Below are 288,358 nucleotides of genomic sequence, written 5' to 3' on the forward strand. Positions count from 1 at the left end.
TACGCTGAGTTGTTCTAACATGTTCATGTTACATAATGTACTCAAATAATACGTTTCAAAAGATAAAGGTCCCATAGAAATAATTGAACGAACTGCTTATTGATGTGGAGTCAACACACTGAGGGATTAATTCGGATACTTAAACAAGAGAGGATGTGTTCAAGTCTGTTGATGGGCCGATGATTTCGATGTTAGGTCCTTTTAAACAACAAACATCATCATCATCATCATCGGTCTGCTGAAAAAGCTTACAGGTCGAATGTGTTCAAAAGATACATATCTTCCTGCAGACAGTTTGATCTGTCTGGATTTTCAACGCTGTTGGTGAATAGGGGTTGGGAAGTAATGAGATAATACTAAATCACTCAATTTAAACACTCACCCAGATAATAAATATTGTCATTTCAGTCCTGTCCGGTTTTATTATCACACCTCTCTGTCGCCACGAAAGGGTCAATCTAATTACACTCTGTTTCTTCCCTTGTAATGATGCTCAGGAATTTTCCTGACAGAGAGTGCATTTACAGAAGCGTATTTTATGTGCTACAGACATGTGAAGTTCACTCGTTTTTACTATAGCTTAGTTGTAACGTTGGAAAGGTAATATCGATGGCCTGAATAAATTATAGCCCCTGCACTTACATGGTTAATTTAATTTCGTGTGGCTATTTCTAGCCGAGTGCAGCTCTTGTAAGGCAGACCCTCCGATGAGGGTGGGCGGCATCTGCCATGTGTAGGTAACTGCGTGTTATTGTGGTGGAGGATAGTGTTATGTGTGGTGTGTGAGTTGCAGGGATGGTGGGGAAAGCACAAACACCCAGCCTCCGGGCCATTGGAATTAAACAATGAAGGTTAAAAATACCCGACCCGGCCGGGAATAGAACCCGGGACCCTCTGAACCGAAGGCCAGTACGCTGACCATTCAGCCAACGAGTCGGACACTTACATGGTGTGAAAATGGGAAACAACGGAATAGCATCTTCAGTGATGACGACGGTTGGATTCGAACCTATCGTCTCCCCTAATGTAAATGTAAGCTCTCAGCAACCCAAACTGTGTAGCCATACCGCTCGGCCTCTTTCACAAGCGGTTTGCGAGGTCACCCGACACACGGCTACCATCTTAGAGAGCGAATTTTCACGGTACTGGCAGTGCAGCTGTAAGCCTGCATTTGGGCGATGGTTAGTTCAAACTCCATGGTTTTCCTTCCCTAACCTGACCCTTTCTTATGCAATCGTCGCCGAAACTATGAAGCTGGTGCGGCTTTATACCTCTAGAAAAAGGAAATACAACAAGCCTACATGAGCCGGAAATAAGGACCCTAAAATAATATTAAGGCGTACTTTCTCAAAAAATATCCGTAATTTCATTATTGTTTCATTTCTCAGATCATGATATTACTATCTCTCTCTCTCTCTCTCTCTCTCTCTCTCTCTCTCTCTCTCTCTTTCTCTCTCTTCAAGAAGCTGAAATAAAACAGATTTTGTTCCTGCTGAATGTTGCAATGTGACATTCTATTAAGGTCTCTTTATGTATTATTGGTATTTATGGTCTTATTCTTGCTTGTGTGACAGATTTTCTTTTAACATAACATGTGATACTCTATGCACAACTCAAGATAATTAGAGAACATGAGACATTCGGAATTTTCAACATCTGCTGAATCATTTATCGATAAAATGAACAATAGTGGTCTTAAATTTAAATTTTGAAGTGCACCTCAATTAACATTGAATACAAAATATTTGGTATGATGGTAGGTGAAAAAGTGGCTTTTGTTATGTACACATGAGGAGATGATGTGTATCTTAAGTGTGCCAAGTTCCAATCCGGAAAGGTTTCTGAGAAGTACACAGTGATCAATCATGTCAAACGCATTTTTGCAATCCATGTAAATCACGTTAACAGATTTATGGCTGTTTAAAGCATTAGGCACATCTTTTACGATATTTGACGGGTTAGCGACAGCTGACATACCAGGGTAGAATCCAAGTTGATAGGGTGATATCTTTTAAAGTGATTAAAAATTTGGAAATAAACGATTGTTTCTAAGAATTTTACAAAATACGTACTATGGAAATAGGTCTGTAATTTTGTACATCACCATGATCTCCGGTTTTATATATCGAACACGATCTCGATGTTTTCCAAATTTCTCGGAACACACATGTATCTAATATAAGATACAGTATGTAACATATTGGTTGCATTAAGATATTTGATCATCCTTTTTGAGCCTACTATGTAAGGAGGCATCCCTTTTGCCCCTCTCGACTTTATATATTTAAGTTTATTTAATGCTTGAATATTTTTTTCGTCTATATGAGTTACTGGAAGTGAAGAGTTTGATTTCGTGAGAGTTTATACCACATTATTACCCCACGAACTCTTGCTTACATAAACCTGAGTGAAATATGTGGCAAAACCATCGGCTATTTCCCTAGTGCTTAGCAAAAGTACACCGTTTAATGTCATAACCCCCCGGGGATTGATCTGTTTTTCCGTGTATTTTGAACGAAATTCCAAAATGATGATGGGTATGTACTAATAAGGTCTTCGGAATTTCTTTTGATCGTTTTATATTCACTTTCTGTCAATGATTTTTTAAATATCATTTCTTTAAATATGTTCTTATTGTATTATTCATATCGTCACTTCACCGGTAAAAGGTTGTTATCCACAATGCTCTTCCTATCGATTATTCTCCTTAAGACTGGTCAAGCCTCCCAGCTACATATGGTTATGCAGTCCATCAGAACAAATTTTGTTGTGTTCATTTTCCTATGCCCATGTGTAAAGGAAAATTAACCTTACTGTACCGTACTATACGAATGTACGCTTGCATTACGCATTTACGCACTCCTATTGTATAATGTATGTTAGGTTCATTTTCGGTTACTCGTCGGCATAGGAAAACGAACACAACGGACATTGTTTTGATGGGCTGCATAACTTATCCATATGTGGCTGGAAGGCGTGACCAGTCTTAAGGAGAATAATCGATAGGAAGAGCTTTGTGGATTACAACCTTTTACCGGTGAAGCGACGATATGTTTTCGATAATATTCCTTTAATTTTATGGTTTCAATAATTTTCTTCGTAAACCGAGATTGGTATGCCTTTCCGTTTCTTATTTTTTTGGAACAGTCTCATCCATTATCTATATTGTAACCAGGTAGACGTTAGAAGTACTACTTACAGAAGGACTTGTAGAAATTATGAATACTTGGTTTATATTATTCATCTGTCCGAAATAGCACTGAAACTCTTCTTAAACGCAGCCCTCATTTCTTTCTTCCTCGATTTTCTCAGTTCTATCAAGATGTCCATATGAACATCAAAGCTGAACAATAGCACTGCTCTTTGTTATCTTCTTAGTTTTGCTATGCAGAATACCAGAAAGTCGTGAGTGAATCCATACGTAACTTGGTATACCATTACTATGCAGCCGGAAACATAATCATGAACTTTCATATTGCAAATCACTTGTTTTCAGAAATAACACTATCCTGTCTTCGATTCTCATGGTGTTTCCAAACTAATGGTTGTTTCTTGCAACTGGTAGTTCGGGAACTGTAGCCTATAAAGTTTTAATTCCGTATTCTCACATGAGAAAACTATTTCATACTCTGTGTTCATACATTCTTGTTCAGTAGTACGTTTAACCTGCGGTTGTTTTCATGAGGATGTCTTCGGCAGCATGCTTTAGAATTTCTGGTGAGTCATCAGATGGTAATTAACAGCTCACATCTGAGCTATCGCCAGATTCATCCAAAAATAGATCATGCAAGAAGATACGTTTTTGTTGTTGTTGATTCAGTTATAATGAAGAGTGGTAGGGATCTTCGGTCACCTACTCCGTGTTATTATGAGGTCATTTATGGAAATAAAGTTATTACCTCGGCAATTAACTAGAGAGACTGTGGAAAATCGGAAGTACAGTAAAAGGCAGTCGATCTGTTCATCGTAAGTGGTGGAATTAGAACATCTGCACTCCGAACGTTGGAGCTTCCCTCACTGGCAATGGAATTTGAAGGTAATCTATAGAATAACAAACTAAGGAACAGCGAACTCCATTACATCCAACAATGACCGGTCAGTTATTATTATAACTAATATATATGGGAGTACGCCCCATAATAGTCTCATATTTTATGAGTGGCGTATCTTTCTCTAAAGTAAGATATTCGCTGTGTGGTATTGGGAGCGGCCTTACCGTGGCATAAAGGCGTGCTTGGTTCACCTGGAAGGACGTGGGTTTGGGTCTTCGTCTGGAAGTAATGGAATTCAGGAAGAAGGAAGGGTACATAGCCCAGGAGTTCAATCTGCCTACGCCATAAATAGCATATTAATTTCTGGAGTCAGGGGCAGCCGGGCATGGAGCTAACTACTCTATCCCACTTACGTCTAGTACCGAGGTTACAAATAATTGGATCCTTTACCTTGCACTCCTACAAGGGCCCTCATGGCCTGTACGGAGATAACATGTTCAATAACGATGCTGTAAGTTCTTTCTTAAATTATCTGTACGCTTAGGATCCCTGGGATTTTTATACGCGCTGATCGTACGAAGCAGTAACGTGTGCAGAATATATGAGTATGGAGGTGATGACAGTTACCACTTCGGTAATGTACCAGCGCTTTTCAGTAGAAAACCACGCGCGGAAAGAGACAAGAACTGAATAAAAAAGGAGGAATGGTATCAGACACAATCCGTTAGCTGGAGCTACTGGTCCTCTGGCGTTCACAACCTTCATTAGCTTATACACAAAAACGAAGGGCAAGAGAGGTATCATTGTTACTGGCGATGGTATGCCGAGGACACACTAAGGCACAGCGTGTTTCTCTGTGCTTGGATAATTTATCTACTTTTAATCAAATGTGGTTAATATTGAGTAAACTGCATGGCTGTTATCGCATGGGAGGTGCATGTCTTGAAGTGATTAATTTATTTAGGTTCCCTGCTCAGTGTTATTGTGTACTTCAGTGATAGTTTCGAGATGATAATTGTGATTTTATGATGCTAAACTTCGAGTTCATTGGCCCATAAAACCGATTTTCGATTAAAACGTTTGGCAGTCCAGATATCTCTGACACGACTTACTGGATTTATTTCAGAGAAGTGTAATTGTCTGGTTTCACGGTAGTGGGGCCACAGTTGCTGGTTATTCAGATGTTCCTTCTTCAGCTTAATCCAGATATTCTCCGGGTTCGTTTTAGATTGCGAGGTGGTGGCATGTGTTTTAAGACTGTATGTTCTTTCTGACGTCACGTTATTTTTCAGGTGACATTTCCAACCATGGATCGATTCGATTGCTTGATATTTAGACAACAATATTAATTCAATTTATTTTCAATGTCTTAAAGCTCGGCGTAGTGGTCCTCTGGGTTCATGACGTGTGGAAAGAGACATTTTCACAGACAATAACTTCCTAATTAGGTTAAGTGAAGTAAATGCTTCGCGAAGTGTTAGGAATATTTAATTAGTCCGTTCCACAAGTAGTAACTCTAAAATACCATCCTGTCTACTTTGTACCTTGGTAATCATTAATCAAATTACAAGTAAGAATCATTTAAACCTTTATGTCATCGTGCATTCATATTTGATTATAATTTCTTTTGTGGATAATTTGTGTTCTAGTATAGCTGTGTTCTCATTTTATGGTGGTTCTTCTGCACTCTCCCACAATACCACGTAGTCTTCCCATTGACTTACCGTCATAGTCTGTATCAATAGACTGATATAACTGGTAGAGTCAGAAATCGAACACTTTTCTGTGAGAATTACCATCTCTGACAGGTAATTTACTTTCTGGAACATGTTATAATTGGAGTCTAATTTAGCATTTATGCATCCGAAGTCTTTAGCGTTATGTGTAATACTGATCTCCATTTCGAAGTTAATATTTGTTTTGTGATCAATACTTCTGCTGTCAGCATAATGTGTTCGGTAGTCCTCCTGAAGACATGTAAAATGTATGCGTCAGTTTAGTTTTGAGACGCAATGATATAGCGAAATATTACATAGTCTCAGTACATTGCTTTCCTAGTTCATTCCTCGCTTTTAACAATGCCTTTTATTAACTATTGTCTATTCCGTTATATGCTGATTAACTGGAAGACCATATGGGGATTTGGCAGAGATTATTTCTTTCTGTTGGAAAATATAATTCTGTCAGTTATTGACTCTCAGATATTTCTTCTATACATTTCAGCATTTTTACCTTTATACTATATTTGGACGCAGTATGTATCCTACTTACCCCGAATATACTGTATATTAGAAATACTTTCTAAAGTTAAATCTGAAATTTTGAATAGATATTGATCAATATTTCCGTCTGCACATGTCCTCTCGTTAATATGAGTCGATTTTGGCATTAAATCCTAGTGTGAACGATGACATCTGATGCACTTTCTAACGAAGTAGAATGCGAACAACCGTAAGTACAGAATCGAACTGAGTACGTTGACGCATTTCATAGGCCTACTTGAATGTGATACCTACCGTTTTTAGAAAGATTCTTTAACTGATTACTGAGGTGGTAATAAGGTGTAAGTGGCTCGCTCTTGGAGCTAATGATAGAGGAACTGTATAATATCTGCTATGACTATGTAGTCTAGATAATATGCTCTAAGTGTGGTGTGTATTGGATGACTGTACTCGTAGCTACTGTTAAGTGTAGGATGCCCAAAGATGGAGACAGCGAGGAGCCATCGAAGTGAGTACTAGATTCCGGCCTCCTGATCGCCTATACATGATAGATGAGGCCTTACACTCAAGGACGGAGAGTTAATCTTGCTCCGGACATTTGTGTAGGCTACGTTAATTGTGTGCGCTGTTTTCTCAAGGCCGGGAAATAATTTGAGAACAGTTAACCTCCATTTTTAATTGCATTTGCTGTAAGAAAGATGAATCTCTGCGGGTCATTATGGGCAGCTATCTGTATTATGATATCGCTCAAACTTATTGATTTACACGTAGCTGAACTACATGCCTCTGTAATTAGAGTTTAGCGAGGTGAGTCCCTGGGATGTCATACTGCAGTTTGTCTTGAGGCAAGACTGGGTATCAAAGCCTACACGATATAAAAAACTAGTCTCAATCAGATTTTTAACATGAAGTAATTTTGAAAGATGTCAGCCTAACGACACTTTCTGACTTGCCTGGAAGTACACTGTTCTTAGTGAGTACTCACCCAATTAATGGAATATGTAGCCTACAATTTATATCAACAAATAATTAGTAGAAATGTAGCGTTTAATATATCCATTTGTTGTCTGCGAAGTCCTAGTTCGATTCATTGGCTGAATGGTCAGCGTCAAGGTATTTGGTTCAGAGGGTCGCGGGTTCGATTCTCGGCAGGGTCTGATATTTTAATCGCATCCCGTTAATTATTCTGGCTCGGAGACAGGGTGTTTGAGTATGCCCCAACTCTTTCCTATTCATATTCAGACAACACACCACACTACTAACCACCATAGAAATAGGAATTTCGTCGCCATACTACCTAACTGTGTCGGTGCGACGTAAAGCAAATAGCAAAAAGTAATAATAATAGGGATTGCATTCCTCCAAAGGGTTGGCGTCAGGAAGCGCATCCGGCCGTAAAAGAAAACCAGATCCGCATATGCGACACAGTTTTCAGCCGTGACCCCACAGGAGTGGGGAAAAAGAGGCAGAAGAAGTTGCCTGCCATGTCTTCAGCCCGGAGGCTGTTTGGATGCTCAGATAGCAAACACCGTTGCTGGTGCTATAAAGGAGCACATATGGCTTGATTAGGAGTGAGTTAGTTTGCCGTTGATTTCGTTACTGGGATAGAAAGTGCTATTGCAGCATGACAGGCCCTAACAAATTAAAACTTTCATAAGTAGCAGTCGTGCTCCGAATGTCATTACCAGCACCAACCATACCATACTGCCACAGTCAAAAATGGTACTGAGATTTCAGTGGACGTGACATTTTGCACTAGGGTGTGGCAAGATGAAAATGAAAACCTACAACCTGTTTTCCAGTCATGGACCGGTTCAGGGATGTAATGAATGAATCAGATATAGCGATGGCTTACTTCTAAAACCTCGTATCTCCACATGCACTTCATATCTATTTCTTCCTTAAGACTGGTCACGGCCTCTTGCCACATATGGATGTACAGTCCATCAGCACAATTTTCGTTGTGTTCATTTTCCTATGGGAGTGTATAAAGGAAAATGAACCTTAAATACATTGAAATGTAGGAGTGCTTAAATTCGCCATGAAAACAACATCCCTACGATACAGTGTGGTAAGGTCCATTTTCCTTTACACTTTAGCATAGGAAAATGAACACTACGAAAAAGGTTCTGATGGATTGCATATAAATATGTGGCTGGGAGGCGTAACCAATCTTAAGGAATATAATGGGTAGGAAGAACATTGTAACATACGAGGTTTTAGAAGTAAGGCGACGATAGGCTATTAGTACGATGGGGTCTCCACTCCCAAAGTGATTTAGTAATGACTGATATATGCTATGAAATGAGAATGGAGAGTGTTGCTGGAATGAAAGATGACAGAGAAAACCGGAGTACTCGGAGAAATACCTGTCCCGCCTCCACTTTGTCCAGCACAAATCTCACATATAGTGACCGGGATATGAACCACGGTATCCAGCGGTGAGAGACCGGCGCGCTGCCGTCTGAGCCATGGAGGCTTCCTATTACAAGATACAGATGCAAAAATACTGCATCCATCAAGAAATAGCAGTATGAGGGTCATTTATTGTAGGAGAAGAACAATACGTTGTCATCAGCTACGAAGAGGCTACACATTCAATAGTACGGGTTTCGTCTGACATTTTGTGTAATTTTGCTTTTTGTTGTAGTGCTATATAGTGACCCTTGCCTCCGCAGAGAATGATGCCTTTCCGGGGTTAAACGTGAGTAAGTATTCTGTGATAAGTGACAATTTTACTAAGGACATTTATAGAAAATCACTGTGATCTGGGTTCCTCGGCCTCTCATGGCATTTGCTGTGACTACGGGAGTGCCTGAATTTGTCTCCCTTAGTTTTAAAGAGAATTTGCATAGGTTATTTGAAGGTAACCGAACATTTTGAGTATTGCATTAAAAGGAGTTTTAAGCCAACTGGGGAATATTCAATATTCGACCAGTCGCTGGGAGAAACCGCAATTTTGTAATATATACCGAACGATTTGAGTACGGGTCGTGTAGCAGTTAGCTTATATTCGGCATATAGTGGCTTCGAGCCCCATGGCCGTTCTCAGTGTTTTCAGAGTTTCACACTATGGAATTGCCGGATCTTTCCAGTCCTGGCCTTCTCTTTTCTCACCGTCACCGAAAACCTTAGACAGGTAACAAAATATATATAGGGTTTTGCAAGAAAATATCATGGATTTTCAACCGGGGAATATCTGGCATGTCGTGGCTCCTATGCCAAAACCGCGAAGGTGACAATGCCCATCCTGTCCATTATATCCCTTAAGACTGACTACCTTCCAGCCACGTATTTATATGCAGACAATCAGAACAAATTTCGTTGAGTTAATTTTCCTATGTTACAGCGTAAAGGAAAATTAATCTTACTGTACCGTACTGTAGGAATGTATTTTCACATGACATATTTACCCGCTAATAGAGTATGATCTATTTAAGGTTAATTTTCCTTTACAAGCCAGCATAGGAAAGTGTACTCAACGCAATATTTTCTGATGGACTGTATATCAATATGTGGCTGGAGACGTGACCTGTCCTGAGGGAAATAATGGACAGGAAACGCATTGTCACATTCGCAGTTTTGGCATAGGAGCGATGATATCTAGTCTTAGTCGTTTTTATTCCTATTCCTAAATAATGTCTCTGTACAAAATGTGAATGACTGGCTGCGTGGCTGATGTGGTTAAACGCATGTCTCCTGTACCCAAGATTTTAGGGTACACCTGGGTAATATTTTTAAGATTACTCAAGAGAGAAATAAATTAAATTTCGTGGCAAGTAACGAGTCACATTTTAGGGTGAAATTTCGACAATGTGTCTCCTCATAGGATCGATCTGATGCGATTAACACATGTACAACGAAAAGTGCGTTCATTTGCACAGCAGCTTAGCGTGGGTTTCTGTCCAGACGTCACAGGTTCGAAACTTGGTAGTCCTAGTTCGGACATTTCACCTGAAAATGCAGGTGTCGCCAGGAAGGGTAACTGGCCTTATACCTCCAGCCGAAACCTGAAATGAACCCTGGTAGCATTAGCGGTGCTAGAAAGCTGGGTAAGAAAGGACATATTTTAATATTGCAAGGTGAGTTTTTCTTCTTAAATAACTGTTAAGCCCTTGTTATCGCTGTATACATTTCTGGGAGGTATTTTAAGAAAATTATTAGCCTGTATTTAAAACTGATAGATGAGATTTTATCATCGTAGCAAATATAAGGTCTACATATGAAGAATTTATTCCAGTGTAAATAATGTGTTCCTACCTTCCCCACTTTTTACTTTTATTGACGAGAAAAAATGTCCCTTCAATCTGCTCCATAATGCTCAGAAGTCTGGTTGATTGTGAGGGAAAATAAACAGTTCCTTGAGAACCTTTCATGGAAAGTGGACCAAGTGATATGAACTGCAGTCCTGGGCGTGCCCACTGTAACTGCTTGGGATTAGGAATGAATTTCCTTCAACGGGAAATAAATTGAATACTCGACAATGTAGTAATGTGTTACTTTGTAATTCCACCTCGTATATTACCGGCTGTCCCGACCATACGGTTATATAAAATACTCTTCAGAGGTTTCTCGTAATTAATTGACAATGAGTGTTTTACTATTTATGGGCCATACTTAACTGGAATAGCTTAGAATGTAGCCGTCATGGACTCATACGTTAGGTTACTTCTAAATGAGGATAATATCTATGCGCAAAGAGCCTTATGATAGAACTTGTTAGAGTAATGATGGAGGCATTATCGTATCACCCGTGATGTCAACACTGGTGACAATGAAATAAATAGCTGTAGCAGCATTTCTGGTGCAGCAGTCCAAGAACCAGTAGGCTTGACGCCTGCGTATTTCAAATCAGGTTTTCAGGAAGTGTTCGTGGACTGTGGTCTGGGATTTCAACTACATAATACGTAGGCGAGTTGAGTGAGGCAAGATTGCTTTCTAATGCTTCACCAATACATGTTGAGAGTGAAGTCCCAGATAACGCTAAGCAGTATGCTGAGCTGCAGTTCAGTTTCTCGTAACCCCAGTCTCTCCAGTCATTGTAATATATTCCAAGTCCACACCTTGTTTCAGCTAAACAGAAGGAAACCAAGACAGGCTGTCGCATTCGCTCAGATTGATATAATCCTGCATTTCATTTGAAACTTTATCTTTCCCAGTCTAGTTCTTTTGTCCGATTGTTATTCTATTTCTATTACATTTACGGGATTTGCCTGCAATGAACTACTGTGCTTTCATATAAATTTGTAAATAATAATAATAATAATAATAATAATAATAATAATAATAATAATAATACAAAACCTGTTTTCAGCTATGTGGTAGCTGATGGAGCCCCAATAATCACTGAGATACACGAAAGTATGCTGGGAACGGCTTAGCTCGTAGACTGCAATTCCCAAACCAACGCGATACCTCTCAACCTGTGTTGCCAGAACTCTACTAGTAAAAGAACACCTGAAAAATGGTATGTCGGACCGATAACCTAGATGTTAGGCCTCTTTAAAGAACAAACATCATCACCAAAATGGTACCTCAACGCCATATCGATGGCTTACTTCTAAAACCTCTTATGTCCCAATGCTCTTTCTACCCTTTATATTCCTTAAGACTGGTCACGCCACCCAGCCACACATTTGTATGCAGTCCATCAGAATAATTTTCGTTGTGTTCATTTTCCTTTGCTGCACTGTAAAGGAAAATAGACCTTACCATACCGTATTGTAGGGATGTTGTTTGCAAGCGAATTTACGCACTCCGTAAGTATAATATATTGAAGGTTCATTTTCCTTTACATGCAACCATAGGAAAATTAACACAACGAAAATTATTCTAATTGGCAGAATATCCACATGTGGCTGGGATACGTGATCGGTCTTAAGGAATATAATGTATAGGAAGAGCTTTGAGACACACGAGGTTTTAGAACTAAGCCATCGATATATCGCTTGTAAAATATACCAAAAAACACACGAATTACGAACTTACATTGAAGGACAAAAACTGAAAACACACTGTGTGCACTTACTAGCGACACTATAACGAAAAAGTAAATTACTTAGAAGAAAAGAGATTGAGTCTAATGACTCAGATACGAATATTATGGCCTATAGAGGTAATGGTAACACTCCACCAATTTCCGCGTTAAAGGAGTACTCCAGTGTTGTATCACTGGCACTGTCGCTAACTCACAAACAGGTGACCGAATTTTCTACGAAGTTTCCAACTACACATTCACTCTACCACGTCGCACGTCTCTCCAACACAGAACAAACGACTTCTCTTCTGCCATTATTGAAGCCTCGTGAATGACACAATAATAGACAGCGTTGTGCAATCTTATTACGCAATTCTCAGGCAAATCATTAATTAATATAAAATCAAACTAGTTCATTTTCTCGAGGCAATCCGATGTTCTTTTGGACCTAAACTCATACAGACAGTATAGTACGAATGCATTTGCTGCACCAGCATGGCGTACAAACGTTATTAGACCCCCCCCTCCTTCTTTCAATGAAAATTATCATGAAATGATCTACCCAGCCTTTTCCCTGGGCATAGGTCGTACTGAGCGAAGGTTCATCTTCATCAAACGTACCCACTCAGAGATATAGTTAAAGCACATATTGGAAGTTAGGAAAAGTGTTGGCACCAGATTCCGAGATCCTGCCCATAGGTGAACATATAAGATATATGGAACCAGCTTGGAATCACCGTGTCGGTGTTTCTACCCTTAACGGATAGACAGCGCCAACGTCTCTTTTAAGAAGTTACAATGTTTATAGGGAAGCTGCTGCCGAAGCATGCCATTCACTTCTGGAAAGATGAAACGTACTACTGTTTTTTTAATATGCTATTTTGTTGGCTTACTTCTAAAATCTCGTATGTTACAATGTTCTTCCTACCCATTATGTTCCTTAAGACCGGTCACGCCTCCCAGCTACATTTTCACACGCAATCCATCAGAACCTATTTCGTAGTGCTTATTTTCCTGTGCGGATGTGTAAAGGAAAATGGACCTTAGCATACCGTATTGTAGGGATGTTGTTTTCATGGCGATTTTAAGCATTCCTACAGTTTAATGTATTTAAGGTTCATTTTAATTTACACGTTGGCATAGGAAAATGAGTACAACGAAAATTGTTCTGATGGACTGCACATCCATATGTGGCTGGGAGGCGCGACCAGTCTTAAGGAAGAAAATGAATAGGAACTGCATTGGGAGATACGAGGTGTTAGAAGTAAGGCATCGATTTGTTAGGGGCGTCGATCTAGAAAGATATTTTACCCCTTACTACTGGGTTACTCGAAAACAATGTATTTTGGAATCCAGAGAGAGATTATCACAGATAATCTGTCCCATTTCTTCATTGTCTAGTAAAAATTTTACATTAAGTCACCGGTCCGGTACGCAGTGGACAAAGTCGATGTCTGACTTCAAGATGCTGGGCTCAGTCTTAGTCCCGGGGTATTTGAAGGTGCTCAAACATGTCAGTCTCGTGTTGGTAGATTTATTAATAAGTTAGACAACTCATGAGGGACACAAGTCTGGCATCTTGCCGTCTTCCGAAAACGTGAAAATAGTTAGTGGAACCTAACAAATAGCATTATACTATTAATTGTGGAGGCCATCGAATTTTTTTCTTCGACTCGGTGATAATAGGCATTCGAGGCCTGGGATTTTAACACACACACTTTCCCCCGCCCCACAAGTTAGTTCGTTACCATGATGACATTACATTACTTCCAAGTCAATGATGTTCGTCGTTGGTGGACTTGTCAACGAAAATCTAAATTAAAGTCTCCATCACTCTCACGATAAAAATGTATCAGTCATAAAAGGATTGGCAATCGGATCTTCTGCGTGTATCGTTATATATATACTGTTCATGTAGAACTAATACTTCTGGAGATTTGTGAAAAATGTAATAATCGCAAATATCTTCGTTATCATTCCTCGTACGGTATAATAATTTCGTGCGGCTATTTCCAGCCCGGTGCAGCCCTTGTAAGGCAGATCCTCCGATGAGGCAGGGCGGCATCTGCCATGTGTAGGTAACTGCGTGTTATTGTGGTGGAGGATAGTGTTATATGTGGTGTTTGAGGTGCAGGGATGTTGGGGAGAGCACAAACACCCAGACCCCGAGACAATGCAATTAACCAATGAAGGTTAAAATCCCCGACCCGTCGGGAAACCGAACCCGGGATCCTCTGAACCGAAGGCCAGTACGCTGACTATTCAGCCAACGAGTCGGACCTTCGTATGGTAAACAGGCATAACACACATAAAAGGCTAGAAATTATACTCTGCACAAATTTGGATACAGCAGACATTAAGGGAGAAATGTGGCATTTTCTGTTTATTCACCTTGATGATAACTCACCAGCCCCTTCAGTACCCTTAGTTTTCAGGATGTGTATGATCCATAGGAAAGGCAGAATAGTAACTCCCCAGCTCTCTCTGGAAAAATTCAGAGGGGCTACACCAGTCAGTGAGCTGACTTCCCCGGACTGCGCGTCATGGAGACATCCACTCACTATCCGCCGTGGGACAGACAATACATTCGAGTAACTTTTCCATTGCGATAAAAATGTCTTATTCCTGGAAGATCAGAATTTACTGTTCCTCCTCTTCGTCACCAAGCTTTAGTAGGATTAGCATACGAACGGTAGGACGCCGTAAATAAGTAAAAGAATGCAATATCGTGAGCACTTCCATAATTATTCGTTGTAGAATCAAACTGTACGTGAAAAGGAGCGGAAATTTTATTTCCTTAAACTTTTGTTATGTAGCATTTATTGATAGGACTGATATTAATTTAGATACTCGAGAATTTGTGTTTTAAAATATGCTTTACAACGCACCGACACAAACAGGTCTTATGGTGACTATGGGATAGGAAAGAGTCTAGCGAATGTAACTCACGCGCCCCACCTACTCATATCCTTAGGTATTAGATGGGCATCAAGTAACGTCATTTTATTTTTATTATTTCAGTTTTCTCATTGGCACTGTTCTTACTACTAATTAAAATTGAATTTAGGTACCAATAAATTAATGCATTTTAAAATTTCTCCGTTAAGAAGCATTCATTCCAATTTTCTTGTATTTACCACAGATATCGAAGCGTACGAATGACTGAGCATCTGACTGATTCAACCCCTATTAATTGATTCACTGATTATTCGGTATTAGGAGAAAGGTGAAGCTATACTGCTACCGGCCCTAAATAGCAGGACCGCTCAGTGAGTCTCATTTGAAATTATGTTGTAGTTAGAAGCTATTACATGCCGTCAGTATTCATGAATGTTAGTAATCTCATAATAACGTTTTGCATATATTTCCTCGGACAACAAACATACTAAACTCTAAACAATCATTTGAAAATAATCATTCTTCTTTTACCGGAAATGACACGCTACTTTCTGCAATATTTTTACGTTTCCATAGAAAAGAAGGTCTACTTCACTAGTGACTCTTGAAACATTTTACTGTCTACAGCACATAAGGGTCAGAAGAACGGCGTTTATTCTTTAAAACATAAATACAGAGCACTCGTCAGGCCAACGATCTGGAGCAAGCGATCTGTCTCATTCCCTATATTTCTTTCGCGCCTTGTTTCTTTCCTTTCTTTCGTGTAACCCTGAACGACTGGTGAGTTCCTACTTTTTCCTCCTTTTGCTCGCCTTACGAGACTGCTTCTGCTTGTAAATAGCTGATTAAAGCAAGGCAAGGTTAACTTCTGCTCTGCCCTGTGGCTCTTCGGGGCAAATTCCACCCTCAGTTTGTCTTAAACCTGCTATAGAACGATTGCTTCCGATAGCCCACTCCGCTACTGACTTCTCCTTTGTAGCTAGACTTCTCGTGTTCAGCTCTCCGTGTACAATTAAGTTGTTATTCGCTGGAACTTTAAAGACTGAATCCTGCATAATAAGCTTTGTAATCTGCGATATCTGAGACTTTGGGCTATAGAACCTGAAAGATTCTACAGAAGAGTGAAAGTAATAATAGGACTGAAAACGAAAATCTACAGCCTGTTTGCAGCCATTCGACCGGGTAGGGAATGGAGTGAATGAAGGAAGCCGCCATCTAGCGGCGAGGATAAGAACTATGCGAAGCCTGTCGCGCTCCTCGGAGGCAATGGTTAATGATTGACAGATTCAAATGAATGAACTGATATTGGAAGTTGTTGCTGGAATGAAATGTGACAGGGAAAACCGGGCTACCCGGATAAGAACTGTCCCTCCTCCACTCTGCCCAGCAAAAATCTCACATGGAGCGACCGGGATTTGAACCATAGAACACAGCCTTGAGACGCCGGCACGCTGCTGCCTGAGTCACGGAAGTTCGCTTATAATAGGAGTAGACACTGAAAATCTATGTAGCTCAATATTGAACCAATAGTTCTTCGTTGTTGCGGGAACAATGCCGCTTATCTGACAATGCTCTTCCTGCTCATTATTTTCCTTAAGACTGGTCACGCTTCCCAGCCATGTATGGATATGCAGTCCATCAGAACAATTTTCGCTGTCTTCATCTTCCTATGCCTGTGTGTAAAGGAAAATGAATCTTACCGATCCGTGCTTTAGAAAATTATGTTTCCATGTCGTTCATCTTCTTCTTCTTTATTTGATTACCCTCCAGTGTCGGTTTTTGCCTCGGACTCAGCCAGGGATCTCACCTCTACCGCCTCAAGGGCAGTGTCCTGGAGCTTCAGACTCTGGGTCGGGAATACAATTGGGGAGGATGAACAGTACCTCGCCCAGGCGGCCTCACCTGCTATACTGAACAGGGGCCTTACGGGGGAATGGGAAGATTGGAAGGGATAGACGAGGAGGAGGGAAGGGAGCGGCTGTCGCCGTAAGTTAGGTACCATCCCGGCATTTGCCTGGAGGAGAAGTGGGAAACCACGGAAAACCACTTCCAGGACGGCTGAGGTGGGAATGGAACCCACCTCTACTCAGTTGACCTCCAGAGGCTGAGTGAACCCCGTTCCAGCCCTCGTACCACTCTTCAAATTTTGTGGCAGAGCCGGGAATCGAACCCGGGCCTCCGGGGGTAGCAGGTAATCACACCAACCACTACACCAGAGGGGTGGACATTTACACATTCGTACAGTATTTAAGGTTCATTTTCCTTTACACATTAACATAAGGACACGAATACAATATTATTATTCTTATGGACAGCATATCCATATGTGGCTAAGAGGAGCGACCAGTCTTAACCCTATACTGCATGCATTATTTTTCGTTTTCGTTTGATGAAGAAAATTTCAAGTTTTAATATTCAACTTACGTTCACGTTCAGTGTTTCAGATATACCAGCAAATCTTAACTGGGGCTAATAGCTTAACACTCGTATGTGATGTGGTTTGCCATAATAGGGTATATATACGATTTCCACGATTGTACGCTAAGCTTGACGACATGGCACCCACAGCCATTCGTTTGGATACTCTAGTACCGCTATCCAGCCGCTTGGAGCGCTTCACCGGACTGCCTGCCAGCGCGAGCCCCGGCTCGCTCGCCGCCAGCTACACCGAGGGTCGACCGGCAACGGCCGCCATCTTGGAATTTACAGCGCGGTCCGATCTTCTGGATACCGTCCTGGAGCCACCATTCTGCGGTCCCGCATATTCACACCAGTCACCCAGCGCAAGCCAACGACACCAGAATCAGCTGGCAGCCTGCCTGCCACTGTGCGGGCAAACGCAAATTGTCGGGTTGTCCCGCCTAACCAGCACAGCAGCCCAGTAGCCTAAATTCAGAAAGAGCAACTCCAAAAGAGCAAAATATGTCTTACGGCTACTTGGTCTACCTTCCGCTGGTCTGGGTGGCATACCTAACGTCCACCGCGGGATTACCGCCACCTGGCTGGTAGTTAGGTGTCACTTCAGCGCCAGGCGGCGGCCCCAGGCCCCCCATAATTTTTCAAGTCGATTAGCGGCCAACATATCTTGCATACGTAGCTGGGTTCGTTAGCCGGTCCCACTGTGAGACTCGCCGAAACCTAACGGTGTCAACATAACCTTGTCTCACAGTGGTAAGCCGCTGCGCGGTTCCTTGTGTCCACGCTCAGGCGTGTTTGACACCCCCCCCCCCTTACAACCACTGTTATTTTTACCAATTGGGATATGGCTGTAATATTGCGCAGGTATTCGTGAGGTTCCGCCCCACACCTTTCATACACGCCTCCTGACCTCGGCAGGAGTCACACCTTTATGTTTTCTACTAAATTGTACTCAAAATGACCAAAGTTGGTCCGAAAGTTTCGGTTAACGTTTCAATTAAGGGTAAGCCCGGGCCAGAAATGAGGGCCACAACTCGCCATACGATAAATGAGAGCAGGTCATCAGCGACCCCTTCTCCCTCTAGTGCAGCGATGACATCATCAATCCGGCAAAACCGCCGCACCTCGCCGGCCAACTCAAACCCCGAACGCGACAGCCCCGAGAGCCCTGATGCCTCGCCGAATCCACCTACTGACCCACCAAGTGAAGACGCCGGCTTCATACTAGTGGAAAATAAGAAGAAGAACGACGGTACGAGCTCCCCACCTCCTACCCCTATCAAGCTCACGACTACCCGTGAACCAATCACTACCAGAAACAGATTTTCCCTGTTTAACTCCCCCTCAATAGACACTCCTTCCTACACTAACCTGAAAGTCCGCAAACCCGCCTCCGCCATCTCTGCCACCTCTGCCACTCCCAAGTCCACTGCCAACCCATTAATGTCAAGCGTCACTGCTCAACCCTCAACCTCAGCCACTCCTGCCATCCCCGGGGGCTCGTCCCCTGCCACGGCAGCTGCTGCCCAGCCTCAGCCTAGGCGCATCGACATTCCGCCTGTCTACATCAGGAATGTGAAAGATGTGAACAACCTCATCACTCTTCTACGAGAGAATGAGATAGATTATAGGATGAAAGTTCTTCACGACGGGGTGCGAGTTGACACGCGCACTAGAGAGGACTACCTGCTACTGACGGAACTAGTAAAACACTACCAAGCTGAGTTCCACACTCGTCCTCTCCTGGAGAAACGTTTCAGGAAGGTAGTTATTAGAGGGCTGCACTCCACCAACGTGACAGAGGATATCAAGGCCGAACTAACAGAGCTAGGCTACGTGATATCTTCTGTAGTTCAACTGACGTCCTACAGAACTAAACAGAAAATGCCGCTGTTCCTCGTCACGTACGACGGAACCAACGCGCAGGAGAACTCCATATTTGAAAACAAGCATATCCAAGGTATAGCTGTAAAGATGGAACGTTTCCGGGGAACCCAAGGCCCCGTTCAGTGTTTCAGATGTCAGCGGTTCGGTCATGGCACGTCAGGTTGCCACTGTTTAATCAGATGTGTGATCTGTGGCCAAAACCACCGGACAGGAGAATGCCCCGGGAAAGACGACAGGGAACAGCGGCCGACCTGCGCCAATTGCGGCGAGTCGCACACAGCCAACTTCAGAGGCTGTAGTGTGTACCGCCGCATTATAAAATCAAGCTACCAACGTCTTCCTGGCAACAAGAGACGAGAAGCGGCACCTATTGACCCACAGCGACAGGCCTGGAGAAGGGATGACGTCACCTACTCACAGAGCATGGGATCGAACCCCGCACCCAGCTCCTCTACCTCCACTGCAATATTCTCCACCACAGAATTCTCCTCCCTCCCCTCTACCTCTACCGCCACCCCCTCCCCCTCCCCGTCTGAGGGGGGTTTCATAGACATCCTTAAACTCCTATCTGACCCTACAATCAAGCCACTCTTCTCCCTCCTACACTCCACTCTTCTTCGACTCAAAGCCGCGACTTCCAAGTCAGAACAAATGGAAGTCATAATGAGTGCAGCCCTCCAATGGTTCAGCAATGGCCCGTAGACTGAACACGAGACCCCAGCAGTTAAGGATCCTTTATTGGAATGCGGACTCGATCCTTGGAAAAATGACTGAATTAAGTCAGATTGCCAAGGAGATGTGTTTAGATCTCATCCTCATCGGGGAAACTAAACTCAAACCTGTAAACCGGATCTTCCTTCCAGACTATTCTCTCTACCGTAACGATCGCCCCGGTGATCGTGACGGTCGGGGAACAGCTATCTTCATTAAAAATAACTTAGTTCATACCCGCATACCCACCCCAGCCGACCTTCGTACCCTAGAAGCCACCCTCGTTGAGGTTGAGACCAGTAAAGGACCCCTAACCGTTGCCTCGTGTTACCTACCGCCCAATGTAGAGTTTTTCCCGGCCGACCTCGACTCAGTAATTAATGGACGTCCTAGAACCATCCTACCTGGGGACTTCAATGCGAAGAATCCTAGATGGAAGAGCCGGGTTCTTAACGACCGTGGGAAGAAGCTTGCCAGCTACTTGGACAGACATCAGTTACTCTCCCACCCACCCGATAAACCCACCCACTACCATTACTCCGGCCTACGTCCTGACACAATAGACTTCGCTATCTCCCGTAACCTCAATATGTACCCTAACCTCTATACCCAAGACCCACTAGACTCCGATCATTGCCCCGTCCTACTCACCCTAGACGCCACGCCCCTTTCCGACCCCCCCCCCCCCCCTCATCCCACTACATAGAAGGAAAATTGACTGGCAGCTTTTCCGCACCACACTCTCAGAGAACATCACAGGCAATCCCAGCATTCGCTCTTCGGAAGACATAGACGTCCAAGCTGAACTAATTGCTACAGCTATTAGGAATGCAGCTGAAACTTCCTCCGTGGGACCGAAGACCAGACCCCCGCTACGGCGCCCGCTCCCCTCTGCAGTACTCCAGCTTCTGAAGCTCAAGAATAGAGTTAGGAAGCTGTGGCACGTCACCAGGGACCCCAATATGAAGATCTTATGGAACAGACATCGGCGAAACATTAGAGTACTAATGGAACACCACCGCCGAGCTGCATTCCAGTCGAGGTTGGCCGAGTTAAGCTCTACGGATGGCTCCATTTATCGTATGGCACGTAAATTTACAGGTGAAAGGACAGGCATACCCCCACTGCACGGACAACGTGGAGTGGCCCACTCAGACAAAGACAAGGCAGTGGCATTCGCAGACACGTTCGAATCTACGTGTTCTCCGAATGAGGAGCCAGCAGACGAAGACTTTATAGATGAGGTCGAGGACAGCCTCCTCGAACATGACGATAATGACCTTCCTAGGGACTTCAAATTTGTTTCAACCAGAGAGGTGGTACGTCACATCCAGCGCCTGAAAAACAGAAAAACCCCCGGCCTGGATGGGATTTCATCTACCTTCCTTAAGAATCTCCCTAAGAAGGCCATTACTTTTCTGACTAAACTTTTCAACGCAATATTTCGCTTCGCTCACTTCCCAGCCTGCTGGAAAGTGGCTAAGGTTATAATGCTGAGAAAAGCAACAGCTAACCCGACGTTCCCACAGAACTACAGACCTATCAGCCTGCTCTCAGTTATCTCCAAACTGTTTGAGGCTATTCTCCTCTCCCGCCTACAGACTGTAATAGACGACCTCAATATAGAACCGAACGAGCAGTTCGGCTTTAGGAAAGGCCACTGCACCACCCACCAACTACTACGACTGACTGAGGACATTACGAAAAACTTTAACGACAACAGGTACACAGGAGTCTGTTTTCTTGACGTCGCTAGGGCATTCGACAAGGTCTGGCATGACGGACTAGTATACAAGCTAAGAACCCTTGGTTTCCCTGGGTATCTCACAGCATTAGTCGCAAGTTACCTCAGCGACCGTAGCTTCCAAATCTCCGTAAACAAGGAGCTATCGACAGCACGCCCCATCACAGCCGGAGTACCGCAGGGTGGGGTAATTTCCCCGGTGCTTTTCAAAATCTATACCTCCGACATGCCAAAACCTGCGAATGTCAATCTATATTTATATGCTGACGATACAGCTCTGTCCGCGGTCTCATGGCAGGCCCCGAGAGTCGAACACCACCTTCAGACAGCGCTGATCACTATCGAGCCCTGGCTCGAGAAGTGGCGCATCAAAATGAATGTAGGCAAATGTCAGGCTACGCTCTTCACGAAGAGACGCGGCAGACTGGCGGGTGGTCTGAACTTCTTTGGTGAGGTTATCAGATGGTCCGACAGCGCCAAGTACCTGGGGGTCACCCTAGACCGCGGACTGACCTACCGTCAGCATGTAACTAACATTTCAGGCTCCGCCCATGCAAGGGTATCAAAATTATTCCCTCTGATCTATGCTGAAAACAGCCTCACACCACAAAACAGGCTCGTCCTGTACACGACGATGGTTAGGCCGCTACTCGAGTATGCCTGTCCTATATGAGGCGTGGCCGCCGATTGCCACCTGAGTAGGCTGCAGTCCGTTCAGAACCGGGCCCTGCGGCTTATTACGGGTTGCGATCGGTATACACGTATCACCCACTTCCACGACCTGTGTCAGATAGACACTGTTAGGGTGAGAGTGATAAACCTAGCTAAGACAATTTACAGGAGGGCCCCACTAAGTGGTAACCCTCTTATTCACAATCTAGGCTCCTATGATACTCGCGGCCTCAAACACAAGAGACCGCTGGTACTCGTAACGTAAACTTCTCCGCGCACCTAGCGCATTTTACTTTCTCCTCTACGTGCCTAGCGCCACTACTGTACAACTCACTACGTAACACAGCGCTCACGCGCCCGGCCATACTCTGGCCAAAGATTGTCTAGATTCTCACCCTAACCCCATTCACCAGCAATGTTACAGCCATGGGATCAAATATTAATGACATAGCGCTCAAGACCGGTATCGGTCGACGGGCATCGAACATGGGGATGGCATGGCACGCTAAGCTTTCAACATTGGCCATGGGTACGTATTGCAAAGTGCAAGTATACTTGCACGACCGTAGGTCGGTAATGTCTTTGAGGTTGAGCCAGAGGTACTCCTGAAGCCTGTGGTAATGTGATGGGGAGGGCCCATGTAAAATAAACGGTGGTTGGTACGCGTGGACGTTGACGGGTTGGATGGAGTACCTTTGGTTGTAGGGCTGTTTTGTCATATCGATGGCTTACTTCTAAAACCTCGTATGTCCCAATGCTCTTTCTACCCATTATATTCCCTAAGACTGGTCACGCCTCCCAGCCACACATTTATATGCTGTTCATCAAAATGATTTTCGTTGTGTTCATTTTCCTTTGCTGACGTAAAAGGAAAATAGACCTTATCATACCGTATTGTAGGGATGTTGTTTGCAAGCGAATTTACGCACTCGGACAGTATAATGTATTTAAGGTTCATTTTCCTTTACATATTACCATAGGAAAATGAACACAACGAAAATTGTTCTGATGGGCTGCTGGAAGGCGTGATCTGTCTTAAGGGATATAATGTGTAGGCAGAACATTGAGGCAGTGCAGTGCGATATCCTTCACGAGAAAAATGCAAGTTAATGTATTCAATTATAATGTAGGGAATCAAGAAGTGAAGCGTGTTAATAAAATTAACGATCTTGGTATTATTTTTAGTAATCAAAATGGACTGTCTTTCAATGAGCATGTGTTAAATATCGTTAACAAGGCATTTAAAACGTTAGGCTTCCTCAAAAGAAATTGCAAGAGTTTTAAATCTGTTGTCCCATTGAAAACCCTGTATTTTTCGCTTATACGATCTAGTCTAGAGTACTGCTCTGAAGTGTGGATCCCCTCACAGCAATACTTAGTTAATGCCTTAGAGCGAGTACAGATCAGATTCTCAAAATGGATTAGTAAAAAGTGTTTGGGTATCAAGCTGCCATCGACAGAGTATGATTTGTTTTGTACAAATATGTGTATTGAGTCGCTTAGGACTAGGCGCAGGTATGTCAACGCACGTCTCATACACAAATGTATCGGTAATTTCCTTGACTGTCCCAATTTACTCCAGTTGCTACCAATTCATGTTCCTTCCCGCAATACCCGACAGGCTGTCACCTTTCACTTACCCAGGTGCAGAACGGAATCACACAGGAACTCTTGGTTTATGCAGGCCCTAAGATCCCTGAACGAAATTAGCGGGATAGTGGATATATTTCACTCGTCAGCTAGTGAAATTCGCAGACATCTTATGGACACTTCATAGACAGAGTGTTCCTTGTATCTTGTTCTGCCCATTTAGTAACTGAAAGTTATACTTCCTTCCTTCGGTCATTTCAAAACATGTCTTTTATCCTTCGTAATGTGTTTTGTAAATATGTATATATTATATATTGCTTATTTATATTTAGTGGTAGTAGTAAGTTCTGTTAATATTGTTATTATTTGAATGTATTATATCATCTGTAATTGGAGAATCAATAACTCTGTTGATGATAAATAAACAAATCAAATCAAATCAAATCAAATCATATGTTATGTAAAAAACAAGGCAGCACTGGTATATGTGTTTGATTGACTGTACAGTTGAAGCTGTGCCATGCAACTACCTTTGTGTACAATGTGCAGGTGAAAATTTGTATGTTGCGTAACGGCAACAGTATGCAGTAGAGGGAATGGATACGAAGAGCATTGTCAGATATGGTGTACTGTTTCCTCTGCGACGTTTTGCTCTCTGGTATCCTCTCGGCAGTCAGGACGCACGGTTATGAAACGTGGTCCGTTAAAAAGATTTGACGACATTAAGTATGGTTCTGAAGTGAACTCAGAATTTGGGATCATCATATCCTCTTTCGTCACCCCTTGACCGAGACATCTCTGTCCTGCAACGTGCTTCATCGAACAAATCCATTCCTTTTAACTAGCTGAAGACAAATCTTGGTAAACGCGTTATAGTCTGCAATAAGGAAACGAGATAAGGCATTCGCATTCGGGTACAGAACACAATTAGGCCCGTTTTATACCAACAAACACAGTCCAAAGGAGTAATTTTAAGGTTACATCGTCGCTCCTATGCCAACACCACGAATGTGACAATACTCTTCCAATTCACTATATCCGTTAGGACTGGTCACCCTCTCAGCCACATATTGATATACAGTCCATCAGAACAATTTTCGTTGAGTTTGAGTTCATTTTCCTATGCACGTGTGTAAAGGAAAATGAACATTAGTGTACCGTACTGTAGGAATGTATGTTTGCATGACATATTTTCCTACTCCTAGAGTATGATGTATTTTAGGTTGACAAGGACAATCATCGTTAAGAGACTTGTTCACAAAAATCCACCATTCCTAAAGAAAGCGAAGTCACCAATGAAACTAAAATGACTGAGATTTATAAACATATAAAATACTTATGTGTTTTTAAGTCTTTCCATACATATACTGGTGTCGTGGGAAAACATGTATAAGAAACAAAATAAAATTCCTTTCCGAATTTGATTGTAGCGTAACTGCTATGGAGAGGGTTTAGCAGTACCTCCGGTCAAACTTCGAGATGTGTAGAGAGTAGGTGATTTCTTTACCGCCAGCAAGGAATACTACCTGGTCCATTCGCCTCAAATTGATGTCCAGGCTGCCAGATATGTTGAAGACGATTATGACAGAGGTAGTGGAGTAGATATCGTCACTGCACCGGCAAAACCTCATATCCCACAATGCTCTTCCTATCCACTATTCTCCTTAAGACTGGTCACGCCTCCCAGCCACATATGGATATGCAGTCCATCAGAACTAATTTCGTTGTGTTTCTTTCCCTATGCTGACGGATAAACGACAATGAACATTAAATGCATTATGCTGTAGGACTGCGTAAATACGTTATTCAAATATACATTCCTACAGCGCTGTACAGTAAAGTTCAATTTCGTTTACACACTGGCATACAAAAATGAACACAACGAAAATTGTTCTGATGAACTGCATATCCACATGTGGCTGGGAGACGCGACCAGTTCTAAGGAGAATGATGGATAGGAAGGGTACTCTGGGATACGATGTTTTGCGTGTGCAACTACGATATGGTCAGTGAGTAGTGAAATGTTAAAAATAACTGTGATAATTCTTCTAGCGGAATAGGCGTCATGATTTAAGAAGTCCCACATAAAACTTCAGGTATTTGTTGATCATTCATTTTGTATTATGTGGATACTGACTTATTTAAATCAACTGGCCTACATTTCTCAGTTTCATGATTTACCTTTCTGGCAGTTATTCGCAAAAGCTGCCATACTGTTTCAGGACTTGGCTCTAAACTCCGTCTTCTCTAACAAGTAATAGTGAGTCGTGGGGACTAGTAGAAACATAACAACATTCACTAAGACACAACGGAAATTCCAAGACGTGGAGAAATATTTTGTTGAATACCGAACCTTTTTCGCTTCCCCAAATTGTTTGTTATTCAAACTGCGGCTATACTTGTAAAAAGGGTCTCATTTCTACCATCGAAGTCGAGTGGTTAAGTCCAATTAATGAACTATTTCCCCTTGCTCCAGCACTCTCCCGTCTTTACATCGCGCTCGCCAGAGCTAAGACTTTTGTTCGTTTTTTTAAACAAATTGGTATTATGCACATTTCTGTACACACATACATGCATACACATTTTTCTATAGAGTCTTCTGCGTTTACCGTTCAGTCTGCGATCTTAAGTGAATCAACTACGTGAATCCAATTGCTACTGTCTATGACCTCTTGTACTTCAGGTCATCTTGCCTCAAAGTAATGAATCACCATGTTTAATCATCATCAGTTTCACCTCCTCTGCTTCTCCTAGTTTCTGTAAATAGTTCTCCTTCATTCCGTATTATCCTACATTATCTTCGTATTACCGTACCATAGAATTTGTTTCACATACACAACTCTATACAATGCGTTCATTTCTTAAAGTAATTTTTCTCCTCCCATTACGAATATTCTCATGTCAGTTTCCCAGCCTCTTACTAGGATTAATTATTCTATATCTGCTAGCTCGAGCACATCCTCAATCCAATCAGCCTTTCCTACCATACAACAGGACTTTTTTCAGGTTGCTTTAGGTCGCACCGACACAGCATTATGGCAACGGTGGGATAGAAAAGGGCTAGGAGTAGGAAGGAAGCGGCCGTGGCCTTAATTTAGTTACAGCCTCAGCGTTTGCCTGATGCTAAAATGGGAAACCACGGATAATCATCTTCTGGGCTGCCGACAGTGGGGTTCGAACTCACTATCAATCGAATTTAAGCTCACAGCTGCGCACCCCTAATCGCATGGCCTACTCGCTTGGTCCGTGCGATAGAGTCGGCATATAAACAAAGCAAAGCAAGATCATTTCGACTGCAAACTGACCTCCTTCTTATAAAATACACTGATGGCAACAGTGAATTCACTGAATTAGATTTGCTGCTCTTGGATTCGACATCTCTCAAAGCACTGAAAATGAATGAAAATGCACATTGTAAGTTCGCTGCTTGAAATGGTAAAGCTGTTTCTATTCCACCGGACTGAGTGGCTCAGACGGTTGAGGAGCTGGCTTTTGTCCCCAACGTGGTAGATTCAGTCCTGGCTCACTCTAATGGTAATTGAAGGTGCTTAAATACGTCAGTCTCGCGTCGGTAGATTTATAGCAATTAAAATAACTCCTGCGGGACTAAATTCTGGCATCGTCGCGTCTCCGAAAACCCTAAATCGATGGCTTACTTCTAAAACCTCGTATGTCCCAATGCTCTTCCTATACATTACATTCCATAAGACAGGTCACGACTCCCAGCCACATGTGGATATTCAGCCCATCAGAGCAATTTTCGTTGTGTTCGTTTTCCTATGTTTGTATTTAAAGGAAAATGGACCTTAAATGCATTATACTGTCGCTTGCAAACAATATCCCTACAATACGGTATGATAAGGTCTATTTTCCTTTACACACTAGCAAAGGAAAATGAAGACAACGAAAATTATTCTGATGGACTGCATATAAATGAATGGCTGGGTGACGTGACCATTATTAAGAATATAATGGGTAGGAAGTGCAATGGGACATACGAGGTTTTAGATGTAAGCCATCGAAGTAGTTAGTGTGGCAGTAAACACAATCACATTATTATCTCTGTTTCAATTTCAAATTCCGTACCAGGCATTCGATCCTCGCAAGTTTCTTCCTGATCGAATCAGCTTTAGACTTTAAAATACTGTTTTTGTAATACAGTATACTCACTGCATTTCTATTCGTGTTCCAAGCTACTGAACTGGGAATTCTTCGATAGTCTGCTACAAAGATCATGCCAATGGCATAAATTGTATTGTATATTAATATTTTAATCAGCAAAACTCCACTCTACTATGTTATACTTATCAGTATATAATACACTGATTGTTATCTTCAGTGAAGGTCTTTATGGAAAGGAGCTGTGATGATTGAGAACGCAGAGGAGGTAAAGGAATTGACCATTAAAAAAATGGAGATAGGATGAGTGCGTTGGATGAGCCAATTAATGGTGTATGAACACACTTTCTAGAACTGTGTGTCGGCCTTCCCTCTCCTGTGGTGCATAGGGTCATGGTGGACAGTTTTAAGATGTTGAAGGGACTTGGGAAGTGAGGACCCTTGAATTGAGAACGTGTTTCTGCATCTTAATGTATTACTACAGGACGAGGAAATACTGCTAGAACGTTCATTCGCTAATGATGAATCATGGATGTCCTTGTACCAGGAGTCTCACTGAGATCTGGTCCGTGCTTCGTTGTCAAAAGGAGAGAAGGTGGTGCTATATAAAAATGAAAGAATACCTATCGTCGTTGCGCCTGTGGAAACCGCTTTGAGAAACATTTCGGCTTAGAACTTTGGATGGTAAGGTTCTTTAAAGTTCAATGGTGTGTGAACAATGTCGAATAATTCTCTCTCTTCGTTACACATGTGCAGCGGGTCAGTATTTCTCCCACAATAGTATCACAGAACTGTTTTCGTAGGAGTAACGGCGATATCCTGAACATGACTGGATTTGAAGGACTCATTTTGAAGCTTCGTTTCTAAGTAAAAATGTGTGTCACACTAAGTGTGCAGGAAGCAGTGTTGCCAACAGTGTAATAAGACTACCCATAAAAGGCTGTTTGAGCACCACCAGAAACTACTAGCCACACCTCCTTCTCCCCTTCTTTAGCTTTGTTGAGTTACGAAAACACTACATCAAAAGGAAAATTAAGTATATACTTTTAGTTAAATTTTTTGAAATATTTTTCATGGTAAGCTTACCTAACCGGGCGAGTTGGCCATGTGGTTAGGGGCGCGCAGCTGTGAGCTTGTATCCGGGAGATAGTGGGTTCGAATCACACTGTCTGCAACTAGCCCCGAAGGTTGTTTCCCATGGTTTCCTCTTTTCACACCAGGCAAATGCTGGGGCTATGGCTTAATTAAGGACTTGACCACTTCCTTCCCACTCCTAGCCCTTCCCTATCCCGTCGTTGCCTTAAGACCTATCTCCGTCGGTGCAACGTAAAGCAAACTGTGAAAAAAATCTAATAATGCGTGATCATTGATATGTTTTCCAAACACACCTATGGAAGCCACAGGGGAAGATGATGTCTGCTATGTTTTCACAGTCCCTAATTTTGTTATAATAGTTCGTTTGGTAACTCATAAGGCACCCTTGATTGTTTCTTCTCAGTCCTGCCCGAATCGATAAGGACAAATTTATAAATTCGGATCTCATTCGCCTTTTGGCTTTAGTTTTAATTATGTTCAACAGATTAACATTTCCCTCCAATTCCGCATTTGACCTTGGCAATACTAGGCGTGGCAGTTCAAACGTTGCCAGCTCCTAAAATGGATTGTGTTACTTGCATCGCAGAATTTCATCACTTTACACAAGAAATTGGAGGTGTCCATGGCTTGAGACCATTTTACAAACGACATGATTTTCAATCGATAAATTAATCTCTGAGTTGGCGTCAAGGTTAAGTGATTCAAGAAGAGAAATCAGTGACGCCATAAAAAGCTTAAGTACATTCGACACTTGAATAAGAGACTCTTTACTATGATAGAAAGATTCACTGAAGTGTTCCTTGCTTCCTTATTTTTTGGGAATGCGCTACATGTAAGCTCAGCCTATAGTTCACGTTTTCCCCGGTTCACCTTTTGATGGCATCACGACTGTAAAAGTCAAGACCTTAGATGATGATGATGTTTGTTGTTTAAAGCGACCTAACATCTAGGTGTTCGTGCCCAAAGCAAGAACTTTAGTTGGAACTATTATATTATTATTATCTCCATCATACTGCATAAAACTTTAATTGAAAAACCCACCAATGTATTCCTCGACATAAGCATGAAAAAGACTAGAATTCATACCGCCCACCGTGAGTTAATATTTACCCATTGACGAAGAGTAAAATAACCTGGATTTAGTGGGAAAACCACTGTGTTGCCAATAATGGAAGAAAGTTCTTAGCTGAGAAGGTAACCCAAGAAAAGTATATGGACGGCTTACTTCTAAAAACTCGTATCTCCCAATACTCTACCTATCCAATATTTTCCTTAAGAGTGGTCACGCCTCCCAGCCACAAATGGATATATAGCCCATCAGAACAATTTTCGTTGTGTTCATTTTCCTATACTAACGTGTAAATGAAGATGGACCTTAAATACATTATATTGTGGGAATGTGTAAATTTGCGATGCAAACAATATCCTTACAACACGGTGTGGTAAGGTCCATTTTCCTTTACAGACCAGCATAGGAAATGAACACAACGAAAATTATTCTGATGGACTGCATATTTGTATGTGGCTGGGAGGCGTGACCAGTCTTAAGGAATATAATGGGAAGAAAGAGCATTGGGACTTACGAGGTTTTAGAAGTAAGCCGTTAATATTTTTCCATTATAAGGTCAGGAGGCGCTCAACGCCATCTAAAGGCAATTTCCCAGTTAGTTCTAGGTTTCACAAACCCGCCCGTTAGATTTGTATTAGTTCTCGTTAATTGAAGAGGAGTGGAGTGCGCTTCAGATACTGGAATCAGTTTTACGAAGCATTTGGTGTTGCCTGTGAAAGAATAAAGCGAATGTGGGTTCATGGATATTACAGTATAACTTACGGTCAGATAGGAACTTGAAAGTTTTATCTATGACAATATGGATGTATTGTAATTTTCCATGTTTCTATACAGATAAAATAAAAATGAAGGCTCATTTCACGAAACGGCGTTATACATTATTAGCCTATAACTTCAGGGTAGTATTCGAGACTTATGGCTATGAGGATATCCAAGCATCCTAGAATAAATCAACAACAACAAAAATCAAAATTGATTGCTTTTATTGTTAAAATAAGACTTAAGTCTTTATCTTCTCATACCGGTGAAATCGATCGAAGAGGAAAATAATTAATACCAGTGCTTAACATTTTTAAATCTGATGAATAATGTCTGAAACATTAAAGTGGACAAACCGGTCCGTGTCATGTCGGTGGATGAGGTAAAAGAAATGAGAAATCCTTAAGGCCATTAATCGTCAAGAAAAAGCGCGTACCTCTTAATGAAATTCTGGCTAGAAACGGCAATAACCGTATGAATGTTGTTGATAAGCGCTTTTAATGGTAAACGTCCTGCATCTTGTATTAATTATGATGGCTTATTCGATCAGCACAGTCCAAATGAGGTTGTATCGTCGACCTCCACAGAATATATTCAGTAATATAGTTGAAAATCTTCCAGAACATCAGTAAATCGGCTCCTGTAGTAGTAAGAAAATAAAATTACTTACATACATACATACATGCATACATACATGCGGTACCCTTGGCCTGTTTCCGAGGGTACAATAAATAAATACATACATACATACATAAATGAAATGTCGTATGGCTTTTAGTGCCGGGATATCCCAGGACGGGTTCGGCTCGACAGGTGCAAGTCTTTCTACTTGACTCCCGTAGGCGACCTGCGCGTCGTGATGGGGATGAAATGATGATGAAGACAACACATACACCCAGCCCCAATGCTATTGGAATTAACCAATTAAGGTTAAAATCCCCGACCCGGTCAGGAATCGAACCCGGCACCCTCTGAACCGAAGGCCAGTACGCTGACCGTTCAGCCAACGAGTCGGACTATACATACATACATACATACATACATACATACATACATACATACATACATAGGCCTACATATCGATGGCTTACTTCTAAAACCTCGTATATCCCAACGCACTTCCTATACATTATATTCCTTAAGACAGGTCACGCCTCCCAGCCAGATGTGGATATTCAGCCCATCAGAACAATTTTCGTTGTGTTCACTTTCCTATGTTTACGAGTAAAGGAAACGAACCTTAAATACATTATACTGTCGGCGTGCGTAAACTCACTTGCAAACAACATCCCTACAATTCGGTATGGTAAGGTCTATTTTCCTTTACACGGTAGCAAAGGAAAATGAACACAACGAAAATTATTCTGATGGACTGCATATTCGTACGTGGCTGGGAGGCGTGACCAGTCTTAAGGAATATAATCTGTAGGAAGAGCATTGGGTCATACGACGTTTTAGAAGAAAGCCATCGTAATGCTAGGGTTTCCGCCTTAACGAAGGCTTCCTTTCCTTTCATGTGTCGGTGCGACTGAAAATCAGTAATGTACACATTAATATTATAATTATTACTTCCTTCCTTTCTTTCTTGCGAACCGGCCAAACTTAGGACCACGCCAATACCACTTCACTTCCTTCTAATCATCCTTTCGTCCCTCCTCTTTCTCCACAGTGCCTTCATTCTTTCAGAATGTTGCGCTCTTCTCTTTTCAGTCCATATTCCCTCTCTGCGCTCCTCCTTTTCTTCAACCAGAACTTTTATGTTGGAAAGTCTTTTCCTGAATTGGTCGCTAGCACGACATTCTTCATCTGCAATTCCTAACTATTGAGTTCTTCCTTCATCTGCTTGGCATATCCCCCCTGGCTCTTCAAGTAGTATATTTTATTAAAAATTCGTTTATTTATCCATGCTGGATCCTTTCTGACCATGTGTCCATAGAATCGCAGCAGTCTTTTCCATATTGTTGTTTCCAGGTCTTCTGTTCTTTTGTATATCTCCTTATTTGATCGTAATCCGTAGTTTCCCTCTACCACCCTTTGGCTGTAAATCCTCCTCAATATTCTCCTTTCAATCTTTAGTAGTTTTTCCAGGTTCGTTAGTGTTGCTGTTTCCACCCCATTATTACTAATATTATTAATTATATTATTCCCTTCACTGTTCAGTCTGCAATCTTCTCCACAGTCTTCTATTATTGCGTTATTTTCCCAGGTAACCTTTCCGCCTCACTGACCCGATCACCGAAGCAGGTTTATATGCACTTTTTCATACGTACTAGTCCATTTATCTCCTCATTCCGAGTACCCTACTGCTATTGTCCCCCCTCCCCTTCCCTCATTTTACTAGTAATTATTCACGCAACTTTCATATCAGTTACTTCCAACATATGCATACGATATCTTGAGTCCACTTAGCTTTCTTTCCCGTAAAGCAAAGTCTGTATCAATACCACGTAAAGATGATTTCATCTAGGTTCTAATTTCTCAGCAAGAGTATGTTTATAGAAGATTAAGAAAAGAATCGTAAATGTTGTGTTGAAAATGTTGGAGTATAGAGTACAGTTACTTAACAGATTTTCAATATAGACCAGACCTCCTGACGCTGGGCATTCTCTCCCGCGATCGCCCACCGCTGAAAGCGCGCGGACAGGCAGGCGATGAACGCAGCGTATGCTATTCAACCAAAGTGACGTTGTGGTCACGTCACAGACAATGAAGGTTGGGCGAAGTTCTCCCAGTCACTCTCCATCACTGCGGTAATACCGGAGTTTGAAATGAAGGCAGAAAATAATAAACGAATGAGGGCAGAAATCCACACATTTCTCAATTTAGGTTGTAAGAAATAAGTTATTTAGGTTCAATGCAGTTTATGCATTTTGACCATATACAATAAGTAGTTAGGCCTACAACCTCAAAATATTTGTACAATGTACGTAATGAATTACAATTTTCACTACTACGTTGTAAAAGGTGCTTTAGAAACCTTTCTAATATAATACGGAGTTGAGGTTGATAGGCTGTGGCGTGTAGTTATTTGGGATTAAGTTATCTTTAGTCACCAAAAATGCAATTATGCTTTCCGTAAATAACATCAGTTAGGTTACTTGTTTGTGTACATCTATCCGGTAGATGCATGTATTTCTTTGTTCTACTTTAATCTTGGATAATAAATACATATCGACGGCTTACTTCTAAAACCTCGTATCTCCCAATGCTCTTCCTATCCAATATTTTCCTTAAGAGTGGTCACGCCTCCCAGCCACAAGTGGATATGCAGCTCATCAGAACAATTTTCGTTGTGTTCATTTTCCTATGCTAACGTGTAAAGGAAAATGGACCTTAAACACATTATACTGTAGGAATGTGTAAATTTGCCATGCGAACAATATCCCTACAACACGGTATGATAAGGTCCATTTTCCTTTACACATGAGCATAGGAAAATGAACACAACGAGAATTAGTCTGATGGACTGCATATACGTATGTGGCTGTGAGGTGTGACCAGTCTTAAGGAATATAATGGGTAGGAGAAGCATTGGGACTTCAGAGGTTTTAGAAGTAAGCCATCGATATGTCTTCCCTCGCGATGAAACTCCCTCGCCATTTAGAGGATAGCTATTATCATCGGACGTCTGTCCGACTCGTTGGCTGAACGGTCAGCGTACTGGCCTTCGGTTCAGAGGGTCCCGGGTTCGATTCCCGGCCGGGTAGGGGATTTTAACCTTAATTGGTTGATTCCAGTGGCCCGGGGGCTAGGTGTACGTGTTGTCTTCATCATCATTTCATCCTTATCACGACGCGCAGGTCGCCTACAGGAGTCAAATAGAAAGACCTGCACCTGGCGAGCCGAACCCGTCCTGAGATATCCCGGCACTAAAAGCCATACGACATTTCATTTCATCGGACGTCTGATAAGTTTTAATCACTATTTTCGGAAATACAGTGAACGGAGTAAGTCACACAACACTAGAAAACTGTGAAAAATCAAATATAAAACTTGTTAAATTATGTAATATATCACCTTTTGTTGAATAAATAACAAGAATTTTACTTTCAAATATATGAATACTGTCATTGGCATCTAAGTAATTGTAAATTATAGCTTGTACGCTTAAACCCCATACCTACGTTTGTAGATTGTAACAGAGAACTTATAAGATGTCAGTTCTTTCAAATGAATAAATATAAGAAAATAAGACTAAATTGCTACATCAAGCGCAGCATAAATCATATCAATGGCTTACTTCTAAAACCTCGTATGTCCCAATGCCCTTTCTACCCATTATATTCCTGAAGACTGGTCACGCCTCCCAGCCACACATTTATATGCAGTCCATCAGAATGATTTTCGTTGTGTTCATTTTCCTTTGCTGATGTGTAAAGGAAAATAGACCTTACCATACCGTATTGTAGGGATGTTGTTTGCAAGCGAATTTACTCACTCCGACAGTATAATGTATTTAAGGTTCATTTTCCTTTACATAAAACCATAGGCTTACTTCTGTAACCTCGTATCTCCCAATGCTCTTCCTATCCAATATTTTCCTTAAGAGTGGTCACGCCTCCCAGCCACAAGTGGATATGCAGCTCATCAGAACAATTTTCGTTGTGTTCATTTTCCTATGCTAACGTGTAAAGGAAAATGGACCTTAAACACATTATACTGTAGGAATGTGTAAATTTGCCATGCGAACAATATCCCTACAACACGGTATGATAAGGTCATTTTCCTTTACATAAAACCATAGGAAAATGAACACAACGAAAATTGTTCGGATGGGCTGATTATCCACATGTGGCTGGGAGGCGTGATCGGTCTTAAGGGATATAATGTATAGGCAGAACATTGAGACATACAGGTTTCAGAAGTAAGCCATCGATATCGGAATATCTTGAAAAGATCGATTTTCTTGCGATTATAGCGTTTTATTTTCAATACCGTACTCCACCAGCATTCTGCTGAGTAGCGGAGGAGCGCTTCGTAATTACAGTCGAACTTCACTGTGCCCTTCCTGCAAAATGTGTCCGCTGTCCCCCTTCACTGCGACGTATCGTCGGCTTACTTCTAAAACCTCGTATCTCCCAATGCTCTTCCTATCATTATTTTTCTTAAGAGTGGCCACGACTCCCAGCCACATATGAATATGCAGTCCTTCAGAACAATTTTCATTGAGTTAATTTTCCTATGCGCGTGTGTAAAGTAAAATGAACCTTAAATACACCATACTCTAGGAGCGGGTGAATATGTCATCCAACCATACATTCCTACATTACTATACAGTAAGGTTCAGTTTCCTTTGCAAACGCGCATAGGAAAATTAATTCAACGAAATTTGTTCTGATGGACTGTATATCAACGTGTGACTGGGAGACGTGACCAGTCTTAAGGGAAATAATGGATAGGATGTACATTGTCACATTCGTGGTTTTGGCGTCGGAGCGACGAAATATTTAACTGTAAATATAGAGAAGTATACTTCTTCCAGGCCTTATCCCAATTCACTGGAATCAGCAGAGGTATGCGAAGGGATGCATCCACTAATGCGTGTTTCTGTAATTATTGATAATGTGATGGGTTGTATTTATATTAAGATAGTTTTATTAAGACGGCCACATATACCCAGTCCTCCAGACAAGGGAAATTAATCATACACAGTTAAAAATCCCCGACTCATTCGGGAAATGGGGGCCCTCTAAACCGATTGCCAGAACGCTGATTATTAAGCTAAGATGATGGACACTCTGAAGTACACATATGGAAAATACTGAACATATGTTAGTTATGCAATTTCATCGTCCCCATTCTGCTGTTTATGCGCAGCAGAGTGAGTGCCTAACTCTCGAAAGAAGATCCGTCTCTGTATGTTGTGTCTGCCCGAGTTACATTCACACCATGCGGAAATACTGAAACATTATCTATGTTCTTTACTTTACGAAGGTAAAATAACCTTGTATGAAATTTTGTTAGCTGTAGATGATAAAATGTGTTAGTAGGGTCCTTTTTCGGGAAACTTCAGGTATTAGCTACGGTGGTGGAAATTAAAGACATCATTAAGTAAGGTAGATATAGGAAAGGGAGTTATGGGCTTACTGTGTTATCTTGTCTGGGATAACTCACTACTGATCACAAATGTGAACTATCTGCATATGATTTTGATTTATCTCAGTTCTATTTCTCACACTGTGCTATAACCCTGAGTGACTGCAGATCGTAAGTACTAGAAATTATCTACCTCCTCCAGTTTTGTGATAGTCACACCTATTATATTTCTTCACAAAAGATAGAAATCACCTTAGCCTCTAAATTCTGATTCTCTAATCATACTCGCTGCATTACAAAATTTATGATAAAAATAAATAAATAAATAAGGGGTTCCTAAATCCCCTACGACGTATTTTACTCACTTCCATTTTGGTCATGTTTCACTTTTAGACAGACTATGCACATCAACGCATTTTATGGTATCGATTAACGTGACTGGAGCTTTGTACAGCAAGGCTTGTAACCATTATATATTCTGAAAATGTATGATGAAAGGGCCCATAATTTATCAAAGACTAATAATTACCAATCTTTAGTACTTCTATTTGTGCATGCATAAACGCTTACTGTATTTTGACAGGATGTCAGAAATGTTCTCAAAATATGGCCTGCATTGGAATGGGCTACCAGACTAATTGAAGCGTCCATCAGATAGGACAGCGCGTAGTACACGAATCGGTTGTTAGCAATTTTCCTGCCAACTTCTACATTATAACCCGCAAGGGCACATACGTTCATATATAATGATGTCTAGCTGATAAATTACCCCATTTCATTATGCTTTTCTGATTGTACGGAACACTATAATACCACTACTTACCTTAGTTTCCAGCGGTGTAACGGAATTCGTAACTGAGTTTTGGAAGTTATGTTAAAGACACCGAGTCGGGGATAAGTTTTCAATATGATAGAAATTGCATCTTCTGGCGGAGTGAAAGAACCTTGGAGCGTTTTGAGAATTTGGATGCGGTCGTGGGAGTGAATGGTGTTGGAAATGTGGTATGACCCAATTTTAAGGCCGAATTTTCGTCCTATCCCTACGTGCTGGGATATATTCACTATTGCGTGTCTCTGTTGTGTTTGGCAGTGTGGTGTGTTGTGTGTAAATACATATTAATAAGAACACAAACATCCAGTCCCCGATTCATAGGAATTGCGCAGGCGAAGCTGAATTCCAGACTTGGCAGGGAATCGAACCCGGAACCCTCTGAACCGAAGGCTTCAATGCTGAAAATCCGGCCAGTGAACCGAAAAAAACGGTATTCAGATTATCCCAGATATTTCTAGGGTCGCTAGGGTCACGCGGGCTCATTATGTCTTCGACCAAATGTTTAACGTCGGATGCCCTTACCGATGCCACATGATTTACCAGTAGAAAGTTCCGACCCAGGATCAACCGTGATTCACACTTCGGCCGCCTTTCCAATATCGTAAGGAAACGACTAAGATCTCTATGGCAGATACCGTCTTGCAATCACTTTAAAGAAAAAAGAAAAGCACAAAAAATTATTTCAACCTAATTCTTATCAGTTTTCCTCATACAGCTCATTGCAAACCATTTCATCCGCGTTAAAGGTGCTATGGAAATGGTCTTATATTTATTAGAAAACCCTGTCTCAAATATCTGTTAGGCCTATGTGCCCCTCCGAAATAGTAACCAGGTTCCAAGGATACTTAATGCTGATCTTCGATCGTAAAAACCATATTGAACGCCTTAATAGTGGCACTTCCTGTCAGCCATGGCTGTAACTTTAAGCAGTACTCCTCTGCTTACGAAGTAATATTTTGTGCACTTTTTTATTGCCTAGCTCTTCCTGTATTCTTGTTAATGTTATTTCGATTAGTTCGTCACACGAACCTGACCTACTGAGTACCGAATACCGTTCTACTGAACCAATGAAAGCTCATCATTTAAAAGTAAGTACATATCAACGGATAAGGGAAGAGACCGACTTCAGTAGCACTTTTTTAAGAACAAACCAGATACACATTCCCAGCTCCACGTTATATAACTTGTTTACAAAAAGAAAAAGAACCAAGGTAAAGGAGCATTCCTTGGTGCAAGATTTCGCAGCAGCGAGGCCAGCATTGTGGCAAAGTTAAGCCGCTGTGATCAACGGAGCGTTTTCTGGAAGATTTACTGCTTAGGGATTTATTTATTTCTCTTTAATGCTTTAAATGCCTGACTAAAGTTAATCCAGCAAATAGACCTAGGCTCATGATTGAAGAGCATGAATTCTTCAATTTGTTGATTTATCTTAAGAACATGGGAAACTGCAGTAATCCTGTACCACAAAATTGAATTCTTTATTATAAACTATGTTACTGTGGTGGGGTTCTTTGAGTGGCAATTCGTGATTAATTGAGGAATACGATATTATCCATAAGATAGTCACATCGATTAAGATGTGTGACGTTACTGTCAACATCGCGCATTTGCCATTACAGCAAATCGCATCTGTTTTTCGCCGATCTAATTAACTCTTCATATCTTGTGACCCCCCCCCCCCTATACTATTCATCGCGTCCACATAGCTTATTTCCTTCTGGGATGTCTTTTGCCTCTCTACCGGACAATTTTTCCCTCCATGGCATTCAGGAGGAAATTGTTATACAGTATCGTATAGTTTGGCCAATGATATGCGTATTGCTGGTATATGTTTGATACATTCTAGAGAAATGTATGCGATGGCTTACTTCTAAAACATCGTATTTCCCAATGCACTTCTTTTCCATTTTCTTCCTTAAGGCTGGTCACGCCTCACAGCCACATATGCATGTACAGTCCATCAGAACAATTTCCGTTGTACTCATTTTCCTATGCTGATGTGTAAAGGAAAATGAACCTTAAATACATTAAACTCTAGGAATGCTTAAATTCGCCATGAGAACAACATCCCTACTATACGGTATGGTAAGGTCCATTTTCCTTTACACGTCTGCACAGGAAAATAAGCACTACTAAAAAGGTTCTGATGGATTGCATATAAACATATGACAGGGAGGCGTGACCAGTCTTAAGGAAGATTTTGGGTAGGAAGAACATTGTAACATACGAGGTTTTAGAAGTTAGCCGACGATATGTTTGAATATTATGCGTGTTATTACCTTTTTGCTGTTAGTTTAACTTCGCACCAACTCAGATTTATTTCTAGCGACGATGGGACAGTACTGGGATGGAAGCAACCATATTATTAATTAAGATACAGCCTCGGCATTTGTATGGTGTAACATAGGAAACTACGGAAAACCATATTCTGGGCTGTCGATAGTGGGATTCGAACCCACCATATTTCGAATAGAGGCTCACAGCTGCACAGCCTGTACCGCGAAGTCAACTCCTTCGGTATTAGGTAGGCCCTACATGTTTCAATGAGATGTAAACTTGTACTGTGTTCTATTCTACACAATATCGCCTCTCCTATGCCAAAACCACGAATTATACAATGCTCTTCCTATTCATTATTTCCCATAAGATTGGTAACGCCTCCCATTCGTATATTGATACGCAGTCCATCAGAACAATTTTCGTTGTGTTCATTTTCCTATGCTGAAGTATAACGGAAAATTAACGTTAAATGCTTTATACTCTAGGAGTGCGTAAATATGTCATATAAACATGCATTCCTACAGTAGGATACGGTAAGTTTCATTTTCTTTTACACCATTGCATAGGAAAATTAAAACAACGAAAGTTGTTCTAATGGATTGTATATCCGTATGTGGCTGGGATGAGTGGCCAGTCTTAATTAAGGGAAGTAAAGGATAGGAAGAGCATTATCATATTCGTGGTTTTGGCTCCGGGGTGGCAATTTAATATCACATGAGACTGACCCCGAACTTCAGGAATGGCACTTGATTCTTTGCCAAGATGAATAACGCTAAAATAAAATATGTACAACCTGTTTTCTAGTCATTGACCGGGCCAGGGATGGAACGAATGAAGCCCCATCTTGCGGCGTGGATAGGAATCGTGCCGGCTGCCGAAGCCTGCCGCACTCCTCTGAGGCAATGATTAAAGATTGACAGATGAAATTAAATGATATTAGAGAGCGTTGATGGAATGAAAGATGACAGGGAAAACCGCAGTACCCGAAGAAAACCCTGTCCTGCCTCCGCTTTGTCCAGCACAAATCTGACATTGAGTGACCGGGATTTGAACCACGGAACCCAGCGGTGACACGCCGACGCGCTGCCGCCTGAGCCACGGAGGCTTAAATAACGCTAAAATAATAGCTTCAAACTGAGTAATATTTCAATATGTGAATTGCATATCGATGGCTTTCTTTAAAAACCTCGTAAGTCCGAATAATCTTCCTATCCATTATATTCCTTAAGACTGGTCACGCCTCCCAGTCCCATATTTATATGCAGTCCAAAAGAATAATCTTCGTTATGGTCATTTTCCTCTACCAATCTGTAAAGGAAAATTAACCTTAAATACATTATACTATAGGACTGTGTAAATTCGCCGTGCAATCAACATCCCTACAATACGGTACAGTAAGGTCCATTTTCCTTTAGACAATGGCAAAGGAAAATGAACACAGCGAAAATTATTCTGATGGACTGCATACAAATATATGACCGGGAGGCGTGACCAGTCTTAAGGAATATAATCGGTAGGAAGAACATTTGGACATACGAGGTTTTAAAAGAAAGCCATCGATATCCTTGAATGGTATGTAATCTTCTGTCAGGCATTACACTCTACGTTTGTAATTGCGGTTGAATTTTACATAATAAGCCATCTTCTTCAAATAAGGATGATTATTGTAATGATTTACACACAATGACACGCATATAAATGGTACTACCAGTCCCAGAAAGGCGAAATCAGCATGTTTTGAAAAGTGGAAGGACAAGTAAATGTAGACGACCAGTAACATACTGTCAGGTACAGGTCTGTCTCATGTTTCATAGTCAGAGGGAGAATATTTGATTCAAATCTGAAGACACGGGGATAACTAACGTTAAGGAAATGCTATTGAAACTTAGTAGTAGAACGACTACTCTAATTGAAAGGAATTCAAGAATCTCAAATACCACCCGTCGAAATATGAATTAATATACATTTAATGGAAGTGAAATCTGATTCTAAAACGGATTCACCAAAATCAAACAAAAATACTTTCTAAAGGCCTGAGTTATTACTGAAGCAGTGTGATTACCTAATAAATTACTGACGAATGAAACACAATGTCACTGATAGCTTTGAAAGCACCGCACAATATCTATTTTGCATGCACAAATCTTCTTCTTTTCCTGCCGCTTTTTCCCACACCTGTGGGGTCGCGGGTGCGAACTGCGTCGCACATGTGGATTTGGCTCTGCTTTACGGCCGGATGCCCTTCCTGACACCAACCCTCTATGGAGGGATGTAAGCACTATTGCGTGTTTCTGTGATGGTTGGTAGTGTAGTGTGTTGTCTGAATATGATGAGGAGAGTGTTGAGACGGACATATACACCCAGTCCCCGAGCCAGAAGAATTAATCAGAAGCGATTAAAATCCCCGACCCGGCCGGGAATCGAACTCGGGACCCTCTGAACCGAAGGCCAGTACGCTGACCATTCAGCCAACGAGTCGGACATTTTGCATGCACAAATATTGGCTGGTAATTGAAAACGAGCGAAATGTAAGTTTCAGGAAAGCTGCAAAGAACACAAACTGTTTTCAGATAGCAGCAAGACTAAGATGCAGAAGTTCCTTTTAGCAGCATCTCACATTCCTTGCTTTTATTTTTCACGTTTTTTTATGGACAGCCGGATCCCGGAGGGGAAGACATTATTCCAAATGTTCACCATTGCTCTTCTCCCTGACCTTTTTCACAAATTTTGAGGTTGGCACTATGTCTGGATTGAGCCCAGTTTTAGACCGGATGCCTACCTTCACAACAATCCTATATGGAGAGATGTGTTCGCTATATTATCGATACTACAAAAATGTCGATACTGAAATATCGAATATCGAAAGAAGACTTTCCAAATTTACTCATATCGATCATATAACAATATCTCTACACGATACAGGAAGATATTGATGAGAAAATCCGCACGTGGTGTTACGGTATGTGCTTAAGGTGTACAATGTTGTATTAAATTAGACCATTATACAGCAGCAAAATAATGGATAGGAGGATCATTGTCAGATACGATGTACTGGATTGACATTGTCGATTTTATATAATTGAGTGTTACTTTGTACACTACAACTGGAGGCTGCAAAGAAACATCAAAACAAAGCCTTCAAAGGAAACGAACATCTTCTTGGCAGAGGATCATCGTTTTAGACCAGATTTACGAGAAGACACGGGCCAATAACTTTTAGTGAATTATTATATTATCCCTATCCATATATAACATACATTTCATCATAGAAATTAATTATTCTCAGAGCAGGCAGTTTTCCGGTCTAGGAAGATAACAATAAAGCCGAAATGCTAATCACACGACATCTCATAATCTGCAGGCCTTCGGGATGAGCAGCGGTCGCTTGTTAGGCCATGGCCCTTCGGGACTGTTGCGCCAAGAGTTTTTACTCTACGCAGTTTACAGTAACTTTATTAAGGCTGATAAAACATGTAGACCCTACGGCAAATTATTTGACAAATTTCATTTAAATAAGGTGTTCGGTAAACACGGAAGGACATGTCAAAATGTGGGAAAATTTAAGAAACAAGATTCCCACTTCTGAAGGTGCACGAGGCCCTGATGTTCACTCAACCTACACCAAAAATGAATACCAGGTAAATTCCTGGGGCAAAGGCGCCCAGGCGTAGAGCTGACCACTCTACCCCATCAAGTGCTGAGGTTACGGATAGTGAAAGTCTTTGCCATCCACCCCCAATAGGGCCTTTATGGCTTGTACGGATAAGATTTCGGTTTGATTTTATTGGTTCTTTACGTGAATGGTCTACTTTGTAGTTCGATTCAGGGGGATCCAGGTTCGATTTTTGAAAAGATAATTCCTCTGGCGCGGAAAATAGGTGTTTCTTGTCATATTAATACACGCCACTTATTTTTCTATGGTAGGGCCATATCGACCTCTGGAAGTGGAAATCTCGTTTCTTAAATTTTACGACTTCCTGACGGGGATTCGAACCCACGTCCTTCCGGGCGAACCAAGCACGCCTTTACCGCCTCGGCCAGGCAGCCACTTTTCCGACAAAAGAGTAGCGTTAAAATAATGTTGCAAAGTTTGGGCTAGGAAGAATTGGGAGAAAGGAGACCAGCTGCTCGACTAAGTGGTATGTTCCGAGCTGTCAGTGGAGAGATGGCGTGGAATAACATTACTAGACGAATAAGTCTGAGTGGTGTTTTGAAAGTAGGAAAGATCACAATATGAAGATAAAGTTGGAATTCAAGAGGACAAATAGGGGCAAATATTCATTTGTAGGAAGGGGAGTTAGGGATTAGAATAACTTACTAAGGGAGATGTTCAATAAATTTCCATTTCTTTGCAATCATTTAAGAAAAGGTAAGGAAATCAACAAATAGGAAGTCAGCCATCTGGCCGACTGCCTTCAATGTAGATTAGTTCATGATTGTTACGCAGTGCACTATCACCCACCGGTGAATCTTGCCATTTGGACTGATTAGCTCAGATAGTAGAGCGCTGGCTTTCTTCTCACAAGTCGGCGGGTTCGACACCGGCTTTGTCCGGTGAAATTTGATGGTGCTCAAATACCGTAGTCTCGTGCCTGTGGGTTTACCGGCCGGGAAAGTAACTCCTTAAATACAAACTACTGGTACCCACATTGTCCCCGAAAAAATATAATAATAATAATAATAATAATAATAATAATAATAATAATAATAATAATAATAATAATAATAATAATAATAATAATAATAATAATAATTGAAATGTGCAAGAATTATTACACTAATTAGTGGATGAACTGACACAAGGTTATTCGTAACGTATTGATAAAAGCTACGTTAGGAATAATATGTTCGATGCTTTTGCACATACGAATAATAGAAGTTTTGGTCATTCAGACTTTTGGAATAGTCTGTAGTAGAAAAAACTATAGAGAGAAACTTGAGAAATTAAGATTAGACTCTATATTTAATGATGAAAATGAAATCAAATGGCGTATGCCTTTTAGTGCCGGGAGATCCCAGGACGGGTTCGGGTCGCCAGGTGCAGGTCTTTTGATTTAACTGCCGTAGGCGACCTGCGCCTCGTGATGAGGATGAAATAATGATGAAGACAACACATACACCCAGCCCCCCTGCGAGGGAAATTAACCAATGATTGTCAAAATTCCCGACCCTGCCAGGAATTGAACCCGGGTCTCCTGTGACCAAAGGCCAGCACGCTAACCATTTAGCCATGGAGCCGGACATATTTAATGGTGTGGAAGGTGAACAGATCCCATGTATAGTTTCAACCATAGGTATGTGAAGATGCACGTGGACGAAATGATAGAAGGCATATAATTCTATAAATAATTGAGCGTACGTTTGTGTGAAATAATTGTTGATATTTATAAGAAAAATGGTATCACCTCGATAAGATATAGTGGAAATAAACGATAACCGTTTTACTGATACGCTTCAAATTAATTTCGATTTGACGCTTACATCATTTATATGAGCCGACGTTTCGAAACATCATTCCGTTATAGAAGTGAACTCTGCCTTCAAAATAGAAACGATCTATACTAAGGAGAACGAAAAGCACTACCGAGATAGGTTCTGTGAATTATGAATCTCTAGAGATATAAGGATTCCAACTGCTTTCAAGACACTCTACATTCAGTCCCATAACTTGATATTATCTACGTAATATTTAGGCATTCTATTTTACTGTTAATAAGTAGTACGTGTTAACGATCCTGTATTGGAGAAAACCACAACTTAAGAATGTTAGAGTTAATCTTCTTTTTCCTGCTCCTTCTCTCTCCTTGCTTGTCAGTGAGACCGACACATTTTATTTCTCTAGCTGTAGCTTTATCGTCGTTTTGTACACTCAAGTTTTATTTTTATGCCTGTCACTTTATCGTCCTTAAGTGCAAGCTGATGGCAGGTATCAATCACACCTCTATTAATTTTAATGTCTTCTGCATTGCAAGTTAATTGTTTCATGCAAGGGACGCTGTATATCAGCAACTTGTTTCAAGATTGTAAGGTTAATTTGCATAACTATTTTCATTTAGATTTTCTTACCTGAATCGTATTTAATGCTATTCCTTTAAAGTCTCTTGACTTAAAAATCTTAATTTCCTAAGGTTATGTTACTTTAGCACACTGTTTCCTTTTCATATAGTACTAAATCATCTCATATCTCATCGGCATTCTCCTTGCGGTTGTCTTGCTTTTAGAAATTAGAACAACACAATAACGCCCATTTCTTTGTTGTTTATTTCTAATAAAGCATGTCTATGATTCTGTGTTACTGTGCTATCAATTTAGGACAGAGATTAACCATTAAATCACTTCAGGAGCAAAGGAGGTTTACTCGACACCTTAACGTATTTCGTGTGTGGAAAGGAACCGCCTGGATTATAGCGTTCTCTTTGAACATGTGCATGATTGTAATTAGTTGGAGTTTACGGGCCAACTATTGCAGTTGCATCTACTATTACAGATATCCCGCTTTGGCAGTGCAGATATTGGTGCACATTGTCAAATATGATATCGGAAGAGGCCGGCAATTCGAACCCATTTTAAAACTTAATGCACGATATGATGCACTTGTTGGCTTAGTGGTTATTTCTCTATAAAAATCAAACGCACACTCTTCATCATATCTGAGGCGTTGCCGAACTCCGACACCCCGGAAGTGCCGAAAACAGATATTCAGTTTACCGCCTTGCACACCGCAATAAGTGGTGTGATTTTGAAACACCTTGTATAATACATTATTAACATATTGACTGTGAGTTTTGCTCAATAAATGCCTCTTTCAGATGATTTCCTATTTAAACTGTGAGTTGTTAGCCTTAATCCTTTAACGGCTTGAGAGGAATCAAGAACAGCATATCGTCGGCTTACTTATAAAACCTCGTATGCTACAATGTTCTTCCTACCCATTATGTTCCTTAAGACCGGTCACGCCTCCCAGCCACATATTTATATGCAATCCATCAGAACCTTTTTCGTAGTGTTCATTTTCCTGTGCAGACGTGTAAAGGAAAATGGACCTTACCATACCGTATTGTAGGGATGTTGTTTTCATGGCGAATTTAAGCATTCCTAGAGTTTACTGTATTTAAGGTTCATTTTCCTTTACAGGCAAGCATAGGAAAATGAGCACAACGAAAATTGTTCTGATGGACGCTACATCCATATGTGGCTGGGAGGCGTGTCCAGTCTTAAGGAAGAAAATTGTTAGGAAGTGCATTGGGAGATACGAGGATTTAGAAGTAAGCCATCGATATACGGTATGTACGGTACGGTTGTGCACATCTCATATTTACGTGGCATGACAAGTTCGTAGTGCTGCTTGCATTATGGTAGTTGGTAAGAGGTTTACAGACAGTCACACACGCTTGCACAAACCTAGTACTGAGCGTGTGTACTAGGAAGTCGCAGGCTACGATTTAGTAGGCATGCGGAGTTTCAGGCATGGCATGAAAGAAGTCTGGCACTGCTTGAATTATTTCCACGAATACAAGCAAGACGTCGTATAAGTTGAAGCGTATGTAGTGATCGTTTGCGTTCAAATTCAACTTGAGCTACAACTGCATATACAAATGAGCTATTTGCATACGTTATTGCGTTTTTTAATTTCTTTAATCCGAATCCATTGATATCTGTAGGCAATATACTGGCCTGGAAAATGAAGTCTAAGGTATATTCTGATCGGAATAAGTAATATTTTGTCTACGATTTTCTGATAGAGAAGCTCAGGAAGGTTGATCCCGAGGTGAATAAGGATACGGTGGCAAAGAAAATTAACTCACTTTGAACTGGGTTTAGGGAAGAACAAATTAAAATGAAAGATTCTCTGAGATCGGGAACTGCGGCTGATGAAGTTTATCATCCCACCGATTGTACATTGTTGGACTCTTAATTTTGGCAGATCAAGGAACCGCAACACCTCGTTTACTGGTTTTTGCGGTTTCCGTAACACATAACATTTGGCGACGCTCTTTGTAGGACCCAACCAGACTTTGGGCCGATGAGGTTGGTGGTTGGTCATTATTATTTTACGAGGAAGTAGCCTACAACTAAAAGACCGTCGTCTGTTACCAAAAGAATCACAGGGAAAATATGAGGCCCGCTACTACGAACCTGAAGGTAAAGAAAAGCTAAGGGCGTGAAAAAGAAAGACACACTAGGCCTTCCAAATGTAATACAATCGTGGTCGGAAGAGAGCAAGAATTAACCAAGGGAGGTCAGAAAGGAAAGATGGATGTGAGGAGACTGGTAAAAGTAAGTTGCAACTAAGGGATCCATGGTCGCTAACACATCTTCCCACGTTGAGAGCCGCTTACGACAGGCAAGGGATGCAGTGGATGTACTCTACCTCTCCCACCCGCAGGAGGTTTCGGGCTGATTACCTGCAGGCAGTTCTTCACAAATTACTCTGCATATTTATGGAATAAGTGGAGCCTCCGTGGCTCAGACGGCAGCGCGTCGGCCTCTCACCGCTGGATACCGTGGTTCAAATCCCGGTGACTCCATGTGAGATTTGTGCTGGACAAAGCGGAGGCGGGACAGGTTTTTCTCCGGGTACTCCGGTTTTCCCTGTCATCTTTCATTCCAGCAACTCTCTCCATTATCATTTCATAGCATTTATCATTCATTAATAAATCACCTTGGGAGTGGCGACCCCATTGTAATAACAGCCTATATATGTTTCATTCATTACATCCCTGACCCGGTCAATGACTGGAAAACAGGTTGTAGATTTTCATTTTTCATTTATGGAATAAATACTCGTAGGGCCTGAAAAGAAATAGCAGCCAAGAACTTTAAAACTTCATACTTCCTTGGAGTGGCTAAGAAACGGAGTGTTAGGGTCAGTCTTTCGTGTGGAGTAATTACTGGTCTCTTCACTGTATCGGACTTTCAGATCCGAGGATTTCTCCGATTAAATAAGGTTCTCCATTCATCCTCAATAAATTAAACCAGCTGTCCGATTTTAACCTGAGTTCACTCAGTAAGTTATTTTGCGCACCGGGCGAGTTGGCTTTGCGCGTATAGGCGCGCGGCTGTGAGCTTGCATCCCGGAGATCGTGGGTTCGAATCTCACTGTCGGCAGCCCTGAAGATGGTTTTCCGTGTTTTCCCATTTTCACACCAGGCGAATGCTAGGGCTGTACCTTAATTAAGACCACGGCCGCTTCCTTCCAACTCCTAGGCCTTTCCTATCCCATCATCGCCGTAAGACCTATCTGTATCGGTGCGACGTAAAGCCCCTAGCTAAAAACGTTCTTTTGCGAGAAATATTTTTTCTTTTGGCATCCACTCCTCCATCCATTTCTTTCCTGAAGGTGTTTGTCTTCTTTTCTTCTTCTTTGGGAACATGTTCCCTCAAGTTTGCCAACAGAGCTGTGGAGAAATACTCGCTTCGCGATCCGTCTTGCTTGAGACTTACGTTCGCTCTTGCAAATTAGATCGTTCCTCCGACTTTTAAAATATTCTGGGCAGAAATTATTGAAAGGTGTGTCATCGACAGGTAAAGATTACGTCAAAGAAATGAAGAGAATTTCGCTATAGCTTTCGAATATTTGTGCAGAGAACATTGCAGTGATTTTACACATTTCTTCTTATGCTAAGTGTGATTTACAGAGGGCAAAGAAAAGGACATTGTAATAAATGAAGAACATAATACTGCAACTAGATAATGAGTGATATTTGTGATCTGCTTATTGTTTTACTGTTGTATGTTAAATGTGAGATATAAATGTAAAAAGGTCTTTTATTTTTCTTAAATCGTCTAGTAAGACGTAGCGAGGTACTTGTTCCTCCTTCCCACTTGTATCCCTGACCCAAAGACTCACGCTGCAGGGCACTGCCATTGAGGCGACAGAGGTGGGATCGCCCGATGAGTCTGAGAGAAGAAACAACCCTGGAGGGTAAACAGGTTATAAAAATAAAGTAATTTCGTCACTCCTATGCCAAGACCAGGAATGTGACAATGCTTTCCTATCCATTATTTCCGTTAAGACTGGTCACCCCTCCCAGCCACATATTGATATGCAGTCCATCAGCACAATTTTAGTTGAGTTCATTTTCCTATGCGTGTGTATGGAGGGAAGCGAACTTTAGTGTTCGGTACTGTAGGAATGTACGTTTGCATGACATATTTACCCACTGCTAGTGTATGATGTATTTAAAGCACATTTTCCTTTGCAGACGCACATAGGAATATGAACTCATCGAAGATTGTTCTTTTTTTGCTTGTGGCCTTACGTCGCACCGGCACAGATAGGTCTTATGGCGACGATGGAATAGGAAAGACCTAGCAGTTGGAAGGAAGCGGCCGTGGTCTTAATTCAGGTACAGCCCCAGAATTTGCCTGGTGTGAAAATGGGAAACTACGGAAAACCATCTTCAGAGCTACCGACAGTGGGATTCGAACCCACTATCTCCCGGATGCAAACTCACAGCCGCGCGCCTCTAATTGCACGGCCAACTCGCTCGGTGAAGAAGAAGAAGAAGAAGAAGAAGAAGATTGTTCTGATGGACTGCATATCCATATGTGGCTGGGAGGCGTGACCACTTTTAAGGAACATAATACCATAGATTCGAAGAGCAAGGCCACATTCGTGGTTTTGGCATAGGAGTGACAATATGTGAAATACGCCCTTGAATTGCACTCTCTAGTATTATAGAAATTATGATTGAACAACATTATGTTGAGTGATGTAGGAAATATAGTTTCATATATCATCCTCATAACAATGAATGTTGTTCCAAGTACTCCAGTATTATCCAATTAAATGTTGCAAAAGCACAAATTACATTGCATTTGTAAAAATCTTCATTGTTGGTTTATAACTCAAGTGAGTTACATTTACAAGATTGTAGGATCTCAGGGTTGAGCGCAGTTATGATAGAGAACTTTTACCATTCACTGCAAATTCATCAATATGCATTCTTCTCCTGAATGAGAGATTAGGTTCCCGCGCTTCGGAAACTGTCCCGAAAGATAAAACAACAATAGGATATAATTTGGAAGAGGAAAATTACCTTGACTTCACGTTTTCTAAAATTTTGAATAAATGCTGTTTGATTTTGATAGCTATGGACCGTTTCAATTCAATACTTGTCTCTCCTTCTGTTATACCTTAGGTTCTTAAGTTGGCTGGGAAATAACTTTTGATACGGGGAAAGTATCGGTCACTAATTTTCCGTTGGGCTCTGACATGTATACTACATTTGTAAACAATAATTTTTCGAATTACATTAGTGGGAAGAGGTGGGTACTGAGACAGACAGACAGACAGATAGGGAAACAGACGGACAGCACCACACTAATAAGCTGCTAGCGTAGCGAAGACTTCACCAGTCCGCCGCTTGTATTAACCCATGACACAGGCTCATAAAATGCTTACAACCACGGCTTGTCTCTTACACATGTATATGCTCTCATCTAGAATACTCACTTTTAGCTAACATCTACAGTAAATTTATCTTTGAACGTTTTTTCACTATTAAAGAAACTTATCCTCTTCCTACCAGAATTCAAACCAGTTTTCAGAGAATTATTACCACATAAATCTTGGTAGAGTGTGAAGAACTTTGATATCAGGACGTACACTAGAGGATAAATTCTTTATCTTCCACAGATATTCGACGTTAGGTCTTGTTACGTTCAACATAAAAATGTTTCAGTGTGACAATAGTTTATTATTACTATTATTATCGGGGCTTTTTGTTTCTTTGTGATTTGTAGTAACAATTGAGATCCTTAATAATCCGAATCATAGCTTTTATTTCAACTAAGTCGAAATAATTTAAAACTAAGACCAACAATTCATTTTACACCTGTAAGTATTCTATTTACCAATTATTGACGATTCTTTAAGTAGCTCTATCACATCTCATTTCAGCCTTCATGCCATATCCTAACTGGTGGAATTACTCGTTCTGCGCGCCGTTTGTTTTACTGAAACTCGCTGCCGGCCATCAGTTTACATGTTGTACCGAACATGTTATGCCTAGATATTTCACTCAAATATTCGGCTTTCCACTGAATGAATTCGCCAGTTGGTGTTATTAAAATATGGCTTGAGCCTACTCCAGTTGTAATATACATGGTTTCCTACACTCTGATATATAAGCTGCGCTTGTCTGTGCTGTATATTAAATACGAAAGTGAGGAGAAAATGCACCACTCTCCCCCGTGACGGCTACATGGTGAGGAAGGACTACCCAGTCAGTAAATTCACTTTCCATAGGAAATTAAATAATGGATATTAACATTTTTAAACCAGCAGAACAAAACAAGATGCAGGGTTGCCAACTGCTCCATCACAAAATTTGGTTTGCCCTCAAAAATGCAGAGAAAGCCGCAGGTGTGTAAGTTCCTAATTGGCACAAAGATGAACCAGCACAGCAGCCCATGATCTATGAGCGCTACGGAATTGTATTTAACCAACAACTCTCACAGCAGCCCGCGACCCATCGCTCCAAAAGGGCGCCCATTTTCCTGCTTTTATACCTTTATTTCTAGCCACTAGCGGTTGAAATTTTCAAGAAAGGTTTCTTAAGTGTTGCTTGTTATTTAAGAATAAACTGCAAATCACGCTCATGAATTTAGTGGTTCTAAAAATATCGTTTTGAGTTAGTGAGAGGTATTTGTAATTTATATGTAGGCCTAGTGTGTAGCACCAGGTTAATTGACATATCGTAGCTTCTATGCCAAAATCACCAATGTGAAAATGCTTTTCCTATCCATTATTTCCCTTAAGACTGAACTCACCTGCTAGCCACATATTGATATACAGTCGATCAGAACAATTTTCGTTGAGTTTATTTTCCTATGCATGTGTGTAGAGGAACATTAACCTTACTGTGGGAATGTATGATTGCATGAATTAGACAATTAATTCTCCGAAAACCGTAAAAGAATCTAGTGGGACGTAAAGACAGGAGATCAATTAATTTGCTTAATACTGGTCATACCTCCTAACCACATATACAGTCCATCAGAACAATTTTCGTTGTGTTCATTTTCCTATTCTTACATGCAAACGAAAATAAACCTTACCGTACCGTACTGTATGAATGTACGTTTATGCACTCCTACAATTGAATGAATTTAATGCTTTCCTAAGGTTATGTGTAAAATGTATCTTAAATACATCACACTGTAGGAGTGGTAAAATACGTCATGTAAACATAAATATATTCCTACAACACGGTATGATAAGTTTTATTTTCTTTCACTAAAATATAAGGGGACAGGAATAGTAATAATAATAATAATAATAATAATAATAATAATAATAATAGTAATAATAATAATAATAATAATAATAATAATAATAATAATAATAATAATAATAATAATAATAATAAAATACAAGAGCAAATCCTTAGACCAGGATTTTAATCCCTATGCATGTTGTTTCTACGTACGGAAGCCTCTGTCATTAACCCTCAAATACGGAACTTGCCACAACATTAGTGCAATTTTGTTTGAGTGATACGCAGACAACCTCACAAGCTCTAAATATGTCTTTTGTACACACCGGAATTAGTAAGAATGTAAATTAGTATCCTGGCGCCGAGGTAATGCAGCTCTTTTCAGGAACACCTCCAACGGAGCTACATGTGCCCCCCTGCCATTTTTAAATCTCTGGCAATACCGGGAATCGAACCCAGACCTCCGAGGACGGCGGGCAATAGCGCTAACCGTTACGCTACGGAGGCGAACACCGGAAGTAGTTGCTATTCCGCTGTCTGTTGTGATTAAGATTCTCACATTCTACGACTTCCTATGAGGACATGCCATGCTTGGTGTGGTAAGTGTATCCGACTTGAAGCATTCCTGGCTTAATAAGATTCTCTATTTGTCAGTTATAAAGAATTCAGCTCACATCTTGTTTGTGGAGCACGCGTTCAGTTCCTCGGAGACAAGTAGGAAGACATGTTCTTTTGGCAAGCTCTTGGAATAATTGGTGTCTAGGAAACAACCGTTCCAACTAAAGGCATTGCAATCTATGTAGCCAACTGGCGAAGAGCTCTAACTTTACTAAATGATAATGAGTTTAATCTGTCAAACGTACACATTTATCATAAAGTCGCAGCGCGAACAGTAGCGCGTATCTGACAATGCTCTTCCTATCCATTATTCTCCTTAAGAATGGTCACGCCTCCCTGTCACACATGGATGTGCAGTCCATCGGAACAATTTTCGTTGTGTTCGTTTTCCGATGCCGGTTTGCACAGGAAAATGAACCTTAAATATATTATACTGTAGAAGTGCGTAAAAACGTCATGCAAACACAAACATAAAGCAGGATTTCATTATGAAAAGTTCCAAATTTCAAATTCCTAGCTGTTTAGATAGAAATAAACACGAATGATTCCAAATATTGAGTGCGACTTGATAGAATCTGGTCTTTTAAGAACGAAACGTGTCATTCTTTGTTCAATAGTGTGTTTCGTTTACAGGTATGTTATAGTGTAATGTTCATATTGAACTTGTGTGTTCGACAGACGTTTTAAGTTACATTTAACTGAGTGGACACTGGAAAGTATGGCTTTACTCCTGACAAACTCCACACTTTCTACACCAGGCAAATACTGTTATGAAGGCCACGGCCCTTCTTTCCTAGTCTTTGCCTTTTCCTTCTTTATTCTTATCGTTGCCGAAAATTTATCTTAATTAACGAGACGAAAATCCGCAAACAAAAGAAGTCCTATACACATACAACCTACAGTGTAGTGTCATTATTATGTTTACTTACATGATAGTAAATATAATTAATAGAATCCCTCCCGATAGTACTAGCTGACATTCATCTGACAGTCCGGTTAATTTATTCTGATATGGATGTAGTCTACGTGACCTAATTATCCCAAGAAAAAATTAAATATATCGGTTGCCAAGAACTGTAGTCATGTTGACATTTAAGAGAGTGTTCCTTGTGTCAGGCTCAAGAAGTCCCTTATATAATATACTGAAAATCGAAATCGGGGTTAGCTGTAATTCAGGGTAGGAAGAAAGGAATAAAAGGAATGTTATTTTAAACTGTAACTTCCCGTTTATTTCAGATCAATCATTTCAATTTGGCAGCAGGTGACCTACAGGATCCCGTTGGACTATCCTTTATCCCGGAATCGTCTCAACATTATAAATAAAAAGTATACACATAAATAATTTGAGTAATAAATATCGTCGCTGTAAAAACAAAATCTCGTATCGCACAATGCTCTTCATATCAATTATCCTCCTTAAGAATGGGCAAGCCTCCTAGCCACACAAAGATACCGATGGCTTTCTTTTAAAACCTCGTATGTCCAAATGTTCTTCCTACCCATTATATTCCTTAAGACTGGTCACGCCTCCCGGTCATATATTTGTATACAGTCCATCAGAATAATTTTCGCTGTCTTCATTTTCCTTTGCCATTGTCTAAAGGAAAATGGACCTTACCGTACCGTATTGTAGGGATGTTGATTGCACGGCGAATTTACACACTCCTACAGTATAATATTCATTTTCTTTTACAGATTGGCAGAGGAAAATGACCATAACGAAGATTATTCTTTTGGACTGCATATAAACATGGGACTGGGAGGCGTGACCAGTCTTAAGGAATATAATGGCTAGGAAGATTATTCGGTCTTACGAGGTTTTTAAAGGAAGCCATCGATATGCAGTCCATCAGAACAATATTCGTTCCTATGCTAGCGTGTGAACCAAAATGAACCTTACTGTAAGTGCATTATACTGTAGGAGTGAGTAGATATTTCATCAAAACATACATTCCTACAGTGCGATACAATCAGGTTCATTGTCCTTTACGAGTTGAGATACCGGCAGGAAAATGAACACAACGAACATTGTTCTGATGGACTGTATATCCATGTGTTGCTGGGAGGCGTGACGAGTCTTAAGGAAAATAATGGGTAGGAAGAGCACTGTGGGATATGATTTATTGCCCGTACAGCGACGATATGTTTCAAGGTACACAGCTTTTGATTGTGATTCACTCCTAAAATTTGAAGTTAAGCAGTGTCCTCGGCATTGTTTAAAAATCGCCTGTTAAACAACGTTTCTAGACAGTGTCCAAGTTATGAATAACGTCTTTGCAATGCAGCGGCCATAATAATAGAAGAGAATTGGTTACCTAGGAGAATAATGGACTCGGTCATGAAGGGTAAGGGAAGTAGGGGGAGACTAAGACGACTATATTTAAACTTTGTTTCTAATGATCCAAGAATAAGAGGTATGGAACTAAACGAGGCCACAGAGCTGGTTATAAATAGAAGATTGTAAAGGCGTTTAGTAAATTCACAGAGGCTTGCAGACCGAATACTGAAAGGCATAACGGTCTACAGTGCGCTATAATGAAGATGTGAATGTTTATGTATATATGTAATATTATTAGGCCTACTTGTTCAATTCTTCTTCTTCTTCTTCTTCTTCTTCTTCTTCTTCTTCTTCTAACACATTTTTATAATCCGTAGGGCGGCTTTATTTAACATTAGGCTTCCTGTGGAGGTACATTCAACGTCTGCCAGTGTAAGTGTTAAAAATAATGGAGAGTGGAACTAATTCCCTCACTTTTCGTAATCTTCCAGCACACATTTACACGGTATTCACTGATTAGATCACTATCCTGGATAACACCATTAATATAAATAATGTATTAAGATATAACGAAAAGATTTATGAGGATGTTACGTTTCCATGTTGACTTTCCATACCTGCTTAACATTTCCTTTAAAGTTAATTCTCCGACAAAATACTTCGCATAAATATAAGAAATGTTCGTCTGTATCAAATAAATCCACTTCATTAGTTCTTAGTTTATAAAGGTGAGCTTTGTGGGCCCCATCTTGGTTAGGAGGGTGGGGTCTTGCTTCTCGACGCATGTGCAGTGGCCCGGATGTTAATACTTACGGCGGGAGGAACGCCAGACGCCTTGCGTCTGCGCCGCGATGCAAATACCCAACCTTGGTGCAGTTCGATTGGCTAGATGTGGAAACGTCAGTTCCATTAATGATCTGAAAGGATGCGCACTTAAAATGGTGGACACATTTAATGTCAAAAGTGAAATCCTGGTGCTTCACTCTTTTTAGTACAGAATTAAATCCCTACCATATTTTGAGTTATAGCAGAAAGGGGGGGCCTTTCCCATTGTCATAAAACACTAGCAACCGGAATGGCTATTATATATGAGATTCCCTTCGCTACATTAAATAGTAGGTGACGTTTCAGGAAATACAAGCATACTTCCAGTAATTTCATGCTTTATTACATCCATATACTGTATAATTATTCTGATACATTGGTTATTACTATAAACGACCTTCGCTTTTAAGATATGTATTGGTGTCAGTAGTTTTCCCTGATAAGGGATCCTAAAGTGCCAATTATTTTACGGGCATGAATCTCTTGCTTTTAAGCGCTATTAAACACTAACCGAGGTTTGCCCGAATTCGACACCAGAAGGCTGTGGTAAGGTAAGGGTTATTCTGCCCGAAGGCAGGTCCGAACCTCCGCAGAGGCGTTACTGAGCCGGAGTTTATGTGCGGTAGGGTGGCCAGTTCCTTTCCGCTCCTCCATTCCCTTACCCCTCCCACCAACAGCGCGTGGCAACCCATCCAACTCCTGACCACGCCCAATGTTGCTTAACTTCGGAGATCTCACGGGATCCGGTGTTTCAACACGGCTATGGCCGTTGGCAGAAGTCTGTGAACAGACGGTAAATCACATAAGCAACTTGACTACCCATTCAAACCAAACCAAACCAACCAGACTCCATTGCACAACAGCCCCGATGGGCCATGGCCAACCATGCGACAGCTGCCTAGCCCCAACGCCTGCAGATTTCGAGATATGGTGTGGTAGGCATAACGAATCCTCTCGGTCTATATTCTGGGCTTTCTAGACCGGGGCCGCTATGACTTCGTCAGATTTTAATTTCGTGTGGCTATTTCTAGCCGAGTGCAGCCCTTGTAAGGCAGACCCTCCAATGAGGGTGGGCGGCATCTGCCATGTGTAGGTAACTGCGTGTTATTGTGGTGGAGGTTAGTGTTATGTGTGGTGTGTGAGTTGCAGGGATGTTGGGGACAGCACAATCATCCAGCCCCCGGGCCATTGGAATTAACCAATGAAGGTTAAAATCCCCGACCCGGCCGGGAATCGAACCCGGGACCCCCTGAACCGAAGGCCAGTACGCTGACCATTCAGCCAACGAGTCGGACACTTCTTCAGATGGCTCCTTAATTGTAATTAAGTAGGCTGAGCGGACCTTAACCAAGCCCTCAGATCCACGTAAATATCCCTATCCTGGCCGGGAATCGAAGCTCTGTCCGGCAAGGTAGCCAACCATCTGTGATAAATTTAAAACGGATCGAAATAATTACGTGTCTTCGTATTGGAACTTTTTTTTTTGAATTAGTACAGAAACCTGGGAAAGGTTTTGTTGTCCAAGAACAGAATTTTTTTAAAATATATAGGATCTGGTTGAACGCACATTGTCACAGGACCAGGGCGGGTAGTATAAAAGTAGAGTGATAGTTACCAAACATAAGTTGTTAATGTCGAGATGTACTACACTTGCATGAGAAAAATAGAAACTAAAGCTACATGAGCAGCGGTTTAAAAGGAAATATATAAATATATATGTACATAGCCTATCATAGCACGCTCGTTACTATCATACATCGATATGCAGTAGTTGTTATAATTCCCATACACGGAGAACCGAAAATAGCTGCAGAAAAGGTGACAACAACGACGACGACAATTAATGTATAATTTTGATGAGTACGACAGTGTCTTGGCTAAGTTGTCTTTAAGAATATCGATGGCTTTCTTTTAAAACCTCGTATGTCCAAATGTTCTTCCTACCCATTATATTCCTTAAGACTGTCACGCCTCCAGGTCATATATTCGTATGCAGTCCATCGGAATAATTTTCGCTGTGTTCATTTTGCTTTGCAAAAGTCTATAGGAAAATGGACCTTACCGTACAGTATTGTAGGGATGTTGATTGCGTGGCAAATTTACATACTCCTACAGTATAATGTATTTAAGGTACATTTTCCTTTACAATATGCCAGAGGAAAATGACCATAACGAAAATTATTATTTTGGACTGCATATAAATATGAGACTGGGAGGCGTGACCAGTCTTAAGGAATATAATGGATAGGAAGAATATTCGGACTTACGAGTTTTTTAAAGAAAGCCATCGATATTTAAATGGAGAGACACGTACCAATAGATTTCTTTTATGTTATATTGCACCCTCTCAAGACAACGTTTGTCACTTCGATATATCTTTAGACTAATAACAGTTCAAGGAATGGTGAACACGAGTTATTAACGTTATTGGTTTTACGTCCCGATAACTACTTTACCAGTTTTTGGATGAGTCGTGATGCACGAAATTTGTTCCACACGATTTCCTTTACTTGTTAAATCTACCGAGAAGTGGCTGATGTATTTGGACACCTTCGGGTACCATCGGACTAAGCCGGGATCGAAGCTGTCAACTTGAGCTCGAAAGATCAACGCTGAAACGTCTGACCCACTTAGTCTGGCTATTAATATTATTATTATTAGTCGTAGTATTCACTGTATGCTAATTAAGCCAGCGCCGATTTCGATTCGCGGGCTAGGTCAGGGATTTCTTTTACCCGTATCTGAGTGCTCCTTCGATATCTGCTCAGCATACGCGAGAAAATTGAGTTGCTACCTGGCAGTGAGATAGCGGCCTTGGTCTAGAAAGCTAAGAATAAGGGCCAAGAGGATTCGTCGCGCTCACCTCTTAATCTGCAGGCCTTCGAGCTGTACACAGGTCGCTTGGTAGGTGAAAGCCAACCAGGGCTGTAGCGCCACGAGTTTCGGTTTTCGTAAGATTTTCTATTGGTTTTACGTCGTACTGACGCAGGGAGGTCTTAAGGTGACGATGGGGTACTACAGGGCTAGGATAGGGAACAAAGTGACAGTTATCTTAATTATGGCACAGCCGCAGAATTTGCCTGTTATTAGAAAAGTGAAACATGAGGAAATCATCTGTAGGGCTACCGAGAGTCGGATTCGAACCGACCATCTTCCGAGTGCAAGCATACAGCTACGTGATGGAAACCACGTTAGCCTACTCGCTTGGTGTATGCTAATTAGGAGGCAACCGGGCGGTTAGAAGCGCCCAGCTGTGAGCTCGCATACGGGAGATACTGGGTTCGAGCCCCACTGTCGGCAGACCTGAAGATGGTTTTCCGTGGTTTCCCATTTTCACACCAGGCAAATGCTGGAGCTGTACCTTAATTGAGGCCACGGCCGCTTCCTTCCCATTCCTAGGCCTTTCCTGTCCCATCGTCGCCATAAGACCTATCTGTGTCGGTGCGACGTAAAGCAAATAGCAAATAACGAAATTAAGAGGCAAGCTGGGTACTATGATTTTAATTTGTAGAGACTAGGGTAATGTGGTCATCAGTCTCATTATTATGATGAGTGTGAAATCTGTGCGATAACTTGTGAATCCATATTCCGTTTCCTGGAAGGTATTATTTCATTTTATTTTATTCGTACCGTAGTTTGTCTCAGAATGGTATTTGCGATGAGAATGATAATATAATTTTTTTCGTGTGTCTGAGATGTTAACAGACGGATGAAATTATCAGAACAGAGACTGAAATTTATCATAACTCTAGATTGATCCACATTGTTCTCCATTTTCTTCAACGTAGGTGGATAGAGGCGTACTCTGATGAATAACAATTATTAAAAAATAATGTCCATGAACTTTCAAAGATATTGGCCATGTTTCCATAGATAACATAGACGTATATTGTTCCCTCAGAAAATTAATAACAACAAAGGACCAGCCTTCGAATCCACAAGAGGGTTAAATAACCATACACATGAGTAAATATTGTACTAACCCCTCACCTATTTCAAAATGAAAAGTTGTAAAACTAAATCTATTTAACTACAATTCGATACACCGAAAGCAGCAAACGTCGACGATAATTATGGAAATATTACTTTTCAGTTGAATGGAAAAGAGTATATTAATCTTCTGAATTGAAATGAGAGAGGAGAGCAATATTGTTATAACAATATTCCTTTCATTTTCTAGGCCAAGTACTACCAGAACGAGGTGCAGTTAGATGAAGAACTTCTTGAACCACTGGCTGCATCTTCTTTACCAAACTACGGAAAAGGACCCAACTCATCGCTCATAGTACGTGTAATCATATCCCAAACTCATTCTGACTGTATCAATAAAACTAATAGGGGAAGAATATGGTTTGAAGTACATATCCTTATATAATATTACACATCGTCGGCTTACTTCTAAAACCTCGTATGTTACAACGTTCTTCCTACCCGTTATGTGCCTTAAGACCGGTCACTCCTCCCAGCCACATTTTCATATGCAATCCATCAGAACCTATTTCGTAGTGCTTATTTTCCTGTGCAGACGTGTAAAGGAAAATGGACCTTACCATACCGTGTTGTAGGGATGTTGTTTTCATGGCGAATTTAAGCATTCCTACAGTTTAATGTATTTAAGGTTCATTTTCCTTTACAGGCAAGCATAGGAAAATGAGCACAACGAAAATTGTTCTGATGGACTGTACATCCATATGTGGCTGGGAGGCGTGACCAGTCTTAAGGAAGAAAATGAATAGGAAGTGCATTGGGAGATACGAGGTTTTAGAAGTAAGCCATCGACATGTAGTTTCAATTTCTGATATGTTATCACTTAACAGAAAATACTTATTCATTCTTAGGATTCATAATTTCTCTCACCGCAAATCTTCAACCTCATGCGTTCTCAAATTTTACATTATAACGGTATGCAGAGATAGGTATGCATCAAGGTAGAAAAACACACTAAATAATACATTATTAATAAGTTCAAATAATAATAATAATAATAATTATACTACTACTACTGCTGCTAATAATAATAATAATAATAATAATAATAATAATAATAATAATAATAATAATAATAACAATAAACCATTAAACTCATGTCCAGTAATTTTCTTCCATTTCCATTTTAAGGTATCTTTGACGATACATCATATTTCAGTAACGTAAAGCAGATAATGATAAAGTTATATGTAAAATACAAGAGGCAAATTAAACACTCTTTTCTTCAAGATTACACAAAATTATAATATACCTTTTTCAGAACGTTATATAGGGAACTATTTTCTTTATACTAACACTGTGTATCGTATTTGTTCTCACAGTACTTTATTTTCAGTGCGAGCACAAACAATGCAATTATTAAATTGTGCGTCCTGAGAAGCATAGTACCGAAGATTAATATATTATTGAGGACATGCCGAAGAGATAGAATGAGAGAGAAAGAAAGAGAGTGAGAGAGATTATGAGTGGAAGGGGCAGAAGGGGAAAATAATATATAGCTAGAAAAAAAGGTTGTTTGGTGGTGGTGCTTTGTTTCGATCGGTATCAAACTAATCTAGTAAGTAGTGGTTTCTGGTTTCGGAGAATGAAAAGAAACTCTAACAAAAACTAGGTGTTGTAATAACAAGTTGATAATGTAAGATTTCCATAGCTACTAGCAGCTTGTAGATCATAAAAGTGTTGGCATCCTGCACATTTTTGCGCTTCATATTACACAGATCGTGCTTCATCTGCTGAATTATAATGGGTTAGGAGAGGAAGATGGAGATTAACTTGTCATCGTGCTTATCTTGATAAAAGGATTCACGCGAGTGCAGTGTGCCATCTTACCGAATATCTATTTGCTTTTTTCAAATTAATGCTTCATTCGAAAATCAGGCTTGAACTACTGAACTCCTGCTAATGCCACTTGCCCCAAATGCAGTGATTCCATCTAAACCTTAGAATTCACAAATAAAAATTGTTTACAAATGTTTTAACGTCACGTCAGTCCCAATAGGTCTTTTGGTGACGATGGGATAGGAAAGGGCTAGGACTAGGAAGAAAGCAACCATGGCCTTAACTATGGTTCAGCCCTGGCATTCTCCTGGTGTTAATATGAGAAACCACCTTCCGGTCTCTTTACGGTGGGGACTGAACCCAGCATTTCCCGAATTTAATCTTAATGATACGCGATGCTAACTACTTAGTGGGAGAGAAATAATGCAATTCCACTCAGTTGTAAATGTATGATTTTAGAAGGCAGATTTCTGTAAAAATAGACATATCATCACTGCTATACCATAATTGCGAATGTGACAATGGTCCTCGTATCCACTATTTCCCTCATGACTAATCACACCCCCCAGTAACATATTGATACGCAGACCATCAGAATATTTTTCGTTGAGTTTATATTCCTATGCGCGCATGTAAAGGAAAATGAACCTTAAATACATCATATTCTGGAGTGGGTAAATTTGTCAAGCAAACATACATTCCTAGAGTACAGTAAGGTTCATTTCCCTTTACTTACACGCATAAAAAATGAACTAAAATTCGTCGCTACTCGGGGAACAGGTCGTATTTCCCAGTGCTCTTCCTAACCATTATTCTCTTTAAGACTGGTCACGCCTCCCAGCTTCATATAGATATTTAGTCCATGAGAACAATATTCGTTGTGTTCATTTACCTGCACTTACATGCATAGGAAAGTGAACTTTACCGTACCGCACTCTAGGAATATATTTACGCATACCTACAGTATAAAGTTCTTAAGGTTCATTTTGCTTTACAGACGAGCATACGAAAATGAACACAACGAAAATTGCTCTGATGGACTGCATAACCGTAAATGGCTGGGGGACCTGATTAGTCTTAAGGGATATAATGGATAGGAAGGGAATTGTCATATTCGCGGTTTTGGTATAGCTCTGACGATATGTTACACACACGTGAACTGCCTCGGTGGATTAGTAGTAGTCTCCGACTCACTATCTCTATACCATGGGCTTGATCCCTATTGAGCTAGCCGATTTTTACAGGGCAGTCAAAATATTGGTACTCCATATCATTGTCGACTTGTAAAAGATCACTTCATTTCATCTATCATTCATTAACCATTGTTCAAGAGGCTTCGGCAGCCGGCACAGTTCCTATCCTCGCCGCTAGATGGGGGCTTCATTCATTCCATTCCTGACCCGGTCGAATGACTGAAAACAGGCTGTGGACTTTCATATTCATTTACCCGCCCCTAGAGTATGATGTCGCCGCTCCTAGGCCAAAACCACGAATGTGACAATTATTTCCCTTAAGACTGGTCACACCTCTCAGCCACATATTGATATTCAGTCTACCAAAACAAATTTCGGTGAGTTCATTTTCCTATTCTAATGTGTAAAGAAATATGAACCTTGCTGTACCGTGCTGTAGGAATGTATGTTTGCATGACATACTTACCCGCTCCTACAGTAAGATGTATTTAAAGCTATTTTTCCTTTGTACACGCTGCTAAGAGAAAAAGTCTATGTACAAACAGACCCCTTGATGACATACGCCTTAGAAATTATCTGGTAACACCTATCGAAGGATAAACTATCTACACCAGAAGGAGTGAAGGCCGTGTATCTTAAAAAAGTTTTCTGCCTGGCAAGAAACGCTCCTCCGAGAAAAACTTACGAGCTAATAAAACAACCGTTCTGTATAGAAGAACTGTGATTAGAAGTACCATCGCTTTCTACGACACGTTATCAAGGTTTACATCAAGAACTGCAGGATAAAAAAGCGAATATATGAATAGATTTTTTACCAAACAGACAGCACGATGACGTCAGAATGGGTGAATTCTGACTACGAGCTGCGGCGTACCACAACAACGCGCTTTTTATTAAATGTTCATTAAACCATTGAAAAGGGCAGGCAAAACAATGGGACCACGACAGGCAAAACAATGGGACCACGACAGGCAAAACAATGGGACTACGACAGGCAAAACAATGAGACCACGACAGGCAAAACAATGGGACCACGACAGGCAAAACAATGGGACCACGACAGGCAAAACAATGGGACCACGACAGGCAAAACAATGGGACCACGACAGGCAAAACAATGGGACTACGACAGGAATATCAAGACGAGTTATCTGACCTATTCATAATGAATTCTTAGGAGCGGCACGAGTCCTCTAGTAGCAATAATAAAATAGTAATAATAATAATTTTAACTGTTTTTTCACCGTACAGGTATGGAGACACATGGAGGAGTGGAAGGTAGAAGTTTACACGGTTCGTAACTTTTGCACTAAGTGGGATAGAGCCGTTAGCTTTATGCCCGGCCTCATTTGCTTCCAGCAATTGAAGTGGTACTCATTGTTGGTGTAGGCTGAGTGAACTCCAGGGCCACGTGCACGTCCAAAACTGAAAATCCGTTTCTTAAATATTTCGACATATCGACGAGGAAGCGATCGAACTCACGTCCTTCCGGATGATCCCAGCACGCCTTTACCGTCTCCGCCAGGCATCCCCCGTTAATTTATTTATATTTACCATTCCTTGAACTGTTACTAGTCTTAAGATACATTTGTGTAACGTTCTTTCTATTGCTATAGCCTACTTCTTAATGGGCGACAGGTGTCGTAATTTGGTCTCATAAGAGTTGTTTAAAAGGCTGGTTGACAAGGACACAGAGCTGTCGGGTTTATGGAGCCTGAGTATCGCGGAGGATTGAACACAGAGTCTTTGGGAACAGAAGGACAATGACTAACCGACTCTATCATTGAGGCCGTCCCACTATTCTCAAGCGGTAGATCTCTGTGGTACGTATTTTATTAACAGTCCTGTATCTAGCAAAATAATGGCCATTTACCTACTTTCCTATGAACCTCAGAATTCTGGTAATCGGATTACCACTCAATCATCCGGTGACAGATTTAGAAACAGCAGGGAGCTTGGGTGACAAAGTTTACTTAAAAAGTAAAATGTCTCATAAAAACGAACTTACATGAATCTGAATTATTATTTTTTATGCTGGCCCCACGGTCTTTGAGTAGAGAACCTACCTCTTACCTGGTCGCTTGGATCGTATCCCAGCCAGCTCAAGAATTTTACCTGGATCAAAGTCCTGGTTCAACGTCCACTCAGCCTACGTGAAAAAACTTTGTGGACCTTCTGTATCTGACGGTAAGATAGAGGCCCCGGTCTAGAAAGCCAAGTATAACGGCCGAGAGGATTCGTCGTGCTGACCACGCGTCACCTAGGAATCTGCAGGCATTCGGGCTGAGCAGTGGTCACTTGGTAGCTCAAGGCCCATCAGGGCTGTAGTGCCATGGAATTTTAATATCCTTTTAATTTGCTTGGAGAAAAATGAGACTTATTTGATTCCCGATAATAGTTGTGTCGTACAATTAGTGACTTAGTGCTGAGCACTTTTCACGTAGTTCAATTTGTTGTTGGCTCTAGAACCCTTCTCAACATACTGCAGTTTAGTTGTGGCAGCATGGTTAGCTAAGTCTCTTCCTTCGCGAGTTGGAAAGGGAAACAGCCGTTCTAATCTCGGCTTGTCGTGTTCCACTTGTCCTACGCAGACCTGGAGGCCCCACGTGCATAACCCCGGCCCTGACTTGCGAGCTCTAAGGGAATCAAGACACAGACGTGCTGACCCCTGGGATCCGAGCAACTTTCACTTCGCTAAATTGTGCTATTTGAAGCCGTGTAACATCACAAAAGGCAGACAATTCCTGTGGATTGTTGCTACATAATAGCGTGGGATGTGTCGTAACTCGACACCATGGGCCCTTTTCAGCTCATGCCACAAGTGGCCTCTTGCTTGCGTTAGCTTAACCTCCTAGATTATCGTACTATCGGCATTAGAAGTTTTGCAGTATGCCATTAAAATATTACGGTATCTCATTCCTTGAAAATACTATGGTGACATTTACCTTGATTGAGAAACAGTACTATACACGATGGTTGGAATATTCATAATGAAATCCTTGAGGTGTTGAAACCTTGTGGGCTACACAGTCTTATGTTCAATCTGAAGGTGAACTTCCATCACGATGTTGGAGGTATGTATGATAGCAAATTTGAACACTTTTGCTTTACTAGAACTACGTTCATCTACACAATCCATGAACTCCACAGGTCATAGCATGGCATTTAGGTGCACGATCAGAGAAAAAAAAACTCGGTACTCACTGCCAATGTACAATGGTAGTAAAATACCACGCGAAAGTTGCCTATGACGCACGCTGTTAAAAGCGAGTGAATCGACCATTAATCGTGTTGAAAGACATGACTATAATAATAATAATAATAATAATAATAATAATAATAATAATAATAATAATAATAATCATAATAATAATAATAATAATAATAATAATAATCATAATAATAATAATAACAGACCTCAGTGACACAGATAGTATACCGATAGCTGTCTGTTTCAAGATACCGAATTTCATCCCGACCTGGGTCGGTGTTTTTCTGAGGATGTTTCAAGTAAAAATGTGAGGAGCTTATATAGGGAATTCATAAAAGAATCGATAATGATTATTGCTATTTTAAAGGATGAAATATTGGCTCATCGTTCTTTACAAAGAAAGGACATAAATAATGGTTTGAGTGTTAGAATGTGGTACCTTCAATTCGGGCTCAAATCTCAATGTAGGTTTCTTACCTGAACAACAGGTGTATACAGGTATATTACCTGTCACAGAGACTGGTTCCTTGGTTAAATGGTAAGCGTAGTGGCTTTCGGTTCAGAAGAAGCCGGGTTCGATTCCCGGGCTTGTCGGCGGTTTTAATTTTAAAGGTTAATTCCCTTGGCTCGAGGGACTGAACTTTTGTGTGTGTGGTGTCTCCAACATCACTGCAACTCACACATCAGACACAGCAATATCCTCCACCACAATAACATGCAGTTTCCTGTATACGGTAGATGCAACACACACGCGTCAGTGGGTCTGACTTACAAGGGTTGCACTAGGCTAGCAATAGCCATACGAAAATATGTACCTATCATAGAGACCTTAGTAACGCTTCCTAATCCTTTCCTCTGGTTACGTACAAATACACACACACACACCAGTAGAGGCAATGAAGTCATTCCGGTCATTAGACAACATCGTATGCACTTAGAAGGACGCATGAGACTGTTTATCATGATGTTTCAATATGTAAAATGTAGCCGCAACAGTTAAATGTTATCTGAATGTAGAGTCATCCTTTGTGCAGATTTTGGAATTTCCCTCACAGCCTATGGCACAATATAGAGCACATTCTATCCACAGGCCCATTCTGTATTAGTAGCCGCAGTCAGTAAGGCTAACGAAAGAAAATTTTGAGTAGGCTACTGGTGAAGTGACAGTAGTCTAGTCACCTGGTTCACAATCCTAGTGTTCCGGGTTCGAATCTCAGTGACTATGGATTGATTTTCAATATTATCAGAGCCTTGAATCACTGGCCAAGTCCGAAAATGGGCGTGGATACTCTGCGATCCAACGACACACGTAGGAATGTGACTTTGGAAAATGGTGTAATGAGCAGTAACACTACACTTGCGATAGCAATGATAGCAATGATAATCAGAGTAAAGATAGGCTACGTTGCACCACTCAGACAGGTTCTTCGGTAGCGCTATAATTGGAAATGACTAGGACTAGGAGGTAAATGACTATTGCCTCAATTAACAACAACAATAATAATACCGAGTGTGTTTGCCGTGCGGTTAGGCCCGCAAACCTCTGAAATTGCATTCGGGAAATGGTGGGTTCGAATTAGACCATCGGCAGCCCTGAATGTGTTTTCGCATGGTTTCCCATTTTCACACCAGCCAAATGCTGGGGCGGTGCCTTAACTAAGACCAAGACCGCCACCTTCCCAATGCTAGTACTTTTCCATCCTTGCGTTGGGGAAAACCATAGATATATTAGTGATACGTTAAAGGACTAGTAAAAAATATGGAATTAGTTTTACGTCGTACTAAACTACCTGCGTGGTTTACGCAGACTATGAGACACCGGGATTTTCTTCCACATTAGATATTTTACGTGCTGTTCAATTTAACGACACGAGGCTGGCTTGTTTGAGTACCATCAAGTACCACGGAGCTGAACCAGGATTGAACTCGGTCTAAAAATGCCAGCCTGGCGTGGCCTTTAATCAGGCGCAACTCCAGCATTTGCCTGGCATGAGAATGGTGAAATCACAGAAAATAGTCTTGAAGGCAACCAATGGTGAGTTTCGAACCCACCATCTCCCAAATTCAAGTTGAATGGCTTGAAAGGCACAGGAAACTCGTGGGTGAACACGCATTGTCTGGGATTTGAACTGAGGCCTTCTTAGTGAGAAGCCAGTGACAATGTCACTGTGCTATCACGCCTCCGTGATGAATGATGTCTATGGACATGTAGTGGTCTGTATTTATTCGGAGTATCCTCCTACTGGAATCTGCTAGGGCTCGGTCAACGTGATGAAGAATGCTTTCATTTTGTGGTCAATTAGCAAAGTGCTGTCTTGGTGACTTTATCAGTACTCTAATTAGCAGGGCTGTTGAGAGAACGGGGTGCTCTACCCCACCTGCACACGCGTGTATAATAACATGATTACTGATCATGGTGATAAATCAGAGAGCGTGTGCTTGCGTGTACGTGATACGGTAAGAAAACCGAGCTTTCACGCTATAAATCACCTCCTCCTAGAATCTCCACCCTTGTATACTACCGCTCCTTCCAAGGTGGGATCACACTGTGTGCGGAAAGTTATGGATCGCATTGATACAAGATGGATGACTTGGAGGACATCAGGCTTTGTTACGTACCATCTTTGATAAAAGTCGCTGATCTCATCTAATCTCATGTCGGAAACGAGGCAACGTAAACGTAGACTCGGCAGTCCAGCAGTGTATTTCGATGGCTTACTTCTAAAACCTCGTATGTCTCAAAGTGTCCCTGTACATTATTTCCCTTAAGACCGATCACGCCTCCCAATCACATGTGGATATTCAGTCCATCAGAATAATTTTCGTTATGTTAATTTTCCTATGGTCATATGTAAAGAAAAATGTACCTTTAAAACATCATACTGTCGGAGTGCCTACATTCCCTTGCAAACAACATCCCTACAATACGGTATGATAAGGTCTATTTTCCTTTACACGTTAGCAAAGGAAACTGAACACAACGAAAATTATACTGATGGACTGCATATAAATATGTGGCCGGGAGGCGTGTCCAGTCTTAAGGAATATAAGGGACAGGAAGAGCATTGGGACATACGAGGTTTTAGACGTAAGCCATCGAATTGTATAGCTTGTACAGTTGACCAGACAGGCAAACACGTCTAGTTGTAGGTTCAATATGTTGATATTATGTGATCGGGCTACACATGAAACACAAGGCACGTGTACGCTAAGAAGTAACAGTAGACCTACTGCTGGCAGGAGGCTGACGTTGGGTGTTATGGCCTATTCGAGAACTATTCGACTGACTTATTAAGGATCTCACCATCCACTATCATTGTTGAACTTGTGCGCACTGTGTTAAACGGTGCATTATGGTCTCGTGTCTTGTACACTGCGCATATTGGACTGTCTATCATACGGATAGGCCACGAAGAATTTTGTAGTTTGTTGGGGTCAATTCAAGGTTTGCCATATCTATGGCATACTTCTAAAACCTCGTATCTCCCAATGCTCTTCTTGTCCATTATTTTCCTTAAGAGGGATCACGCCTCTCAGCCACATATGGATATGCAGCCCATCAGAACAATTTTCGTTTTGTTCATTTTCCCATGCTATAGGTGTATAGGAAAATGGAACTGCACGACTGTGTAAATTCGCCATGTAAACAATATCCCTACAATACGGTATAATAAGGTCCATTTTCCTTTACACACCAGCATAGGAAAATTAACACAAGGAAAATTAATCTGTTGGATTGCATATTCGTATGTGGCTGGGAGGCGTGACCAGTCTTAAGGAATATAATTGGTAGAAAGAGCACTGGGACATACAATGTTTTAGAAGTAAAAAAGCAAAAGCAAAGCAAAGTCACCTTCTTACAGGCCATGAAGGCCCTCGGAGGAGTGGAAGGTAAAGGCTTCCACCATTGTTAACCTCGGCACGTAATGGGGTAGAGTGGTTAGCTCTACGCCCGGCCGCCTTTGCCCCCAGGAATTAACCTGGTAATCAGTTTTGGTGTAGGCTGGGTGAACCTCAGGGCCATATGCACCTCCGGAAGTGGAAATCTCGTTTCTTAAATCTTACGAATTCCTGACGGGGATTCGAACCCACGTCCTTCTGGGCGAACCGAGCACGCCTCTACCGCCTCGGCCAGGCAGCCCCTTGTTTTAGAAGTAAGCCATCGATATACTGTACCAATGTTCGCGTACTCTATCAGGAAGGACTTTATTATTAATGCTCTTCATGTCCCGATTCCTTTTCGCCACAAGTGCAGTCTTAATGATTCGTGGTGCCATGTAATTATTACGTTGTATGAAGGTAGAGATATATTTCGAAGTTGTCCTAGTAGTTATTATATCAGGAAGAAGGTGGCTAAGTTCCAATTTTAGAATTCATACATGGGGAGCTAGATGATATACGTCATACTATGATGGAAAGTTTCAATTTTATTGTAGATTGGACCGATGTTGTAGGAACTGTTGAGAGTTCGGATGGTTTAGGCTTTCAATGTCATTATGTTTCTATTTAGGAAAAGGGATTTCGCATGAGTGCTAACATTAATAATACCAAAACCACCAAGTGACTTAGGTAGGGTGAACGACTTGTGTGGCATTCTTAAAAGTGAGCCTTGTCAGAGAAACCAATCTGTTGCTTGTGCAAGCCTGATGCATATCATGCGGGGAGTAGGAAAAATTTAGCTTAAGCAACATAGAGTATCTTGCTCACGATGAACACGTTGACATATCGTTCCTGTTCGGCCAAATGGTTATATCCGACAATGCTTTTCCCATGTTCCTGGAACCATTCCCGTGGGAGCGATGTGGCGGCGCGTTATCATCTTGAAACACCGCGAAACCGTCTGGGCGCTGGAAGGCCAAAAATGGATGCAGATGGTCTCCGAGGAGCTCAACATACCGCGTACAATTCAAAGTCTCTTCCAGAACAACTAGGGGGCCCATTCCATACCAGGAAAATGCACCCAAGACCATAACAGAGACACCAGCGCCCTGGACCACACCTTCGAGGCAGGCGTGATCCATCGCATCATGTGGTCTGCGCCATACACGGTGCCTCCCAACGGCATGGTGCAGTTGAAATCGTGATTCGTCCGACCATATCACGTTACACTATTTTTCCAGTGTCCATCCCTGGTGACTGGCGACAAATGCGCTTCGTTGTGCCCGATGACGTTGGTTTAACAGTGGCACCCGTGTGCGGCGCCAGCTCCCATACCCCATAGAACCCATGTTCCTACGGATTGTCTACTGGGAGACGTGTCTAGCACGGCCTGTGTTGAACTGAGCCGTGATTTGTTGTACGGTTGCCCGTCTGTCACTATTGACAATCCGTCTCAGATGTCGCCGGGCATGGTAATCGAGGGTGGCTGGACGGCCGGTCGTTAGTCTGTTGTGGACGGTGACACCCGCATTCAACCATTCACGATACATCCTGGACACGGTTGATTGTATGAAGCCGAATTCCCGCACCACTTCCGAAATCACACTTCCCATCCGTCGGACACCGTCCAACATACCCCGTTCGAACGGTGTCAGCTCACGACGACGTTCCATGTTACACCTGTCACATGCACAGCCACTGCTCACAAGGTCTCCTATACAACTGCCGCTGGCACAGGGGGCGTGTGGTGCGCAGACAACACACCTGCCCATCAGTGCTCCGCTATCACATGACATTTGCTCAGTCAGTGTACATTAAACCAACGTAACAAGCTTATTAATGAAATTTGATGGTTAGTTTAGTTTTCGACATTATTTTGAACCGAAAATCTATCAGGCTATCATATCTCACATCCATTGACATACCCATTTAGGATTTCAGAGTCCGATTAGTCATATAAATAGTAATAGTAATAGTAATAATAATAATAATAATTATAATAATAATAATAATAATAATAATAATAATAATAATAATAATAAAAAGAATAAGCGCATGTGTTACAGTTTCTTTCATTTCATTTTCATATGGTGCCTGAATTGATTCAATGAGTTTGGGCACAATATACGTTCTCCTGTCCACTTGTGTTATTCAGCCTGTCACATAACGTACAATAGTAAGCAAACTAGTAGAGATCATGTAAGTGAAAGACTCCTGTACTGCTCTCTTCTAAGTTCTGTACGACATTCTCTCCTTTTCCAAATTTCCTGCATACCATTGTTTCGGACTGAGATGGTGTGCTGTAATTTGCACTCTTCATTGCTTCTCCATTTAATGGTACACAAGAGGATACGTAAATTTTCTTTAGTAAATGGTGCATTTTAGAAGCTGCCTTTGCACGTCAGGTCCTCCGTGTGATTTTGTTTACAGGTGCCAGTCATTCGATTATTCTATGTTGTGTTGAAGTGTATGTAGATCCCGGTGAGTGTGCAGGTTGCATGAAAATGACTGTAACTAATTGACTCAGTGACTGGCAATTTTGTAAATATTCCTGCGCGCGTGTCCGGTAAGATTTAAGCAAGCTGCTTGTGCAAAAGAAACTGTTCTCCATATTATCTATAGACCGGAATGGCCAGGTATAAATATTTAATTGTCAGAGAGATCCGCCCTATGACGAACGGTTGTTCGTAGTCATTCCAGTTTAATCAGAAACCAATATATCGTCGGTGAAGGAACGAAACCTCGTATGTAACAATGCTCTTCCTATCCATTATATTGTTTCCTAAGACTGGTCACGCCTCCCAACCACATATGGATATACAGTACATCAGAGCAATATTCGTTGTGTTCATTTTTCTATGCAACACCGTAAGGGAAAATGAACTTTAAGTACAGTATATTGCAGGAGAGAGTAAATTCGTTGCACAAACGTATATTTCTACAGTGCGGTACGATAAGTTTCACTTCCCTTAAACGTAATCATAGGGAAATTAACACAACGAAAATTGTTCTGATCGACTGCCTGGGAGGCTCGACCAGTCCCAAGGGTAATTATGAATGGGTGACAGTAAACATAGCAAATCGGACATCTTTGCATTTACGACCTGCACAAATGTCATAATATGGTTAAATAATAGAAATCGCGAGTGCACACTCTTAATGACCTAATCTGTTAATGAAGCGTCTGTGAAACATAAACTGGATATTGCGACCGTGATAATACGACCGCATAGGCTGTAATCCATACTCACTGTACCGCGGTACAGTATATCATATACGATAAGAACAAGCCGAATGCTACGTTGCGCAAGTCGTACATGTAAAAGGTTCGAGGTTTATTTTTCCACCGTCTCTTAATGTACGTAAAGTGTACCCTTTTATGAGTATTTTCAGTGATTGAAAGTGTAAATGGCCCTACGAATGGCCGACATATAATCAGGGTCGGATGAAGAAGGGATAGATTGTGGTGAGAGATCAAGTTGCAATAACAATGTATACAGTTAGCAAATCGAAAGCTTTCTTTAAAACCTCGTATGACACAAGGATCTTCGTATCAATTATATCCCTTAAGACTGGTCACGCCTCCCAGCCACCAATTCATATGCAGTCCATCAAAATAGTTTTCGTTGTGCTCATTTTCCTATGCTATCTTGTAAAGGAATGTGGACCTTACCGTGGCGTATTGTAGGGATGTTGCTTGCATGGTGACTTTATGCACTCGTACAATATAATGTATTTAAGGTTTATGTCCTTTGCACATGAGCATAGGAAAATGAATATAATTAAAATCATTCTAATGGATTGCATATTAATATGTAGCTGGGAATCGTGATCAGTCTTAAGGAATAAACTGGGTAGGAAGGGCATAGGGTCATACGAGGTTTGAAAAGAAAGCCATCGAAATGCCCATTTTAATAATAGTTGGAAATATTTGGAAATATTTTGTGCTAAATTATTAAAAAAACATGTTTTGTCTTGTAGTACCACATATCAATAAAGCTATTGTTAAAATATAAGGACCTACTTGTTTTATGCACATCTGGGCACGCCGTTGAATGGATACTCCAGTGTGCTGTAGCATATAGCCGATGTTACTGATCTGCAGGTTTCGAAGATGAAGTGTCGAAGGTGCTCGGCATTCGTTGGCTCCTGGGTGTAACCTGTTTGTTTCCAATGCAACCACAGGAAGAAATCTAATGACGTAAAATCCGGAGACCAAGGGACAGATCCTACTGTTCCTACCCATTTTGTTGGATGTGCCTCATTCAGATGGTGACAGACGGTTAACGTCCTATACGGTGTAGCTCCATTCTTTTGAAACCACTTCGTTAAATATTCTCCACTTAGCTCCTCTTTAATCAGGAGTGGGAGTTCATGGCATAGAAAGTGCTGGTAAGGTGCGCTTGTTAAATGGACCCCAAAGAAATACGGTCTAATAAGATTATCACCCAAGATTCCACACCATACACTTACTCCCCATTGCTCTCAAGAGGCTGCCTGCGACTCCCAGAGGGGATTGCCAACACTCCAATAGTGCATTTTACCTGAAATTCATTCTAGTCATAATTACGCTATAAAGTAAAGGGCAGACAAATAAGCAAGTAAACGCTCATTTAAATATCGTGGAACGATAAAATGGGATACGTAACCTCAGTAATCTTAATTTTGAGCCAAGAATTAGTGATAATGCAGAGTGATATTCCTTAAGTTATTCGAAATTAATTTTTTTAGAATTCATAATTCTCCATGTTCAACGGTTTTTATCTCATTGCTTTCCAATTTTATACACCTGTGTGTTCGTATAATATTCATAGCAGTGCCCATTTTAATAATAGTTTGAAATGTTTGGAAACATTTTGTGCTAAATTATAAAAAATAACATTTTTTGTCATGTAGTGCCACATATCAATAAAGCTATTGTTAAAATACCAGGACAGCACTGAAAACAGATACAATACTACACAATCTTCCTTTGGCTTCTCTCATCTACGTAAATATCAAAATAATCAACAAAAACTATGCACCATGGAAATTTTGAAAATGGCTCAGCCTGCTTTTTGTGTTTAAAGCCGCGCTAAAATGTTCAGTTGGCAGAAATGCTGGCCTTGTAGGCTCAATTGGTGAGTTTTATCCCAGTTTAGTGCTCAAACACGTCAACCTCGCATCGGTAGATATATCGTAAAGAAAATTAAAGCCTGACGGATAAATTGTGGCAACTCGGCATAATAAAAATACGTATCATAATAATGTTTTGTTAATCAGAGCCCTATTTGAACATTAAAATTTCGCACTTAAAAGCAGCGGATTATCCCTTTGTTTGTCTAAGCCCTGTCCACACTTTGTGCCGGCCGAATTAATGTGATGGTTTTAGTGGTACTATTTATATAAGTTCAGATATTTCCTCAGCTAAGTCTTCAGTGTTGTAGTACAGTATACGTCCAAGCATTAGATATCGTGGGCATGTTTCCTGTCTTCTCTATTCAGTCACTTCTGTTATCAGGGAGGCCTTGTGATGAACCGTAGGCAGTTTGTGTTTAGGCAATTTATTATCTTGTATCTAAGCAGAGCAAAATAAGTCTCGTATTGCTCGATATAATTCGCAATTATAAATCTCGTATCTCTTGTCCCACGTCACTTATATCACAACCATCATGATGACAGCGCAGAATTTTAACTACAAGTTCCTTCGTAAGTTTGCCCCCACTACGACCAACCACGCCGTATGGAATGCTGCATGTAGCGTGCCCACGCATCTCGCTATGCAAATGACATTATTGCATCTCCATATACGGGAAATCTCATAAATATGAATAACGCTGTTTACGCTTGAGGATGAACCTGGGCTATTCACAGAGGAGTACTAACCAGTTCAGTTTGTTGGGTATCTGAACAAGAACCTTGTCTCTGTTATCAGTAATATGATATCACTAGATCGCATACATAAGGTATAAACTTGGTTTGATTTTTGTAATAAATTGATAAATCAATTAGCACTGCTCTTAAGGAAGCGTATTCTGTGAACAGGACCTTGCATAATGGTAGAAATTTTCTGTCCTATCTATTTATGAAATTTGAGTCTCAACTTGATATATTAGTTTCCCACCCAGTCAGTGCAGGTTTGAATCCCTGATACGTTAAGATGTTATGAATAATTCAAGTCCTGATAAGGATAAGAGTGTGCAAGCAAACATAACGTCGGCTTACATCTAAAACCTCGTATGTTACAATGTTCTTCCTACCCCTTATATTCCTTTAGACTGGTCACGCCTCCCAGTCACATATTTATATGCAATCCATCAAAACCTTTTTCGTAGTGTTCATTTTCCTATGCTAGCGTGTAAAGGAAAATGGACCTTACCACAACGTATTGTAGGGATGTTGTTTTCGTGGCGAATTTAAGCACTCCTACAGTTTAATGTATTTAAGGTAGATTTTCCTTTACACACTATCATAGGAAGATGAACACAACGAAAATTGTTCTGATGGATTGTACATCCATATGTGGCTGGAAGGTGCGACCAGTCTTAAGGAAGAAAATGGATAGGAAGTGCATTGAGAGATACGAGGTTTAAGAAGTAAGCCATCGATAAGTTTAAATTCTAAGGAACAATACTACTACTGCTACTACTACTGCTACTTATAATTTTATTCGGATTATCACTTCGTCGCTCCTATGCCAAAACCGCGAATGTGACAATACTCTTCCTATCCATTATTTCTCTCAGGACTGGTCACGCCTCCCTGCCGCGTATAATACAAATATGCAGTCCATCAGAACAAATCTCGTTGAGTTCATTTTCCTATGCGCGTGTTTAAAGGAAAATGGACCTTAGTGTACCGTTCTGTAGGAATGTATGTTTGCATTACATATCGATGGCTTACTTCTAAAACCTCGTATCTCTCAATGCACTTCCTATCCATTTTCTTCCTTAAGACTGGTCACGCCTCCCATCCATGTACAGATGTACAGTCCATCAGAACAACTTTCGTTGTGCTCATTTTCCTATGCTGACCTGTAAAGGAAAATGAACCTTAAATACATTAAACTGTAGGAGTGCTTAAATTCGCCATGAAAACAACATCCCTACAATACGGTATGGTAAGGTCCAATTTCCTTTGGACATCTGCACAGAAAAATAAGCACTACGAAAAATGTCCTGATGGATTGCATTTAAATATGTGGCTGGGAGGCATGACCAGTCTTAAGGGGCATAATGGGTAGGAAGAATATTGTAAGATACGAGGTTTTAGAAGTAAGCCGACGATATTTACCCACTCCTAGAGTTTGATGCGCAAAGGGAAATGAACAGAACGAAAATTCTTCTGAGGGCCTTACTCTCTCCCACCAAGACACCGTTAAAGATGTATACACTTTTATGACATTTGACCAAAAGAGAAATCGACGGCTTACTTCTAAAACCTCGTATCTCTCAATGCTCCTCCTATCCATTATTTTCCTTAAGAGTGGTCACGCCTCCCAGCCACAAATGGATATGCAGCCCATCAGAACAATTTTCGTTGTGTTAATTTTCCTATGCTAACGTGTAAAGGAAAATGGACCTTAAATACATTATAATGTAGGAATGTGTAAATTTGCCATGCGAACAATATCCCTACAATACGGTATAATAAGTTCCATTTTCCTTTACACATCAGCAGAGGAAAATGAACACAACGAAAATTATTCTGACGGACTGCATATTCGTATGTAGCTGGGGGGCGTGACCAGTCTTAAGGAATATAATAGGTAGAAAGAACATTGAGACATACGAGGTTTTAGAATTAAGCCATCGAAATGTTCTTGGCCTCAGGAGGTTAATCGAAATATGGATAGGAACGGTATTCATGGTTTTGGCATAGGAGCGAAGACTTGCAACTTTTTTATGTAGGAGATTAACGAGATGTACCGTATTACTCATACTTAGTGTCGAATTATTTTGTGATCGTAGTACAGGAAAGTTATATGCGTAGCACTGAACAAGGAAATAAGGGCGTTAACCATGTAACTGCCAGATTCAGTTTTAAAAAGTGTAATCGAGTTCATTTACAATACGGTTCTTTAAAGTGACAGTAAGTAAATTGCAATAACAATTGAAAGATGAAGGGCTTTAAGCTAATGAAGTGCTTGCACTTTGAGATATCATCCTTCATTTTAAATTGAAGTTTTTGTCATCTACCCACTCATTCAACTTTATACCCTTGTTCTTAACTGTGTTGCACTTCAAGCCTTCAGTCTCGCAATTATGCACACTAAAACTAAATGAACTTTTAAATCTCTGATGATTGATGGCTGCTTAAATACATTTTTATTGACTTAAAACCTTTTGCTTTTTTCTTATTCTTCTTTACTACTATTGCCTTCTTCCCTGTTCATTTTAACACCTCGACACTATGAGTGATGGAGTCAAGACCCCATACCTCAAAAAGCTCAGCTCGGGAGCTGCCGCTTACCTTCATCAGAATACAAGCTAGTGTAATTAATTATTGTAATTGCACACGATTCTGAAAATAATACTTAAACAACTTACATTACCATTTAAATAAATTCTGGAATTAGACGAAGGGAACTGTACCTTTCACTGATATAATCACGAGATAAAACAAGGTATACAACAATGCTTATACCAACATTTCATGCAAAAATTCAGAGTGTGAACGAATTTTTTATCCTTATAAAGTGTGAGTTATTTCACCGTACATCCATCACATTATAAAAGCTCTAAATATAATTATGGGTTGAAGACCGTTGCACTCCATCCGTCATCATATCATCCGTAGTACATACCTATAAGCAAGATTGATACAGTAATTAAGTTCATATAAGGCGATAAGGCTGGATCTTGTTCGGAGGGGGGAAGAGAACACTCGTTAACGCTGATAAATTGTTCACTAGCTGCGATATATGGGCAGGCAAGGATACTTTCGTATTAACCCATGATGGACTTAGAAGAATCTTTCCTATACAGTTCTCACAGGATAATATTGTGCATTAGTTTCAGTTAAGAATGAAAAGTATACTACGTTGAAGTTCACATAAATTTTAGATTAGGTGGACAGTAAATGAAACTGTGAGAAGTGAATTTATATATCGTCCCTGTTCTGCCAAAACGGCAAATGTAACAATGCTCTTCCTATCCCATTATTTCCCTTAAGACTGGTCAGAAATAGTCTCTCTTAATGGAATTTTCTATTATTGGAGGAAATAAGGGATACCGAATGTGATCTAGCCATATAAAATGTGATTAAGTGACTCGATCATGTAGACAGAGGGGTTAGTTTTACCCTCCACAACATCAAAATAGCGGGCCTGTAAGACATTTTATTACCAACCTAAATCGCTGTCTCTATACGGACTACATGTTCAGCACGCGTGTGCACTCTATTATGTACCAAACCCGCCCCAACACCCTGAAATATAAGTAGAATGTGGTCGTGAAAACTACACTTTTTTACTAATGCAGGTGCTGAAGAAAAAGAATACGAGCATGGACATCGGTTATGGTCGCGCACTTGTGCGCGTGCATCCGGGAGATAGTGGGTTCGAAACCCAGTGTCAGCAGCCTTGAAGATGGATTTCCGTGGTTTCCCACTTTCACACCAGGCAAATGCTTGAGCTGTACCTTAATTAAGGCCATGGCCGCTTCCATTCAACTCCTAGACCTTTCCTGTCCCATCGTCGCCATAAGACCAACCTGCGATATACTTTTCTCAGAAACAATTCAACCCATATGATCGTTGTGTGCATCCATGGGGTTTGCATCTACTTTGGAGGTGAATCATATTTTGTTAATAATTAACGTTAAGTCTGATAAAATATTAAAACCCAGGAACCTTACTTTAATATTATCTCTCCTGTGTCAAAATCGCGAATGTGACAATGCTCATCCTATCCATTATTTCCTTTAAGATTGGTCACGCATCTAACCCACATATTGATATGCAGTCCATCAGAACAATAATTTTCGTTGAGTTCATTTTTCTATTCGGTGGTTTAAAGGAAAATGAACCTTAAACACATCTTACTGTAGGAGTGGGTAAATACGTCGTGCAAACACACAGTCCTACAGTACGGTACAGTACGGTTCATTTTCCTTTACACGTCCGCATAGGAAAATGAACTCAACGAACATTTTTGTGATGGACTGCATGTCAACATAATGCTTGGGAGGCGTGACCAGTCCTAGGGGAAATAATGGATAGGAAGACCACTGTCACATTCGCCGATTTGGCATAGGACCAACGATATACGCTCATTCCTTTAGTGAGGGACAGTAAAAGTTTACTTCCGCATCTTGTATTGAAGATATTGTGGAGATTAAAAAATATATCGTCGTCCGACTCGTTGGCTGAATGGTCAGCGTACTGGCCTTCGGTTCAGAGGGTCCCGGGTTCGATTCCCGGCCGGGTCGGGGATTTTAATCGCTTCTGATTAATTCTTCTGGCTCGGGGACTGGGTGTACATGTCCGTCCCAACACTCTCCTCATCATATTCAGACAACACACTACACTACCAACCACCACAGAAACACGCAATAGTGCTTACATCCCTCCATAGAGGGTTGGCGTCAGGAAGGGCATCCGGCCGTAAAAACAGGGCCAAATCCACATGTGCGACGCAGTTCGCACCCGCGACCCCACAGGTGTGGGAAAAAGCGGCAGGAAAAGAAGAAGAAAGAAGAATCGTCGCTTAACCGGTAAAACGTTGGATCCCACAATACTCTTCCTATCCATTATTCTCCTTAAGACTGGTCACGCCTCCCAGCCACATATGGATACGCAGTCCACCAGAACAATGTCCGTTGTGTTCGTTTTCCTATGTCAACCGTTAAACGAAAATGAACCTTACATGCATTGTACACTAGGAGTGCGTAGATACGTAATGCAAACGTACATTCCTACAGTACGGTACTGTAAGGTTCATTTTCCTTTACACATGGGCATAGGAAAATGAACACAACAAAATCTGTTCTGATGGACTGCATATCCATACGTGCCTAGGAGGCGTGACCAGTCTTAAGGAGAATAATTGATAGGAAGTGCTTTGTGGAACACAACCTTTTACCAGTCGAGCGACGATATTCAAATTGTAACCAAGTCTTTTTTTTACTATTCTTTTTACCTCGCACCGACACACGGAGGTCTTATGGTAACGATGGAATACAAAATGGTTATAAGTGGAAAGGAAAGCGACCGTGACCTTAATTAAGATGCAGCCCCAGCATTTAACTGGTGAAAAGTAGGGAAACCACAGAAAACCATGTTAAGGGGTGCCGATATTAGGGTTCGAACCCACTATCTCCTTAACGCCAGCTGGCAGCTACGTGGACGAATCACGCAGCCACTTGCTCGGTAATTACGAAATGTAAAATATTATCTCGACGGCTTACTTCTAAACCCTCGTATCTCCCAACTTTCTTCCTTTCCATTATTTTCTTACGAGTGGTCAAGCCTCCCGGCCACAAATGGATATGCTGCCCATCAGAACATTTTCACTGTGTTCATTTTCCTATCATAATTTGTAAAGGAAAATGTTCCTTAAATATATTATGGTGTAGGAATATGTAAATTTGCCATGCGAACAATATCCCTACAATACGGTATGATAAGGTACATTTTTCTTTACACATCATGAACCCAACGAAAATTATTCTGATGGACTGTATATTCGTATGTGGGTGGGAGGCGTGACCAGTCTTAAGGAATATAATGATTAGAAAGAGCATTGGGACATACGAGGTTTTAGAAGTAAGCCATCGATCTATTGTTACGGCACCTTTCCCGCTCCACTTCTTTAGCAACCATTCTTTGTTACACGAAAACATTGCCGATTAAGGCCAACTATACCAATTTTTTCTTCATTCTTCAATGCAAAATCTTACAATCAAACCGATTCTCTTTTTAAACCAAATATGTTAATTCCTAAGTGTGCAAATGTCGCAGCTTGTTCTATAATATGTTACGTAATATACAAGTTGCTACTGTCTTATTAGTAATTCCGTTGGGTCAAGTTAAAGAACTCACAACCTATTTAGAAGTATGCCTAATTAAATTTCAACCATTAGTCTGATCCCGTACACCGGATTACGAAAATCTCTTCCGTTTATGGAAATGTCTCGTTGAGGCCAAGAGTTAACGAAGACATTCTCATAAGTTTCAAAATTTGTGAATATCTCCTTCAGCATTTTGTGAAAATGTTGATAGTTTCAGGAATGTTAGTCGCTTATCCACATTTCCTTGATAAATTGCTTAGTATGTACTTGGACAAGCTGTGATATTGTACTCCTTGAATTATGTGAGCCACATTAAAAATTCGAAAATCTACTCCACACTATTTGAAAACAACGTAACAGTTAGTACAGTGCCTCCTTAATTACTTAAAGCGTTCTGCTTAAAGTAACTACATGTATCTGCATATATTCTGACGGGACCCCGAGTCCTCAATTCTTTCCACGGAATTTCGTTTGTAAATAAATGATTTAAAAAATTATTTTCCAAGTTACTTCCTCCTTCGTATCCTTTTACATCCAAATGTTCGAAAGTGCGAGCGTATATCATACACCAACACGTTGTTGGGGAAACAATACTGCGTATCTAACAATGCTCTTCCTATCCATTATTTTCGTTACGTCCGGCTCCATAGTTAAATGATTAGCGTGCTGGCCTTTGGTCACAGAGATCCCGGGTTCGATTCCCGGCAGGGTCAGGAATTTTAACCATCGTTGGTTAATTTCGCTGGCACGGGGGCTGGGTGAATGTGTCGTCTTCATCATCATTTCATCTTCATCACGAAGCGCAGGTCACCTATGGGAGTCAAATCAAAAAACCTGCACCTGGCGAGCCGAACATGTCCTCGGACACTCCCGGCACTAAACGCCATTCGCCATTTCCTTTTACTTTCGTTACGTCTGGTCACGCCTCCCAGCTAATCATGGATATGCTGTCTATCAGAAATATTTTCGTTGTGTTCATTTACCTGTACTTACGTGTGGAGAAAAATGAACCTTACCGTACCGTAGGAATTTATGTTTGCATAACGTATTTACACACACACCTGCAGTATAATGTATTTAAGGATCATTTTCCTTTACAATGCGGCATAGGAAATTGGACAAAACGAAAATTCTTCTGACAGAATACACAGCCATATGTTCCGGGAGCCGGGACCAGGATTAAGCAAAATAATTTATAGGAAGAGTTGTCACATAAGCGGTAGTGTTTCCGCAGCAACGAACAGCATTTCACTAGATCCGTTTTTCTGCTGTTGGAGGTATAGTAGAGAAACAACATTAATATTTAAAAAAAGATATTAGTCGCTCCTATGCCGAAACCGCGAATGTGACAATGCTCTTCCTATTGCTTATTTCCCAGCCAAATGTCGATTCGCAGTCCATCAGAAAAAGTTTCGTTGAGCTCCTTTCCCTACGCGCATGTGTAAAGGAAAGTGAACCTTACTCTACCGTGCTCTAGCAATTTATATTTGCACGACAAATTTACACATTCCTACAGTGCGATATAGTTAAGGTTCATTTTCCTTTAAACCAACGCCTAAAAATATGAACTCAACGGAAATTTTCCTGACGGACTGCATATGAATATGTGGCTTGGATGTGTGACCAGTCTTCCGATAGGAAGAACATTGTCACATTCGCGGTGTTGGTACAGGAACGACGATATATATTCTTATACCTGTATTTCTACTCCCCTAATCTCAACTCTGATGAACGTCTATCTCACAATTTCTACATTAGATTTCGGTCACAATCTGCACTCATGTTATTACACAGAGGCAATTACACTTGAAGACCATTCTTTAAAAATGTAGAATATTTCCCCTGAAGTATTTCTTGACGCAAGTGTTGGTCCGAAATTTTTTCTCCTCTTAAAAAGAAATCGTTTTCGTTAATTATACACAGCGAGTTGCGTGCATCAAACAGTTGCAGTTTTTCCCCTCTTACTTTGTCATGCGAACAAATTGTTGTGCTTAGCGCAAAAACGGAATTTAAATCCAATGGTAAAGCAGCGGTATTTTGTTTGTTGGTACTGTAGCTACTGAAGTTACCCAATAACAGCACAGTTAATATTTAGGAAAGGGAAAAGGAAATTACGATAAACAGTAGCAAATTCGCTAGACTTCTTAAATAAGCTTTAATTTTAAATCCAATGGCTTCAGAAATTGATTGTCAGTTTGTTTCAAATGTGGTAATAGCGCGAGTTGGGAACTCCCATTCCATATTATCGAATTTTCATAGAAAAATGTTGTATTTTCCCAAACTCCTGATAGATATATAAAATTGTGTATAATTTCGATTCGTTCTTGGATGTCATTAACATCACATTAACTTAGATAGGTTTGCAGCGACGATGAGATAGAAAATGGCTAGGATAGGGAAGGAAGCAGCTATGTCCGAATTAAGGTACAGCCCTAACATTTGCCTGGGGTAAAATTGGAAGATCTCGGGAAACCATGTTCAGTTTGGCGAAGGTGGGATTTGAAGTCACCGTCTTCCGATTGTAAGCTTACGGCTACGCGGCCCCTAGCACTTAGCCAACTCGCACTACATTATTATTATTATTATTATTATTATTATTATTATTATTATACGAATAATAACCTACCTATCGGCTATTCATAGAATTACTTGAATTTTTTAATAGGGTACGAAAATTTGGAGTTGTCATGAAAGAAATTCAGACTTGATACTCGAAGTTCATGTGTAATATTGATCGCAGTAATGTTATTGGCTTTACGTCCCACTAACTACTTTTACGGTTTTCGAACACGCCGATGTGCCGATATTTAGTCGCGCAGGAGTTCTTTTACGTGCCAGTAAATCTAACGACATGAGGCTGTCGTATTTCAGCACCTTGAAAAACCACCGGACTGAGCCAGGATCTAGCCTGCCAAGTTGGAGTCAGAAGGCCAGCGCCTCAACCGTCTGAGCTACTCAACCCGGCTGATCTCAGTACAGCTGCCTCTCGTATCACGCTGGCTAGGACCTTTGACAGTTTAAGCTACTGATCTTATTAGAACAAGCTCAGAATACATACGAATTGGCGAAGAATAGCTCAGATTGACTCTTTCACGATTTTATTTTATTTTGGAAACTTCTTGAATGTATTAAATACAGATTCAAAACTGATTGGTAATTCCCGTTCCAATGCATTGTCTGGAAACGCGTTGTTATGATTGTCGCATAATTTGTCTCTCTGTCTAAGAATGTTGAATATTGCAATAATAATAATAATAATAATAATAATAATAATAATAATAATAATAATAATAATAATAATAATAATAATAATAATTGTGTTGTTTGAGTGACTCAAATATTAGAACGCTGAACCCTGGGGGGGGGGGGTTTGCTCTCGGTTCTGTCTGGTGGTATTTGAATGTGCTAAAAAACGCCAGGTACATGTCGGTAGATTTGCCAGCACGTAAAATAATTTCAATGGGATAAGGTATCACAGAGCCATAATCTCCGTAGAGGTTATGAAGGGTGAATGGAATTCCTAATATTAACGTGTCGTCCTCATTATCACAAATGCCTATGGCAATAACCATTCTGATACCAAGAAAACCACGAAAATCATCTGCAGAGCTATCGACGGTGGAACACGAACTTACCATCACCCGAATGCAAGCTCGCGGCTAGGCTGAGTATCAATTCATTTTTGTCGAATAAATAATCATGCAGATGGCGCACTACATGAAGTGCCGAATGGACTATATCCTCCCCTACGTCTGCAGGTTTAGAAGCAGCGATCTTGGGATAGAGAGACAACATATCGATGGCTTACTTCTAAAACCTCGTATCTCCCAATGCACTTCTTATCCATTTTCTTCCTTAAGGCTGGTCACGCCTCCCAGCCACATATGTATGTACAGTCCATCAGAACAATTTTCGTTGTACTCATTTTCCTATGCTGACGTGTAAAGGAAAATGAGCCTTAAATACATTAAACTGTAGGAATGCCTAAATTCGCCATGAGAACAACATCCCTACTATACGGTGTGGTAAGTTCCATTTACCTTTTCACGTCTGCACAGGAAAATAAGCACTACGAAAAAGGTTCTGATGGATTGCATATAAATATGTGCCAGGGAGGCGTGACCAGTCTTAAGGAACATAATGGGTAAGACGAACATTGTAACATACGAGGTTTCAGAAGTAAGCCGACGATATTAACATATATTCCTACTTTTTTTTTTTACTGCAGTGTCACAGTGTCTCTGACAATAACATGTTTGATACCAAGATTTCCCTGGTGTGCTGTACGCTTCTTCCCTCCAATGTAACCCGAACAGGAAGGCCAAACGAAGACGGTTTTACGAGTGTAATGCTTGGTGAGACGTGGGGGCACATACTCGTGGAAATGCAAATTGCGATCACCTGAAATGACCCAGAGAGTGCGGGTGATTTGATGTTTTAATGTTTTTGAAATCCTTGCTTGTGCTTATATGGAAGAGCATCCAGTAAGGCCATGCGTCATCCCTACACTTTGCGCTCTGACTCAGAGCGTAGTTAAGTTGCGAAAAATGCCGAATGCCGCAAACATTATTCCGCTATGTCTTACTACTTCTTTGTTTCTGAGTCTGTTGACTTAAATGTGGATAATCTGAATGTAGCCTAGCCAGGAAAATGTAAGTTTTAACTTAGCAATCCCCACACACCGGTCGAGATTCCTGCTGCCACGCGATTGGCATATCATGGCTTACTTCTAAAACCTCGTATGTCCCAATGCTCTTTATACCCATTATATTCCTTAAGACTGGTCACGTCTCCTAGCCACACATTTATATGCAGTCCATCAGAATGATTTTCGTTGTGTTCATTTTCCTTTGCTAGTGTGTAAAGGAAAATATACCTTATCATACCGTATTGTAGGGATGTTGTCTGCAAGTGAATTTAGGCACTCCGACAGTGTAATTTATTTAAGGTTCATTTTCCTTTACAGGTGACCATAGGAAAATGAACACTACGAAAATTGTTCTGATGGGCTGATTATCCACATGTGGCTGCGAGGCGTGATCGGTCTTAAGGGATATAATGTATAGGCAGAACATTGAGACATACGAGGTTTTAGAAGTAAGCCATCGATATATTGTACATACACACGCCAGTGCTAATAACCCTTGTAGTGAGAAGGGGTCTCTTGCCTCGTGAGGACAACGGAGAAGTTTACCTGTTACTTTTCAAACGTGCTTGTTTTAATATCATTCCTTCCTGTCTTCAAGAAAGGACAGTGAGACGAAGACATTTCTGAATAATAATAATAATAATAATAATAATAATAATAATAATAATAATAATAATAATAATAATAATAATAATAATATTGTCTTTAAGTTTCATTTTCCTTTACCTGAAGTGCATTATACTGTCTGAGTGCAAAAATAAATTCCTACAGTACAGTACGGTATGGTTCATTTTCCTTTACACTCCAGCACAGAAAAGTTAATACAGCTAAAATTGTTCTGATGGGCTGCGTATCCATATGTGGCTGGGCGACGTGGCCAGTCTTAAGGAAAATAACATATATTAAGGGCATTGTCAGATACGTGGTATTGGTTCTCAGCAGACGATTTACGTGATTTCTAAGATCCTAGTTGGTGATCTGCAAGTGCCTTACTACTTGATGTGGTGACGGTGGTGATAGTAGCAGCAGTAATCACCCCTGTCAAACAAGGATACAGCCCCTCATTTGGTTCTGAGGTGACTACAAAACTACCTGTATGTGGCGTGATGTGACATTCCATATCTCTTCATCATTATGAGCTGTATCGTGAGATTCATCGTCATAAATCCCGGCAGGGATTTGAGATAGAATCCCCTATATTCAGCACTAGATACGAATAAGAGAGCACTTCAATTACTTGACAAAATAAAGCCATCCACATAGAGTCCACGAAAGCCCTTGTAAGTGTGGAAGGTAAAGGCTTCCATTATCCGCAACCTCGACAGTAAATGGGATATACTGGTCAGCTCTACGTCCCCTCCCCACCTCCCACCAGAAATTACCCTGGTCCTCATTTGTCTTGTAGGTTGAGTGAACCTCAGGGCCATGTGCCCCTCCTGAAGTAAAAATCCCGTTTCTAAAGTTTTCAACTTCTCGACGGAGAATTGAACCCACGTCCTTCAGGTTTAACCGAGCACGCCTTTGCAAGCTTGGCTAGGCAGCACCTGAATAGAGATAAGATGACCCATTCAGACTTAGTGTTGCTTTATCAGAGAATCTTAAATGTGGAGACCGAGACTAGAGTAGTATTAATACTGTTATTGACTTTACGTCCCACTTAACTACACTTACGGAATTTACACTGATGTTTCACGACCCATATTAACATAATGATAAACATGTCTATACTTACGGTTTTCGCTGACGCCAAGGCTCCAAAATTTTGTCTCTCAGGAATTATTTTGCCTGTCAGTAAATCTACCAATACAAGGCTGGTGTAGGCCTATATGAAGACATTCACACACTACAGGAATAAGTCAGGATCGAATCCGACAACTTGAACTCAGAAGGCTATGCTTTACCATCTGAGCCACTCGGCCCGGCGAGACCAGAAGAGAATCAAATATATGATACTAATTAATGTCTCGTTTCATAATAACTTTACGTAAGTGGTAATTTATGATTACGCCATCCCCCATAGCGTAGAGGTGGACCGTAGGCTGGAACGGGGTTCACTCACGCTCGTGAGTCGAAGTGATGATGATGATGATGATGATGATGATGCTTGTTGCTTAAAGTGGCCTAACATCTAGGTCAAGCCCAAGTGAGGAGCCTGCTTTTATGAGAGGTAGCGGCCTGGTAATGGCAGCTAAGCTGTATGATTGAGGATGTTATCACGATGACCAAGCGGAACTTCAAAATTTGCAGACCACCTGGTTGAGCAGTGGCCTTCTTTGCAGGTTAAAGCTATTTATGGCCAGTTGTGTCATAGGTTTGTTGCTTTTTGTTAGTTTTTAAATTCAGGGTAACAAATAAACATTTAATAATATTATTAGTTTTACGTACCACCGACTACTTTTCGACTGTTTTCGGAGACGCTGAGGTGCCGGAATGTCTTCCTGCAGGATTTACTTTATGTGCCAGTACATCTACTGAGACGAGGCTGATATATTTGTACACCTTTCAGTAACACCGGACTGAGGCAGGATCGAATCTGACTGGGGTCAGAAGGCCAGTGCCTCAACCGTCTGAGCCACTCAGCCCGGCAGGTATATATTAATATGTTTGTTCATTTGTACCCATCTTATATGTTATAAATATACCTCGGATCTTTAAGTGTTAAAGTTTGTATTTTAGGTGTGCAAAAATAGGTTCTAAAATTGTATTTTCGCCAGCTTCAATTTTACGTATTTTAATAGGCACCCATCTATTAAAATACCACTTTTAACTGATAATAAGTACTTAGGGGGAAGTATAAAATAAATTTCACTGACCTCTTTCCTACAAACGTCACAGAATATAATTTTATCATCCGAAGTGAGGTGGGGAAACTCCTGTAATCTTTTAATTAAAAACGACATGGAAGCTGACAGAGCAGTTTCTAAGGTCTCCGGAGATTATGGGTTGAACAGTATTTTTGAACAGAATTTTGATTACGTTTGAACAGTATTTCAAGATTATACTGTTCAAGATACTGAAAACGAGTCGGCAAATATTTTAGTTTCTCGGAATAAATCATAAGAATCCTTAATCATTTAGGGATAAGAATACGAATTATAGGAAGGTAGGCAAATGTAGGTTCTAACGTCAATTTAGGCAATTTTAGGCACCGTTTATAACCTTATAAATATATGAAACGAGTAAATAAAACTTCATTTTAATTTCTTTCTTAAGGGGGTATAGTATAAATAGACCGAAATCGATTGTTGCTTCTTGGAAATTTCAAGAATTATGTTTAAAATTGTACACTGTTTATGGCATCCTGTACATAGCAATAGGATCCACAGCCTTACGTAGAATTCGAACAACAGAAACACGACTTTTCGCTCCGAAATTCTACATTAATATCCGGGATTCAATCTGTAGTCAATTAGGTAATAATCCGGTATCGATTGTTCTCAGATATCTCGTGTCCCACATAAGCATGGTTGTTTATTTACTATCTTCGATCTCTTTACTTGCTTTGTGCAGGGTCTCATAAATATCTTTACATACCTGTAAAATATCCGGCTCCATGGCTAAATGGTTAGTGTTCTGGCCTTTGATTACAGGGGACCCGGGTTCGATTCCCGGCAGGGTCGGGAATTTTAACCATAATTGGTTAATTCCGCTGGCACGGGGACTGGGTGCATGTGTCATCTTCATCATCATTTCTCCCTCATCGCGACGCGCGGGCCGCCTACGGACGTCAAATGAAAAGACCTGCATCTGGCGAGCCGAACGTGTCCTCGGACACTCCCGGCACTAGAAGCTATACGCCATTTCATTTCATTTTAGCGGCAAAACTACGTATTCCACAATGCCATTCCAATCGATCATTCTCCTTAAGACTGGTCACGTTTCCCAGCCACAATTAGTCCACCAGAACAACTTGCATTTGTGTTCATTTTCGTATGCCGATGTGTAAAGGAAATCGAACATTACTGTACCGCGCTGTAGGAATGTATATTTGAATGACGTAGGCTATTTACGAAGTCCTACAGTATGATGCATTTAAGGTTCATTTTCGTTTATCCGCTAGCATAGGAAAACGAACACAACGAAAATTGTTCTGATGGACTGCATGTGTATATGTGGCTGGGAGGCGTGACCAGTCTTAAAGAGAATAATGGATAGGAAGAGCATTGTGCGATATGAGGTTTTGTCGGAGCAGAGACGATGTATCACGTTATCGATCTAGCGCTTTTTCCACAGCATTTCTTCGACAAAAATCCTAATTCGACAATAGCTAGTTTTTATGTCTAACTTATTATTCTTTGGGGGGGATTGTTGACCTCACGTCAGCTCCCAAGGGAAAGGATCAGGGGAATTTGGATTGATATTATGTACCCTATGGTTTGAGAAGCCAGTTTTAGTCATTGTAAGGTAGCAATTTCTGATAATATTATTTTTCCAGTGTATACCATATCGGCTAAGAACGTGTCTAATATAATTGAAATTCTGAAGATTTTTTCTCATATTTTCGATAACATTTGTCCAGTACATGTTCTCGTAATAATAAGTAGCTTTCCTCAATCGGAGGAATAGAGCTTCATAAGCATGCAGTATGAAATATTTGCTAATAGATAAACCAACATGATGGATACCCCTTTCCGCGTACTTTGATTTTGTACTACAGGCAGCTCTCACCAACGTTATGGAGCAGAATGTGAACCAGCCTGGGGCATGCCAAGACCTGCAGTCCACGTAGAAAGTTTTCATCTACTTGGCTATGGTCAATATAAGTTAGTTTGTTCAACCGGTCCTGGCTTGCTTTATCAGGAATCTAAGTAGGCCAAGAGAAGGCGAAGGCGGCAATGAACAGTTCATAATTAAATAATTAGTGTGGCCACCTTGCCTTCTCGTTAGGGTCTAAAAGCCGTGATTATTAAAGTGCGTTTTTGTAATTAGGAGATCATATTCAACAGTACGATTGAACCTCTTACATGCGAACTGTACATTTGGATATTCGTTCGTTTTACTTCTGCGCAAGAAAGAATTGCTGTAAAACAAATTAGCTTCTGTCGTTATGTGACCTTCCAGTTTACATCTGTGACAATTGGGTAGAACTGCATAAGGTCAATTTTACTTATTTTTAGGTTAATATGAATAGCAATAGCAGTCCTTTTGATCCAGTACTGAGTAAAACTTAGTAACTCCTAGCGCAATTTTTTCGTAAGATATCAGGTATAAAGTACGCAAGTAGCCTAGTACTAATGCAACAGTTTGATGTAGTATAGAAACCATGCAGTCCCATTTATGTTACCTGCCACAGTCAGCATTTACATTCATTTGTTTTCAACCTTGTAAATACGTATACTTACGTGTTTTACTCAGTGCCTACATATATAAATTTCTATTCACTTTGCATCATGAATCTTTAATTGGAATTATATGAATGTCCAACGCTCTCTGCAGTAAAGTTGTTTTGAGACTTAAGCACTTTTGTATAACATCCATAGATATGTCGTCACTGTTCGGGCAAAAGGATATATCTCCAAGAGCAATTCCTATCCATTATTTTCCTTAAGGCTGGTCACGCCTCCCAGCCACATACGGATATTTAGTCCACAAAAACAATATTTGATGTGTTCATTTTCATATGCTTACGTATAAAGGAAAATGATCCTTACCATACCGCACTCTAGAAAGGTATGTGTGCATGACAAATTTACGCTTTCCTACAGTATAATTTACTTAAAGTTCAATTTCCTTTATACTTCAGCACACGAAAATGAACACAACGAAAATTGTTCTGATGGACTGCATATCCAATGTGGCTGGGAGGCGTGAGCAGTCTTACGGAAAATACTGGATAGGAAGATCATTGTGATATACAAGATTTTGCCCGAACAGCGACGATATTTTTTCGATATAGTCGACAGAATATCAAGAGGTTTTATATATCGTTGCCGGGTGAGCAAAATATCGTATCCCAAAATGCTCGTCCTATCCATTAATTTCCTTATGACTGGCCACGCCTCCCAGCCACTTACGGGTATGCAGCTCATCAGAACAATTTACGTTATGTTCATTTTCCTATGATAATGTGTAAAGGAAATTGTACTTTAATTGACCTATATATTACTGTATGAATGCGTAAATACGTCATGCAAGCATACATCCCTACAGTAAGTTACGGTAAAGTTCATTTCTCTTTACACCATCGCATAGGAAAATGAACACGATGAAATTTGTTCTGATGGTCTGCACATCCATATGTGGCTGAGACGCGTGACCTGACTTATAGTAGATAATGGAGAGAAAGAGCTTTGTGGGACAGGTTGTTTTGTTCGCTCAGTGGCGAGATTGTTGCTTAAGAAACAATACCCCGTGCATGGCAATTATCATCCTATCCAATATTTACCTGGTCACGCCTCGAAGCCACATATGGATTTGCAGTCCATCAGAAGAAATTTCGTTGTTTTCATTTGCCTATGACGACGTGTAAAGGAAAATGAACCTTTCCGTATCGTGCTGTAGGAATAAATGTTTGCATGACATAATTACACATTCCTACAGTAGAATATATTTAAGGTTCATTTTCCTTTATACCCAAGCATAGAAAACTAATGAATACAGAGAATTTTTTTCTGATGTACTGCATGTCCATATGTGGCTGGTGGGGGGCGTGACTGGTCTTGAGAAAAATAATGAATAAGTTATGAAGAGCATTGTCAGATACGTGGTATTGTTTCTTGAGCAACGGTATATCGTATAACCAATATCGCGTACATTTTATATTGGAGAGAATATCGTAACTTAGGACTGTAGAAGACTTGAGATCAGGTGTGGGATGTATTGTAGGTCTTGATGCACCTTTCGAGGTGTAAGGAATGCATTTGTTTCAAATTATAACTCATTCTTAATCATTCTTTATAAAAAATCCAGTAGGCCGATCCGGGATTTTACTTTAATGTTAAGTTTATAATATTCAGATTTAGTTCGGTTTTTCTGGCGTTTTTGGCAACATTTGAAGGATGGGATATAACTAAAAATATCAGTAGTTTCTTTAGTCTGAATTACAACTTCAGTTGAGAAGGAGTTGCGCATTAAACCAAAGATAGTGCAAAAAATAAAATACAAGATTTTCGTCCAGTAATGCAATTATTCTGTACCTATATAATGATGACATATTTTCATTACAAGAAGTGTACTTACTTTTTTACTTACTTACTTACTAGATGTGTTAATGAATGCCATACCCGAGGACCGTTATATTCATTCGCTTGATCCTCTCCACAACTGCCACTAATAGGATCAAATTGCTATGGCATTATGGAATCTTGTTGGAATATATTATGTAAATTTTTATAATAAACCCAATGGCCGGTTTATCGTTTTAAGAATGTATACCATGAACCAGATCATTGTCGGACATTGTGCTTAAGTAATCAAGCGAATAAGCTGTGTATCAAGGAGGTTAATCGACATAAAATGCAGAACTGTCTTCAAAATATAGCTTATTTTGGTTACTTTGCACTTTCCATGCCCTGGTAGTTAACTAAGATACGCTCATATATCAAGAATGATGAATTAACGTATTATTTGTATTAGGAGGTGCGTTACATTAGACGTTTACAAGAGATTCTGAAGTGAAGCATAGAGTAGAAGCAACTTTATACCTTTTCAGTCTGTCGAAAGGAATCATCATAACACTATACATTTTCTTTAAAAATACAGTTACGCTATAATGTTATATGTGATATAATTAGTGTTTTCTACAAACTGAAAAGCTTAAAAGTTACATTAACTGAGTCGACAAAGGAAAGTATGGCTTCCTTCTTTACAAAGCATACAGTAGATTCAATTTTGGGTGTCTTTGTTGGAGCGGCTCGGCATCCAGCCTTATATCCAAAAATATAAACAGAAAGATCGATCATTACATCGATGGAACATGATCGGGTACTGCTGTGTATATGATGTAATTACTGAATAAGCTGACACAATTCAACCAAGGAGCATTTGCTTTGCATTGACATTAAATTCTTGGGACTTCAGTCCAGTTCCGTGGCTGCTTTTGGTCACAGTGGTCCCCGGTTCGATTTCCGGCAGGGTCGGGAATTTTAACCATAATTGGTTAAATCCGCTGGCTCGGGGGATGGGTGTATTTGTCGTCTTCATCACCATTTCATCCTCATCATCATCATCATCAAGACGCGCAGGTCGCCTACGGGTGTCTTGTCCTCGGACATTCCCGTCATTAAAAGCCTTACACTATTTCTTAGGAATTCAGAATGTGATAATCCCATAAATGAGCGAGGACAGAGAAATAATTATTAGAGAACGTGGGATAGTAATAACAGAATTTGGTTGCATCTGATAATTAGTTTCGAATGGGAAGTAAATGATGCATACCACATCGCCTAAAATTTATAGAGAAAGTAAAGTCATGATTTCATTATGTCGTCGGCTTACTTCTAAAACCTCGTATGTTACAATGTTATTCCTACCCATCATGTTCCTTAAGACTGGTCACGCCTCCCAGCCACATATTTATATGCAATCCATCAGAACCTTTTTCGTAGTGTTCATTTTCTTGTGCGGACGTGTAAAGGAAAATGGACCTTACCATACCGTATTGTAGGGATGTTGTTTTCATGGCGAATTTAAGCATTCCTACAGTTTAATGTATTTAAGGTTCATTTTCCTTTACACTTCGGCATAGGAAAATGAGCACAACGAAAATTGTTCTGATGGACTCTACATCCATATGTGGCTGGGAGGCGTGACCAGTCTTAAGGAAGAAAATAGTTGGGAAGTGCATTGGGAGATACGAGGTTTTAGAAGTAAGTCATCGATGTCTTTTTTGTATTACATGCGAGAAAATTAGATGTTTTCCTTCCTTTACTGAAAAATATTTAAACGTGTATTGTCGAATTTACTCCATAAAATATTGGACGTTTTACGAGGTACTGAATTGGACAACCTGTACGATCTATGTCAAATATAAACTAAAGTAGAAAAATGGCATCTGGGGAACTGTAAACGCAGAGAAGGAATAACCATAACAGAGTGGGGGTGGCGGAAGCAGATATAAATGGATATAACAGGGAGGAAATTAATCATAGTGACCAGGTAGCTGCGGATATTACGAGCAGTTAGGTGATCGACAGTGTCATCATTCTAAGAGGACTGCCATTGCTCGTTCTGAAAATATCATTAGCGTGAAAAAATGTGATTTCTCTCAAAGTATACACGGAAAGCAGTCGTTGCAGGTAGCTTTTATTCAGAAATAATTCTCAGCCTCAGTATCTCTAGGTGAGGAATATCGAGCTAGTTCACGCTGTTACGTACGTGAACTTTGATTTTTACGTTTCCAATCTGATGATTTGTTCCGTATGTTGAAAAATTTGAATTAGAATAACTAGTTAGTTAAAATATACGGTAAAAATTTCCTAGCTACTCGTGACATTAAATCTAGAAATATATTTGGTTAATTTCAGCAGTTTCATAAACTTTGCCCGTGATGGTGGTATGCATCTCTTCTCATAAAGTTATCAGTGTTCTGAAATACACTTTTTTATATTATTGCCTAGCATAGATATTGATAGAAAATGGTTCCTTTTTATTTCCGAAATTTCACGTAAATTTACTGATACTCAAGGAAATGCAGTTATATACATCAAAATTGACACACCTTTTAAAACCCCGATATCAATGAAACTGGAAGATGGAAAACATTCGCATATCGCAATAAGGACTTTTTACAAGAGACACACATAAGCTTGCAATGAAATCGTCGCTTAAGAAAAATACCGCGTACCTGACAATCGTCACCGCGGAAACAGTACCGCTTATATGACAATGATTTCCTATCGAATATTTTCATTACGACTGGTCACGTTTTCCAGCCACACATGCATACGAAGACCATCAGAATAATGTTCGTTGTGTTCATTCTGCTATGCTATCGTGTAAAGCAAAAGGAACCTTAAATATGTCATACTATAGGAGTGTGTAAATGCGCCATTCGACCATACATTTCTACAGTACGGTACGCTAAGTTTAATTTTCCTGTACACGTAAGCATAGGATATTGAGCACAATGAAAATTGTCCTGATATACTGCCTATTCACATGTGAATATCCGGCGTGAAAGGAAATAATGGATGGATAGAAAGGGCATTGTTGGATACGTGGTCTTGTTCCTTTAGCGACGCAATGGTCTTCCTATCCATTATTTGGATTTGTAGTCATCAGAACAATTTTCGTTGTGTTCAATTTCTTACGCTTACGTGTAAAGCAAAATAAGCCTTACCGTATCGTACTGTAGGAATGTATGTGTGCATGACGCATTAACACATTCCTACCGTATAATAATATTTAAGGTTCATTTTCCTATACACGTCAGCACAGGATAAAGAAAACAACGAAGTTGTTCTGATGGACTACATATCCATATGTGGCTGCGCAGGCGTAACCTATCTTAAGGAAGATAAGATATAGGACGAGTGAAGTCTAGGAATGGGAAGGAAAACCACGGAAAACCATCTTCAGGGCGGCCGACTGTGGGGCTCGAACCCACTATCTCCCGGATGCGTAGATGTTTTTAAGCCGAAGCCGACTAAACTCGGTATTTATTTTCTCACTTCTCTAAGGTACTTTTGCTTTCCACAGAGGAGAAGCACTTAATTCCAGGGCTATAGCTGAGAAAATTTATTTTCGTGTACTCACCTTTAATGGCTGATTTAGAGACATAATTATGATAAAACAAAATTAAAAATCATATTATTTCGCAGGGTGGTCCCCTTCCTCCAGCTACTATTACTACTAACATATTTTCATTCCTCCCCTGGAGGGGGAGGCGAGCATCTTAGACGGTGACGCCGTCTCTCAGCCCGGGAGATTTTTTATGGTGAAGGAGATGTGCGGAGGAGGTGAGGGGGTTGGCGGCCGTGGCCTATACTAGGAACTGTCCGGGCTACAATGTGCTGGCGAGTAGAGAGACTCCCTCTGACTAACGTTTAAGGAGGTTTAGAGGTGCTGGTTGAGAATGGATGACGTGCCATTCCTCGGCTTAATAGCCAGCCAGCATTGAGGCCTTCGGTTCATGGGGCCCGGGTTCGCGGAAAGTGGTAGAACAAAATAGAAGTAGTTGGGAATGAATGATCTACAAGATACTTTTTCAGCTACAGAAAGTGTAACAAATGCCTGTGCTGCTTGCCTTGGGATGGGCTTTCCTAATCCCTTCTTACAAGACTATGTCGATCATGTCGGATAGCAACATTCAAGTAGTGTTAACGTTTACAAAATTTGGAACTACGGGTTTCTATTCCCTTCCACTCACCCATCAGCTTGAAAGGAATAGCAGAAAGAGTCCCGCTTCACGCTAAACACAGTATAAAGTACTGCATGATCTTGGTCCATACTCTTTAGCCTCCGTGTCTCTAGAAAAACTGGAAAAGACAATTTCTAACTTTTCGGTTTGCATACAATCTAATTGAATCAACTGGAAAATCTGGTTTCCTTGCTTGTAGTTTAAGAGACTTTCAACGATTATCGTCAATCAGGAAAGTGACTTGATAGCGGTGATGAATGAAATCAGTCCTCGTGAACACTCGAAATTATGGTTAAGCAATAATAAACATTCTTGAGGTTTATGATCACGTTGGATATGTACGACTATCTCCTATTTTATAAAAGGTCTTACGAAAATTTCATTTTCCAGTTTACTAGCTAAGTCATCAGAGCTGTAATAATAAACTCATATGGGGGCTGCCTAACCGAGGCGGTAAATGTGTGTTACTTTCTCCAGAGATGATGGGGGTTCTATTCCCCGTTAGGAAGTCGAAACATTTATAAACGAGATTTCCGCTTATGGATGGGTACAAAACCTGAGGTTCTCTTAGCCTACACCGAAAATGAGTGTCAGGTTAGTTACTAGGTCGTAAAGACAGCCGGGCATAGAACGAACTACTCTATTGCACTTAGTGCCGGGGTTACGGTTAGCGGAAACCTTACCCTTATAAGGACCTTCGTGGGCTTCTCCGAAAGGGGTTTGTTTTGCATTTGTTTTATCTATAATATGTATACTAATACATTCTAACTGAGTCCATACATAATACTGCATTTATTATTGGCGACGTTGCAATACGTTGCAAAACGTTTAAGAAATTTGACATTAGATCATATAAAGGTTAAGATGACAACTATTTATAGACTTGTTTATGGACGATATTGATTAACTTTGTTAATTTGGAGGAGGTGACTTACGCTGTGTGCGTGCCTGTCTTTACAGCTCTAGTCAAAATGAACTACAGACTCAATGCTGAGTTTCTCTCGAAGGTAATTTTCTTACTGCAATACGTAGGTGCGTTGAACGTTGGAACCCCTAACCTTGGATGTGGAAGGCCAGTGCCGTACTTCAAGAACTGGAGAGATTTCGAGGAAAGCGGAAGAAACTTTCGACTGGCAAACGAGAAGCGAGCACGTGATCCTGCGACCTCCACTGGTACAAGTTACTGTTATAGCATTACCTTCTCGCGACCTCGTGACCCAGCTACGCTAATTATCGTGATCAGGAAAGACCTCGCGCCATTGTTGACACCTACATGATGTTACGAAGATGATAGTTATCGCACCTTCTACTTGTCTCTTAGTGCAGATAATTTTTCTGCATTGGATACATTTGACGCTGTTACTTAAAGACTAGTCTTTTCCTGTCTCTTCCCATCTAAATCTCCAATTCTCAACAAAACTTTTAACATGATTTCGATCGTACGGCGCAAGACGTATATATTACAAAAAATGTCAGTTTCTTGAAACACCAAATCCCGCGAGACCTCGGAACTTTGACAACATTAGGCACATTAACTATCTGGACAGGTAGCTGACGTGTTGTTGGCTAGAGGAGGAGAAGAAGCAGGATGAAAGAGGCCATTCCGATTTTAAGTAAGTTCCGGTTCAGGATGCCTTATCAGTGGCCCTTGCTCTAACTGGGGGCTGAAACTAGGTCACCAGAGTCTAGGTTCGGTTACTGCAGATATATTGCAGCAGAAAACTCTCTCTCTTACATAGTTAACAACGACGTTTCGGTTTAATGTAATATTCCCTGCAGAATTGCCAAAGATGCGGAAAAGAAACAACTGTGAAATCTAATCCCTTTATGTAAGGGATTTCTTCCTGACGAGTTACGTGTCGGAACCTTAAACTGCTTTTTATTTTTTTCCTGTTCTACGTCACACCGACACAGAGAGTTCTTACGGCGACGGTGGAATAGAATAGGACTGGGAATTGGAAGGAAATAACCGTGGTTTTAATTGAGGTAGACCTATAACCCCAGCAATTGCTTGGTGAGAAAATTGGAAACCATGGAAAACAATCTTCAGGGCTGCTGACGTGGGGGTTTAGAAACCACTATCTGTCTTAAAATTCTGCCAGCGTTATATTTGCTTGCGTGCTATAAACTTGTCCTGTGAAGTTCTTTTACAGAAAAAATCCGGTTCATCTTCCAAATTAACGTATACTTTAAATTAGTTAGTGAAATAGCGTTATATTATCTCAACCTTAATAAATTCAAAACTAGGTTAGAAATTAACTCGATGCATATCGTCGCTGAGAGATTAATACCGCGTATCTGACAATGTCTTTCCTATCTATTATTTCCCCTAAGACTGGTCACTGCCCCCAGTCACATATGCATACGCGATCCATCAAAACAATTTTCGATTTATTCAGTTTCCTATGCTCACATATAAAAGAAAGTGAACCTTAATTACTTCATACTGTAGGCATCCCTACCTACATACATACATTCCTGAAATAAGGTACGGTAAAGTTAATACATCGCTGTTCGAGCAAAAGGTTATATCTCACAACGCTCTTCCCAGCATTTATTTGCTTAAGACTAGTCACGCCTCCAAGCCACATATCGACGGCTTACTTCTAAAACCTCGTAACCTATCTCTCAATGCTCTTCTTATCCAATATTTTCCTTAAGAGTGGTCACACCTCCCAGCCACAAATGGATATGCAGCCCATCAGAACAATTTTCGTTGTGATCATTTTCCTATGCTGTCGTGTAAAGGAAAATGGACCTTAAATACATCATATTGTAGGAATGTGTAAATTTGCCATGCGAACAATAACATTACATCACGGTATGATAAGGTCAATTTTTCTTTACACGCAGGCATAGGAAAATGAACACAACGAAAATTATTCTGATGGACTTCATATTCGTATGTAGCTGGAAGGCGTGACCAGTCTTAAGGAATATAAAGGGTAGAAAGAGCATTGGGACATACGAGGTTTTAGAAGTAAGCCATCGTTTTGCAAATTTAGTTACTCCCCAGAGTAAGTTAATAATAATAATAATAATAATAATAATAATAATAATAATAATAATAATAATAATAATATTGCGTCAACTATCGCGAGCGAGTATTTGAATCTGACGCCATTTGCATCAATTTCGTAGTTTACTCTAATAGATGGCGGAGTTCAGCGAATCTCCATTGGGCAATCTATACCTGAGTTTTAATTGATTTTGTCGGGCAAACACCAAATGAGTCACCACAGATCTTATACATACTGATATCGTACAAATAGACGTTTCCCATCCTTCAAAAATCCGAACACCCCTGGCGAGTTTGAACCCGTGGTCTTGGGATCCATAGACCGACAATCTACCACCGATCCTCTGAAGGAGCTATAATGTAGAGACTAGAGTGTCTTGTCCGGGGAGGCACAAGTCTCCGCAATTCGCTCATCCAAATATAGAAATGAGTACCGTGTTAATTAAAGGGGAGAGAGGTGAGTGGACGTCACGAACAATGGAAACTATTACCTTCAAATTCTCTACAGGCCATGATGGCCTGTACTGAGATTCTTTCTCATCTCAAATTATGTGTAAGCATTACATTTTGCTCGAACGTTCTCTGTACTTCACCTTTGGTATTTTATATTTCCTAGAAGTCATATGTACGATTAGTCATTACATTAGCGTCATCAATTCATTTTATGAGGGGAATTTGGATTGGCTATTATTACCTTTTAAAGTCAAAGCGGATACAGAACACACAGGGAAGGGCTTCAAATGACAGATGACATCACGTCTGGGCCGCGGATTCAGTCTAACGAGGTCTATGTGCCTGTGATCGATTCAATCGAAATAGCGGTCGCATGCAATGAGGTTGAGTCAAATGAATGAGCAAGCCATTGTATTCATATATCAAGATTGCAACCAGGAACTAAACCTACATTTCATAAGAGGCATGTGTATTCGGCGAGTTGAAAACCAGTTAACTTGTTCTCTTGTTCAAACACCAAGCATAATTAATCTTAGATAATTATTCCATATGCGGCCAAGATAATTTTTATTTGTGATTTTCAATATATTTGCTTTGTTAGTATGTCAGTTCATGGAAAAATGTTGATTTAATAATTCTTTCTTGTTTTTAACATAAATGGTGCTGTAGACTAACAATCATGTCTACAATTCTAATTTTTCAAAAAAATCCTTTAATGGCAATATTTTATAACAAATAAAGCCAAACGGATTTTGTATATTTTGATGATGATGCTTGTTGTTTTAAGGGGCCTAACATCGACGGTCATCGGTCGTTTGTGTATTTTGGGACGGTGAAGTAGGAGAAGGAGACTTACAGTTTCATGTTTCATTGATATCGTAATCATAGCCACAGAATGTCCCGTTTTACCAGGAATCTTTTCGTTTCAAACTACCCGTCATGCATTGGACGGGATTCCAATCGAGACCACATTGGTGTGAACTTGGTAACCATATGATTTTGCTATCATGAAATGAATTCTAGTGGTTAATGTCCCTAATGTCCCTATTTGTAAGATGTTGGAGTTTGATACAGTTTTCCAGAGACAAGACGATGGAAAAATTTCATAATGACATAACGGACAAAACTTAACAAGGAATCCACTGTAAAATGACAGAGACGGAGGTATGATTGGAAATCAATTACTATGCAAAGAGAATATAGCCATAAAACTAGGAATATATAAAATGAGGTTGGAATACAAGAACTTATGCCCCGAGCAGCTTAGTGAAAGCAGATCTCTATGTTCTAGTAATTTATGGATGTGGAGTGTGTTATTATTTACAGAGTATGGCATATTTTATTTGTTTTACCTGTTTGTAAGGTGCAGTTACATGAATATATGTATCATTACTCTCGAAGTTGATGTAAGAAGAACGTTGCATATATCAGTGGACAACAGCAGTAAATCAGTTCCACGTAACTAGTCTCAGACCATTCGATATCTGCCTGAAGGTTATTCTGTTCTGTTCTCCTGATATACATTTCGAGTTAGCAGTTCGTATATAATTGTTCAAGAGACAGTTTCTTAACTGCATGATGGCTTCTAACGTGCCCACGTTTCAAGTAACAGTAATATTTATTGCTTTCTCATTTAGTTCCTGATCAGAACGGGAGGTGTAATATTTGCTCCGTGCCGTATAATGTAATATCTCAGTTTTCTTCTCCTAGAAATAAGGAGGTCAGAGTGTTTTGCCAGTGGCATTTGTCTTTGACGCTAACCGGTCCAGAGCCACTCTGTCACTACATTTTTGCGTGGAACTGTGAGGGACTGGCCGGAAACGAATAATACACCAAATCAACTTTGCATTTTAGATTATTGTTGCCTTAAAAATATACCGAGGTGACGAAATTTTGCCGCGGGAGAAGTTCAGGGATGTGCGAATAAATCTATTTAAAGCAGTCACATTTAAGCCGACTGGCAGCTTGGTATACTAGATCAGCACTTGCCCAAATGTGTCATATAGAATATATTCCAAACATATAATTGTTAATTCGACTATGTACTCCATCGCTTCTCACTGATATCAGTGTTATTCAAAGGAACTGTTAGAAATATCGTTCAGTAACTTGATCCATTTTCGGAAACATTAATTACAGTTCATGAGGCAATTAAAATAGCATATGTCCAACGAAAAATGGGAGTATTGGTTAAAGAAAGGAACAGTTGCGCCTTGAAAAGCTAATTACTTTAATAGCATGGGTATTGTCTGCATTAAGAACCATGCACTGTGAAAAGGAATTGAAACGAAAATGAATCTAAATATGATCTGACAGCTTATCAAAACCAGACTGGCGACATCAGACGCAAAGGAAATCTTATCTTCTTCTTCTTATTGTTATTATTTTATTTTACGCCGGGCTGAGTGGCTCAGACGGTTGAGGCGCTGGCTTTCTGACCCCAACTTGGCAGGTTCGATCCTGCCTCAGTCCGGTGGTATTTGAAGGTGCTCAAATACGTCAACCTCGTGTCGGTAGATTTACTGGCACGTAAAAGAACTCCTGCGGGACTAAATTCCGGCACCACGGCGTCTCCGAAAACCGTAAAAGAGTAGTTAGTGGGACGTAAAGCAAATAATATTATTAATTTTATTTTACGTCGCACCGACACGAGTTTAAGGTACAAAGTCAGTTATTATGGTAATGGTATTGAAGAGTATATTTATTGGGACTCAGAACAAGGTAATCTTCGAGATGATGTAATAAGGTACAATCAAAGCATTTTCCGTGAAGTGAAAGTTAGAAACGTTTGAAAGGAACTTAAACTTAACTCATGGTAGTTGTCTGCATTCTCTGTAGTTCTACTTAGAATCCTTGGGATTTTGGCTTCATGACTTGTATCTTACACCACACAGTTATGAAGCAAGGTCATTCCAAGGCTGGTAGAAATCGCGATGAGTTTTTCTGTTTTATCCACTTTTGATAGAGCGAAGTTCTAAGCAACGATGAAGGAGAGGAGGTCGCTCCCCGGAGAGTTTGGAAGGCCCATTCTTAATATGTCCGTCAGATTCGGTTACAATGAGTGGTGAACCTTGGGTTGTAAGTATCACACAGTATTTCATTAAAGGTTATCGTATATAGCCTCACTCAGTCTCTCTCTCTCTCTCTCTCTCTCTCTGTTACATTTGAACAGTCGCCTTCTGCAGTGGAGGCCCACAGAGCCGTCCACTGTGAAAAAGAATTAAAACAAAAATAAATCTAAATTTGATGGAGCTTAGCCTTGTACATCTGACAGCTTATCAAAACCAGACTGGTGACATAGAAGCCAAGGAAATCTTATACCTGCCCACGCAGGTTGTTGCGAGGAGATCCAACGGTCCAGCGGTAAGAGAACCTACCACGGATGCTATCGGACAGATCCAGCATTACTCTTTCAACCTTCTGATATTTTACTCCTTGGTAACTTATTAACTAAATTGAAGCATAATTGTATTGATTCGTTTCCAGGCCATTTTTCTTGAGTAATGTGTGTTAATCGTTCTTTAAGGGACGTCGAATACTTACGCAAATACTTGGTCAGATTACTCGTCTTCGGTTCAGAGGGCCCCGAGTTTGAATCTCAGCTGGACAGGGGGATTTTATCTACGTGCGGTTAATGTCCTGGGTGTTTGTTTCGTCTTAATACACTTCCTTTCATACTACCAACTACTAAAGGAACACAATAGTGAATACATCCCTCCAAACAGGGTTAGATTCAGGAAGGGTGCTATGAGCTAAATCCACAACTATTGTCAACACAAATAAATTTCAGAAAAAAAAGGCAGGAAGAAGCAAGATGAACGTTGAATTATTATTCCTGCTAGTACAGTATATTATACTGGTCGGAATCCCTATTATAGTGGTGTCTGCAGTAGTGGCAGTATCCGTAATCATATCGGATTCCGATAGAAATATCTGAATTCGAAGGAGGCTAGTGGACAGATTATAGATTAACCTGTACTCAAAACAGAAGTCGAAATAGGCTACTCAGTTTTGGGTTAATGACTTTCCCATTGCGCATTTCCTATGACCCCTAAATGCGAACTGCCAATATCGATTCCCATAGAAAAAGTTCAGTATATTGTTGATAGTGGAAAGAATTAAATCGTATATAGTGACATCACATCTATTCTTTGGATGTCAACCATCTAAAAGAAGATTAAAATCCGAGAAGTGGTACCTAACGACTTCAAAGCCTTAGAAGTTGTCTAAAGGAACTACTCGAATAACCATGTGGAAAGAAGAAACATAATATCTATCAGATTGCGTGGAACCAAAAGAATTTCTGCCTTCTGACACCAAGGGAGATTGATGATGTGTAAGTCCCTGAAAAAAATTACATGTTGAAGTTGAATGTTCAAGGACAAACTTAGCATAAGTGGCACTTTCCTATCAACACAGTCTTTTGGTGATTGTGGTGAACTCCAGACGTCCAAACATCTCTTCCACTTCACCTTGTGTTCTTCCAGCCGCACGATTGACCTTAGTAATTAATATTAGCCACAATAAATGCTCTTGAGATGGCTAAGTTCTGGTTAAGCACTGCATGACAATCGGCAATGGTAAAGTGCATACAATTTGCTCAATACTATTAATTTAATAATTTATACAGTTAATTTTGTAATATAGTATACTTCCTGCGTCAATTATGAAATATCCTGACTCAGTTATGATTTTTGAGCTCAAAAGCCTCCATTCATCAAATTTCTCTGATAGATAATATCGTCCTGTTCGGGCAAAAGGTCATATCTCAAAATGCTCTTCCTATCCATTATTTTCCTCCCACGCCTTCCACACACATATGGATGTGCAATCCATCAGAACAATTTTCATTGTGTTTATTTTCGTATGCGGCGTGTAAACGAAAATGAATCTTAAGTACATTATACTGTAACAGTGCGTAAATAAGTCGTACAATGAAACATTCCTTTTTTTTTTTGTTTTTTGCTAGTTGCTTTACGTCGCTCCGACACAGATAGGTCATATGGCGACGATGGGACAGGGAAGGGCTAGGAGTGGGAAGGAAGCGGCTGTGGCCTTATTTAATCTACAGCCCCAGCATTTGCCTGGTGTGAAAATGGGGAAACCACGGAAAACCATTTTCAGGGCTGCCGACAGTGGGGTTCGAACCTACTATCTCCCGAATACTGGATACTGGCCGCACTTAAGCGACTGCAGCTATCGAGCTCGGTATGAAATATTTTAGCTTAGAACTTTGGCCGGTAAGGTTCTGTCGTCTAAGGTGCAATATTGTGTGAATGTTGTCAAGGCATTCTCGCTCTTCGTAAGGTATGTGCTGCGGGTCAGTATATCTCCAAAAATATTGTCACATAGGAGGTTTTGTCCCGGCAACGACCTTATATTGTTTATATTCAAAAGAAGAAGTACTTTAATTTCGGCAAACACAAGTTTGACTTGTACTTTCTTCTTCCGTAGCATTTCGAAGCATCGGAATAATGTGAAAGTTTTCTCCTGGTAGAGGAGTAGACTTTCACGACCTGCGAATTAATCACTAGAGTGTACTTTCGAGTTGATGGTTCCTGTTGAATTCCCATTCAGAAGATTGGACCACTTACACCGAAGATGTCACTGCAATATTTGGACAATACGAGAGTAAATATTAATAGACAGACACGATTTAACGAGTTTACCTGTTGTAATTATACGTCCTTAAAGAGAGCAATAGATTATCCTCAACGTGAAACAGGAAGCAGAATGCTAAGGTGACTATTCCTCTCAGTAATCAACCAGGTGCACTTAACAGTATTTTAAACAAGTACGTCGTAAATAACTGTTGAAGTGACCTACGGACACCGGTCAGATTGTCATTCCGTGGAATTTTAATGACCTTAATCACTTTTTAAAACACTTTTAAGAATGGTAAATCCATGTTAATTTGATTGTAGTAGCTCGAATTGACGACTATTCACGTCACGGCTAATGCTCTAGTAAGCTTTGAAAATTATCATACAACCTTGCATGGCACTTCAACATAGTTTGTGTGTTGACGAAAATTAATATGTATAAATATATCATTTATATAACTTTCGTGGATGACAGCACTGAGAAAGGAGATGAGGCCAAGGGCAACTAGAGATTGATCAATCCTAGGCACATTGTGCCCCCGTAGTGTTTTCCACGACGTTATTCCCAATATGTAGCCGATAAATGAAACCTATTTCATCAAGAGCTTAAGAAACTCAAAATTATGTTCCAATCACACCACTACATTAGTCGGCGTCAACTCAAATCCTAAGCGGCCCCTATGGTGTTATATCGGAAATCAACTGAAGAACTTGGGAAAATATCCTTCCTCGTGCAATCACTTCGACTCTTTCCGCTCTCAATCACGGCTCTCGTCCATAACCTCTAGGGAAATGTAAGCGGCGTTTATACATACTATATAACAAAAAAGGACCACAAGGACTTGAGTTTTCTCCGAGTATTGCAACTACCTTGAGTTTAGTTTCCCTTTAAGTATAATTATATTATATAATAGAACATAGAATAAATTATTATTATTAGTAGTAGTAGTAAAAAAATTAAATGGCGTATGGCTTTTAGTGCCGGGAGTGTCCGAGGATAAGTTCGACGCGCCGGGTGCAGGTCTTATGATTCGACACCCGTAGGCGACCTGCGCGTCGTGATGAGGATGAAAAGATGATGAAGACGGAACCTACACCCAGCCCCCGTGTCAGCGAAATTAACCAATTATGGTTAAAATTCCCGATCCCGCCGGGAATCGAACCCGGGACTCCTGTGACCAAATGCCAGCACGCTAACCATTTAGCTATGGAGCCGGACTTAGTAGTAGTAACAAGGTTCTTCAAATGGACCATGCCATATATCTCTCGATCTAGATGCCCATGATAAATATGGGAAGAATGTACGGAATTCCATTATGGCTTCTTCTTGGCTCCTTTCCCAATTACTTGAGTAGATCTGGTCCAGTATTACGGTCACATGCCCTTTCTCACGCTAAGCCACATGGAGGTATATATTCACTACTTTATGTTTCAGTGGTGGTTGGTAGTGTGTTGTGTTGTGTTGTGTTGTGTTGTGTTGTGTAGTGTTGTGTTGTGTTGTGTTGTGTTGTGTGGATATGAAGTGATGTGTTCAAAGGCTAACATAAACCCTCAGTTCAGAGCCACAGAGTGAGATGGCCGCGCGAATAGGTTCGAGCAAATGTGACCTTGCATTCGGGAGATTGTGGGTTCGAATACTATTGTCGGCAGCGCTGAATTAAGGCCATGGTCACTACCTATCCAATCCTTGCCCTTCACCAACCTTACGACGCCGAAATCCTTCTATGTGTTAGTGTGAACTTCAACAAGCAGCAAAAAGAAGTCTCCGCGCTAGATGAATTGCATATCGATGGCTTACTTCTAAAACCTCGTATCTCCCAATGCACTTCTTATCCATTTTCTTCCTTAAGGATGGTCACGCCTCCCAGCCACATATGCATGTACAGTCCATCAGAACAATATCCCTTGTACTCATTTTTCTATGCTGACGTGTAAAGGAAAATGAATCTTAAACACATTAAACTGTAGGAATGTTTAAATTCGCCATGAGAACAACATCCCTACTATACGGTATGGTAAGGTCCATTTTCCTTTACACGTCTGCACAGGAAAATAAGCACTACGAAAAAGGTTCTGATGGATTGCATATACATATGTGACAGGGAGGCGTGACCAGTCTTAAGGAACAGAATGGGTAGGAAGAACATTGTAACATACAAGGTTTTAGAAGTAAGCCGACGATATACGCAATTAAAATCTCGGCCGGAGCAGGAATTGAACCAGAGACCCTCTTAACTGAAGGTCGCGACGCTGACTTTTAAGACAAGGAGAAGGAGATACTATATTAATCCCGTTAAACAATCAAACACTACAATTGTTTTCCACGGTTTCCCATTATCTCATCAGTCAGATGTCAAAGGCTGCTGTCATTACCTTTCCAGTCCTAGCACTTTCATACCCCAAGGTCGTCAAAATCCTATTAGTGTTGGTGCTGCGCTAAATAACTAGCAAAAATGTATTTCTCTTTCCATTACAATACACGGTCCTCATATCTCTAAGGCAGGATAATTTTCACCATGCAACTTTTATTTGCAAACTATATCCATGATTATCATATCGTCGTTTAAGAAACAATACCGCTTATTATTTAATTTTTAATTATTATTAACAAATACATCGCAATTGGGAAATATCCCGGTTGCAATGATCACTTAACGTAGTGTGATAATAAACTAAAAATATAATTACCCAGCAGCAACAACAACAAAGTTACAAAAAGCAATTAAATGGAAATAAAATACTACAAGTAGTATTACTAGTTTTACATTCTAAATCCAGCATCATCATATGCAAATTCACACACAACTTAAGTACACTGACTGACAGAGCAAATGCAACACCAAGAAGGAGTGGTTCGAAAGGGATGAAAGTTGGGGAAAAAACAGAGACGGCACGGACGAATAATTGATGTTTATTTCAAACCGATATGCAGGTTACACAATGCGCACGGTATCGACTCAGTAGGATGTAGGACCACCGCGAGCGGCGATGCACGCAGAAACACGTCGAGGTACAGAGTCAATAAGAGTGCGGATGGTGTCCTGAGGGATGGTTCTCCATTCTCTGTCAACCATTTGCCACAGTTGGTCGTCCGTACGAGGCTGGGGCAGAGTTTGCAAACGGCGTCCAATGAGATCCCACACGTGTTCGATTGGTGAGAGATCCGGAGAGTACGATGGCCACGGAAGCATCTGTACACCTCGTAGAGCCTGTTGGGAGATGCGAGCAGTGTGTGGGCGGGCATTATCCTGCTGAAACAAAGCATTGGGCAGCCCCTGAAGGTACGGGAGTGCCACCGGCCGCAACACATGCTGCACGTAGCGGTGGGCATTTAACGTGCCTTGAATACGCACAAGAGGTGACGTGGAATCATACGCAATAGCGCCCCAAACCATGATGCCGCTTTGTCTAGCGGTAGGGCGCTCCACAGTTACTGCCGGATTTGACCTTTCTCCACGCCAACGCCACACTCGTCTGCGGTGACTATCACTGACAGAACAGAAGCGTGACTCATCGGAGAACGCGACGTTCCGCCATTCCCTCATCCAAGTCGCTCTAGCCCGGCACCATGCCAGGCGTGCACGTCTATGCTGTGGGGTCAATGGTAGTCTTCTGAGCGGACGCCGGGAGTGCAGGCCTCCTTCAACCAATCGACGGGAAATTGTTCTGGTCGATATTGGAACAGCCAGGGTGTCTTGCACATGCTGAAGAATGGCAGTTGACGTGGCGTGCGGGGCTGCCACCGCTTGGCGGCGGATGCGCCGATCCTCGCGTGCTGACGTCACTCGGGCTGCGCCCGGACCCCTCGCACGTGCCACATGTCCCTGCGCCAACCATCTTCGCCACAGGCGCTGCACTGTGGACACATCCCTATGGGTATCGGCTGCGATTTGACGAAGCGACCAACCTGCCCTTCTCAGCCCGATCACCATACCCCTCGTAAAGTCGTCTGTCTGCTGGAAATGCCTCCGTTGACGGCCGCCTGGCATTCTTAGCTATACACGTGTCCTGTGGCACACGACAACACGTTCTACAATGACTGTCGGCTGAGAAATCACGGGACGAAGTGGGCCATTCGCCAACGCCGTGTCCCATTTATCGTTCGCTACGTGCGCAGCACAGCGGTGCATTTCACATCATGAGCATACCTCAGTGACGTCAGTCTACCCTGCAATTGGCATAAAGTTCTGACCACTCCTTCTTGGTGTTGCATTTGCTCTGTCAGTCAGTGTATTTTCAGTGCTAACATTACGGCTTACAATACTATAGGCTGAAATTACTACTAGCTTAGCATTACAAGTGATAATAAAGCAAAGTTAAAACATAATTACATAACAACAACAACAACAACAAAGATAACAAGAGTACAACAGGTAATTCAATGGAAGGAAAATATTACAATAAATACTACTAGTTGAACATTCTAAATCCAGTATCATCACGTCACCACTGCTGGGCAATACCTCGCATTCCACAATGCTCTTCCTATCCATTATTCTCCTTAAGACATGTCACGCCTCCCAGCTACACAGTCCATCAGAACAATTTTCGTTCTGTTCGTTTTCCTATGCTGAAGTGTAAACGAAAAGTAACCTTTAGTGCATTATGCTGCAGGACTGCGTAAATACGTCATTGATATATACAGTACATTACTAGAGTGCGGTACAGTAAGGTTCAATTTCATTTACACATCGCCATACGAAAATGAAAGCAACGAAAATTGTTCTGATGGACTGCAGGTCCATATGTGGCTGGGAGGCGTGACCAGTCTTAAGGAGAATAATGGATAGGAAGGGCATGGTGGGATACGAGGTATTGCCGGTTTAATTTCGTATGGCTATTTCTAGCCGAGTGCAGCCTTTGTAAGGCAGACCCTCCGATGAGGGTGGGCGGCATCTGCCATATGTAGGTAACTGCGTGTTATTGTGGTGGAGGATAGTGTTATGTGTGGTGTGTGAGTTGCAGGGATGTTGGGGACAGCACAAACGCCCAGCCCTCGGGCCATTGGAATTAACCAATTAAGGTTAAAATCCCCGACCCGGCCGGGAATCGAACCCGGGACCCTCTGAACCGAAGGCCAGTACGCTGACCATTCGGCCAACGAGTCGAACGGTATTGCCGGTGCAACGTCCATATACAATATCATGCAAAACTTACGTATTTTCTGTGCTTAACACTACGTCATAAAATACTATAGTTTCAGCTTACTACTAGCTTAACATTACAAGTGGAAATAAAGTAAAGTTAAAAACATCATTACCCAACAACAACAAGAGTACATCAACAATTCCATGGAAAGAAAATATTACAAGGAATAACTTACTACTAGTTTAACATTCTAAATCAAGGAGAAAATCACAAATTCATTGTCCGTCATTTACAACTTTTACTTTCCACTTTACACCAGCAGTAATGATATTTTTAAATGTCTTGATACCGGAATGGAATCTATCAAAGACTGTTGCAGGCAACTTATTCCTATCGCTTATGGTCCTGTTTACGAAGGAAAACTTGCCCACATCTATATGATTGCCATCATTTCTCGGTAAGCACGAGGGAGTTTCACACCTATTCCTAATACTGCTCCAGACTTATCTGACAATGCTCTTCCTATCCATTTCCTGTACTTTCTTGTAAAGGAAAATGAACCTTCCCGTACAGTACTGTAGGAATGTATGTTTACACTCCTATATTATAATATATTTAAAGTTCATTTTCCTTTACACCGTCGCATAGGAAACTGAACACAACGAAAATTGTTCTTATGGACTGCATCTCCATATGTGGCTGGGAGGCGTGACCAGTCTTAAGGCAAATAATGGGTAGGAAGGGCATTTTCAGATACGCGGTATTGTTCCTTAAGCGCGAATATACTTGTACAGAGATATATATCGGGAAAGAATATATGGAAATCATCATACTTTTTGGCCGTTTTTAACTGCTTACTAGATAATGAAGATTAATATGCCGATGATAATATCTAAATTGCAAAGGCAGTAGAGGAGGGGTTATGAAGGTCGTACTTGAATTGTAGACGTGCCAGTATTGCACCGTAGTTCTTGTGATCGATGGCTGGCCTCTCGCTCTCCTTCAGGCGATTTGCTCCACTCCTCCTCGGAATGTGCCATACATTATATGCTTCAATCACAGCACGAGATATAAAGATAGCTGTCACATTTACTGGAGCTCTGTTACAAATATGCTCCTAGCGTATAATTAAGAGCACTAAATCATGTGTCTAATTGAAACCTAGAAGCAAAAGGAAGCAGTTGAACGGCACCCTAACTATGTGTCAGTAGAAGGCTTCCAGAGCAAAAGCTAGAGTTTACAACATGAGCTGTAAATATTTTAACAGACTACTTGAGCTGGGATGGCAAAGATGTTTCTGGACTAGGAGATAAGTACTTTTAAAGCTCTTTCTTGGTTTGAAATTTACAAAATTCGAGTTTTTATCGGTATCGATAACTGTGGTGTTGCTTAGTTAGAGTTGACGTAATACTTTGAGTTCTTCAGTCCGTCAACGCCTGATAAATTGCAAATTAAGTAAAGAAAAGTACCAGTCCTTTCTTTTCCTAGCCAAGCATGTTCGTCTATCACTTCGTCCGGTTTTCTTATACGGGGTCTTGGATGAGGTGATATGATATTGTAGGGCTACTTTACAATCGGAAGCCTTTCTTCATGCCAACCTCAGCTGAGGAGTTCAGGAAGATGTAATGCATGATGGAGAATGAAGTTGGCTAAAGAAATGGGAGGATTCAGTTGTGGAATATGAAAAGGAACTCTCCCGGAATTTGTCTGGAAGTGAACACGAGAAACCAGAGAAATCATTCTTAGGACAGCCAACGGTGGGTTTGGAACCAACTGGCTCCATGGCCATAGTGTGCAGACACGCACTGACACTCTTTCTGTTAGCCAGGTATCAGCATTTAATTCATGCAGTTATTTGAATTTGGAACTGCATGTGGCATAATCCCACATTTCACGGCTGGATGCCTTTCCTCACGCCAACCCTACATGGAGCAATGTACTCTCTATTGCATGTCTCCTTAGTGGCTGTAGTTTGATAAGTTGTACGCAAATTTACAGTCGCTCTGTATTCTCTTTTTTGTGGCCTTTTCCCACTTAACAGGGGTCGGCAATAATATTGATTTAACCCAATTTTACGGTCTGATTCCCATTCTGATGCCAACCCTATGTGGAGGGATGTGTTCAGTATAGCGTCTTTGTGGTGATTGGCAGTGTGATATGTTGTATTTAATAATAATAGGAATAATGGAACGTAGCCTCCAGAGAGGCGTTGTGCAGGTCCTTTGAGTTGATACCTGATAGGCTGCCTGCACGACTGTGAGAATAGGGCCCTACACATGGCGAACTCTAATACTGAAGACGGCACACATACCCAGCTCCGAGCCACCCGAATTAACCAATGAAGGTTAACATCCCGACCAGTCATTGAATCGAATCCAAGGCCCCTTGGACAATTGGTCCACAAGCTAACCATTTACCCACTGAACCGGACTGCTTATGACTGAAGATGTGTATTAAAACGATGAAGTCCGGCTCCATGGCTAAATTTTTAGCGTGCTGGCCTTTGGTCACAGGGGTCCCGGGTTTGATTCCCGGCAGGGTCGGGAATTTTAACCATATTTCGTTAATTTCGCTGGCGCGGGGCCTCGGTGTATGTGTCGTCTTCATAGTCATTTCATCCACATCACGTCGCGCAGGTCGCTTACGGGAGTCAAATCAAAAGACCTGCATCTGCCCAGCCGAACTTGTCCTCGGACACTCCCGGCACTAAAAGCCATACGCGATTTCATTTCAAGACGATGAAAACACCCAGCACCCAAACTAGAAGAATTAATCAAACGTGGCTATAATCCCCGACCCAACCAGGAATCGAATCCAGGACACGATGAACTGAAGGCCACTACGTTAAAAATTCAGGCAAGGAGCCGAATCATGAGTCGTCCTGTATTAAGAGAGAAAAGAAACACAACAAAGCCAGTTCCCGGACGCGGCGCGGCTCATATTCGCGGCCTTGCCGGCAATCATAACTGGGACCTTCTGGACAGATCATCCGTCCAACAAAGCGGACTCTCTCCTATAGCAATGATTTCGATATCAAAAGTAGCGTAAAATTACATGCTGCTTTTTATTTAGATAACTAACCATACCGTATACTGAAAAAAAAGTTTGGAACATAAGCTCACGTTAGCCTTAATAAATTGAATGTGTGGTCAATTAAAATATGTGAAGAACTGAATAGGCCGATCGGTTGTGTTAAGACACAATGGCAAACGCTGAACAAACTGTCTTAGTCACGTTTGTCGCAATACTAGTAGAGAGTCAGCAGTAATGTAGACCAATATAATAAAGATTGAGAGGTGTGATAACTGAGTTCTCAACCGAGATGGCTGTTGTTCACATCCCGGCCAAGGTAAACGAAGTTAGGGAGCGCGATACTTTAGTCGTATTGTCACTGGTTTTCACCACATTTGGAGCGGTTCGAATTCCAGCTAATGTACGTGTATTCTTAGAATTTAAAGTCACGTCCCCTTGGTTCGCATTCCACGTAAAGCTCGATGTTCCGTGATTATATTCACAGTATCAGCAGTCAGGAAAAACTGAAATCTGGTTTCTGTGTATGGAATTGTCAAAATGAAGAAACGCCTTGTTCCCTTGATTCAAATTTCACGGAAATCTAGTGACCCTTTGGTCTCTTCTTCCGAACATTTTCCCCTATTTGTTGAGGAAGGCACTTATGGCAGACTAGGTCCACTTTTAAGGCCTGATGCCATTCCTAACCCCAAACATACCGTATCTGGAGAGATGTTCACTTTTTGTATGTTTCTGGGATGGTTGGCTGTGTGGTGAATATAAGTGTATCAAGACGAACTCAACCACCTAGTTCCCGAGACAGAGATAGTAATAGTTCCTAGTTAAAATCCCCGGCCCAACTTGGAATCGAATCCGGGACCTTCTGATTCGAAGACCAGTACACTGACCATTCAGCCAAGGAGCCGTACACGTAGACGCGTGGCTATGATCGTAATATGAACAGTAGCCTACGAAAAGCTACAAACTTTTTCGAACTTTTTGGATGAATTAGACATTGTTCTACTAATATCGATAGTCTTTGCCCAACAAGGTCATGTTCGGTTGATCAACTCGGGCCTCCGGATACGCCTGGTGCAGGTGTTTCGAGTTGACACCCTCTAAGTTATATGTGCGTCTGTGAGGATGAGGCCCTACATGAGATGAATTGAAATATAGTAGATGGCACGAATATCCAGCCCCGAGCCAGAGGGATTAACCAATTATGAAAATCGACCTCACAGGACCCCTTGGACCAGGCTTCAGATTACTATGCATCTTGCATATTGCGTATCGTCGGTGAAGAAACGATAGGCCTACCTCGTATGACACAGTGCTCTTCCTATCCATTATTTACCTTAAGACTTGTCACGCCTCCCAGCCACATGTGGATATCGTTGGCTTACTTCCAAAACATCGTATGTTACAATGTTATTCCTACCCATTATATTCCTTAAGACTGGGCACGCCTCCCAACCACATACGAAGATGCAATCCATCAGAACCTTTTTCGTAGTGTTCATTTTCGTATGCTAACGTGTAAGGGAAAATGGGCCTTGCCACATCGTATTGTAGGGATGTTGTTTTCATGGCAAATCTAAGCACTCCTACAGTTTAATATATTTAAGGTTCATTTTCCTTTACACACTCCCATAGGAAAATGAACCCAACGAAAATTGATCTGATGGACTGTACATGCATATGTGGCTGGCAGGCGTGACCAGTTTTAAGGATGAAAATGGATAGGAAGTGTGTTGGAAGATACGAGGTTTTAGAAGTAAGCCATCGATATGCAGTCCATCAAAACAATTTTCGTCGTGTTAATTTTCCTATGCGGAAAATGAACCTTAAATACAGCATACAATAGGAGTGCGTAAATACGTCACGCAAACGTACAGTCCTGCAGTACAGTATGTAAAGTTCATTTCCCCTTACACGTATGTGAATATTGTCAACAAGGAGATACCTTAATACATCGTGTTAAGTCTTGCGTAAGTGCGGACACATAGTTGTTCGTAAAAATATACAAATATACAAATATACAAAAATATACAAAATATACAAAATAATTAAAATGACTTCAAAACCCATCTTAGAATATCGACTCATCAACATAGAATATGCATTCAACCGGGCGAGTTAGCCGTATGTTTAGGGGCGCGCTGTTGTGAGCTTGCATCCAGGAGATAGTAGTTTCGAGCCCTGAAGATGGTTTCCCGAGCTTTCCCATTTTCACACCAGGCAAATGCTGGGGCTGTACCACATTTAAGGCCACGGCCGCTTCCTTCCCACTCCTACGCCTTTGCTGTTCCATCGTCGCCGTAAGTCCTATCTGTGTCGGTGCGACATAAAACAAATTTAAAAAAATATATATGCATTCATCCCGGCCAGAGTCTACAACGCAGTTCTCTGGCTAACTGCAGCAACCATTCACTTCATTATGGAACACCGACGGAAACCAAGATAGTTGAACCCTGGCGAATATAAGAACAAGTGTGGGGGCTCCTCGAGTTCAAGCGCGCCCCTTGAGGCAGCGCTAGAGTTGCCAAGCTCCGCAGTACCGATCAGGTGGTCTTTGGAATGATGCGAGAGGAAACGCATTAGTCCGTAACTGGTAAGCAAGAACACAGTCTTTCAATAAACAATGAGAGACTGCAATTACAATAATACGGCAGGGTACAATGGAAAAATATCATACATGGAAATAAGAGTTACGGCCTTGAGGAAAGTGAAGCACAGGTTACTAGAGTGTACATATACAAATAAATAGCACATAACTCCCAGCATATTAAAACAGACACCCATGAACTATTTAAAGGTAATACTCTTCTTACCAACTCAATTTGTCGCCTACTGGACTTTCGAAAGCTTTCGTGAAGATTTGGCGGATGTTCGATATTGTAAATCTCGCCGCATTTCCTTCGTTCTGAAGAAAAATCGGCACTTCATATAATGATAAACAAGTCTGGCGATTATATCCATAACATGTTGAGGACAACAGCCAGCTCCAGAAGGATCAATTGAATTTTTTTAATGGAATCGATACAATCAAATGTATATATCCTCGCATCGATTTTGAGTTCAGTTTTCCATTAATTATTTTCTCGGGCTGGAAAATAATGTCACATGCACTTTTCGAAGGACGTGTTAAAACACTTCATTGCTGATTGAACCATAGTATTTTATTTCGGTAAGAACTGAAACTTTACTTTGGTTATTCTCACGTAGAAAATGGGCACAGGGCGAACACTTAATCAATTTAGAAGAGCGATTAACAACGTACCCACCCAAATGGTACACTAAACGCTTCTCAATCGAAGAGTTTCGAAGTGGGCTATCAAATTCAGCTGCAGATCTTTCCCAGTCCTCGATATTTACTGCATCTTGAACCGCAGTTTTTTTTCTTAATGGAGGCTTCCACTGATTGTTTCACTGTCTTGTTACGCATTTCCACATTCGCTGCTACACTCCCGTCTTCCACATTCTTTCTTCTTTTCCTGATGGTACCTTGGTTCTTTTTACTTTTGGGAGATTTACGGGACTTAATGTGTCTTGAAAGGTATTTCGGTAAATTTGGAAACATGTGAGGCAATATTCCTGGACAATTTCTATCTCATACGTGAGATATCGACTTTTTCACCATCACTATAAGATTATCTGATTTTACTATCAAATCATCAGAGAAATGATCATGACAAATTCTGCTAATACGCTTGAACTCAGTATCATTCTGTGGAATATCTCTGGCCAATTTTTAAATTGATTTATATCCTTCGGTGGTGAAAAAATCGCACATCATCAAATCGATGGCTTACTTCTAAAACCTCGTATCTCCCAATGCACTTCCTAACAATTTTCATCCTTAAGACTGGTCACGCCTCCCAGCCACATATGGATGTACAGTCCATCAGAACAATTTTCGTTCTGCTCATTTTCCTATGCGGAGGTGTAAAGGAAAATGAACCTTGAATACATTAAACTGTAGGAATGCTTAAATTCGCCATGAAAACAACATCCCTACAATACGGTATGGTAAGGTCCATTTTCCTTTACACGTCGGCACAGGAAAATTAACACTACGAAAAATGTTCTGATGGATTGCATATAAATATGTGGCTGGGAGGCGTGACCGGTCTTAAGGTACATAATGGGTAGGAAGAACGTTGTAACATACGAGGTTTTAGAAGTAAGCCGACGAAATACTCTACCATAGCCTGACTAACAGCCAGGCACAAAACAGTACGGCATGTTGAACTACTAAATTAATTAATTAAATTAATCAAGCAACATAAGATAAATACTTGAAGTGCATAACACACAATGGACTGTGTTTAGGAACTGAAAGCAAAGCAAATTAAACTTATTCACTGAAATATCTGGCACAGTAACGTCTCCCGCACTCTTCTATACCTGGCTTGCGGGAACTACTGGAGCACGTGTTGGATATAATCGCTTGCAGAGCTTTTAGTGGCGGGACCACAAACTACCATGCTATAATGGCTGAGTCTTCACGCATGGTCTTTTATTCGACATTGTTGAACTTAAGAACATTTGAGCAATACATACGGATGGAAGGATGGAAATGTAAGTGTAATAAGAAGATGTCAACAGGGTTTGGTTCATTCTTACACCAGTTCAGGGCGAAACAGTGTTTGAATATTGTAATTGTCATATCAGTACAACGTCGGCTTAATTCTAAAACCTCGTATGTTACAATGTTCTTTCTACATATTATGTTCCTTAAGACAAGTCACGCCTCCCAGCCATATATTTATTTGCAGTCCATCACAACCTTTTCGTAGCGCTTATTTTACTGTGCAGACGTGTAAAGGAAAATGGACCTTACCATACCGCATTGTGGGGATGTTGTTTTCATGGCGAATTTAAGCATTTCTACAGTTTAATGTATTTAAGGCTCATTTTCCTAACAAGTCAGCATAGGAAAATGAGCACAACGAAAATTGTTATGATGAACTGTACATCCATATGTAGCTGGGAGGCGTGACCAGTCTTAAGGAAGAAAATGGATAGGATTTGCATTGGGAGATATGAGGTTTTAGAAGAAAGCCATCGATAAGGTGCGAATATGACACGGAGTGCTTAATGAACTGACAATATAAAATATAAAGTAAAATGTGACCAGTTCTTGTCATATTTTTGGTATCATAATGAACCAGGGCGATGAACTTTATACAGTGTATCTCATCAGTATTTTTGTATACATCATACATGTTTATTGTAAAAGGTTAATTTGGTGATAATCAAGCGTTAATAAAACATTCATTATTGGTGAACAACGACCTAGTTTCATTGTGAAACCTGGTTGTTTTCTTGTACCATTTCGTTTTGTGATCTGTAAAATATTTCTTAAATATTGTGTGAGTTTCAGCATGGTTAAGAAAAGGTATGCCATTATGTGATGCATTTCTTATTGGCGATACGTATTTCACACTGTGGGGAGTTCCTGACGAATGAAGTGACCAGTTGTTGTTAATAGCAGCGAACGGGATGAGTCACGTCATGCAGTCGATTCATACCTTTTGAGCACTGATGCTCACGCAACTCATTGCCCGTAATCGTGAGTGTTGATACGACTAATTCTGAAAATACTAGGTATGAACAAGTATCTCCAGCTGCTCTTTCGTGATAAATAGGAGGTTTGCCTTCTCGCGCTCTCCTCTGCCTGAGGTGATTTTGTTTTGCACAGAGATTGCTACCTGTTGTAGTTGATATGTGAGCGTTTGTAAGCCAGCATCATGTAATTTGGATTGGCTTCGATTTGATCCCACCAGATATACCACAAAGCGCCAAAACTTTCAATACCTGGTCAGTTCCTCTATAACAAGGGTTTTGAAATGGAGGCCCGCGGGCCGCATTTGGCCGGCGAAGCTATATCTTCCGGCCCGCGAGCGCTTTAAAAATTTAGTTTAAGAAATGTGAAGAAAATTTACGAAAAATATTTCATAGTTCTTTCAAAAATGTATTCACTTTTATATCCTGTATAGACCAAAGTCAGAACAAATTCATTCTTTAATATTATCTCCTATTTTTTAGTATTCACTTGTGCTGAATAATTTCTTTCATTTAATAAAACTAAAACCCAAACTTCACGGGAAAATGTATCCCCACAAATACCAGTTCTAGGTCTTAACCATTATGAAAATGGCTGTGGCATAAATACCAAATCGCGAACTCCATGCCAACCTCACTGCGGCCATTTTATTCAACGTAGTATGCAATGAATACAAAGAAATACTTTAGAAGCCATTGGTGTAAGAAGCGGTTTCGTTTCTTCGTTCTTCTCCCATTGGCAGTACTGGCTCGTACACAGTGAAAATTTTCAGGGAAGTACTCCTGGAAGTACATTGTTGGGATTTTAGGCTCTTACAAATGTGTAGCATTGTGCTCTACACACTACCCCCCATTAAAATTTTCCTTCCTTTTTTTGACTACATTATTCATTTTAGTTTGTCTATTGTTTTCTTTTTCCATTTGTCAAATATTAATTCAAGTGAACTGACATTGTTGGGTGCTTTTCTTTCAAATTCATTCGTCCTGGGTATAATAGCGATCATTCTTAATTTCACTATTTCATGCAATTTTAAAATAGTGTTTTAAGCAATTAAAATTATTAAACCTTCATTTCAATTGAACGATGCATACTATATTTTATACTGGTACCTCTGTTCTATTTGCGGAATTTTAGGAACATTGGCCTATTATTAAAGTGCGGCCCGCGGCCATGCTTCAGGTTTCCAATGTGGCCCTTGAGTTCATACTAATTGGAAACCCCTGCTCTATAAGATCTACAAGAAGAAAATATAAGTAGATGTAGAAACTGACAGAAAATAAAATAATGTATTAAAAAATCACAATTCAGCATGAACAAAAACATTGTTGCTTGTGACACATAGCCTAATTCAGAATCAATAATTTATTTCCAATTAATAATACCAAGCGAGTTGGCTACGCGGTTCGAGTTTCGAAGCTGTGAGGTTGCATTCGGGAGAAGGTTGCTTCGAATCCTACCATCGGCAGCCCTGAAGGCGGTTTTTCGTTCTTTCCATTTTCACACTATGCAAGGCTTACCTTAATTGATTCCAAGGCAGATATCTTCCTAATCCTAATCCTTTCCCACCCTTATATCGCCAAAAAATTTTATGTGCGACGTTGGACAAGTTGGAAATAATAATAATAATAATAATAATAATAATAATAATAATAATAATAATAATAATAATAATAATAATAATAAACATCACCTAGGCTCCTCTTGTTCTCTACGGGTTCTCTCAGACTCTTCGTTGTAATGTGGTTTTCCTTACAGAGTAATGCATGTTTGAATGGAAGCATTTAAACAACCAAGCAAGACAGTTCGACCGTATACCATTTGAATGCGTAATTCATATGAAGGCAAATGACAGACGTGTATTGTAACTTATAATAAAAAGAAAGGACTGTGTTAAAATAACCATGAGTCTGTTGAACGTTATTATAAAACCCATTTGTTGATCAGAGGTTAAATCTCAGACCTGCATCGTTGCTCCACGAGTTCAAATCTCGGTTATACTATTGAATCTGGAATTTTCACTGGACAAATTGGCGGAAAGACATGTTTTCTCCAGGATCGCTGCGTTTATTCGTCAGCTTCATTCCTGTAACACTACGTAACCAGTCGTCATTGTCCTGGAGTTGTGTGACAGTCCACATTGACAGGGACCTTCCCATTGCTTGTTGCGTCTTCATCACCTGACTTACCGCGTTAATTGGCGGCGTGTTACGGGTCTCGCAGAGCTGTGAGCCTGTATTCGCGAGATGGCTGGTTCGAATTCCACCGTCGGTAGCCCTGTATATGGTTTTCCGTGGTTTCAAATGTTCACACTCTGCAAATCCTGGGACTGTAGCTTAATTAAGGCCTTCCCAGTTCCAGCTCCTACCTGTCCTTGTGTCGGCGAAAACCTTAGATGTGTTAGTGCGCTGCTAAACCATTAGTAATATATCATCCAAAGTGGCACTTGAATGAAATCACTCAGTTAGCTGTCGAGACCCGTCGCACTATACCAGGACGATGATGAATGAACTATTATTTTAATTTTATTTCACACCACACAGTTATTCAAACAAATTCCTCTATTTCTTCTGTGGCATTACGGGCCTTTTAGTTTTATCTTAGCCTCCTTAAGTTTTACCGGCCCTCTTTCTAGACAAGTGCTCTCTTTCTCCTTGTTTTCATACCAAGAGTGAATTATTCTTCACGTCCTTCAACCCTTTAGCCTTACAACAGCTCGCTTCCTCCTGATTTGGAATACATCATTCTTTAAGGTACCGGTATCCTGTGACCTTCCATTTTTATAACATAACCTAGCCATTCCATTCCTGTCACTTCTGTGTCTGTTACAATACCAGGTACCTCTAAATTAGTTATTATCCTCCACACAGCATGATTATTGTTCGGCCGTAATGTATGTTTTGTGCAAAATCTATCTTTCCCGGGTAAGCAGCGTAGATCCCATTTTCTTTGTCACTGTTCATGATTCACAGGCATAAATTATTAAAAAAACTGCTGATTTTCCTATATATATGTTCGCACCTTTGTAGATTTACTTAAGTATTCCATACTAGATACATTCTAAAATCATGTTATTTTAATTCATAGCTCTACAGTTAAAGTGACACTACCACTAATTTTAAAAGTAATTTAATAAAGTAATCCAAGACTTAGTTCATCTGAAATGAAGTCGGCAATTACGATAACGCTTTAGGGTTCGGACAAGTAATATGTACATTAACACTCAAAACGTCTTAATTTAGTGTGGTAGAGTGGTGTATAATTACCGGTAATGCAAGAAATGGACTCTACACTATTTTTCAGAGATGTACAGAAATTTAAGGCACAGCTCTTCTGAAACACAGTGTTATAGATATTACCTAGTCAACTAACATGCAAGTAGAGATTATAGATTGTTGCCGGAATTAAATTGGCACGAGAAACCGAAAATCCTCAAGAAAACCCACCTAACCTCACTTTTATCAAATATATATTTTACACAGAGTACACCAAACGTTTGAAATCGCAAAGCAGCGGTTAAAAGCCCAAGAGGTTCTTTTCTATAACTCCAGCTTGTAGTTTTAGGTGATTGTTGATGATGTGGACATAGTCGCGGGTCCTCCAGTTACACGAACCACAGGGACATGACTATTCATTTCAATAATCAACTTGCATTGACTAGCATCTGAAAAGGGTTTCCTTTTCGTCTCCTTGCCATAGGTAATTATCAACCAGGAAAGGTTACTGCAGTCTCGTTCGCCAAAGCCCAAGTATTCTACGTTCACCTGCCTCATACACGTATTGTGGTATTTTACTGTCTTTGTCTAATTGCGTGCAGTTAGCATCAGAGAAAGTACATCAATTTTTGAAATACTGGAAGTTGTCTTTGATTTACGTTAGGGAATTGTGACATATTGATAAAATGACCCCGTATTCCTAGTATGAAGGAAGGCTGTGTCTAGTTCTTGTACAGGATGTGTATTTGAAATTAATTGAGGCTAGGATTCAACGGCAAAGATCTCTATGATTGGTGTGATTTTGATTCACTCCTCTTTTGAATTTCGTTATCAGAGGCTGAGTAGACCCCATCGCAGTCGTTCAAATTCACCTAGAGCCGAGAAATGAACTCGGCTCAACCGAATACTTTCCGTCCTTACACGTAAATAACGGTGGTGGACCATAATAAAGAACAATATCGGCTTTAACAAGGAGTGAGTTTGGAAAATGAGGGTGGATCCTCAGTCTCACTTGCAGTTGAAATCTCTCAGGGACCGGAATCGAACCGTGAAATTCATGGAGTTTAGTCCTCTCACGATACATCTGTTAGCACACAAGGTTAATAGTTTTGTGCGTTGGGATTACATGCTTTTGTTAGATGTACGGCTGTGGTTTCCTTCAAGCTACCCTATGTGGTTTCTCATTCATACCATCAACGCTTGAAGAAGAAAATGAAAGGTTATTGGAGAGTAAATGTATGACCTGATAATAAATGGCTCAACTGTAGCAGATTTATTACATATAAGACAATTTAATTTCACAATGATATATTCTTCAGGGGAGTCATAATTCATGTAACTGTTGGCTGATCGGCTGGTTGAAGTGTTCGTGCATTGCTACTAATAATGCTGACACTTGGCGTTTGAGAGAGTCTTGCTCACGAAGAGATCATCTCAGCTGATTGTCCCTTTAGTGTGAGGACTAGAGCAATAATGACCTCTAAACTATGATTCAAATGCTGTCACATTTAGTACCGGAGAACAATGCGATGCTATAGTGTTCTGTTTCATAACGCTAGCAGAAGTCGTTCCCCTTGGCTGCCTTCCACAATGTAAAGAGCTTGATACACCCGACCATCAGACTACCTGCTACTCACAATTTAACATTTGCTCTCTAGAGTTTCATCTTTCCCGTTGCTAAGACAGTCAAATATATTTTAAAATGTCTCAAATATCAAAGAAAATCCGTCTCCGTACGGTTCGTGAAGACACATGGAGGGCCACACCACTATATAAGAATGATTAGCTAGCTGTCAGCTTCCACGAATAAAGCTGGTATTCATATCTTTTGTAGGTGATGATACCCCGCAATTATGTGACTTTCAAGACATAAGATTTCGTTTCTAAATGTCTCATCTTCTTGATGGCTCACCGAACTTACATCTTTTCGGGTGAATTAGACACGCCTTTACTGCCTTAGCTACCTCTTCGAATTTATCAAGCAGCTAAATTCCCATCCTGGAAGTATTCGAATCATTTATTAATATAACATCGAGTACTTGAAAACCATTGACTAACAATATAACGGTTTTTGTTTTTATCAATCTCAAGACTCGTCGCCCAGCAGTTCACTTGATTTGTTCTTCTACTGACCGACGACTGCCTTCCTAGGGGTAAGATGGGTGCCACGTAGTTAGCATGAAAGGGTCATACTAGCGTTAGTACCAATTCCAGAAAGTTGAACCGCTATGTCAAAAATTCTCCTCACAAAAATCAGGTGAAATATATTCTAGACCTGCATAAATCATAAAGGACCGGGCGAGTTGGCCGTGCGCGTAGAGGCGCTCGGCTGTGAGCTTGCATCCGGGAGATAGTAGGTTCGAATCCACTATCGGCAGCCCTGAAGATGGTTTTCCGTGGTTTCCCATTTTCACACCAGGCAAATGCTGGTGCTGTACCTTAATTAAGGCCACGGCCGCTTCCTTCCAACTCCTAGGCCTTTCCTATCCCATCGTCGCCATAAGACCTATATGTGTCGGTGCGACGTAAAGCCCCTAGCAAAAAAAGAAAAATCATAAAGGACATGAGATATGACCATGAATGGAACCAAGAATCACCTCTAGTGCAGCCTCCTACTGCCTGTTACTAGCAAGATGGTGGTGGGATTTTTAACCAACACTTTTAGTGGATTTTACTAGTCCTAGTGGCCGCCACCATGGCGTAACGTTTAGCGCTATTAGCTGCCGTACTCGGAGGCCCACATTTGATTCCGGGTATTGCCAGAAATTTAAGAATGACAGAAAGGCTGGTATGTGGTTCTAATGGTACATCCAGCTTACCTCAATTGTAGGTGTGCATGAAAAAAATGTGCACCACTTCGGGACGAGGACACTTCTTTCTGTTGTAGGCTAACATATTCGTTGAGTCATGAGCCTCTGTAGATATTGTACTCCCGCTTCGACAGTTTTCGATTTTCTGACGGGAAATAGATTTTATTAATAAGTTAATATCGATGGCTTACTTCTAAAAAAAATATGTGAAAGTGCTCTTCCTACCCATTATATTCCTTAAGACTGGCTGCGCCTCCCAGCCACATATTTATATGTAGTCCATGAGAATGATTTACGGTGTGTTCATTTTCTTATGCTATGGTGTAAAGCAAAGTGGACCTTACGCATTGTATGGATGATGTTTACCTGGCGAATTGGCGTAGTCCTGCAGTATAATGCATTTACGATTGGTTTCTTTATTTTCTTTATTTTATTACTGTCTTTATGTACATGGCGTGGCTCAGGCTATGAAGCCTGCTATTATGCCAAACCATATAATTCTGCACCTTCATAAACACAATATATTGAACATTATAACTACTTAAAAAAATAAGTTTAATGCAATTTGAAGTTAACGTGAAGTGTAATTTAACTGAAATTTAAAACATCATTAAAAAATTAACTTTATAAAATGAAGTTATAGTATTTACTATTATTAAAATTATATCTCAAAACTTTAAACTATAATGTTACTTAACTTACATTTATATTTTATTAATTTAACTTAATAATCTAACAATTTAGGGTGCTTCTTAGAGTAAATTAATCTGAATATTTTACATGCGATCACAGGAAAATAAACACAACGAAAATTTTTCTGATATGCGGCTGGAAGACGTGACTAGTATTGAGGTAAATAGTGGATAGAAAGAACATTGTGGGATTCGGCAGTTTGCCCGAACAGCGACGAATTATCCTGTGCGAGGTTAAAGTCTTTATTGTTCTCAGTCACTCCAGGCGAATAATGGTTAATGCTTGTTTGAATTACAAATTGTCCGACTCGTTGGCTGAATGGTCAGCGTACTGGCCTTCGGTTCAGGGGGTCCCGGGTTCGATTCCCGGCCGGGTCGGGGATTTTAACCTTCATTGGTTAAACCCAATGGCCCGGGGACTGGGTGTTAGTGCTGTCCCCAACATCCCTGCATCTCACATACCACACATAACACTATCCTCCACTACAATAACACGCAGTTACCTACACATGGCAGATGCCGCCCACCCTCATCGGAGGGTCTGCCTTACAAGGGCTGCACTCGGCAAGAAATAGCCACACGAAATTAATTAATTATTTATTACAAATTGTTTTTATGTCGCACCGACACAGATGGTCTTACGGCGACGATGGGGCAGGAAAGGACTAGGAGTGGGAAGGAAGCAGCCGTCGCCTTAAATTGAGTGCAGCCCTAGCATTTGCCGGTGTGAAAATAGGACACCACCGAAAACCATCTTTAGGGCTGCCAAAATTGGGGTTCGAACCAACTACCTCCCGAATACTGGATACTGGCCGCACTTAAGCGACTGAAGCTATCGAGGTCGGTCATTGTTTCAAGTCGGGGAATTTATCCTAACTACAGAAGCGAATATTACATCTACTCAAGCTACCATAAACTCTAAATTAACACAGGTTGAAATAGTTTCGACACGAAAATGCTGACCAATTCGTAAGGGCGAATAGTAACAAGATATGATTTCCTGAGGCAGTTTGTAAATACTCAGAGTATACTTTCTTCATTTGGTTTGGAACATGTACCGATTTTCTGGCGAGACTCATTGCCTCGATTTCAATTCATCGCTCCTATGCCAAAATCGCGAATGTGACAATGCTCCCCCTATCCATTGTTTCCCTCAAGACTGGTCACGCCTCCCAGCCACACATTGATATCGTCGCTGGAAAGGTAAAAGGTTGTATTCCACAAAGCTCTTCCTATCAATTATTCTCCTTAAGACTGGTCACGCCTCCCAGCCACATATGGATACGCAGTCCATCAGAACAATGTCCGTTGTGTTCGTTTTCCTATGTCGACGATTAAACGAAAATGAACCTTACATGCATTCTACACTAGGAGTGCGCAAATACGTAATGCAAACGTACATTCCTACAGTACGGTACTGTAAGGTTCATTTTCCTTTACACATGGGCATAGGAAAATGAACACAACAGAATTTGTTCTGATGGACTGCATATCCATACGTGGCTGGGAGGCGTGACCAGTCTTAAGGAGAATAATTGATAGGAGTAGCTTTGTGGAATACAAACTTTTACCTTTCCAGCGACGATATGTATCCATCAGAGCAATTCGTTGAGTTCATTTTCCTCTGCGCGTATGTAAAGGAAAATGAACCTTAAATACAGCATGCTCTAGGAGCGGGTAAATATGTAATGCAAACATAATTCCTACAGTACGGTACAGTAAGGTCTATTTACACATGAGCATAGGAAAATGAACTTAACGAAATTTGTTCTGATGGACTGCATATCAATATGTGGCTGCGAGGCGTGACCTGTCTTAATGGAAATAATGGAGAGGAAGAACATTGTCACATTCGCGGTTTTGACATAGGAGCGACGGATTAATATGAAACATCAGCGATCTTTAGGAAAAATACATTTAAGTAAAAGTATGGTACTATTCAACTCGGATACAGAGATTATTTTCATGTTAACAACCGCGAATGCTTCAATTCGATGGTGCGACACACAATCTATCGAGCACTCTGTATATTGAACTTTAATGGTAAATAATGTTCGGTATGGTGAGTAGGCTAGAGGGACTACAACATTTGGTGGCCAGGTGAAGACTTCCATCTCGTTAAGGAGACACCAACTTCTTTAAATTGTATTCGTCATGCTTCAGTGATCAGACTGCTGAACTATCTAAGATGTTCACTAAGAGATCATAGGTTCTCGTATGATGAGAGGGTGTACAATTAATGGCCTATTAACAGCTAATGGCCTCATTTGTTTAGGTTTGTTTCTGACAGTGTGTCTCTAATCTAATGTCGACAGAAATTCCTCATCTTTTATTGCTTACACCAACAACTTGATGAGCCATTCTCTTATTTTTTTTAGGTAACTTCTAGCATACAGACACTAAACTATGAACAAAAATCTAAGTGAAAAGTGGAAGAGGAAGGGGAACCGAGCATAGAAGAAGTTAACCTGAGTACTTGAAAACGAACTCTCTTGTATTGTGTATTTACGTCAGGTGTGTGGAACAGTACTCCCAATGAATTCCTCCCTCCGCACCTTTCTGTAGTACCCCAGTGACACACACACACACACACACACACACACATAAAATGACCTTAGCAGCAGTGGGTCGTAATGTAGTTTCAGTTAAATACATTTTTATGTAAGATTTTTTTTTTTTTGCTAGGGGCTTTACGTCGCACCGACACAGATAGGTCTTATGGCGACGATGGGATAGTGAAGGCCTAGGAGTTGGAAGGAAGCGGCCGTGGCCTTAATTAAGGTACAGCCCCAGCATTTGCCTGGTGTGAAAATGGGAAACCACGGAAAACCATTTTCAGGGCTGCCGATAGTGGGATTCGAACCTACTATCTCCCGGATGCAAGCTTCACAGCCGCGTGCCTCTACGCGCACGGCCAACTCGCCCAGTTTATGTAAGATTAACTCATTACCATTTATTATATTAGTTTTATTACCATGTCTTCAACTACAAACACTAACATACAGTTATCCATGCAATATAACTGCACTGTACGAAATTGTAATTCGGTTACTTATATTTAAAGGAGTAAAACACATAGGTAGTTGTTTAATTTTACTCCTTAATATTTAAGCAACATCATGTTGATGAAAAGCAAACACAAAAATAAATATTTTGCACTATGTGAAAGGGATTTACATACTTTAAAATCATTTCTTAGGAAGGCAATGGGCAGACAATTAAAGGAAGGTAGATGATTAACTCTGAATAAGTCTACTGCAAGTTTTATCCACCGACCACGGACAAAGGGCAAATGTAAGCTGCCAATCAACGCAACCGAATTGCTAGAACCGAAAATGGGGTTAGCACTGGGTCGGGCAGAGGTGTTTCATTCCATTACAAACGTAACCCACTGATTCCAAAATGCGCATGATTCCGTGGACCCAATTGTACTTCAGGCATTTCAGATACTGTAACATCAGTTTATTCGTTAAGACGCTGACTGGCATAAACACTGATATTTGTTAGCAATTGTATGAGATCGAAAGGGTTCCACGTGCGTTTCCCGCGACGCACCCTGTACAAGAATAACCGACTTGAAACAATTTGGTTCTAAGCAAGAAGTAAGTTCGCAGTTTTACGTGATTACTGATACCGTGATCATAGCAACTCAACCTCCAGTTTTATGTGGAATCGATCCACAGTGACGTGGCATTTTACTTCAAAACTCTCGAAAACATCGACCGAGAACCGAATCACGGCCGTCTTCCTGAAAAGACAATGACTATGCCACTCCAATACCACGCTCCCCACTGGCTGTTACTCTGCAATTTTTACCAGACTTTTTACTTATTAGGAGGCTGCCTAGGCGAGATGGTAGAGATGCGCGTGGTTCACACGCGGTTTCCCATGAGGAACTCCAAAAACCTATAAACTAATTCTGTAAGGCATATGGCATTGGGGTCCATTAAGCTTTATACAGAAACAAGTATCCGATTAAGCGAAGGTGGCCGGGATACATCTAACCATTCTAAGCTTTATAACCCGGGATCATAGAAATTGGAACACCGCATTCCACTCGTTCATGGGTTGTAGCGTACGGCTCCATGACTAAATGGTTAGCGTGCTGGCCTTAGGTCGCAGGGGTCCCGGTTTCGATTCCCAGCAGGTTAGGGTATTTTAACCATAATTGGTTAATTCCCGTGGCACGGGGTCTGGGTGTATGTGGCATCTTCATCATCATTTCATTTTCATCACGACGCGCAAGTCGCCTACCGGAGTCAAATCAAAATACCTGCGCCAGGCCTATCCGGAGGCCACACGAAAATGGCTTCGGTTCCATAAATTGACAGAACTCAGCCGTGAGTAATTCGTATAAGGTGATAGAATAAATTTAATTCATGTTTTTGCCTCCAAAATCGAACATACGCTAATTAACACCGTGTTTGGATGTGGTCTAGAGTTCTCTAGTCCAAAACACTGGTGGTTACGTAACATCAGACACTGAGTAGAGATATAATTTAGTGCCAGCCGAGTGAAATATCGTCGCTGCTGTGCCAAAACCGCGAATGAGACAATGCTCTTCCTATCCATTATTTCACTCAAGACTGGTTACACCTCCCAGCCATATATAGATATGCAGTCCATCAGAAAAAATGCCGTTTAGTTCATTTCGCCCATGCGCGTGTGTAAAGGAAAATGAAACTTTCTGTACCGTACTGTAGGAACGTATATTTGCATTACGTACTTTCTACGCCTAGAATATGATATATTTAACCACACTGGTTTTCATTAAATTTACTCTCAACCACTGACCGCACCCTCCCTTCCAAGATGGCAGTGAACACCTTAACGAAATTCCTCGATAGTTGTTGCAATCCTTCCTGTCGCCTTGCTTATAGGTATGTGAAATTACTGCTTTCGTCCATTCAGAAGGTACCTTACTAATATTCCACGCTAATCTTATTACACTATGAAGTATTTCATCCCTGCCTTCCCATTATATCGTCGCTCGACCGGTAAAATGTTGTATTCCACAAAGCTCTTCCTATCAATTATTCTCCTTAAGACTGGTCACGCCTCCCAGCCACGCATGGATATGCAGTCCATCAGAACAAAATTTTGTTGTGTTCATTTTTCTATGCCCATGCGTAAAGGAAAATGAACCTTACAGTACCGTACTGTAGGAATGTACGTTTGCATTTCGTATTTACGCACTCCTAGTGTACAATGCATGTAAGGTTCATTTTCGTTTAATCGTAGACATAGGAAAACGAACACAACGGACATTGTTCTGATGGACTGCGTATCCATATGTGGCTGGGAAGCGTGACCAGTCTTAAGGAGAATAATGGATAGGAAGAGTATTGTGGGATACAACGTTTTACCGGTTAAGCGACGATATTTCACCATCTCAGATCTAATTTCATCCATTCCTGCTGAATTATGATAATGGAGTTTATTTACCATCCTTACCACTTCCTCAGGCCTAAATTCACCAACATCTCTGTCATCTTCTCCATGAGCTCGGTTGTTTGCGATTCACCAAACATATTTCCTTTTACGTTAAGAAACTTTCCAAAATATTAATTCAACCTGTCCAGTGATTCCCTGGGATTTATTATGAGTTCACCTGATTTACGAAGAACAGTAGATCTACGTAGTTCCATTCCCCCCCCCCCTTTCTAATATATTTTTATTACTGCCTAGAAGGTTTTCCCTGCAGCTTGACCTAGCCTTTCAAGGTTATTGCCGAAATATTCCCATGAACTCTTCTTGGATTTAAACATAATTTGATTCGCTCGGTTTCTTTCATACACTCACAATTCCCAGTCTCCATCATTCCTCGTTTGGAGCCATTTGTGACACGCTTTCTTTTTACGTTTGCGAAATGATCTCACTTCGTCATTCCACCAGGAGGTTCGCTTTTTTCCCTCCTTTACATACAGTTGTTCCTAGGCATTCTACTAATGTTTCTACTATATCCCCCATATATGCCATCCATTCTCTTTCTATATCCTTAGCCAACTTACTGTCTGGGTTTGGGATTTTCCCAATCACATCCATGTAGTTCTGTAGTTCACAACAGATCAGATAGTGGTCTTTATCATTGAAGAATCCCCTGAATACCCGCACATTCCATCAGTTTTCCTGCATTCAAAGTCGGTTATGGTTTAGTCTATTATGGATATAGTGCTCCTACCATCCCATGTGTAGCAGTGAATAGTCCTATGCTTGAGGAATGTATTCATTACTGCTACTTCCCTAATAGCACAGAAGTGAAGTAAACGCTTCCCATTCCTATTAGCTTCCATTTCTTTCCCAAATTTACCCATCGCCTTCTCATATCCTACAGTTCTATTTCCAGCCTCGTATTGAAATCGCCCATTATCATTGTCATATTATTTGTGTTGGTCCTGACGATGATGTCACTGAATGCTTCATATTCTTGTCACCCTCATCCTCATCTGCACCCTCACAAAGTGAATAGACTGAGAAAATTCTGGTCCTAAGTTCTCCAACTGCTAAATCTACCAGTATCATACGCTTATTTACGTGCCTAACAGAAACTATGTTACGTGCAATAGTATTTCTGACGGACAATCCTCGACCACACTCTGCCGTTCCCTTTTTATCATCCGTCAGTAACATTGTATATCACCTATCTCTCCCTCCTTGTCTCCCCGTACCCGAATATCACTATCTCTTAATATATGCAGAAGCATCCATAAGTCCCCTTAATATTGACAGCTGTCCATCGAATTTAATTTCCTTCGCGAAGTTGTTTTCAAGGAGTCCTCGCCTGTAAAATGGAAGTGGGACTCCGTTACTACCATAGGTATGGGTCTTGCTTAAAATTTTCTGAGATCGGCAAATTCTGTGGAGCAGGATGCTACCTAACTTACACATAGTCCCAGTGAGGATCTCTCCCCTAACGGGTTAGGGAGCTCCGGTGGGTTATACAGCCCTAGCCGCCTGAGCACCAGGAGGGCAATGACTCAGAATATGCCCGTGATGCCCACTCCCATTTCATATGAGGGGGTGATTAAATATAAACGGGATTTTATTTTTTATTTAAATCCATTTATTGAAAAACACAAGGCAATTATAATTTATTTTTCCACATAGTTTCCTGCTTTGGAAATGTATTTATCCCAGCGTATGAGCAGCTATTTGATGCCTTCATCGTAAAAAGAACAGGATCGTGCCACCAGCCAGTTGCGCGCGAAGTCTTCCACACTCTCGTCATCTTCAAATCGTTGCCCTCCTAGAGCTTCTTGAAACGGTCCAAACAAATGTCAATCGCTGGGCGATAAGTTCGGACTGTAAAGAGGATGATCAAGTGTAGTCCAGTGCATTTCCTGTAGCATTGAGACAGAGCTGCAGTATGGGGCCCCGCAGTTTCGTCGAGGAGGATGACCTGTCTAATCGCATCATCTCGTCTTTTGCTGCAATATGCAACCTTCGCCTTGTTTAACAGATCGCAGTAGTAAGCGGCATTGATTGTGCGTCGCTAATGCAAAAAATCAATCAGCAAAATGCCTCGCCGATCGAAAAAAGCAATTGCAAGATCCTTGTCAGCTGACAGTCGAGTCTTGGCTTTCACTGGTGCTGCCTACCCTTTCCTCCGCCACTCCTTACTCGCTTGTTTGCATTAGGGAGTATAGTAGCGGACCCATGTTTCGTTGCAGGTTACGATCCGGCTCAAACATGCATCACCTTCTTCCGCAAAAGTTGCTGTAAGCTTCTGATAGACCTCCAAACGTCTCAACTTCAGATTGTCGGTCCAAAGGCGACGGACCCATCTCGAACAAACTTTACGGAAAGGTAGGTCATTTGTGATGATTGCTTGACAGCTCCCATAACTGACCCCGACTTGTTCTGCGATTTCTCATACTCTCGCCCGTCGATCGTCGTCAATAATGTCTTTAACCGCACGAATGTTTTCGTTTGTAATGATAGTCCGAGGACGGCGATCGTGTTGCTGATTTTCCACACGTTCTCGTCCTTCCTTGAACATTTTATGCCAGGCAAACACACGCGTCGTTGACAATGTTTGATCACCGAACTGTGTAGTCAATCTCCAGCAAATTTCCGCCGCTGTAACTCCTTCGACAGCAAGAAATTTTATAATTATGTGTAACGCAGTGGAGGGGTGCACCTGTTGCTCCGACATCGTGAGCGTTATTGACGAAACGGTGGGAATTATCTAAAAGAACGCTCTCTCTACTCCTAAGGGTCCTGCCTAATCATAGCAGAAGCGCGGGGCCAGTCATACCAACTGTTGATGTTCAGGAACAAAAATCCCATTTATATTTGATCGACCTTCGTAGCAATTAGTACCCCGACACTCAGGACCTCCTACCAGGCCACTCAGCTGCAGGCTATCGTTCACGAACAAGGACGTGCCTGTGGTAACTCACATCACGAATAATCATAATAATAATAATAATAATAATAATGATAATAATAATAATAATAATAATAATAATAATAATAATAATAATAATAATAATAATAATAATAATAATAATAATAATAATAATAATAATACTGAATTTATGTCTCATAAACGAAACGACTTTTACTGTTTTCCAATAACCTTGCGTGCCAAGAAATTTTCCAGTAGGGTATATTTTACGTGCCGGTAAATCTACTCTCAGGAGGCTGGCATACCTTGTCAATTTCAAGTACGTATTTACTGAGCCTGGATCGAACCCGCCAACTTCGGGTTGTACCTTCTGAAACACTCACCCTGGAAAAAAATATGTTATTGGTTCAACAAATATACTTTTATTTTGTCCCTCGTCTGCAAATATATCGAAGGTATTTGTTCTCAAAGTCGGAGATAATTAAGTCGACGGATTTTGAATCAGTGTCTGCCTACATTACTTACCCTTAACAACTTCTTGCTTCTGAACAATTTCCTCTCGAGGTTAGGTACTGATAATAGAAGCAGCTCTAATAAATTCTGAACATCGGAACTGGCCTTGTGAGGAGGTAGAAAAACGTAAATTCTTTGCAGGTCAGGATATAACCTTGTACAAGCGGGTGCGTGATGGGATCTAAAGCTTGCCGATGATAGATTCAACGGTAACTGAATGAAGGACTGCTAGTGAAGTATGTAATTATAGGGTGATCAGTCGTCACTTTCTTTTAGACTTTGATCCCGGTTTGTCCTTTTTCACGAAAATTCATGGCATGAGTTCGTTATTGTAAGTTCGAGCAGGATTTGTTATATTTTGAAGTCAAAAACATCCCTAACACGACTGTCATCTACCTTTGTGTATGTCGGAAATGCCGAAATGATTGGTAGCACTGCTACATCAAGCGCGTATGCCAATGCCAGTCTGGACGAACAGAAATATAATCGTTCTGGTACCAGTAACAATAGCGAAGTTATTAATTATATATCGTCGCTGCTGTGCCAAAACCGCAAATGTGACAATGCTACCTGCATCCATTAATTCCCGTAAGACTGGTCACGCCTCCCATCCACAGTCCATCAGAACATTTTTCGTTCAGTTCATTTTCCTATGCGAATGAACCTTACAGTACCGTACTGTAGGAATTTATGTTTGCATGATATATTTACCTACACCATGAGTATGATGCATTTAATGTTAATTTTCCTTTACTCCCGCGCAGAGGAAAATGAATTAAACGAAAATTGTTCTGATGGACTGAAAATCAGCATGTGGCTGGGAGGCGTGACCAGTCTTAAGGGAAATAATGCATAGAAAGTGCATTGCCACATTCGCTCTTTTGGCATAGCTGCGGCGATATGTGTATTTTATATTAATACTCCAGCGACTTACAGGATTCGCATTAGGCCAATATCAGTGTTATAAATCAATAGTATACTGCATAAGGAACTACTACTGATATTTTACTCATCTCCATCATACATTTTTGCCTTAAGTTCAAGTTGATTACAAGAACTTGGTTAACGTGACTTGACTTCCGTAGTTTAGAGGACCACAATTTTCTCATGCATGTGTCATCTCTTGATGTTCTATGATTCGATGCAAAAGAATGAAACCTCCAATAAAAGGAGATAGAAATCAATAATAAAGTTGCTCGACTAACTGCATAGCACTTTTTTTTAAAAAAAGCATAAAATATTTCAGAAGTTAGTGCTTCGTGGTGTGCGTTATTAAAGTCACGTCCTAGTTTGTAAACCATGGGCATTGGCTGAGTGGCCTAGTAAGTTGGCCTACGAGTCGGGATACCAAATGCTATAGAATAGATAGGAGTGGCATCTTATTCTGAGCCATGGCCCTCCTTGTGTTCAGGTGACTAGGACTCTAACCCGTTAGATGAGATATTCTCACTGGGAATATGTAAATGTAGGATAGCATGCTGCTTGGCAGTTTTTTACCGAGCACGCTCAGAACGTTTTAAACAAGCCTCGGACCTTTGGGAGTAATGGAGACCCACTTCCATTTGACAGACGAGGGACTCAGTGGAAACAAACTCGGCGAACTAAATGGAATTCGATGGAGAGATATCAAAATTGAATGGACCTATGGAAGAAATAAAGTAGAACGGAGCGATATATCAAAGAGAGTGAGCGTGGATGTGTTAAGAGTTAATGATATTCGGATAATGGGAAACAACGATGAAAAGATAGGAAATAATAAATATACTTAACTGGTGTTCAGAAGGAAGGATAGAGCGTGGGGTAAGACTGTTCATCAGGAATAATATTACATGCAACTTAGTTTCTGTAAGGCACGTAAATGACTGAATGATGTAGGTAAATTCAGCTGTTGGAGGAATAGTTTCAATTTATTCATGATTTGATGTCCGCCTCGTTGGCTGAATGGTCAGCGTACTGGCCTTAGGTTCAGAGGGTCTCGGGTTCGATTCCCGGCCGGTTCGGTGATTTTGACCTTCATTGGTTAATTCCACTGGCTGAGGGGGTGGGTGTTTGTGCTGTCCCCAACATCCCTGCAACTTGCACAACACACATAACACTATCCTCCACCGCAATAACGCGCAGTTACCTACACATGGCAGAGGCCGCCCACCCTCATCGGAGGGTCTGTCTTACAAGGGCTGCACTCGGCAAGAAATAGCCACACGAAATTAAAATATGATGTGAAGATGCATATGAGGATGAAGGTGACAAGTGTTATGAAGTATTGAGTGACATCGTTGTCTGTGTCAAAAGCAGGGATAGGTTAGTGCTATTCGGCGATTTCAACGCTAGAGTTGGAAATAGAACTGAAGGATGTGACAAGGTTATAGGGAAGCTAGTAAGGAAGAAAATCGTTTACTTGACTTCTGTGCTACTGTGGGATTAACAGTTAGGAATACATTCTTCTAGTATAATGCTAATCACTAGTCACTACACGTAGGAGGATAGGGGCACCAGATCCATAAGAGACCATATCGTCGCTCCTATGCTAAAACCGCGAATTTGACAATGCCCTACATATACATTATTTCCATTTAGATGGGTCACGCCTCACGACCACATATTCATATACATTCCATCAGAACAATTTTCGCTGAGTTCATTTTCCTATGCTTAACTGTAAAGGAAAATGTACCTTAAATACATCATACTCTAGGAGCGGTTAAATACGTCATGCAAACATGCATTCCTTCAGTACGGTACAGAATGGTTCATTTTCCTTTACACACCAGCATAGAAAAATGAACTCAACGAAATTTGTTCTGATAGACTGCATATCAATACGTGGCCGGGAGACGTGACCATTCTTAAGGGAAATAATAGACAGGAAGAGCATTGGCACATTCGTGATTTTGGCATAGGAGAGACGATATCATAACCGACTTTGACATCCAGGGATCTTTCGATGATATAAACCACTATCTGATCTGTAATGAACTAAGTATCTGTAGGCCTAGGATAGAGAAAATTAAATCTGTCTGCAGACGAATAACGGCAGAAAGTCTCCAGAGCGGGGAAATAAGTACATGGACATGATTCGTGAAAAGTTCCAAATAATAACCAATAAGCGGGTGCATGATATAGAAAGAGAATGTGTGGCATACAGGGATGCTGCAGTAGAAACAACAGAAGAATGCTTAGAACTGTGTGTAAAGATGGAACAAAGCGATCATCTAGGAGTGGTTAAAATATATCATGCAAACATACATTCCTACAGTACGGTAATGTAAGTTTTATTTTCCTTTAAACACGCGCATAGGAAAATGAACTCAACGAAACTTGTTCTTATGGACTGAATATTCATATGTGGCTGAGAGGTGTGGTGTCGTCCTGATTGCGAACAGTCCAGATTGCGAACAAGTGGGTACCTGAAGGGGATGATTTGGGTTTCACTACATTAACGAGTCGAGATTGCGGCCAGGCATAAAGTAGAGGCGCTTAAGCGAGAATATATTGAGCAAGAATGTATCAATATATGAACAGAATTCCAATTTGACGGGCCGCAGAAAACTTAATCCTCAGTGGTACACCAAGTTCTGGTAGGCCTACACACAATTGGAATACTGGCTAATACACAAAAAAAATTAAAAGCTTATAAGAAAAACCCCACTTGTTTCCAAATAAACTGACTATTTTATTTCTTATAAATTATTTTGAATAATAATAATAATAATAATAATAATAATAATAATAATAATAATAATAATAATAATAATAATAATAATAATAATCTATCAATAATACAACTCTCACTAATCCACCATAAACAACTACCCCTCTAGTTATGTTATACGATAAAAAGATACTCTTCTAAATGGTAAGATTACCTCAAACTAAACGATTGAAAATTTTCAATAAGAAAAATATTTTAAAAATATGGTTAGGTTATCTAAAACATCCCAATGTACCAGTTAATGTTAATACTACTAGAACAAAAATTACACATGAGACTGTTTTGAAAATTGTATTTGTTTTATGTATCTCACGTCAACAGGAATGTCTTGTTCGCGATCTAGACACAACTGGGAGGTGTGACCAGTCTTGTGGGAAATAACGGTTAGGATGGGCATTATCACATTCGCGGATTTGGCACAGCATTGACAGTATTTTTTGTTAGCCATTAACCACTTACTTTGGTGGCGGCACAATTGGTTCAGTTTTACAATTGGATGCCCTTCCTGACGCCAACCCTCAGTGGTAGGATGTGTTCACTCTCAAGTGTCTCGAGGGTGGTTGGTGGTGCCATGTATTGTGTGTATCAATAATTGTACGTTTAGATTAACACAAAGACATAGTCCCGAAACAAGGGAATTAAGCAATCTCTGCTAAATCCCCAACTCAACTCATAATCGAAGCCGGGACCTGCCACGCTGTCCATTTCTCCAAGGAGCCGCAGATGTATCTGATTATTATTATTATTATTATTATTATTATTATTATTATTATTATTATTATTATTATTATTATTATTATTATTATTATTATTATTTAAGGTAGCCTATATGAAAGGAGACGCGTTAAATAATAATAACAATAATATTACTAATAATAATAATTTTAAAATATTATATTTCACTCCTTTCTATTCGTGAAGATTTTAAGAGAAGCCAGAGTGGCGGAATTTCGCCCTAAAACGTTTCTGCAATGCTGACTGGAAATATAATTACACAGGTCTTTTTCAGCGTCAACCAGCTGCTGCGGGATTCGAACTCTTGATCATAAGCACAAACAGCACGTGCCTAATGAAATATACTACGCAGCTAGTCATCATCATCCGTATCATAATCAGAAGTAGTCTATAACGTCTCTTTCGCGATATATTATTTCATGATTCATGTCTGAAAACTCGAACTTCCTCATTCCTTTCGCAAGGCGAGGTGATCTAATTGCTGACCGTGGCCCTAAGGCCACCCCACATCGACCTCTGTTATTCCCGCCAAGGAATGAAACACACGTTGAAGTGCTATGGCAATTTTATTGCAGCTGTAACTTCAGCACGTACTGTACATAATACAGACAAGGTTTTATATGAGAACACGTTGCCAGAATGCCGTGGTTGATTGTAGACTACGCACACGCCTAAGAGTAGGAATAACCCATCGCTCAATTACCGTATTCTCTGGCTCTTTCTCGTTCCTTTGACACTCAATAGACAGACCATACATTGGGTAATAATGGTATCATTACGTCAGGAGCTCCATTAATCCTTATATTGCAAGATTAAGATAACTACAAAATGAACAAGTTCATGATAGTAAAACGATTATAACATGCTAGTATTTCTTTTATGTACTACTACTACTACTACTACTACTACTACTACTACTACTACTACTACTACTACTACTACTACTACTACTACTATTACTACTACTACTACTACTACTAATAATAATAATAATAATAATAATAATAATAATAATAATAGGACCACCATCATCAACATCATCAACCCGTGGTGTGGAGGTAACATGCCTGTTTCTTACCCTTAGGACACGGCTTCGATTCCCGGTCAGTCCAGGGATTTTTAATTCTGGACTGGGGGCTCAAATGATATTCACTCAGCCTTGTGAGACCAAGATGTTCCTGCTTCATACGAAAGGTAGAGAACCCACTCAAGAAAGCTAAGCAGATTAGCTGAGGATATCGTCAGCATCTGCAGGACGTCTGGATGGGCTGCAATTGACTTTGGAGGGAAATGACCTCGTGGGTTGTTCTGACAGGGGTTTGTTTATATAATAATAATAAATATAATAATAATAATAATAATAATAATAATAATAATAATAATAATAATAATAATAATAATAATATGTTCCTCTTCTGTGTTATCTTTATCATTGTCTGCTTCTAAGATATCGATGGCTTACTTCTAAAACCTCGTATCTCCCAATGCACGTCCTATTCATTTTCTTCCTTAAGACTGGTCACGCCTCCCAGCCACATATGGATGTACAGTCCATCAGAACAATTTTCGTTGTGCTCATTTTCCTACGCTGACGTGTAAAGTAAAATGAACCTTAAATAGATTAAACTGTAGGAATGCTTAAATTCCCCATGAAAACTATATCCCTACAATACGGTATGGTAAGGTCCATTTTCCTTTACACGACAGCACAGGATAATAAGCACTACGAAATAGGTTCTGATGGATTGCATATAAATATGTGGCTGGGAGGCGTGACAAGGAACATAATGGGTAGGAAGAACATAGTAACATACGAGGTTTTGGAAGTAAGCCGACGATATATAATACTTTTTTTTTAAAGTGTATGTTGATACATACAGTATATAAATGGTTAAGAAATGCGTTCCGGAAATGGGAAGTAATAGATAATAAGCAGCGAAGTAGCACGTAGCTGGGGTACAATCGATTGAATATTATGGTATGTACTAAGAGTTTTCTATTAGCACTCGAGACTTGGCCCACCCAGCCAGTGCATGCAGACTTCCGTTGTTGAGAGTACTTTTAGGATGATGGGGAAACAGGTTCATCTTCTCTTCATAAAGCCAATTACGACATTGTTTTTCTTTCTTATTCTGTGTGTGGTTATTGTTAGCCTGGTTAAGCCCCTGTAAAGCAGACCCTCCGACAAGAGTATTTAGCATCTACCATGTGTGGGAAACTGCGTTTTATGGTAGTAGAGGATAGAGTTGTATGCGGTTTTGAGTTGGAGGGATGTTGGGGACAGTACGAAGACGCAAGAGAGTCCCCTACATGGTCGAGAATGGAAGCAGGGGCCCCTTGAACTGAATAGTAGGACACAATGAGTGGTAGATTTACACTTGAAGAGAAAAACCTTTAAGTCTGGCATTCCAGCGCGGTGTAAGCTATAATAACAAATAAAACTACAGGTTTTACGCCCCAGTAACTACTTTTATGGTTTTCAGAGACGCTGAGGTACCAAATTTTTGTCGCGCTGGGGCAATATAAATGCCAATGAATCTACCGAAAGGTGGCTGCAGTATTAGAGCACCTTCAAATATCGAGGGACTGAGCCGGCGTCAATCAAATCAACCACTTCGGTCCCTGAAAGCCACTTCTCTCGCGCCCGGCTCCAGGGCTAAATGGTTAGAGTGCTGGCCTTTGATCCAAGGGGTCCCAGCTTCGATTCCTAGCGGAATTGGGGATTTTAAACTTCCTTGGTTAATTCTGATGGCTCGGCGGTTGGGTGTGTTTGCCGTATTCAACATTATAAATCATTATAGGTAGCGCCCCGTTCTCACAGACGCGCAGGGCGCCGGTAAGGAGTCTACTCAAAAGACCTACACCACGCCTCCGCCGAGGTCGCACGCCATTCCCATTTTAGTGCTCTACCGTCTGAGTCACTTACGCCCATGATGTAAGACATATCTCCACATTTCCGCTCCTGGTCATATCAACCCCTGTTACAGACTACATCATTACTGGAGGAACTTCCCCGAATGGTAGATTTCCCTTAAGAGTAGAGGTCGGTACATTTCAAGTTCTGGTCAGAATTCTCTGGCTCTCTCTCCGGCTGAATGTTCAGTGGAGAGGTATTGGGTTCAGAGGGTCCCGCGTTCATTTCCCGGCCATGTCAGCGGATGTCAACATTAAATGTTTAATTCCCTTGCCTCTGAGTCAGGGTGTTTGCACTGTTTCCTTCCTTCCTGTAACTCTCTCCCTCCAACACACACACACAGTCCTCCATAACAACACTCCATCACAATAATAATCATGACTTATGGCCTCCGTAGAGGCCTGATGCAGGTTTTCTCCTAGTAGACGGCCTATAGGCGACCGTCAAATTTGTGAGGATGGGGCTCTGTCCAAGATTATTTCTAAAGATGAAGGCAGCATACACACACCCAGCCACCGATTCATACGAATTAACAATTTAATGTTAGAATCCCCGAACCGGTCGGGGATTGAACCCGAGATCCCATGATCCAAAGGTCGGAACGATGACCATTTAGTCATGGAACTATATTTCCAGCATAATAACACGCAGTTTCTCATTTTTCCCCTGGTCATTTTATTACGCGAATCCTGAGTCCTCGCTCTGAAGATTCCCAACAGTTCCACAAGCATTTGACATAGAAATCCCGGGTTGTCAGAGGAGGCATGCTAGAGAAATAAAGAGTGAGTATTCTCATTGTCGGATTCTTGTTGAGTTAGAAAATTCACAAGACAAACCTAAAAAAACGACATCTTCGCAACATTTATCACAGGGACCGTTTGCTTAAGGAATTGTATTAGTGGCATCACTCATACATCAGTCACTTTCATATTGCCAAAGCCTAAGATAACAATGGAAATAACAAACACAATCTATCCCATATCACAAGACCTACTATACTGTAAACACTCTCTTATGCTGCGTGCCTCCCACTCTTGTCCGAGTGTCTACCTTACGAGGCTAACAATAGCCATATGAAATGAAATGAAATGTCGTATGAGTTTTAGTGCCGGGATATCCCAGGACGGGTTCGGTTCGCCAGGTGCAGGTCTTTCTATTTGACTCCCGTAGGCGACCTGCGCGACGTGATGAGGATGAAATGATGATGAAGACAACACATACACCCAGCCCCCGTGCCATTGGAATTAACCAATTAAGGTTAAAATCCCCGACCCGGCCGGGAGTCGAACCCGGGACCCTTTGAACCGAAGGCCAGTACGCTGATCGTTCAGCCAACGAGTCGGACGGTGTTCAGGTACATTTTACTTGATTTAATTCATGAGATGAAAAATGCCACTAAATGCATCGTTTGGTTGTAATAATAATAATAATAATAATAATAATAATAATAATAATAATAATAATAATAATAATAATAATAATATCTCTTTAAGGTCCTTTCTCCGCTGCTTGGCAAAAAACTTCCTCTCATTAGATGATTCTCTAATTTAAAAGTGTACGTAGACCTATCCGAAGATTTCCATTAATTAGTCCTGTCTGTTATAGCGGAATATCTTTACGTTTTAACTTCTCATTCGTTTAAAAGCAGCGATATAGATGTTTCTCTGGAATGTGTGTGCAAAATATACTACCATTGGCTTGATTATCCGAAAGAAGTGTTCCGCGAATGATTACCGCTATGTACGGTATATCACCAAGACAAACAACGAATGACATCCCATCGTTATTATACCATAGCAAAAGGATTACTCTTCTGATTGAAACATCTGAATAACATGATACAACACTGCCAGATAAACTTTAGTTTTAAACTGTAATGGATCAAATGTAATAATATAAATTCGTGCTTTCATCCCGAGGGATGCAAGTCTTATCAGGTACAAGCCCGATGGAATTAATTTGTATGTACCTATTTACCACATATCTGCACTCATGACAACCCCAAATTTCTATCAGTACCAGGAATATAACCCAAGCATTCGAGAAAGACAGCTAATAGCGCTGACTGTTAAGTTACGGAGGTGGACTATGGATGATGTAGCAGATGCGATACAAAATAGCCTCTCACTGTCAGGAATAGCAAAATTTCCAATTTTGTTGCAATAATATTAAAGAGATGACATTGCTTAGGCTCCGAGGAAGGAGAATTGTGGGTATGCTTTGAGAATTCTGGATGGGGTTAGAGTGTTCTTATTGGATTTCTGGGAATCTTTGAGAATTTTCCTTGGTGGAAAATAAAATTATCTTCCCTACGTTTAAAAAATTGCGATTGCATTTAGTGAGTTACTCTTTGGAATTAATTAGAGCTTAGTTAAGACAGACATCTTGAGCCATGAAAGATTACTTCTAAGGGGGTAGACTTCAGTATAATGGCTTAAGTGTGTAGAAATACCTGATTCCTTTCAATCTTGAAATTTATAAAAACGATGACTTGTACCGATGCCCATCTGATGCTCAGATAGAGGAAGGCGCAGCAAAAGCGAACTTCATAATGGACCGAGGAAATCTTGTAGATATTAATAACTTCCGTGTGGAACATTTTAAAACAAAGAAATAGAAATTTTGGTACGATTTTAGCACCTTGGTTAGAAGCTGAAAGTCACCTTTCAACTTTATTATTTGAATCCCATTTATGTGCATGATATAAAACACACAGCTATGAAGATTAGAGTCAACTTGTATAAAAAATGGCATTGGCTGTCACGCATACCATTAACATGGTTTATCTCCTTTAAACGTAAGGTAAATGTATGTATCACACAACCTTGGCTGTCATCAAACTTGCTACTCCAAGATCCGTCTATCATGTACAACCTTGAGTTGCAATGTTTGGTTTCCTGTAGGTGTGTGGGCTGTACTTTTAAATATGTTTGAACCGTCTTAATAATTACTAAGCGGTGATAAAAATTCAGGGTGTAACCGTTACTAAAATCTATTGCGGATAGAATGGTGTGTACAGAAATGTTAGAAAATTGCAGTGTGGATGATTTCCGTAGATTTATTTTCTATACAGTTCCTGTTCTTGATGTGTGTAGGTGAACAAGGTTCAGAAATAATTCTGAGGCGTGTGTTATGATTCCGTAATCATTAAAATATGTTTTGAATTCGAAGAAGTTTGTTTAAGACCTTGTAATTCTACCTATTCGCTTCCATATTTTGGATTTCTAGGACTTGCTCAAGATAGCGGAGCTACTTGAGCCGGGATATAATATAATATAATATAATATAATATAATATAATATAATATAATATAATATAATATAATATAATATAATATCGTCGCTCCCATGCCAAAATCACGAATGTGACAATGCTGTTCCTATCCGTTATTTCCCGTAAGACTGGTCGCGCCTCCCAGCCACGTATTGATATGTAGTCCATCAGAAAAAAAATTCGTTGAGTTCATTTTACTATGCTGATGTGTAAATTAAAATGACACTAAGTGTACCGTACTGTAGGAATGTATGTTTGCATGACATCTTTACCCACTCCTAGAGTATGATGTATTTAAGGTTCATTTTTGTTTAGACATGCGCATTGGAAAATTAACTCAACAAATATTGTTCTGATGGATTGTATATCAATATGTGGCTGGGATGCGTGACCAGTGTTAAGGGAAATCATGGACTGGAAAATAATTGTCACATTCGCAGTTTTGGCACAGGAATGACGATACAGTATAACAAGCCAAAGTGGAAACAATGAGCGACAACTATATTTCGGTAACTTTTCACATGCATTGTTTATTCTCTACCAGGAGCTTAATGTGAAATTAACCGCACGTTCTCTGGAGATGAGAGTCGAGTGAAAATGATATGTCCAGTCGCACTGTTCGAATATAAAACTTCAAACGGCCTTTAAAAAAGGGCAGACCGCAACATATTTTCTATGCTGTAATTGGGTTGTTTGTGGATTTATACATTTATTATTAGTATTAATATATAATTAATTTTTGGAGTGACTATAATGATTTCGATTCTTATTTAATGCACGTGTTCAAGTGATTTTATTCTACGATACTTCAATTTCATTTCACCTCATCCCGGACCCCGTATCTGGAAACAGGACTTAAGGGTAGACATACAGTATTATCATGTTGTATTAGCCTACAACATCCGAAGTTTTACATGTTTAACCTATCTGAAAATTTGTTTTATTTCTGGATTATTTTTGAACTTATTTTAGTATAGTGATTATCCCAGTGAATAACTTCTTTAAAATTTAATCATTATGAACCGCGAAATAAAATAGGAATAATCCCTGACCATAAAGTGTATTTACAGTACCCAATGTTACCTGAAACTCCTACGACAAAGTAATTTATTACAAACAATATTTAACATGTTTCGTTAGACAGTGTGATAATATTATTGAAAAGTACATCGTCGTTGCCGGGACAAAACCTCCTATGTGATAATATTTTGGGAGAATTGAGGCGAATGGAGGAGGATAGGTTACCTAGGAGAATAATGGACTCTGTTATGGAGGGTAAGAGAAGTAGAGGGAGACCAAGACGACGAAGGTTAGACTCGGTTTCTAACGATTTAAAGATAAGAGGTATATAACTAAATGAGGCCACAACGCTAGTTGCAAATCGAGGATTGTGGCGACGTTTAGTAAATTCTCAGAGGCTTGCAGACTGAACGCTGAAAGGCATAACAGTCTATAATGATAATGTATGTATGTATGTATGTATGTATGTATGTATGTATGTACTAACCCGCAGGACATACATTAAGAAGAGCGAGAATGCCTTGACAATATTCACACAATATTGCATCTTAGATGACAGAACCTTACCGGCCAAAGTTCTAAGATAAAACATTTCACATAGGAGGTTTTGTCCTGGCAACGACGATATTATAGAAACTACTTCTACGTTTTTAAAAGCCTGAGTGTCTTCTCGTAAGGATACGAATATGAATGCCTGCATTGAACTGCACAGGAGATGGCACTCACCCTAGATTTTAACATTCAGGGAGATGCAGCGAAACGTTACGGCACTACACGAGGGACGTCAATGGAACCAATTGCGCGCAATATATTGCTGGATCCACCGGTAAGCTGTAACACAATGGGCGGGCGTTCACATTCAAAACGATGTTCCTAAATAGTTAATAATGAGTTAGTAAGAGTTAATAACGAATGAAACTGAAAAAAAATTCGTCGCTGCACCAGCAGAACCTCGTATCCTATAATGTTCTTCCTATCCATTATTCTCCTTAAGATGAGTCACGCCTCCCAGCCACATGTGGATATGCAGTCCGTCAGAACAATTTTCATTGTGGTGGTATTCCTATGCTTAGGGGTAAACGAAAATGAACCTTAAATGCATTATACTGTAGGGCTGCGTAAATACGTCATTCAAATATACATTCCTACAGCGCGGTGCAGTGAACTACAATTTCCATTACACTGTCGCATATAAAAATGAACACACGAAAATTGTTCTGATCGACTGCATTTCCACATGTGTCTGGGAGGCGCGACCAGTTTTAAGGAGAATAATAGATAGGAAGGGTATGGTGGGATACGCGGTTTTGCCGGTGCAGTGCAGATATCGTCGGATTACTTCTAAAACCTCGCATGTTACAATGTTCTTCCTACCCATTATGTTCCTTAAAATTGGACACGCCTCCCAGCCACATATTTATATGCAATCCATCAGAACCTTTTTCGTAGTACTTATTTTCCTGTGGAGCACTGTAAAGGAAAACGGACCTTACCGTACCGTATAGTAGGGATGTTGTTTTCATGGCGAATTTAAGCATTCCTACAGTTTAATGTATGTAAGATTCATTCTTCTTTACACGCCACCATAGGAAAATGAGCACAACTAAGATTGTTCTGATGGACTGTACATCCATATGTAGCTGGGAGGCGTGACCAGTCTTAAGGAAGAAAATGGATAGGAAGTGCATTGGGAGATACGAGGTTTTAGAAGTAAACCATAGATATGTTGGTTTTACCTTTCACCAAAGCAGTTGTTCAAAATTACGTCCATCATTCTCGATATAAATACTCATCGACGTAAAAATGTTTATAATTTTCAGTCCCTGTAATGCCGATCTTTGAGAAATAAGGGGGTATTTTAGACCTATATTGTTTCATGTTATTTACTTTCCACTCATCCCTAAGGGCCTTCGTTGTATGTATAGAGATAGGTTTGCATTTTCAATTCCTTAAATATCAAACTATAATGTATTAAGACTGGTCACTTCAAGCCAGAGTAGCGGCAAACGATGTGCTCTCTAATGTGATGGGAACGAAGATACAATCAACGCATTATCGAGTTCAGCACGCCTAGTTTTTTTTTTTTTTTTTTGCCAACCTTCCTTTTGTATGGAAGTGAGATTCTTGTTTGGTGAGGATATACCTTCTTGATTAGGACTCGATAATAGTTGCGATACCTATTAATTTCAACCAGATGGAAAGGAGAGAGTTAGAGATGATTTCTAGAAGGTGTTATTCTGAAAACAGGTAATGATAAGAATGGCTCCAGGCAGTAACGAATGAAACAACTTTTCCGACGAGTTATTCTGCACGAAACTGCGAGATCAGGGAAACGAACTTACATAGAAGCAGTCAAGCAGGGAGAATGGCGGGCACACGAACAGGGATATCTTGGGCAAGAATAAGAAGACTTTGTGAAAGCTAGATGATTTATTGATCTTCAGAAGTGTGATCTGGTTTGGAGGTAATCTGTGTGGGAGTTTAATTTGGTTAACGAGCTCTATGCTCGTCAAAATGACCGCGGTGATAGGCTAATAATTTTTTTTCCGGAATAAGAATTCGATCAAATATTATTTAATCATGTCACCGTGGACATTCACTGAGAACTCGTGGTTGGGAGAAATACCCACATACATCTACAAAGTTAACCTATAGGAGGGGCATAAATCGTAAATAAAATTATTGCCTAGTTCTCACGTCGCCCCTCTCAGATTACACAGAAAATAAATCTATTTAAAATCTCTATCTAATCAACAACGAGTGATTTTGTATTGCCACCCTAATCAATGGCTTAGCACAGCAACTTCATCTCAGTTTTCTTGGTTCGATTTCTCACTCTGTCATCAAGGATTCCAGTCCCAGTGTGAAGGTTTGACGTGGATGCCCTTAGCCTCGATACATCTCCTGAGAAGGAAAATAGGTTTTGAAATCCATCGTCAGGCATTCTACAAATGGTACCACGTGGCTTCCCTCTTGAGTATAAGGCTAAAAAATAGTTTCAGGATATAAAACAAATAATATTATTATTTGAATAAAAAATGAAGACGTTATTATAAACCCATAACAGTATACGAAATAGCCTGTATCCGCAGGTCATTAGAACATTGACTTGTGTGATATAAACCATGGATAAACTAATATCAGGTAAAATCACACCGCCCGTGATGGATAATGTTACCGGCTGTGTAGCAGTAAGCTTGTATCCAGAAGATTGGTAGGTCAAATCCCAAGTCTTCTCTGACTTTGACGATCCATTTGATGTTCTTGGTACTGTTTGTGTACTCCAAGATCTGTCTAGGCAGTCGAGTGTCCGACGTTCCCTAGATATGCTCGTAGAATTTCGGTGGATGTTCAGTTACATCATTTCGTGTATTATCTTCTGTATCTGTTCGCTCTCTCGTCTACTCCGCAGCCTGTATCCTTCGTCTGTCTTAACGGGTCCTAGAACTCTTCTGGTGATTCTTCTCTCTAGTGTCTTCATCTCTACTAGTTCACATTTTCGATTAAATGCCAATGATTTTGATGCGTACAGAGTTTCTGGTCTGATGACCGTGTTGTAATACCGTCGCTCCACGAATGTGACAATGCCGTTCCAACCCATTATTTCCCTCAAGACTGTTCATGCCTCCCAGTCACATATCGATATAGAATCCATCAGACACCAATTTTCGTTGTCGAGTTCATTTTCCTAAGCGCGCGTCTAAAGGAAAATGAACCTCAAATACATCATACTCTAGGACTGGGTAAATATGTCATGCAAATATACTTTCCTGCAGTACGGTACAGTGAGGTTGATTTTCCATTACAAACCAGCATAGGAAAATGAACTCAACGGCATTTGTTCTGATGGACTATATATATCCATATGTGACTGGGAGGCGTGACCTGTCTTAAGGGAAACAATGGATAGGAAGAGCACTGGCACATTCGACGTTTTGGTACAGGAGCGACGATATCTCCTTTGGCGTTATGTGATAAGCATGCCTTTATGCAGATGTTCCCATTCTCCCAGAATACTATGATCACATTTTTATTTCTCTGTTCGTGAGCTTCTTTTTCCATTCCATTGGCCTGTATCACCTCTCCGTGAACTTTAGTACTCTCTTGATATCGAATAATTTTTTTAATTTCTTTGTGCGTCGGTACAATTTGACGTATATTCTGGTCTCTTGAAGGAGATCTGTAGTCCGACCTATTCTGTCTTCTTTTTCAAGATCTCGATCTTTTTCACTGCAGTTCCTGTGTTGCTGGGAGTATTGCTACGTAGATCACCGGAGAACGACTCCCGTCTTCTTTTCTAACCTGACTGCTTTGTGCAGTCGCTGTGTACTCAGTTCTTTTCCCCAATTTCTGATTACTTTGTATAATATTACATTGACAAGTAGTGGCGATAGACGATCGCCCTCACTCAATAACGCTTTAATTTCGAAGGGTTGTGATAATTCTCTCCTGACTTTGATATTTAATTTCGTGTCTGTTAGCGTCCCTTTAAAAATCTTTGTCGTATTCTTGTCCAGTTCCTGCATCAGTCATCGTCTGACTGTAGAGTCGTATGCTTTCCTGAAGTCCGTGAAGGTACATATGATCTCTATGCTACTCACTGCTTGGTATCTTAGGTCTCTCTTCATGTTTAGTATCGATTCATCACAGGATCTTCCCGCTATGCAGCCTGCTTGATATTTTTCTGTTTTATTTTCTAGTCGAGACTCTTTCCTACTAAGCTTACACTGTAATATGGCCTCCTATGCGACTGGTAGTGAAGATATCCCTCTGTAGTTCTCTTTATATGAGTTCTGTCTCCTTTTTTATATACCGGATGGTACAGCTGCCCCTATTTTTTCCCAAACATATGCAACCAGCCAGGAATTAAATGTGCCTTAGACCGGGCGAGTTGGCCGTGCGGTTAGAGTCGCGCAGCTGTGAGTTTGCATCCGGGAATAGTGGGTTCGAATCTCACTGTCGGCAGCTCTGAAGATGGTTTTCCGTGGTTTACCATTTCCACACCAGGTAAATGCCGGGGCTGTTCCTTAATTAAGCCCACGGCCGCTTCCTTCCCACTCCTAGGTTTTCCCTCTCCCATCGTCGCCACAAGACCGTTCTGTGTCGGTGCGACGTTCAGAAAATTGCAAAAAAAATAAGTCTTAGCCTATCTTGCGCAAAATCTCACAGCAATTTTATGTGCAGTTAGTCCGATGTAGACTTCCCAGCACAATGTAAAAACGGTACAAGAGGCAGTAAGTGAGGCCCGTCTCTAAAACACTACCATTTTATGTAGAGCGGAGTCTAGTACTCCAGTAATTTTTACGAAATATTACTGTTCTGTAAAAACCACAGCCACTCCTTCAGCTGTCGGTAGAAAATTACGCGCCTGATTGGTTCAAGAAGCCATTTTCTTTTGACAGAAACGCATCGTCACAGTATCATAGAAAACGTGGTAGGTTAGGACCAATTACAGACATGTTGATTAACTGCCATTTTGTACAGTCTCATCACATCGAAATTGATAGAAACGCGTTTTTCACGCTGTGGTGTTTGCAGCAAGGTAAACCTGCCTGCACATTCGAGTTCAGAACTTGTAAATGGGTTTTCGAAACGATGGCGTACATTATTCCTTTAGTACACAGATACGAGACATATTCTTCGTTTCCTGGATCGGCTATATGGTAGGCCTATTAATCGCAGCCAGCAAGCGATTTTTCTGACGGATTCACAGTTCAAATCCAGCTGTGAGCTTTGTATTTTTATACTCCTAAGACATTCGTGGTTAAGGTTTAAATTTTTAAGGTTTAACTTCCTTAAGTCTCAAAAGTCACGTTTAACTTTTTGAAAGAAAGCATAGATCAGAAAAGAATAAATACATGCGACTTTTATATGGCAAACGGCTAAAACGAATGAAGCGTACTGCATTTATTTTCAGCATTATGACACACCCATTCAACCAAACAACTGCGCACGTTCGACTCGAAAAACGACCGGACTTCATACGTACGGCACATGAAACAGCACATAGTATCCTTTACGCAAAATGTAGGCACTTTCCACCACATACGCTGCAGCAAACAAGAATGACTCGCCTCTACCGTACTCAGATATGCATTAACGAATGAGGTGGTAATTTTGAAAATTTCCTTCCTTAATTGAATGGCCATGCACAAGCCCATTGCCCATCTGTCGATGATAGCTTATTTTACTGCAAATAGCTCTTTTAAAAGTTACTTATAAATGAACGTAACAGAGTACCTGCAACACGAGAACTAATCATTTAGATTTGACTTCAACAACGCGACTCACATGAGCATTTAACAACGAAGTAAAATAAAACGTCCTATATCGGAATCGAACCTCCGACAAACGAGCACCGATTTCCTCCTCTTACCTGAAGCACGCTCGGTTATCACGACCTGTCATTTGGCAGTGTTATATCAACACTACTTTTAGTCATACATCCATCATATTATATGTACATAAAGTTTCTGTAATGCAGAATTTTCACGATTCATTACAGTCATTCGGTGTTCTATTGTTAATGATGATTTCGTTGACACGAATAAACCGAATAAACGAATTATAGAAAGCAAAAAAGACATCGCTGTGAGTAGCCAAGGTCAATGTTATTAGGGTTAGGCTATAATCTGCACGTTGCATAAAACCGAGTGAATAGGGGCAACTATACCACTCGGTGTATCGTGTATAACCGCGTACTTCCAGTCTTCCGATAGATGTTCGGTTTCTTACATGTCTTGTATGATCTCCGTTATTTCACTTATCCATTTCGATCCAGCTCGGCTAAGACACCATCTTCTCCTGCTCATCTACCGCTTTTCCAATCTCATGATATGTCTCTTGATCACTGATTCGTCTGTCACTTCTGAGTTATAGATCATTTCGATCCTTAGGATACTTGGAATCTCTCCGTGGCTTCAATACAATTCAAGAGTTCTTCGAGATACTTCGCCAGTGTCTCGCAGTTCTCTTTGTTATTCTGTGCCAAGTCTCCGTTATTTTTTCTGAAGCACAGATTCTTTGGTAGGCACCGTGTGGTTCTGTTTATGAACATCTTGTAGATGTCTGTCGTGTTGTAGTTTATTATTATTATTATTATTATTATTATTATTATTATTATTATTATTATTATTATTATTATTATTATTATTATTATTATTATTATTATTTTAAGCTTGCTATAATAGTGGCCGTAGTTTCCGTTTACTTACGCGCGTAAAAGATACAGCATTTTCATTAAAACTGCCTTAATTTGTGCCATTTGATCATTTGAGGTATTAATCATTCTTCTCTAACATATTTCCTGGCGAAGAGGCGCCTGGGCATAGAGCTAGACACTCTGTCACACTTTGTATCGAGGCCACTCATTTCTGGTGCAGGGGAAATTGCGATATTTGCAATTTTTATTCTAGGGGGAAACGGGATTGAAAGTTGTCCGCTGGAGGAAATGGAGTGCCACCCACGTTGGACACCTCAAAGCCTGGTTAACTAGAATGTGATTCACGGGGTTAAGGAGACGAACTAGAATTGAAACTATAACGTTCGCTTGTTACTTCTGATCACTGCAATCTATTGTCTTGGCTCGAAATGGGAATATGGAAATTGATTGACCATAGGAATTTCGTAACCGACATTCTGTTAACTGCTCTGGAGGTTCATCCTTCTTCTAGAGGTTAACGTGACAGTCCCCCATTCGGTTGGCTCAATTCCCAGCTATACCATGGAGGATTGTAATCACTGTTAAAATAGGGTACTCTCAGCGATGTGAAAGTAACAGGTACGATGTGACCTTACTAAACGCGTGGGGGTTGCAGCTGTGTGCAGTCGAAACTTACTATTTTTGTGAAATGAAAACCTACAACCTGCTTTCCAGTCTTTGACCGGGTCAGGGATGTAATGAATGAATCAGATATAGGCTGTTATTACGATGGGGTCGCCACTCCCAAAGTGATTTGCATTAATGAGTGATAGATGCTATGAATTGAGAATGGAGAGTGTTGCTGGAATGAAAGATGTCAGGGAAAACCGGAGTACCCGGAGAAAACCTGTCCCGCCTCCGCTTTATCCAGCACAAATCTCACATGGAGTGACCGGGATTTGAACCACGGTATCCAGCGATGAGAGGCCGACGCGCTGCCGTCTGAGCCACGGAGGCTCACTGTTTTTGTAAACAGTATTATTTCAGTACTCTTTCTTCACCCTTTAGATAATAAGTGTCTACGCTTACTAACAGGCAATATGTTCTAAGAAATGAAGAAGTAAGCAAGCAAATATTAAGAGCTTTCACCTGTTATTTACAATGTAGAGTTAGAATAAATGACACACTTTATGTTCACTAAAGAGCGTAAATTTACGGCGTGACCGGAATTGAACCAGGGAGCTCTTCCTCCCGGGTAATTGTTCTGATAACTGTTCTGCCATAATACACTGCCCCGCTATATCGTAGAAGGTAATTGTTACCGTTAATTCAGTCATAAAGGTCTGCCTGTAGATCCACTGATAGATGATTCCGTATTGACTTATGCCAATGTAGGAAGTACCATCAATGTGGTCATGAAACAAATGAAAAGTTCACTGGGGCAGGTAGCCGAGTTGAAGTACATTCCCAGCCTAATCCAAATTAAAACAATTAAATAAACTTCAAACATAAAAATCTTGATACCGACAAATCATCGACACGAAGGCTCTGGCCTACCAGGACGGTCACTTAGAAGTGTTATGTCTGATAGCCAAGCAGCGAGACTTAACCTCTCCGATCCCGTGGATAATGATTAGGACAGAAGAATTTCGCACACGAATTGCGCAAATGAGACCTGTAATTGTTAATTATTAATTGTTAATTGTTAATTAATGTAATTAATTCACCACTGGTTTAAAATTTGCGCCAGGAGTGGGGCTTTGGTTCTGAAAAGGAGTTGGGGAGCGCGTCCAGTAGAAAGCTAGACTAAGACGATAAAAGGAACGAAATCATGGTACTTGTATCGAAGAAATCGTGCACTTGGTAAGGTTCAGTGATTATGCGTGATTTAGGGACATCTGCAGGGCTGCATGCTTCACTAAGCGCGTCATACAATTTAGCTTAATAGGAACAAGAAAAGAAGAAGAGAGAAATGAATAACCTAATGCTCTGAAAAATTATTTCAGACATGTGTTTCATTCTTGGTGAGGACATCTGAAAATTTATGTACCTGAAATATTGAGTCGAGTTCTGTCCTCCATAACACCCAAGAATATAAAAGCTTACTGTTTCCAAGCATATCCATGAGTACTTCCACTTATTGTAGAGTATTAATTGCCAGGTATGTGGCATAGCTCGTCTTCTGTGTCCAAGATTATGACAGTGAATCTCGACGCAGTCAGCCGGCGTTTAGAATGTCAAATACGGAAGGCCGGTGTTAGTACATTTAGTACCGCGTAGTAGGAGCTTTTCCGGCATCTCGGTGAACCACTAACCACCTATTATTATTATTATTGTTATTATTATTATTATTATTATTATTATTATTATTATTATTATTATTATTATTATTATTATTATTATTATTATTATTATTATTTAATTACTATTATTCTGTGATAAAATCGCGGACTTTCCGTACGAGCATTCCAAATTTAGTTTATACTTCAATATAATAATAATTGAGTAAGGAAACACTTACTGATGAGAAAGTGAATAAAGTCCTCATAAATGTCGATTTGTTTTAAATTAGTTACTTCAGTCCACTTGATTATACTCCTGCAATTGCTATTATCTGTGACAAATGTAAAGCTATTACGAATGCTTTCCAACCTATTATTATTATTATTACTATTATTATTATTATTATTATTATTATTATTATTATTATTATTATTATCATTTCTCTTTTCTTTTCTAGTAGATACTTGTTAAATCGGAAAGAAAATTCAGCAATGAACACATTATGTGTAATTTTTAAGAGCCGGAGAACTGTATTAATGCGGTGATTGTTCGCATGCATGCATTTAATAAATTTCCTTACGTCCGAATGTATAATATTATGTCCTGAGTTCTCGATAAAGGGTGAATGGCATGCCCCATGCTTGTTATGCACAACCCTGTACTACAGAACCGGCTGTCTAACTGAGTCGACAAAGGCCTGCTCCGTTCGCGCAGAAAGACGTGGATGGTTTGGATGATTCCCGGTCAGGAATTCGAACACTGGAAAAAGAACACTTCCACTTCCGGAGAGGCACATAAGCCTGCACTGAAAACGAGTACCAGGTTAATTCCTGGGGGAAAGGTGACTGGACATAGGGCTGCACAACTGCATTACGCTCAGGCCCAGTTTTTCAAGGAATGTAAATAGACACAGTTTAACAAAATGGTCGTCTCGTCAAGAATCATTAACTCTAACAAACTGTTAATACTTGTGTTTAATTAACATGACACAACCTCTGTGTTAAACCTTTTAAAAGCTGCTAAAATGTCAATATTGTAGCATCTAGAAGTCGTAAGTTTGAAGCTGTATTGCTGTATGGAGACTATCTATAAAGTGACCCATACTAAGAAAACGCTGTTTTTACATTTTCCAGAAGAAAGTTCTTTACAAAAATGCCTAATTAGGGACCAAAGTCATAATGAACAACGTACAAGAAGAAAATGAATATAGCTTATAGTTTCCCACAGATTGAAACTTATCAGTGTCTCCATAGTAGCAATTCTTCGATATTATGCTTCAGACACTTTTCATGTAATTGTAGGAGACTATGTTCATGAGTGCAAGACAAGAGTGTGTAGAATTTTGCAGAGAGTTTCTGCTGCCTTTGCGGCATTGGCAACGCATTACATTATTTTCCCCGCAGTAAAAGAATGTCCGAAAATATTGAAGACTGTTATGAATTATCGTATTTTTCCGGTGTTGTAGGAGCTTTAGATTGCCCTCATATAAGAATATCGTCGCTGCCGGGACAAAACCTCCTACGTGAAATATTTTAGCTTATAACTTTGGCCGGTAATGTTCTGTCATCTAAGGTGCAATATTGTGTGAATATTATCAAGGCATTCTCGCTTTTCATAATGTATGTGCTGCGGGTCAGTATATCTCCAAAAATATTATCACATAGGAGGTTTTGTCCCGGCAACGACGATATGTTAAGTAAACTTTATCAGAGAGTTGGCGAGTTAGTGTTGAGGTTCAAAATAGTAGCAGTTGTTTTCCACTCTTCCAAGGGCCTTCGTAACTTGAATGGATAGGCCATTACTTTCCTTTACTCTATTACTAGATACATATGTATGGACTTTGAAAGGGCACACTCCTCGCATTTTCCCAGGGTGAACAGCAAAACATCCCGAGGCCAACTCTCACACTGTCAATTGGCAAGGTCACGAATGGAACCTCGGGCTCCCTGTACCTCTAATTCCAATCTAGGGCATACTGTAGCGGCTAAACAACACCGGGAGTAAGCGTTAAACTAGTGATATTGTGATATCATGCCCCAATTTAATAGAGCAGTGGTCTGCCTACCTGCTGTAGGTTCGTTGCGGAAATGATGGTGCTTGTCAAAAGCGAGCTGGGCAGGAGTATAAGCGGTTACATAATAAAAGAAAAATATCATTCATTTAGTAAAAGGTGTAGTCGTGCATCCTGTTCATGTGGGGGACTAGTTACCTCACACGTGCAAGATGTAATCGCTCGGCTCCATCTAAGTGCGTGTTAACAACGTAGCACAGTCCTCTTGTGGCTTCATAGCGGTTCCCCGGAGGCATTCTCCACGCAAACCCTCGTGTGTTAGCTTCGAGCTACGCACTGCAACAGGTTAGCCTATTCCTTACCAAGTGGCGTGCCGACATCAGTGTAGTTTTTACAGAGCAACAAAGATGACAACAACCGAGACTGCCGAGCTGAGTCCAGCTTAGTCATGTAGTGTTTGAACACCTCAGCCTCGCATCGCTTTACCAGTACGTAGAAGAAAATCTGCGGGTAAGAATTACGGCACTTTGGCGTCTCTGATATCCGTGAGAGTAATCAATAGAATTTAAAACTAATGCCATTATCTTTATCTTACACCTGAGACTTTGAGGTTTGTATGTATCTTTTAGAAAACATGGCCACATCTTGGCAGCTCGATGGAGCTGTGTATTGACTCACTGATAAAGCTTTTAATACAACAAAGCCGACACGCATGCCACAACGCACTAATACACGCCGAGCGTATTGGCTGCGTGCGATGGGCCGCATAGCTTTAAACATGCATTCAGGAGATAGTAGATTAGAAACCCACCATAGATAGCCCTGAAGACTTTTTCCATGGTTTCCCGTTTTCATACCAGACAAATGCTGGGGTTGTACCTTTACTAGGGCCACGGCTACTTTCTTGCATAGTGACGCAAAGCAATAACAGCCGATCTGCACGCGTACAAAATTCATGCCCACCCATACCGTAAGGCAGGGCATCTCAAACGCCAAAAATCTCACGTGTGCAGGCAGCAGCGCAGATCCTGTGCACAGTGCATCGGTCCCGCTCGGCTCGGCTCGGACCAACGCTTCGTCTCTGGGCTACTCGGCTAAGATCGGCTCAAATCAGCTCAACTTGGTACGGATTTGGAGCGCTACGGGGCAAGTGAGGAAGAGGGAGACAGGGAGAGCGAGCGGGACAGGCGTGGGGGAAAGAAAGAGACAGCGCTATTGCTCCATATCGAGGAGTGGGGGTCTGCACTCTGTTAAAGCAAGCGAAGTCATCTTTTTCATCGTGCACAGTGCATGCACCGAGCGCATGCACCCTGAGAGGCCCTGCCGTAAGGCTTCGGCCATAGTGCGGGCGGCGAGCGGAGCGTTGCCGCTACCGCAAAATTGAAGAGTGGGAGGAAAGAGCGTCTGTGTGGACATCTAGCGAGAGTCAGTAAGCGGCGCGGCGTCTCCCCTGCACGAAGTGATTAGATAATGGCATTTTCAAAGTCCTCTCGTATGTCTCTGCTTTTAGAAATTTGTTATCTAAACTGAAGAATTCGGCGAAAGACTAGGAATGAATTTCGTGATCATCCACTAGATAAATAAATAACGTGAAGTGCATGGGGATTTTCATCATTTATATGGAGAAATGAATTGATTTCCTGATAAGAGTTTTCAAATATACTTGTATATACATTCAAACTTTTGACTCCTTACTAATACTTAGGCGCGACTACAGAAACAAGTCACCGACTTTCAGAGACACATAAAAGTCGGATGAAATGCCGAACACAAGTTTTCATCTCTGCAATATATTACAAAGAATGTCCGGCTCCATGGCTAAATGGTTAGCGTGCTGGCCTTTGGTCACAGGGGTACCGGGTTCGATTCCAGGTAGGGTCGGGAATTTTAACCATCATTGGTTAATTCCGCAGTCACGGAGGCTGGGTGTATGTGTCATCATCATCATTTCATCCTCATCATGATGCGCATGTCACCTACGGATGTCAATTCAAAAGATCTGCACCAGGCGAGCCAAACATGTCCTCGGACACTCCCGTTACTAAAAGCTATACGCCGTTTCATTACAAAGGATAGTAATAATAATAATAATAATAATAAAAATAATAATAATAATCTCCATCTTTCCCTACCGCTTTTACCACACCCGTGGGGTCGCGTGTGTGAACTGCGTCGCACATGTGTATTTGGCCATTTTATACGGCCGGTTGCCCTTCCTGACGCCAAACCTATATGGAGGGATGTAATCACTATTGCGTATTTCTGTGGTGGTTGGTAGTGTGGTATGTTGTCCGAATATGAAGAGGAGAGTGTTGGGATGGATACAAATACCCAGTCCCCGAGCCTGAAGGATTAATCATAAGCGATTAAAATCCCCGACCCGGCCGGGAAATCGAACCCGGGACCCTCTGATCCGAAGGGCAGTACGCTAACCGTTCAGCCAACGAGTCGGACAACAACAACAATAATAATAATAATAATAATAATAATAATAATAATAATAATAATAATAATAATAATATGCATTAGACAGTATTGTTCATGTCCATAACCGTGTTTGATTTTAAACTGAATTACCCGGTATATTTAAAATTGTTCCAATCTCTTTCCAGGATTCCCTTGTCACTATTAGGTTTTCGAATTTCTTTCTGTCGTTCCAAAGGAAAGTTCGTGTTTGAACTTCAGAAATTAGCACTTTCATCTCTTCCCCTCTTAATTCACTAACAGTCATCGGTGCAGCTGAAATCTCAAACAGGAGTGAGCGGCTAGAGACGGGTAGCGTTGTCCTAGAACCAACTTCCCCTCCAAAATGACGCGCCGCTGGCACTATGGCCACATGCATTTGCTAACGCATGTTTGAGTTTCATCTATGTCGCCATACAACGCAACGCTCCGCTCGCCGCTTGCACTGTGGCCGAGGCCTAAGTAATGAACACATATGAAACATCACATAATTGCTTTTGTATATTGCTTGAAACGACACATAAGAAACATTACAATTGGCTAGGCTAAACATAAATCAACTGAGCGACTCTGGTAGTAATGGAGGGGATTTGTAGTCATCGAGTTAGCCAGGTACGCGTTTCCTCTTTTCATCGAGATGGGAAGACTAGACAGCTTGTTAGAGTTGAATGCGGAGAGAGCTGTTTGCAACCATCCATCAATACTCGGCACTTCAGGTTCGCACGCATGCTTTAGCGTGGTTTTTCTTCCAAATAATGAAACTATAGAACTAATTAGATACTACATGTAGTAACCAACTCTTGCTTCATGATAGCGCTTATCATTAGATTGAGATATTTTCAACTTCCTTAACAGCGGAAAGCCAGTACATTCCTCACTTCAGATACAAAAGCTTGGATAACACTGTACACGACTTCGGATTTTATGTCATACACATGTTCCTACGAATAGTGTGGTCTGCCTTTCATAAATTAATACGAACGTCGATTATTTACGTTGCCATTCATGCATAGTAGCATTTGAAAGACAATACATTTTTTTTAGTTTTCTTGCAACTTTGAGCTTCTTACCGAGATACAAAATTATCTGTCAAATAACTGTGTGGGTATATTCAATAAGCGGTGAATATGAGTGAGAATGTAACGTAGTTCTGGAACGAAGCGTCTTCATTTCAACTGCAATACAGATGAGTGGAGCTCATGGAACGGAGAATTTATACCAAAGTCTACACTGCATAAATTTGAATAATTCTGGGTTTCTACCAATTGGAATCTGAACACATTAGGCTACGTTCAATCAATCAATCAATCAATCAATCAATCAATCAATCAATCAATCAATCAATCAATCAATCAATCAATCAATCACTACAGATCTGCATTTAGGGCAGACGCCCAGGTGGCAGATTCCCTATCTGTTGTCTCCCTAGCCTTTTCTTAAATGATTGCAAAGAAATTGGAAATTTATTGAACATCTCCCTTGGTAAGTTATTCCAATCCCTAACTCCCCTTCCTATAAAAGAATATTTGCCCCAATTTGTCCTCTTGAATTCCAACTTTATTTTCATATTGTGATCTTTCCTACTTTCAAAAGACACCATCCAAACTCATTCGTCTACTGATGTCCTCCCACGCCATCTCTCCAATGACAGCTCGGAACATACCACTTAGTCGAGCAGCTCGTCTCCTTTCTCCCAGATCTTCCCAATCCAAACTTTGGAACATTTTTGTAACGCTACTCTTTTGTCGGAAATCGCCCAGAACAAATCGAGCTGCTTTTCTTCGAATTTTTTCCAGTTCCTGAACAAAGTTGTTGATATTTCTCCTTCAATACAACAGTGGACAAACTCTCTAATTTCTGTACTCCAGATCACTAAGGTAATGCCAATGATGTTCAAAAAAAATTAAGAATCAGTATTTTCTTCCTTCCCTCCTTTCCCTTATATTAGTTCTTTGTAAGTAAAGATTCTTATGGTAGTGAATAACGATGTCTGTTGTACTGCTGTAAATAGTATTTGTCTTACATTGGAATATAAAATTTGTATAAGAAACAATAATCTGTGAACAACCGACACTCGAAAATACGACTGTGAAAATTATTACTCGAGGTAGACAATCAGCATGTCTCTGTTCATTGCCTCTTTCGCTTACCAGCCTGAGAAATTTTTACGTGCCTGTCCCTGATGTCTAATAACATGTATTTTTACATTTTTAAGGTCAAATAAGATGCAATCTATTCAAAGGGAACTGACGCCTAAGATATTATTGAATGAATTCTAAGCAATTTGTAACAGACTGCCTATGGAGAATTGCTCCAAGTTCTGTCCAGAGCCAACGAATTTTGTTGCATGCTACGTGGAATCTCGTTGTAAGATTTATTTCTCTTTCTTTTCAGATGTGGCAAGACATTGAAAGCATCTTACTCGGCCAACCAACTCCTCCTCAGGCGTCTCCAGTAAGCCTGGCTCCCGCTTCGCCTCCAGTGCGAGGGGTTTCGGAAGAGAGTACACCACCCTCAGCTCCCGTTAGTACGACAGCCGCAACTCCTCCACAGCACCATCACATGATAACTTCTGGTTATGCGGAGCCGGAAGAAGAGGATCAGCTAGCATACCAAGGAGAAGAATTTGTTGATCTCGACATGCTAATCAACTATGCCGCTGAACAACACAGTTTTTATCCTGCTTTCCATCAATCTCAGTCACAGCAACCACAACAGGTCGACGTGAAAGATATTATGATTAGGCAAGGTGATAGTAATTCCATGGACTATAGTGCTGGCGGTTTTAACAGTGGTTTGCGGGACCACCAAGATGTCGTAAGGATAGGCGAAATTCCGCAGGGTTACCAACAGCCACCTGGAGCTCCTACATATAATGGTCTGATGACTATCGTTCCAGCTCATCATCATGTTGCCTATAACCACGGCCAAATATCTCCTCCTGCAAGCCCAGAAAATCAGGATTTCCCAAAAGGACTTGATCCGAGAGGGTTAACTGTACTATCCGCAGTGCCAAACAACATACAGCCATCACCTCCTCAACAAAGGGTAGTTACAAACGGCCTCATTCCTCCCCCAGCAACATCATTAATAAAAATAATGACCCCACCATCCTCTCCTAACTTAGCCGACCTCTTGACCGCACAACCACAGTCTCAGCAACAACAGCATTCTCAGCCGCAGCAGCAGCAGCAACAGCATCCTGCGTTTCTTGGTGGCAATGCAAGTCAGCAGAATAGTGAATCTCAACAAAAACCCAAACGAGGTCGACGAAGCTGTGGCCGAAAGAAACTGACCACACATACCTGTTCTCATCCGGGTTGTGGAAAGACATATACCAAGTCGTCCCACTTGAAGGCGCACCTTAGGACCCACACCGGCGAAAAACCATACCAATGCAGCTGGAAGGGATGTGGCTGGAAATTCGCTCGCTCGGATGAGCTCACTCGTCACTACCGCAAACACACAGGCGATCGACCGTTCCAATGTCGCCTCTGTGAGCGGGCTTTCTCACGTTCCGACCATCTCTCCCTGCACATGAAGCGGCACGTCAGCGTCTGAGCGTGTTACTTTTCATCTCGTTATACCAAACTAGAGTTACCATTACTTCCCTGCAGCCTGTTTAGCAGCCAGCAAGGGATAAAATACCAATCGAGTTCGTACCCAGTTGACTTAATCGTTGTGCCAAGAGATTATCCAGCAAGTGGACAACGTGTTGTGAATCTGAAAGACATAATGTTCTGCGTTACCTACTTTCTAAACCTCCAAGTCAAGTCTTGTTAACGACTTATTCACTCACTTTAATGAGATGTAAATATCTTAAGGTTACCATATAGCACTCAGTAAGTACACAAATTCATGTCAATATTGTCACATCATTCTTGTGCCGTAAACTTTTATCTTACTTCAGTCCCCTTTGATGTAGATTACAGTAACTCCCCCAAGTGACTATTACTCTAATCATGTATACAAATAAATGTTTCGTGTTTCGTCTGTGGAACATTTGGTCGAGTGAAGTATTCGAATGTGTGTGCGTCGAATGAAACTGCCCTTTGCTGTGTGTTGTGCGTTATTTGCGATATGTCAATTAGTGCTCGATGAATTATGCTACCCTTTGTGAATTGAAAGTGTTCTAAAGCTTCAATGAAATATTACATCTCAAAGAAACTTAATAGTATTACTTCATTTCATTCACTCTTCCTCATTTAATTAAAATCTTTTTCATAATCATGTGTAATCCATAATCATGTGTAATTAATATATAAAACACAGTTTTAACACAAGTAATTCGGATTATGAACCGACTACATTTTAGATTTGTCAGACAGTTTGTATCCATGAAATTCTCTCTGCTAGTTCTTTAATAATTTTTAAAGATATCAAAGCATCTTACGGGTCATTTCAAATCTGAACCCAGCCTGCCAGCTAATTGTGAAACATGTTATGATTCATGCCTGTAGCATTCCAGTATGCAATTCATAATTGGGTGGAGTTCATTGCTGTGCTATCCTCGAATAAACTATGCACTCTAATTTTGTCGAATATAAAACACATTAAATTTCCATACTGTGAACGATTGTACATTTTTCTTAAATTGGACAGAACGTCCGTATAAAGTAAGGTCTCCAAAATATGAATGTAAGCATAAATTGAGGTTGTATGCTTTATTTTCATCCATTTGCATATATTGCAGCCATGGTTCCTGTATTGAAATACTCGCTCAGTCTCAAAGAAATGAAGCGGTATCATTATTCCCAATAGAAGATATCCATGACACTTAGTAAAAATTAGGGACGAAAATTTATATCGTCGCTGCCGGGACAAAACCTCCTATGTGAAATATTTCAGCTTAGAACTTTGGCCGGTAGGGTTCTGTCATCTAAGGTGCAATATTGTGTAAATATTGTCAAGGCATTCTCGCTATTCATAACGTATGTGCTGCGGGTCAGTATATCTCCAAAAATATTATCACATGGGAGGTTTTGTCCCCGCAAGGACGATATGTTCTGTTTCCATTCGGTGTATCAAACTAGAAGTTAGAAATGAAAACAATTTGCTAAACTCGATACTAAGAGGGTGCAATTATTGACTTTCTTTTCTTACCTCACCAACATAAGAAACTCACTAACATTTCGTTATGTATTTCCAACATTTACAGGCTATGGATCAAACCGAATAATACACCCACAGTTAGGCATTGGAAGATGAAACCAATAACATTAAACTGGACAATGCAAGAGTATTGAGCGTAAATATTACATAGAAAAATACAATTCATTTTCAACCTAAATCGATAATGGACTTTTGGTTACTACTATTAATTAGATCCCTCTTATAACTTAAAAAATAAACATGAAGAGAAATTCGTAGGATGTAATAATAACGATAAGCTGTCCTTCAATTTCTGTAATCAGAACACTGTCCGGCTCCACGGCTAAAATGGTTAGCGTGGTGGCCTTAAGTCACAGGGTGTCCGGGTTCGATACCCGGCAGGGTCAGGAATTTTAACCATCATTGGTTAATTTCGCTGGCACGAGGGCTGGGTGTATGTGTCGTCTTCATCATAATTTCATCCTCATCACAACGCGCAGGTGACCTACGGGCATCAATTCGAAAGACCAGCATCTGGCGAGCCGAACTTGTCCTCGGACACTCCCTGCACTGTAGATTCTGTTGTTGCACGTGAAATGTGTACAAAATCTCATTTTGCGCAGTTGGTAAATAGTAATAAAATATATTCATGAAGACATTTTGTAATATTCTACATTTGTCTTCACTGACTTCTATTGTAAACACAAAGAATAACTCGTAGTGATTGGTGAACATATCAAGACATATAATTCATATTTATAGTTAATGATAATGATGTTAATTGATGCGTAGAGCTGGGATTTTTATGTAGTAGCAAGTGGCAAAATATGTAAGTTACATAAAATGTTACAAAAATAACCAAATTATGTAAAAAAAATATGTAGAATTGGTAAAACCTCGTATGTCACAAAATTCTTCGTATCCATCAGTTTCCTTAAGACTGGTAACGCTTGCCAGTCACACATGGACATGCAGTCCATCAGAACGATTTTCGTTGTATTCATTTTCCTATGCTGACGTGTAAAGGAAAATGAACCTTACGTACCGTAGGAACGTATGTTTGCGCTACTAATTTACTCACTCCTACGGTATACTGTATTTAAGGCTCATTTTCCTTACACTTCCGCATAGGAAAATACATTGTTCTGATGGATTGCATATCCATATGTGGCTGGGAGGCGTGAACAATCTTATGGAACATACAGTAATATCATTGTGACATACGAAGTCTGATTTCTTCACAGACGATATGTAATATCACATATTTAATATAAAGAGCCCGCCTGGTGGAAATAATCGGTCAGGCGTCAAGCGCATGACAGCGTGGTTGCCTCGTTCGAGTCCGGTTAGTGCAAAACCTTTTCACCATCAGGATCTTGGGCAGCAGGGTAGGAGATTTTGTGGTATCAAATTTTTAATCACTAGATTTCGTGTCAAAAGCAGCTTGGATTCGATTACAAATCTCTCCACAGTATCCGTATGGAGTCAGGGCGTATGACGCTGTTGATGGTAATTCTTCCGTCGAATGGTGACGTTAAGCATAGAGGAGACCCTTTTGTGGTATTTGGCAGGAGTAAGTCATGTGCCGGCACCGGGTTTTTTCCTCTCCCTTCCTCCTATCACATATCACTTAATTCATTTCATCTCATCAACTCCTCTGACGAGGTTGACGGCATAAAGGGCGTCCAGTTGTAAAACTAACTACAAAGTCTCATCTCACTTCATACTCGACCCCGTAGGGAAAAGGAGACGAAGGTTGGACATGCATACATATTAAATACAAATTTAACATTCTGTCAATTGCAACGCATAAAAATCACTTTATCTTATTAAAGTTTGTAGAAACAGTGGCAAATTATGCATATTTTAACGTTCTCAGGGGTCACATTAAGTCATTAAATCAGAAACATATCGTCGCTGGAACGGTAAAAGATTGTATCCCACAATACTCTTCCTATCCATTATTCTCCTTAAGACTGGTCACGCCTCCCAGCCACATATGGATACGCAGTCCATCAGAACAATGTCCGTTGTGTTCGTTTTCCTATGTCGACAATTAAACGAAAATGAACCTTACATGCATTGTACACTAGGGGTGCGTAAATACGTAATGCAAACGTGCATTCCTACAGTACGGTACTGTAAGGTTCATTTTCCTTTACACATGGGCATAGGAAAATGAACACAACAAAATTTGTTCTGACGGACTGCATATACATACGTGGCTGGGAGGCGTGGCCAGTCTTAAGGAGAATAATTGATAGGAAGAGATTTGTGGAATACAACCTTTTACCGTTCCAGCGACGATATTCAATACAAACTTATCATATTCTTCGTTATAAATCTCAAAGAACGTTAATTACATTAACTTTTGTACCGGAGTCAACTATTACATATTGTATAAATCTGAGGTCAATGAAAGTGGTTTGTCGCTCACGATGTTCATATATGCAGACCCCACGATGTAACTGGGGAAAATTTTTGGACGGGAAATTTTGCTGGAGAATTGTCATCGGTTGGTTCAACATCATCTCGTTCTAGAATTCGGCACGCCATATTAAATGTCGAATAACCATGATTTCTATTCAATAGTTTTTGCAATTTACTCAATACGCTTGCACCAGTTTCCCCATTCACATCACTTAGTTCTTTAACAGCATCTTGTAGGACAGGAATAGAATCTTTCAATTGCAGTACTGATGTTTCTAGACGTTTGCTGCTTTCTGAAGCCAGCAGAAGTTGTCGCTGATGTAGGCTTTTGAGAAGACCACTTTGGAGTCACTAATGGCAGTTTGTGATTCACATATATATATATATATATATATATATATATATATATATATATATATACAGCACTTTCAGGATTAAAAGTATCTTCAACGGTCTTTATAGCTTCTAGACTCTCGCTATAGAATTTAACTGCTTCTATCCATGTTTCCTATCTCTTTAACACTGGTTTCGGGGGCAGTGGTATCTCTGGCAATTGCTGTTTCTAAGATAGCACTCGTTGTGGGGCGATTTTGTTGCTGAAATGAATATATTCACTTTTGTAAAGTTAGCTCTAATATTTACGGTAAAACTTTGCAGTCCATGTGCCATGCACATACAATGGAGCATTTTGGGATAAAACACTTTCAGAGTATTTGCAGTTAGAAGCATATGTTCTGCATCATCAGAATACGCCACCAATACCTTCTCCTCTTGCACCTCATGCGGCCAGAGAGCCTTTAATCCATCTTTCACAAATCTCGCAATAGTTGAGTGACTTGTATAGTCCACCTCTTTGCAGTAGATCATTCACGGCTTGGAGGCGATATCAAATTCTAGCCTCCCAATAACATGATTTGCAATAAATATTCCCTTAGCATCCTCCGTTTCATCAACAGCAACCCATATGTTATCATTTTCTACATACTGTCTTATATTGCACATTACTTCGTCATAGTAGACTCGAAGCTAATTTTTGCGTAGTGCTTATTGGTGAAGAACATGTTGCTTGCGGTATTTTCCCAGAAAATATGTGAATTGAGGCACTTAAAGTTCATACCATGGAATATTGACTGCAAACATCACATTGTATAAGTCTTTATAGAAAGGGTCACTTGAAGGTGAAGGTATCTGTGGCAATTGCTGCATATAAGATAGCACTCTTTGTGGGGCGCTTTTGTTGCTGAAATGAATATGTTTACGTTAGGAAAGTTAGCTCTAATATTTACGGTAATACGTTGCAGTCTATGAGCCAAGCACATAAAATGGAGCAAATTGGGATAAAACACTTTCAGAGCAGTTGCAGTTTTAAGCATATACAGTAGATTGCAGCATCAGAATGGCAGTATTTGTTTCTTCAGTAGAACTAATTGTTTTTTCTCTCCGTAGATCACTTCAGACATGTTGTTCCAGCTGATATTTTATGGAATATGCTATATATTTGTTGCATACTTGACAAATGACTAGTTTGTTATCAGTTGTAAAGGACTCGTCAACTGCAATCTGTGCTATTAACTTCGAAGCCACCGAAGACGCAACTGGTGCCATATTGACTCTAAAAGGAAACTAATAACCGAGCGAGTTGGCCGTGTCATTCAGGGCGCAGCTGTGAGCTTGCATTCGGGAAATAGTGGGTTCGAACTCCCCACTGTCGGCAGACCTGAAGATGTTTTTCTGCGGTTCCATACTTTCTCACCAGGCAAATACTGGGGGCTCTAGATTAATTAAAGCCGTGAACGTTTCCTCCACACTCCTAGCAATGTCCTGTCCCGTGGTCGCCATAAAGCTTATCTGTGTCGATGCGACCTTAAGCAAGCTATAAAAAAGAAAATTGATGTTCCGGACTGTGTTCTTCAACTAAAGAAACTAAAACCTACTTGAGATATTTCAAAAGAAGAAAAAATTTTTAAGAATAGATCTTGAAATTCCTAAGTTAGGAAGGTATCGGGGAAATATTTTTGGAAAAGTGTTTCTTGAAACTTCAATACGTAGTGGCTAGTTAAAAAGCAATTAATTATAATAAGGATGAAAGATGTAAAGACGGACAAATAATGCATAGTATTAAACTAACAGTGTTTTCTGTAGTTAATTGGAACCTTTGGAAAAGCCGATTTCACAGGAGTCTTTACCTGCACTTTTAAATAACTAACACTCATAATTATCTTAATCCTCTCACCCCTAATGCTGAGACAGCTACAATAGCCCCAAATTAAGTGTTAAAATTCAACAAAGCAATGTATATAATATGAGAAAACGAAAACACTAAAATATGTAATTTTATGTAATATCACTAAGAGTATATAGAATATCTACAAACATAAAAAATAAATATGAAATTCAGTTACAATAACCCTAACATAGTTGTTTTGGAATATATAATATTTCCCAGCATCTGAACAGCAAGGAACAAAATATGTAATTACATAGAAATTCCTGCTCCAGTGATGAGATAAATATCTTAGAAACGTCTGTGTTATAGTATTTGATAGAAAACTTGCAGAAAATATCTATATAAATTAGTTTATGGTAAAAACATGCAAAGTATTTTCTGTAGGCAAAGTGCAGTAAATATTAGTTTTGTGTGTTGTTAATTACATATATTCTACGAGCCATGACAACAATTAAGAGTGCATTTGGCATTATAATACAGCGTGCCTTTCTTCATTTCACTAAAGCCATTTGATAAAATATTTTATAAAGTATGTGTGGAACACTGATTTGTAATCTGTCGTATGTCATGCAATATGACCAAATCATATCGACGGCTTACTTCTAAAACCTCGTATCTCCCAATGCTCTTCCTATCCAATATTTTCCTTAAGAATGGTCACGCCTCCCAGCCACAAATGGATATGCAGCCCATCAGAACAATTTTCGCTGTGTTCATTTTCCTATGCACACGTGTAAAGGAAAATGGACCTTAAATACATTATACTGTAGGAATTTGTAAATATGCCATGCCAACAGTATCCCTACAACACGGTGTGGCAAGGTCCATTTTCCTTTACACATCAGCATAGGAAAATGAGCACAACGAAAATTATTCTGATGGACTGCATATTCGTATGTGGCTGGGAGGTGTGACCTGTCTTAAGGAATATAATGGGTAGGAAAAGCATTGGGACTTACGAGGTTTTAGAAGTAAGCCATCGATATACCAAACGTCTTGATGACTAAATTGAGAAGTGATTTAAACTACCATCAATGCCATGTATGAACGATTAAATTACTGCATACTGACCCTTAAAAACACTAAGAGGTCGAAACTCAAAGATTCGCGAATGAACTACGAACGATAAAATCCGGCAATGAAATGGCACAAATCTTATCAAATGATAAACCTCTCTTAGGATATGATTTTACCATTAAAGCGGAAACTAAACCTATTTACTCATTATTAATCAAGTTTATTGAATGATAACTGGAACTGAAACGATTTTTGTGTGAGTCGATATGAATAAAACAAATTTCTAGTCAATATGAGCTATAAGGTAATACTATTTTCTTATATAATATGTTCTGCTTTTTTGACACTGGACCGTCACCAAAACTTACATAAATTTCTTATTACGTTAGCACGCCATGGGAAACGTGCATGTGACTACTGGCGCTAAAGGTGGCGAAACACTGAGGTAGCATGCAGGTCATGCTGGTTTAACTAACGCAGGACTGTGGTGTTGTTTGATGGAAATATTTGTTAATTTTTTTACTGTATAATTGTATATTGTAACACGTAGTTTACATATAGAGGCAGTATGAAACATCCTCCTTGTTTTAAACAATACTGTTGTGTCATGAACTGCCATAATTCAGAACGTTATAGAGATCCTAGTGTTTTAGGCGTTCGCATGAAAGGAATACGGAAAAGAAAGAAAACAAAAATGAATAATAACAGTAAAATGATTGAATTAAGTATCGTGAAATAATAGCAAAAATATTTAGTTCATACATACTGTAGTTGACACTTTGAGAATGACAGTGATGTAAGTCTTATTAAAGCAGGCATTAATAACGTCTCATAAGTTCCTTGTCCTTCCTTACTAAAGCGCTAAATTTATATAATCCGCTAACTAGTTCTGTGCTGATTCCTGATTTCACTCTTCCTGTAAATAAATACGTTTTCTTCCCAAGGAAAAATATTAAACGTGGTGTTTACTGAATGTTGAAACTTCTTCAGTTTTCAATCCATTTTTGCCAAATGTAGATATGACATTTGGGTTCAAATAAACACATATTTTACCAAATTAGATATACAGTATATGTATTTGTTCAAACGTTTTCCTTCAGTTTTCTGTTATACAGTTCTTACACGAAACCCATGCTTAGCTACGGTTTTAAATTGAAAGTTATGTTTGAAAGTTTTACATTGTGTAAAGGCTATTGTCGGCTAGCCTATAAAATGTACACTCTGTTCGTACTGTATGTCAAATGGTTTCGGAGGAATGATTATTTATTTTATGATCTTACACTCATTTGAACACCACACAAATGGTATGTTTCAAAACTCCATGTTATTTAACATTTAGGCCGTAGATGTGTCCAACGTGTGAAAGTTTTACCCCATACGTCGCACAATAATGGACGAATGAACGTTTTGTTTTAGGGATAGAATGTTTTAAGATTATTTCTCATTTAATATCCAGGGCAAATTTTAAGCTCGTACGTTAAACACGTTTTCGAAAAAATAAATATTAAGACTTTCAGAGTGAAAGCCCCATCTAAATTCGTTAGAGGAGAAACATTCTGATGCCAAGCTGTGTGGCTCAGATGGTTAAGGCGCTCGTTTTCTGAGACTAAGTGAGCAGGTTCGATCACAGATCATTCCAGTGGTATTTAAAGGTGCTCAAATACGTCAGTCTTGTGTCAGTAAATTTACCAGCACTTCCGCGGAAAAAATTCCGTCCCACAGATGCCTCCCACAACCATGCACATAATGAGTGAGACTTAAAACCAATTATTATTATTATTAAAACTTTTCGAATTACACTAAATTTGACACCTAGGATATAAAAGAATAACCTTCTTGTAAAATTACAACTTCGTACGTCAAACGGTTTTGAAGGGATGAAAATTTCACTTTTGGAGCTAACCTAATGCAAATCCTTAGGGATGGAATGTTTTCAAATATTTCCTATTTTACATATAGGATTTTAAAATATATACCGCCCTTCCGAATGATATCTTCGTACGTTAAACCTTTTCGGAGGAATGAGTATTTCGATGGCCTAGAATGAAAACCTCGTATCTCACAAAGTTCTTCCTATCCATTATTTCCCTTAAGACTGGTCACGCCTCGCAGCCACACATGAATATGCAGTCCATCAGAACAATGTTCGTTGTGTTCTTTATTCTATGCCGACGTGTGAAGGAAAATGAACCTTACCGTACCGTACTATAGGAGAGTATGTCTGCGTGACGTATTTACTAACTCCTAGAGATGATTTTTTATAAGGTTCATTTTCCTTTATGCGTCAGCATAGGAAAATAAACCCAACGAACATTGTTCTGATAGACTGCATATCCAAATGTGGCTGGGAGGCGTGACCAGTGCTAAGGGAAATAATTGATAGGAATAACTTTTTGAGATACGAGGTATTCAATCTAGGTCATCGATTTATGTTTTCGAGTCATAAGCCCCATTTAACACCTTTATTTATTAATCCCTTCTTTACACCAGGAAAATGCTGGAGCTGTACACCTTACTACCGAGCTCGATAGCTGCAGTCGCTTAAGTGCAGCCAGTGTCCAGTATTCGGGAGATAGTGGGTTCGAACCCCACTTTCGGCAGCCCTGAAGATGGTTTCCCGTGGTTTCACATTTTCACACCAGGCAAATTTTGGGGATGTACCTTAATTAAGGACACGGACGCTTCCTTTCCACCCCTAGCCCTTTCGTATCCCATCGTCGCCATAAAACCTATCTGTGTCGGTGCGACGTAAAGCAGCTTGCAATATACCTTAATAAAGGCTACGTTCTTCCCTTTCCGATCCTTGCCCTTTCCTATCCGATCGTCGCCACAGACCTACCTCTTTCGGTGCGCCGTAAAGCAAATATAAAGAATCAAACCATCAGTTATTTAACACCTATGTATGATACATGATATAGCATGCTCTTCTTTGGTATTATTTGACTCACTTTTGGGTATACATTTCACGGCATGAAATCCATCATAAATGAAAATATCCCTCGATGATCGCTCCTTGCTCACTATTTATATTGGTAACCCGCAGCGCTAGAATAAACGGTAAAACAGAGAAGTCCGCTAAAGCGCTCTGAACCTCGTGACTTACACGTTCCTCTTGCAATTCTTCTTTGTTAGTTAGGAAATGTTTAACACAATAAGAGCCACATCATCTGTGGATGATAATACTCAGATTTGAGAAGAGTTATCTTTGTGCCTTATTTCAAACACCTAAGCGTAATAAACTTTTCAATATAATTTACATTCGAACCAGTTTTATTCTGGAGATGTTTATTGTTCATACTTTCCGTCTACCTGCTCCGTAGTGCAGCTGCATATGCAGTTACCCCACTTTTTTGCTAAGTAGAGAACTTTGATGACGTTTATTGACGTAATGCCAAAAACACTGCAACCTATTTCTATTTTCTTCAGCTCTGGGGTATTATTTAAATGTGAGATGTACTGCTTTGGATGCCTGTTCAGGTCAGTATCATGTCACTATATTACTTCTCTCACACACCAATTAATCAGTTGTAATAACTCAATTTTATCTGGTTGATATCCGGCCACTTCATCATCAGACGAAAAAAATATGGTTCCAGATTATTGGTCGTTCTGGGGATATGACAATTCATCCGTCTATGGAGTTTGGAAGATCTAGCTACGAATACTAGGAATGTTCATATCATTTTCCCAATATACTGTAGAAGCTTTTAGTAAGGTTAGTGAACAAGCTCTGAGTTGTTTCAGTTCGTGAGCGCATGAAGTAACTTTAGATTAACTGTAGATGGTTTGAGGAATTTGAAAGTCATTCTAATGACGGATGGTTTGTGAATTATATAGTAATAGAATATTTAAAAATTAGACATAGATTTTTAATTTTACGGGGTATGAGCCCAAAGAAATACCATATCTATTATTATGGGCGTTTTAATCATCAATTTCAATGATTAAATATTGTTTGTTGGTTGTTCCTCAGAGGGAAAGGATGTTATCTTAATTTCCAGAAAATGTAAAATAGGATGCTCAGAATTTTTTATATTTTATTTATCAAGGCAATCCACTTTCAGTTATGTCCACTTCAAGGGTTTGAAATTTTAAGTACCACACCTTCATTAGTATCTTAAACACTCAAAACTATATCGTCCCTGTTCTGCCAAAACGGCGAATGTGACAATGCTCTTCCTATCCATTATATCCCTTAAGACTGGTCACGCCTTCCAGCTATATATTGCTATGCGGTCCATCAGAACAATTTTCGTTGAGTTCATTTTCCTATGCGCGTGTGTAAAGGAAAATGAACCTTAAATACATCACACTCTAGGAGTGGGTAAATGTAAAGCAAACATACATTCCTTCAGTATGGCAGAGTAAGGTTCATTTTCCTTTACACATGCACAGAGGAAAATGAACTCAAAGAAAATTGTTCTGATGGACCGAATATCAATATGTGGCTGGAAGGCGTGACCAGTCTTAGGGGACATTATGGATAGGAAGAGCATTGTAACATTCGCCGTTTTGGCAGAACATGGACGATATGGAAAGAATGTTTTAAAATGAAACTCGCCTGATGAAGTAATGTACAGTAAACGTGTACGTAAGCACGCAAATGTTCAGCACAGCAGTCTAATAAGCTCTATATTCTTAGTGTAAGTATAAACAAGTATTGTAATAAATATGCTTTATACCACTACAGAAGAACTACTCAGTATCTTACCTACGGAAATAAGAAACATCAGTTATGTCAACCTATTTATAAAACGTCATTAAGCAGATTTCTGAAATACATATCGTTGGCTTACTAAGAAAACCTTGTAACTCCCAGTGCTCTTCCTGTCCATTATATCATTTAAAACTGGTCACGCCTCCAGCCATATATTGATATGCAGTCCAACAGAACAACCTTCGTTGTGTTTATTTTCCTAAGCGAACGTGTAAAGGAAACTGAACCTTAAATACATTATACTGTAGGAGTGCGCAAGTACGTCCCCAAACATACATTTCTAGAGTGCTGTACGGTAAATTTCATTTTCCTTTACACGCTGGCATAGTAAAATGAACCCAACGAAATTTGTTCTGCTGGAATGCATATCCATACGTGGCTGGGAGGCGTGACCAGTCTTAAGGGAAATAATGGCTATAAAGAGCATTGGGAAATACAAGTTATACGATACAATACTTGGAGTGACTGGAATAACATACCAAGGGAGATATTCACTAAATTTCCAATTTCTTTGCAATCATTTAAGAAAAGGCTAGGAAAAGAACAGACAGGGAATCTGACACCTTGGCGACTGCCCTAAATGCAGATCAGGAGTGATTGATTGATTGATTGATTGACTGATTGATTGATTGATTGATTGATTGATTGATTGATTGATTGATTGATTGATTGATTGATTGATTGATTGATTGATTGATTGATTGATTGATTGATTGATTGATTGATTCTTAGTAATATGTGAACAAAAAAGAATATTGGCAGAATATAATCTCAGGAATGATGAGTCAGAATTAAAACGGAATTTATATTATTGTGATTTAATAAACTAATCATTTTTAGTTAAATTAGTGTAATAATAGGTGGATATCACGTACTTTATACGACAGAGGCCCGAATCATAACTCTGTTATTCTGTTGCTGCAAAGAAGAGCTTAGAATTCAGGGAATATTTGGTAAATACGTAGTTCTAGCGTTGTGACACCTATATAGGCTTTATCTTCGTGGAATTTATTCGCGTGTTTTCAAAGTGAATGCTTTTTTTCATCAGGAATTGTATAATTAAAAATAAGTCATAAATTTAATGATACACCAATAGGATGTACAATGGATTAAAAATAAAATCACAGTCGATCCTACTTTAATTTACAGCGTAATTTAAAATGCTTTATCTGATATTCAAACAGCTCATCATTTAGTGAAAAACGTACCGTCGAGTGACTGAAACCAATTTTTGAGATGAACAGTTAACTGGAAATCAAGAATTAATTATTGCGTTAAATACTGACAGGTTGGACCCTGGGCAATGACAATGCGGAAACTTCACACTGTTAAAAAGCAAACGTAATGAAAGCCTTTCAATCAAACATAATTAATATATCTCGCATGAAAATTCATATACAGCCTGAATAACATACATAACTCATCCAATATAACACACACTAAACTGCTGCCCAGATCCATTTCTGGTGAGATAATGGGTTGTATCTTCTGGTAGGGGACAGAACTTGTTTATTAATTTCATAAACTTGTCTCAGTCTCATCCTTGGCTTTGAAAATATGAAAGTTACTAAGGTATGAACGATCCTAGTGAAACAATTTCTCATGCACCCAGTCCCTGTGATGAATGGTATGAAGGTTTTATTCATAGGGTAGTTTAGTGTATACTTTTGAGTATACTTTTCTGACTGATATGCGATAGCACATTGTGGCTTGCAAGGAAAGCAGATAGAGACTATCTCACTCCTCATTTCCACAGTATGCTCTTCAGTGAAGCCTAGGCTACTTATGGCAGCTTATATTGGGTCTACTAGTGAAAAAATTAGCCTCCAGACTGAGGATTCAAATAACACACGTTTGACTGGGATTCTATTCTAAACTTTACGAGATTGTTTGTTGACATTGAGCAAAGCGATGCCGTCATATTAGCCAATTTTTCGTAATAATTACAACAGTGGCAGGTAATTTAAAGTGCGCTATTTAAAACATATTGATTGTAGAAATATTATACCTGTAGAGTCTTACTGTCTTTAATATAGGCTTCTCGAACGGTCGTTTAGAAATATCTATTCCTTCTCAAATTTAAGTCCTCATTGAAGAGAAGTCTACGAACTCATAAATGGATAAAATTTGATCTCGTAGTAATTTCCGTCTGAAATTGAAGCTGCTACAAAATCAATTAATTTCGTTTAGAAGCACACTTTATTTTCGTTCCAATATTTTAAGAGTTTTGAACTTAGTCTTCTTACTTCGAAGAGAAGAGATAAGGACAGATACATTGTCATTACATTCATATAGATGCGCTGATTTTCAAGGTATCATCAGCGAAATCTTATAAACACGACGGTGAGGACCGCAGCATCTTAAGTATAAAAATAATTGGGATAGTCTCTATTTTTAGTCCGAATAGTGTTTTATGCATTGAATGAATGTTGCTTGTATTTATTTTTCTTTCCTAGAAAATAAATCTGTATAAAGCAAAGGAAGTATTAACTCCACGTTGTTCTCCATATTCTTGCTGAACAGACTTGCGAGATACAGCCGCAGGCTTATATCGCATCTGGCAGCCAATGTGCTCGGAGAGGTTAGATAAGAAAACCGCATTCTCGCAGTGGGCTGGTGGTTGTGACGGAGGTCAGCAAGCCACTTGTGTAGTTAACATTTTAGGGACTCCAGGATGTTCTAACGAGGGAAGGGCGTAATTATGGGAATAATTAACACTGTATGCTGCTAGGTAAAGATTGAGTACTATTCCACATGTTGGAAGTATGCAACAGTATAAATATCAGTCTGTTGTCTCAATTAGGCTATAGGTTCAGAAAGTGGCACAACGGGAGTGTCGTAAAAAAATCATACTGTGATATTAAATTATGGTGAATGAGGAAGGGTTAGCACCATGGTCATTGATATGGCTTCACTTAGATGTATGAACACGCATCTTAGATGTGTATGAAATATCCGCTGGATGAATTTATTTCTATGTTAGCTTCATAAATGCGCAATCTCTATTTAGAATCACTGATATTAGACTTTTTCGTCTCATCTCACGTCAAGATATCATAGGGTGCACCTTCATGGATGTATTTGTTCTTAACATGAGCATATGTTTAAACTAAATCTTCAGACATTCACTTACTAATGGATCTTAATGATGATGGATATAATTGTATGGCAGATAAAGTATTCTCTAGGTGTGCGTTTACTGTTTTGGACAAATAATAGCATAACAAGAAAAAACAGGACTGGGCAGTAATTTCAAGATGTCCCGGCTTTACACTCTTTCTTCAGTATGGGTTCATTCCAAAACAAAATTTAAACAGTGAAAAGGTACTAATGGGAAGAAAATTAACGAAATACTACAGGACTTCGTGTCATTGGTAATAAGCGTAATGCATTTGCCGTGGCAATTGTGCCATATCAATATGCAGTATTATGTTTCTCGTGGAGAGGCAAAGGAAATGTAATTGAATGTAATAGGAGTGACACATCAATTTAACCATTAGAACAATAGCATTATATCATACCTCGAGGAGGTTATATATCAAGTTCCATGGTCAAAATGGTTAGCATTTTGGCTATGTTAGCGATTTCTTCAAAATTATAAATCATCTTAGTTAGGGCCCTATCCTCTTCGACATGCAGGTCGCCTAAAGGTCGTCTACTAGAAATACCTGCATCGGGCCTCTCCGGAGGTCATACGCAATTATTATTAATGAGTTATATATCTGATAAAATGTATGTATTATCGTTTCTAGAACATGTATTGCCCGCAAATAATGTTTTGACACCTTCGCGAAGAAGAAATTTTGCATAAACAAGTCCTTACCAAATGACTAATATTAAGAGTTTAACAGCTAAAAGGCAATTTAATGATCATCTATCAGGTTCTTCGTTTCAGCAATCCTCCTTACCGTTGACTAAAACGAAATAACTTAATATAGGGAAGTCAATCTCTGTACTTAGCTGGAACTTATCTACGTACATTTGTTCATTAATTTGACGTTACATGTATATTGAAAAAAGTACATAGAAATCCAGTTACCAACAAGAAGTGGAAAGATAGGGAGTATATTTACCTAAGTCATATATTGTAACTGTACAAGTTCCTCAGTGTTACCGACTATCGTAAATAATATCTTGTGCCATATCAATATCAATTATTTACACTCTACACTTGTGCCAACGTAAGAGAAGACGTTGAAATGCGGATCATTTTGAGAAAGTGTAGTACTCATACGTTACAATTAGACAGGGCAAGGAACCTGTATTTATAATTATTTGACAATTAACTGCACGGGGAAAGTTGAGTAACTTCTTGTCGATTTCAGTCACGATGAAAAATAAATTGATTTAAAAGATATCGGGTTGATCGCTGCCACTCAAATTAACAGGTATTGAATGGGAAATTGTCTTTGTTCTTGGAAATTGTTCTTTAAACGAAAGCAGAGGAAAGTTAACACAGCAAGATGTGTTCTAATAGACTACTGCATATCGTCGGCTTACTTCTAAAACCTCGTATGTTACAATGTTCTCCCTACCCATTATATTCCTTAAGAATGGTCACACCTCCCAGCCACATAATAATATGCAATCCATCAGAACCTTTTTCGTAGTGTTCATTTTCCTATGCTAACGTGTAAAGGTAAATGGACCTTGCCACACCGTATTGTAGGGATGTTGTTTTCATGGCGAATCTAAGCACTCCTACAGTTTAGTACATTATACATTATACTATAGGATTGTGTAAATTTGCCATGCAAACAATATCCCTACAACACGGTATGATAAGGTCAATTTTTCTTTACACACCAGCATAGGAAAATGAACACAACGAAAATTATTCTGATGGACTGCATATTGGTATGTGGCTGGGAGGCGTGACCAGTCTTAAGGAATATAATGGGTAGAAAGAGCAATGGGACATACCAGGTTCTAGAAGTAAGCCATCGACCTGCGAATGGGCGGCGTGATAATTCTTAACGAAAGTAATGGATTGGAAGACAGTTGTCAGATACGCGGTACTGTTTCTAAAGCGGCGATATGGGTATATTAGTGTATATCTAAGTAGAAGTGATCTATATATATTGTTTATATAACAAATCGTTTTTTTTCGGCAACTCCAAGATAGAAGATGGAAACCAATTTTGTGGCTAAGTAAAACTAACACTCGTGGTAATTTAAAGAATACACAATTACTTTGTAGAAATAATGCTTAAGAGTTCTACATGCCAACGGAATTGACAGAAAATCTATTAATAAATTCAAATAATAATAATAATAATAATAATAATAATAATAATAATAATAATAATAATAATAATAATGATAATGATAATGTAGTGGTATTTCAAAAATATGCTGGAAATTACGATGAAGACGTCGAATTAATAAACAACCCATTACTAGTATAGTTCATTGTTTGGCAGTTAGTAATTTAGACGAGTTGGGTTCACTTCCTACCTAGCTACAGTACAAATATATTTACATAAATAATTCACCCTCTGTCTAGGGTAGCTGGAAGGGTGCATTCTATACCTTGAAAGGAAAAATATCTCCACCGAATGTCCAAACAGATTATAATCTTAGAGAGCCCTCTAGTGTTATAAAACTGTAACTTTCGTGCTTAAAATAAATTAAAATCGTCTTCTAAATGGAATGAAAAAGCTTTTTCTCATCTTCGAAGATATTCAAAATCTATAAATCTACTACACAGGCAGGCATTTATTTTGTATTTCCACATATGAAATGGATATCTTGTTTGGAGACAAAGCGATTATTGAAATACACAGTGATTCGTGCTGCATTAATATGTATTATTTGGTTCATATTCATAGATTATTATCTACAAGTGACGTATGTTGATTAATTCTGCTTGAGTGTAGACAAAAAGTGAAGTAAAACTTTAGACTGACTTTAGAATATTGCCAAAGCAGATTATTTGGACTGTAGCATCATGCTGATCTTAGAATCTGGATAGAACACTGCGTGTCATACTCTTGTGTGTTTTAGGTCTAAAAACTACAAAAAAACCTGATCTCTATCGTAAGATTCTATTGATTAACCTATTATGAATTTTGTTTATAGATTATACAGATGTTAGTTACTAACGAATATATTACTTATGGATGTGCAAATATCAAATGTACAGCTATATTATAAAATGATATTATGTTAATAATATAAATCAAAATTCATTTATTTCTTTGTGTGTGTGCATTCATTTAATTACCCTTTATCATTCCGACCTCTATTATATTTAACGACAGTTGACATTCCAAATACAGCTCAATACGACGGGACCATTTTGTGTGATAACTTATGTATTAAATTGATCCTCCTGCGGAGGAAATGGTATTCAGAGCAGTTGACTTTAACACTGTTAAGAAAAAATCATCTTACGACTTCGAGGGGAATAATAATATTGTTGATATCCCAAAAGTGACCTCCAACGATGAACTATTTGTGAAATAAAATCCATATCTCCTGTTGATTATCTTTCTATAAGCTGGTGCGTTCCGTCCCACCCAAATATGAACTTTCTATTGTTCTCCTATAAACAAGTTAGTATTGTGCGCCCGAATTAGATGTTCCGTGGCGTTTCGATGATATCACCAACATTGGGCTTTCGCGTGATAGGTGAGAGGCCTAGCTTTCGTACTGGTAGAGCCATTACAGTACCACATGAAGTCTTACCTAGGTTTATTTACTTAAGTCCATTGTTTGTTTATCACTAGCTCTTAATCAACTGTTCGTTTTTTTAAATAAATACCTTAGATATAACTTAATTTCCCAATTCTTGTTAAAACCGTGCCACCCGCAGACTGTTTAACCGTTTACTTACACTGAGATGTTGAGGTAGAAGCATTATGACACTGAATTGAGCGACTAGGTTAATATAAATAGTCAGGTTAGAAATATTTATAAATGATTATTTCCTTTTATTTTATGAATTATTTTAGTACTGTTTCATACTGAAAACGCTCTGTAAAATCATTGTATGAAAAGTGTAGTATGTCAGTGACCAGACTACCAGTAACTGTAAGTTGTTTCGTTTTTAGCATACTTCCTTTAGTTCTAAAATATAAATATTGTATTTAATGGTTATGTGGAAGAGAGAGCATAATGGCGTTAATCATGTCAGACAAAGTACGTCTATTTTCTATTAGCCTTACCGTTGTCCAAATGATTGTGCTTACATTTTCAGAGAAGAATTCAATACCTCAGGTAGTGTGTACTGTGTAATGGCACCGTCTGCCAGCAGATACATTCTGCTGCAGTGAACCAGTCGCCGCAAGTACAGGTTATAATGAAGCAGTGTGTGGTAAGTGTGAGAAGAAGAAACGAATGTAGCCTAATAAAGCAAATGCAGTCCTAAACAGCAGGGACTTAGGCTAAAATATTGTGATTATGAGATACCTAAATTGCAATAGAAGTTGTGCTACTAGTTATTTCATGAAATATTAATGATGATATGAAATAAATTCTCCAGAGTAATTTAAGAATGTAATAAGAAACGTTTTACTGAGCTAGTAAATACTAATTTATATGAAACATACAACTTCAGATTAGGCCAATTTATGAACATTAACATGGCCATAACATTAAAACAAGCACGGGATCAGTTTGGACGTTCCGGTCTTTGTAGGTATGAACGTTGTTTCGGTCCTTCTAGTGTTAAATCATTGGTCTTATGATTGGCGCAAGAGGAACAGTTCCTAAGGTGACGCTGGACTTCTTCAGAGAAAAAAGTTCCCTGACATTATCATCCAGACCGTAATGTACTCTATGGTGAAAAATTCGCTGGGGTTTGTTAAACACCATCAGTACTCCATGGCCTGCAATATTATGCGCTGTGTTTTGCTTATTCCAATAAATCAGGAAGAGAACGTGCATCTGACCGCTGACGATCTCAATTTTGAATCATAACTAAAAACCCCACTTGCATTAAATAGTTGAGAAAGTAATGAAATATTGTTCATACGAACAGATTAGGGGGAAATCATTTCGATTCCCCAATAGGGATGACTAATGTGTGGATTATCGTCGGCTTACTTCTAAAACCTCGTATGTTCCAATGTTCTTCCTACCCATTATGTTCCTTAAGACCTGTCACGCCTCCCAGCCACCTATTTACATGCAATCCATCAGAACATTTTTCGTAGTGTTCATTTTCCTGTGCAGACGTGTAAAGGAAAATGGACCTTACCATACCGCATTGTAGGGATGTTGTTTTCATGACAAATTTAAGCATTCCTACAGTTTAATGTATTTAATGTTCATTTTCCTTTACACTTCGGCATAGGAAAATGAGCACAACGAAAATTGTTCTGATGGATTGTACATCCATGTGTGGCTGGGAGGCGTGACCAGTCTTAAGGAAGAAAATTGTTAGGAAGTGCATTATGAGATACGAGGTTTTAGAAGTAAGCCATCGTTATGTTGTGTCCGGAGATATTTGGAAGTTGATGAATAATATAATAATTGCGAACATCTCTCATACGATAAAACACACCCAACATAAAAGATCGGGAATAACACGTTACACAGCTGTTATGAATTTTTTTCTAGTGGCTTTACGTCGCACCGACACAGATAGGCCTTATGGCGACGATGGGATAGGAAAGGCCAAGGAGTTGGAAGGAAGTGGACGTGGCCTTATTTAAGGTACAGCCCCAGCATTTGCCTGGTATGAAAATGGGAAACCACGGGAAACCATCTTCAGTGCTGCCGAAAGTGGGATTCGAACCCACTATATCCCGGATGCTAACTCACAGCCATGCGCCGCTAATCACACGGCCAACTCGCCCGGTGTTATGAGATTCAGTTTTGCATTACAACTAAGATTAACGGAGAAATTAATACTTCTTATCTTGGCCCCCTTAATATTGCTACGCTACTCTACACTAATCAAATAACATATAGTCCACACCCTGCCTAACTCTGAACCTAATTAGCGAGTTTTAAGGAATTCTGTGAAACTGTTTCCCCTGATTCAACAAACAATTAAACGAACAAGCAAACACACAAACCAACATAAACAAACAGACAGGCATACTAAAAATATGATTGACTCTTCTGTTCGATTATTGTTTGCCTAATTCGAGATAAATACGAAGTACGAAGCAGAAGTCAATTGACAAATTTATAAATTAATTTATATAGTAGGACAAGTGTCCTCATTCAAATAATTGGGCAACATGCTGAACGACAAATCGTCGGCTTACTTCTAAAACCTCGTATGTTACAATGTCCTTCCTACCCATTATGTTCCTTAAGACTGGTCACGCCTCCCTGTCACATATTGATATGCAATCCGCCAGAACCTTTTTCGTAGTGCTTACTTTCCTGTGCAGGCGTGTAAAGGAATAGACCTTACCATACCGTATAGTAGGGATGTGGTTCTCAAGGCGAATTTAAGCATTCCTACAGTTTAATATATTTAAGGTTCATTTTCCTTTACACACCAGCATAGGAAAATCAGTACAACGGAAATTGTTCTGATGGACTGTACATGCATATGTGGCTGGGAGGCGTGACCAGCCTTAAGGAAGAATGTGCATAAGAAGTGCATTGGGAGATACGAGGTTTTAGAAGTAAGCCATCGAAGTGTAATTCCAAACGAGTAATGAAATCTAGAATTGAGCTGATCGGGAAACAATTAACTACCAGGGAGGAATTCTTTGTAAGGTCAGATCTCAGTCTGCGTTTGCGAATCCGCATGATCCGTTGCTACATATTCCCTATTCTCCTATATGGATTTGAAAGTTGGGCCCTGGATCTAAGCACTGAAAAACGTATAGATGCCATTGAAATGTGTGTGTATCGCCGTCTCTGGCGCGTACCTTTAATATTAAAAATTTCAAATGTCAAGGTCCTTCATCGGATGAAAAAGCGATATTAACGGTTACATAATATAAAACAAAGGAAAACAAAATAATAGGTCATGTTATGAAGGGGCGAGCGGTATCAATTCGGCAACGATTTTGAAAATCCGGGTAACTGTCAATGTACAGTACCTCTTAACAATTATTTTCCTTAAGACTTGTCACGCCTCTCAGCCACGTACGGATATGCAGTCCATCAGAACAATTGTCCTTGTGTTCATATTCCTATGCGTACGTGTACAGGAAAGTGAACCTTACATGCATTATACTGTAGGAGGGAATCATGCATACATTTCTGCAGCAGGCCTATGCTTCAAAGTATGTAAGTTTCATTTTCCTGTACACATAAGCATATGAAAATGAACACAAATGTTTTGATGGACTGCATATCCGTAGGCGGCTGAGAGGCGTGACCAGTCTTAAGGAAAATAATGGTTGGGAAGTGCATTGTCACTTACCCGGTTTTTCACAATCGTTACAGAATTATTACAGCTAATTATTGAAGGAAAAGTACAAGAAAATGGCCCACTGCGGGACGGAGAAATTCACGGCTAAAGGACATTCGAGGATGCCACAGATGTACATCAGAATAAGCTTTCGATGTTGCATTGTCAAGATCAGAGCTGGCACATGAATTACCAACCTACGTATGGGGAAAGCGTCCTAAGAAAAAGAAGAACAAGGTGTGATTTTGTGACACAGTTTGTTGTCTTTGTTTCTTTAACTGTTAAATGGTGATGCTTTCACATCCGATTTGACGAAGTAATTCTTTCGGAATATTTTCTCAAACTGGAACGCTTCAAATCAGGATAACTTGGCTCGTGTAACAACGATGATGGTAATATAGAGGACGTTTACGGTTTTCAGTTTTTGAACAAAACTGAAAGAAATCTACAACATCCCCGGAAAAGAAATTGTTTTATTATTTTACTAATAAAATGCTTTCTTTTCCAGGTATGTTATAGTGTTTCCTAAATTTCTTTCTGATAGACAGACTAAAACATTTAAGATAATATTAATTAAGTGAACACAAATATACTGGCTTGAACCTCACCAAAATATACAGTATGATATGAAATTTCCACTAAATCTCCTAGGTATTGTCCGGAAACGTAATGTTCCGGTGCTATAGGTACCACTATTGCAAATGAACTTCCAATTATCTTGGGTGCAGGCACATTGGCTATTTGAATAGTTGTGGCTTGGTTAAATACATTTATAACAATCTAACATTAGCTAATTTGATAACAGTGTGCTATGTCGAGGAACAGTAAAGGAACGTATTAATTTTTTCACATTAACATTGCTTTCTTCGTAAACTCAACAACCTGCTTTAAAAACTTGACTTTAAGTGTTGTACATGTAGCTCGGAAATTTCTGAACACCCTCTATCGACTCGGGAGATATATGAGTTCGAATTTCTCCATCCAATCTCCATGAACTTGTCCTCCGAGATCTTACATATCGACGGCTTACATCTGAAACCTCGTATCTCCCAATGCTCCTCCTATCCATTATTTTTCTTGAGAGTGGTCACGCCTCCCAGCCACAAGTAGATATGCAGCCCATCAGAACAATTTTCGTTGTGTTCATTTTCCTATGCCAATGTTTAAAGGAAAATGAACCTTAAACACATTATACTGTAGGAATGTGTAAATTCGCCTTGCAAACAATATCCCTACAACACGGTATGATAATGTCCATTTTCCTTTACACATTAGCATAGGAAAATGAACACAACGAAAATTATTCTGATGGACTGCATATTCGTATGCGGCTGGGAGGCGTGACGAGTCTTAAGGAATATAATGGGTAGGAAGAGCACTGGGACATACGAGGTTTTAGAAGTAAGCCATCGATATAGTTGATAATACACCGTGGAAAAGTTACCCTTCTTCCTCATGGGTGAACCGGCCATGAGTTAACCGTTTCGGCAAGACAGCCTTTCATTTCTAAAAATACTAATAAATACTAATAAATAAATACAAATAAATAAATAAACACACACTCGAAAGCATGTGAATGGTGATCACAACGACGATGAACAGGAGATCCTTTAGAAGAATACTTGTAACATTAAAAATATACAAAACTTTCAGTGGAAATCTCTTTAACGCCATCCGTAAAGTAATGTTCATAAACATATAAATGCGTATAGTTTGAGAATGCAGAAACGAATCCTAATATACAAGAAACAATTCATAAGCCCTCCTAGAAATTTATTTTCCAGTAACTATAGTGAGTATCTAGTTGGATACGTGGGAGTTGCAGACGGAACCTTGCTGTGCATTATTTGAATGTCAACTCATTCATATTCTTGATATGCTCGTCGAGCTGTAGCTGGATGTAATTAACACATCCATCACGAAAATAATACACTAAGCCATTGCTGAAGAGTCGATTGCCTTTCCCATGGAAAGCTGGAGATTGTACATGAGACACTTGCAAATTTTAAGCCAGTGTACGTCACTCAAGGAAAACAATGCATTAACTTCAGCGGGATACGTGTAAAGATTTCATCACGTATATAAGAACGGTGCGAACCTCATAGTAAAGACTTGTCGTATTTGTACAAGGACTTTGATTGAAATAGTGAATCGGAATGCAATGAAGGTATACCTGCCACTGCTAAAAAACACATTCGAGTTTCGGAATGAATTTAACTCAAACCATTGACTGTAACCTCCAACAAAACTCAGAACAAAGAAAGTTCACACATTGGTCAGTCGTATAAGGAAGTATAGTAATTTAGGGATATCTCGACACGCTAAGCAAAAACCTGTAATTTTGATAATGCTTTGTTTGTAAAATATTTCAATTAGTTCCCAGGTGATTTTGTACACAGTTATTTTATGTTTTCTATTATTTATGGCAAAAAATAACATTTCATAACATTTTAAATTATCAAATAAATAAAGGATGCAATAATGTCCACTTCTCCCGCACTTAGGGAGAACCTGACACTAGGTAGGACCTCCGAATAGTTACGCAGCTATTGTACACAGTGGGTACATATAAACTGCTCATCGTTTCCATTTTCCACACATATCTCGTGGAACCATTTCCTGCAATCCCCACTACATTGGACCCATGCCTCATTACGGTTATCTCACATACTGCGCAGTAATTCTCAGATCAAAGAAGACTGCTTGAGAAACTAGCTTCCCCGTTGCGCACGCCGAGTTCTCACTGTTGTCCTTCGATTTGAAGTATTCTTTTCATTTTCGCGTTTCCTATTCTTTAAATTTTCCCAATAATCCTGCGAAGTCACCGTGGCGGACGGGGTGGGGGTGGGGGAAGCAACGCATCCCTATTCATACAGCTTATGCCTTATCAAGCACATACGGATCTTTGCAATGCGTTGAGTGTCCGTCGATTATGAACCGAATCCTGCCCTGAGGTTTTTAACGGTTTAGGTGATCAAGGAATAATGATTCGGACATTTTAACAACTGATCCACTGGGCATTCCTTTTGAGTGTATCTTTGCCTTACCCCTTTCATTATAACAAAGTGTGGGATAGCATATTCAATAGCATTACAACACCCCATTACTCTTACCGTAGATCCCTTTTCTGCCGTGGTGTTGTGAAAAACGTTTTACTTTCCTTTTTTCACCGATAATCTTCCCTGCCTTAAATATGAGCTGAACACCAGTTTCATTGACATTCAAAATATTACCAGGCTCTTGAAAAACCCAGTCATATCCAACCATTGCCTTTTGGTTTTTTAAATATGCTTCTTAACACCATTTCTCTGAGTGAACCTAAAAGCCAGTTCTCGTAACCCTTTAGAATCGAGATGGGAAAGATGATTGACTAACTGGTCCTCCATGGCTTTGTCAATTGTTGCTCCTTTTTCCAGTTTTCTATTGGTAGATATACCGGATGGTGTTCTGGATCTGAGTGTATTCCTTGGAATACTGAAGTACTTCGCAGCTGTTGCTAAAGTAGTTCCATTTTCTTTCACGTCCTTAATAGCACCAGCCATATCTTCTGCATTCCATCGTCCAAGCAGACCTTTGTACACATATTTCCGTGGCATCCTCCACCTATAAACATTTGGATGCAAAACTATTGATGCGAAACTTCTACTTTATCATCAGTCTCCAACCTTCGTAATTTGAGTTTAACACTACAAATATTATTACAAAAATATCGCATTACAAAAATATTATACATACCCTAATACACTACATTATCATAATTTATTACTCCTACTAAACTGTAGAATTAACGCACCATTAAACCATGTCCCCAAAAATGTATCCCGGTTTAGAGATTCAGGGAGCCAGCTTGTCGTGTCTAGATCTCCCCGAGTTTCATTGGCAGGCAAGAGGTGGCAACACTTACCAAGCTGAAGGTTTGGCGATTTGGAAATGACATCACCGCTTCTCCGAAACTTGCTTAGTGCACCTAACCTAAAACATTATCTTAAAAGTATCGCATATCTACCTATTTCGTTAAACAACCTACTCATCACATTATAGCAAGTTACTTCTAAATCATATATCACTTACTTACTCACCTTCAATTGTTCATATGCCTTATAATTATAGTAATGATCTTCAGCTAACAGGGTGACCATGAGCACGAAACTACACGGCTCCAGTAAATGTAGTTGCAAGTTTGACCTGTGCAGTACTGTGGTTACCAGAGGCGCTAAGCTTAAAAGTGTCGCGATCTTCCTCATGTCGGGATCTCCCTAAGTTACCTTACTATGGGCATGAACGCAATATTTTCCTAGCAGCGGTGTTTGCGTTACACACAATGTCACAAAACTTAAAGTAAATGTAGTGAGGATGATCGCAGGATATCTTATTCAGAAGTTGGAAGTAACAGAGATGAAGGTAGTGAGAACGATTTGCTGGTACAAACGGGTGGGAACAATGACAGGAGTGTGCTCGGAATGAGAATGTAATGATTGAGTAAGGAATGGATGAATATGTACTCATAACCCGGCTTCGGCTGTGGAATCATGTGAGACAGATAGACAAGGATGGGGGCAGAGGGAGGTAAAGATGATAAGACTGACATATTTTTCTGCCAGGCTGAATGACTCAGATGGTTGAGGTGCTGGCCTTCTGACTCCAACCTGGCAGGATTGATCCCGGCTCAGTCCGCTGGTATTTGAAGGTGCTCAAATACATGAGCCTCGTGTCGGTAGATTTATTTTTGCTACCTGTTTAACGTCGCACTAACACATGGAATAGTTCTGGCGACAGAGGAATAGGAATGGGCTAGAAATGGGAAGGTGAGGAGCATGGCCTTAATTAAGTAGCAGCCCCAGCATTTTCTTGGTGTAAAAGTGGGTAACGACGGAAATTCATCCTCAGGGTTGCCGACGATGGGATCTGAAACCACTATCTGTCGAATGCAAGCTCACAGCAGCGCGATCCTAATCGCACGGCCAATTCACTCGCTTTGATAGATTTTCCGGCACGTGAAAGAACTCGTGCGAGACAACATTCCGGGATATAGACGTCTCGGAAAACCGTCTAAAGTAGTTACTGGGAGGTAAAAACTATAACAGTATTGTTACTGACTTTTTAATGGGCTCTTTTCTTCCCTCCCGTTCGCATTGGCCACATCGTATAAATAAAATTCTAGGGAGTCCGAACCAAACCAAACCCCATGGCACTACAGCCCTTGAAGGGCCTTGGCCTACCAAGCGACCGCTGCTCAGCTCGACGGCCTGCAGATTACGAGGTGTCGTGTGGTCAGCACGACGAATCCTCTCGGCCGTTATTCTTGTCTTTCTAGACCGGGGCCGCTATCTCACCGTCTGATAGCTCTTCAACTCTAATCACGTATCTAGGGAGTCCACTGTCTGTAATTTCACTTATTTTCCCTTATTTCGATTCATATATTGCTGTTTTGGGTCAACTCACGAACTATCAGTGGTTTTTAGCTTTCGTGGCTATTTTTTTTTGGTTGTTTGTTACACCATCAAGGGGAAACGGCTGGATAGATCTCTACCAAATTTTGCATTTGGAGTCAACTCACTCAGAAGCAGTTTTCGATGTGCATAATATTTAAAAATCACCTAACAGACTTGGGGGTTTATAGCATGAGCAGAAGAGATTTATTCAATTTTCTTTTGCACTATTGGTAATATCTCGACCATACTTCTTAGGCTATTTATAGTCTGCTCATTCAGATGCAAGTTTCGATATGAATAAAATTTAAATATCGCTGAAGAGATTGGGGGTTTATAGGAAGACTAGATGATGTTTTCTCTTAAACTATTGATTATATTTCTACCAAACTTCATGTTTAGCGTCTAATCATCCAGAAGCAGGTTTCGACATGAATATCATTTAAAAATCACTGAAGACCAGAAGATTTTTTTCAATTTTCTCTTACACTATTGACTATCTGTAAAATCGGTAGACTATATCGAAGGCTTACTTCTAAAACCTCGCAAGTCCAAATGCTCTTTCTATCCATTATATTCCTTAAGGGTGGTCACGCCTCCCAGCCACATACGAATATGCAGTCCATCAGAATATTTTTCGTTGTGTTCATTTGCCTATGCTAACGTGTAAAGGAAAATGGACCTTATCATACCGTGTTGTAGGGATATTGTTTGCATGCCAAATTTACACATTCCTACAATATAATGTATTTAAGGTCCATTTTCCTTTACACGTTAGCATAGGAAAATGAACACAACGAAAATTGTTCTGATGGGCTATGTATCCATTTGTGGCTGGGAGGCGTGACCACTCTTAAGGAAAATATTGGATAGGAAGAACATAGGGAGATACGAGGTTTTAGAAGTAAGCCCTCGATATGTGAAACGCCCCTTCATTTTAAGTAATGTTCGTTATATACATAATTTCGCTTACTCTTCATATGACGGAGCTAATATTTTTTCCTACGGGCTTAATGCTCTGCAGCCAGTGACGCACACCCTCGCAGACCTACATTTATTTGAAGGATCCATAACAGGAGAAAAACAGCGGACGAGTAATATTTCTCCCGGCTTGAGAATTAACCCCACCTAATGTAACTGTACACCAAGGAAACATGAGGTAGAACTTTTCCTTTAGGTGTCTGTCTGTTTATTTATCTATCTGTCTATCTATCTATCAGTCTGTGTATTCCTAAAAGTGGAAAACTACTGGGGTTATTTGTACCAAACTGTGTAATTGGAATCTACTCACTCAGGTTTATGTTATCAAGTGCATATGATGTCATGATAATCATATGGAGTTGGTATTTTATCTGCTTTACGAAAAGTTCGATTTTTAGTCCAAGACCCGTGAGTCATGTCACTTCAAGGTGGATAATGGGAAAAACTAAACAGCCATTTTACTCTTTTCGATATGACAGATATTAAGTGTGGTATCATCAAGATCAGTGCGCCACGCCAGTCGTCAGTGATACAATATGAAACTTGAGACCCGCGGAGAATTTCTTACAACTTCGGACCAGGAACTGTACCGTACAATAAATTCGGAAATCGTCATCATCCTCTTTGTTCAGCTTCATCATATTTCACGTTACTGCCACGCGCTGTCGTAGGAAAATACAAGCATACGTTTAAGTATATGTTATTTCCGTTCCTTTATGGCACGTACGTGTTTAGAGTACGACGGTTAATAAAGCAGATCATTACGAAAAACTGGACTTTTAGTCCAAGTTTCGTGGGACATGTGGTGCATGTCACTTCAAGGTGGGTAATGTGACAAACTAAATAGCCATTTTACTTTTTTTTCGATATGACAGATATGAAGGGAGGCATCATTAATGTAAGAGCGCCACGCCAGTGGTCACGTGATACAATATACAACCTGAGAACCATGGATAATTTCGCACAACTTCGTACTAGGAACTCTACCGTAAAATGAATTTGGAAATCGTCCACGTTCTCCCTCGACTTTGTTCAGCTTAATCGTATTTCAGGTTTCTGTCACGCGCATACGTAAGAAAATATCATTTTAACATGTCGCATTGTCCGGCTCGATGGCTAAATGGATGGCGTTCTGGCCTTTGTCACAGCGGTCCCGTGTTCGATTCCCGGCAGGGTCGGGAATTTTAACCTTAATTGGTTAATTTCACTGGCACGGGGACAGGGTGTATGTCTCGTCATCATCATCATCATTTCATCATCATCATCACGACGCGCAGGTCGCCTACGGGAGTCTAATCAAAAGACCTGCATCTGGCGAGCCGAACTTGTCCTCGGACACTCCCGGCACTAAAAGCCATACGCTATTTCATTTTTCATGTCGTATTAAACGAGTGAATAGAGCCATGTTACTTTTTCATAAATTCCTTATGGTAACTGCAAATTACCGTGAGAAGAACGGGTAAAAATGCTAATTACTTAATAATTTGTAAACTTTTTGTTATATCTGTGGTTAAATCATTCAACAAAGGTTCTTCATCCTATTATCCACTACTAATTTCTTACCTGATTGACCTTCCATTTTATACCCTAACGGATCTTGGGTCCAAATCTATCCAAAACCCCTTCAGCATGTGATGTTTTGTCCGTAGCGTTGACAAAATGTTTAGATGAGATGCAATTTAATGTGCAGCGGAGGTAGATACACATTTTTTGGTTCAACAACAGGAGTGATCACCACATTTCTCTGCCCAGGCAATGGTTCATTCGGAGCACGCCATTTTATCCCACAATAGTGGTTTATCAGTCATTTCTGTCCCACTCGCATAGTAAGCAGCAGTACATTGCATATCTTAGTTTCATGCCGAGAAGAATTGCAGTTACTTTGAAATCTCCACATATGTGCCATTTGTGCTTCTTGTGTACTGCATGAGCAATCGGAACAGAAGTAAATTTATTCCCTTTTTGGAGAAGTACTGCTTTGAGACTTTGCGCGAGTTTATGAACAAGTGCCACTCATTTACACTGAAATCATGGCATAGAGTCTCCATAACGGTGTCGATACCATTACAAAAATACATGTCACCTAGTATGGAGAAATATTCACAGAAATAAGCATGGCTGTCGCGAAAAATACTCCCTTTCGTACAATGAGCAAGAAGATTCCACCCTTTTAACCATGATGCTGAAATCTCAGCCTGTCGCTTCGATAAATTTAAATCACGAACCAGATCGCTGAGATCCCTGTGAGAAAAAAGTGGGGCCAATTTAACACACAGGGTCCAAATATTTGATCGGCATGAAAATCTCCTTCTCTCTCTTCTTCGAGTTCGTCACTGTATTAATCTTGACTCACTGTCACATTCACAAGAGGTACTGGTACCGACAATTCTTTACTGTGACATACAGGCCTTATAGCAGATTTTAAATTAGGATATTGCACATTGTTCCTTGTTTCCGAGGTGATTAATGCTATTTTTAAGATAGAAGTAACAGTCTTTTCGGTGACCCGTTGTTTACCTCCAAAACATGGGAATAGCAGGGTCATATGACGTGATCCTTTTAACCATTCTGTCAGGAGTATAACGAACGCCAAACAGGATGTGTGAGGGGGTGGGGGTGGGGGGCACTTCTTGTCCTGGTAACCAACCTTACACCCAAGATAAAGTTCGTAGCATATTTTCACAAGACGAGTAAGGTTTCGAATTTACGACTTCAGAGTTAACTCTCCACTGATATATCAAAAGTAATTTGCGCTATTCGAAAAGGTAAGAGGCATATATTGTTCTCAATTAGTGCAAAACACAAACCTTCACGGACCTAGAACAACAAGCAATCTCTTACAAGTCACTTTTCACGCTGTCAGAACACACAATGCAGAGATGCTACTGGAAAAACAAGTACAACGCGATTCTACCTGTTCGGGCATGAATCATTGGTAATGTAGCCAATTCAACATTTCCTGGTCGTGAATTTCTGAACTGTGGGTCATGATACAATATTTCCTGAACAAAATATTTCCCTTAGTTGTAAAGTCTTAAAAATCGCGTACATACGCTTTCAGTACATGACTGTCCGGCTCCATGGCTAAATGGTTAGCGTGCTGGCCTTTGGCCACAGGAGTCCCGGGTTCGATTCCCGGCAGGGTCGGGAATTTTAACCGTAATTGGTTAATTTCGCTGGCACGGGGGCTGGGTGTATGTGTCGTCTTCATCATCATTTCATCCTCATCACGACGCGCAGGTCGCCTACGGATGTCAAATAAAAAGACCTGCATCTGGCGAGCCGAACTTGTCCTCGGACACTCCCGGCACTAAAAGCCATACGCCATTTCAGTTTTTTTCAGTACATGACTTAGAGTTCTCTTCTCCGTAAGCCTAATTCACAGGGGGATAGTTTACTGGAGTCAAGCACTCGAAGCGAGTCTACTTTCCGTCAATTTTTCGCTTACAATTAGGTCAGGACAGTCAAGTTGTAACTTTTCGTGCAAGTAAATTTGAGTTGCCGAACTGTCAACTTTTGCGTCCACTTTTCCTTCACGCGACTGACTTGACTCCAGTATTATACCCGTCTGAACCCCGACTTGTAGGCGAATCAACTTGAAAAAAGAACACGTGCATTTTTCTCGAGGTTTTAAGTATAGTCGTTGGTATATAATAATGTTTCTAATGGTAAGTGGAATGCAAACCTAATATTACACTTTCTCAACATTCTTGGACAATACTAAATTTAATGGAACGTTAGTCACTACTCTGTAATAGTGATGCGGAATTTGAATAATCATTTGAACCTACGCACCGCATGTTTATTACAGCTGCTACTTGTGTAGGCCACGATGCCGGTACTGTCCCACAAGTGTTACGATCCTCAATATCGACTGAGAAGCCAGTTGTGAATAGGACATGAGGCTTTCAAGATTATATCTACTGTTTCAACCTTTAGTTCTATTTTTAAAAGAATACTCTAAATCTTGAAGCAAGAATACCGAAAGCATTACCCACCATTCTTTTTGCTCGTGAAAGCATGTAATCAAGTATTCTATGCTGCTGGGTAAGATTTACTTAGCTGTAGGGATTCAATAAATTATTTCTTAGAGGAAATGCATTATCTGCAACTATTTCCACATTCGGTGGTAAAATGAGTTCATTGTTTCCTATCAATAGGTTCAGGGCACATTAGATTCATGGAACATGCTGCTATCGCTGGCTCTTCCGTTTCTTCCTGAATCAATGGAACGAAAAAAAGTATTTTCCATAACGCAAACAAGATATTACTGCACGTCCCTTTTTAGCAAAAAAATTCGGAACCACTTTTACGTGATCGGTTAATGTTTATATAATCTCCGTCGATCGCACCACAGCAGTGAGGGAAATTCCAGATGGTCATAAACATAGGTATTCTGAATTTCTTCCCATTCAGTTTGTTCTCGATGTACCTAAAGAAAATCAGAAAATAATAATATTACCTGGAACTGTATTAGTAGGCTTATTAAAATGATGATGACAGAAATATTTAATGGATAAGTAAAACCGATTACGCGTACCTGTAGTCAACCTGCTGTACCAGCAGCCTCAGAACACAACCCAAATAATGTCTGCACCAATATCTGGCCCCAAGAGGATAAAAAAGTAATGAATTTGGTATACGAGGCTGAGTGTGATGACGAATAGCAGAATAGGTATTAGTAATGACGACAAGTTTCGGCAATTTGGAAATCATGTTACTACTAAACAACGATAGCTATCACTTCAGAACACATTGATGCTTCAGAAGAAAATCCAGAGTTCTTTAACACAGGAAAGAATATGCTGCATCAGGTTCTCCCCTAGAGATAGCGATTTCTTCTTCCAGTACAGGAGATAAGCTCACCGGAAAAAGTATAGTCACCCCAGTGCGCAAGCACAGATGGTTCGCTAAGCCTGTACAGATGGTGCAGAGAAGAAGTCCCGTGATCAACCGCACATGCCCTGCCTCTACGTGAGCATAAGGCAGTATGGCCGGTGATACATTGGTGTTTCAAGCAAACATTGTGAGTCCTCATGGGTAGATGTAAGGGTGTTGTAGAGTGGCAAAAGAGGCAATTGTGTTTGGCCATGCCCCATGACCATAAGGTGCGTGAAGTTGCTGGATTTGTTGGTGTCTCGCAGCGGACTGTTCAACGTGTCTACAAGCAGTGTTGTACTACACGTGGCCACGGAACACGACGTCAGAATTGTGGTCAGTAAAAGATCCTGACTGAGAGGGACAGGAGACTCGTTTTACGGCTTGTGAATCAAAAATCGCTTCCAAACCCTACAGAAGTAGCTACAATTAGTGAACGAAAGTCCATCCCAACCTGTTAGCGAGAGAACATTGCGACGGGAACTGCATGCAATGAACATGTGACGGTCACCTCGCAAGAGGCAATTGCTCTCACAGGCACATTCAACTACGCGTCTTCAATGGGCTAGAAATCATCGAACGTGGACAGTAGCTGACTGGCGGAACGTAATGTGGGCTGATGAATTACGTTTAAGCGTGCATTCCCGTGACGCACGTCGTCGAGTGCAACGAAAAACAAGGGAAACATTTCATCCTGGATGTGTGCAAGGTCAGCTTCAAATTGGATCTGTGATGTTTTGGTTTTCTTTTTCGTATCATACATTGGGCCTTCTCACTGAGGTGCCCACTAACATGAAACAGCATGTTTACTTAAACATTGTGGATGACCAGGTATTGCATTTCAGTCAACATATCGATGGCTTACTTCTAAAACCTCGTAAGTACCAATGCTCTTTCTACCCATTATATTCCCTAAGACTGGTCACGCCTCCCAGCCGCATACGAATATGCAGTCCATCAGAATAATTTTCGTTGTGTTTACTTTCCTATGCCAGCGTGTAAAGGAAAATGGACCTTGTCATACCGTGTTGTAGGGATATTGTTCGCAAGGCAAATTTACACATTCCTACAATATAATGTATTTAAGGCCATTTTCCTTTACACATTAGCATAGGAAAATTATCACAACGAAAATTGTTCTGATGGGCTGCATATCCATTTGTGGCTGGGGGGTGTGACCACTCTTAAGGGAAATATTGGATAGGAAGAACATAGGGAGATACGAGGTTTTAGAAGTAAGCCGTCGATATGCATGATGAGTATGCTAATGATTCTCCGATTTTTCAAGATGACAGCAGCAAAGTTCATCGGATGGACGCATATGTGGCTGGTTAATGAACACTCCCTGGCCCTAATATATCTAGTTTGGCCGGCAATATCTTCTGACTTGAACCCCAATGAAAACCTGTTGGACACGCTGGAACATAGGGTAAACCCCGACATCAGCATCCCCGATGTTTGGTAGAATTGCGTGTTCTAATCCTCAGCGAGTGGCTTAACCTGCACAATCTTATCGACTCACTACATCCAGGCAGTCATAAAGTGCAGAGGCGGAGTTACACAGTATTAAGTTATGCTTGTAATGATTTTCACAGGGGTGACTAGCTTTTTGTCCGGTGAGCTTACGTCTGTGTTATATATAACTTCAGAATAAACCTCACCTACTAGCAGGAAATGGAAATGCACTCATCTACGGTTGAAGGTGTTAAGAAAAGTAAAGCTATGTGCGTAGTGCGAGCACGCAAGCCCAAGGTGTAACATTAATGAAACTTCAAGACTTAATTTGATATGTTAAGTATATATGTCGGCATATATTGTATATTTGTAATACATTTTTGATTCACAAAATGGACTTTATCAAGCTCAAAGAAAAATTCTGATTCATGTAAAAATTTGGATCATTTGATCCTTTTGCTATTTTTTTCATATTTTCTTGTTTACCTTGATAAACAGATTTTCCTCCAATACTGACGTCATGCTTTGCCTTGCTTTATTAACAGATTTTAGTTGACCTCACCATGTCCATACTTATTATGTAATCCCCATCAAAATCCAGGGTGTGTGTAATTTTAGGGCAATTTTTATTATAGTTCTAACCGAACACCTCTGGGAGCGGCTGACTAGTCTAGGGCAAATTACCTTTATGGGTACATTTAAGTGGGGCAGCCAACGTGTGGCTTTTATTTTTGCTTCTCACATCTTTTGATATTTTCGACACGGTGGTTATACGAATTGCTTGCCCAATGTGTGATGTTATTGTTTTTAGTATTTTGTTGAAGTCGAAGTATCCATCTTACCGGATGCGAACGACACGAGAACGTGGAAATTAAGTAGAGTTAGGTTTGAAAGTAGAATCCACGTTACCCAAAATATGGGCAAGCAAAATGTGAAAGTAAAATGTAAATTCATAGCAAGCGCAGTAAATAAACCATTTCAACTTTACCATACTGAAGGCTCTGCCGAGTATGAGTGTTTTTAAGTGTTATTAAAGCAAGGCAAAATGTCAAAATTTGGCGATAGTATGGTCGACGTTACACGGTACATTCAGACAATGTTAGCGTCTCCGGAGGTGGACTAGGTTAAGGAGAGTGAGTTAGAGGGACTCAGTATTGGTCATATTCGACTTAACTTCTTTTACTAGCTGTGAAGTGTCTTCAATAGTAGTGTTGCACTAGCAGACGTAAATGTAGATGTTAAAGAGCGTGAAAGCCCAGCTAACGGACACTAGTCCCGACCACTAAGCCACCGGTTTCCTGTTTACCTTTTTGTCTTTCCCCATTTTTGTTTATATATTTTGCGGGAATGATGTTACATGGATTAAAAATAGGATTCGAGATAAGTTATATACTGGTATTGACGGTTGTAATTTTATTAGATTATGCGATTGCGGTTCGATTCTTCAGCTGTTTCTGAATATTTTATTTTATTTCGATTTTATTTTTATTTTAGTATATTACAGATGCATAATACAGGACTGTAGTTGTAGAATGGAAAGAAGAAAGAGAATCCACATGCCGGGCTGAATGGCTCAGATCCCAAATTGGTAAGTTCAATCCTTGCTCAGTCCCGTGGTATTTGAAGGTGCTCAAATAGGTCAGCCTCGTGTTGGTAGATTTACTTGCACTTTAAATAACTCTTGAGGGAGTGAATTGCGGCACCTCAGCTTCACTAAAAACCGTAAAAGTAGTTAGTGGGACGTAGGGCCATCATTAATTAGAATCCGCATATTTTATTTGTTATTCTATAACATCGTTCGCTTGTTTTTATATGGCTTAATTGGTAATATTTCTACATAAACTGAAAGTTGATTAATTAATTTTCTTTTCAAGTATTGGTTACTCTTTCCTTTACCTTTATGTTTGTCCCTTTTGAACGTGTTAATTTAAGTCATTCCTCGAGCACTTACTGGTTCCTTCTGAACGTGTTTGTTGTGAATGCAGATTTCAGCATTGGTCTAACATTAACTTAAGTGTGCCCTGTGATAGCAGTGGGTAGTGCGATTCTATTTTATTACATTTTTGTTGTTGTAACTTAACATTTAAAGCACCATGCTTTGCACTTAACGATTTTATAAGCGGACCAAAATAACTGGAGATTAATTAGGTTCGATGAAGGATCCATTCAATGGCTATATGGTACACAGAGTTGGTATTTATAATCGATGGGCAATATTAATTAAATGTAAATAGGGAGTTCAGCAGTGTAAGCCAGATTTTCCACGGATCAAGTGGATTATCCCACAGTGTTGATATGGAATCTAGGTGTCCAAATTTTAAGTTTTTTGCTCTTTCTTTATGGTTTTTAATGTACCATATTTCAATTGACTGTTACGTTTTCATTTCAATGTGAGATTTTTATATACAAATTTATTTATTGTAAACCCCTTTCAGTTCAACAAATATCAGTAAGCATATTTTTGTCTGGCATTTGAAGCAGTTGCCGGCCACGCGGTGTAGGGATAGCGTGCCTGCCTAGTACCCGTAAGCCGCGTGTTCGATTCCCGGCCAGGACAGGGATTTTACCTGCATCTGAGGGCTGGTTCGAGGTCCACTCAGCCTACGTGATTACATTTGAGGAGCTACCTGACGGTGAGATGGCGGCCTCGGTCTGGAAAACCAAGTTTAACACCCGAGAGGATCCGTCGTGCTGACCAAACGACACCTCGTAATCTGCAGGCCTCCGGGCTGCGCAGCAGTCGCTTGGTAGGCCATGGACCTTCGGGGCTGTTGCACCATGGGGGGGATTTGAAGTAGTTACGCCTTCCTATTAATCCTGTCGACCGGTCGTCGAAGTGACAAGAAAAGACCCGTTACGACCCCAAGACTTCAATAGTTTAATGTTACAACCAGAGGAGCTGTGGAAAATGACCTACGATCGACTCTAAGATCGGCATGGAAAGAGCGATTATTACAAAATACCGTTGTTTGCCACTCTGAATTAACTGCATAGATTTTACTAGACGTTAATACGATTTAACTTGTTATACCATTATCCTGGGGGAATAGGCTACATATCCTGTGTATCCTAAATGTTCCATATTTTATTTGAAGGTCAGTCGGTAAAGTGGATATACAGTACGTCATATATTTTTCATTACTGGAACTGACCTGTAAATGGGCTTGTATACGAAGTATTAATGGGAATGAAGATGGCTTTTCAGAAGGAGGATTGACACTCGGTGATCGTTGATAGGATGCTTTTCCTCCAGATATCAACCACCACATTCATTCTCTTTCTCTCACATCCACTAATATACCGTAAGTGGTGACGGACTTCAAATGATAATTTCCCTGCTCTATGTGGACACTGGCGAGTTATTCGAGATTCACGATTTTTTATGTTGTTTCCTTGAGTCCGGCTGTATTTTTCGGACGGATATTAATGAATGGTATTTCTGCTTGTCAAATAGCTACCATACCGACTATTCTTGTAATTCTGGGACGGATGAACTAAATATTTGGCCCATAAAACAATGGTCATCATCATCATCATCATCTTGTACTTCCTCTTGAAGCCTTGAAGAAATGGTTGGAACATGCAATAGGTTGGGTTCTTCTGAGGTATTTAACTTATCCTATGACGCATGCGGTTTAAAGAAATTATGCTACACGCAATAGTTCATTTTAACATGTATTCAAAACAGATCTTTCAAGACAGCCATAGTACCAAAACTGTCTATTTCACCCAGCAGTTTCTCTTTTAACGAACTATTGTTTAAAAGTAGCAACCTCTCCTTTTACATGCTAAACTCCCTCTCCTGTCACAGCTACAAACTTGTGGTTCATTAACCCAGATTTGCAACTTTGGTTGAGCCTAATGCAATTCAATACTTGACGACTAGCATCGCACAAGGTGTCGAATCCCATATCTAGGTGGAAAAAAATCACTGTCGCAAATCAAAGTGAAACCTGACTCATTCGATATTGAACAAACCAGAAGGTGACCTTCGGTCTTCCTTTCCGCTTTCTGGAGTGTAGGAGGAAGGGGACAGGTGCTGAAACGTCTTCCTGGCAGTTATCAGGCTCAGTTGATTGGAGGTGTCGGAGTGAACCGAACGTTGTGTTTCTAGTGAGTTTAACGAGTTGTCGTCTTCTGTGGCTCATGGAATAGTGAAAAGAGGTATGCGTTCTCACTTTCAAGCGTAATACAAGCGTTCTGCACTAAATAAATTATTCACAATGCGTTGTAAAAGGAAGTGGTTGTAGAAAATTAGATTGTTTTTAGATATTGCTCGACAAAAGCTTTGTGAATGCCTCATAGTGCCACTTTACTTTCAACGTCATTCGATGGGAAATTGAATGTAGATTCAGGATCTGTAATGATTTGGTTGCGCACGAATGTGCATAATGGTTTATTTTCTTATTTCTAGTGACTATGTGGGCGTTAGCGTGAGAAGAATTTTTCAACGCGTGGCGGTCGTGTCGTAAAGAGGGGCGTTCAGAAGTCATATTTCAACATGTTATGATTACATTTGATCCTACACTCTTACAGAAACTCAGGCTCAGGAGCTAAGAAAGAGTGCAGGAAGAAGAGTACAACGATTCCGGGAAAAATTCGTTGCGGCTTTGTATGTTAAACTATATGTATGGTATTATATGCCCGTAACTGTGCAATAAAAGTTTAGTACACAGTACTCAAGTAATTGAACATTTTCTTGTGCCAATAGGAACTTTATCTGAAGAAGCCCAAGAGTCTAGAAATAAAGATTGTCGGAGGTTTCGTGAACATCATTCTCGAAAATATAGCAGGGATTCAACGAATAGAGACTTTCTTAACATGTTGATGATTACATCAGATCCCTTAATAAACAAGTACCAAACAATGCCACGTAAAGCTCCTACTAATCTACCTATGGAAGCTATTGAGTTATTTAATGACTCCCAAGATACTTTCACATCAAATGTAGAAGACCAGTATAGCAATGACTACGATGCTCTGGACCTACAGACGAATTAGGGGACGAATAAACATTACACATATTGTTATTATTAACAGGATGAGATTAATGAGACAAATACTTGTAAATAATATGATCCCTTCACGCCTTTTTTGAAATGTTTTTCAGTGTAATCTTGCCCTTTTAATGTGCAGATATAATATAATATAATATAATATAATATAATATAATATAATATAATATAATATAATATAATATAATATAATATATATTGTAATATATAATAATATTGTTTTCGTGTGTAAGGTGTGTTTACTAAAACTACGTCATTAACCGGACTGGAAAATTAAATGTTGTTATAAAGACATATTGTTGTTTTAATTTTGACGAATATATTTCTATTCTTGAAAAATGATTGTTATATTTCGTGCATATTTCGTTGTTCTATATTTAAACCAATTTAATGTACATTTTCAGTCTGGAAGAATTTACATACAGTGCCTTCTTATATTCCCTCAAATAAGATGTAACAAGAATACTGGACTGAAATTCTCATTGTTATTCATGTTTTATCCAGTTTTAAACAGTATGTTTTCTACTGTCATGAACTATAATATACACATCCAGATCGTGATTTTTACTCCCGTAGATGGATTCTTTTGTTGCTTTCGGGCATTTTTTTACCTCCCGTTTCCCATCACCCCTACATATTTACCCTCAAAGATCGTACACTTCGGACGATGCCAGACATGAATTTAGCGACCTCGAAAACGGTATATTGCCAACTTTTAATAGGATCCCAGCACTATTAACGACGTTCTTAATTTTTTCCACCTAGGATTGGGATTCGATACACTGTGCATCGTTTCAAAGATATATCTTACACACAGTGGAATGATAATTTCACGGCACTACCTAGATTGGTAAAATGATATTAATCGTAACAACTACTGTTGTTGCACTTCGAAATATCACATGAAGGACGCGTGGAATGATAGAGGCAAAAGAGTTAGCAATTTTATGCATTTCATATCCGGGATTTGTATGTCTTGCTGCACGGTGTGACAGCAGGAGCAATGAAAACTTGCATAAAGGTTACTGTCTTATTTGGGGTCACTACTATAGACAAGATTAAGAGTTGCGTGAAGGTTTTCGCCCACACTTCAGCTGATATTTGGAATCCGTGTACAATGCCAGTTACTCGTGTGTAGTAATAACAACAATAGCCGTCAAAGCACGCCAGACTTCATAAATCCGCTCGGCGAAGGTCGCATAACGAAACCCATATTTGATTCTGGTCTGAAGCATTAGCACATGGTGTATTAACCTCGAACGAAATCGAACAAGCAGCTATGATAACTAGTGTGGAAAGAAACGGCGCTGCCTGTACAGTTTTATTACATATGAAATGAACACAAAGCGATTGTAAATTATACGGCATTAACCAGCTCCCTCAAAGGCGGTTATCATCATGGGCGGAGCGCGTTAAGCAGACTGTAGATATACACACCAAATTCTCTCTGGCACTTTTTTCATTTCCTTTGAATTTTGAAATCATTCAATTCATTTCCATGTTGAAAGTAGTGCAAACGTGCAATCGAGTTATATTTTCCGTCCGCGTCTTAGCTCACCTGCGAAGGCTACGCTGGGATTAGATTTGATGCTGGCCTCCGCTGAAACCAGTAGTTTAAAACTGATTAGCAAGAACACCAAGCATACCGCAGGATAGCAGTATTTTCGGAAAAATTTCCACAGTTATGACCTATGCTTATATCTATTCTCAGAGATTCATCTTGAAGAGATATTGTTAATTCTAAATGCATAGCGTAATTGTGGGCAAGTGTTCTGTTCTCATCTCCATGACGCTGATAATTTCACGTTTAATGCTCTCCTTGCAAAGTCATTTGATACCGTCGTCAAAAAAGTGTAAGAATGTGTCCGTATTACTTAATTTGAATTCCATTCTGTCCAGTTCCAACCTCCAATAATTACAACTGTAAATACTGTTCAAATTACTACAGACAGAACTGATATTGACGATGCGGGAGCAATACCGCCTATGAGACAACACTCTTCTTATCCATTATTTTCCTTAAGAATGATCACGCCTCCCAGTCGCATATACAGTCTATTAGAACAAGTTTCGTTCTGTTAATTTTCTTATGCTAACGTGTGAGGGAAAATGAACGTTACCGTACTGTCCTGTAGGAATGCATGTTTCCATGACGTACTGTATTTGCGCACTCCTAAAATTTAATATGTTTATCGTCGGCTTACTTCTAAAACCTCGTATGTTACAATGTCCTTCCTACCCATTATGTTCCTTAAGACCGGTCATGCCTCCCTGTCACATATTAATATGCAATCCATCAGAACCATTTTCGTAGTGCTTATTTTCCTGTGCAGACGTGTAAAGGAAAATGGACCTTACCATACCGTATTGTAGGGATGTTGTCCTCACGGCGAATTTAAGCTTTCCTACAGTTTAATGTATTTAAGGTTCATTTTCCTTTACACGTCCGCATAGGAAAATGAGTACAACGGAAATTGTTCTGATGGACTGTACATGCATATGTGGCTGGGAGGCGTGACCAGCCTTAAGGAAGAAAGTGGATAAGAAGTGCAGTGGGAGATACGAGGTTTTAGAAGTAAGCCATCGTTATGGTTAATTTTCTTTTACACACAAGCAGAACACAGCGAACATTGTTCTGATGGACTGCATATTCATATGTGGCTGGTGGCTTCAATGGTCTTACGGAAAATAATGGGTAGGAATATCGTTGTCTGATATGCGGTATTGCTAGCGCAACGAGGATATGATATTATTTAAAGTCTGTAAACAAACCGCACAGTTATTAAACGGAAATACATTACACAGACCTTCATTAAGAACAGTTTCTTTGAAAGCTTTCCAAGAACAGCAATAACAAACGATAGAAGAGCTATAAAATCAGAATGGGCAACGCAACCACTTAAAAAAGTCTTCTCCGGGCTTTCTTCAATTTGTCACCTCATTTGCAGCCACGCATTAGGTACACTGTAATTATCTTGGACACCAGAATGGTTGTCACTGACAGGAACATAAAGAGACTCATCTGGAGTTTTCATACTAGTTTGTTGTATAACATACTAACGTTTGGTGATTTACCGATACAGCCGATCGTCAGACTAATTCATTTAATTCATGGTTTTAATAATCCATCATGGTGGATTCTTGTTCGGATATCAGTATTTGGGTTTTTTGAAATGAAAAGTCACATCCGTGTTGTTCAAATTCCACGTAAACTTGGAGTCCTATGGCTATGATCACGATATGAGAAATTTCCTAAGACTACAAACCTGCTTGTTAGCTTGTTTACTTGCTTGCTTGCTTTACCTCCAAAGTAAAAGGTGGAAATGTCTTCGGAAATCTTTTCAACAGCTTGATGAACCGGCTCACAGGTGCCTTTCAGACATTGGCTATCAATATTGGAGCCATACATTTGGGAGCGTAGACGTCTCGGAGGTCGAGTCACCTCGTTACATCATTAGAACCACCCCATTTAATTTTCTATGAATGTAGCTAAGTACTATGTTGTTCTTGAACTGGCTGCTGTAGCATTTTCTCATGAAATGCTGAGCTTGTATCAGAACTGCTGGTACTGTGGTAGAACAGAGAGCAAGTATTCATATTTTCGTCCGCCATATTCATTCGGAAGAGTAGAGCGAATTAATTGATATACAAGTCTTTGAAGAGTTTACGAGTTATTCATATTTAACATGAGGCATATTTAGCCCTAACTGGTTGTGTACTTATTATCATATGTTCTAAATTTGTGAAGTCAGTTCCAAGGTATCTTTTCTGAGTACTCTGGCAGATCACCATAACTGCTGCTTATTTGGTTAGATACTCTCCTCCTATTTTCAAGATTTGTGATGCAATCCAAACGAAGTCTTAAACATTTAAGAGTGCTTAAATGTTGAGGACTGTATCTGTTGATTTCACGACACGTTAATGAACTAATATTAAGCACGCACGATTAATAGCAAAACAATATGGCAGTATCTTTTCGATCCTGAAAAGGAAAGGTGTTATGGTCAACTATTACGTAATGAATTAAACTTATTTCAAATAAAAGTTCTTTTAGGACCTAGTGGATCGACTATCCACTCTTCTCCTTCATATTAACGTATGTTTTCCTTTCTATGAAATAATGGTTTACCGGTGTTTCTTTTTTAGCTAGTGGTTTTAAGTCGCACCGACACAGACAGGTTTTTTGGCGACAATGGGATAGCAAAGGCCTAGGAGTTGGAAGGAAGCGGCCGTGGCCTTAATTAAGGTACAGCTCTAGCATTTGCCTGGTGTGAAAATGGGAAACCACGGAAAACCATCTTCAGGGCTGCCTACAGTGGGATTCGAATCCAGTATCTCCCGGATGCAAGCTCACAGCCGCGCGCCTATAACCGCTGGCCAACTCGTCAGGTTCTAGTGTTTCTACTCTCAATATTGGTCTCATAGACATGGATGACATTAATAATAGGAATTGAAGTTTGGGGCACACATAGGCTAGCTTCTCCAGTTATTTCAATTATCCTAGTTTAAAAAGCTAAAATTTTAAAAGTTGGAGTAGTATGAAGTTTAATTATAAAAGTATAATTTCACACTTGGAGTAAATTTTAATAAGTCACAAAGCAAATTTCGGGAAGTTGGCTTTGCAATAAAAATCAAGCAATAATTCAATGTTAACATCAAATTAAGGAAAGCAAGTAAGCTTGTCGGGCCGATGAAATGAAATGAAATGTCGTATGGCTTTTAGTGCCGGGATATCCCAGGACGTGTTCGGCTCGCCAGGTGCAGGTCTTTCTATTTGACTCCCGTAGGCGACCTGCGCTTCGTGATGAGGAAGAAATGATGATGAAGACAACACACACACCCAACCCCCGTGCCATTGGAATTAACCAATTAAGGTTAAAATCCCCGACCCGACCGGGAATCGAACCCGGAGCCTCTGAACCGAAGGCCAGTACGCTGACCGTTCAGCCAACGAGTGTTGGGCCGATGACCTTCGATGTTCGGTCCCTTAAAACAACAAGCAGTGTTGTGTTATGCGACTGTTGGTATCGTGATCCTAGTCACATGACCTCCAGTTTTATGAAGAATTCGAACCACAGGCACGAAACTTTTCTTAAGGAAATCCGCAAGTACCGATAATGATTTGAGCCACGGCGAAGATATCCATCACTGAGCTCGATAGCTGCAGTCGCTTACGTGCAGCCAGTATCCAGTATTCGGGAGATAGTGGGTTTGAACGCCAAAGTCAGCAGCCCTTAAGATGGTTTTCCTTGGTTTCCCATTTTTCGCTTCAGGCAAATGCTGGGTCTGTACCTTAATAAAGGCCACGGCGGCTTCCTTCTCACTCCTAGCCCTTTCCTGTCCCAACGTCACTCATAAGATCTATCTGTATCGGTGCGACTTAAAGCAACTTGTAAACAAAGAAATGAACAGAATATATTCAGCTCTCATTGTGTTAACGTACCTCCAGCCATCAATAGCCTTAAGAGGTGACATGTGTGCAAGAATATTTTTCAGACGAACTGGTACTCAGTTTGTCAGTAAGTCATGCATTTGAAAACTTATTTTTACCTTCGAACTTAGCCGGACTTTCGTAGCGCTATGCTGTCGATAGGTGACGAACTTGATACCAGCATCATTACTCAGCTAAACTGTAAAAGACAATAGACCACCTATACATAACCTTGAATTAATGAAGCGATGCACTGAAGAAGCCCTTGTTGTGTTTCGTTCGGTTATTCTCGTCCCGTATAGCTGCAGCATTACACAGAACGTTGTAAATAAATACCTATATTAAACTTAATTAAAAAGAACATATCATAAAGACTGAATTGGTATATGAACAGATGTTTATGATGTGTGAGCATGTCAGCTAGAGTAAGAAACTCAGTACAGCTTCCAATTTAAAATCATTTGCGGAAAAGCACTGTATTCAATCTTGTCCAGGTTCGAATATAGGTGTATTTCAAATATCAACTCTTGTAAATGTGTATCCGGATTGAGTGGATCAAACGGTAGAACACTGGACTTCGGAGCCCAAGTTAGCGGATTCGATCCCTGGTCAGTCTGGTGTTATTTAAAATTGTCCAAATACCCCAGTCTCAGTCTGTGTATTTACAGATGCATCGGAGAACGATCGTAGGGGAAAATGTCGGTTCTTTGACTTCCCCGAATACAGTAAAAAGAGTTAGTGACACATATAAACAATTAAATGACCGTGTTATATTGTACAGTGTGTTATGTGACCTTGAATTTATAGTAGCTGAAGCTCGCAACCACATTCGAGAGACCTCACAAATTTAAATCTCTGATAGAGCCAGGAGTTGAATCTAGTCATTCAGATATGGCAGAATTATGGCATATGGCAGATATGTTGGACAACATGTCCGGTCATAACATAAACAACTTACACTCTAAGGATATCTTTTTCAGTTTTCCACAAGATTATTTGGTGCTGAAATGTGGTTTATGAAAGGGACTGGTGTATTCTCTAACGACCGACTTCGAGGGTGATTAGTCAGTGTCCGAGCCCTCGGGCACCGGGAATCCGGTTTTCATTCTCCACTGAGTTAGGTGATTTTAATCGTGAATGGCTATGGGGGAGTAAAAACGGGGAGTACTCAGACACATGTAGTCTTCCGTTTTATTGTTCACTTCAAATCCAGGCGAATACCTAACATATACAGTAGACAAGTACATTATCCTTCCCCATCCCAGCTCCAATTAATAATTACATGCTTCAGTACAGGCACCACAATTTGACACAAATCATGAAACTAATCTTAGGGTGCACGAAGTTAACGGCGTTGATGATTGAGATGTCTCAAATCTTTTATGTTAAATAGTGAACTATGGAATGGTAGAATGATAAAGTTTCCTGCCGACTTCGCTGTGTGCATGTGAAGAGTAGAATTTTATGATTGTGGTTCACTTAATACAAAGTTATGGAATGAATCACAGACGTACGAATTCATTTCTTTTAAAATATAACAAAAATTATGTCTGTATACAATATATATATATATGTAATCCAGTCTCATGCTCTTTTTAACTTCAATATCTGAATGAATAAACCGCTAAACGTTATCATAGCTCCTTCACGGGACTTGTCATGTAGAATATACGGTTTAATTCTCCATTAGCCGAGCCTCATGTCATAATGTGCAACGTTCACTTGAGGAGCGCAGTTCACAGAAAAAGCTTCTGGCTACAATAGAAGCTGCACAACCTTACCCCACTCCTGAGACTCCAAACGCAGATACAACCAAGATTCTACGCTTCAGCTCAGAACAGAAATAAAAGATGAGCACCGCACATACCCCCATACGAATGAAAGATTTATATTCTTCTAGATTAATATATCGTCGCTCCTATGCCAAAACCGCGAATGTGAAAATGCTCTTCCTATCCATTATTTCTCTTAAGACTTTGCCCTGTTTCATAAAATTAACTAATAATATTAGAACTCATAAAATTAATTATTAGTTAACCATATTCTGTTTCATAAAGATTTACACATGACTAATAAAGTACCTTCACTCATAATACTAGTTTATCAGTCAGCTGACACAAATGCAGATTAGAATTGGTCTGTTGCATATGTTCTTGGTCTTTGTTTCTTCCTAGCAGTAGGCTAGTCCTCGACTTCAACCGGCTATTAATCCATATATTCCACAGTGTCACTTGATAATTTCGTTGTTGTGATTTTGATACATATGAGAATGGATGAAAGAAGTGAAAATAATGTGAGAGAAAAGCGTTACTTTGCAGAAAGCGATTGAGATAAAGCGTCAAATATTTTGCACACTATAACCCTACTTATTCTTTTTTACTTTCTTATTGTACGTACTCCTAAATCTCTGGTTTACTACCACCTGTGGGTCGGGGGGGGGGTAGAATAACACCCACGGTATCCCCTGCCTGCCGTATGAGGCAACTAAAAGGGGCTACAGGGGTCTCAACATGGGAGCGTTGGTTGGCGACCACGGGCACTGAGCTGAGTCCTGGCATTACTTCTACTTACTTGTGCCAGGCTCCTCACTTTCATCTATTCTATCCGACATCCCTTGTTCAACTTTTCCGACCCTGACGTTATTAGGTTGCGAGGCCTACAGTGTCTTTCATTTTCACGACCTCCGTGCCTTCATTTTTCGAAGTATCGGATCCCTTCCATTTTTCTATCTGATTAGTGTTATATTAGAGGATGCTTGCCTAGTTGTACTTCCTCTTAAAACAATAATCATCACCACCACCATCTTTGGTTTACTGGTGGTAGAAGCCAAGATTTTAAAGGATAGCTGGAGTCTCCGAGCAGATCTGCAATAAGGAAAAACAACGATACTGCCTATCACGACCAACCCGTGTTGTGCAATTCGAAGCTGCTGTTTTCAGGTTATACTTCATTCCATCCTATCAAGCAAATACTCAAATGTTCTGTAATCTAACCTAAATCTCTCATTGTAGTCTTTTGTTTGTTACACGTCAGTACAGGAAGTTTTTGGCCTAACATTTATTGAACGCTGAATACCTACACTCGTTCCTCATCACTATTTGAATCAGAGTCGACCATTTTACTGATCTTCACGAGTATATGTCAACATAATAAAATACCACTCACTTTGTTTCCACTAATAATATGGATTATGAGTCAAAATACACCCATGGAAATAATCCTAATAATGTGAGTACATTTTATTAGTCATGTTGTCTATGAAACAATTTACTAATACTAGTAGGAATATCTACTAATAATTTTCACTCATATACTAATATTATTAGCTAATAACTCTATGAAACATAATATTAATATTATTAGTTAATATCATTGGTTTCTTACTAATAATATTAGTGAAATATGTTTTATGAAACAGGGCACTGGTCATGCCTTCCAGCCACATATTGGTATGCAGTCCATCAGAACAAATTTCTTTGAGTTCATTTTCCTACGCGAATGTGTAAAGGAAAATAAACCGTACTGTACCGTATTGTACGAATGTATATTTGCATGACATATTTATCCACTCCTACAGTATGATGTATTTAAGGTTCATTTTCCTTTATACGCGCGCATAGGAAAATTAACACAACGAACATTGTTCTGATGGACTGTAGGTCTTTATCAGTATGTGGTTGGGAGGCGTGACGAGCCTTAAGGGAAATCATGAATAGGAAGGGCATTGTTACATTCGCGGTTTCGGCATAAGAGCGACGATATGAGGTATTTATGGAGTACCCGGGAAAAAATCCAGTGCCCATGAGAATGCGAAGATTTTGAAGTCAATTGGACATGCAATACTCATACAATCAATATTACGACAAAAAAGAAGAAAACGTATACATTATTGACTTCAGAATAATATGTTCAGCTCAATCAAATAAACACATTCAGCTGCCCTGGACTGCTTCAGTGGAAGTGCCCTGTTGATTGAAAGAAACGTAAGAAACATGTCCTCCTCTGTCTAATGTATTTGTAATAGCTTTCATGTCTTCTCATTATTTGAAGAGTACACGGGAAAAAGGGGAGTGTCAATGTAAAACAAAAAATGAATTAAAACTACCCATATATATTTTATGGTCAGAAGAATAGTTTAAGACAATGTACAACCAAGTAAATGGAATTGTCACGGAAATATAACAAGTTTAAGAATACATGTACAATTGATGAAAGGGGAATGTCACCACAGAACAAGAAACAAAGGGGGAATGTCAGTTTGGTATGTGGCAATAACGATGGATTTCCAAAAGAATTTATGCATACCTAATTTATCCACTAACGACGTGATTACCGTAGACAACTGTCACTGTTCTCCTTCAATATACATGTTTTGTCTAGTGGACACTCGGTATTCTATACATACCCAGAGACAGTTGCACATAAAGCAGCAGATGAAGTGTGTTATGTGTTACGTCATTTTATATTTTGTGAACTTGGGGACGAGATAAAACACTTTACAGTCTTCTGTGATTCTGCATGTGGACAGAACAAGAACTGGACTGTTTTCAGATTTTTTCCACTTTATAGTACATTATGCTAAACGCCTCGAGTCTGTGAAAATAGTATTTTCAATTCGTGGGCACTCGTACTTAAGAGTGCGATAGAAACATGGCACTAATCAATCAGAAATTTGCAGCTGAAACGCCAGAAGACTGGGCGGATCATTTTAGAAGTGACAAAAATAAGCCCTTCCATTTCCATGTAATCGAAGTTGATCAACCAATGATTCGTCTGTGGACCAAGTTTTTTATTCCCTTGTACAGAAAAGTTTACCCTTTTAAAACAAGACCTATAAGGGAACTTGTCATCTCCATTGAGCATCCACGATTCATGAAATACAGAGACAGTTACAATGGCCATTGGGAACGACCTGTTGTAAATGCTCCAAAATCAACTCCACACTTCCCAGAAACACCAGGGTTGATCTACATTCGCAAATATGCTGGCAATATTTAGATTTTAAACATGTAATTTATTTCTATTTCAGGTTTACATCCAATCTCTACAGCAAAATTTTCTGATCTACGTGTCCTTAGATCATTTTGTGGACCAGAGGGAAGATCATTCATTGATACACTTCCTCACTATTAATTGAAAGGTTATTTGTTAGGTTTTGTTAAAAGTGATATCCCTCTTTTATTTCCGTGATAATGTGTTCATAAAACTGAAATTTCCCTTTATATCCGTGACAAATGTTTATTTACTTCATTTTCCTTTTTTTCAAGTATAAAACTTAATACTATATTTTCATTATTAAATATTTACAATACCAATACATTAGGCTAACGTTACATAATATAATACTTTATGTACATGTATTATTGTAGACAATATTAAAGGTTGAAATTTTCATGTTTAATTATCTCAGTTTGTAGAAAATATTACATTCCCCCTTTATCCCGTGTACCCTTCATTCATAAACCGCGTTTGACCGACTAAAAGAAGTGCTCACAGTTAGCAAGCCAACATCCTATCATACACTGCCGATGTCAGAAAAGTATAGACTGAATATACATAGATTCGGTGATTTAATGAATCTGTGCTGTTGTTCCTTCATGTACGGGTCTTAGAATTTCTCGGTTAACTGAATCCGTGTTATGTTGGTATTGGTCGATGTAATTTATTGGTGCTAGGATTGTAGATAAGCGGCAGTGGCCAATTTGTTAGGTAACATCCTTGCATTCCCTTCCATAAAAAGAAGAAAACAGGGAATATTCTTGCTTTTAACATGTTCGAGAGTGCGATTTCGCACTATTTTTCTTCCAAAAAATCTAATATCACAAGGTACCAGCATACCAACCAGTCTTCAATTGGTCAATAGAATCTCGATTAACAGAGCGAGAAGTTACCAGAAAGGAGAGAAGTGATGGCGACATGTTTTTGGTCGATCAAAAATACAAACCTGGTTTTTAGTGTCACAATAGAGGCTCAGTGTAAGGTTGTAATTACTGCTCCACGCCTGTAACGATATTATGTTTGTCCATTACCTGAGTGATCATGACGTCTATATTGGTAGCATTTTTGTAAATAATGAAGACCGAGATTGAGTGTCCGGCTTTTTGGCTACGTGGTCAGCATTGGGGCTGTCGATTCAGAGAGTCTAGGGTTTGATTCACGGCCGTGTCTGGGATTTTAATAGCATCTGGTTTATTCCTTTGACTTGGGAACTGGGTGTTTGTGTTGCCCAACACACAACACATCACATTACCAACTTCCAGAGAAACACGTAGTAGTGAATACATCCCTCCACATACGGTTCATCAATAAAGCACTACTGATCTGCACTTAGGGCAGTCACCCAGGTGGCAGATTCCCTATCTGTTGTTTTCCTAGCCTTTTCTTAAATGATTGCAAAGAAATTTGAAATTTATTGAACATCTCCCTTGGAAAGTTATTCCAATCCCTAACTCCCTTCCTATAAAGGAATATTTGCTCCAATTTTTCCTCTTGAATTCCAACTTTATCTTCATATTGTGATATTTCCTGCTTTTAAAGACACCACTCAAACTTATTCGTCTACTAATGTCATTCCAAGCCATCTCTCCACTGACAGCTCGGAACATACCACATAGTCGAGCAGCTCCCAAGTCTTCCCAGCCTAAACTTTGCAACATTTTTGTAACGCTACTCTTTTGTCGGAAATCGCCAAGAACAAATCGAGCTGATTTTCTTTGGAGTTTTTCCAGTTCTTGAATCAAGTAATCCTGGTGAGGGCCCATACACTGGAACCACACTCTACTTGGGGTCTCACCAGAGACAAATATGCTCTCTCCTTTACAACCTTACTACAATCCCAAAATACCCTCATAACCATATGCAGAGATCTGTACCCTTTATTTACAATCTCATTTATGGGATTACCCCAATGAAGATCTTTCCTTATATTAATACCTAGGTATTTACAATGATCCCCAAAGGGAACTTTCACCCCATCAACGCATTAATTAAAATTTAGAGGACTTTTCTCATTTGTGAAACTCACAATCTGACTTTTATCCCAGTTTATCATCATAGCATTGAATACTGTCCGTCTCACAACATTATCGAGGTCATTTTTCAGTTGCTCACAACCTTGTTACTTATTTATTACTCTATACAGGATAACATCATCTGCAAAAAGCCTTATCTCTGATTCCACTTTTTATACATACCATTGATATATATATATATATATATATATATAAGAAAACATAAAGGTCCAATAACACTGTCTTAAGGAATTCCCCTCTTAATTATTACAGGGACAGATAAAGCTTCACCTACCCTAATTTTCTGAGTTCTATTTTCTAGAAACAGAGCCACCCATTCAGTCACTCTTTTGTCAAGTCCAATTGCACTCATTTTTGCCAGTAGTCTCCCATGATCTACCCTATCAAATGCCTTATACAGGTCAATCACGATACAGTCCAATTGACCTGAGTCCAGGATATCTGCTATATCTTGCTGGAATCCTACAAGTTGGACTTCGGTGGAATAACCTTTCATAAACCGAAACTGCCTTCTATCAAACCAGTTATTAATTTCGCAAACATGTCTTATATAATCAGAAAGAATGCTTTCCCCAAAGCTTACATGCAATGCATGTCAAACTGACTGGCCTGTAATTTTCAGCTCGATTTCTATCACCCTCTTCTTTATACTACAGCGACTCTCCATTCATTTGGTAAAGTTCCTTCATGCAAACAATAATCGAACAAGTAGCCTACTTCAGATTTGGTATTATATCCCAACCCATTGTCTTTAGTATATCCCCCGAAACCTTATTAATTCCAGCTGCTTTTCAAGTTTTCAACTTTGTATCTTACTGTACATGTCATTGCTGTCATAGCTAAATTTTAATACTTCTTAAGAATTAGTCACCTCCTATATCTGGACATTATCCTTGTAACCAACAATCTTTACATACTGGTGACTGAATACTTCTGACTTTTGAAGACCCTCGCATACACACTCCCCTTGTTCATTATTGATTCCTGGAATGTCCTTCTTGGAACCTGTTTCTGCCTTAAAGTACCTATACATACTCTTCCATTTTTTACAAAAATTTGTATGGCCGCCAGTTATGCTTGCCATCATGTTATCCTTAGCTGACTTCTTTGCTAGATTCAATTTCCTAGTACGTTCGTTCAATTTCTCCTTACTTCCACTGCTATTTCTAACTTTATTTCTTTCCAACCTGCACCTCCTTCTTAGTCGCTTTACTTCTCTGTTATAATATAGTGGGTCTTTACCATTCCTTACCACCTTTAAAGGTACAAACCTATTTTCACATTCCTCATCAATTGCTTTAGACCCATCCCAGAGTCTTGTTACATTTTTATTTACCACTTTCCACCGATCATAGTTACTTATTAAAAACTCCCTCATGCCTGTTTTATCAGCCATATGGTACTGCCTAATAGACCTAATTTTAATATGTTCCTTTCTTTCACATTTATTTTTAATTACCACAAAAACAGCTTCGTGATCATTAATACCATCTATCACTTTGTTTTCTCTATAGAGCTCATCAGGTTTTACCAGCAGCACATCCAGAATATTCCTCTCTCTAGATGGTTCCATCACTTTCTGAATCAGGTGCCCTTGCCATATTAACTTATTTGCCATTCGTTGGTCATGCTTCCTGTCGTTCGCATTACCTTCCCAATTGACGTTTGATAAATTGAGATCACCCGCTACAATCACGTTCCTTTCCTTATCGTTCCCACATTGCTGATTATGTTATCAAATAATTCTGAATCAGCATCTGCGCTACCCTTTCCTGGTCTGTACACTCCAAAGACATCAACTTGCTATCTTTAGAGATGTGCCTTACCACTAGAATTTCGTGTTTGTCATCTTTAACTTTTACGTAGCTTACAAATACTTCTTTCATCAGAATGAATACTCCCCCTCCTACCATTCCTATCCTTTCTCTACGATTCATCCTCCAGTTTCGTGAGAAAATTTCTGCATCCATTATATAATTTCTCAGCCATGATTCAACTCCTATTACAATATCTGGTAAGTATATATCTATTAAATTACTTAATTCTATTATTTTCTTTACAATACTTCTACAGTTGAGCACTAACGTTTCTATGCCATCCATTCTTGATTTCCAGTCCACTGTTCCCTTAACGCCGCTCTCTGGACCACCCTATTTCCTTGAATGTATCTCCCTATAACCCTTCTAAATAACTTATGTACCACTGCGGTTTATGTGAAGCCATCTGAGCGCAGATCCTTATCTCGCTATGCTACTTGCTTTACATCGCACCGACACAGCATTTGCCTGGTGTGAAAATGGGAAACCACGGAAAACCATTTTCAGGGCTGCCGACAGTGGGGTTCGAACCTACTGTCTCCCGAATACTGGATACTGGCCGCACTTAAGCGATCCTTATCTCCTACCCACCCATTTGGATCTAGAAATCTCACTCCCAGTTTCCCACATACCCACTCCATAGTCGCATTTGAATCCCCAATCACCTTCCAGTCAGTATACCTCCTACACAGTATTCCACTGATAACAATCTCGGCTTCCTTAAACTTCACCCGTGCTGAATTTACCAGGTCCCACACATCCCCAACTTTCCCTCCTCCTTCTCTTCTACTTTCCTCAACATCTGCCTTAACCTAATTCCTGGATAACACTCTACTCTGGTACCCTTTCCTGCACACACTTTCCCGACATATCTAACGATGAAATCCTCCATGACCAGAGCCTCAACCCTACCCACCTCATTTGGTGGCGTCAGGATGTGCATCCGGCCGCAAGATAGGGCCGAATCCCTATTTGTGACACAGTTCACACCCGCAACCCCACTACGGTGTGGGGAAACGATAGAAATCGGAGGCTGGGATTGGATACGAGGTGGTTGCGTCAGGCTATGGCGCATGCGCAGAAACTTTGTTACGCACCTAGGCAAATCGAGTTCAGCGCTGCGAGGTTCCTTCTGGTTGTTATAGGCCTTGATCAGGTAAACCAACTACTAAAGCATTTCTTTTTAAATAACAGACGACGTATACTGTTATAATAATGCCATGGCATAGTAGGTAGAAGATTGCCACGTGCTTCTAACACTAGGTGGAACTTTAAATCACGAACTGTTGAAGTATTGTATGAGAACAAGGAATCCCTCGTTGAACGCCTTTAAGAAAAAAAGAAAAAAAAAACGTCACGACAAGGTACAACAATAACAGGCAAGAAGATTGCGCCTTAAACTAGAACATCCTACATTTCAGTTTTGGCTGTCTGTATTTTATTTAATAATGCCACATGTTGGTATTTTATACAACCAACTGCAAAAGAGAATATCAGACCCAGTCGAAATTAAAAAGGCAATTTATAATTTTGAATGTGTCACCAAAAAAATTACAAACTGTAAAATTAACTCTCTTTCCAATGCATAAGATACAATGATCCAGCCAGTAAAGTGTACACGCATCTCCAAGAAAGCGGCAGCCAAGGAAATTTGCGATACAGTTACTCTCCAGGCCACGGAACGTTCTCAGTTCACTGATCATCTTCTTGCTGCGAACTTGTTTCATGCTGATAGCTTTCAAAAGTGTGAAAGTCAGTTCCCATTTGTTACTTTGAAGAAAGTGTGTGAAGTTTATCCTTGTATTGAACAAGCTAGATCGGAACTGGAAATTCTATATATGAAAGTAGATTTTCGATTTGTGTACGGTGCTGTACACCTTCGTCAGTTTTCGATTCAAAATAATTTAGTGACCACATTTAGTGAAATAATAAAATGACTGGAACTCATCACAACAGTGCCGTTGACAACATCGGAAGCTCAACGTTGTGTTTCAACGTTGAAGAGGATAAAGATTTTCCTACCTAGTTCAATGAGTGAGGGAAGTTTGACCACTCTTGCAATGCTCTGGATTAAAAGGGGATTGGTTAGGGATATGGAGGGTTTTAACCAGTCTGCCATAGACAAATTTACTGCAATGAAAGAGGGAAGAATAGATTTCATGTACACGCAGTTTGCATAGGTGAGCGTATAATTTATTGACAATAATTTTCCAATATTCATAATGTAGTTTTGTTGCTTTCTCAAGGAGATCCATAACCTGTTTCTTGATTTCCAATATTGAACCCCAGAGTCGTGCGTCACCAACCACCGAAAATGAAGCAACAACAGCAAACATGAATTATAAAGCTAGACTCATCACCATGAATGACACAGAGAAGAGGAATGACAGATAAAACGAGTGATACATGACGAATGTCAGACAGCGAGTAAAATATTTTTAATTTGGACTGAACTGGACTAAACGTGCGCATTCCAACACGGGCTGGAGATGCCGCTGTATTTTCGCTCGCCATGCAAGTAAGTTGTTAGGTGTCATGAGGTCTATTGGTTATGTTAAGTGAATGACTATAAACCCTCTTCTGCCCATTCACGGACTTCCCCACTTAACACTATAGAAGAAGACCAGGATCTATAATTTTGACCGTGTAATGACCACAATTCGTCCGTATTGACTTTAATCATTGGTATGTATTAAGGATCCGCCTTGTCAATACAATACTTATTATTATTATTATTATTATTATTATTATTATTATTATTATTGACATTTGTTTTACGTCACACCGACACAGATAGGTCTTATGCCATACGATAATAATAATAATAATAATAATAATAATATAAAATAATAATAATAATAAAATAGGTTTTATAGTGACAACGGAATAGGAAAGGCCTGGGAGTAGGAAGGAAGCGGTGTGGCCTTAGTTAAGGTAAAGCACCAGCATTTGCCTTCTGTTAAAATTGGGAAACCACCGGGCGAGTTGGCCGTGCGGTTAGGAGCGCGCAGCTGTGAGCATGCATCCGGGAAATAGTGGGTTCGAACCCCACTGTCGGCAGCCCTGAAGATGGTTTCCCGTGGTTTCCCATTTTCACACCAGCAAATGCAGAGGCTCTATCTTAATGAAGGCCACGGCCGCTTCCTCGCCATTCCTGGGCCTTTCCTATCGCATCGTCGCCATAAGACCTATCTGTGTCGGTCCGACGTAAAGCCAATAGCAAAAAAATGGGAAACCACAAAAAATCATTTTCCGGGCTGCCGAAATTGGGGTTTGAACTCACTATCTTCCGGGTGCAAGCTCACAGCTGCGCGCCCCTAACTGCACGCCCAAATCGCCCGGTTCAGTACAATACAATACAATACAATACAATACAATACGTAGTTTAGTGTCTAACACATTTTGATATACATGTTTTAAGAATGTAAAAGCATTCACTTCTTCTGTGCCTGGTTAAAATCACTTAAACCCACTAGACATGTTAAAAATTGTACAATCTAACATAAAACTGTCCACAAACAATCTCCAGTTAAAGATACATTAAAAATTCAAACATGAATATACTTTCACGTTGTGTCATGATTCTATTAATATCGTCTCAATGTTCGTATGTATTATCTTTCAAATGTCAAATCCTGTTATCGTATAAACTACTGTGTGAGCTTCATTTTCTAAACATCCTTCATTGGTGTCTTATTTTTCTTCTTCTTCTTAATCTGTTTACCCTCCAGGGTCGGTTTCTCCCTTGGTCTCAGCGAGGGATCCCGTCTCTACCGCCTCAAGGGCAGTGTCCTGGAGCTTAAGACTCTGGGTCGGGGGATACAACTGGGGAGGATGATCAGTACCTCGCCCAGGCGGCCTCACGTGCTATGCTGAACAGGGGCCTTGTGGAGGGATGGGAAGATTGGATGGGACAGGCCAGGAAGAGGGAATGAAGCGGCCGTGGCCTTAAGTTAGGTACCATCCCGGCATTTGCCTGGAGGAGAAGTGGGAAACCACGGAAAACCACTTCCAGGATGGCTGAGGTGGGAATCGAACCCACCTCTACTCAGTTGACCTCCAGAGGCTGAATGGACCCCGTTCCAGCCCTCGTACCACTTTTCAAATTTCGTGGCAGAGCCGGGAATCGAACCCGGACCTCCGGGGGTGGCAGCTAATCACACTAACCACGACATCACAGAGGCGGACTCTTACTTTTCTTCTGGGTGATATTGATACGGTTTGTCCCTGGTTTTCGGCATAGTCATTGGCAAGGTCCATTCAAGTGGAAAGATATATCGTCCATAGTAAACGATTGGACTGCTATGTTAAAGTGAAATCTCATTATCTGTAAGAAATTGAAATTTGTAAAACAACACAATACATACAATTTATAGGATCATGACAAAACGTGAATATTTATTCATGATTGAAAATTTAAAGTATTATTACCTGTAGATTGTTTCTGGACAGTTTTATGTTAGATTGTACAGTTTTTAACTGGTTTAATAGGCTTAAGTGGTCTTAACCAGAAGCTGAAGGAGAGAATGCTTTTATATTCTCGAAACGTGTATATCCATATGTGCTAAACAATAAACTATGTATTGTAATGTATTGAGAAGACGAGTCCTTAATAAATAAGGTTGAAGAATACCAGTACACCATGCAATTCATAGCTGGTTCAGCTCTGAGTGAAGTATAAATCTCATTCGCTTCAGATGACCTCAGTGGCGCATTCGGTTAGTCGTTCTCTTCAAGTTCTCGAGACAGATCGTTTGATTCCTGGTAAAGCCGATATCATTGAGTAGCTTTACATACGATGACTCAACATCGTTAGCTTCCGGAGCGTTAAAGATCTCCTACGGAACAAGATTCCGAAGCCCTGAGGTCTCCAAAAATATATAGCAATAAGGGGTGGAATGCTAGCCTCTTACCCAGAGGCAGAGTTCGATTTCTGGACAGTCCAGATAAATTAATTCTGGACTGAGGGCTGGAAATAATAATAATAATAATAATAATAATAATAATAATAATAATAATAATAATAATAATAATAATAATTATTATTATTATTATTATAATACCGAGCTCGATAGCTGCAGTCGCTTAAGTGCGGCCAGTATCCAGTATTCGGGAGATAGTGGGTTCGAACCCCACTGTCGGCAGCCCTGAAGATGGTTTTCCGTGGTTTCCCATTTTCACACCAGGCAAATGCTGGGGCTGTAACTTAATTAAGGCCAGGGCCGCTTCCTTCCCACTCCTAGCCCTTTCCTGTCCCATCGCCGCCATGATGCCTACTGTGTCAGTGCGACGTAAAGCAAATTGTAAAAAAATTGTAAATAATAATAATAATAATAATAATAATAATAATAATAATAATAATAATAATAATAATAATAATCATAGTCCGCCTCTGTGGTGTAGTGGTTAGTGTGATTAGCTGCCACCCCCGGAGGCCCGGGTTCGATTCCCAGCTGTGCCACGAAATTTGAAAAGTGGTACGAGGGCTGGAACGGGGTCCACTCTGCCTCGGGAGGTCAACTGAGTAGAGGTGGGTTCCCACCTCAGCCATCCTGGAAGTGGTTTTCCGTGGTTTCCCACTTCTCCTCCAGGCGAATGCCGGGATGGTACCTAAAGGCCTCGGCCGCTTCCTTCCCTCTTCCTTGCCTATCCCTTCCAATCTTCCCATCCCTCCACAAGGCCCCTGTTCAGCATAGCAGGTGAGGCCGCCTGGGCGAGGTACTGGTCATACTCCCCAGTTGTATCCCCTGACCAAGAGTCTGAAACTCCAGGACACTGCCCTTGAGGCGGTAGAGGTGGGATCCCTCGCTAAGTCCGAGGGAAAAACCGAACCTGGAGGGTAAACAGATGATGATGATGATGATAATAATAATAATAACCTAATAATAATGCATTTCCATCTCCTGGTCATTTTAAGTTGTTGGGGTTGTGGATTAAGCCCAATTCTTTATAGTAATAATAATAATAATAATAATAGTAATATTTTTACGTCCCACTAACTACATTTTGTCGGTTTCTGTGTAAATCAACCAACACGAGGTTGACGTATTTTAGAACCTTCAAATAGCACCGGACTGAACCAGGATCGAAACTACCAAGTTGGGGTCAGAGGGCCAGCGCCTCAACCGTCTGAGCTAATCAGCTCGAATTCCACATCTTCAAACGAATGTTCTTCTTGGTGTCAACTGCATTTGGAGGAATGTACTCTCTATTGTGTGTTCTTTTGCTAATGGGTAGTGCGGCGTTTTGTACTGAAATGAAGATATTAATGTTAAGATGAATACAAACATCAAATCTCCGAGACAGAGTTATTAACGAAATGTGGGTAATATGATCGATCCAGCCGAAAATCGACCCCAGGAACTTCGGAAACGAAGATCGTAACCTTGAAATTTCAGCCGAGGATCACAACAGCAAGAAGAGGAAGAAGAAGAAGAGAAAGGAGAAGAAAGTTATTTCAGTAAATAAAGCTAATGAACGTATATCTGGCCATCATACATATTACGTTTTCCTGCCTAGATTGTTGATCATTACAAAATTGATTGTATGCACAAATACCTTGCATTGTATGTCTACCCGCTTCCTGCTGTGGTGTCGGGGATGAGGTGAGATGAAATTGTAGAGGATGGTCTTACGGCTGAATGCCCTTCCTGACTCCAACCACTGTTGAGGTGCTAATGACGTTTATATGGATGATGGTGTAGGAAATTGGGTAACGATGCGGAAGGAATTGGCAGTGGGCTATGAATACGGACCGTCTCGGCATTTGCCTGGAAGTGAACATTGGAAACCACAGAGAGCCACTCTCATGACAGCGGTTGATGGGGTTCGAACCCACTCGTCTCTCGAATACAGAGCTTGGTTCCATAGCCGTAACGCATTAATATTAACAGCGAAGAAATGAACACTACAGAACGTTCAGAGACAGAAAAGGACGTAAGAAATGAGTGTAACTGAGTATTGTGTCAACTTAAGCCTCTCAATTTTTGTTTCTTGATGATCAAAGAATATCGATGGCCTAGTTTTAATCCCATGTATCTGAGAATGCTATTTCTATCCATCATTTTATTTAAGACTGGTCACGTCTCCCAACCACATAGGGATATTAATAATAATAATAATCGTATGGCCTCAGCTACCGTGTGGAGACATTTCGATTTGACGCCATCTGGCTGTCTGCTCGTCAATGTCGACGTTCCGTTTTACTGTAAGTCCGCTAGATGGCAGACAGAGTAAACCGGATCTCTCTTGGGCGTCTATGGCTGATATTTAATTAATTTTGTCGGGTAAATACCAAATATATCACCAGAGATCTTTTACATGCCGACATCGTACGACATGGAGTGTCGAATGGACTTTTTTCTGCCCTTCAAAAATTCGACTACCTCTGCCGGTTTTGAACCTGCTATCTTGGGATTCGCAGGCCGACACCCTACCACGGATCCACAGAGGCAGCTATAGGGATATTCAGTCCACCAGAACAATTTCCGTGGTGTACATTTTCCTATGCGGCGGTGTACCGTTGTGTACTAACGTATGTCTACATGACGTGTTTTCGCACTCCTAATGTATAAGGTATTTAAGGCTCATTTCCTTTACGCACTAGTTTAGAAAAATGGACACAACTTAATTGTTCAAATGCACTGCATATCAATACGTGGCTAGGAGGCGTGATCTGTCTTAACGAAAACAATATTGTCTGATACGAGGTACTGCTCGCACAGCGATGGTTTTGAGATTTTTAATAATACCCTCAATTTTTTTCGGACACTTTACAGCATTGTGACAACATTCTCAAACGTTGTATATTCTTCGATACTAAAAGAGTTTATTTTTCGAAATGCTTAGCTCTCACGTCAGTACGTTTGTGTTCGGGATGCATAACCGAGGACTGAAGAATATATCCCAAATAAACAGTGGTGGTGGGCTTTCAAGAGCACATTAGCGCGTTAACATCCGGTTCTAATGCATATTCACACATTCGTGAATAATTTGAAATTGTTTCCACTTGATTTCTTCAATCGACCGAAAGTATTCGACTTATAACGACGCCCCGTTACACTGACGGCTGTCCGTTTTGACTCACAATGCAGGAAACACACCATACATTTTGCTACGAGTCTGAAGACTACAAGCATGCACATGCAGATGTAATGATTTATGCACAGATATCCCCACAATCGAGGGGCAGGGTAAGGTATTTGCCTATCCGTCTACAACCATCCTGGAACCAGAGATGGAAACAAGGATATTATTAAAGTTGACCACCAGGGTCTCCTATTCCCCTGTTATCCTTAGCCGCAGCATCCCAGAAGTTAAAAGTTATACACAATATTTTTATGCTTGTGGTCATGCATAGGTGAACATCGTCATCATCATCATCTGTTTACCCTCCAGGTTCGGTTTTTCCCTCGGACTCAGCGAGGGATCCCACATCTGCCGCCTCAAGGGCAGTGTCCTGGAGCTTCAGACTCTTGGTCGGGGATACAACTGGGGAGAATGACCAGTACCTTGGCTGAACAGGGGCCTTGCGGGGGATGGGGAAGATTGGAAGGGATAGACAAGGAAGAGGGAAGGAAGCGGCCGTGGCCTTAAGATAGGTACCATCCAGGCATTTGCCTGGAGGAGAAGTGGGAAACCACAGAAAACCACTTCCAGGATGGCTGAGGTGGGAATCGAACCCACCTCTACTCAGTTGACTTCCCGAGGCTGAGTGGACCCCGTTCCAGCCCTCGTACCACTTTTCAAATTTCGTGGCAGAGCCGGGAATCGAACCCGGACCTCCGGGGGTGGCAGCTAATCACGCTAACCACTACACCACAGAGGCGGACGGTGAATATCGTACTGTGTAAAAATCAAGAATAGTGCTTTCATTCCTTTAATGTTCGATACAATACAGCACTGCAGCAAAGATTCTGTGAATTTCTGTTTTCGAGAAGAGCAGCTTCAGCTAACATTATATAGCTCCGTATTCCGGAGGCGCTGGGCTGTTCGCCCTGTCAGTTGTCGTTAGAATGGCTTTCCGAGGTTTTCCATTCAGCTCACTAATGAGAATGCTGGGAAAGTTTACTTTATAGGCCACGGCCGCTCCCGTCTCACCGCCGCGCACCTTAAATCACCGCAACGCTTCTCCTGGCCTGAGAGAATACGTCACCCTTACCCTACCAGGGTACGCAATTGGCTTTGGGACGCACCGACACAGATAGGTCTAGAATGGAAAGAAAGTGTCCGTGGCCTTAAGTGAGATACACACCGAGCTCGATAGCCGCAGTCGCTTAAGTGCGGCCAGTATCCAGTATTCGGGAGATAGTGAGTTCGAGCCCCACTGTCGGCAGCCCTGAAGATGGTTTTCCGTGGTTTCCCATTTTCACACCAGGCAAATGCCGGGGCTGTACCTTAATTAGGGCCACGGCCGCTTCCTTCCAATTCCTAGGCCTTCCCTATCCCATCGTCGCCATAAGACATATCTGTGTCGGTGCGACGTAAAGCAAATAGCAAAAAAGTAAGATACAGCTCCAGCATTTATCTGGTGTGAAATGGGAAAACATTTTAGTAGCAGAAGTCGTAGTAAGTAGGTTTTTGTTGTACACTCACAGATTAATCTCGGGACAAAACGGAACCTCGGTTACAGGAATGCTCTACAATAATATGAATGGATAAAGAACCTTACAATGTACTTTTAGTGAAATGATTTTAAGCATACTCTTTTTTTTTTTTTTTTTTTTTGTGATTTGTGTTACACTATGTTAAATTTAGGACGTAAACAAAAATATTGTGAAACATGAAAATATTGTCACGAGCCGCCACTGTAAATTAAATTACTTTACTTCTTCAAAGCATGAGGCAATGTGATCAATAAAAATAAATCAGTATTCATAAAAGTGCACCTGAGTTTAGAAACCTTTCGGAAAATTATACATTTCTTCAATAAATTCATTTGCATTTTACCGAAGCCGGTTCATGCGTATAGATTCATCAATCGAATTCGTTCCTAGTCCACCTCTGTGGTGTAGTGGTTAGTGTGATTAGCTGCCACCTCCTGAGGCGCGGGTTCGATTCCAGGCTCTGCCACGAAATTTGAAAAGTGGTCCGAGGACTGGAACGGGGTCCACTCAGCCTCGAGAGGTCAACTGAGTAGAGGTGCATTCGATTCCCACCTCGAAGAAATTTTGCGTGGTTTCCCACTTCTCCTCCAGGCAAATGCCGGGATGGCACCTAACTTAAGGCCACGGCCGCTTCCTTCCCTCTTCCAATCTCCCCCCCCCCCTCGGCAAGGCCCCTGTTCAACATAGCAGGTGTGGCCACATGGGCGAGGTATTGGTCATCCTCCCCAGTTGTATCCCGACCCAGGGTCTGAAGCTTCAGGACACTGACCTTGTAGCGGTAGAGGTGGGATCCCTCGTTGAGTCCGAGGGAAAAACCGACCCTGGAGGGTAAACAGATAAAGAAGAAGAAGAAAAAGGAAAGTACGTTCCTAACTTAGCCTTTATCTCCTCATTCACCGGGTTAAGGGAGCACAGGTGTGAGCTTGCATCCGGGAGATTGTGAATTCGAGCCTCCCTGTCGGCAGATCTAAGATAGTTTTCCGTAGTTACCCATTTTCAGACCAGGCAAATGCTGGGGCTGTACCTCAATTCAGGCCAAGGCCGCTTCCTTCCCGCACCTAGGCCTTTCCAATCCCATCATCGCCATAAGACCTATCTGTGTCGGTTGCGACGTAAAACTAGTTGTAAATATGTATCTCCTCATTCCGAACACTTTCCATCCATTGTTTCCGCCTGATTGCACCACCGATCATTCTGACTGATTTAATATCTGTCACTCCTAACTTACAAGTAAGATATCCTGATTCAACCCAGCTTTCACTTCCTTAAAGTTGGTCTGTAAACAGACCGGTGTAAACAGAGTTACGTCCGGAAGGTGACTTCTTTGTTACAGAATACTGTTGATCGCAACTGCGAACTCACTGCATTAGCTTTTCTACACCTTGATTATACGTCACTTACCATACTACCATCCTGGGAGAGCACATATCCTAAGTACTTGAAATGATCTACATGTTCCAAGTTTGTAATCCCAAACCTACATTCAGTTCCCTTAGGTCTATTCCATAATGACATCTCGTAAGTCTTGGAAAGGATAATTATCATAATATGCTCATTGCATCCTGTTCAAATATACTGTACTAGACTGGAGGCTTTCAGCACAATCTGCCATTAAGACCAAGTCGAATACATAGACCAATAGCGTCCTACATTTCCACCTGACTGAATCCCCTACCACTTTATACATTTCAGTAGATGATCCATAGAAACTATGAACAACAAAGGTGAAAGATTACAGCCTTGATGAAACCTTGTAATTACTCTGAATCAAGAACTCATTCTACCATAAGTTCGCGATGCAGCCCAATTATGAACTTAAGTACCTTTGATTACCTTTAATCATAATGAAAATCTGACCTTGACAGCCCCTCTGTGGTCTGAAACCAAACTGGTTTTCATCCAACTTACGCTGAAATATTGATCGCGCCTCCCTTCCAAGATGGCAGTGACCACCTTGCCTGGTATACTCTTCACTGAAACACCTCGGTAGTTGTTGCAATCCTCCCTGTTTCTTCACTAGGACGTAGGTGTATTTACTACCTTTCTCCAGTCAACAGGTATTTTACTAACAATCCATGATATTCTTACTACTCTTTGATGCCATTTTATCCCTGCCTTCTCACTATATTTCAACATGTCAGGCCTAATTTAATCTACCCCCGCCGCTTTATGTAAATGGAGCTTATTTAGGCCTACCATCCTTTCCACTTCCTCAAGCGTAATTCGCCAACATCATTGTCCTCCCCAACGTCAGCTGGGTTGTTCGCGAAGTCAGTTTAAATATTACCTTTTACGTTCAGAACATTATCAGGACATTCCTTGCACCTGTCCAGTGATTCCTTGCAGATCTGTTATGAGTTCACCTGATTTACACGAAACACAATTGAGTTTCTTTTTCCTCCCTTTCTAAGATTATAACTGTCCAGAAAGTTTTCACAGCCGCTTGACCTAGCCGTTCCAGATTATTACCAAAATCACCCCATGACTTCTTCTTGGATTCAACAATTTTCTTTGTTTTGCCCTCTTTAATTTGTCTACGTACAATTCGCCCTTTGCATCAGTTCTTGTTTGGAGGCATTTGTGATACCTCATCCTTTCATGTTTACAAGCTGCCCTCACTTCATCATTCCACCATCATTATCAGAGATCATTCCATTCTCATCTTTTCACACTCTGTTACCAGGCATTCGTTTGCTCTTTTTTTCTACAGAATCAGTGTACGCCACCCATTATTTTTTTATACTCCATGTATTTTTTCCAATTTCATCGTCCTGGAGACACTCTACCATTGTTCGCATGCATACAGATTTCACTTTCTCTATCCTAGGTCAAGAAATATGTTCTCTGCGGATCAGATAGTGGTCTGTATCATCCCGGAATACCGGAATATTCCCAACAGATTTCCCGAATTAAAATTCGGTTGTAATATAGTCCATTATGGATCTGGTGCCTCTACCCTCACTTGAAGAAGAATGTATTCGTAACTGCTAATCGCTCACTAGCACAGAAGTCCAGTAAATGCTTCCCATTCCCATAGCTTCAATATCTTCCCCAAATTTACCCATCAGATTTTCGTATCCTTCAGTTGTATTTTCAACCCACTCCTTGAAATCGCCCATTGGCCCTTTCCTATCCTTGTTGTTGACCTTCACTACGATACCACTCAGTGCCTCATATGACTTGTCAGCTTCATCGCCTTCTGTACCCTCACGTGGTAAATACGCAGAGACAAATCTCGCGCTAATTACTCTAACAGTCAAATCCACTCACATCATTCGCTCATTTACGTGCCTAGCAGAAACCGATGAACAGTCCTACCCCACATTCTGCCCTTCCCTTTTTAAACACATGTTAGGATACTTTATAATCCCCTATCTCTTCCTAGATACCTCTTTTTACCCGAATATCATATAGGAACAAAATCTTTTCTGACTCAGCCAATTCTAATTTCTTCCATAATCCCCATCGATATTACTAACTCCCCTTAAAATTCCATTTTGTTCGCCAGGTACTTTTCAAGGAGTCCCTCACCTATCAAATGAAAGTGTAACTCCGTTACACTCATAGATGTGAGGCTTACAAGGTTTCGATTTCTTTACATTCTGTGAAGTAGGATGCGACACTACTTACACATAGTCCCAGTGAGCATATCTCCTCTCATGGGTTGTAGAGTCTAGCGCATGAGCACAAGAAGAGGAATGACTCAGAATATGTCGGAGATGCCATGTACAATTCCATAGCTACTGGTATCCCGACACTCAGGCCACTCAGCCCATGAACCAGGACGTGACTACAGTGACTCACACCACGATCAATTCCAAAATTCGAGTCGTTTTGGTCTCCTTCTCTCCGACTGGCTCTATCCGTCTACTTTCAAGACGTGGCCGCCCTCCTTCTTCTGGTTCGCTTGGAAGGCTAGGCTTGTATATGCGGATGGCTATAAGATCGCAGCGGAGCGTAATATAGTGCTTAATTGGAGTCCTGGGACCGGTATTTATATGACATAGTATGAAGAGCCAGAAGGAAATGTCAGGTGACAAACATAATTCATGATGTATTTTAACTCATGTTGATTTTATATTCATTTGCACTGTATATCGGTGAGGATTGTCCTCAAAATGTTATCACTACTTTAGAGAGGATACTCTACACGAATCGAAGCTCTGATTATATCTGATATTATTTGCTTCAGGTATTTTTCTCTTCATTGTGTTTCAAATTGTGTATTCTAATATTCTGTAATTAACCTCTTCAGAGGTTTCCACCATCTCCTTCTGGTATTCGGTATCTAGAAATCAATGCACTAAATGTTCTAATATTTCCTATCAGGACTATCATTACCTCCAGCAATACGTCTATTAGGTAACTAAGAGAACAGTACAACTGTGTAAATGATTGATGCTTCAGAATTAAACTAGTTAGTTACTGAAAATGTGAGGGCTCGCTATCATAAGCGTGAGTGGCTAAGACTTGGGTTATTATTTGTATGATATCCTACAATTATACGAGCTAGTTCATGAACATAGCATGGAAGTCAACTGGTTAATCACGTAGAATTAGATCGTAACTTGTATTTGCTGGGCGTATTGATGTCAATGATCACCTCAAGCTTTTTTCTAATGATACATCGAGTTGGTTGCTTATTATTAGCATGCTCCGAACGTTAGTTAATTACTACAAATTCGAGGATCTCGTATGTTTAATCAGTAGCATTGATGCAAATACAAAGGATTCAAAATTAGATCTACTAGGGTGGCCTCCATGTAGGAGAAGTTTACCATTGAATGGCTACATATTTTTTTCATTCTTCATTCGGTCATTAAAATTCCAACTTTATTTGTAGCATCGGTGCCAACGTTGACTACTTAGAATATAACTCGTTTGAATCTCTTAGGTGAAGTCTTAGTCAGTTAATTCATAAACAGGCGTCTCCGAAAACCGTTTAAGAGTAGTTAGTGGGACGTAAAGCAAATAACATTATTATTATTATTTCATAAACGTATTTCTTCTTCTTCATGGCCTTGACGCAGTTATTTTTTAACCTGTACTGCATGCGCATTTGGCCCAGTTTTAGTGTAGCATACCCAGCCTGACGCCAACTGTATGTGGAAGGATGTATTCACCATTGCGTGTGTCTGTGGTGGTTGATAGTGTGTTGTGTTGAGGGTATGTGAAGAGGTACGTACTGATACAACACAAACACCCAGTTTATAAGTTATAGATACATACCAGACTCAGCTAAAATCCCAGACCGGACTTGAATCGAACTCAGGACCATCTGAACTGAAGGCCACTACGCGGATTACTCGGTAAGGATCCGGAGATTTAATTTCCAAAAATCAGGTATGAAATTGTCACTAGTAAGGGGCGCGTAGAGTGGATTACTATAAAAGCACAAGCTATGTAAATGGTCTAAGGTCTCCAGTAAGTAAAATTGTACTACACCTGGGTACTAGCGTAAGTCATGATGTGTAAACACATTTGACGAACATTTTATTGCCATGCCCTACGCCCCAGCCACTAATCAATGGCCTATACATTATTTTAAGATTTTATCTGTGCACCAATCTTATATTTTCGTTCCTATGCCAAAATCACGAATGTGAAAATGCTCTCCCTATCCATTATTTCCCTTAAGACTGGTCACGCCTCCCAGCCACGTATTGATATTCAGTCCATCAGAACAAATTTCGTTGAGCATTTTCTTATGCTAATGTGTAAAGTGAAATGAACCTTACTGTACCGTACTGTAGGAATGTATGTTTGCATGTCATATTTTTCCGCTCCTAGAGTCTTGAGGGAAATAATGCATAGGAAGAGCACAGTCAGTTTCGTGGTTTTGGCTTGGGAGAGACGATATGTTCCTTGTTTAATCAGTGTGCTATTGTTTTCAGGAAACTTAAAATTTATCAGAATATTTTTGCGTGAGTTTTAACGTCGCTCCAATAGATAGCAGGCTTTTGGTGACGCAAGGAACGGAAAGGGATATAATTGGGAAGGTGGCTTTAAACCTTTCATAGTTAATGTGTAATTTTGTTCATTTTTCGTAAGTGTTCATTTAAATGCAGAAGGATATATAATCTGAAGGATTGTTACGACCTTAAATAATTTTTTCTTCAGTCTGGAGTGCAAAAATGTTAGGGTATCCAATTGAACACTGCTAGGCATTATGTTGAAAATAAATAATTTTCAGTTTGTTGATACAGTGATAATGAATCTAAATATTACTAAGGAACGTCAACTCAAGTGCAATACTGTTGCCCTCGCACATTGCAAAATGCTGTTTTATCTTTATTTCCCACAGAAATTTGCAAAGTGTGATACACTAAGCGGCAACCTACGGGTAGCACAAATCACTTTTGACCTGTTTTCTTCTCCTGTAGTATCGTAATGCCGACATTTGCACAATCTTTCAATTTCAGCTAGTACATGGCTACCTACAGTCTCTAACCGGACATCATTAGGAACAGTTAGAACTCCACGTTTGACTGTGTATGCAACATAGGTCTCCCTCCCTTTCCTTTCTTTTATAGCCCTCCGCAGTTGGGCTAAAGGAAGTCGGTATGTGACCATTACAATACTTTCTTAATACCGTAAATAAGTTTGTCTAATACAGTTTATAGCGGACATTTACGTACTGTGTGGATTCATAATCATTGTTTTCTTTTCAAGTTATCATAGGAATGAAGTGAGAAAATGTATCAGTCAACTATTGACAGTGGAGCTTGAAAAACTTTCAAGGTAGCCAACGACAAAAATGAGGGTAATTTTTGTACTTCCTAAGTCTATATCAGACAGTAGCAGAAGATAATGCAGGGAATTATATTTACCATTGAACACAGAAATCCACATAATTACAACGAATGATATCACTTAATATGAGCCTCCGTGACTCAGGTGGCCTCTCACCGCTGGATACCGTGGTTCAAATCCCGGTCATCCCTTGTGAGATTTGTGCTGGACAAAGCGGAGGTGGGACAGGTTTCTCTCCGGGTAATCCGGTTTTCTCTGTCATATTTCATTCCAGCAACACTCTCCACTATCATTTCATTTCATCTGTCAGTCATTAATCATTGCCCCTGAGGAGTGCGTCAGGCCTCGGCAACCGGCACAATTTCTATCCTTGCCACAAGTTGGGGGCTTCATTCATCCCATCCCTGACCCGGTCATTGACTACATTGACTGCAAAACAGGTTGTAGGTTTTCATTTTCTACATCACTCAATATACATGAAACGATTAAACCACATTCACATATATATATCGATGGCTTACTTCTAAAACCTCGTACGTCTCAAAGTTCTTACTATATATTATATCCCTTAAGACCAATCACGCCTCCCAGCCACATATGGAACAATATTCGTTGTGTTCATTTTCCTCTGCTTGCACGTAAAGAAAAATGAACCTTACCGTACCGCACTCTAGGAATGTATGATTGTACGACTTATAAAGGCACCCTTACAGTATTAATGTACTTAACCCGGCAACGCTCTGCGCTACCATGCTGTACCTGTGCACCTTACTTCAAATTTGCTCGTACTGTTCATTTCTCATGACATAAATCTGGCAACTCTTCTTTATCTTGTCAAGGTGATACTCCCTACAATGCCTGAAATCAACAGACGGTTTTATTTTAGTGTCTGTTTGCGGCAACAACTGCGTGGAATTTGAGATCGTGTAGAGAGGAATAAAAAAACTGCCTGTCTAAGGTAAGTTGCTTTATTTTGGTTATACATTTTGACAATGCAATTTTACATCGTGTTGCTTATTATCTTGAAATATCCGTCCATAACTTGAAGTAAAAAATGCAATTGTGAGCATTTCTCTGTTCGCTGTTATGCCACTAAATATTCTGTTGGTACAGTATGGTACCGCAGGGCGCTTACCATACCTTCCTGTTCCTTTCTTCCCCTTACTTCTAAGGGTGTTTCTAAAGAAACATTTCATACTGTAGTCGCAAAAAGTGAAATGGCGTATGTCTTTTAGTGCCGGGAGTGTTCAAGGACAAGCTCGGCTCGCCAGATGCAGGTCATTGGATATGATTCCCGTAGGCGACCTGTGCGTCGTGATGAGGGTGAAATGATGATGAAGACGACACGTACACCCAGCCCCCATGCCAGCGAAATATACCAATGATGGTTGAAATTCCCTACCTTGCCGGGAATCGAACCCGGGACCCATGTGACCAAAGGCCAGCACGCTAACCACTTAGCCACAGAGCCGGACACTGCAGTCGCAAATAATTATTTATATGTGTCATTCAATTGCATAATTATACGTTTTACTAAACAGATCCACGTCATAACACATGTGGAGAGTGCGATGTATCGCGTCTAATGGTACGTGAATTCATTTGAGTGGCTTGACGCTTGAGGAGGTTCTAGATGTTATTGAAGAAGGGGATACTGATGATGAAGTCATATACATTGAAACACTGGAATCTAATGTATTATCTGATGAAGATCCTGTTGAGGAAGATGAACGGGGTCTCGCACATAACCTTGCACGAGGTGAAATCCGAGCATCAGCTGAAGGAGACTGAAACAGCAAATTACGCACAGGAATAGAGAAGCTATGGACGATAATGATTCACGGCCCTCGAAGAGAGCGAAATCACCACCTAATCCACCAGCTATCTGGATGGCAGATGACCCACAACAGTCCATTTCTCTAGTGCGAAATTTTCCACTTTTCGAAATATGATGCTGACCGAAATATTTTTGGGTTTTATTTTGACGATGAAATTGTGAATTTCTTGTGGTCTGAAGCCAGCAAGTATTCTCTTTTTAAAAATGAAGAAGATCCTAAAATAACTCTGATGAAATGAAAATATTCGTCACCATTTTACTTGTAAGTGGCTAGGTGCAAGTGCCACGATCAGAATGAGGAAGGAGCAAAATATTTATTACGATATATATCTGGGTAGTATTTTGGAGAGAAATAAATACGGTTGTTCATACTTTTTTCTTTTTAGAGTATCTGACACTTTGAGAGTCAATGGCCTACATCACTATATCACTCCAAAGAACCAACGCCGGCGTTGTGTCAAGTGTAATGTGGACGTCTGTGTAAGCAACTTTTTTCCACTCCAAACTCGTTAAAAGTCGTAAGAGGTGACTAAAAACTGAAGTCTATAATAGGCCTTAGTATTATTCCTATTTGCTAAAGATGTGTCACGTCCGAGCTAATGTTATTTTTGAGAATTCCAGGTGGGATATCACAAATGAACCTATAAACACCGTATTTTATATTTTTATTGCTAAGTAATTTGTAAGCGATATTCTGTAACAATATTAAGCATTAAATTTCATAGTATTCTAAATGGTACTGTGTTCGGATATAACAGTATGTCCTGAAACCAAGCTATTGCATAAGGAAAACAGTTCCTTCAACTTATGCTGGTTGATTGACAGGAATCCTTGATGTGCCTCTTCAAGAATGTCACAGGATGATGGGTGCCTTCCTCTAGATCATTTCTGGACAAAAATATACTTTTATTCTTCCTGCTTCAAGTACACTTCGTATGGTAGACCTTCTAAGACAGAAATTTCCCATACTTTACTCCACAGCACCTTATTTCTATTCGTACCGTGCATCCAGTTTTGCTTCTGCACTATTCTCTTCAAGTCGTGTATTAAGTTCTGAGTCATTTCATGGACTGTGTATGGCTTGCCGATGCCCTAACTCATCCTAAATAATTTGACTCACTGATACGGAATATAGTCTGTTTGGTTCTTCCTTCAGTCGAGGCATACATGAAGTCCCCTTCATTCTGGGAGTGCCCCCATTCTAGAAAGTGATTGAGATTCCGCACACTCCGCATGCATCATAAATCAGTTACTGTTTTGCCCCCCCAACAGCTATCCGAGTAGAGTTTCAATGTTTTGTCACCTTTACCTGCTTACATCTGTAAAAAAATTTGTAAATGTAGCTGGCTATTTAATTTGAACCAAGACGATCATTGACAACAAAAGAGAAAAGCATTACTTACGTTCAACAGTACTCGTAGGGTTGTCAGTCATAGCAATAATTTTTAATGTTCAACTGGAGTACATAATTATTTAAGAACTTAGCAAACACCACAAAAACATCAATAGCTACCACGAAACCCGTTCTCAGCAACGTCGCCTGTTACACTCATACTGATGACCAAGTCTTCAGTGAGCACACGGATAGTGGCGGCCCTAGACGACAGTGCTAACTATAGCGAGAAGGATGCACTCCGATATACATTGCATACTTGTAAACAGTAAAATTGTCCCTGTACAAACTTCCCAACTAAAGTTATGATTTTAGCTATTAGTGCTGTTATTCTGCCAGGAGGAACATTGTAACATGAGTTGAGATTCTGTTCATCTGTGAATAAGTTCCTGACCTGACTTACAATATTATCAAGATGAATAATGCTCTTCAGTTTGGGGCGCCGGAGATACGAGTTTTGTACAGGGGAAAAATACTGAAGTAACGGTTTTGGCCATGACCGTAACTAATTCTGGCTGTTTTTGGACTTACGATGTTAATACTTGGAGCCGTCGAATTGAAATGAACCTACTTTAGACTTCCCTGTACTTAATCAGAGAGAGAAACGAGGTATGAGGCAGAAATTTTAACGCAAAAACTTAATTCTATTCTTATTTATATAGATGTCTGGCTACAGCAAGAGACACTACACCGATTGTTCAACGGTGGAAGTAACCCTACACCCTAAAAGGGAGAAAATATCTTCGGATGGAGAAGCACTTTAAAGGGAATGATGGACCCTCAGGGCAGGGTATACGACTGATATCTATCAAACAGTGTACTCCAGCTCAGGGGCAGCTACCAAAGTTGTCTTCCCTACACCAGGCTCTCCTGATTACAACTTCTGGGTCTAACAACCTCAGTCGCAAGAGCTATCTCAATAAACTTACATTTCAACTCATGGAATCTAGGTTACTCCAGGGGAAAATTCCTCGCTGGCCAGGATCGAGCCAAGCAGGCCGTAGGACAGTGGGGGACATTACGAGAAGTGCGTACGTGAAGATTCAGAGCTTCCCAGACCTCAACGAAGAATACTAAAAATGTCAACTAACGAACTGTAGAGAAGTAGGAAGAGGACGAAGACGTTCTGAGAGGAGAAGAAGGAAACTCAAACCATGGCGGAGTTACCTGTGGTTCAACGAGGCCGTAATGAAGGAAGAGTTATAAGTAGAAGAAGATGTGTAAATATTAACATCTTCAACTGTGGTGCCTATGTAAATGTTGAAAATCCAGATTGCGGGATTTCTTTGAAAGCTTTTACCTGGAGTTAATGAGGAAAATCAAGAGGAATATCACAATAAGTTCAGCCATGGAAAGCCACCATAGCGGACAATGAATCACTCACTATTAGTCCCTTCATCTACTCAATGGTTGTGTAGTAGTTTGAGAAAGGGTTTGCGAAGAATCGAGAATACTGCCTCTTGACTCCAGTTCGACTCCGTTGAAGCACTAACGCCGTCCATGAGCAACGAGTGATTTGTACAATGCAATCTAGATTAAACGAGGGGGCAATTCCTCGCTGATCAGGATCTACGCAAGCAGGCTGTAGGACTGTGGAGGACATGACGAGAAGTGCGTACGTGAAAATTCAGAGCTTCCCAGACCTCAACGAAGGATACAAAAAAGTCAGCTAAGGAACGGTAGAGAAGTATTATATTTTCAATCTCCTCTCCTAATAACCCACTGATAACTTCTGGTACGATATAAACAAGAATACGGTGAATATAATTAGCCTGCAAACATTCATCATAACTTACAGTTTCGGGTTATCATCGTTACCGTTAATATAGCCTCTTTCGAAAATACTAGGCTACTACTACTACTACTACTACTACTACTACTACTACTACTACTACTACTACTACTACTACTACTACTACTACTAATAAAATAATATGACAGTACCGGTATGCTTCTAAATAATTGCCAATTCGAACTTCAATGGCATAAAGCAGAAAAACTGGCGAGTGTTTGGAGTATGATTTTACAATAAATATTTAGCAATTATTACGCATCATAACATCAGGCCGCGCTGTCCAGGAGGAGCGTGTCTGCCTCCTACCCAGAGATCCCGGGGTCGGTTCCAAACAGGTCAGGGATTGAGGGCTGCTTCGAGGTCCACTCAGACTACGTGAAAAGAATGAAAGAGCTACCAGACAGCAGGGAAGCATCTTCAGGATAGAAAACCGAGCATAACGGCCGACAGGATTCGACGTGCTGACCACGCGTCACTTCGTAATCTGCAGGCCATCGGGCTGAGCAATGCTCACGGATGTCGCACGAAAGTTATTTTGTGCATAGTAATAATAATGATAAAATAATAATAATAATAATAATAATAATAATAATAATAATAATAATAACAATAATAGGGTTTATTATAATCAGACAGAATAATCTTAAATAATCCCCAACGTGAACTACGTAAAACAAAATGAACTTCAATTAAACACAAACAAAAAACTGGCGAGAGCATAAAGTTCAATGTTTGTTGCTTGTCTATGCCTTATTCCATTTCTGGATATGGGGTCGGTGATGAGGTCAGATTATTTAAATGGCATCTGTTTAAGCCCGGTTGCAGGTGATTGAAGCTGGGTAAGAAGACGGAAGGAATCGGTTGTGGCCTATGAATTGGAACTGTCCCGGCATTTGCCTGGAAGTGAAAATGGGAAATCACAGAAATCATTCTCAGGACAGCCGACATTGGAGTTTGAAACCACTCGTCTCCGGAATGCAGAGCTAAGTGCCATAGCCGTAGCACGTTGCCACTCGCTGCCACTCCAGAGCATAACATTTAATATTACAACAATTTCTTTACCAGTTACTGTTCAAATTATGCATCATTGTTGTTATATATTCTACATAAAGTTCAACATTACAACAAATTTTTACTAATTAGTTTCAATAATAATATTAACAATAATAATAATAATATATTCTGACAGAATACTCCTAAGTAGTCGCCAATTTGGTCTTAAATTACGTATTTCTGTCAAATATAAAGCCAGTTCAGTGAATAATCTCTCCATGTGACTTAAGCACTAATAGTGAAAACTATTACGCTTCAAATAATACGCAGTCTGAACCAGTGATCCCAAGAGAAGGGGGAAAGGCAGTGGAAGAATAAGAAAGAGAAAAAGAATCTTGTTGTTTGAAGGGACCTAACATCTATGTCATCGACTCAGAAGAAGAATATGAAGAAGCTGGTATCGTTCATAGCCTGGAAGTGCCTTACTGTCCCACGCAATTCATGCGCCATTGATAATTTGAGCGTCAATCGTATGGCACATTCACGTAACTTACCTTAATTTATTGGACACTTCATAGCCACCAGCATGTAGAGGAGTCAACACTGGTAGGTTTAGTTAAGGCCTCACTGGCTGTATTTATTTTAATTGTTTTATCTTTTTATAATTGTGTAAATTTTTCATGAATTCAACTGTGTTAGATATGTTTTCATTTTTCTTAGTTTTGATGATGACGATGATGATGGTTGTTTTTTAAAGGGGCCTAACATCTGAGGTCATCGGCCCCTTTTTTAGTTTAAAAAGAAACCAAATCCCATGGCACTACAGGCCTTGAAGGGACTTGCTCTACCAAGCGACCGCTGCTCAGCCCGAAGGCCTGCAGATTACGAGGTGTGGTGTGGTCAGCACGACGAACTTCGCACTCTAAAATAAGCGACATTGGCAACATTTAGCGAGAAGTATTACGCTGAGAAGAAGGAAATACTAAGCGAATTGAATAAATAAGCGTTAAAATACTGGAAAGAGCAAGTAAAATCCTGAAGCTCAGAATAATACGTCCAGATACTCAGACGCAAAGCCGTTTGAAAATAGGAACTTGATTGAGACGAGAGAGCTCGAGACTAAGCCACTCTTAGCAAAAATAATCGCTAGGAAAACCAAATAAAGAAGCAATCACCATAAAATATATATTCTACGCAGAACTATGATGAGCTTATATTTTTCAGAATCATCGCATTTTGTCTACTGTCTTGCTGAGCAGATGATGGCTTGCTAAATCGGCATAGACCAACCTGGAGGGAGATGTCATCCCGGCCGTTAAAACCACCCGACCCGTGTGGAGGAGGTCACACTACCTGACATACCACTCGTGGAAATCCTACCCAGTTCCTGATCCAAGGACTACGACCACACCGAGAAGCAACTAAGGCCCGAGATATTGAATGGCGAGCTAAGTAATAGTATTAAGTAATATAATTTCTTATGTGGAGTATTACCAGTATATACAGTAGATCTGAATAGCCTAAGCATGAGATAATTAAGTGTGCTTGTAAATATAAGAAAGTGCAGTGTGAAATATTTAAGTTGACATCTCGTTACGGAGTGATAGCGTGTTACTACATTATTTTATCCAAGGATAAAGGAATACCATTTAAAAGTACGATATAGTGCAACAGCTGTTTTCAAAGAATCCCGGTTAGTTAGGAAGGTCCATGTGTGATGTAGTACTAGTCAAACCCGGTTACGTCACAGAGGGACGCACGTTGAAATTGTTAAGATAAGTTACCATACTCTTTGCTGTATGATTCTATTGAAAGGAAAGATACTGAATTTGGGGTTATATACGGAATTGCAAGATTAAAAATGCGTTCTGAGGAACGAATTCTGCGTTATTGATGGGATACATATCGTTGTGTAATTAAATATTGAAGGTTAAACGCGCTAGTTGTGAATGCTAAATGAGTTAAATATGAATTGAATTGGAGGTTAATGGTGAGATAAGGGAAGTGTGTATAGTATTTCAAAAGATATATTGCGCAGAGTAATAGGAAGTAAAGCGTATTTGATATGTTTAATATGTGATGGTGGAGCACATGTAGTGCGATTACAGAATATAAGTATGCCCCAGCGAGGAACTACAGCAATGTACGAACAATAATATTACATATATTTTAATGATGTGTGAAAGTGGTTTGACAGTAATAACAGCCGGTGATGAGTAAATGAATACATAATTATGTCATATTCTGAATGAATGGTTGTTGCATGAAAGAATAAGCTTGTATGCAAGTAGTAACGTAATGTAGTATTGAAATATCTTTGTGTTGGCATTAGCACACCTATATATGATAAATGCTTACTGGCTGTATGTATATCGAGCTGGAATACGATACATAAGAAATTATTTAGCTAGAATAGGGAATTTATTTGACAAATTACGTAGGATATCATCGATGTTTTGTTAATATGAAATATTATTAGAGCGAATACTTAGTTAGGAGCCGTAATTTAAGTGGCAGTAGGACCGAGGAACTTAGTGCGTCATTCAATATTTCATTTTCTTCACGCTAACCTGCACCAACGAACTCAGATACTTTTCAACATAACTTAGGTCACTGATATTTGTATTCAGGATATATTGTTTAAATTCAATTCATTTTCGCAGAAACTTGAACAACGTGATGGTTGTATTTTCAATGAGGTATATAATTATACCGTGACTGATGAAATAATTTATTGATATAACGAATTTCGTCCGTGGCCAAAAGACTGTGAAGTAATATATTTAAGTAACCAAATGTAATTTTTAAAGTGAAGATAATTCATTTCAGGAATACGTTACTCAGTGTATTAAGATGAAAGTTTAGTTTAGGAAATAGGCAGCGCTGACCTAACATATTTGATTCATTGATTAAAATATTTATTTATTAAGTTGATAATTGAAACTTATGAGTCATACCTGATATTAACCATTTCTTTTGCGAAACTTGACAATTTAATAAATATGTTTCTTGATTAGTTTCTTATATAATGAAGTGAGTTTTCATTTATATTGGTAGTTAATAGTTTTAGTTAGTGTGTAAGATTCTCATTGTGCGCATATATATATTTTTTCTAAAAGGATGACTGAAGTTTGCGTTCACGAAACAACTACTGAGCGTATGGTATCATAATTTTCTCTGAACCGCGTATGACATCGTTACTTTCTGTGAACTACATATGGTACCGTTATTTCTCCTCGGACACACGTAAAACCAAACATAGAAAAATTAACCATTTTTCTGGAGGCATGGATACCCTGAGATATACTTAACTGACTAGTTGGGAATTACTGTGGTTACCCTGACCCGTAGGGTGCACAAATATCACACTGGCGAAAAAGAGCGTAAACGTGCATCGTATTATTCATGTTACCTTTCCGCACATCGCTATGCAATGAGTATCAGGCTAGCTTGGACTCGCGAGGCATTACGCGAACCGACCCCGGTGTTCGGAGACGATGGAGTCGACACTCTTGATTTTACGCTTAAGTCACTCTCTGTTCACTGTGGACACGTAAGGAGGAACGTGCTGAGTACAGAGTGAATAGTGTATTTCTGAACAGTGTACCATAGCGGAAGGCTCTAAATAATCTTGTGGAAAACGTGAGCATGAACCAAAGGTTACTGTACGTTAGATATTTTTATTTTCATTTTTTAAGTATTCAATTTGAGTGTAAAAAATCTATGCTGATATAGCAAACAATTGCAACTAACAAGGTAAGGGAAACATATCAGTACTGGACATGAAGACTTTTAAAATAGGAAAAGGTAAAGGTCTCCAGGTGACATATCTTCTGTAAAAACTAGGACAGAGTGGTTATGTCTACATCCAGCTGCCTATGTTCGCAGTAATTAACCTGAAACCCGTTTCAATTGAGAGCCTAGTAAATCAAAAAGCCATATGCATAGCTAGACATTTCACAATTTCTCGCCATTCTCACGAGAAATCAAACCAGTGGTCTTACGGGTTATCTGACACAATTTAAGCATTTTATGTATTTGAGACTTTTAAGAATGATGTCCTAAATCCCATACATGTAGCAGTATCAGCAAAAACAAGAACAACCAGTTTGAACTTGAATGACGTTCGATTGAGGCTATGAAGCACTCCTCTCACTATTCAAAGAAATGTTTCTTGGAGTACAGTGTTAGGAAAGAAGACACAGTAATCGCAAGGAAAAACGACGTTTAAAAAATCGAGCTTGATTTATACTGTGCTCGATATTAATATACCTTTTTGCTAGTGGCTTAAAGAAGCATTAGAACATGTATGTTTTCGGCTACGCAGGGATGGCAGATGGCTAGTACTGGCCTTAATTATGGTGTAGGGCCGATGACCTTCGATATTAGGCCCCTTAAAACAACAAGCATCATCATCAATTATGGTGCAGTCCCAACATTTCCATGGTGTGAAAAAGTGGAAAACGGTATTCAGGGTTGCCGAAAGTGAGATTGGAACCCACCATCTCCTGAATTCAAGCTCACAGATACCCAAAACTAGCCACACAGGCAAGTCGTTCGAAATACAAATTTCTACTTTTCTACTGTTTAGGAGAAAACTCCGTCTATGTCATTAATCTAATTTATTTCAGGATGACTGAATAAATACACACATATATGTATAAATTATGTACACACACAATTCTGATCAACCATGAATGGCCACACCTACTAATTGCTGTCTATTTACAAGTCTCCTGTTCTTACGGCTCAGCAGGTTGTCCTACCCGTTGCTATACATGGGGCGGTTAATCTTTGGTATCACTTCCGAGGTCCAGTCACCTCATAGAGCAGCTATGTGTAGACCGCTGGGTTTGAACACAGGGCTACAGGCTACACAACACACGATGAAATATCATTTACCCTTTCCGCAATATAATACTTGATAGATGTAAGTATACACTGTAGCATATCGAAAATAAAACACAACTTATAACACAAATAATAAAAAATAAAGACACAAAATGTAAAATGTACTATGTAGGCCTATACTGCCGGAAAAAGGCATGCAACATCCTGAAGAACAAGCTCATTTTATTCAGAAGCGATTATTGCAGGAGTATATAATTACAAATTCAGACCAAATGAAGCACACGTGTCATAATAGAGGGTGCTCAAATTTTCGCAATCATACGTAGTGTGAACCCCTCCCGTCTGATGGCAACTCAGGCGTGCTTCCGCGCATGCAAACGATCATAAATGCTCCTAATGGCATCCTGCGATAGATGGTCCCAAGCATATTGCAACTTTTCATTCAATTCGGCAATGGTTCATGCAGGCTCAGGAATACGGGTGAGTTCCCGCTTCATCATGTGCCTTACGTGTCCAATTAGCGAGAGATCCCGTTCATCTTGCTGGCCAGGGCAGTTATTGTACACCATGTAGAGACATTACGTCGCAGCAGCTGTGCGCGGACTTGCATTGTCCCGCTGAAAGAGCGCATCATATTCCTGTCGAAGAAATGACGGTAGCACAGGGACAACAATCTGTGCAATGTATCCGGCACTGGTTACATTACCCTGTAGAAACAGCAACTGTGACCGCCAGTTGTAATTGATGAACCCCCACACCTTGAAGCCTGGGTGCCACGGGCGAATGCAGTCCTGAATATGCCGCTCACCAGATCTACGCCATACACGTGTACGTTCATCACTTGCATACAGACAGAACAGAAGACAACAGAGTGACATTTCCCTCTCCAGTCGACTCTTTCAAGGCATCAGAGTAGCCGTGCTTGGCGGTGTCGTGGTGTCATTGGTAGCTTGGCCAGAGGCACAGGTGATCGTAAACCTGCTGCCATCAGACGGTTCCCAGTGGTCCTTGGTGACACAGCAGGCTCAACTTGTGACCGGATTTCGTTCTTGGATGAGGATGGGTCGGTCACAGCTGCTCCCATAATGCGTCGATCTTGACGTGCCCCTGTACAACGAGGACGCCCCGAGCATGATCTACTGGTGTAGGAATGTTCCATAGACCACTTCTGAAAGCAGCGACACACCACGGATGCATTGTGTCCAACATGTGCAGCAATACGACGATACGTTCATCCAGCTTCCCGCAGGCCCTTAATGTGATTTTACAGAAATTTCCTTACGATGTTCAATTCTCAAAATAAAATTGCACTCCACATTTATAAACAGGACATTTATTCTTCTGTTTCCAATAGAAATAACAATTTAATAATTATGTATGCGTGAATACAGTGAAAAGTGTCCTAAAGGCCATTTCTACCAAGAGGTAAAATGTACTGAGAGGGAACGAGAGAGACAGAGTGTTCATCCTTGAAATGTTTCCGGTCCTATCATGCTAGGGTGTCAAGATGCTGCACTCAAAAGGTAATACTGTATTTAACGGGTCTGTCAAAATTAAGTGGCCTACTCAACTGCCAATTATTGTGCCAGGATTCCATACCACTACCTTCAGCAAAGGAGGTACGTACGATAAAAATGAAATGGCGTATGGCTTTTAGTGCCGGGAGCGTCCGTGGACAAGTTCGGCTCGCCAGCTGCAGGTCTTTTCATTTGACTCCCGTAGACGACCTGCGCATCGTGATGAGGATGAAATGATGATGAACACGACACATACACCCAGACCCCGTGCCTGCGAAATTAACAAATTGTGGTTAAAATTCCTGACCCTGGCGAGAATCGAACCCGGCACCTCTGTGACCAGGGGTCAGCATGCTAACCATTTAGCCATGGAGTCGGACAAGGTACGTACGTTTTATCCAATCAACTATGTTTCTCAGACGGTTTTAACTTTCAGGTTGACGTAATTTTTTCATTTCTTCAACGTTCCTTCAACTGATACAGATATGCACCCTGTGGGTGGGGGCCGTGGAATAACACCGACGGTATCCCCCTGCCTGTCGTAAGATGCGACTAAAAGGGGCCCCAGGGGCTCTGAACTTTGGAGCGTGGGTTGGTGACAACGGGGCCCTCAGCTGAGTCCTGGAATTGCTTCCACTTCTTCCAGGCTCCTCACATTCATCTATTCTGTCTGACCTCTCTTGGTCAACGCTTGTTCTTTTCCGACCCCGACACTATTAGGTTTGCGAGGGCTAGGGAGTCTTTCATTTTTACGCCCTTCGTGGCCCTTGTCTTTCTTTGATATCTTCATTTTTCGAAGTGTCGGATCCCTTCAATTTTTCCCTCTGATTAGTGTTATATAGACGATGGTTGCCTAGTTGTACTTCCTCTTAAAACAATAATCACCACCACCACCTGATACAGATATGAGGTGTCGGGAAGCAGCAGTTCTTTAAACTACCGGGAGCCGATGACACGAAGTTGTTGCATTCAAAATACGTATGTCGAGTCATAAGTCATGCCAACTATTTTTTCTTGCGAACAGGAGACAACACGGAAAATCTAAGATATGCATTTGGAAAGGTACAATATGTACTTGCGTATGATGCCATTAGGTGGTGTATGTAAACAACAGTGTGGGTCTAAGCATGCCCCCAAGATCAGTGTGTGAGTGAGAGCGTCACAAAATGGAAGTCAACAAGCAGGAGCAACGATCGGGTATAGTTTACATCAATTTTTGTTTTTGTACCAATTGCGCCGTGCAGTGCGAACCAAACGTCCATATCTTTTGTACAACGACATCATCTTACAGGATAACACGACAACTCACACAGCAGCCATCGTTTAGCGTCGCTTACAACAGTGGCCATAGGAGGTTCTTCCACACCCGCCTTATTCGCCTGATCTGAGCCCATGTGACTATGATCTAATCCCCAAAGTCAAGAAGCCATTACGTGCACAACGGTTTGCTATCAAAGAGGACATCGTAACAGCATTTCGGAGAGAGGTGTCACACGTTAGCGATACACATGCAGCGAATGGTATTCAGCGCCTGCCCCACCGCTTGCAACGCACAGTGGAAACCTTGGGTGATTATTTCGAAGGTCTCTAACCAGTGGAGACCTGTCCTATGTACGTAGTCTTGTGTATTTGCTGTCTATGCCACGATAAAACAATGCTTACCAAAGGCCTGTGTTCTGTCACTTTCCTTCGAGAATATCCTAAAGTCAGAATTTGTCTACAGGCACTATGCATAAGTACATGCCCTATATTTCCAAATGCATATATTAGATTTTATGTGTTGTCTCCTGTCCGCGAGAGAAAAAAGTAGTTGCCATGACCTGTGACTCGACCCTCAAGTTCAACAACCTTAGCTGGGATCAAACCTCTCATGCTGGGAACAGAAAACCAACAGCTAATTGACTGCTTCACTAAGGTCTGCCAGTTACAAACTACGAATTAGTATTATGGTTAATATTAGTTTTTTAACATTATTGTTATTATTACAATTTGCTATACGTCGCACCGACACAGATAGGTCTTATGGGGATGATGGGAGAGCAAGGTGCTAGGAGTGGAAAGGAAGTCGACGTGGCCTTAAATAAGGTTAAATCCCAGCATTTGCGTGGTGTTAAAATGCGAAACCACGTAAAACCAACTTCAGGGCTGCCGACAGTGCGATTCGAATCCACTACCTACCGGATGAACGATGGCTGTTTCGTGATCCAAACCGCGTTACCACTCGCTCCGTAAACTACGAAATAAATGTGTTGTGCATGAATCGAAAATATGTATAGGTTTTATCTAAGATACTTGACCTCTATACACCTTAGGAAGTAATCAACTCATGATTCGTGAGATATTTTACTTTAAATGTTGAAATGCTGATTATACGGGAAGGAATGCAGCCGTTTAGCCAGGAAACTTCAGTTCCTGTATCGTTGCAGCTTCTGTGTAAAATTTCACTTAGAGTACATTTCGATGGCTTATTTCTAAAACATCGTATCTCCCAATGCACTTCCTACCCATTTTCTTCCTTAAGACTGGTCACGCCTCCCAGCCACATATGAATGTACAGTTCATCAGAATAATTTTAGTTGTGCTCATTTTCCTATGCTGACTTGTTATGAAAATGAACCTTAAATACATTAAACTGTAGGATTGCTTAAATTCGCCATGAGAACAACATCCCTACAATACGGTATGGTAAGGTCCATTTTCCTTTACACGTCTGCACAGAAAAATAAGCGCTACGAAAAAGGTTCTGATGGATTGGAAATAAATATATGGCTGGGAGGCGTGACTTGTCTTAAGGAACATAATGGGTAGGAAGAACATTGTAACATGCGAGGTTTTAGAAGTAAACCGACGATTTCTAACCATCTTAATATTTCATACAATGTCACAGACCCCAGGCAATATGAAATGGACTGTGTAGGATACTTTGACCAAAGAACAGGATGGGAAGACTTCAGCGATGGACAGCGATAAGATGTGGTATTTTCTCTCTGGTGTATATGTGTAGCCTCTGGAGGGACCATGCCGCAGGTCTTTCGATTTGACTCCCCCGGGTGACCTCCGTGTCTGTAAGGACGGGACCACACCTAGGACGAAATCTAACGTTGGAGACGGCACAAGTTCTCAGTCCCGGAGTCAGAGGGATTAATCAATGAAGACTCAGATCCCTGTTCCGGCCTGGAATCGAATCAGAGCCCCCTTGTCCCAAAGACTGGCATGAAATCCAGTTTGATACGAAGCCGGACAAGAAGTAGGATGAAATAAAAATGCAGTGCAAGTAATGGAATGAGGCGTACATTATTTGACTGTAGGTTTCATTCAGGAACGTGGTATGGCACGGACCACACCTCACAAGATGATTTTCATGTGGCTAAATTACAAGATGTTGGTGGTTTAACTAACAAAAACTGAGTATTTCCTCTCTAAATCTGTTCAATCTACTTGGTGAACAATAATTTGCATAACATATGCAGGCAAATTCTTTCCAAACAAGCGTGAATACGCCCGGCACGAAGTTCTGCAACAGTTGTTTCCTCGCCTAGGAACACCTCGTGTACTGAAGGAAACAAATTATTCTTGATGCTAGTATATTTCTCCTTGCGCATTGTCAATTATCATTTAGAGTTCCCTGTGTTTCACTTCTTGCTTCCTTTCATAAGCTTAAACGGCTGGCTACTTGGCTGAATAATCAGCGAAGTGGCTTTCAGTTCAGAGGGTCCCTGCCTCGATTCCCCACTGAGTCGAAGGTTGTTAACCTTTAGTGGTTAATTCCTTTCGCTGGATGTTTGTGCTGTACCCAACATCCATGCAATTCACGCACGTCACACTATCCTCCACGCGAATAACATGCAATCTCTTGTACATGGTAGATGCCATGATGCTTGTTGTTTAAATGGCCTAACATCTTGATCATCGGCCCCACGCGAATTATTATAATAATAGGCTTATACTGTATATGCATATCCCGTCGCACATTCAGCCCGTTGACGGTCTGATCTTGCTAAGACGACTGTTGTCCCCCCAAATGTCCTGCAGATACTGGAGTTCCACGCGATCTGAGTGAAGTCTTTCTCCGTGTATTATATGGCTTTCATGATTGGACACGCTGTCTCTCATAGCATGTACCTTCCCAATTGGTCTCACGAGGCTGAGTGAATCTTCAGATTTAAAATTATTTTATTCTATTGAAATCAAACTCTAGCGTTTTCAATAAAGAGGCAGACAAGTTACTATACTACCACGAGGTTGGCAATTTTATATGCAGATGTTACGCATTCTGAAGTCCTTTTATTTTGCTGACTGCTTAACGTCGTACTAACTGTTCACCCCTAAAGTATCAAATACCTATAACTTTCAGAGATGAGCCTTACACCTAGAATTTCTTGTTCCTCATCATTAACGTTTTAGTGGTTGTTTTTTGGGACATCAGTCCATAGACTGGCTTGATGCAGACTTCCATGCCACCCTATGTAGTACTAACCTGTTCATTTTTACATAATGACTACATCCTCCACCTATTATTATCTGTTTCTCATATTCCTAACTTCGTCTACCCCGGCCGTTCTGCCGCCTACACTTCCGTCGAAAACCAACTGAGCTCGTCCTAGGTGTCTTAAGATGTGTCCTATCATTCTATTGCTCCAGGCCAAATCTCGCCAGATCGTTCTCTTCTCACAATTTCGATTCAGTACATCTTCATTGGTGATTCGATCTACCCATCTCACCTTCAGCATTCTTTTGTGGCACAACATTTAAAAGGTTCCTGTTTACTTCCTTTCTGAGCTAGTTATCGTCCACATTTCACTTCGATACAATACAACGCTCCAGTCGAAAGTTTTCAAAAACTGATTTCTAATTCCCATATCAATGCTCGAAGGGAGCAAATTCATTTTCTTAAGGAAGGATATCCTTGCTTGTGATAGTCTGAATTTTATATCTTCCCTTAGTTATATTTACTGCTACCCAAGTAACAATGCTTGTCTACTTCATTAAGAAGTTTTTCTTTTAAAAATGCTACTTATTCGGGGTATCGACCTAAGAAGATATTTTGCCCCTACTTTGCTCCATATCTTGTGAATCTGCGTGTATTTGGAAATGGCGGAAGTGTAAAGTGTTGAATGTGAGGAAAGGAACATTCAGGACGACACAACCACCCAGTTCCCAGGCCAGGGATATTAAAGATTTACAATTAAAATCCCCTGACCCGACCGGGCATCGAACCCGGGGCCGCCTGGTGACAGTCACCTGGTGACTGGTGACACCGCGGGGCCGGACTCATTACGACTTAATTTCCTAATCTATTATTTCTTGCATCCGCTGACTTTGTTCCACTGCACTCCATTATTTTTGTTTTGTGTTTATTTTCATCTTGTACTTCTTCTCAAAGACTCTCTCCATACCATTTAGAAATTTCTCCACACCTTCTGCAGACTCAGGTAAAATAACAATATCGTAGGTAAATCTCAGAGTTTTGAATACCTCTCCTTGGGTTTCGGTTCCTTTCCCAAATTCCTCTTTGATTTCCTTTACTGCCTGTTCCGTATATACTGTACTTTGAACAGGAGCGGGAACAAAATTTCAGCCTTGCTCCACTCCTTTCTGGATTGCTGTTTTTTATACAACCTTGGGTTTTTTATCACTGTAAACTGTTTTTGTGCAGTTTAAAAATAATTATCTCTCGGTATCTGATCACGACCACCTTCAGAATCGCAAATAACTTTGGTCCAATGAACATCATCGAATGCCTTTTACAGATCTACGATTGCCATGCACGTGGGCCTGTATTTCTCTAAGATATGTCCCTGCAATCCTTCGGCCTTATCTTATTTCCCTTTCACGTAGATTACAAATACGTCTTTCACCAATATGATGTCCGACTCGTTGGCTGAATGGTCAGCGAACTGGCCTTCGGTTCAGAGGGTCCCGGGTTCGATTCCCGGCCGGGTCGGGGATTTTAACCTTCATTGGTTAATTCCAATGGCCCGGGGGCTGGGTGTTTGTGCTGTCCCCAACATCCCTTCAACTCACACACCACACATAACACTATCCTCCACCACAACAACACCCAGTTACCTACAAATGGCAGATGCCGCCCACCCTCATCGGAGGGTCTGCCTTACAAGGGCTTCACTCGGCTAGAAATAGCCACACGAAATTATTATTACCAGTATGATTAAACATCCTCCTACCGTTCCTATCCTGTCTCAACGATAAAACACCCTATTCCCGTGAGAAAATTTCCACATCCAAATATCACATCTCAGCCATGATTCAACACCTGCTACAATATCTGACAAATATATGTATGTATATTAAATTATATAATTCTATTCCTTTCTTTAAAATGTTAGCACTAGCAATTTTATGTCATCGTTAGTTGTTTTCCAGCTTTCCGTGCTCTCATCATCACTCCCTAGTCCTACCCGTTTACTTGAATGTACGTCCCTATTACCCTTCCAAACAATTCCCCCAATTTTTACACGCTGCTTGACGTCGCACAGACACAGATAGGTCTTATGGCGATTTTGGGATAGGAGCGGGCTAGGAGTGGGAAGGAAGCAGCCCTGGCCTTAATTAAGATACAGCCCCAGCATTTTCCTGGTGGGAAATGGGAAACCATGGTATACCATCTTCAGGGCTGCGTGCAGAGTGGTTCGAACCCACCATTCCCAGAATACTGTATACTGGCCACACTTAAGCGACTGCAGTTATCGAGCTAGGTAATCCCCCAACTAACGTGTACCATTGTGGTTCAAGTGAAGGCGAATAGTTTCAAATAAAGGATTGTGGTGGACCATAGTTCAATTACGGAATTTCACAGGCGATACGCTGAAAAGCGCAATAGTCTTCAATAAAAATATATGAGTGCCTAGATAAGTATAAAATTTAGTGCTCATCATACTGGTCTTTTGGTTGAATGGTCAGCGTGACACCGTTTGGTTGGGAGGGTCCTGGGTACTATTCCCGGACAGGTTAGAAGTTTTAGCCGCATCTGGTAAATTCCGTTAAATTTGGGTCTGCGTGTTGAAATTGTCCCAATACACATCTCTTCATGTAAACTCATATAGTCTTCATTAAAACACATCATGCATTTCATGCATCACAAAAACATGCAATAGTGAATACATACCCCCATGTAGGGCAGGCGTCAGGAATGGCATTAGGCCCTTAAATAGGACCAAGTTTTTTTTTACAATACAGTGCGGACCCGTGCTACCACCAAGGTGTGGAAAATTGGTAGACGAAAAAAGAAGAGATATACTTAACATGGTCGCGTCCCATAGACTACCGGGTTAAAAGGACGTGTGTTTCACTCTTTGGAGTATCTCTTAAATTCTAATAGATTGTGGGGACCGAATGTTCATCAGAGGTACTACTGCACTTAACATAATTTTTGTTAGGCTTGTAAATAAGCGAATGATGTGGGTAGATTTAGAAGTTATATGAATTATAACGAGAATTGTTTCAGATTATTCACCTTATATCTAGGGTGCAGATGAGGACGAAGTTGACAAGTTTTTGGAAGCACTGAGCGACAGCGCAGTCAGTGTCAACAGCATGGATAGGATGGGTCTAATGAGAAGGTGGTGGGTAAAGGTGGGGAAGGTATGGAAGCTACGAGGAATGGAATGCGCTTACTGGATATCGGTGCTAGTATGGGATTAGCAGTTACGAACGTATTCTCAATCATAAGGCTTTTCACCCCTACATATGGGAGGGTATGGGCACCAGATCCCTAATAGACTACATAACAACCGACTTTGAATTCATGAATTCTGTTAGGAATATGCCGGTATTCCGTGAATTTTTCAATGTTACAGACCACTATCTGATCTGTAGTGAACTATGTACCTGTAGGCCTAGGAGAGAGAAAGTGCAATCTGTCTAGAGTCGAATAATGGTAGAAATCTTCCAGGGCGTGGAAATTAGACAGAAGTACATGGATATGACTAGTGAAAAGTTACAAACAATAGACAGTAAAGAGATTCAGGATATATAAAGGGAATTGTTTGCATACAGGGATGCTGAAGAGAAAAGGCAAAGAAATGTCTATCTAATACATCTTGGTGGAATGATGAAGTGAGGTCAGCTTTTAAACGTATCAAGGCGTATCAAGAATGGCTCCAATCAGGGATTGAAGCAAAAAATTGTTCGTCTATGAAGGAAAGAGACGAATCAAATAATTGTAGTATCCATGAAGATGTCATGGGGAGGTTTCTTTAATGACCTGAAATGGATAGGTCAAATGGTAGGGAAACCTTTCTGGACAATCACAAATAAAGGAGGGAAGAAGGAAATTAATAGTGTTTTGGATAAATCAGGCGGAGTCATAGTAGATCCGAGATAATCCCTGGACTGGTGGGAGGATTATTTTGAAAATTTTTTCGACGTAGAAGGAAATCTTTATGTTGAAGTAGCGTGCAACAGAGCTCATGGGAGGAGCACAATGCTATCTGTGTTATTACGCGTGAGTAAGCGGAAATGGTGTTAAATAAATTTCACTGTCTTAAAGCAGCAGTTATAGATGCAATTAGACTTGAAATGGTGAATAACAGTGGGAATACAGGGATGAAATATCTTCACAAAGCAATAAGCCTAGCATGGAATGTTGTTGAGGTACCTTCTGATCGGACGAAAGGAGTAACTGCACTTATCTATAAGCGAGGGAACTGGATGTATTGCAACAACTACCGAAGTACTTCTTTGATTAGTATACCAGGCAATATTTCTCCTACCGAGCAAGTAACTGTGCGGTTTAGGTCGCGTAGCAAACAGCTTGCTTCGGAAGATGGTGGGTGCGAACCTCACTGTCGGCAGCCCCTGAATAGGATTTTCCGTGGTTTTCTATTTCCACACCAGGCACATTCTGAGGTTGTTCTTTAATTGAGGCCATGGTCGCATCCTTCCCACTCACTCCTCATCTACTGAAAGGTATAAAATTGGCAGGGAGTGATTCAGTTAAGTAAAAATATAGTAAGCTATTTGGTCTGTGCCAACGACTTTATCATTATGTCACTAAACTTCTCCTCATATCTTACTGAATTTGGTATTATTTACGAACAAAGGACAAAGTAAAAACACATTCACTCAATTTTGCAGTATTTTAAGTGTCGCCGTATGCCGGTGATTTGATTATCAATACATTCCTACGCGCATACATACTGAGCCCATTTTCTATAAGCCACCAGTGATATGTCAGCGTCATTACTTTTTATCTCAAGTGCGTCATTACTTATTGTATCTCAGCTGCGAGTGGCCGTGCGGTTAGGGGCGCGCAGCTGTGAGCTTGCATCCGGAAGTTAGTGGGTTCGTACTCCATTGTCGGCAGCCCTGAAGATGGTTTTCGGTGGTTTCCCATTTTCACACCAGGCAAATTTTGGGGCTTGCCTTAATTAAGGCCACGGCCACTTCCTTCCATTCCTAGGCCTTTCCTATCCCATCGTCGCCATAAGACCTATCAGTGTCGGTGCGACGTAAAACAAATTGTAAAAAAACACATATCATTTTCCACTGCTCGCGGTAGCTAAGGTGGCTAAATCACTCATCACTGCTAATATATCAGCCAAGCTGTGTGGGAGTAGTTTCGATTTACAAGCTGGTACACATTTTGTCCGGCTCCATGGCTAAATGGTTAGCGTGCTGGCCTTAAGTTCAAGGGGCTACGGGTTCGATTCCCTTCCGGGGTAGAGATTATTAGGCTGCGTTATTTCCACTGGCCCGCGGACTGGGTGTGTGTGTGTCGTCCTTAAAATCAAACTACAAGAAAAACAAAGGAAGAATTAGGAAAAAAGAAAAATATATCAGTAAAGAAGTTAAAATGTATATTTAAAAAAGTAAAAGATAATATAAATACTCCTTGTCAAGAAATGTATGTGAAATTGTAAAATAGAGACAGAAGATGCCAACTTTTATTGAGAGACATTAATAATCCAGAGTTATGATATGCTTATATGGAATTCAACCAACGGTAGGGATCATGAGGAGCTCAGTGGCGTAGGAAACTATTTTCTTTCCTCAGAAGTGCTCTATTACATGGTACATTAAACAAAATTGCATCAGAAAATCCAGTATATTTTATGTTCCAAGCATAAGAGATTATATTAGAAGGTGACATCACAGGGCGCGAATTTCGCCACTCCAACACCACGTGTCAACAACCTGGACTAATGCTATGGAAGGGCGAGGAGAAATCGTTTTGGACACTCTTATAGCTAATTAATTATTAAAACTAATGGTTGACCACAAATTTCAGAGCCGTGCATTGACTATATTTTAATCCGCATTTGAGACTGAAAGTAAGGTGCAAATCCCTGTGGTTCACGAGTTTGGAATTATGCGGATTTGCAATTGGTGGAATAGGAGTGAATCTCCCAGTATTTACAAGCCAACGCATGGCATCACATTAATTTACATATAAGGAAGAACGTCATAGAAAATGTCGTCGTTAACCATTGGTCCCTTGACGTGAAGCACGTCTGGCCACTATCTCCGAGTCGCTACTCTAATTATTTCGTCAACGTTCAGCGAAGTGGAAATCGGGACTTCATTATTTTTGGTCTATGAGTTAGACGGTACCCAGCCTTATATTTCTGAAGAGGAAAATTAACTTAAATTGTCATAGCTTTCATGTCCTCGTAATTCAAGTGTTTCTTCATTAACATTTTCACATTATTCTAGATAACAATAAAGTACCTTTGACGGAGTTCAACTGTATATACTCTGTGTATAATCGTACATGTCTTGGGAAGGTTATTTGATCAACGGACGCTCATACATCAGCGGTGAAATAGGTAAAATCTTCTATCTGCATTAGTCTGGCAAGCGATTATTTAAGGCCAGCTGGTAGCGACTCTGTGTATATTTTGCGTCTGCGTTAATTGGGTGACTGAATTCCTTTGCCGATAAAGAGAAAGGAAATAACGTGTTTACTGAACCATTTAATGTTAGCATAAGAAGAGTATAATTGTGTATGAAACTGTTACTTTTCCCTATATGTGCTGTTAAGCATGTGTATTTTAAAGTATTAAGACTGTTGTCAAATCTTAAAAGAAGAATTGATGAATTGGTAAGGTAAACTCGTGTCCTCATCCCGAGCTGGTGCAGTTTTTTCAGGCACACCCCCAATGGAGGTGAGCTTCATGTACCATTCTAACCACATACCAGCCTTTCTGCCATTCTTAAATTTCTGGCAGTACCGGGTACCGAACGCGGGCCCCCGAGGACTGCAGATAATAGTACTGACCGGTACGCTACGGAGGCGGACGATAACTTGGTAACAGCCTGCAATATAACAGAATACTCGGAGCCGTTCATCACGCAATAAGGACTCCTAGAATAATTAGTACCTACAATACTAATCACCAGACATCATGTATAAGTTACAAAATTTAGGAACCGAGAAAAGTTGCTGAAGTGCAGGTTTAGAAACTTTGATTTTTAATAAAACTGAGGTAAGTGTCATTGTTTGGACCAATACCTGCATTTGAGGCAATCAGACTTCAACTTCACTCTCTTATCAATAGCATGTTCTCAATAACGACAATAGTTCGTACAATTCACTTTACTAATATTAAATTATAGTTGAGTCTTATTCTGTCCTGCTCGATGAATGAATGATCAATGTTCAGAGCGCCCCGCGCTAGATTCCCAGCCGAGTTCAGTTAAATCCTTTCAACTCGTGGGCTGGGTGCTTGTGATCGTCTTAATGCACATCTTCATCCCTTCTCAAAAGCATAGATCTGTAGCCAGGAAGGGCATCTGGCCGTAAAAATGGACTTCACTTAAATCACATTAATACTTGCCCAAAATAAATGGAAAATGATCAGGAAGGAGACAATAAGAAGAAAAATAATAAGCTGTGTCATTCGGAAAGGTGCCGTCCACTTCTCGTAATTCTGTTCTGTCACATCTTTAGGCTACACCGTGTGCTCCTCTTTCAGAAGAAGAAAGAACAGATCATTTACTCTGGTAGTGATCTAACCGAAATGAAATACACAGTGAGCGTGTAATATCTAACGAATGTCTGAGTAAATCCTGAAAATGACCTTGGGAAGGCTCCGAGGAATTGCAACAAGCACGGGGCTAGCGTGTGCTCACTAATACATTCAAGCACTCCTTGCGTGGTCGCCCCTCAGCCATCTTTTTATCGCTTTGTACTTCTACAAACACGCAAGGAAATTTGACACTATGTTACCATGTTTCTTTGCATTTCATGCATACCGTCCTGCTCAGAAAGTAAGAGGAGCAAATTTTCTCCCTCCCTTTGTCCGTACCCGTGTCGTCCAGAATGCATTTTATTGCCGCTCTGCAAACTAGCGTGAAATCCCATGAACGAATGAATGAATGAAAGGATGCCTGGAATTCATTACCAAACTGTTTGATTGAGGAAAGGACGATGCTGATTTATTTATTTATTTATTTATTTATTTATTTATTTATTTATTTATTTATTTATTCATTTATTTATTTATTTATTTATTTATTTATTTATTTACGAGTCTCCCAAGTACTGAGTCTGCCGTGATGGACAGACTATACTAGAGGACACTGGTTCATAAAATAAAATATCCTTTTCAAATTAAACAAACAGCCAGATTCCCTATCAGTTATACACCTTGTCTTTTCTTAAATAATTGCAAAGAATTCGGAAACGTCCTTTATTATACTCTGATCTAGGCCAAAATGTCGATAGAACTGGGCAAAATGAAGGGTGATGGTTCCTCTGGACACTACCATGAAAACAAATACCTAAATATCTGACAGCTGGTACTTTTCCTTGTAGTAGGGAATTGTTGCGTTATAGGTGCTGCATTTATAGTTGTGGATTTCAGCTGGTTGCTCTGCGTGGGTCTCGATTCTTACTGCAGGGTCGATTATACATTTTATGCTGTTGTCTCGGGAGGATGTATCCTTGTGTAGTCATTTTCGAAGAGACCGTGGATCTCTTCATACGCAGAACATTCATCCGCAGGGCTTCAGGAATTAGCGGTCAAAACCGATGATGTCTGCGTTACGCAAGGTTTCACCATGCGGGAAACATATCAAGACTTGATCAAGTGTTTCTTTCTCACTCATACAGTGTCCGTAATTGCTCTTGCGGCTCTTACATGTCTGGATATCTTGACTGCTTCTTGCCACTAACCGCTAGTTAAGACCTCAGGTTTATTAACACTCGACTTGGCTGAGGGACATCCCTTGTATAGGACAACTAGTATTTCTTTATGAGGCAGTGGGTACCAGTTCTCTAACGCATTTTTCACGGACATGCTTCTTAACATTACTACACTTTTTAATATAATTTTCTGTGCCCTATCTCTCAAATCATATGAATGTTGAGCTTCTACATACTTATATTTATATAATGTATGCGGTGCTCACCAGTTTCTGCTGGACCTGCCATACTTCTGTCTTTAAGAACAGAGGTAAATAAGTAATAATGATACTAATACAATTCTCTATGATGGCAGATTATGTTCTGTATGGTTCAGGCAGTATAGTTCGGCATGAAATATAGTCTTTATTGGGATCTGTTACAAAAGTAAATTCAATCAAATATAAGAATAACAAAATAGTGTATTATAGAAAACTCTGCCACTTTTCTAACTAATTAATGGTATACAAGGTGGATTAAAATACGGGACAACATTTTATTGAAAGGTTCTTTGCGTGTAGGCAAGTAAAATTTTTAAAATTGATGTGAGGTGAAGGAAAACTTAATTTCTGAGTTGCCAGACCGCCAAGTATGATCTGAAGTCACTGCCTGTAATTTACGTTTGCTGTCTAGAATTAAATCCATTGCACAAAGATATGATATCGTTCACTTGCCTCGCCTGAAACAAATGATCAAGCTTTCAGGAAGAAAGACTGGATCTCTTACTCTGAAGATGCCAGCAGCACTTGCTGGGAAAATTAGTAAATATCAGAAGATTGAAAATACATATCAAATCAAAAACCCGATCAAAGTATACTCAACTGACGACACATTACCTGTTCCAGGTATTATCGGGTAGCAGGGAAAAGAGTGCGGGTCTGGATCTGGACACAAAAAGCACAAGTATTAAAAGTTTCACCTTAAATATATTTATTTCAAGTTTTCTTTTTTATTTTTTATTTCAAGAATATAAATATAAAACATTTAGGTAATAATATATAATGAAATATAATAAGATAAACAATATCTTTGAGCTATCAGTGTTCAAAACTAAGCAGAGAGCAAGCCCAATTAACAAGATAAAGCTGTTAGGCTCCTATTTAATAACAATTAACAGGATGAAGCATTTTAGTCTTCTAATTACTACGGGGAGACGCGTCTCTAACATTTAACTACTAGATATAGTACCAGATAGTTCTGGACAATTTAAAACATACAAATTAAACGTGAAGTCCATTGAAGTTTACATAACAGACAAACCTTAGAAGGTTCTTAAACTCACAAGGGAGGTACTAGAAAAAAAGAAAAGAAACCACAGGAAGCACAGGGCTTCTGTTTCCGCACGGCCAAACTTCGAGAATAAGAAAAGAACCGGAAGGGTTCCAGAATGCACTGGCACTTTACAATAACCCACACTGGTAATTTCTAAATTTCACGGCTCACAGATCCTGTACTATAGGGGCGCAAACCCATGCTAAACGGCCATAAGAATAGAAACTAGAAAGTGTTAGTTTCATAGGCCGTAAATCACAAAAGATTAGGATTCCGGTACAACTGGGCTATCCTATTACAAAGAAATTAAATGGCTTATGGCTTTTAGTGCAGGGAGTGTTCGGGGACAAGTTCGGCTCGCCAGATGCAGGGCTTTTGATTTGACTCCCCTAGGCGACATGCACGTCGTGATGAGGATGGAATGATGATGAAGACGACACATACACCCATCCCCCGTGCCAGAGGAATTAACCAATTATGGTTAAAATTCTCGACCCTGCCGGGAATCGAATCCGGGACCCCTGTGACCTAAGGCCAGCACACTAACCATTTAGCCATGGAGCTGGACCCTATTAGAAATAAGGCCGGTTAAAACGTAAACTGCAGAACGCCTGTGAATCAGTGGCTAATCCATACTTCGGAGTGGCTAGGATAATTAATTTCTGAAAGGTGACAACCAACTTTGAAAACTACCCACTGAAAAATCAAATTGCAGAAGGGGTTTCAAGGGTACACGCACGCACCACCTCATATTCCATAAAATGGAGCACCGCCTATGGGTTCACATGCTAAGAGAAGTTGGGTCCTCCCATCATCCCTTTTTGAAACACTCAAGTTGACTTTAGAGTGTTACCCTTCATTACTCAGTGGTCTTCAATGCAAGCCTCAGGCGGACAAGCCCGCATTACAATCACAAGAAGTCCTAGCCCCTAACGACGATTCCGAGACCAAGTTCCGGGAGCAACTGTCTCAGTTTATATAGACCCAGGGAAAGGCCTCTTATTGGTAACTAAGGGGAGGCGTGGCTTGTTGCCATGAAGGAATGGAGGCAAACGATATTTATTACACGATGGCCAACCTACGGCAAACTATTACTCAATAGAGGGAAACATATTTCCTTTACTCCAGAGACACCTATAGGGAAAGGAGGAAAACAGTAGCTGATAGTTCAATGCCTAAATAGCGTAACAGGCGAGTCATCTGTTAGCAGGTGTAATAACCACAGGATAGCCAGGAGAGGTATCTCATACTGTTTACAGAAAATGGAACTGACCAAACAGATCAAAAAATGAGGAGGAGTTTCGAAAATCATGGCTCAATACCTACGAAGAAATTAAGATAAATAAATCACAGTAATAATAGAGATGACCGTACTATTATTTACAATTTAATGTTCAATTCCAGAAATGTCTCAGACTGACGAAGGTTTAGTTTTCATGTTATGATTATGGGAGAAAAATATTATAAAATAGCGGTCGGGTTAAGGATTAGTATACAGTGGACCAACCACAGATGAGTACTACTACTGCTCTGAGAGTAACTATGAATAATATGATGGTTATAATAATAAAAAGAAGAAGAAAGAGAAGAAAAAGAGGAGAAAATACTGTCGTAGTACGAGCTCATATATAGCACCCTCTCTTAATTCATCCGTGTTTTGATATCCCCCTGACCTGTGGAAGGAAGTTCCATACACGGCTCGCCGCAAGTGTGAAGGAATTGTTGTAGGTTGGGGATTTATGCTCAGGAATTAGAGAGCTATGTCGTGCTTAGCACTCTTGTGTTTTGACTATAGTGTTCAGAAATGCTATGCTATCGTTCATACAAGCAAGTTGGGGATTGAAAGGCAAGGATTCGGTGCAATGAAATCCGGGTATGCCTTGTGCGTAGCTATCCGAGGTCAGTGTAAGACTGGGTAACATGATCCGAATATTACAAATTGTATTTATAAATATTACAGACATTCTGTGCACGTTGTAGTTTATCTCGGATTTCGGTTTTCGCGTCCATGCATTCTTCTTTAAACTGAACCGGAAAGTAAATTGGAAATTGTTTGAAGTGTGCAACATTGAAAAATCTCGTCCAGTCACGTATTGTATGATCCGACCACGATATGTGCTGGTTAGTGATTACTCCCGGATATTTTACCCTCTTGCAAAAGGGCAAAACTTTGTTTTGTAGTCGTACACCAGGAATGGGCATGCGGTAGTTACTGGCAATAAGTCTTGGGTGGGTAATTGCTATGGTTTTGGATATTTTTGGGGTTTAAAATAATGCTAGGTGGCCCATAAGTGAGGAGGAAGAAAATGAACCTAAATAATGTTGTACTCTAGGCTATGCAGTATTTTGTATCTGTATCCTGGAGGAAACCTGAGAATCTCCAGGCGATTGTCTTCCTTGAGGTGTAAATCATGTAATGGTTAATACACGGAATATTGATACAGGCAAAATTCTTGCCTTATGAGGAGCTGGTCTCTCCACCAACCTGAGCATTCACATGACAAAAATGGAGCCAGTATTAATAAAACACTTCTCGAAGACGGCTCTCTGCGCCAGGATATATCACCTCCTCGATGAGTAGCAGACTTGATTTGTAGCGCCTTGCTACTGGGTACACTGCCACACGCCTCGCGAACATCAATCTCGCCGTCAGCGATGGCGCTACACGCTATGTGAATGTCTGCAGACCTCAGCTCCTTAAGATGCAGCAAGGGTGCCACCAAGCTATTCCTTTTGTGTACGCGTCAGCTTAGCGGAGAGAGTTTGTGTCCCGTAGGTTTAGCAGTGTAGTGGACCACATAGTGTGCGATTTTGTTACAAGTAATAAAATTCATTCCGGTTCCGTATTGACTTCAAATATCTATGATGAAATTCGAAAAGAATTCAATTATATTAGGTCCACCTATTCAATACACTTCCGCCTCAATAATAATAATAATAATAATAATAATAATAATAATAATAATAATAATAATAATAAATATACCATTTAATAAATAGCAGAACTGTAGTGAATAGGTGGACCTAATATAATTGAATTCTTTTAGAATTTCATCATATATAGCGATTTATATTGACCACTTCTTACAAATGAATTCAAGCTCAGAGAAATCTTGCTACAAAAATGGAAAGCAAATCATAAATTTTAGATTTCTGCACTCGAACTTAATTTAGATAGCCTAGAATTACCTTAATAATAATAATAATAATAATAATAATAATAATAATAATAATAATAATAATAATAATAATAATGGCTTTACGATCCACTAACTACTTTTGCGGTTTTGGAGACGCCGATGTGCCAGAAATGTGTCCGTCAGGAGTCCGTTAATGTGTCAGTAAATCTACCGATAATAGGCTGGCATATATAATCACCATCAAATACGAACGGACTGAGCCGGGATCGAACCCGTCAACTTGAGCTCAGAAGGCCAACGCTCTACCGCCTGAGCTACTCAGCCCGACTAATAATAATAATAATAATAATAATAATAATAATAATAATAATAATAATAATCGCATGATTTCAATACCATGTGAGGCAATTTAATTGACACCATCCAGGCTTCCTGGGTGTCAGGTCCAACATTTCGTTATGCTGTAGCAGGTTGCAGTGAAGCGGATCTCTGTTGGGTGAACTTAATTTTTATAATAATAATAATAATAATAATAATATTAATAATAATAATAATAATGCTTTATGTCTCACTAACTACGTTTAGGATTATCAGAGATGCCGAGGTGTCGTAATTTTATCCCTCAGGAGTACTTTTAAGTGGCAGAGAGTCTATCGACACGAGGCTGACGTGTTTGAGCACCTTCAAATACCAGCGGACAAAGCTAGGATCGAACCTGCCATGTTGGGGTCAGAAGGCCAGCGCCTCAACCGTCTGAGCCGACTCGTGTGACCAAAGACCTGCACGCTAACCATTTAGCCATGGAGCTGGACTGTCTCCAGTTACGGTGCTCTTTTGCAAAGGCAAGTCTCTTCTTCCTGTTGCGTTCGCTTATGAAGAGTTTCTTGCAAGGGCGGCGAGCAAGCAAATACTGATATTTTAATCAAGTTTTACAGTGAATGCCTTGACATCTGCTCTATAATTCTCCCTCAGATCTGCGGTGATATGTCGTGCTTATTTTATAGCGTACGCTACTGATTGTCTTCTAATTGGCCTATCTATTCTCTCGGTTGTTTTTCAAGGCCGACCTTGTTGTGGTTTATTATGCACATGACCACGTAATGTGTACAGTTCTTTTCCAGACAAATACCAGTTATCTTGGTACGTTTAACATATGAGCTACCTCTGCCTAAGATCATGCCTCCTTCAAGGCCCATATTACCACCTCCTTAAATTCTAGGAGGTAGCATTGGACTAGTTAATGATTGTAAGTTACCATGGAACACACGAAAATTCACAATTCAAAATGAAATAACTAAGCAGTTTTTGTCAAAAGACTCTTGACTGTTCACTGCTGTGTTAATGCCCATTATAAAACACTTGCTGTACCTAGACTGCTGCAGCTCTCCTCAACCCTTACACACTATAGTTGGATCGTCTGTTTTTGTGCTGCCGTCCTTAAAGGTCGAACATACTATGTCAAAATATTTCTGATCACTACTATAGAATATGTCCATGAGAAAGGTACGAATGGTTGTTATGGAGGAGTTGATCATTATCTTACGGGAAAGGGGAAATAATTATCCCGTCTTTCCTATGATTTGGAGAAAAAGATATGGGATTGTAGTTTCGGCAAAATAAAGAAAAAGGCTATGAATGTTGTGCATAATACCGTCGATGTTCAAATGGAGCAAGTCGAGGTCTAATAGGGTAAGAATAACAGAGGGCACTCTCTCATATAAGTGTGGAAGCAAATTCAGACTCAGTGAGGAGCCCCATGCCTTCCAATCTACTCTGAAAGGTTGAAGCCCATGGGGAAGAAGATAATACGGATTTAAGAAATGTAAGCTAAATTGCCATCTCGAAACCGTTGGGCAGATATTTGGGTTACTCATAATTGTGACTTCCTAAGTGTCCAGTAGGTTGGCCACCGCCAGCTAACCACTCTGCTCTGGCAGGGAGCATACCGAATTGAGATAAGCTGACCGCAGCAGTGCTTGATGCATCCTTTAGTTTGAAGCAGTACTCCAGAAACATTTTAAGCAGTCCTAGATATTATCTGAGCCGGGCTGCGTGGCTCAGACGGTTAAGACGCTGGCCTTCTAACCCCCAACTTTGCAGGTTCGATCCTGGCTCAGTCCGGTGGTATCTGAAGGTGCTCAAATACGACAGCCTCGTGTCGGTAGAATTACAGGCACGTAAAAGAACTCCTGTGGGACTAAATTACGGCACCTCGGCGTCTCCGAAGACCGTAAAAGTAGTTAGTGGGACGTAAAGCAAATAACATTATTATTATTATTATGATATTCTCTGAAATCAAATCAGAAAAATTGAATGTATTGACCATAAACTGCTAATGTGTATCTGGATGTCGGACAACAAAATTATTTTGATCAACATGTTCTTGAATGGGTGTCTCCTTTTCCTAAGTGTATGTCCTATTTTTCAATAATTCATCATAGTTCATTGCGTCGCAAATTATGCCGGAAATCTTTGATGTTCCACTATTTCATAGTTAAATTTCGGTGGCAAGCGAGTGTGCCTCTTATGTTAAACTCTTTATTCGTTGGTGTTTGATGTCTCATTAACTCGTACAGGTTTATGACAACGATGGATTTAAGAAAGGGCTGAATTTGGAAAGGAAGTGTTTGGGCTTTAATTAAGGCACAGCCCCAGAATTTTCCTGGTACGAAGGAAGGATAACAGATAAAGACTATCATTGGTGCTGTCGATAGTGGAATTCGAACCCACCATCTCCCGAATGCTAACTAACAGGTACTCGTCCTGTATCACGCAACCACAGGCTGGGTGCTTAGCTCTATGTAGGAGACTCAACGAGTTTTGTAGCCTTCTGATTAAGGATATTGGGAGAAAATACACTAATCTGGAAACTTGAACAAAGATTAGGTAAAACAATATCTAACAGACGAGACAAACCTCTAATTATGAAGAAAAATTGTGCCCTAATTCTTACGATTGTTATTATAATGGATGTCTGTTTTATGCCTAGCCCCACTAGTCCCTGGCATATATCCAAGACATGTGCTTGATAAACACGTGTTGTATTTTTTTGAACTCAATTCACATCTCTTCGTATTTCGTCGTACATTTGGTTCCAGATGGAACAAATGTGGCATTCTTAGCAGCAATATGGACGTAAAAGGCAATCTACTCAGATAATACTTCTTCTGGACACTTATAACACAACACTTCGTCAATCTATCACAGTGAGAGTAGTTGATTTCGGGAGCAGTTACACAGCTGAAGTATAAAGTCATCTCCGTTACAGGTTTCTACTATCCACAACATCGATAATGAGTGGGATATTTGGCTAGCTCTATACCCGGCTATCATTAACGTCAGGAACTATCTTGATACTCTCTTATGCTGTAGACTAATGCCGAACCCTTGGGGCAGGGGTAGCGTGTTTGTCCGGCCTGGTCACGGATTTTTACCTGGATCTGAGTGCTGGTGTGGGGTCCACTCAGCGTACGTGATTACAATTGAGGACGGTGAGATAGTTGCCCCGGTCTAGAAAGCCACGAATAATGGCCGAGAGGATTCGACGTGGCGGCCATACGACACCTCGTCATTTGCAGCCCTTCGGACTGAGTAGCGGTCGCTTGGTAGGCTAAGGTCCAACGGGGCTGTTTCGCCATGGGGTTTATTTGCCTTTTTAAAGACGAAATCGAACTCACACCCTACTAGTGAACCATGGACACTCACACTGTCTCTGGTTGCCAACACCTACCATTTACGCAACTACATACGTTTAAACTACGGTGGTAATGTAAGAACCTTGCATTCAAACCATGATAGAGCTTACTGGATGGATTCGTACGAGACTGCTTGGATAACCATCTTAAATTATGATTCGTTTAGCATAAGATCCAAGTATTTACAGTGCAATATGCCTTCTGGTATGGGCTAGAGCAATTGTTTTACTTGCATTGATCTGCCTGAGTCTTACCCTTGCCTTTGACAAACTGAAAGTGACAGAGGTATGAGCCATGCTAGTAATGCCATTACCGGGCGAGTTGGCGGCGCGCGGCTGTGAGCTTGTATCCGGGAGATAGTAGGTTCGAATCCCACTATCGGCAGCCCTGAAAATGGTTTTCCGTGGTTTCCCATTTTCACACCAGGCAAATGCTGGGGCTGTACCTTAATTAAGGCCACGGCCGCTTCCTACCAACTCCTAGGCCTTTCCTATCCCATCGTCGCCATAAGACCTATCTGTGTAGGTGCGACGTAAAGCCCATAGCAAAAAAAAAAGTAATGCCATTCTTTATGCAGCCAGTTCCTGCTATGAACGGCGTGAAAAATGTTGCTCATAGGGTAGTTTGGTGCATGCTTTTCAGTGGGATTGGCAGACTGATATGTAATAGCAACTTCTGGCTCAGTGAGGAAAGCAACAGTAAACGACCTCACTTCTCACTTCCCTAGTGCACCTTTTCAGTGATACCTTGGCCATCTATGACAGCTAATGGTGAATCTGTTGAGGATCCAACCGGCCTTCGGGCTGAGGACTGAACATACATAAGATCCAACAGCCGGGGTAGCTCAGTGTGTTTGAGCGCTGGCCAAGTTAATCATTATTCATTGGCTTCAGTGATCAGTGCGCTATATTCTCATTGGCAATTTAACCATAATTTAACATGTATCCAAGCAAATGCTGGAATACTGTCTTTATCACGGACCTTTCACCCTGTCCGCCTTCATATTTCTCTGTTGAGATTTCTGATACATTTGCAAGCAACACAAAGGCACACATCTCCTGACTCATTCCATGCACACTGATCACAATATTCCACGAGATGTTAAAATCAGTCGAAAAAGGAATGTGTTAATAAATAAATACGACTGACTATAATACAAAGAGCAACCACTGATCTGTTTCATGCATATTCATTCGCAAACACAATGTAAATAAATAAATAAATACATAAATAAATAACTAAATAAATAAATAAGTAAATAAATAAATAAATAAAATAAATAAAATAAATAAATACAAATAGCCATTGCTGAGGCACGTAATTGTATACAGGAACTGGACATAGAAGTTTGAAGAACACATAAAAGGCCAGTACCTCACCAAGCATGTATTGCAGGGTAACAAACACTTGTAACCTGCAATTACAAGGAAAGCGTAAGTGACGTCGCATTGCAACTTATCTGAAATTTCGTTGACGGCTTGAATATTGTTCAAGAATACGTTGCTTCAAAGTCAGCTGCTAGTTTCAACTCGGAAACTTACAGTTATATCTTGAAGCTAACACTTAGTAAATGCCCATATCATGGTACATAGATTATATAAATGAAATTCCAGGCAATATCAGTTGGACGCGTCGCCACCCGTCGGGGATTCTTCAGTCACAACCAGCGAGGAGCGAGAATCGTAGAAAATGTCATCCCACACCATGACACCTCCCGTTGGGGGCAGTGTGCTTCCCTACGATGAAGCGTTTATTACTGCGCTGGCTTGGAAGTTTCCAGACTCAAATTCGATGGTCGTCTGTGTCCAGAAAGAGTCGTAAGTCGTCACTGAATACTACTCGTTGCTGATCTGAAACATGCCATTCTGTCCATTCCTGACGGCAGTCTAAACGTGTTCAGCGATGCTCAGGCTGTAAGGAACAGATATCTTAAGGTATTTTCCGATAATTGATCCTGATCTACTAGCAAACCGGAAATGGTACAGTTGGGCAGAGGCATACCCATAGTTGCCGTGCATGTCTCTGGATGTTGCGCAGTACCATTATTTGCAAATGGGTGTCTATATTTTCTATACACATCCATACGCATATTGATGGTTTCTTTTAAAACCTCGTATGTCTCAGTGTCCTTCCTGCTAATTTTATTCCTTAAGACTAGCCACGTCTCTCAGCCACATACTTATATGCAGTCCATCAGAGTAATTTTCGTTGTGTTCATTTTCCTATGGTAATATGTAAAGGGAAATTAACTTTAAATGCTTTATTAGTTACTGCAGGAGTGCGTAAATTCGCCATGTAAGCAACATCCCTAAAATACGGTATGGTAAGGCCCATTTCCCTTACACATTAGTATAAGAAAATGAACAGGACGAAAATTATTCTGATGGACTCTATATAAATATGTGTCTGGGAGTCGTGACATGTCTTAAGCAATATAATGGGTATGAAGGTCATTGGGGCACACGAGGTTTTGAAAAAAGCCAACGAAATAAAGTAATGATTGATGCATGCAGTATGGCGCGTTTAACGTTATTAGCTGGTACGAATTCAATCAGCGACGTTGACCCTGTCACCTTGAGGCTAGAGGAAGCCCATTTTGAAATCATCTGCTACGTATACATTTTAGCGGAATTGAGTCGTCTTCGACACGTGCCGGTCGGTCGAAGCCTAGTTGTATCTACAATCGGATACCTTGTTCGCATTTTCTACTTGAAATTTGGAAATTTCTACAATTATTTTTAAACTCGTGTCATGAGTTTTAGCTGGAAATCACGACTTTGAACACAAGGCACTCCGGGGTCCATCGACACACACATTTCTCAGACATAGAGCAGTGTAGACGTGTCTGGTCGCTCTATAACAACATACAGCAGATCACAGCATAGTTTCGGACTTTGCCGAAAACTGATTGGTTTTAGTTAGCGAGGGAAGTTAAGCTCTAATCTTTGTAGTGAGGGGAGTTATGTCACATATTACTTTTATATGAAGAACAGTTTTTCACTTAGTTATGAATATCTGCCCTGTTACATTACGAGTAATTTTTTGAGGAGTATATCTGCTAGACTCAGTGAAGCTAATGAGCAGACGGCGATACGTTATCTTTGTCAATATAGAGATGTAGGTTTGCATGGCGTATTTAAGAACACCTACATTATGATGAATGTGAGGTTCAATTTCTTTTACACATGACCACATGAAAATGACACAACGAAAATTGTTCCAATGAAGTGCATATAAATAGGCCTACGTGGCTGGGAGGCGTGACCAGTTTTGAGAAAAATAATGGATAGCAGGAGTATTGTCAGATATGCGATATTGCTCGCGCAGCGACGATGAGCTGATATAACTGGTATTCTAGAGGACAAATTGGGCAAATACTCTTTCATAGGAAGAAAAATTCGTGATTGGACTTATTTATTAAGGAAATCGTTCGATAAGTTTTCCAAATTCTTTCAAATAATTTAATAAAAGACTAGGCAAACAACTGATAGGGAATTTTCCAACAGGGTGGTTACCCTAAATTCAGATCAGTGATGATTGAATACTGATTGATCGAAGATTCTGCAAAGTCACTCTTGGAAAATATTGGCGACGTTCTATGTTACAAATCACGAAAATATCTTCCACCATTAACACTCTGAACCAAATTAAGTATGCAGGATCTAGTAGAGATATCCCTCAAGCGCATGTTTTAAATTCGTACAAGAGTATTATAGGAGGCACGACAGTAGTGATGGAAGGGTTGCAGACTAGCTTTGCGGTGCAGCTTATGGAGACGTTCACGTCACTAAGTTTGTGGTTTTCATCCAAGATACGGTCAACTCGTCACCTTACCGTACGCAAAAACGAGTTACCTGTGCTTTCAGGTTCATCGGTACATTGAGGCAGACTTGTTAAAAACGCCACTTGTGGCTTTCAGCCTCGTTTCGTTACGATCATGTGTCCATAACTCTTCTTGGCGCGGGTTCGAAGCCCACTTGTCAGCCGGCAGTGAGTGGAGGTTGACACTGTGTGAGTAATGGCTGCGTGTTGCGGCAACACGCACTAAATATAATGGTGTAATGATAATAATAAGAATATAACTAATAATTAATAATGACAATCATCATTAAAATATAAGATCAAATTATTATTATTATTATTATTATTATTATTATTATTATTATTATTATTATTATTATTATTATTATTATTATTATTATTATTTCGTTATGGCCATTGAAATTGTGCGTTTGAACTTGTTCTTTGGCGTGATAGTTTTCGCCTTCTTATCCTCGCAAAATCTCTTCATGAATTCACTGTGTTGCATCTTTTATCCATGATGTCGCTTGCAATGTTCATTTCTTGGAGGTCGGATTTAGTTTCTTTTAGCCAATTTATTTTGACCTTCTTTGACTTGATTAATTTTAATAATGTTTTGGTGAGTCTGTCGTTGTCAATTCTCTAGATATGGTCATAGAATTTCAGTCGTCTCTTGCGTACGGCATCAGTGAACGTGTCAGTTAATGAATAAGAGGGCCGCTGTTTTCCTCGTAATCCGCATTCCATGTTCTATTATTATTATTATTATTATTATTATTATTATTATTATTATTATTATTATTATTATTATTATTATTATTATTATTATTATGTAATGCAGCATATATATTGAAATATATCAAATTGTAACTTTCGTCATTTATATCGCTACCACTTCATTGCATTTTTCAATAAAAGCCTCTTGAAGAGAACATAAATTTCACAGTAAGGCATAGGGCTGTGTTCGCCAACAAATGGCATTCGTACTGCACTACCGCTTACTGGATCAACCTACTGCGGTTGCGCTATCTGCTCTGAATTTCCATGCTTGCCCTGTATGCGTTCTGGTGTTATTTCGGCTTGCCATAACTGCATTGCGCTCTTTGTGAACAATATCTTCTCATCTTGAGTGATGCTGTTTGAATTACGTACATATATTAACGTATGACCTCCGGAGATACCCAGTGAGTGTCTTTCCAAGTCTTATTAATATAATTGGCTTTACGTCCAAATGCTAAATAACATTATTATTAATACTGTCATTGGCTTTACGTCCCACTAACTACGTTTAGGGATTTTTAAGACGCAGAGGTACCAGTACCAGAATTCAGTCCCACAGGAGTTCTTTAACATGCCAGTAAATTTACCGACACGAGGCTGACGTATTTGAGCACCTTCAAATACCACCGGGCTGTGCCAGGATGGAAAATGCCCAGTTGGGGTCAGAAGGCCAACACCTCAACCCTCTGAGCCACTCTGCCCTGCACACTATTAATAATATAATATTTTCGTGTGGCTATTTCTAGCCAAGTGCAGCCCTTGTAAGGTAGACCCTCCGATGAGGGTGGGCGGCATATGCCTTGTGTAGGTAACTGCGTGTTATTGTGGTAGGATGGGGTTATGTGTGGTGTGTGAGTTGCAGGGGTGTTGTGGACAGTACAAACACCCAGCTGCCGGGCCATTGGAATTAACTAATGAAGGTTAAAACCCCGACCCGGCCGGGAATCGAACTCGGGACCCTCTGAACCGAAGTCCAGTGCGCTGAGCGTTCAGCCAAAGAGTCGGACACAATTAATAATGATAAACCTTGAGTATCACACATTCGCTGTAATTTATGTGCAGTAAATCTCCGTGGTTGGTTGAGAACTTCCAAAGTATTAGGTTGTAATATGTCACTGAAGGTCCACATTCTTAACTCTTATCTTGACTTCTTTCCAGGCAGTTGTAGCAGGTTGAGTGACAAACATGGAGAGCATTTCAATCAAGACATTTCAGCAATTGAAAGAAGGCATCAGGACAATTCGTCGCTCTGCGGGCAAAAGGTTATATCTCACCATACTCCTCCCATCCATTATTTTACTTAAGACTGGTCACGCCACCCAGCCACGTATGGATATTTAGTCCGTCGGAGCAATATTCGTTGTGTTCATTTTCCTTTGCTTACGTATGAAGGAAAATGATCATTACCGTACCGCACTCCAGGAATGTACGTTTGCATGACCTATATACGCATCCCTACAGTATAACGTACGGTACTTAAGGATCACTTTTCTTTAGATGTAGGCATACGAAAATGAACACAACCAAAAACTGTTTTGATGGACTGCATATCCATATGTGGCTGGGAGGTGTGACCATTCGTAAGGTGAATAATGAATAGGAAGAGCGTTGTGTGGTATAAGCTTTTACCCGAACAGCGACGAACTGAACTCATCTATGCTTGCAGACTATTGCTGGAAAGTGATGAGACATGCTTCACAAGCAGACTACAAACGAAAATCAAAGAAACAGAAACTCGCCTGTGAACAGGTAAAGTGAAAAAGTGTATGTGTTTGAGTTCAATACATAAAAATATCTTAAAACTAAGAGCTAATCTAAAAGCATTCTGCTGTCATATTCCTTGACCACTATTTACTTGGAATTGACTATTTTTATTGAGCAAACAGCCAACTTTGATATCATTGTTGACCAATGTTGTCATATTGGTTTTATTATAGTAAGTAAATGTATTGCTTAAGGCACTACATATTGAACAAGTATCTTCACAGATGGAATATTAAAAACTTTACATTATACATATAGAACTTATCTTTACCTGGTTTCTACACAGAGTTCTAAAAATAGTCTTAACTTGTTAGGAATCTGTTTCGTTACGTATTGTGTTATTTTAGCTGAAGTTTGGTAAATAAATTTTGTTAGAAATATAGGTTGTCAACATGCGAGTAAACTATATTTTATTCCTAGAAAAGCCATTTTCATTACACAAATAAGGTAGGTTGCGGTAATAAGGCCCGGCAGGTATAAAGGCCCACTGTTTAATTTTCGTATTTGCCGGTTCTTTAGTCAGTAGTGAACCTATACGTCTGCTTACTGTCTATGCCTGCTACCTGTTGGAGAAAGTGAGAACTCGGCCTTCCTCAGTATTTGGTTGCTAGGCCAGAGTCAAGACGCGGGAAGGTGAGTTGATCTCATTATTATAACTTTTCTTTGGAAAGGGAAGTAAAAAAAAAGGAATGATAGTGCTAGGATAGCATTAAAATAATATATGTATCTACCAGTGCATTAAATAAGTAATGAAACGGTGTATATTTTATTGAATTTGGTTAACAACACAATATGGTGCAATCGAAAAACCCTCAAGGTCACGATGCAGGAAATAAGGCCCACATGTTGCAAAGCGTGCTGCAGCTGCTACGAAAGATTTAGTTTCAATTTAATACAAAAATATGCTAACCCAATATTATTTTAGGTCGTAAAGTTTCACAAATATACTAAATAGACTAAAATTATTTTAAATAAGCGAACAATTTTATATTTTTTTTCCAGTGTACATATTGGTATTGATCTGAATTTGAAGTCGAAGACATGTTCTTACACATGACTTTTGTATTAAAGACTACCGCGGTGATCTCAGGGTAGCATGCTAGCTCCTTGGACTGGATTCGATTCCAAGTATTGGCACGTAAATTATGAAAGCCAGGAGGCCAGGAGATCTGGAATGGCGTTATCCCAGCGTCGTGAGAACAATAATTGCAAGTAGCGGCATCGGTCAAAAAGCAAGGGAAGCGTTATGCTGACCACATGACCTCTCCATCTGTAGGCTACAAGCCTAGCAGCAGTTCTCTAGGAAGCATTCAGTTTTATATTAAAAACAACCCCAGATATAAGCTGGTTTTGTGCTGCGTGCCAGGAAGAATACGTGGCGGACATGCGAGCTTGCAAAACTTGCCGAGTTTGGGTGCATGAAATGTGTGTTGGGCTGACTATAAACGACAAGTAAGATTATTTTTGTCCTGACTGATCATAAGTTTTTGTGTTTTCAGACTTCGTTTTCAAAATATCAAAGAATATTATTTCATACAGAATTAAATGTTTCTAAAAGTAAAGTAGTTTTTTAAATAAGGGAAACGAAAAGTTTAAAATGACTGTCTGAAAATTATGTGTTTCTTGAATGTTTGTTTGATTTAAATTTCAAGAATTTTATATTTAGTGGTTATGATTATTTTTTTAAAGCACATTAGCTTGGTTTTTCGAAGTAAGATGAGACGAAATTATGATTCCTGTAACTTTCAAAGAAGAAAATTCAGGTCTCCTTAACTTAGCATGGTGAAATGTTTCATGTTATATTTTCAATTTTAAAATTTCTACATAAATATTTTTGAATTAATGAACCCGTCTTTTAACACTTCTTATCTACAAAACATGCCATTTCCTCTTCCAATTTGACGTCGTAATTGCCCATAGAGATGAGGTTAAGGTACTCTCCACTGCGGGCCTTATTACATGTTAGAGCAGGAAATATGGCCCAATTGCATTAATTACATAATTGTGCTATGTGCGAACCACGGTTACATTTACAATTATTTATTTGCGATATCTGGTGAAAAGATACATCAAGGAACATTTTTTACTTGAAACAAATTCTTGTATCTCTGTTACTTCAAGAGCAAACGGCAATCAATATGTAAGTGGGCCTTATTTGCCTCACCTAACTTATAATTTATTTTTCAATAATATAACTTTCTGCGTTCGGAGTTCTAACAAGATTCGATTTTAAGGTGTAAATTGTAAATAAAAAACCTACCATAAACCTTGATTTAATTTAAAATTACTGGATGCTACATTTTGATGATATTTCCTGCACTACTGTATATTGTCGTTGCGCCTGGAAGAACCGCTATGTGATAATTTTGTGGCAGAAATACTGACGCGCAGCACACATTTCGTCAAGTTCGAGATCTCTTTGAATATCATTGTGAAATATTGAACCTTACATGACAGAATTTTACCGACCAAAGTTCTAAACTGATATAGCAGATTTTGAAGGCCCAACGGCGATTTGCAGATTGTCTTCAGAATATATTCGGTAATAATGTGTGATGCCAGGCTCAGCAGTTCAGACGGTAGAGCGTTGTACTTCTGAGCGTTGGCGGATTAAATCCCGGCTCATTCCGGCGGTATTTGAAAGCGTTAAAGTATGCAAACTACGTTTCAGTAGATTTACCCGCATATAAAAGTACTCGTTCGGGACAAATTTGGCAAATCGGTGTCTCCGAGACACGTAGAAGTAATAATTGGGATGTAAAATCAATATTGTTTAAAAAACAACAACAACAACAACAACAACAACAATAATAATAATAATAATAATAATAATAATAATAATAATAATAATAATGATAATAATAATTCATTCTTGTTGTTTTGTTCTTACTTGGATCGATAGCAAGTTCTATACCATCACATTACACGCTAACATTTTCATCTCTATGCAGTTACTACGTCCTAAAATTAACCTGATCTCATATTTCATACTTGCTCTACCACTACTGTTCTTATCGCCAATACTGCCCTCATTTGTTTTTGTTTTGTTCTTATTTGTTTTGCGTTTTACCGACAGAGACAAGTCTAATGGCGACGGTCGGATAGCGCAGAGCTAGGATTTTGAAGTATACGACCGTCGCCGTAATTAAGGTACAACCGTAGCATTTACCTGGTGTGTAAATGGAAAACCACGGAAAACCATCTCCTAACTGCTGACAACGAGGTTCCAACCTTCTATTTCACGAATGCAACGTGACCTAAACCACGTAGCTAAATTACTAGGTCCACAAAATATGAACAGGATATGCCATTTCAATGTACTGTAGCACATTTTGTTATCAAATTTCACCAAATCGTTCCCCCAATCACTATCTCGATTCAGTATCTCTTAATTTGCGGTCCGTGGGCCGATGACCTTCGATATTAGGCCCCTTAAAACAACAAGCATCATCATCAGCATCAATTTGCGGTCCATTTCACCGATCCGAATTTCAGCATTATCTGTGACTGCACTTTCCTAAGCTTCTATCTCCTTCTATCTACAGTTGTTATTGTCTATATTTCGTTGTGTTCATTTCCGTATGCTAACGTGTAATGGAAAATGAACCTTAAGTACAATGTACTGTAAGACTGCGAAATATGTCAAGCAAAACACATTACTAGAGTGCGGTACGGTAGGCACATTTTCCTTTACAGGTGAGCACTGGGAAAATTAACCTTAAATACAAAGTACTTTAGGAATGCCAAAGAAGTCATGCAAACATACATTCCTAGAGTGCGGTACGGTAAGGTACATTTTCCTTTACACGAAAGCAAAGGGAAATGAACACAATGAATATTGTTCTGATGGACTAAACATCAACTAAACTTGGAGGCGTGATCAGTCTTAAGGAAAATAACGGATAGGAAGAGCATTGGTAGATATGATCTTTCGCCCGAACAGTGACGAATGTATATTAAATGTGCTCTTTCACTGCTGATGCTCTGAAGAGTTTCTGAAAGAAAAAACATAACTTAACCGAGTAAGATATCGTTAATCATTCTGGTAAATATATTTACATGGGTTTCTCGCAAGTAAGTACTCGTAAACTCAATTTTCTTGCGCAAGTCTTTGATCCCGTAACATGTAAGACGAAGTGGAAGCATCTAATCTGCTCTACGTCCTTAATTTAGGTAGATGCAGCTCAATCATTCATCACGTTACGTTAATGCACTCCTCACGTTTAAAATGAAGTTATACTAACAAAAATAGATGTTACCATATCCACGTGACATATATCTACGTTTCCTCCATTATTATTATTATTATTATTATTATTATTATTATTATTATTATTATTATTATTATTATTATTATTATTATTATCATCATTATTATTATTTCAATTGAACCTCTATGCATGGCGTATTAACAACTAAACTCATTTTTAGTGACCAGTAGATCTTTCTCCTTTGCCGGCTTTGACGTCCTGCGAGTACCTCCTGCGCCAATCTATTAGTGCTTTCTTTCCCAGTTCTGGAGAACACTCTGTCCGTCTTCTGGGTTTTGACTCCAGCAATATTCAACGGTTTCTGACATCGAAGAACCACGCCTGAACGGTGGATAAAGCGGAGGATCCATTTTCAGATAGGAGCGTCTGTTCTTCGGTGAAGCAGCTGCGAAAGGCGTCCTTACTCCAGAGGTACGGCCTAATATTCATCTTCGGGACTTACAACGTCTGTTATATTACAGGAAAGGACCCACTCGATCCATTATTTCATTCTTCTTCTTCCTTTCCTTATTAGTATGATGTCATAATTACATTACGTAATAATGTTGATGATAGTTATTAGAATATTTCATTACCTTCCAGGAGCCTCCGTGGCTCAGACTGCAGCGCGTCGGCCTCTCACCACTGGAGACCGTGGTTCAAATCCCGGTGACTCCATGTGAGATTTGTGCTGGACAAAGCAGAGGCGAGATGTTTTTTTCTCCGGGTATTCCGGTTTTCCCTGTCATCTTTCATTCCAGCAACACTCTCCATTATCATTTCATAGCATTTATCACTCATTAATAAATCACCTTGGCAGTGGCGACCCCATTGTAATAACAGCCTCTATCTGTTTCATTCATTACATCCCTGACCCGGTCAATGACTGGAAAACAGGTTGTAGATTTTCTTTTCATTACCTTCCAATGATGATTTTTTGTATGAAATGTTCTGATCTACTGCTGATACTCTTTAAGAATATGTATCGTAATTCTTACAGTAAATTTTCAGAGACGCTAGGGAGAGGTGCTTTATCCTGAGGGAATTATTTAATATCCTGGAGCCAACCACACACACTTTTCACAAACAAAGCCACTCAGATGCCATTGACCTCTGCTAGGATTGAACCCGCCATCATGAGAACTGAAGGACAACAACTAACCGACTGTATCACGGACTTCGGCTCCATTAAGGCTATTGCTCGGCCTTAACAGAACAGTCGAATGGCACCAATTTACTCACTGTGTTGTTCTAGATTTTCTGTTTATGCAGTTTGTGACGTTACATCTCACTGAAGCTAAGGATAATATGGTCATAGTGTCTTTGAACTTTCTTTCTTTCGACTTACATTTCTAGCTGTAAACTACACTTCTCAATACAAAGTGTAGGTTTACTGTTATTCCGGATATTCTCTTTAAACAAAAAGTAATCCGTGGCAGGTCATATTACATCACGAACCTTGAAAAATTGGAAACCACAGCTGAGTGATTTTAAACCGAAAGCCACATTTAGTTTAGACAGGAATCCTGAATGTGGTTTCTCCTCAATCTTTAGCCTCATTTCAGACAATTTTCTAGCAAATCATGAACGAAAAATCTTTAACATTTCATCAATGTGCTTCGCAGAGAGAAATGATAGGTTAAAAAGCTTAATTATTTCTTATAGCAACCTTCATAGGAGAATGTCCTTGCACGCACACCACACGACTGGACTGAGATAATGAAATGTTCAGAGACGGATGCCATACCCAAGCACATTTAGCGGACAACCCAAACAGTTGTGTGCCCAAGAATTCTCGAACCATACTCCTGCCTATGATGAGACAGTATCTTACATCTCGAAGACCTGTCCGAAACCTTAGCCCTAAAAGAGGCAATTAATACAGATTACATTTTCCTGGCTTGTAGCTCGTTGTTCGTTTGGTCCCAAGCTCCCAGCATTTCACTGGAGACTGCGTCCGGCTGCTTGGCTGAATGGTCTTCGTAGTGTTCGTTGGTTCAAAGGGAACCGGGGTCGATTCCCGACCAGATCGGAGATTTTAGCCTGAATGGTTACCTCCATAGGCTCGGGGCTGAATGTTTGTACTGTATCCAAACTCCCTGCAACTTACAAATCACGCACAATACTAACCTCCACTACAATAACACGCAGTTTCTCACACACGGCAGATCTCACACACTCTCGTCTAAAGGTCTGAATTGCCAGGGCTGCACAAGGCTAGAAACAGCCACAAGAAATTATTATTACTGGAGAATGCACTCTACATTTTCAGTGGTCGATCCCTCCGAAGATCAACAGGGCAGCTACATACACACAGAAATAACGTGGGATATGTGACATCATTACACTCATGTACAGGGAAAATGTAAACAAATTTTAACTATTCTGTAAAACTAATTAATAAGGGATATATTTTAATTGGTTTCATACTTCGATTTGTGATAATAATAATAATAATAATAATAATAATAATAATAATAATAATAATAATAATAATAATAATAATAATAATAATAATAATAATAATAATAATAATCTCTCTATATATATATATTTCTGTATCGGTCATGTCCACATTAACAAGGAAATGCACTTTTTACTTTTCCGTAATTTTTGTCTGTTTGTCTGTATGTATGTCTGTATGTATGTATGTATGTATGTATGTATGTATGTATGTATGTATGTATGTATGTATGTATGTATGTATGTACACGTATCACTAGAAAACGGCTAAAGAGAATGTAATGAAAATTGGTATGCAAAGTCGGAGAATACGTCGCTACAATCTAAGCCATAAATAACGTTATTCACTCTGATAGAAATGGTAGTTTAGGGAAAGCCTAAAATTTAATTTTCAAATATTTATATTAGCCCTCTTAGTGGTCCTATGTTAATAAAAATTGGTATACAAAGTCGGGGAATAAGGTGCTATAATCTAGGATATAAACAATTGTATTCACGCTGAATGAAATGGTAGTTTAGGGGAAGGACTAAAATTTAATTCCTAAATATTTACGTCATTAGTAGTCCTATCACATTGAGAATTGTTATACAAAGTGGGAGAATAGGGCATTACAATCTAGGAAGTAAATCATGACTTTTACACTAAATGAAATGGTAGTTTAGGGGAAGGCCTGAAATTTACTCCTAATATATTTATATTATTAGTGGTCGTATCGATAAATACTACATAACCAAAGATATATGGAATTAAATTTCCGACCACTTATGTCTTATACATTTTTACCGTACCGGCTATATCACAGATATTCATGAATGTGTATTTTTGTTGCTAAGTCCATATCGCCGCCGAGCCACGAGAAAATGGGTTAACAGAATTTAATGAAAATCGGTATATAGAGACGTAGAGACGGGGAATAAGAAACTTCAATGTAAGCCATAAACAATTTTATTCACCTTGGATGAAATTGTAGTTTAGGGGAAAAGGCCTAAAACTTAATTTTTAAATACCTATGTTTTTGGTCCTATCGAAAAGTACTAACTTAGATAACAAAAGTTAAAGAGAATACCATTTCCGATCATTTATGTTTTATTCAGTTTTACCGTATCGACTATGATGAGTGGTATTTCAGAGTCGGAAGAAAACAAAATGAGAAGGCCTACAATATCGAAAGCGTATAACATTGATCAACAATAACATTACATTGCTCATTGTTTGTTGTGATGTTCTTTGTCTCTTATGCTGCCTCTCAACTCCGATAGATGTGATTACTGCTGCGTCATCATCATCATCAACATGTGTTTACCCTCCAGGTTCGGTTTTTCCCTCGGACTCAGCGCGGGATCCCACCTCTACCGCCTCAAGGGCAGTGTCCTGGAGCTTCAGATTCGTGGTCGGGGATACAACTGGGGAGATTGACCAGTACCTCGCCCAGGCGGCCGCACCTGCTATGCTGACCAGAGGCCTTGCGGGGGATGGGGAAGATTGGAAGGGATAGACAAGGAAGAGGGAAGGAAGCGGCCGTGGCCTTAAGTTAGGTACCATCCCGGCATTTGCCTGGAGGAGAAGTGGGAAACCACGGAAAACCACTTCCAGGATGGCTGAGGTGGGAATCGAACCCACCTCTACTCAGTTGACCTCCCGAGGCTGAGTGGACCCCGTTCCAGCCCTCGTACCACTTTACAAATTTCGTGGCAGAGCCGAGAATCGAACCCGGACCTCCGGGGGTGGCAGCTAATCACGCTAACCACTACACCACAGAGGCGGCTACTGCTGCGTACCGAGTATAATAGCCTGACTGAATATTGGCGGGAAATGACCGGGGAGTTAGAAAACTTTCTTCTTTAGCATGCCATTCCTCTGGTTCATACATTTTCTGATACAGCTGGTACGTAACACACTGGTTCTTCATAGTATTCCTGTTATTCGATCCCTACTCTGACGCACTGTTTTGAATGAGCAGTGTGCATACTTAAGGCAGAGGCTGTCTTAGTAGTAGTAGTAGTAGTAGTAGTAGTAGTAGTAGTAGTAGTAGTAGTATGGCCTGGTCTAGCGTAACAATTTAGGCCTATTCCAAATTATAGCACCACAATTCACTAAATAACTCAAAATTCAACCCTGAAAAGAGACGTTTCTTAAGAAAAGCTTCTTCTGCTTCTGCTTCACTTTTATTAAATTATACATTCATTTTATTGCAAATTATCAGTGAAGAGGGGGTTTTTCCTTTGGCTTGGAGGAAAATTTTGTATCCAAGTCAGATAGATTTTTCCACCGCCAGTGTAGTGAATTGATATTATCCGACTCATCGGGCACTCCTGGGGAATAGATTAGTATAAGGGCACAGTTTTTGCCCTAGGAGTCTCCACTATTCGACCCTCTCCCCGCCGAAAAAGGACGAAGAGTGTTCACGAATCACGGCTGTCTGCGGCTTGGTCATTCTAGCTCTGGAACTTTCGACTGTTAGATCAGCAGTGTAGCCCTGTTCGTTAAAAGTGAGAAAATGTGTGGTGTTTCATTTGATCGAGTATTTCATATGAAAGCATTGCTTTTATTCACACCATTCCTAGTGACGTCATTGTAATGACCTATGTTCATTTCAGTTGGGAAAACCACTAAGACATTCTTTTCTGAGGATGTAAAAAGGCACACGGAGAGTGAGTGTCTCCCATTATAATGAAAACTTCCCAACCTGTTTGTAATTGATGGTATGCAAGCGGGTCTACCATTACGGTGAAAAATCTCTAACTCGGCCTTCATATGAAAAAAGATGTTTGGTGACTTCCGAGTCGCGTTTCTAGGATAACGTTAAGAGCTATGCAATTTAATACAATCTTGCTCACAACGTGTACACTAGAATTCCGTATACAATGTAGAATTCTGTAGCGCAGCACGGGTACATCAGCTGGTAATAATAATAATTATAGTCTTATTCTTACTGGCATATTCCCAGTTTATTGGGATTAATACTTGTGGATATGGCAATTGCTACAGCCGGATGTCATGCCTGATGCCATACTACATGGAGGGATGTACTCACGGTTACGTGTATGGGTCCTCTGTAATCCAGGGAGGACTAAATACTTTCGCCAGGTTATCCCAGTTATTTCTGGAGATTCGAATTTCAGCTTTCCTGATGGGAAGTCAGCAGCTAACTCACTGAACTAATTACGCCTCCAGTATTAGTAATATTGTTTTTTGAGTCATCAGACCATAGACTGGCCTGACGCAGCTTCCATGCTACCCTATCCTATGCTAACATTTTCATTTCTACGTAACCATTTCGTCCTATATCAACTAAAATCTGTTTGTCATATTCACGCCTTGGTCTACCCCCACAGTTCTACCATCTAGACTTCCCTCGAAACTAATAGAACAAGTCCTGGGTACTTTAAAATATGCCCTACCTATTTATTTCTTCTTCTGGTGAAATTTCGCAGAATCGTTCTCCTTTGATCAGTTTCTTCAGTATTTATTCATGCGTGATTTTATTTACCCACCTGTCCGACTCGTTGGCTGAACGGTCAGCGTACTGACCTTCGGTTCAGAGGGTCCTGGGTTCGATTCCCGGCCGGGTCAGTGATTTTAACCTCAATTGGTTAATTCCAATGGCACGGAGGCTGGGTGTATGTGTTCTCTTCATCATCATTTCATCCTCATCACGACGCGCAGGTCGCCTACGGGAGTCAAATAGAAAGTCCTGCACCTGGCGAGCCGAACCCGTCCTGGGATATCCCGGCACTAAAAGCCATACGACATTTCATTTTACCCACCTCAATTTCAACATTCTTCTGTTACACCACATTAGAGAAATTTCCGTTCACTTCCTTTCTGAGCTAGTTATTGTCCATGTTTCACTTCCATACAATACCACGCTCCAGACGAATATCTTTAAAGACACATTTTTATTTCCTATATCATTGCTCGAAGTGAACAAATTTCTTTCCTTAAGAAAGGCTTTCTTTGCTTGTACCTGTCTGCATTTTACTTCCTCCTTAATTTTGTCGTCGTTAGTTATTTTATTACCCAAGTAAAATATACATTTACTTCCTTTTAGACTTCATTTCTTAATTTACTATTTGCTGATTCCTCTGACTTGCACAACATTACTCTTATTTTGGTGTTATCTATTTTCATCCTCTACCCTTTCTCCAAGGCTATGTCCATACCATTCAGCAATTTCTACAGATCATCTGCAGACGCAGGTAAAATAACTTCTTTTGTTTTTTTTGCTAGTTGCTTTACGTCGCACCGAGGTAAAATAACAATATCGTCTGCAAATCTCAGGATTTTGATTTCCTCTCCTTCGACTTCCTTTACCGCCTGTTCAGAGTAAATAAAAAAAAAAGAGAGTCCAGCT

General features: G+C 40.1%; 1 protein-coding gene across 1 annotated transcript; it reads left to right on the forward strand.

The window, feature by feature from the left end:
- Positions 1-22,947: 22,947 nt before the first annotated feature.
- LOC136863594 (dendritic arbor reduction protein 1-like) lies at positions 22,948-167,257 on the forward strand. Its single transcript, XM_068226008.1, has 3 exons — positions 22,948-23,070; positions 61,426-61,530; positions 165,496-167,257. Exons 1-3 carry the CDS (start codon positions 22,948-22,950, stop codon positions 166,660-166,662), a joined length of 1,395 nt encoding a protein of 464 aa, XP_068082109.1. The 3' UTR covers positions 166,663-167,257.
- The last annotated feature ends 121,101 nt before the right edge of the window (positions 167,258-288,358 follow it).

This window comes from Anabrus simplex, chromosome 2 (assembly GCF_040414725.1).
Source record: "Anabrus simplex isolate iqAnaSimp1 chromosome 2, ASM4041472v1, whole genome shotgun sequence".
Classification (NCBI taxonomy): domain Eukaryota; kingdom Metazoa; phylum Arthropoda; class Insecta; order Orthoptera; family Tettigoniidae; genus Anabrus; species Anabrus simplex.

Bases quoted from the DNA above. Each gene is read 5' to 3' on its own strand.
- LOC136863594 (XM_068226008.1), top strand. From the start codon at position 22,948: ATGGGATCAAATATTAATGACATAGCGCTCAAGACCGGTATCGGTCGA. The intron at 23,071-61,425 runs GTATACTTGCAC...TTCATTTTCTAG, and splicing joins GTACGTATTGCAAAGTGCAA to GCCAAGTACTACCAGAACGA. The intron at 61,531-165,495 runs GTACGTGTAATC...CTTTCTTTTCAG, and splicing joins GACCCAACTCATCGCTCATA to ATGTGGCAAGACATTGAAAG.